Consider the following 288358-nt stretch of genomic DNA (forward strand, 5'->3'; position numbering starts at 1 on the left):
CAAAAATGGAAGGAGCTAGAAGAAGAAGAGTGAGAATGAGAGGGGGAGCTCAAAGAGGAGATGAAGGAGGTAGAGGAAGAGGAGAAGGAGGTAGAGGAGGAGGCCCAGGTAGAGGAAGAGGAGAAGAAGGAGATAGAGGAAGAGGTAGATAAAATAAATACTTGAAATATTCAGTCTGCAGCATCAGTGTTGTGCGGTGCTTGGTAAGTTTATAGTAGGCCTATTTGTGTACATTCTCCCTATATCTCAAACTAATCATGAAGAATGTTGTGGGTTTGTCACTATCTTTTTGACATCTAAATTATCCCTTACATAACAATGTCTGGCCAGAAATCTAGCACATGCTATTTCCTAAAATTAGTTTTTTTACAAATGTGTTTTTAATTTATCACAGCAGTGTGAAACTGGCTGCAATAGTGTCTGATCATTGAGGACTGTGTTGGTTAAATGAAAACTAATAGCATTTTCACAAATACGTGTATATGTTTTGACTGAAGTGTGTATGTTTTGACTGAAGTGTGTCATTTTGCAAACAATCTAGGAATTATGCAAATTGAGTTTGGTGTTTGGATAATTGTGATTATATTTTGAAAAAAAGAACCCGGTTTTCAAAATTGCATGTAAACAATTGAAAAAAACTGTAATACAGTTTTTCTCGATTGTTTACACACATTTTCTGAAAGCATGCCTCATACTCTCAGAACTCCACACACAAATCAAAAAAACACACACACAATGGGCAAAACCCCTCAATTCTCCTGCAAAATGAAACTTTACATTCAAAACAATGTTATTTCTTCTCAAAATGGTATTTTGTTTTCAAATGACACACACAAACCATCATATGAATAGACATTTATAAGAACAAGTTGAACACTGATGTGCTCAATGTAAAACACGATGAACACTTCTTCTCCATTTACCATAATGACTTAGGCCTTTTTTTGTTCAGTGTTACACTCACTACAGACAGTACATACATAAATGTGTTGTAAAATATTTCAGAATATTGTTTTTATATATTTTATTTTTCCCACAAGAATACTGTAATGTACACAGTTTTCATCCCAACCAACACAAAGTTGCATATACAGTGGTCTACATACAAAACCAGAAGAATTTACTGTATACAGTTACAAAAAAAACAAAAATCAACAACTATTCCGCATCCTCTCTTCTGTTTCGGTCTGGCCAGAGCACCTCATCCACATCACAGGCAATGCAAGCGATGGCCAAGCAGCGGGGGAAATATCGCCTAGCATGGCAAATCCATGCTAGGCTCCTCCTCGTACCTCACTCCTCTGGCTCTGCCTCTGTTGCCAATGTTGGCATCCATTGCTCCAAAACAGAAGAGCTCACCTGTTGCACTTTTATGCTAATGCTCTGATTGCAAATTGTAAAACTGTGTTGCAGGTGTTTGCCCATGTGATGAGTCAGTGTGCATAGTAGGGAAATTAACTTTAGAATTTTGAATGGCAGTGTGTTCCTTGTGAAAACAAGAGATTTTCTTCATGAAAATTGTGCCAAATGCAGAGAATTGTGTGTACTGTTTTGAAAAAAGTGTGTTTTAAACTGCAATTTGAGTGTAAAGCAGGAATTGTGCTTGCAGTTTAGCAGAGTTAGTTCAGGGTGTTGGTGCATGAGTTACATGTTGTGGTCATTGTGTCTCAAGTACCAGTATTTGTGTGTAAACAATTGAGAAAAACTGTAAATCTAGTGATGGTGAGATGAAGCCTCACGAGGCATTGAACCACTTGAGCCAATTGGTTCGAGAAAGGGTTAATTTCTCGAAGCTTCATGTGCACACGAAACCACCTACTGGCCAAGTGTATAATCACAGGCAGCTGTATCTGAACCACATCATGTGTGATGCATTGAATTTTTGTGTCTGTTGGGAATGACTATGAATTACAAAAAAATCTAGTGCAATGGGTTTGACACAATAAACAGATCACACACTCACATAACGCACTCACATACACATTCCTGTTACTGATTTTCATTCCTGTTACCAAATGTTGTTTTTCCGGATTATTCAATAGTTTCCTCAAAAATAAAGAAAATAAACTGTATTTTTACATTTATATTGGTTCCAACAGTTGTCTGATTGATTAATGAAATACATGCTCAATCTTTGGATTAAATTTGTTTTTTTTATGTCCTATAAAGGAAAAGGTTTGATTTGCATTCTTAGAGAAATACAACTCTGGTCAAAATATAGTCATTTTTTTGTCATAAATATTAGCATTTTCATCATGTAACCAACCATTTCTTCTACATTAACTCTTTTTCTGAGGGGAAACAATGTATGTGGTTGATATTCTTTTAAACATGGTTTTAAAATGGCATTTGAGTTTTGGTAACAGCAGAGAAAAAATGCAATGATAATAAACTTTCGAAAGTTGCAATAAATTAAATAAAGTAGCCTGAGATTGACCAGTACTCATTTTGAATGAGTAAATGTGTATATTACTAAATTCTATATTGAAATGGAATGAAAAATGAAGTTTAATTTTGAAGAGTAACAACGAGCAAATTGCACTCTTTTGGCGGAATGACCCTTATCTAATGATGTGCCGTGTTTTTATTATTCAGACCCTTATGTCAGCGGAGTAAGCGAGGCGAACTGAAGTCCATGTAATTGGCTCCTCGTTACACCTACCCGGAGCAATGTGTGGAGACAACCGCTAGATGGCAGTAGCACAGTGTCCCCAGTTGAAGGAACCGAGCTGCTGCTGTCAGGGGGAACTGGGTTAGATTTGTGGGGCAAATGACCTCATCCTGTAGCATCATCTTCATCACTGGGAGATGAAGAGAGAATTAGACAATCCCTCGTCTTCATTGTCCTCCTCATCCGCTAAAACTCGACTTATAGGCTTTAAAAGAAACGTAGTCCCCCTGTGAACGACTTGCAATCCTGCACTAGACCATAACTGTTCCGAAACTAAATAATGCAACATCACAACTCAATGACCTCGTGGGAATATTAACCTCAATTTTGCAGCTAAGGCCCTATATAATCAGGTCAAATGTGAGAACTGCTACTGCTACATGCTGCCTATGATAAAAACAAAAAAAACATGATGTTTGCATCATGGGCATCTCCCATAACATCTGGGCTGGAGCTATTACGCCATAACATCCTCCCGAAGAATGTCTCCCACGCAGCCCGCATCGACACCGCAGTGAGTGACGCTGGGGGGCTGCTGGAGTGCTGTGGCGCACACTAAATTTGGGTGGCGCACAATGCACCAAAACCCCCCGAAACGGAATCCCAGGATATCCCACCCCCCACCCACCACTCGAAACGGAATAGCCCTCCTCCCCTCAGTCCTCCTCCCCATCTCCCATACCTCCGCCTTCTCTCTCACTATCTCTCCCCCATTCCTCCGCCTCACGTCCCAACTCGGGAGCGCCGCCGACCGGTCGCCACGGATTTTCCCTTCTCGGCCAAAATGGAGGAGGAGGTCTCTCGCTTAATGAACGGAGCACAGATTGTAGGAGCGGATCTGCTTCAATGAAAGGCGTGAGGATCCGCATTTGCCGCTGACTTATTATTGCCACAGTAAAAAAAACAAAAACAACGTTTGAGGATAGCGATCGCTGTTTTCCGCACAAGCGACCACGGCCATGAGCGCAGGAGAGGGACTAGATGAGGCTGCGAAGGACGCGGCAGACATAGCGGCGTTTTTCAAATCCGGTAAGTCGGGAAAAGGGGCGAGTCTGGCTCCGGGGGAGCTACGGTGGAGCTGCTGGTGTGGACACCGGTGGTCCTGCTTTGTTGTTGCCAAAAAAAGACCAAAAAAAAGGGGCACTGACGGGTTGCATAGGCGGGATGCGTAGTGCGCGTCGGATAACGAGATGCGCACACAGCTTGTAGTTTATTTACCATTTCTAAGTGGACTTGTCATCCCGCAGCCTTTGATGACAGCAGCTCGAACAACACCCCCGGAATTATGTGCGTCTGATTACTAGGCAGTGACCTAATTTGGGGCTTGGACCAAGTAGGCTACAAGGTGTGGATGGTTACGGCTCCGCCACAGTCTCTCCGGGCTTTACGAGTATTTCGACGTCACACGCTGTATCTGTCACTAACCCGCTAGGACGTGGGTCGAACATTTTGTAATTTTCTGTCTCAAGAGGCGTCTAGATTGAAATCAATCTTGTAAACATCACTGTTAGGCCAGGTGTGTCACACGTGATTGGCCGGATAAAGGCTAGGCCATGGATGCATGTATGGGCAATAGGTTGCACTCAACGCACTGGGCCTGTCTGATATGATGGCATCATGCTAACAAATAAGAATGGACCTGCTTACTTTACCACTCTACATCCATAACATAAACACCCGCATTATTTGCCTGATATCAGCCAAATAATAACACAGATGGTCCATTGTATGTGATAATAGTATTATCTATTGGTATAGCTGTAGGTGCAAGGTGTGATTTACATTACTTTCATTCTTATTTCAGTATTAATCATTTACAAGCTAATGTCACATACTGACTTTGTAATACTATGATATATTAGGAAAGTGTGGTTTTGCTGTGATCGTGGAACATGTTTCTAAGGCATATGATAAGATGAGTTCATGATCAACACGTGGTTTATTTAGTCTCTTTCAAGCCTCTGTAACAAGCACATGAAAGGTGTAGCTATTTTAGAGCTTAAACTTTTCAAAATAGTGCATTTAGTTTAGATACTGTGTTTTGTTTCTAGCCAACACCTACCTAGATAATAACCCACCATCAAGCCCCCACTTGTTCGAACCTTACAAAATGCTTTTACCCAATCTGATACAGGTATTAGGTGGGCAGCGACTTCTTTTTTTGTAGCAAAACTCCAGTGTTTGGAAATACGTCGGCACCATTAGAGAGGGACCACCTCTGAAGCACACCACAAGAAGCAGCTGCCTGTCTTTCTCTCTCAGCTGTTTCTCTCTGTGACACCTGGTGCCTGAGGGTCTGCTGTTCACTATGGTCGCAGTTTTGCACACACGCAGGATCACACAGGCGGCATGTGCACATGTCCACCAAGTGCATATGAATCAATAAATGCCACACACACAGGCAATACTTGTTTTTAAAACAGTCTTTAAATTACATACTTTTTCCCAGAAATTGCCTCTGCCAGTCAGGAATGTTGTCAAAGTGGATTGTATTCAAATGTTGTCTCTCTTATGGCTCGTTGGATGCCTGCCAATGTTTTTTCCTATAGCTGTGTTGCATCAGGCCGGAAAGTTGGCTCTCAGTGAAGTCGGAGTGCTTGGATGTTTATATGGCGGCAAACGCAGTTCATACATTATTCATGATGGGGACAGAAATAGGTTATGGCCTCGGGAAACTTTTATAAGATACTATTATAGAGAACGCATTGGAAAGATTCTGGGCTGTTAAAATGGAGAATAGCACTGAATACAGTGTGAATAATGGCAAAATACTCCAGCTCAGATTAGAGGGAATGTTTGAAAAGGGTCATGCTCTGGTGGTATACATATTTCTATGAGTTGTCATATATTCAAATACTTTAAACATCTCTTTCAGATTATGAAAACATGGTATGATATTTTAGTCATTCGTCCTTCCATACATTTATCTCAACTTTCCTGTAACTCCACTGGTTGTGAAGGAGCGGTAGTAATGGCCATCCTGCTCCCTGCAGCCTCTCCAGCAGACTTCCTAATTGCTGCCAGCTTGTTGAAATCTGTGAAAAGAAGCACAGAGCTGCTCATCCTGATCCCAAGCACTTTATTGCTGGGGCTCGGTGTATGTGTGAGTGTGTTTTTATTTTGCTGGGGCTCTGGATGCACTTTGGTGCCCTTGTTAGTAAGAATGTGTCAGATTCTGAACAAGACATAATGGAAAAGGCTGGCTGTTTGAGCTGCTTTGACAACATGTAAAGATGCTGAATTAGTGAGAGACTAACTTGCTGACGGACTGGTTGACCCAATGTGAGTTAAGCTTCAACGCTGGCTGACTGGATGATTAAAGTGAGACTCCCATCAAAGTATATACAAAGCTTTTTTCTTTTGTTCTGCAATAGTTTTACATTTCTTCACCTGAATCAATGATATTCTCATCAAGCGTTGCATATCGATGTTCCTCTTTGCTTTACTATTTTAAGTAAGCAGATGGAGCTCCATGTCAGAGTCCCACACTGATGCTGTGGATCACAGCTCAGCTGCTGAGTCACTCTCCCAGGTTGCTCATGCCGTGACTTAAAGTCCAGTCCTGAAAATATTGCAACTGGTCAAAAATATTAAACTGCTTTCTTGAACAAGACAGAGCCTATATTTGTTAAACATTGTCTCCTCATCTCCTCAGCCTTCCAGGCATTTATCAATTCAGCTTTGAAGTCTTTGTGAAACAACCATTTCAAAACATACACTAGCACTCTCTGTAACTATATTTAGTTGTTTATAAATAGCATAGTCAGATGACCGTTAGACTAATAATGTTTTATTTTGTGTCGAGGAGGTCGATGATAATGCCCCTTTTGTTTTGTGTTTGTTTCTCTTGAATGAAACGTTCTTCAAAGTGAGGCACCACAGCCCAATAACATACTGTTGATTGCTGTAAGCCCACCCACGTTTGCAGCATGTCCCAGACTTGAAACATTGGGTGATTTGTTGCAAGTTGCTCATAACAAGATGTTTGTCTAGTTGTGGAGCAATCAAGAATTTTATTAGGATGAATCTGATAGTTGTGGTATTTTGTTGCCCGAATGTCTCATAGCAGCACTTCAATGAACTGAGTAAATGAAAGGATCTTTATGGAATATATGGGTTATGTGTTAACGGTGTATGCCTGGGTTTGATACAGTGTCTATCAATATTTGTTTTCTAATTGCTACACACGTGTTGTCATGTTGGTGATTCTTCATTTGCAGTGCGTTGAGCTCTCAGGGTCACCATCATGTCCCCTCTTAATTGTAGATGTAAATAAAAATTTGCATGGATCTATTTAGAGTGTGCATGCCTGACTAATATGGTATGCTGTCCTCTGTAGGACCTCATACCCAGGATAGCTATATGTCATCAAAAGCCTGGTGCTTTCTGTTTAAGTGCCATAACACTTGCGTCACTGGTAATCTATAGTGAAAATCTCAATACATCAAACAGGACTATGGTTTTAATCCAGATCAGGTCGCAAGGCCACCAAAACCAGATCAGGCAATTCTTATTGATAATTGGCTGTCACATTTTTTCCAAAGTCTTGAGTGTATCATAGATTGAAAGGCGTGTTAGAAAAATGCTGTGCTATCGTCTGTGCAGCATTTGATGGTTCAGCATGTGCAGTAAACTTTTGCAACGCAGAGCTACTGTCTCTCTCTGATCTTATTTTCATGACATTACTTCCACGTGAACTCAAATCCTGTTGTCACTTATATGATGCATTAAATCTTTAAATTGTCGACCACTGTCAAATATATAGAAGCACTATTGACGGAGCTATCTTGGCAGAACCAATAATAACATTTGCATGCACCATAGTGTATATTTTCTCCAAGATAGGAATTCAGATTATCTCTCGAGTGGTGTATAATGAAGTTACAGAAGCCGTACAATAGCATTATTGTACGGAACTGCACAGTGAAACTCAATTGACTTAAAAGCAGCCAGATGTACTGTAAGCTGGAATACGATTAAATAACTGTCGAAACAACTTGCATGAGAGCTGTATCCCACAGTCATAACTAGACTGGTCATAAGACAGCAGGCCATCAGTCATAGAGTATGGGCCTTAGGTTGTTGCAAAGATCTACTGTTTAAGTTGTCTTATGACATGACTATACATGCATGAGTGTCTCTGCAGTCTGCAGTGATAAATAATTATGTGATTTTTAAACTAGGAGAATAATTGATATGTAGGATCAAGTGATTCCCAAGGATTATGAAAGACCTGTATTGTACAGACAGGATGTAAAGCCCCCTTTTTTAACAAAATTACTTTGCATTCGTCCTGAAAGCACAAACTTAGACTTTAAACTGCAGCTAATTAAAGCAAACCCAAACAACAAAAATAAACAGCAGCAATGTTGTTGCACTTCCTCGTGTATTCTATATTTAATAGCTATGTTGTGTAACGCTTCTTGCATTAAGGAAGAAGATAATAGCATCAGTATTGTCAACGCAGTGTCCAGAGTTGACCCACTGACCGCTCCAGTGCCGTCTCTAACGAGAGCCAAACCTGTGATCAGTGATTCGTCATATTCTTCTTGTCATAGTCGATTAAAGCATAATTGCCTAATTTTATATTGCAAACTCCAGCAGAAATCTTCTATAGTCATGTAGGTGAAAAAGAGGACTTCAGCAGGCCATGCTTTATGCATCCTAGAGTTTAAAATGTCCAGTAGTGAATAGAGAGTGAGAGAGAGCGGTGAATAGGACGGCAGAAATAAATGTGTACTGAGAGAGAGAACGCAGCCAGAGTAAAGGCAAGACAAGTTAAGTCAAAAAAAAGTAATTGAAAACATTGAATGGACAGAAAAGAGAGTGAGCTTCAGAAAGAGAGGACATGACATACTTAGAGGGACAAACAAGCCTTCACTCATCAAATTATAGAGCTGAGGCTTGGGTGGAGCACACCCTGCAAAATGTAGGCTACTCTGCTCTCCATGAGGCTGAAGCCTTTCGGTTGCATCCAGGGGCACGGTCTAATTGGCAGTTGGTCAGAGTTAAAGACTATAAGCTTAGATTGGCATTGCATGCGCCGCTAATTCGCCTGGGCCTGTATGCACAATCGGCTATCTCACATATTCAACTCAAGCAAAAAAAAGAGGTCTAGTTTGAAAGACATATCGGTATATAATTGTTGTAAAATAATTGTCCAACTTTTATCATCGTGATATGACAGATACAGTACAAATCAATGAACTCCTGCATAGCAATATCTGCTCTGGCAACCAAGCTAAACTGAAAGTTGTTTTGGCTTTTTGCAAAAACCTTTAGTCAGTATTTAGAGCAGTACATTATTGTGTGATCAATATACGTATTCAACAATCTTATACGTCAATGTGTCTCAATATGACACAAAATTAAACAACAGCCTTGTTTGTATGTGTGAAACGTTACTCTAAATCTAAATGGTTCCAAATCTCTGCAAATCCAACCAAAAATAAAGAGATGTCATCATGATAATGATTGGCTACAAGGGGTTTGCTCTCAAAATGAGAGTGCTTGCTGCAGGAGTGCCTTTGGTAGCTGAGTGGTTGCAGCAAGTACATGCCATGTAGCCGCAATGTCTCAGGTTCGGTTCCTGCCTTGCCAAAAGAATTGTGAATTGCTGCAAATGCAGGGATGCAAAAATAAGCAAGAAGGTCCGTTGCATACTGTAAATTGTTGTAGCTGTGACTAGCATCATGATATTTTTGCTTTCGTTAACATTGGATATAAAAAATGTCTACATTCAGTCTCACCTGAATAAGAGTGTTTACAAACCACATTGAATTGACATAACTCAATCAATGTAAGCAATGTTCTATATCTACACATAGAAGACATTTAACTGCAAATAAACAAACCAGGGTGCCTGAACGTCTCTCACAGTAGAAACCAACGTTGGTCTGAAAGTCATGAAATACAAATGGTCACATCATGGCTAATAAGCAGTTAGCAGCATACCAAAAGTGAGTGATTCCAGGCCGCTGCACTATATGTGAGTGAGAAGAGGCAGTTTTCTCCAGTTTATATAAGAAACCTACTGTATGCTTCCAATAAGGACCAGATGTTGGGCATGCTTGCTATAGCTCGCTCCTTTCTTAGTGTTTATTGTAGTTTTATGGAGAAGACAATCAAGACGGTAGCACGGCGAGGCAATTACCTGTTTTACAGCCGGACCGCTCTGATCGATCTCATCAGAGTCTCTCGACCTTTCCGAGAGAGTCGTAATACACTTTACGGACAACAACGCCCCCCCAACCCCCCCATCCGTCTCACCCAATTATTGATTGTTCTAAAATGTCATGTACCTCTACGCCAGGGGTCACTTTGAAGACACAAGGTCCAGGGCTTTCTCTTCTTTAACAAAGAGACAATGTGCAGATATGTTCCAATTAGTTTGAACTCTGAAGCTGCTCAAACATTTTCACTTGTCAATCTTTTTCTAGTTTGATCTAAATCTCATGGATAGGCTTGCTGACCTTAACTTGATCCTATTTTATTAGATATTGTACATTTTTTTCTGCATTGTGCATATGTTGAGAGATCTTTACCATTATTTGATGTAAAGCGATAAATATATAATTATTCAGGGCCCTTAACGTCATCCCCTAAAAGGAAAGGTAGTAAAACGGTCACCAGTGATGAAGATCCATTTCCAGCCATCATGGTTGGGACCAGTTTGGTAACACATAATATTCCTGAAAGATAGTGGCTTTTAGCCTTATGTCGATAATCAGGAATTCCAATAGGTTGGTAATGTGTTTGTAGGATGTGAAATGTAGCCTATGGGACAGCCTCATTACTTCACACACACACACGCACAGAGGTATAAATCACTACATCCCACCCATGTCGCCTGGGGCTCTGGAGGCAAGGAAGAGGGGGATGGAGGAACGGAGTGAATAAACGAGGGATGGAGGCATAGGAGGATTGCGGGTCATAAAAATAGGCTGTGGGCTGGTCTGTGTGTCTCGTGCAAATCCCCCATCTGATAAGAGAGAACCCGTTTGTCAGTCAACTGCAGGCTCCCTCTCGTTCTATCCCTTTTCATTCCTTTCTTCACCTCCTCCGCAGCCTTCCATCATTACCTCATACTCTGCCTCTGCTCAGGGTTGTTATGTATTCACATAATGATCTTGTTTTGTAATATCTGGTCTCCTGTTTGTGATTCTCACCGCAAAAGAAGCTTTCCTTCTCTTGGGCATTTAGTAAATGAGGCATCCAAACAAATTCAGTTCTACTAACATACTTTCAAAGATTTGTGCCTCACATTAAAGAGAAGAAAGATCCTAAAAGGAGTGTCAAGTTCACCATTATTACAAAAAGGCAGAGCATTTTCACAGTATTGTGTCAGCTTTTGGAACCAAAAGACTTTTTGCATTGTTGGAGACCGTTGTACAAACATATATTCATTCACAAAACATTTCCCCCACATTCCTTATTCTTCCCTCCTCAACCTTCTCCTCTCTCCTTCTGCCCTTTCAGCAGATGTTTCAATTCCCCCCATCTTTCACATTTCCTCCTCTCTCTCTCTCTCTCTCTCTCTCTCTCTCTCTCTCTATCACCTACAGCTTAAGTCAAGAAAGCATCTGGATCTGGCACTGATGCAAGCCTCCCACAATGCTTTGTCTTGAAAAAAAGACTTTGAAAAAGAAGCCCCCCCCCACCCCCAGTGTCAGAATGTTGGTCACTTTTTAATTTCGGAAGTGAGGGAGTCAGTGAGTGAGCAAGTTCCTCTCCTCATGGAGAGTGCAAACGTTTTTAGGAGAGAAGCCAAGGTCTTAGGTTACTTCCGTCAGAATGAAAACAACAAAAAAAAACACACAAAAAATGCAATGAAGCAGAACATGGATTGAGCTTTGTTAAAAATCTCAGCACAGCCCGCAGTGTGTTTGCATACATGTGTGAGCCTGTGTGCTGCCTGAGACGCTTGTCTTCTGTCAACAGCTGTGCTCAGTCTGTCCAACTGTGTAGTCTCTCTTTCTCTCTCTCTCTCTCTCACAGACACACACACATGCTGCAACATTCCCTCTTGCTTTGAAGACAGCAGCAGGCTCTGATCCCTGTCGCGTGAACAGTGCCAACCCACTGCTCTTGTGGCTTAGGAGGGCTAAACTGCCACTTGGCCTCTCTGGCTTCGGATAAAATAGGTTGAGGATCAACATCCCATCCTACTGTATTGCTACCGTCATATTGGTACAGTTCGAAAAGAAATACTGCCAATGTGCTTTGGTGGCTGAAGGCTTATTTTAATGTTTTAGCATTCACATGTATAGCTCTGGCTAAAACCTGTTGCTAAATGTCTGCACATCAAAGGAAATAAAATGAAGTTGATATTCACATTTCAGTACTGTAAGATGTTGTACTGTAAAAATGGGCCCTTACTTATTTTTCCTAGGTTTTTAACATCCTTCCCAATCATCCTCCCTAAATGGAAATTTCACTTTTTCTTACCTATGAACATTAGATTCCTCATGTTGAGCCTTTAATGAAACTGCACAAACAACTGTCTGGTCTTTATCAGTAGTTATAATAAAGAAGAAATGAGTACCCTCACGCTGAAGATGGAGCTCATCAGGAGAAGTTATTGTTTCCTTTCAAACTCTCACAGCTTCATCTTACTCACGGCTACAAGTGAAAGCTCTTTCTGTCGGCCTATATGGTAGAAGATCATTCTTCTTCACAGACTTCCTCCTGTCCGAAAGAGCACGCTGACACCTTAATCCCTGACTGGCAGCATATGCTGACCACGATTTCTCCTGACAAAATCTACTCACTATACACTGTGAAGACGTTTAACACTGGAAATGATGTTTAGAGTATCTGAACATTCACTATAGTTTCACTTTTATCTTCTTTCATACACTTCTCCTGAGATGCAAACAGATCGCACAAATAGAAGCCAAACACGTGTAAAGCCTCAAACATTCTGTCACCGGACAAAAACACTTTACCTGTACTACACCGAATGAAATGAAACGTAAAGTGTGTGCACAGGTGCTTTCTGTAATCCCCGTTAGGCAGTAGCATATGCCAGGCTGTTCTTTTCAGAACGGAAGCCAGGAGAAGTCAGAAGAGCTAAGCTGCCCCGTTCCTCGTTCCCTGCTTCTCCTCTCTGTTATCTCGTGCCACTATAGTGTCCCACTGATGGGTGACCCAGACACTGCCAGCAGATAGTGTCCAAATTTAGAATACAGCGTGTCATCTGATACGGGATATACCGGTAATCATTTATTTTCAGGGTTAACAGACCAATTTTCTATTTCAATACCAAAATAATCAGTTAGCCTTATTTATTTTGATACGTTTGAGTTGTGGATCAGCAGAACGTCCACAGTGAGTCAGTTGTTTTTGTCAATCCTGAATTGATCGTGACGCCAAATGCTGATGTCACTGATTCCAGCTCTGCAGCTCCGGCAGGACCCAGTTTTGCCTCTAATGCTGCAAGCTTAGACCACAAGCACCGCACTGCTCTGCTTTTACACAGGTCTGCTTGAATATTCCTAACATTTCATCTCTCTAAAGATGATTCCTCAGGCGTACTGTACTTTGTATCTTTCAATGATTCATTCGCTTATCAGATGGTGTGCTAAAAGTCATGCATGCGCCTGTATGTGTGTGTGTGACCAAGAGTGAAATCATATAAAGCATAAAGAATAGAGAGCACAATTATCTATAGTCTCGATCTTGACATTTATGTATACTCTCTATGTTCTATATGTGCATTTTTCTATGTATGTGTGTGTGTGTGTGCACATGCATCTGCATGCGTTGGATCTAACTGTGACTTGGAGGGACTATCCACACACTCAGATCAAAGAGCTGCTCCACAATTGCTCACTCTCTCATTTGCACTCTGTAATCATAAATCTCTAACTTCTGACACTAGAACATGAAGGTTGCGGCATCTTCAGAAACAGCCCGTTCACCCTTTATTTGCTGTATTAAACTTCCTTTCTCTAATTTATTTTTTCTTTATCTCCCTGTCTCTTTTTTTTAGATTGTTCTCTTCCAAAATGTGAATCCAAACTGGACGGCCCGGGTCAAACCTCAGGTAGGTGATTCTCACACAGTCGACCAATCAGGAATCCCCTTCCAGAGCAGGATGTATGCAAATGATCTGTTTATTGCCCATGCTAAACAACACTATCTGTGTCTTGCTGGTCATATCATTCATTAGGAAAAGTGTTCATCTTATTTGTCCAATATCAAAATATAATTGAAACCAAGGATTGAACTCTTTATGTTTGGTAAGAGGAGATCCACTGTTGCATGAAAAGCAAGGCTGATGATTGAAATGGATGAGACAGTGTCGCTTATATACTGTATGTATTTACGTGAGTAAGAGGGAGACTGAGCTCAGACATCAAGAACACCATGCCCACTTGGACTGCGTTGAATCCCATTAGACTGAAGCTCCTCTGTGGAATCAGCTAGTGATCCTGACCCTGTAGGTTCACACCCCTAATACCCCCAGGACCTACTTACTAAAAATATACCAAGTCACTCTCACCAGGGTGAGGTGTTTTGAGGTATAAAGAGTTAAATGGACCGTATGCATAAATGAATGTGGGCCCGTTTCCCTGGCCATAGATTATTCTGATTAATCTCACTTGGATCAAAATGCATTGTGTGTGTTTGGAGCTTTTCCACAGAAAAGTCTTGTTTAATTTGAAAGGCTCTGTGTAATCTGTGCCAGGGAAGCTGGCATACAGTGGCAGGAAGTGCATTTGAGTTGAGATGCCAAGAGTGAACACAACAAGACATTGTGAAGATTCCTTTGTGCATGTTGTGTAAGTGTTGTAATATTAGACTGATGGATGAGGAGAGGGAGAGGGAGAGGGAAAGTGGGAGGCATACATGGGTTGTTGTGATCTCTCAATAACCTGATCAGTAGATTGGGTTTTATTTAGCTCTGAGCCGCATGCGTTTGACACAGTTTCGACCTGATGTTTTCCAATCGGGTCATTCGGGGATGAACATTTTATAAGACCGTTTTTAGTAGACAGCTTGGCCTATTATTCCCACTTGCCAGAATTTGAATGGATGTCAAGGGAGATTGGGACATGCCATCCAAATCCTGTGCTTTTGCCCAAAAACCCTTTGGAAGTTCATCCCCAAGGCTGACTCACAGAAATTAAAAGCTGTAGTGGTGTGTCTTGTCGGTTAGAAATTCACAAGCTGCTCACAGTAAATCAGAGTAATCAGGTTGTACTGGCCATTTGTGGCTGATTTCCAACCCGGGCTTTTACTGCTCGTTCTTTGTTTTCAATTACTTTACACATTTAACTTGTTGAATTAAGTGTCGATTTAGCAAATTGCCTGAAGCATCCGGTTGCTCGGTAACGTGGAATTGCAGGTGTGAAACGTCCTGTGGGAAAAAATTAAGACACACTTCACTTACTTATTAGCTGATCTGGCACATCATAGTGTGTTGTAGGCCAAAACAGAACATTTATTAATTGTCTGCAGGTGAATGAAGGACGTGTGTGCAAATGTATGGATTGTTTGTGTGTGTGTGTGTGTGTGTGTGTGTGTGTGTGTGTGTGTCTGACTGACTAAACGTTCAAATACAGATTTTCTTTTCTTTCTGTTTGTGTGCCTCCCAACCATCACGTGTCTCTTCCCTTTTCTGCAATAGCTCGCCCATATTGTTGTGAATTATGGTTGCGCCTCCATCAGATGTGCTAGTTTTAGATTGGTTATTGCTTCCTTTTGAAAGGATTCAAAATAACCTCATCTGGGTATTTCCTGTTTTTAATCCAAACCTGGCTTGTTTGACCAACATGTTTTGAGAAACACTGGTCTTTTCAGGGCTTCGGCTTGTTTTGCTCACGAATCTGTGTGCTAGTGGGAACTCTAAACTATACAGTTATAGACGGACCGCCTTGTCCATGTTGTGGGTTGATGAGTTAGCATTATGTATAAAAAAAAAATATCCTAATATAGAAGATGACAGTTGGTGCGATGTGAAAATACCAGAGCTTTGGCAGAGTGGCATTTCTGAACCATCAAGTCAGAGCAGTTAGTTAGACCATGCATAGCATAAAGCCTCATTATTGTTTCTATGGTTACGTCGTGCGGCCTAAAACAGGCTGATCAATGGCTTAGATCAATGCTTCCAAAGAATCAAGTCTTTGGCCATAACAAAGCCACAGTTGTAACAGATAACTTGCCTAGAATTAAGACAATACATTAAGCCATATCTGATATAACAGCAACACGTATATCTGCTGCCTGATTCATTATTATATCATTTGAGTGAATCATCACAATCAGTGGTCGAAAGACTTTAGTGCTCATCGTGCATCTCTAGACTCTGTCAACCATTCTATAACCTTCCCCTATTCCTCTCTCTCTCACACACACACACACACACACACACACACACACACACACACACACACACACACACACACACACACACTAGTATTACTAAAACTGGATGTGCAATCACACATTTTATTCAGCACATGTGTTTGACAGAGGAAGGAAATGAGAAAAAAACTATAATCTGGATTGGTTTTGTAGAAGACACGAACAAAATCAAGTGTCCCAAAAAACACTGTTGCCTGTTTATGGATTTACAGATTAAGCATGCTTAGAGTAAATAGTCTGACTGCTCCCCAGATATGCTCTGGCCCTCAGTCCAAGATAATCTGCAACAGCAGCCAACTGCCTGTTCAGTCAGGATCATTCTGATCTCATGCTGCACTGATCATGTTTAACATGCATAGTGTGTGGTGAATTAGATGAGAACGAATTTGCAGTCGTTGAAAATACCATAGACGCATATTTGAACTTGGACTGAGATGCAGGGAGATGTAGACGTATGTTTCCATGCCAAGAATGGCATCTCCTCTCTTATGTTATGTTTTCGGGAACATATGTTTCTATTCAGTCAAATTCAGCTGCGAACTCTGTCTCTCATCTCTACCCATGCTGAGCTCACTGTGTGGTTCCTATTGAATTGGGCTTTGAATGCTAACCATGTGCACTGCGGGTAGACAAGCAGGCAGGCATGCTTACTCACACACACACACACACACACACACACACACACACACACACACACAGGCTCACACACACTAGGCAGCGGAGGAAGTGGTTTTCTCTGGACTTCATTGGATTTTTTTTTATTCTCCCCTTCAGAGGCCAGGGTGGGGAGGGATAACCTCGATATGGTGTTTGTGGATGTGGTTGTGTGTGTTTGAGTGGATTCGTTTACTCACTCTTTCTTCCCCTCTTTTCTTTCTTGCTCCTTATCTCTTTTTTTTTTCTAACTCCTTTACTTCCTCATGTCCTGTTCCATCTTTTCAGAGATGGTAGGCAGAGAAATATAAAATGAGCTCATAACAAAAGTGAAAAACGAGGCAGAGGATAAGTGGAAGAAATAAGTTGAACCATGTACAGTTGTAGCTATAACGGAGGCTTCAGTTCCACATCCTTTCATCCACGGCACATGAGACGTGTGTTTATTGTCACAACTTAATTAAGAGGTTGGATGAACCTCATTTGAACTTTGCTTGCATTAAAGCGCACAGTTAGACATGGTGCTGTCACCTAATTTACATGCATGCACATGGAGTACCAACCGCAATTTGCACGGAGGCGTGTATTATGTACAAGCTCTGTCCATCCGTCTTGTGGCTACAAAAGAGTGTGTGATCACAGATTAACAGCTGATGGCTCTCAGTGAAGCTGGTGCTGTAGCACAGAGGGAAATAGAGAGATTGCATGGTAGTCTGAAGTCGGCTTGAAACAGGACAAGCATGGCAGGTAAACCTTGAGACTTCATTATGTGTTTTACTACTATGGAAAAGGTTCATTACAGTGTTCACTGATATGTCCAATTACATTTTCCTCTCATTCCTTTATAATTGGATTTCAGCATACGTCAGTCTGGTAAGGTATTTGTTTCAAAGTATTTAAAAGACAAAATTCTTCATGACAGCTGCAATTTTGGAAATCTCTCTCTCTCTCTCTCTCTCTCTCTCTCTCTCTCTCTCTCTCTCTCTCTCTCTCTCTCTCTCTCTCACACACACACACACACACACACAGACACACACACACACACACACACAGAGGAGATGGGGTGAAAGGAAAGAAGGCCAGTGGTATCTTTCATGGAGACAGCTGGACTCTGTACAGAGTGTGTTTGTGTACAGAGTGTGTTTGTGTTCACCTTTTGCGTGTCTCTGTGCATGCAGTTCATTAACACATGCATATGTTTTGGATGTGTGCATCCTGAGCCCTCTGTGTGCCCTTTGCCTGTCCGTGTCTATGTGTGTGTTTGTGCGTGTTCGTGCAAACGCCCTTAATTGGATCCTGCAGTGGAATACTGGCTGTGTTGGTTTTAGAAAGAGCACAGCTTGCATCCTCCTGTCACAGGATATCAACATAATGATATCTGTTTAGACAAGTAATATATCCTGTGACTGCAAATAACAAGAGGACCAAATCCAAAAAGGGTTGATACATCAGTTTATTTGACCAGATTTTTTTAGTAAACTGTATCAGTTTATTAAAAACATGCACAATTGAATGGATGTTTTATATCACTCATTAAACGTGTTTGGACAGAGCTTTGACTTTTATGTGACTGCATATAAAAAAAGGTTTGGGCTGTTTTATTGGATGTATTAATTACTTAATTAAAAACTGTCATGTAATCGAAACTTTCTGATTCTGATTCTGACACAAAAATAATGTAAAATGGGTTTCCTGACCATTTCAATATTCTGTGAATCAAAGCTCCAAATTCCACTATGATAAATCATCTCCTGGTATAGAAATAAATATTACAATGTGGTGGGAAATATTACAATTGATTCATATAAAGGTTGCGATTCTCATTTTCTACGATCGTAGGATTAGTTTTGAATCGAAAATTGATGTATCGAATCGTGACCTCAAGAATTCGACTGGGAATCAAATCAAATCGAAGACAAAAATCCCCCTACAATTGTTGTTTTATGTCTTTTTGATTATTCAAAGGTAACAAACATCTACAAAGTGACACATGATGTAGAATTAGGCCAAAGGCAGACAGAATAACACATTACACACACCTGCAAAGTCAAACACCTTTAATACGTAATATATATATATACACATACATACATACACGCACACACACACACCAACCAACACCACTTCCACTTCTATGTTTCATCAATAATGATTATCCTCATCTTCATGCAAAGATTGAGCTGGCCCTCCAAAGACACACACACACACACACACAAAGTAAATACATAAACACACCACCATGCTGGATGCTATTGGGCTCCATCTGTTGTAAACTGCATTTTCCCTGAAGCCAGGACGGTGTGTTCCTCTGCAACGTCAACATCAGATTCACTGTATTTTCAACACAATCTCATCTCTCTGCAAGACTCAATGTTAATAGTAGCAATTAAAGTGATAATATGTTATGGATTTTATAAATATATGGACGTTTGGGTAGGTGAGCAACTTCAACCCTCCCTCTTTCTGTCTTTTTCCTCTCCTCTCCCTCTCTCTCTCTCTCTCTCTCTCTCTCTCTCTCTCTTTCTCATTCTCTCTCGCCCTCTCTCTCCAACCCTGGTCTTTTCCTGGAGAGCACTGATGCATGGGAAGCAAGGTTCCGCTCCATCACCCGTCCAATTGCCGTCAACCTCTCCCCCGTACACCAGCCAATCGCTTGCTAGAGATCATTGGCGAGGGTGGGGCTATACGTGGGGAGGGGGAGTGCTGGTCGCTCCTTGACTCAAGGGATATAAAGGATGCTTGGCTGCTCCAGGGACAGGGGGATATCACCATAACGTTGGATGTATTCACCGTTTCTGTCGGTTGCCCTGATAATCTTAGTAGAAAGATTTCTATTTATTTAGAGATATAATACGTTATGGTATTGGATCATGTGATAAGTGATGATTTGGAAAATGTTCATGGTAATATCCTATAGACAAATGATTGTGCGCAGTGTGATAGTTTGACATTAGATTTTTATGCATATGGAGTGGAACTAATCCGGATCTGGATTGATTAACACCCTGTGGTTCTATGTTGTGCCACTGTGTTTACCTGCATTGCTGATGATGTAGAAGAACGTGGGGGAAAAAGGCTGTCAGTCTTGAAACCTGCAAGCATTTTTTCGTAAAGAGGAGCTTCTACCATCTCTCATCCTTTGGAAGCTCATATGGCTGGAAACCCTCCTGTGCTGTTATGCTGCGTGCTTTATTTGACCACTTGACTGGTTTAAGTACAGAGGGAGGCAGACAGAAGCTGAGGACATGTCCATCCAGATCCTGTCTGCTGGACATTGTAAGTATTGTGTGATTTATAAGGCAAGGCTGAATGACTGAACATTAGACCATGTGGACAAAGTCACACAACAGTGAGACGAGGCTACGTATGCTTTGAAATGTTGTTGTGTGTGTGTGTGTGTGTGTGTGTGTGTGTGTGTGTGTGTGTGTGCATATGTGTGTGTGTGTGTGTGTTTTCACAACCACAAACTCCCCATAAACTCTGCTCTACACTTATTTCTCGATAGCATCACAACTCTCTATTTTTGGTCTGCGAGCTAACTAATGAATGCATGTGAGTCATGTGGTCTCACTTGTGCTCCTGCACTGGTTAGTCTTCCCATGAAGGGGGTGTAACCACCGGAGGAGCTAAAGAGAAGAGGCTATCATTGGCTTGTGTCGCATCATACTGCCAGCCGTTCTCAACATGAAAGACGGATACATCTCGGTTCAGTCATTGACATGTGTTGGCCTATTCTTGAACTGAAAGCACTCCCAGAACTAGAGATCAAAGAGCGAAGACAGGAACCTTTGGAATTGGCAACATTGCGCCTCTGTAACTCTTTGAGCAGTGTCCACTGTGGCCATAATTGTCACTTACAGGATGGTGGTAAATGATAAAAGTGTTTATATTTATGTATTGAACTGAGCAAGGGTGTGTATGAACACAATGTTGCCCTTGTAAGAGTGAGGATGTACCATTTCCTCTTTCCGTAGTGACGTTGTATTTTTCATATAATGATTATGAACAGTATTAGAGGCTTCCTTGCTACCTTGCTCATCTTTCTCTACTGTTATATGTGTAAGGTTAAATTATTTAAGGATATCAGCTTCTACCTCATAAATAATAATAATAATAAAAAAACATATTCATTGTAGAACATACAGCTATATAGTTTGTCTTTATCTTTGAAATAGCTCCCAATTTCTACCTGACAACACAGTTCTATGTCTTAAATTCTTTCCCTTAGTGTTGTTCTTCATTTAATAAGATTCCATTGCACATTTAATCTGATTACATGGGGATTTAAGATTGAATTGAGTCTAAAATGTCATACATTCTCGCCCCTAATTTGTGGTTATGGTGAGTTTTCTAGTCTATCGTGATGTCATATAGGGGCCGTTATTGGCCATTGAATTGGTTAAAGTTATAATTGTATGTATCTTACTTATAATTGAGAGATTGGAGAGTGGTATTATGAAATCATCACTCCTCTAGTTTGTTTGTTTCCTCTACCATACAATATGTGTTCATTGTGGGACTGGACTTACTGAGGACTACTTAACTGAGGAATTCTGAAGCGAGGCATTCTCTGTTAATAATCACAATTTATTCCCAAGCCTCTTTCTCTAGCGCTTCACAACCTTAACCCTGAAATTACAAATTAAAATGGCTTGTTGTCCTCGGTTAGTCAATTAGGTGTTAATTTGAGTTACTCATAGCATGACGTTCACTTTGGCCCACTCTCCAGTTGTGTGGCTTGTAAATTGTGGTCAAATGGGGCCTATTTAAATTAGAATAAGGGCAAAATATGTACGAAAAGGCATGTTTATATTGTTTATTTGAAATTGTAAGAACTGTAAGACATGAGGGGAACAGGACCTAAACACCCAGAGAGAATATTTGCTGCTACTGGTCTGTGTCTGGGCCCTGTGTGTAACGTGGAAACCCTTGAATTTGATTGTTATTCTCTCAAGGCGTGAGTTGCTTTATCCGTCAGGGTAAGCAGTTCATACTTTATAAGATTACGAGCAGATGCTTTCTCCGATGCCCTGTTTCCCTGATCCCTAAATAAGTTGTTCTTAAAAGTAAGTTATCCGAATCTCTCACATCACTGCAAATGACAAAGTACCAGCGCTGTTTAAAGCTCTACTTCGTGCTGTTTGTTGGGGCGATAAAATGAGAAACTAATCCAGTTTTCTCTCTCCTGCCCGTTGACACTGAATCCTTCTTCTACAGTGATTTCCATCTAGACCAATGAAAAAAAGTGTAGTGACCCATAAGCATTTAATATTTAAGCAGCCCGTCAATATGGATTCATCTGCAGCGGGTTGATGTGGAGATGAGGGTCAAGAATCAGGGGAATGCCGGCCTCATTTTGATTCCAATTTCTTTTCACATCGTCTGCTATTTGGGATGAAGGAGCTGATGCACTTTTAATAAATGTCAGCAGTTTATGAATGAAAACTATTTTTCGTTTTTAATGAAAGGAGTGGACATGTTTTTTGAGTTATGTCAGAAATCAACCGTCGCAGTTAAATGCTAAAACTAATGAGGACATGTCAGAAACTGAGTATGTTATGACTTCTTCTGGAATTAATGGAGTCTCCCTGGAGTCTGTTTTTATGTGTAAGCGTTTAACCGTCCATTAAAATGTTTTACTGATGAGAATGTGTAGTGACCCCTACTGTGTGAGACAAAGAGTGCATGGAGTTAATATGCCAGTCCCTCTCTCTCTCTTCCTCTCTCCTCCAGAAGAACGTTGCCACTCTGTGCTGTTTGTGATTTATTGGCGTTTCATTTACACTACGTAGATATCACAATTCCCATAGAGAAATCATATTATAACATGATTGTACGGCATCCTAGATGTGGTTCTTTGTTGTTTGCTTGGTGTTCAGGCCCCAAAGCCATAATTAGACCCACAATTAAATGGCCTGAAGAGAGCATCCGAAATTGGGAGCAGACACAAACCAGTCAGAAGTAATACTTATTACTTTTTCTGCCCCCTTTTCATTTTTCTCACTTCCCTGTCTCTCTCAGTTTCCACTTTCCTCTTTGAGGAGGCTTGAAACTGCGACACTTGGGAGCGTCAACAGAATAAGAAAATAACTATGAGATTAGATTTGGAGACGGATCAGCAGTCTAAATTGGTGTAAATATATTTCCCACTCTAAAAACACTGTTGTAAATCCACAGGCAAGATGCAAACGTACTCCCACGAGTAAGCACACCTTATTTACTTCTTTATGTTGTTGTTTTGGCAGTGCAGCACATACTGTACGTCTGTGCTAATGAAAGAGAATGTTACGTTATGAAATTCTCCAGAGTAAGTACGATTTCAGTGGCACAACGATGAGAGCAAACATGTCACCTTTTTATGCTGCCCTTAGTGACCACCGGTCGTTCCGTCGGGGTGTTTGTGCACGCATGCATGTGTGTATCCATGCATGTAGGTCAGATATTCCACCCCGAGAGTCCCATGGCTCCCTGTTTGCATAAGCCAGTTGTTTTCCGGGCCGTAATAACAGTGGAGAGCCATGGGATCTACTAGCCGCCTCCTGGCTCGGAGACAGGCTGCGGAGCCGTGGCCTGTAGTTCCGTGTCTGCTGTGTATGTACTCAGCGGGACATTGTCTTTGTTGAGGTCAAGTCTAGTGAAAATCTATTCACAGAGGAATGGAGTGACAGAGAGATGAGCAGAGGGAGGGCAGGATTGGAAATGACTGGGAGAGGGCGAGAAGGCATGAGAAACAAAGGAATGGAGCGGAAGACATGGATGAGAAGGTGAGAATAAGGGAGAGGAGGATGGAGTCATCAGAGGACTACGGAGGAGGATGACAGGAGAGGAGAAAGCAATACAGATGTACACCAGCAGCAACAGTCCACATGGACACACACACACACACACACACACACACACACACACACACACACACACACACACACACACACACACACACACACACACACACACACACACTAAGTGTGGCACAGTAATGTCCAGAACTACCAGAGGCCTGTGCTTGTGTGTGTCTTTGTGTGCATGTGTCATTGTGTGTCTCCCTCTGGGAACTAACTCTCACTGCTGAGCTTGTAAACAGGAACGATCCTGCCTTTGGCAAGCTGGAAGCCAGACACACACACACACACACACACACACACTAACTAACACCTCAGACAATTGGATTCAGAAAGTTATTCTAGTTTTTGCTTGTTCGCTGGATTTGTAGAGTTTGAATCCCTGTATATTATTCAACACTGTTAGGTTTGAGGTATTTATTACAGATACCATTCATAAACTCTAAAAGGCACCATGATCAGCAGTTCTGCATGGGTTTGTCCTCGTTCACTTTATTTCATGCTTTGGCTATCTTTACTTTTTACGCCAACTGACTCAGAAAAGTACATGTACTGCTGGCTTACATTAAGCATCTAATATTTATATGCCGTTTCCCATAAAAGTGTTTTACAGGGTCTACTGCAGGCAAACCGATCTAGTTTTCAGCGTCATTACAACACTTGTGTGTTCATTTGACGTATTGTCTCAGTAGGAGTAAATAATCCTATTATCTGTGCTCAGCTGTTGCTCTGTTAGTGCTGCTGTCATCCAAGGTCATGGTGTGGCTGACCTTACAGTTGGTATAATGGGATGACGGTCCTTTATTTCTTGTCCCATGCAGGAACACCCTCTTTGTGTGCAGATTTCTTTGCAGCATCCATAAGTTGTTTTGTGGTTCGGTTTTGTCCTTTCTCTGGTGATGTTCCAAATGTTGCATTTGAAACAGGGCATGTTCCCTCCAGCTACTTTTATGCGAATGAAAGCAGTTGGTGTCAGGATGACATGTTTAATTGTGCACCACCACGTCTTAAATCACCATGATCTTTGGTGTATTTTTCTGTGTTTAACTAATGGTTGCTGCTGTCACACATTTATCCTGTGTTGGTTTTATCAGCCACGATGTTGATGGACAGGAGGATGACATGCAATAAGAGCTGCTTACCTGACACCTGGACACCGCTACTCTTCTTATTCTTTACTTTTGGTGTTTAATGTGGTGTAATGTGTCTTCTCTTTGTTGATATGCCCAATTATTTCACTTTTCTTTTCACTTATGTGCAAAATTAAAAATGCTCATAGAAATAGACATTCCTTCTCCCTCTCTCTTTCTCCCGCTGTCTGACATCATCAGTTCAAGTCCCATCTGCTTTGAGACATAACTGTCTAATATGAATGAAGGACATGCCCTTTTTCCCCCTGCTTCCTCCTTCCTTCTCTGCCTGCCTTTCTTCTGAGGCAGTTAGTACCACTGTGGACCACAGACACACTCTCTCCCTACTCTCCCTCTCCCTTTGCACCCTGCCTGTCAAGTGTAATTTGGTGCACTGGGGTTTATTGGCTTGGTTTTGTTGTGCAGCGGGACAATCGGTGCACGGTTTGGATGGAGGAGGCTGATGAATGGTGTTCCCTGAGCCGTACAAAGCGTCCCCCTCTCCACTTCATTGATGTGTTGATGCGGCTCAGCTGGCTCCCCAGCGAGTTTGTACTGTACACTGTTGTGAGCGCACAAGCAGACAGATGCACATGAAGGCTCGGCACTGAAACGGGCTTATATGTTGTCTATTTATAGTGTCTATCTCTCTCAAACACACCACAAACTCTACTCCTTCTACTTTTGTTCTCCCTCTCTCTCTCTGCCACGGTAACATGCAACAGTTAGACACTGTATGGAGGTCACAGAGACAGGCTTGTCTGAATGCCACGGCGTTTATGTGAAAAGAATATGACTTCACTATTGATGGATTCTTATTGGTTATTTAAAGACGACAGAAAGCAAACGAAGGTCAACATGCCTGGGTTACGAGGGGATATAGAGGTAATGAAGATTACGCAGAAACGCAAAACTCTATTTAATGTTACGTTCCACTGGAGACTTTGTGATATGGCGAGCCTGTCTATGTATAGAGGTCATTACAGCACAGAGGCTATGTCGTTGCAAAATAAACAAGCAAAGTCATCTCCAGCTGCAAAGAGCTGACCTGCTAGACACTCATCATCTGTTTGTATATCCCTGTCAGCTGACTCACCAACCTGTGCCTCTTTCTCAGAGGTGACAATCCCTCTCGGTTATTTATTCCAACAGGATCATTCAGATATGTGACCTGGCCCTCTTGCATATACATACAGCAAGATAGCTTTTACTTTAGACTCACAGAGCGAGACGGCTGTCAGCTCTCGAGAGGAGGCATGAACACCATCAGCTTCACACAGTTAGCTTTCAGCTTCTTTGTGCTTGGATAGAAACTATGTAATCCACTTTCAAAAACTTTGGAAGCCGTGGAGATCTACATTCTCTACAAGTTGCAGTATATAAACCACTGGATCGCCGCTTTTGGAAATACCTTTGTGCCAAGTCGGTTGACAGTGGGTCGTTATCTGTGACAGAGAACATGGCTAGTCTGACCATGTTGTTGCGTTTCCACTACATGGGCTTTCTCAGGGACAGGAAGCATCGGCTGACTATGGAACCATGTCAGACAGCGAACCAAGTCGGTAGGTGGTCCCAGGAAGGCTTTAGAGGGAATGCCATGTCAAATGTGAATGGAAATATGTATCTTAATGTTTTTTAGGCATTTTTGATTGGATGCTTGTCAAAATGCCTGCACATAATCTATTGCAGTCTTCCTATTGTGTCAACATTTTGACATCATACTGCAGCTTGAGTGCTGATGCACGTTAATCAATGGCGCTTTAGTTGCTGGATCATGACTTTCTTGGCTTTGCTTTTGAGCTCCATGTCTCATAAACCCAATTTCGGAGCTTATCGGAGCTTTCTTCACAATTTGGAAAAATAATGGTAATCCCCACCCCTCGACTTTTCCTTTGAGAAACAACAAAGAAGCTTAAATTTCCCTCTAGGAGTCAACAGTGAATGAGGCCTTTGTTTTGTTTCCTCAGCATTAAAAGTTGTTGGCTTCTAGTCAAACTTGTTGGTTGAAAGTGGATATGCATGAGTATTTGAATCAAAGTTAGTCACGCTGCCATGAGGCGGAAATATTAAAATAATTGTCTCATTGACGTTACGCACGGAGGAAGATGTTGTGTGAGGTTTACTGACGTCAATAGCGTGCAAAAGTTAAAATTTAAAAGCTTTAAACATAATTATCAATGAATAAAGTGATTAGTAGTGTACGCTTGCTTCATATAATTCTAAGAAAATGGTGTCCAAACACGTAAGACTTGCAATTCATGTAACAAACTCCCGTTACATATTTGCGGAATACATGATGAATGGACTTGAGAATCTACATTTTTGTCAGTTGTGTCCTGTGTTTGTTTGACTTCCTGTCTTTGTGGTTTTGTCTCGTTTTTGCCTTGTAAAACCTGTGTTTTATTAGTCTCATCAGCCTTGTTCTGTTCCATTTGTTTCCACCAATCACTTTTCAGCCTGCCCTCATGTCTGCCCACCCCTTTCCTTGTTGTCTGTTATTTTCTTGTGTATTTAGTCTGTGTCTTTTCCTTTGTGTTCCTCAATGTCAACGAAGGTTCGTGCAACGGCCTAATTTCAGGGATGCTACTTCAACGGATTCCTCCCATGTCAATGATCTGATGAGGACTGAGTCCTTCTTTTAGAGGATTTTGAAGGATGCATGTGTGTATGCTCAGCACTCCTAAAACACCCACAATCATATGCACAAAATGCATTTCCTGTCCCCCGAAACAGGAAATATGTGACACAACTTTCAGATATTTCACCAAAAAATCTGTTTCTGAATAAATTTCAGGCAAGAAATTGCCAATCCAGTTGCTTAATCTTCACTCATATTTGATCAAGGCCTTATGTTAAAGTTCCTCACAATAGTTCTGAACAACTTGTCCAACGAGCTATCAATAGCATTAAGGATTTATTTTGACCAAAGTGAGTGAGTGAATGATTATTTGAAGTGGAAAGACGAGGGTAACCAAGATGGTTTTGATGACTTTTTTATGTTTCCCGCCAGTTTGAATTAAGTTGCAGTCGGCAAAGTCAAATGAATGTATTTTCCAATTGAGTCTGGTAGTTTTGAGGACAGTTGTTTCTTTTTACATCTAACTCTGGTTGGTGATTATTGGTAGTGCAGGTAATCCAGACAATTTTGATGAGTTTTATTTTGTAACTGTCCTGTCCAGGGTGTACCCTGCCTTCACCCAATGACAGCTGGGATCGGCTCCAGCCCCCCTGCGACCCTGAGTACAGGATAAGTGGTAGACGATGGATGGAACTGTCAAGTTTGAATCATGTGTATTTTATAATTGAGCAGGTAAAATTGCTGTGTTTTTCAAAGGAGGCTGGTAGCATAACGTCTCTTTATTCCATGTCTAACATTTTGAATTATGGGATTATTTTCTACATGTGTTGGTGATTGTTGGAACAATGTAAAGAGTTAACCAAGACCATTTGATTGAATCGTGTTTTGCCTTTTGTATCAACTTTGGTTATTAAAGCTTGTTTTTTGTTAAATTCAAAACTACCTCCCTCATTTCTGTATTTGGGTCCTCTTTTGAGCTCCCAAACCTCCAGTAATGAAGTTGATATACGGAATAAACAATAACAATAAAAAACATCACTTTAAACTGTAAACGATTGTGCTCGCCAGAACCAGGCATGAAGTGACTTGAGTCCAAGTCCTGATCTCTGGTACGAAGCTGCTAAGGAGGATATTGACTTTAAGGGTCCTTAGATGCCCTGGTACTAGTGAGGAGACTAAGTTTTAGTCAGAGAGAAGATTACAAACAATCATTATTAAAGCTTATTTCATCCTCAAATCCACCAGCGACAACTGCTTGGTTGGCTTAACTTTTTCCCCCTGTGAATAGTCAGACAGGCACACAAGGGAGAAACTGTTTAATGCAAAGCAGCACTTCTTACTAAATCTTGTTTTGGGGAGGGGCTTGTGACATGTGGGGGACACAGCAAAGAAAAGCCGTTGGTGAAGGCAAAGAAGAGTTGGCAGTGCCTTTGGCTTTCTGCAGCTCAATGGGTGGGAGGGCGTTGGCCAATATATGGCACGGCTGCTGTTCAGTTGCCTCCGCACCATACTGTACAACAATGGTATGGTTAGAAAGCTAGAACTGGTATGGCGATGTCCGCTGTAGACTAGTGTAGGGTTTAATGTTGGCATAGATTGATAGGGACAGTTTGGTGCTGTTTTCTTGTTTACAATGGCAGTCCTGGATAACCACAGCTGGCAGTTTGCCCAGGCTGGAAAAACCCTGATCAGACTCTCAGGTAGGGTATCCTCCTTTTTTTTTTCATTCCAGATCCCTGTTTAGTTTGATTACTAACAGTAGAAGTACTATTACATGGTGTCAGATCCAGCTTGTCTGTGTCTATTTGTTTTATGTATGAGATAATTTAGATGATATTTCTAGGAACTTAGGGGACACAAAAGGCCACTCTGTTTGCGCATTATATTCTTTTTATACTTCCATCCTAGAGGCTTAAGGTGTCCTGTTTTCAGTTTAGTATGTGGGTCATTGTGCTCAGCTTGTGCTGCGATACAGTACACAGACACAAAACTGATTTAGTTGCAATAGGATATAAATAGAAAAAAAGTTACTTGCTTGAATGTTGAGGCTATACTATTGCTAAAAACAACACCCTACTTGAACAGTTTATATTTTATTAGACTGTGTAGCTAGAGCTTACTAGCCATGGTCGATCTATGCCAGGTCAACAAGCAGGTCAACCAGGTCAGCTGGTCTATGCTTTAAATACAAGGCAGAAGGCAAAGTATTAGACAAGTAGAGTCCATAACATCAGACCTGGCTTTTACCTGTACTCTGATCGGCTAACTAGAAGATATTACAGCCATCACTCTTTCTATAACGTGCTCTCGTTCCCCCTCTCTTGTTCTATCACCGAGACTCGCTGCCTGCAGGGGTAATGAATGCAGATGTCGGTGCAGTAGCTGTGAGGCGATTACAAGAAATAGTGCTATTTATCATGAGGGACAGCACTGCAGAGTGAGATCACAACAAGGCAAGCTGAGTAAGGATTTATAAAGCCACTGGCATAGTTTCATTTAAAATATGCATCCACCTGGGAAACAACATGAAGTCATAGGTCTAAGTTCTTACTTGCAGTGATGACTGTGCAATTAATTGATCAATCCTTGCACTTGAGAGAGGTAAACATTTTGCACAGGGCCTTTTTCTTTTTTAAAGTAAGATCAATGGAAGAGTCAGACCCCACTGAAGCTAAAGTATTCTAGCTTTCACCAAGTGTCCCAGTAGTCACTGTTCAGGAAATGAGAACTTGTTATCCAGTAGATGACCATCAAACTTTGTTGCAGCCTCCACATACACGGAGACACTGTAGTTTTCCATTTTTATGCTACCCAGGAGGAACTGTTATGACAGTCCAGCCATTTAAATGCTGGGCGGATACAGTATGGAGTTGTGGCAAGATGATAATGACAAGATAAGTGCTTCCAAACAAATAACTGTAGCTTTAGTATTCTCTTTGTTGTGTTGGCAAATTGGGGTTTTGCCTGTCAAACGTGCTGACTGTTGGTGTGCATGGACTCACATTTTCCTCTGAGATTCTGCCATGTTGCAGTGCATGGACACAAATCTCCATAAAAAAGACAGCATTAAGTAACAGCAAGTGACACAGAGGGTTGCCAATAGTGAGGCCTAGAGGGACTCTGAGTATTTCAGAAGTAAATAGAGTCACAGAAGGAGGGGAGGATATAGAGAGAGGCATAAAGGGTGGTAGGGCATCACATGAGATGAGAAACAAAGAAAAAGAAAGAGATTTGTAAATCATACACAGGGGTGAGGTTGTTATTCAGGCTCACTGAGGTGTGAAAGGAAGAGAGGAACAGCTGTAAGCACTATAATAAGAACACATACTTATATTTTGTCAAGTTTTTTTACAACCTGAACCATATACGACACACGATAGACAGGCGCATTTGCTCGCATCCCTACATAATATTGCTGACCATTATTTATCTTAGCAATGCCTCTTCACTGCTCTCACAGATTTAGGGTAGATTATGTTGTACTGAATGGTATGGACATGATTTTATGATTTATAGTTTAGTTTGCTGTTATTTTTGCTCTGTATCTGATGTGTTGTTCTTTCAGAGAGCTCTTATGTAGGTGTAGATATGTTTGTTTCACTCTGTCATCCCTAAGGTTTTGCTGTATCATGCTCAATTCATTATTTATACACATCACATTGTGGTCAGGTGTTACATTGCAGTTTTGAGTTTAAGTGTGGAAACATTAGCCTATTTGAAGCTGATATATTGACTCTATATACTGCTGGTTTAGGTTAAACAAATTGCAGCAAGAAACATGTAGAAACAGTTCTTCGCTGGCAGGACGGCATTGTTTCATCTCAAGGTGCCACGCTGCACTTACAAACAGAACAGTCAAGCACAGTGCCAGAGCTGTACCATGAGATTAGTATTGGTCTCCAACCCTTCCCATTTGTTATGACTTTTTCCTACACTTTTTCTGCTGTGCTTAGGGGTTACATCCAGGTCGAGGGGTTGCGGTAGAAGCAAAGTGTTATTTTTACTGTAAGCCACACTGTAACAACAATATGAGGAACCCAATGAAAGTTGAGCTTACCACAATCCCCAGGCCCCCTGCCAGCTTCGGCTGAAGGTCGCAGAAGAAGTAGGGGGGGGGGGGGGGGGGGGTGAACATAGAGAAAGATGGAGAGGTAGAACAAGAGGGAGATCGAGCTCTCAGTGTTTATCTTATCACCCTGTTGCACCGGGGGCAACACATGCTTGCTGTTATTCTAGTCAGGGTTGTCACACAGGGGACGTAACAAACATCCTGCACGTAACAGCCCATCATATAGACTCGGCTAAACACTCACGTTGCCCACAACAACATGGAGGCCAATGGCAGCCTGATATACGTTCACACTATGGTGCTAAGCAGAAGCATTACACAACATGGCATCTTCATATTGCACGTGATGCAAGTAGATAGTGTAAGCAGAAACGAACTTGAACATCACAAAACAGAAGAGCTCACCGGCTCTTGACCCTGAGCCATTGTGGGTAGACATTAAGGGTTAGAGGTTTTCCTGGAAGACATGGATGTTATTTTTCTCTCAGTGAGATATCAGTTTTGTGTTGTGCTGAAGTTAGTTCCCTTAAGGATCAACAGTATGTGCCCTGCTTTCTGCCTAAGTTTCACTAAAAAGCTGATAAAGTGGCACATCCCTCTCTCCAGGGGAGCACTATTCTTAGAGCCTTGTGTCTTCTGCACAGTGAAACACAGGTCAGAACACAAGCACACACACACACACACACACACACACACACACACACACACACACACAGAGCGAGAGAGATAAAAAAAATGCCTGCATTGACTCACAAAGCGTTAGAAATACAGTAGGGCTAATATGCACACTCTCTAGTACGAGTACAGTGATGACTAAATTTATCCAATTTCACACTTCCCCTATTTCTGCACCGTTCCCAAAAGACCCCACTTTCTAGGGGGACAAACTGAGCCATGTGACAAATCCCTCCCAGTTCCCTCCCCTGTCTTTTCACTCAAACTCACAGTGATCACATCGAATACTGGGCTCTCACCCAGGACTGAAGTATGAAAGAGCCATCTGAAATTCACCACAATCACATGCACTGTAAATCTTTGTGTATTGCAGGGAGTAAATTCTAAAATGGACTCGATGTATACATCTGTGACTAATAATGAGCACTGATATGTTGCATCTGTACAATGATATATCGGTGAATTGTCAAGTGCTTTGGTGTACATCATTGCTATGAAATGCATTTCATAGTAACTGCTGCTCAGAATATTTGAGTCTTAACCACAGTTATCCTCGCCGGCAGCTGGAATGTTTGTTATCTGGTTTGTGTTGAGCCGGTCAGCAGAATAACCAGGGAACTGTGGCATTTCTGCCATATTATGTAGCAGCCCTGCTCTGCTCTGCTGTACTACACATGCAGCCTTAGCTTGTAATTGCTCTGGGTTTGAGGTTACGAGGTTATGCGCCAGAGGATTGGCATCATGTGGCGTGCCAGGCTGTGCAGATGCACCATGTATAGTCTAGCCTGTGGTCTAAAGCAAGGGTTCCCAAACCTTTCAGCCCGCGACCCCCAAAATAACGGTGCCAGAGACTGGCGACCCCCACTATGCCTGGAGGTGACTGAAACATAAGAAAGTGTGTGTACAGGACAAACACGCACTCATAGGCGTATCCAAACACGACATAACGACCACCATGATATGATTTTACATAGATAAAAGCAGGATACCTAAGAAAGTCATCTCCATGTAACCCCCCACCCCCCCTGGCATCTCCTGACCCCCACTTTGGGAACCCCTGGTCTAAAGGATAGGAAGCAAATGTACTGAGGACGTCTGTTCAGATGTGCTGCGGAGAGACAACAGAAATATGCAGTTGTGTTCATTTTGGGTTCATGAGTTAGGGCTATGACGCTTGTAGGTGAAGAAAGTGGTTGTGTTTATCCCTGCACATGTTCCAATTTTGGTCAGGTTTTTTTTAAACCTTTTTCATTCTGATCTAAATTTAGTGCATTCATTCCCTGTTACATCTAGAGACACATCTGTAAACCAGTTAACGGATGCCGGACTATTTCAGTCTGTGGTAAGAAGAATTGCTAGACTGCACGAGCACAACCTGTCCTGTAGAAGGATATTCGGATCAGCATGTGAGTGTTTTCAGCATGGAGTGAGGAGGGCAAACGGAAATGAATTGGCACACTTTCTGCGTGTTGTTCCTTTGTACTGCACAGCAATGTGAATTTAAGGATTTGCAGCATAATCCTTGTGGAGAGACAAGAACAGGGGCTCTGTGAATCTCTGTTGCTGGCTTCCTTTTGCTCTCTTTCTCTTTGCCTTCTAAATGTATGCAGAGCAAAATGTTCTCGGCGCTCTTGCTGCACGTGACACTTTTCACAACACATGAAGCTTCAGGCTCATGTATACGTGGACCGGGTATCAGTCCCAACATAACCCAGTATGGTAGCATTGAAACTTCTCCAGTCAAACGATACATGCTATCAATCCTGCCAAATCTAGAAATAATGGACTATTGTAAGCTTTTGTTTGCGGCCAATCACTGCAAGCATTCGTCAATTTAATGTGACGTGTGATGGGGCTCTGAATAAACATATGTCTATGACTATGACTACGGAGCTTCCATTGATATGATGGGTATTTATTAACCCAACGGTGGATCGCATAGTCCTGGTTGGGAGTGAGTAACTGCCCTGAGCGAGGGAGTTCAAGTATCTCGGGGTCTTTCCTCGTAGGGTGCCTGGCCCCAGATTTGAGCTCAGACATCGGAGCAGAGCCGCTCCTCCTTCGCGTCAAAAGGGGCGTGTCCAACTGATAAGAGGCTCCGGGTAGACCCGCAATACGCTGAAGAGATTATATATCTTGTCTGACATGGTATCACCTCACCAGGAAGAGATGGAAAGTGCTGTAGAGGGACTTCTGGGAAAACCCGGCTTCACCCCTGTGACCCGGCCCCAGATCAGCTGAAGATAATGGGTGGATGGAGCTCTTGCAAGAGCATTGTTGTACGGCTGTACAGGCTGTTCATGCATTATGTGTTTTCAAGTCAACCTAAGCATAAACATACTCCATATGATTTTCTATCATTGTCCCTCTGAAGAATGTATTCACAAGATGTCTCCATTATCTGCAGAGAGAGAGAGCATGTGAATGCCACTGCATCTGGGTGTGTGTGTATGTGTGTGTGTGTGTGTGTGTGCATGTGTGTGACAGACTGTCATCCGCCCGTCCTGCACTGATGTCTGAATGATCTTCTACCTTTCATGTGTGCAGTTGTTCTCCTCGTCTCACGATCATCATCACCTCATATTTCCCGTTACAATGTAGATATGCAAGAACAGATGTGTCACGGTGAGCAGTGAAAAATAAATTACTTTCTACCTTAATTTTCCTGCTTTGAATTCAAGATTTAAAAAAATATATATATATTTCTAAAAAAAGCTCACAGTAAAAAAAAACCTTATTTCTCGGACGAACGCTGTGCATCTCATCTCATTTTACAGGGCACTGAGTGCAGGCTGCCAGTAAAATGGATTGCTCTCATTATGTTATGAACAAGCAGTGTGTGATTGAAAAGCTTTATTTCATGCTCGGCAGGCTTGTAAATGAGGAGGTGCGTGTAGTGCAGAAGAGAGGAGATTGTCGTGTGTTCTGGTGTGTGCAGCGAGATGGGATTTCGTGAATCCCATGTGTGTGAAGGGTGATACGTTGTCTCCGTGGGATATTGTATGCTTTATTGCTGCATTTAACGTGATGAAATAAGGAAAGGTTGTATGCGTACTGTATATGTACTCGTGTGCCTTTTTACAGTGTTGACATCAAACATAATGGGCCATCATGATATAGAATTAACTTGCTCCTCACCAGCAGCTGTTTTGCACTTTATGCTAAATTCTCCAACCTTGTCTACAAAATCCAATTGTTCCCACATTAAGATGTGCAGCTCGTACGACAGTCGCATATGTTTCTAGCTTACTGCGGCCTTCCACATACACCCCAAAGTACGTGCACGTCTAATCTAGTGTGGTACAAACTGCAGTTTTTAGCAGCGCTGCAGCATTGTAATAGAGGTCAGTGCTGGCTCTGTGCCAGCGCCAGTATCTTACATAAACCTCCACCGTGAGGAATGTGTCTGGGCAGTGTGGGCACACGTCACTGGAAACACACACACACACACACACACACATGCAAGATGAGTGTTGTTTCTCCATGCTTGGGCCCTTTAGTGCTGATGTTCAATGCACACATGCACACAGCGATGCACTCTTTGAAGTCTATGTCTGTGTTTCCAACATCTTTCCATCTATTCCCATGCTCCGTCCTCTCTGTGTGTCAGAGATAGGAGGGTTGGATGAGAAACAGGTGCAGCAGGAGAGACTCACTCAGCTGTTAAGCCTCTCTCTCTCTCTCTCTCTCTCTCTCTCTCTCTCTCTCTCTCTCTCTCTCTCTCTCTCTCTCTCTCTCTCTCTCTCTCTCTCTCTCTCTCTCTACTGTTATTACTACCTCAGTCCTTTCACATCTCAGCTGGTTGTGACATAATCCTTGAGTCAGGGTTGTGTCCACTCGGGCCACTTCCCACAGTGTGCTAATGTGCTGTCACCGAACTGCTCGCCCTAACTCCCTCTGACCGTGGATGTAATTGATATCACAGGATCCATTATAACCTGTAGGAGTTATTTCGTCGACTCTGCAGTCTCCGCCGTCCGTCTGCCTTGCTCCATACTGCAGTTTCCCCACATTCCTCTCTTTGCTGCCTCGCTTGAACTATTATCAGCCTGAACTTCTCTGCTCCTGTCATTTCATACCACACACTTTGTCTCTGCCTCTCCCCATTGCAGTCTGCCTTTGATCCATTCATCTCTGTATCTATCTGTCCGACCCTCTGTCTTAACATTCCATCATCCCTTTTGTTGTACGTTGCAACTCATTTGCGACTTGGAAGAAGCCGTCATAGGTTTGATGATGCTCATGCTGAAAAATGTCTTCATTTTATCGTTAGGCTCCCTGCTTGGATCAAGCTGTGGACTGAAAGAATATTTGAATTTGAGAGCTTGAGCTATCACCAGTTGCTGCTCGAGGTTATGGCTTTACTGTAGTTTAAAAGGAATTTAGAATCATGACTCATTTTTATTTTAGAGCATTCGGTTTGTGTGTGTGTGTGTGTGTGTGTGTGAGAGAGAGAGAGAGAGAGAGAGAGAGTGCATGATTAAGCACTCAGTCTAGTCGCTATCTAATTAGCTCATTTCCATTCGTAGTCAGTGTTATTAAGTGTTTATAATATGACTGTCAATGCAGCACAGTGTTTATGTTGTTGCTCTTTCTACAGAACACTTTCTACAGCATTTGTCTTCCTTTTTGACCCCTTAAGCTCTGTTTATCAAAACAGAGTTTGAAAATGTTTCTCATATTTTCATGTTTCCCCAAATGGAATTCATTATGAATATGATTTGTTGTTCCCACGCAACCTCAAATACTGATTACACTGTGTTGCTTGTAAGCTTATAAAGGAGGACATTTTTTTCAAATCTGAGTGTAGGGGTGTGTGTGTGTGTGTGTGTGTGTGTGTGTGTGTGTGTGTGTGTGTGTGTGTGTGTGTGTGTGTGTGTGTGTGTGTGTGTGTGTGTGTTTGTGTGAGATGACTCCAGACAGATATCTGATGACATCACCAGCTAACTGCAACTACAGAGAGGCAATGCCTGCCCCTCCATTATAGCTATCAGCTATAGATTATTATGCTTTCCAGTGCTTTGGTTCCTGTTTTCCATTTGCTGCGTTGTTATAATGAAATTTTCCTGAACACAGTTTGTGTTTTGTGTTTTAACAGCCGTGGCTGGAGGCATTATGTTTATGGGTTGTCCATCTGTCCGTCCGTCCGTCCATTCGGAACGGGATATCTCAGGAACACTTTGTGCAAATCTTTTCCAATTTGGCACAAATGTCCTCCTGGACTCAGAGATGTACTGTGTTCATCACACAAAACCACACTTAAGTTATTTTTGGTCATAACTGATGATAATTAATTCATAGGCGAATTATGAAGATGGCTAACAGGATAAAATTATGAAGTGATGGCATTTTGGACAGTTTATTTCGGCAATCTTATTAATTGTTACAGTGATATAGAGAATGTGTAATGTTACAAAATAAGACTACATTGTATTTCAGTAAAATCCATTTAACAGTCATGTACAGACATGTTGCACCATGGAAATTAGGAAAACATGGTTTGATATTTGGCTATATTGCACATCCCTACATTATTCTGTTCAGCAGACCATCTTAATTGGCTGTCGTCATGACTAACTGCTCTGACGCACCAAGGAGATAAGTGTGTGTGTGTGTGTGTGTGTGTGTGTGTGTGTGTGTGTTTGTGTCAGTGCTTGTGTGTGTGATTAGATCCATCTTGCTTCCTAGTATTAACTGGTGTGCCATCTGTTGAGGTTTGAATTACATACCATAACATACCAGACAATACCATGGAAAATCTGAATTATACCATGCTATGTTCAACATGTAGGACTGCAGCAATGACTAATTATTATGATCAAAATGGATCAGTAAGTTTACAGAATTAAAAAAAAATAATGATTTAGCATAGCATAACAACTTATTTATTTGTATTAAATTCTGACTTTTATGTGCAGACAGTCTATTTGCTTCTGAACTTATGACAATGCCACATAGTAACACAACCCATTAAGTCACTCATGTGTGTTCCTGATTGGTCAACACACTAACTGAATTTATACATAATGTAAATGATAATGTTTTCGTTAATGTTAATGTTTGCACCTGATGGTATTGTCCATATGTCCATGCTTATATTATATAACAATGATGCCGTTCATACATCATGCCAAAGAAAGTTGATTGCCTTGTTGAGTTTTTTTTCCATATGCACTGTAGACAATGATATTTTTTAGCTTTTAGGTTTGATTGAAGTCTTCTGGATTAAACAAGCCATTTGCTTCAGTTGAAAGTCAAACTGCACCAGCTCAGCAAATACATATATTTTCATCTTTGTGTTTAGATCTAGTTTCTAGCCTCCTGCCTTGCTGACATCTCCATCTTTCTCCTCTGTGTTTCAGGGTTTCATCGCAATGAGGATATGAAGGCCATTGATGTGCTTCCCATTCTCAAGGAGAAGGTCGCCTTTCTCTCAGGTCGGATATATTTTATACTCATAAAAACTGCAACCTTGTATGGTTGTTGTTGTTGTTGTGATTGCATACTGATGCAAGGCAAATGCGTCAGAAGAGACACATGTGAGGGGAAGTCACCATTATCATTTAGACAAAAGAGGAGAATATCGTTCTCATACAATATGCCATATTAAGTGTTAGCCGATCAGAAGGATGCTTTTTCAGCATAGATAACATCTTTAGTTGTTAATTGTAGTACTTGCAAGAGTTCCAAGTCATACACATGATTAGAATAATCTCAAAATCAGTACAGTTACAAGATTATGTTGGTTCTTTACTTGAAAGACACGATGGTTTGTCACAACAGCAGCTTCTCTTTCTGTGATTTCTTTTCATGTGGTGCACCCATTTATTTCTCTGAACTGCTTCTGACTTGACTAAGTGTGTGTGTGACCATTACCCCATTAGTGGCTACTGCAAGGGATTTTCCTTAATTATCTCCGGCAGGAGAATGTGACCACTGGTGTGTTTGTGTGTGTCCGTGTGTGCAAAAAACCCCCAAAAAAACACATCTGATACACTTGTTGCATAGACGAGTGTTAGTGAATTGCAAATGTGGGTTGTAGTCATTCAACCAAACATTATAGCATCGTGGTACCCTCACATATGAGCTACTCTACTCATTTTACAACATATTGGGGGTGTTCTGTAACGTCAGACTAAACAGTTAACAGTAAAAATGCATGTCTTGTAATCTCAATCTGTCAATGTATTCAGTTTTAATATGATAGTTGAAAGTTCTGTGTGGAGTTAATTGCTGGTTCTGTGTGTTTCCTGACGCTCAGACCCATCACATGATTAGTGTGTGAACAGCAGGGAAAACCCCTGGACAAGTTGCACTTTGATCTCATTGGTGAAACAGAAACAAATTTGACTCTTCTCCCACAACTTGCTTGAGTTAATTCTGCTTCGGCCTTGTTGATGAGTATGAGCATCATTTACATGGGAAGTGGCTGCTATTTAATGACTTTTTCATCCAAAGGTGGCCGAGACAGACGCGGCGGCCCCGTTCTCACCTTCCCAGCACGGAGCAACCACGACAGAATACGACCCGAAGACCTGCGCAGGCTCATAGCCTACCTGGCTACTATTCCCAGGTTGGAAAAATCGACTTACCAGCCAAGCACACACACACACACACACACACACACACACACACACACACACACACACACACACACACACACACACACACACACACACACACACACACACACACACACACACAGGCTTTCAGTGGAGGAGTCTTACTTTTTTCAAATCGTGCACATGCACACCATTATGCACATGCACCAGCTTATAGACCGTTCTCTTGATCCTGGGTTAATTTGAAACAGACTCCTCCTCTCGGCCTCTCATGCAGTCACACTCACACACATCTCGTTGCTTTCTTTGTGTCAGACTTTCCCACCTTGCTTTGATTTAAAACGCTGAAGCATAACCTGAGGCTACAAAGGGCTGGGATGGTTTTATTTTGAATTCTCTGTGAAGATTCAACCCCCCTTCCTCTTTTTCCGTCCTCTCATTTCCTTCTACTGCTCGAGAAAAAGCTACTATTTCTTTGTAGGTTACCACTCATTCCTTATTGGCTTTTCTTTCCTGTTCCCTTGTTTGTAGGAAGTATGTATTTGTACGGCGTTCTTGTACCTGCAAATCTAGAAACACCTTTCTCTAGCTCGGAGGGAAGCTTGCACTCTTCTGTTCTGCTACGTTTGATACACTTTCTAATGCTTCACAGATCCAGTACGGGAAGTCTTGTTCACAGAAGAGTATCTCGAGGCGAGAGGAGATCCAAATCAGTTACTGCAAAAATTGGGTCCAGGTTTTCTTCAGGGCTCCTTCGGGGTTGTCTGAGATATGCAAGGCAAAGTAAAAGAAATAGTCAGGGTCTACGTATATATTTTTCATCACTTGTCAGTATGATGCAAATGGTATTGCGTAGATAGTTTGCAATTCTCTAATAAAGTCCAAGAACAAACTATAATCAGTTTGCTTTGGAGTCCAGACCTGTAATAAACTGTTTAATGTTTAAAATCCCTTCCTCTTACTAATGAGATGTTATTTAGTGCTTTTCTCTGAAACGAATATGTAGCCGAATGACAAGTAGCTGGCTCTGAATTAGGACAAACTGGTTTCAGTTGGTATATTAAGATTCCCAGAGCTCAAAAAGGCTATTTAGGAACTATGGAAGAGGAATGACTAAAGAGGAGAAAAGACCTGTCTGTCTGCATCCGTCCATTTGTCTCAGAAGGAGCCAAATGACTCATCTAGAAGGAGCTTAATTCTCTTTCTTCTTTCTAAATATTACTTTTGCCCTTTTCTCTTACATCTGCATCTCTCCCTCCCTCTCTCTCTCTCTCTCCCTCTATCTCTATCTCTCTCCCTCCCTCTCTCTCTCTCTCTCTCTCTCCTCTCCCTCTCTCCCCTCTCCCTCCTCTACACTCTGTTTTCCTCTACCCATTTGGCCAGCGATCTGTTTTCAGAGAGTGAGGTCAGAGACAGTTAGAGCAGGAGGGCCTGCGTCTGTTTCTGTCTCCTAGCTAGACACATTCAGATTAAAGCCTTTAACACCGAGAAACAACCTTTTATGGACTTATATGGGAGCAGGACTCCAGCAGTGGAAATTTCAACGCTTGAATGTTTTAACTATTTTTTCCTCCCCGGATGCTCCGGAGATTTACACGGAATCGTTTGACTTTAAATATTTTTGCCATCTTTGCAGTTTGATGAGTTTATTTTTTCTTTTTACTGCGGCTTTTTAGTTTCTGTAATTCTGTTACATTTTGACAATGATGTGACTCAATAGTTTGACATTGTTTCTTTCAGCTCATTGAGGTTTGTTCTGTCTCGAATCAATCACTCAATCCGATTGCTTTTGTCCTTTTGTTGTCACTTGTTTTTACTCTCCTCTAGGGTTTGGTGGTTTGTTGCTAGCACGATACAATCATTTAAAAGTTATATATTGTCACATATTTTAGTTTTTCAAAACCCTGACCCCTTTATTTATCTTTTTATTTTTTTTTTTGCAGTGAGGAAGTGGCCAGACATGGCTTCACAGTCATTGTGGACATGCGTGGTTCTAAGTGGGACAGCATCAAGCCTCTGCTGAAGATCCTCCAGGAGTCTTTCCCTTCCTGTATCCACGTCGCACTCATCATCAAACCAGACAACTTCTGGCAGAAGCAGCGGACCAACTTCGGCAGCTCCAAGTTTGAATTTGAGGTGAGTGACACTCAATACTTCGAATGCACAAGACTAATGCTTTTAACATATAACCTGGTGTGTAGTGTTATTGTCTCTTCTGAATGTACAGGTTTATGATTCTTTGATTGTTTTCTACAAGAGATGGGGTTATTGGTATTGCTAATTACATTCATATATAATTAGAAACTGTATATTATTAAGACGAATAATGTGTCGTCTATTGCAGTTCTTTGTTTCGCATAGCCATCGGTCTTAATTTATCAGCTCTAATTGAGCTGCTGCTTGGTGACAGTGGCACTGTTCTGTCCCATGTGGGCATGTGGTGGTGGTATATTTAGTCCTGACCCAGTTACCATGGGAACGGGATACTGTATATAGGACATGGTGAAGCATATCATCCCAATAGCAAGGAGTTGTTGATTTTTTTAATGATTTTAAACATGTACTGTGTGTGAGTAGGCACAAGTATGGGGGTAGTGATCCAGATATGCTCTCCTCTACCTCATCAGGCACTGTTGAGTTTTCACAACTGCAGCGCGTTATCCAGCAGGACGAGACAATGTTTTTATTGCGCAGCTCCTTTGCCTCTCACAATGTGTCAGTTTACCGATCCAACTCCGACGTCTCATGTCAGTTTAAAAGAAGCCAAAATGAAAAACCCCTTCCAGCTATTATAGCATCTGTGGCGGGGAGCACTCGAGCGGCAGATCTGACTGTTTTCATTGTGTGTGTGCCTTTCTCCAGCGAACCTCAGCAGTGTTTGTTTTCTCTTCCTGAGAGTTTATAAGTGTGTATTTCTATCTTATTAACGATAACATGAAAGCTGCTTAAAATGCCTGGAATGTTATTTTTTTCTGGTCACCCCGCCAATCTAAACAGCAGACATTCTTTTTGTGAAGCCAGGTGCAACACTAGGAGATATATTGTCAAGTTAATATTTGATTAGTTTGGAGTATTGACATGATGATGACTGTTTTGTTCACTCCATTTACCCCCCTTTTCACTTCTTCTGTCTCTTTATTGTCATATCCGACTTCATCTGCCCCTCAAACAACCCCCACGCCAGACGGTAATGGTCTCCTTAGAGGGTTTATCCAAGATTGTGGACTCATCCCAGCTGACGGCTGACTTTGAAGGCAGCTTAGACTACAACCATGATGAATGGATTGAGGTTTGGACACTTTCTCTTTTGTTCTATTGCTCTTTACAAGTCACACAGAAAGATAGAAAGAAAACAACTCCACTCTTTTACTCAGAGTTGAAGTTGAGTCGTTTTTTGCCATTTTTCAAAAACGCAGTTCACTTTTGCATTTCAAGGTGCGGCTGTCATTTGAGACCTTCGCCAGCGATGCAACGCGGGCACTGGCGCGCCTTGAGGAGCTCCAGGAAACCTTGTCCCAGCGTGATCTCCCGCGGGACCTGGAGGGGGCTCGGCGGCTCATGGAAGAGCACGCATCGCTGAAGAAAAGGGCCACGAAGGCGTCGGTGGAGGAGCTGGATACACAGGGACGAAGGCTACAACAAAGGCTACAGTTACAGACTGCAGGAGGTGGAGGTAGCAGTGAAAGCGGGTACAGCACTCGCAGCGGCGGTGCTAGTGGAGATTCCAACGACCACCATCACGGCTTCCATGCGCATGTGGACGCGCACAACCTCGTGGCGAAGGTGACGGGTTTGTTGGACAAGCTGCACGGGACGCGCCAGAACCTGCAGCAACTGTGGCACATGAGGAAACTGAAGCTGGACCAGTGTTTCCAGCTGCGTCTGTTTGAACAGGATGCAGAGAAGGTCAGAGTGCTATTCCATTGTTGTCCCCAAGCTCATATTGTGCTACATTGTGCTGATATGTTGTCACCTGCCAATGCACAGATTATTCTTGATACATATAGTACAATACATAAGTATTTAGGCGGCATGGGAGCCGATCTGATGCGTGAGTATGCATGTCAGTTTTAGCCAGGTATTTGAAAACATTACAATAATCCAGACATTTAAATCCTCAGAATCAGCTTTCATCCATGCGTGTGATTAACAAGGCGTGGATGTATGTAGTGTTACAAATGAAGTGCATTGGGTTACTGTCGACAGGTTATTATACAATATCATAACAATATGAATCCTTATGATTTCAGCCTAGATGTATTATTTTGAAAGCTTTTTTTGGTAATATTAGAATGAGTTATTTATGTTTTATTCAAATTTTTGGTCGAATATTATCTGAACTGTGCGTGTGTGTGCATGGACACAGATAGGAAATGAATGTGAGTGTGTGTGTACGTGCCTGTATGTGGTCAGTGTCTCAGAGAGTGCGATGCTGCACGTCTGCAGCTGAGTAATGTAACAGTGCAGAGCTGGAGGCGAATGCAGAGGCCTGCTACGGAAAGTGTCAGAGCTGTAATTAAACACAACCTTTTCCATACAGCAAAGATGTAGAGTGAGGAACATAGAAATAACACACACACACACACACACACACACACACACACACACACACACACACACAGAGAGAGAGAGAGCTTGTTGTTTTGCATCTATGGAAGGTTTTGGATTATTATAAACACCAAACAATACACCCATTCATATTATCACTGCTGGATGGAATGATATTTTTGAATTCGTAGTGCATTCTGTAAGACTTTCTGCATTTTCTCTCCCTTTTCCGTGTGCAGATGTTCGACTGGATCATGCACAACAAGGGGCTCTTTCTCAACAGCTACACAGAGATCGGAGGGAACCACCAGCATGCTGTCGAGCTGCAGACCCAGCACAACCACTTTGCTATGAACTGCATGGTAAGCCCTCGCCTTTGTCTCTAACACACGTGAACAGTAAACACACTCAGGCGATGCGGTGGCAAACTATCATCATTACTGTCATTCACGGTAACAAGCTGAGGCCTCCCACCCTGTACAACCACCACACACAGACAAACATGCTCTCTTCCTTTATCCCAAACCGTCCTCTCTGTTGAGCTATGACTCGCCGTAGACTTATACTTTCTGTGCTGCTACTGTCACTCTTACTATTCAGCTGTTTTGTGCCTCGACTCTGCCCCCTCTGCCATGTCTTGTAACAGCGCTGTTCCCATACTTGACCCGTATTACCTCCCTGCCCATCCCAGAGCTGTGTGCTGCCCTCGGCTCCTCAACCATCCCATCCCTCCCGTATCTTACTGCACTCGGTCACATTGCATCGTAATGCTGTACAGTATGATTCCTGTCGAGCAGACATAACTGAGCAACCAAGCTTGAACCCGTTGATGCCTATCAAGAATGTACAGGATGGACTTGTGTCAGCAAATCAATCAGCCCAAAAGAAAATGTCTCAAATCACGGTTATTATATATTATCCACACGTATCTTTATCCAAAAAGCAGCTTCAACAAACTATTTGAGTACAGGAAGAGCTCCTACCCAAACATTTTTTTTATGGTGTTGGTGTGACAATGTGACGCCAACAGGAAAGGGGCCTAAAGGCTCCCACTCACAGTGTCACTGGTGTGAGGACTCACGCAACTAATAACTGAGACAATAGTAGTAGAAAAGACAGATGGAACTGCAGAATAAACACAAATATTCACAATACACTGGAAATACACGCACACACACACACACACACACACACAGTAGGGTACACTCAGAGTGACCACAGCCCCCTCCACCCATTCTTCCACAGGATGCAGCGTTTCCCCTTCCTGTTGCCTGCGTAGCTGAATGGAAATGCATAGTGTCCGTGTGCCTGTGTCCTCTTGTTTCTGTCTTTGTTGCCAGTATTTGTGAAAATGTATGGGAGGAATACACATTCTGGCATTACTGGTTTTAAAAGACGTCTATTGCTGTATCAGCGTTGCTTTCACAATGTTGTATTCGTGATCGTTGCTTTCGGCGTGGACATTCATACGAGACTCAACCTGAGAATAAAGTCTTTCAGTCTTGTGTTTACTCACAGCAACATCAGTGAGAATAAGAGAGGGCCTTTTGTTTGGTGTCTATAATTAGCTGGAAACCTTTCATCAGTGCACTGACCTCTAGAGGGATCATCTTGAAGCTTCTCTGTAATAAGTAAGAACAAAAGAACAAGTGCTCTCTCTCTCTCTCTCTCTCTCTCTCTCTCTCTCTCTCTCTCTCTCTCTCTCAATTCAGTTCATAAGGCTTTATTGGCATGACACTCTCTCTCTCTCTTTAAATCGTCGTCTTTAAGTTGATTATTCAAACCAAACACTATTGGCGACTGTGCTATAATGTGTCATGCACAATACAATAGATGGGGTTATGTTACTGTTATGCCCCCTATGGGAGGCACTTAACAAATGCAGTTTCTTAACCCAGTATATCTATGAGTTTTACTCCACTGCCACTCCAGTGAGGGTGGCTACTGTGTCGGAGTTGTGCCAGGGAGCCGTTCATTGCTTTTGGTGAAAAGAATAGAGAAAAAGTCAAAAATACATCTTCTTGGTTTTGCAAAAACAGGAAACGTAAATGTATTTATCGTAAACTAAGTGTACTTTTTTAAACATTGTGTAACATTTGACTTATATAGGTGCATGCTTGTTAAAAAGCAGACAATAAATGTCAGAGAAGATCATATATCACAAATGTAAATAGTCCCCAAAACATAGAAATAATACACAAAATGATAACATGGGTATGGATATATGATCTGAACGAGTGGTTGTCCCTTCACATTGTCAATGCGTTTCCAGATTGGCTTTCATCCCTGATCATTTCTGCCCTCGGGGAGAGTTACTCGTGCAATTCCAGGACAATGAGATGCTGCCGACTCAATCTTTCAAGAGCCCGCGACCCAGATGGAATAATTCCCCTTTCATTTGCTCATGTGAAGGCAAACAAAAATGCTTATTCCCTCAACTTTTTCATAGGGTATTTTAAAGGCGTGCAAATACGGACTCACACATCGACAAACAAATTAGCTAGTCAATTCCTCACCTCAAGCAACTCAATTTAGTGTGAATAGAAGGTTTGATTATGATATGTACTGGCTGGAGTCCCTGGCAGTTGTTGTTATAATGACTATATTACTGTGTACAGTTATATAATGGCCACAAGATCAGTCATGAATATTAAGTTGTGCTTGTAGGGAAAACAGGGTCATTTCAGCAGCAAATAGTAACACAATGCAACATGATTTTAGCACCCCAAAGTGTTGGTGGATAAAAGGGGGAACCCTGGACACAAGTCCTGAAGGCGTGGAGATTATTTGCTTTGAATTTTATATTTTGTGAGATGGCAGCAGTATAGTAAAGCTATGTGTAGTGAGATAAGAAGTCTATCAGTGAACAGTGACTGTTATTCAAAGCTGTGGTTTCCATTGAGAGAGAGACGGGGGATTCTTGTTTTCTGTAGCCCAGAATGTGTTGTGTACTGTTGGAAAATGGGGAGGAAACGGATAAACAGGAAACCAACCCAGGCACTCCAACATTTAAGGACAAGTCACAAAGTGGAAGAAAATATTAATATTAAAAATACTTTGTTGTAGTGAGAAAAACACAATTTAAAGTTAACGTTTTTCCACCTCTGTACGTCTTTGTCAGGGTGTTTAACAAAAACAGGAGGCCTGAAACTTGAGGTATTTTTTTAGTAGTGTGCATTCTTTGGACACTAACTTTCATTTCATTGCCAGGTTTTTTGATGAACCTATGATATTGGATACATTTTACACTTTGGGAGTTTGGGATGTGGAACTTGGACACTGGGTTTGAAGTAAAAACACGGTGTGTGTGGTAGAACATACATAGTGGTCTGGTTCCAGCCTGGATCCCTATCACCCCTTTTGCGATGTTATGTTCTGCTGTTCTGGAGAGTTGTTGTTCTCTAGTGCGTTTGTAAAGCAAACATTACTGTGGTCATATTTGTTTTCCTACTTTGTAGATGAATTGATCTCTGGGTCAAAACTGTTGCCCTCCGTTTCCTCTTCTCTCTTGTTGTTTTTATCTCTCTCCTTCACTTTCTGCATCGGGTTTGAGTTAGGAATACTTTCTCTATCTTTGCCCTCCCCCTTTCCTCCCAGCAGTTTGGGATTAAGGCTTTACCACCCTGTGTGTTTGAGAAGTCCGGCCCATGTTATTTCATCTAATTCATAATGTCCTACAGATGGCTCGAAGGCCTTCAGGCTTTATTGGTTGCCACTCAGGAATTCAGTTCTTCCTTTCTGCCCCAGTCCCCTACTTCCCTGTGTGTGTGTGTGTGTGTGTGTGTGTGTGTGTGTGTGTGTGTGTGTGTGTGTGTGTGTGTGTGTGTGTTTTCCTTGAGGTCTTTTTGTGCATGTTTCTTTTCCAACAATCACCATGGTTCCCCATGGTATACTACCACATAGGATGTATAATAGCTTACAGATAGTTGTTCTGTTATCTTTAGTTTGTGTCTTTGTAAAAACGTATAATTGGATTACAGCCATTCTACTGTGTGCACCACCGTTCTTTAATACATCAATACTTACCTAGTGCTTTGTACTCGACAGCAGTTTGACTCCCTTGATTTCTCACGTGAGCCCGACTGAGCAGACCACTGTCTCTATCATCCTCGAGCCAACATCAGACTTAATCTAGTGCCTATATGTCCCAGTGCCAGGATTCTCCTGGATTTTTGGACAGTAGGGAATGGCTTTGCTTGGTGTGCATGCAGGACGATATTGAAAACAAAGCAGTGATCCAGTGTCAATAATTCTGATAAAAACTCATAATTTGTCTCTGTCTGAGGGCTGTAGCTGGTGTTCTTCTTTGCCCCCCCGTTGTGATTGAAACAAACAAGCTAAGAGCCATAATAGGCTCCAGGAGCAGTAATTGAATAGAATAATAACAGGCTGTTAACACAGTTGTTAATTAGCGTTTGCTGATCCATGCCTATCTACACAAAACAGCTTGGAGCCCATATATATAAGAAAAACAACTGAAAGATAAGAGGCAAATGAGTTTCTTCTCATTATTCACATCCTCCCAAGTGAATGACTTTTTAATGTATGTGTGTACGTGTGGGAATGGGAGGGGTGTTTTATGCCCAAGGTGAACATATTGACTTTTATTTTGTCTGATATTCATCACTGTGCACATTAATTTGATTGTGACTACTGTATTTAATTGCTTTCTCGAAACACAGCTTGCACCAAGGCACCCGAAATAAAACCATAGCAAAAATCTCTGTTCATTTACCTTTGCTGAATGCCCAAATATTAACATTGTTTATATGAGTCAGTAGAGCCTCAGATGAGGTCTCTTTAGATTCAAACCACAGGAAGTCTAGTTAAATAAATTACATACAGCATTTTATTGAATTAAAACTTTGGTTCGTATTTAAATCTGTGACGTCTCGCTTCTCTCCTTCTCTTGTCTTAAACACAGAATGTGTATGTGAACATCAATCGGATCATGTCGGTAGGGAACCGGCTCCTGGAATCGGGCCACTACGCCTCCCAGCAGATCCAGCAGATCTCAGGACAGCTGGAGCAGGAGTGGAAGGCCTTCGCTGCAGCACTGGATGAACGCAGCACCCTGCTGGAGATGTCAGCCAGCTTCCACCAGAAAGCAGACCAGGTACAGACCCGCAGCTAATAGACGAACCGAAATCCAGCACCGTTCCGATGATGTCACACAGACTGAGATGATAAATAATAAGTGTAATGGAGCATATTAGATCACATATTAGATTACAGAATGTTAGAGGCTGACAGGGTTTTCTGTTATGTGCGGTTACTGAATAATTAAGTAGCTGGTGTAGTAATAATAATGTTTAGCAGTTTAGTATGCAAACCTATACTTAAAAAGTAATATAAAAAGTAGATTTGAAGAGAGAAATAGAAAGAAGGACATGTTTTGGCTCCACTACAATGCACAAGCACTATAGTTGCTTTATCCCTAATAGAGCATTTAACGATCAATACTACTTTCCATTGTTTTGCTTACGGCTGCAGTAACAATGCATTAGTTAGGTGTGGACACCTATTGTTTGCTGAGTGGCCTCCTTTCTCTACAGACTTTAATGCTCAAGACATCCTTGTAGGCTATTGATATTTTGTTGTCAATATTAGGGGACAGAGCAGCATTACAGACATTATATTGTCTGTTTTCGTGACCATCATTTGGGATCATTTTAACCACAAATAATTGTTTAAACCCCCTACATCGCTGTCTGTATTCTATTTTAATCAGTATTCTATCAGTTTTCTACAGAGGTCTTTCTCTTTCTCTTCGTTGAACTTTTCCCTCTTTCCTACTTCAACCTCTCTCGTCCTCTATCCAGGCCAGCCTCCCTGTTTTCCGCCACAAACCTTTGGATGCCAGCCGTTAATGTAGAGCTAGTTTAGCTGTCAGCCAATTAAGGGCTGTTCTAATGCAGAGGCATTGTTTTTCTTTGTTTTCATTGGCTTGTGGTGAAAGTGTTCAATGGCAAACAAAACTGTGGCTGAACTCTGCATACGGATAGCATGTGTTAGACTGTGTTAGTAAAAACATGGGCAGTGTGAGTATACTTGTGGAAAATCATACACACTGCATGATTGGAGATAATACATTTGGTGTCAGTTGTCACGATACAATCAAAGTGGTTTTATTGCTATTTTCATTATCTTGCTGATCAAATAAATGTCAATTTTATAATGTAGACAAAAAAGTCAAGTTGCTGTGGTTTTGCCAAGAGTTACCGCTGCATGGATATAATAGCCTGGTCATGCATAAACAATGGATACTGCATTTTACAAGCCAAACAGTATGCAGTAGTGTGGACTGTCGTATGTTGTACAATATCAGAACGGGTAAATTGATCTATGATGGAATGCTTTATGTATATCTACAATGAATTGTGTTTGTACTCTCCAGTACATGAGTAAAGTGGAGCCATGGTGTAAGGCGTGTGGTGAAGGAGAGCTGCCCTCTGAACTCCAGGATCTGGAAGACACGATCCATCATCACCAGGGACTATATGAGCACATCACAACTGCATACTCTGAGGTCAGTCGACACAAAACACAAACGTATTATGGAGATATTAATGTCACTTCCACAGAACACAGGACATCACTAATAATGATCTAAATCATGTATTAGAATATAAACACATGTGGGGGGGTTTAGCTCAGGAGGTAGAGCGGGTTGGCTGGCAACCGCAAGATTGCCGGTTCGATCCCCGGCTCCTCCTAGCTGAGTGCCTGGTGTCCCTGAGCAAGACACCTCACCCCAATTGCTCCTGACGAGCTGGCTGTCGCCCTGCGTGGTTGACTCCGCCGTCGGTGTGTGAATGTGTGAGTGAATGGGTGAATGTCAGTCATTGTTGTAAAGCGCTTTGGACAAAAGTGCTATATAAATGAGGCCATTTACATGTCTTTAGTACAATATAATGCACACGCTACAATATAAACACATGTCTTTAGTACAATATAATGCAAACGCTACAATATAAACACAATCCATCCATTAGTGTTTCAAATGACATAAAACCAACAATGGAAATGGATGTATGGGGAGAGGGGAAAAAATATATTTTTTTATGTCAAACTACATGTGACCTTTGACAGGTAAGCCAGGATGGGAAGTCTCTTTTGGACAAACTACAGCGACCTTTGACCCCAGGAAGTGCTGATTCGTTGATGGCATCGGCAAACTACTCCAAGGCTGTGCACCACGTCCTTGACATCATCCACGAGGTGCTGCATCACCAGAGGCAGCTGGAGAACATCTGGCAGCATCGCAAAGTCCGCCTGCACCAACGGCTGCAGCTGTGTGTCTTCCAGCAGGATGTACAGCAAGTAAGTGACGAGTTCAGCGGCTACGAGGCCCGCAGCTCTGTGTTGTGCACACATCGACAGACCTGCACACTCACGCATACGCAGCAGTAGAAACTGGAGAAAGTGCTGTCTCATCGCTTCAATTAACTACCCTGCCTGTCTATTAAGTAATGCTAGGCACTACCAGTGTACGCACCTTTCATTCCAAACATCTTTACTGAAATTAATCAACTTATTGAGCTTTTCAAAGGCTTGTCATTATGTGTATTACATTTTGATTCTGAAATTATAGTGTGGTGTTACTAAGATATCGGCTAATATAATCAGCTCCAGCTTCTTCAAAGCCTTTCTCCACTTCCTCCTGGGTTTCCAGAGTGAGACTTTCTGTTCCTCTTGTGACTTAGAAGGCTCTTAGATCAAAACTACCGAGTGGGTGTTTAATGTCATCTCTGCATTTCTACCCTTTGGGCATGAAGTGCTCTCTGCCTCTCTACCCCCTCCCCCCTTCTCTCTCTCTCTCTCTCTCTCTCTCTCTCTCTCTCTCTCTCTCTCTCTCTCTCTCTCTCTCTCTCTCTCTCTCTCTATCTACGCCTTGCTATGTCTCTGGGCTTTTGTCTTTTCCCTCTCCCATCCCCTCTTTCATCACACTTTTCTCTGGGTAATGGTTTCCATGGTGATGCAATTTTCTGTCACATAAAATGTCGAGGGCATTGTGCACATGTTCATACGTGTTTGTCCCATCAAAATATTCTCGCAGAGACCTTGAACGCATCACGAGAATCCCTTTCATTACCCCACGTGGACGCGGTTGAAGTGTGGCCATCTGTTTTATAGATAATACGATAATTACGGGCAAGGATTTATAGCAAATCTCATCCTCAGTGGAAATGTTGTCACTTTGACCTGCTCTGGATTTAATATTAGGCAAAACCTAATTGTCCACACTTGTGATTTAAACATGACAGACTGCAAATGGGGAAAAGGAGTAAAGAAGGGGGGCTTAGCAGAGAGGAAGAAAGGGAGAGAGAGAGAGAGATGGACTTCTGTAATGCTAATGCTACATGAATACAGTCAATTGCACCCCCTACTGCTCCAATATGTATTCCGCATCCTCAGTGTACCATCGTTGTGCATAATGTGCATGCTCTGTATTCACTCGTGTGTTTCAAGGTGCTGGACTGGATAGAAAACCATGGCGAGGCCTTCCTCAGTAAACACACCGGTGTTGGGAAGTCTTTACACCGAGCCAGAGCTCTGCAGAAGAGACATGAAGACTTTGAGGAGGTTGCACAGGTGAATTAGAAACACATCTTCATCTTGTGACATACTTTTTATTCTAGGCATCAAATCCACATTTTAATGAAAAAAAAACACGCATTTCTGAAAAGTATATTCCATTGTGTAAACTTTACATCAAATGTTAAGTAATATATTTTAGAGGACAGAGATGCTTTATAGAATGATAGATTTGACACTGCTTTATTGTCCTCAACAATTGCCCACATTTCGGCACACGTTTTAAATATACTTCGCTGTTAACATTTCAGAACACCTACACCAATGCTGACAAATTGCTGGAGGCAGCAGAGCAGCTCGCCCAGACCGGAGAGTGTGACCCAGAGGAGATTTACCAGGCTGCCCACCAGCTAGAAGATCGCATCCAGGACTTTGTGCGACGTGTCGAGCAGCGTAAAGTCCTGCTGGACATGTCTGTTGCCTTCCACACACATGTCAAAGAGGTGTGTATTTTCTCTTCTGTCCCCTCCTCTACTTAACACATTGATGTGAATCCTCTGTCTCGCCAAAAGCTAAACCTTTTGCTGCTAATACTTTGTGGGCAGGAGCTGAGACGGTAGAGGGCTATTCATTTATTGATAACACTCCAGCTTTACATCTTATGCAGAAATTAGTGTTCAAAGCATTAAATGCTGAAATACATTTTTGTATGTCATTATTATTTTCCAAAATCGCAAACTGTGTTTATTTGTTATTTCAATTTATGCACACCCACAGACACACCCACACACACACACATGCACACAAATAATGCCACTTATATATCTTTGGGATACTGACATTAATTTCTATGGCAACAAAGCGAGCTGGCATGACCAACTATGGAAGCTCCAATGACATCACGCCTGTCAGTGGTCATATCACCACAGTTGACCAACCCCTCATTAATCATTTTAGACCTCTTTCTTTTCGTGCCTAATTAAGGAGAGAACTGATTGTAAATCAACTCACTCTGTTATCAAACAACCGGGGATTATGTTAAGTAACCCAAAGTTATTGAACGTTGTTTTGTGTTTAAGTATGGGAGATATGTACCCCTCCTGGTTTGCATACATTTCCCACAGCAGTAAATTATGTTGAACCAGGCAGTGGTTCACACAGCGACCCTTGCCTCTAGCACAGCCTGTGCTCCGACACATCCAGCCTGTAAAACCTTACAAAAGTGTGAGCAGTGGCTCACTGCAGCACAAATGTCTTACGCTGAAACCCCCTTGAACAGGGCCCATTAAGTGGTCATACTCCTTGTGGGATGAGCCCTTAAACCCTGATGGGGCTGTGAAACCCCTCCAGATATAAGCCAGTGATATGGCCTCCTCAATCCTGTGGGACAGCCTCTGGTAGGACAGCCTTTGTGGGGAGTGCCGAGCTACTCACATACACATGCAGCGGCCGCTCCTGCAATGTGTTAAGCCTTTACTCGTCTGTTGAAGAGAATGGAGGTGGTTGAAACACCTAAAGCCCACTGTAGGACAACAGCAGGGCGACTCCAAAAGCTAAGGCACAAAAGGCTGGTACGGATGCAGGCGGAGCGTTGTGAGTCCTGGAGCAAACTGCAAGCAGAACGAGCAGATGGATAAAGCCTGTAAGTCACTCACCTGGTCTATGCTGAGAGCAAGTTTAAGTAAAATAATAAACTCAATCCCAACCATTTCAATAGGCTCAAATGGCTGTTGAGAGAGGGCGTCCAATACCACCAACGGATACCACAGAAGAACCAGGGGCCCGGAAACAGGAGCCCCTTTCATGAATGAGAAATAAAGGATGCTTCTCCCCAAACCCTACGTGACAGGCTGAGACCACTTACCACTGTAAAGAGAGCGAATGGAGGAGGCCCTTGCACTCTGAGTGTGTCAATGACCCATGCAGGCAGGCCTGCAGCCTTCAGGTTCCAGCTCTCAAGGGCCAAGCCCAGATCACTATGCAGTCTGGGATGTGGTGGTGGATCTCCCTGTAAACTGCACAGGTTCTACTCAACTCAGTTTCTATTGAACCCAAGATCCCTGAGATGATTAGTGGGGTTCAGTGTCCATCATGTCTGCCCAGCTTGGTTCACGGCCGATGTGTGCTGGTTGTGGTTTTTGGTGTTGAAAGGCAAAGGTCCTCACTATTGGATACCACCTCCTTTCTGGGTTAGGGTTAGATGGATGAGATCTTTTCTGGCATTCATGCACAGTGGGAACATGACTGGGGATCAGCCAGCGATGCCTTACCATGTTTAGTGCCCATTCAAGCTATGGGGGTACCTGTCCGAGGTAAACACCCCGCATAACACAGGCCACAGGCGGAATGCAGCCTCTTTGGCGAAATCCAAAAATCAAAGCCAGAAGAGCTGAGGAAGCTTTTGTTTCTTTTTTAAGTGCTTCATATTTATACATCTGCACAAAAATGACCAATAATTTACTTCTCCAGTGCCTTTATAGTGACTGTGAGACTTGTTTTTGTGTGTGTCTCTTTGTGTGTGTGTGTGTGTGTGTGTGTGTGTGTTCCTGCAAGTTGTTATGTTATTGCTATGCAAACATCAGTGCTTTCCCTTCCTTCTGTAGTGGATTTGTGTAACACGAATCTATCTGCGTCCTCATTCACTGCAATAATGACTATCACACACTCATTATTTTTACATTTATTCTGTAAACAAAATAAAGAACATGCATCTACACAGGGCAGGACAGGGAATCTGTCTTTTAGCCGTGGTGCTAATTACTGCACCACTCCCGTAATTCCTCTCCTAAACATCTTTGACTGTCAGAGTCAACCTCTCCGCACTGACATAGTACTCCTGCTCTGCATTTGTTAACACTACATCCTGTTTACACGGACTCATCCAAGGTGTTATTAATGAAGCTAGTCTTTAATGTCCATATGGACTCTTCTCCTTCATCCCATCTGTCAGCTCACTCTGATGCAGGCCGCTGTGTATGCATGAGCCTTGGTGTGTTCATGTGTGTGTGTGTGTGTGTGTGTGTGTGTGTGTGTGTGTGTGTGTGTGTGTGTGTGTGAATGCTTCCACTCTTCTGCCCATCACCACTTCAAGTTCTGTAGAAGCCTTTGGCTGCAGTCCAGCATGTTGAAAGGCACCAGAGAGTTCACGGCGGTGACAGAGGATGAACTACAATGCAAGAGAGGAGATTAATCTGCTCTGATATTCATGAAGTACAAAGATTAAATTACTCCAAAGGCAACCTCTTGGTCATTGCTATAATTGTTAATAATTCAACATGTGTGACTAGTTTACCTACTATAATATTTTGAGTGTATACATGCTACGGTTGAAAACCCATATTCTTCTTCCACTAAACGTTGACAATGCTAGTCTAGCCGAATCTGAAATAAATTGTTTTAATAAAAAAAGACATTTGTGTAGTTGGTTGCCAAACAACAGTGTCCATGTCTATGCAGATGTCAGGTATGATGTAACATACTATATGTGACTAAGTGGGTGATGGTAACGCGGTACCAAAGGCAGGCATGTATTTGAGCAGTCAGTATGGGTGTTGGACTAACCGTGAGTGCCAGGGTCTCTACCCTGCAGCCTGGATGGTGTGCCAGGGCTTTAGTACACTGAGCCAATTTACCCAGATGGTAAATCTGTCACAAAGATGACCATTCACAAAACACCAGCTTTGAGCAGAACTGGTCAGATTTCATTTCCCTCTCCCGTCTTCTGTCCGTCCGTTCTGCAGCTTGTCTATCGATTCCTACATCTGTGTTTAACTCCCAGAGCTCTGTGTATCTGCCCCGCCCCCCTTCAGCATGTGTACTCTGTTCACAACAGGAATGTTTGGTTTGCTTCCTGCTTTTTTTGTCTTTCTTTCGGTGTACACTGCAGTTGCTCTGCGTTCTAACTGACTTGCCGTCCCTGTCAATCCTTGTTAGCTGTGGACGTGGTTAGAGGAGCTTCAGAAGGAGCTGCTGGATGACGTGTACGCAGAGTCTGTGGAAGCGGTGCAGGACCTGATCAAGCGCTTCGGCCAGCAGCAGCAGACCACCCTGCAGGCTACTGTCAATGTCATCAAAGAGGGCGAGGATCTCATTCAACAGCTCAGGTGACAAATATTAATGCTACACTACTATGTCTGCATATGTTTAATATACACTATCTTAACACAAGTTTGGTCCAGAATAGTCAGATTGACAACATCACAGCATTCCTGTATCACAGAAAATAACTTCTTGTACCTCTCCACAGAGACTCGGCCATCTCGAGCAACAAGACCCCCCACAACAGCTCCATGGCCCACATCGAGAGTGTGTTGCAGCAGCTGGATGAGGCCCAGGGCCAGATGGAGGAGCTGTTCCAAGAAAGGAAGATCAAACTGGAGCTCTTCCTGCAGCTCCGCATCTTTGAGAGGGATGCTATCGACGTGAGTAGGCAGGAGTTGAAAGCTGGGTGCATGATGAATAGTTATTTTTTTTTGCTTTATCCTGTGATGTTCAGGCAAAAGTCAGAGTGAACAGAGAAAGAGAGCCACAGAAGTTGACTTTCTTCCTTCGAGGGTTGGAGAGGGTTAAGAGAACAAAAGAGAGGTGGAGGGGATGGTGGATGAAATGTATTGTGAGAAAGAACTAATAGATAAAAGAGATGAAAAACATCAGAGGTTGACCAGTATAAACTTGCATTCAGGAAGAAGGTGGTGGATGAAAGGGTGACGTTGAGATGTAAAGCAGAATGCAAAGGTGTTTATGGTTCTTAAGAAAAAGAAAGACAAAGTGTGGAGGTGAAAATATAATTGAATTGCATGAAAATAGAATTTGACAAGTTGAGAAAAGGGGAGTGACAGATATATATGTACCTATTGCACCATTCTCTTTTGTCTTATTGGCTTAGTAGTTTTTTTGTTTTTTTTTCTTCTTAAATGCAAAAAAGATCACTTCCTTGTTGCAAGGGACACATTGTAAAACCAAAATGACTGTGACTCTGAGCTGTTGGACCGTTTCATATTGAAAGTGGGGTTCAGTCCTGTAGTGAGGATTCCTGCTGGCTTAAAGCTTGATTGAATTCACATCGGTAGTCTCACATGTGGTACATTTAAAAAACAGTGTAGTTCCACTTGATGCATCTCATCTACTGACTCATTCCCATTTTTGTTTCTTCCTCCGCCACCAGAAACTGGCTGCATTGTAACCACTAATTCCTTAACGCCCCACTGTGACAGTGAATGCGTTTCTTGGCTGGTGCTCAGATATCATAATTGCGCATTTGAAGTTTATTTTTCATATTACTCGTAATGTTTAGCATGGCTGTCAAATCTGATTTATTGAACCATACCATGTTTCCACTTTGGAAGAAAAGGCTTTGAGGAAAATATGGCTTTTTATAGTGTAACTACAAAGTAGGTGGAAAGTATGTCTATATATAATATGGTTTTTAATAATAATCGAATCACCAGCGTAATGTGAGAACGGCATTTGATCCCTAACATTTTACCCCCAATGAGTAATTGTTCCACTAGTGCCCCATGACGTTCACATTTGGGTTTTTTGTGAAATGTATCAACAACTGGATGGATTGAAAAATAAGGCTATTCCCATCAGGCTCAACTGTAGTTTGTGTTAATTGCATACTAGCAAATGTGAGCATGCTAACTTGCTAAGCTAAGATGTATCAACAGTTAGGTACAGCCTCTCACGGCTGTAGACCCACGTTTTATGATTGTGGATTCAAATGCGCAACATCTGCAGTTAAATGTTAAAAAACCTGCCAAACCTGATTTAATGGATCTCATTTTTGGCCAGACCGTTAATAATTATTGTTTTTCTAGGCCTGCTGTTGTTAAAATCCATCAACTCCACATTGTGCATGGTGTGGAAGTATATGGTGTTTTATTACATGTCTGCTCGCGTATTAATTCTCCTCCTGTGTGCTGGTGGATGTTGTTGATGGTTGGTTTAAAGTCTTTTGTGTCGGTATTTTAAAGTCCAAAAGAACAGATAAGTCTTGTGTTAGCTCTGCGTGTCGAGTCAGGGAACGGCGAATCTGCTAATTGCTCGCGCCAAACACTGAAATACACCCACCCACACACACACACACACACACACACACACACACACATAAACAAAGGATTGATATGACACAGTGTTCGAGCATGAAGATGGGTGGAGGAGGCATTTGTCTGCCTCCACTCCCTATCCACACACACACACACACACACACACACACACACACACATGCACTGTGACACACCCTCCTGAATGGGGGTGTGTCTTCGAGGTGAGGCGAGGGGTTGAGGTGAGACATTTGCTTGTCTCACAATACTTTCACCTCTGACGATTAGGTGTGTGTCAGTGCACACCACAGTAAAAACAACAACAACAGCAACAACGTGGTCAAAGAGGATACTTGTCTCCTCCATTAGCTTCCACAGAGTTGGTAGCTGAGGGAGATGGTCTTTTTGCACACAGAGGGCATTTTACTCAACTGCAAGAGGAGAGGAAAGGGGAGCGCACATGGGTGCTTGGTAAGTTTCTACGTTGTTGCCATAGTTGTAAAATCCCAATGATGATGATTGGAGAGATGTTATATTTTTGTTCCGTGGAAGCCAAGAAGAACAGAGAATATTGCTTTTTATTGTGAAAAAAAAAAAGGTTTACCCTTTTTTCGTTTTTTGTTTTTTTTTGTAGATTTTACATTTTAGAAATACTTAAAAGCCAAATTAGCTGTTGTTCCTTAAGGCATTTGTGGTTTCATTAATTTTGTCTTTGAGGAAAGTGCACATCCCTCTGTTAGTGTCCACACTGGGACTATATCTGTGCTTGCACCGCGGACCGGAGCCAAAAGAATAATTGTTCGTGGTGAAACTGTGGCTTCATGCTGGTGTTTGGAGATAAACCTGACAATTAATACTGATAGCTGCTTTGACTCAGACTTCATCATCCGTATCATGAGAAATAGAAAGAAGCACAGTTTGTCCTAAGAAACCGAGTGGAAGAGAGAAATTAGAGAGAACAAAGGCAAAGTGCATTATATGGACTATTTGTTCCTAATTGGAAAAGTCTATTTACTGTACTTCTGTTCAAACTTTATATTCTGTTGTCATTGCATTTGTATCTAACATACATTGTCAGGATTGTATTAGTTCTAGCAAGAGATAGTGGAAATAAAAAATAGCATGCTGTCACATATTGAAACTCACTGTACAGCTTGAGAGTGAAAGGGAGGAAACCACCGGGTGGATTCAAACCTGGGGAGACATCTGCAGTGAGGACTTAGCCTCGGTACATGCGGCGCCAACTCTTCCACTGAGCTATCAGTGCACCATCTCCCCCCATTGTTGAAGGTTTAAAAGCATAAGATGGCAGTGAGGACAGCTGCCAAAGCCTCTCATTTTCCTTTATAAACACGGATGAAATGTTATCACTGTTGCTGCATGACATATTCCCATTACTTAATGTAGCTATGATAGATGCCCAGTTGTCAGGACATGACAACTCTACACATTTCAAATGGACACATTTTTGACATTAGTTGATAAGGTTACAGAACAGCTGAATGCAGGACACTGGGGTTCAAACCATTTGAAACGTGTCACTAAAGTAGCTGAGAGCACGAATGTTGAAATTTGATCGGTTTTGTTTTTGGTGAGTAAATGTCACTGTAAATGTCAATCTCAAGGGTGCTTATGTAACATGAACACACCAGATCCCAATTGAAAGCCAGTGGATCAGTCTATTCCAACATTCCACATGCAGTCCAACATGATTAAATTACCGATACCTGAACAATATCTTCGATATCTTCTCCATGCATCTATTTCCTTCAGTACAATAAACTCACAGCATTCTTTTTTTTACCAGAAACAATGCTCTCCACCAACTCTGATCTTATCTGCTATATGAAACTTCTTCTTCTGATGGGGATTTTGATGAAACGTAGCACTTCCTGCAGATGTTCCACACTTCCAGGAAAGAGAGTTCTCAACAGCAACAGCAGTGACTGTATTTATTACTAGGGCTGAACAATTTAGAAACAAATTACGATCTGATTTGCAATATTAGAGGGAATGAAAACATTGATGCAACATTATTAAGTGATTACAGTGTGATTTTTTTGTGATCTGTCCCAAACAAAGATATTTTCTTAAATCTGCTAGAATTGTATGTGTAGGCCTGGATTTTTTGGTGTTTTGGCACATTTCACCTTTCGCAAATATTGCACCTCCTCTCATTTGAACTTACTTCCAAAAATGAGGAAATTGTAATCAAAAACAGCCTCCAGTAACAGTCTGCCTGAAATGAAGACCTGATTATCTTTTCAGGTAAATTAAATAAAGCGTCTGCCATGTTGATCATTTATATTTATGCCCCCAGAGCAAGAGGTGGGTCAATTCTAAAATTAAGACCTCCTGAGATTGTTAAAAAAAAAAGAAAACATTGACAGACAGTGCTGGGTGGTGCCAGGATCAAGGTGCCCCTGGTGTCATGATTCAGTCTGCGTGGGCAGTCAGAGACAAGCACCGACTTCTCAGTACATCTGCTGTACCAGCCATGCATCACCAGTGTAATATGTTATCTGTTATTATGGCAGTCAGCTCAGGGAGGTGGCTTACAGTTAATACACTGTCTGACTCGGTATTCAAACAATTCTCTGAATCATAAAAAGCAGCGTATAATGAAATGGCTTTTCTTGATTTACTGCATCTTGTTGTCTTGGTATCATATTTGCATGAAACCCTCTTCCCCCCTTGTCAGATCATCTCGGACCTGGAGTCATGGAACGAGGAACTGTCCCAGCAGATGAGTGAATTTGACACCGAGGACCTGACGCTGGCCGAGCAAAGACTACAGCACCATGCCGACAAGGCGCTCACCATGAACAACCTCACCTTTGACGTGATCCACCAGGGACAAGAGTTGCTGCAGTATGTCACAGAGGTCCAGGCGTCTGGTGAGTAAGGGAACAGAAACAGACTGGATGCCAAATGGTCTATGATGTGATGCAAACATCTGGCTCTGCAGTCAGCCAGCTACACTGCTACTACCAGCTACATGGCTGCCTTCATTGTAGCAGAGCCTCCTCCGTAGCATACAATCATTTACCATCACGACTGGTCCACAATGCAGGACTAAAATGGGAGAACAGATTATGTCGATGCTAAATTTGTCATTAAAAAAAAAAAATTGTGCTGAAATGAAGCTTTTTATTCAGCTTTCACAAGATCAGCGTTTCACAGTCGGCATGGCTTTATGGTATTAAAAATGTAAGCTGTCTGCCATTTATGAATACACAAAGTACACTCATGAAATTCATATTTTATACCTCTCCCTGTACTTCCACATATAGCATCAGCACAGAGCAGAGTTGTACTCAGAACTGTTAAATACATCTATTCAACACCAATTTGCCCTTGTCAGTAACAGAACAGCAAGAAGACAAAACATATACTGTGTGCAGGGGTGGAGCTGTTATGCGACAGAGACGTGGACATGGCCACACGGGTCCAGGACCTGCTGGAGTTCCTCCACGAGAAGCAGCAGGAGCTGGACTTGGCAGCGGAGCAGCACAGGAGACATCTGGAGCAGTGTGTCCAATTAAGGCATCTGCAGGCCGAAGTCAAACAGGTACGGACAGGACGTGAGAGTTTAACAAGAGTGACACAGCCTTGAATCAGTGATTTGGAAGGTGTATTTTAAGCCAATTAAAAAAATTAAAAAACAAAAAACGCTACAAAGAGATAGGCTTTTTACTGATGAACAGAATAACTCCTGTGTTAAACCGACAAACGCTGTTTTCTAACAGCTGAAACATGTACTCAGAGCATGTTTGATTTACGATATGGAAGGCTATTGGAAGTGAAAATAGAGCTCATGTAATATGATTGCTCACGTGTGTGGTATTTCACAAATTGATGTAGCTCAAGCTGTGTGTAATGCTGAGGTCAAACTGACATGTTGAAAGCCATTCTGACAATGAATGGCTACAGCGTGCTGTGATATTATAGCAGCGTGTGTTGAAGTGCTAAAAGGCTGCACTACGTTCTGTCTGTACATGACCATGGGTGGATGACTCATCCTGTGTCCCCCCCCTCCCCCCTCTCCTTCTCGCTGCATTTCTATGTCGGTATATATTTCTGACTTGAAGAGAGAATGAAGATGGTGACAAATGGGTCGAATGGAATCTGACTTGATTGGGAGGGAAAGAGATTTCATTTTTAAGTTTCTTTTTTCTGTCAGTGAAAAGCAACAGAACTCGTTTTTGGGGAGGATAAATATATTCAGCAGCTGACTAAGTCAAAGCGAAAAAAATGTGCATTTGCAATTCAGCCTACTGATGTTTGAAAGCGAAAAGAAAAACAAACACGGTGCCAATTTGCAGAACCACGCCTGTTATCACAGTGGTGCAGCCGAATAATAACAGGCTTTATGTTTCAACATAACGTGGATTAATGACAAATTGAACTGAAATAGTGGCAGACATGAAATTGAGATTAACAATAACCAAAATGATGACGGGGCAGCAGAACGTTTCAGAAGGTGCAGTGCCATTGTATTGATTGAACAGATCTGACTGTAAGATGATAGTGTGATGCCAGTATGGTGCCGGTGTTATTTTTACTCATCTTCCCACAGAGAGGCGGTGCTATATCTGCAGCTAGGGGCTGTTACTGAAACCTTTATAATGCCTCTGCTAATTTCATTTATAAAGCAGAAGTGTCTTAAGATGTGGCTTCTGGTTTTTAAGCTGTTAAACACATTTAAACCACTTCGGGCACACATCACAAACTAATGTATAATTTAGTTTTTTTACATGGATTTCTCAGATTGTAGTGTAAAATACAGATCCACTGCTTCTGCACCTTTGTTCCCTTACAAAGACCGGCTATTATACCCTCTGCTGTACGTCCTGGGAAGTTACTGCAACCCGGTTAGACTAAAGTTGGACTCAACCATAATCTGGTAATTGTAGCCTGTAAACTTCTGCAGATGATTTATTTATAAATATCATAGCCTTTCAATCCTGGCCAGAGGATTTCTTTTTTCCACTTCAAATGTACCAAACAGAGAAGTTGTTACTTGTTAGAACTGCTTTCTATATGGCATTATGAAACAGCACGGTTTGAGAATAGCGATTATGTATTGAGCAAAGATAAAAGCACAGTAAAGTGAGGTCAGTTGTACTGGTATGATGAAATATATGGAATATATGATTAAATCCAACGGTATGCCATGCCATGCAGATAAATCATTAAATCTGATGATCTGTTGCAACTGTTTGTTCATGTAATATTATCGTCACATACTGATATTCATAGGCTCTGTTGAAGTTACGGAAAAACAGGAGTCAGAGCTGTGATGCATCATCACTTTTATAGCCAAGCTTCGGTTGCAGCTCTGCCCATCACCCACACAGCAGGTGTGCTTGCTGAGTCAGAGAGAGAGTGAGGTGTCTTTGACAGACTGTGTTTAACATGCCCTTTGGCTAGAACCAGAAACTAGAACTAAAAAAAAACTCTTGCCAAATGGAATTTTGTGTTTATCTAGGCGCATATGTGCAAAACAGGGTGTGTGTTAGCAACGGAGGGGAGGGAGGACTCGGGAGAAGATAACGTACGCAGGTAGAGAAACGTGTGCAAGTTAAAAAGAGTCACAGGAGCAGTGAGGATACAAGGGGAAAATATGGATGATTTTTTTTTTTTACATACAAATAATTAGTACAAAATCATTCCAGCCCTTTTTTTGTGTTTTTTAAAGAGTGAAAAATAACAAAGCTCGTTGTGTGTATCTGTGTGTGTTTTAGGTGCTGGGTTGGATCCGTAATGGCGAGTCCATGCTGAACGCTGGTCTGATCACAGCCAGTTCGTTACAAGAAGCCGAACAGCTGCAGAAGGAACATGAACAATTCCAACATGCAATAGAGGTAAATTTAAAAAAAAGAACATGTGTAGTCTTACACTCTTCAGCCCCTCTGTTTGTGGAGAATCTAGAAGCAACATTCATACTTCCAGTATCTCTCTTTTTACGCCCTACATATCCTCATCCACTTTTCGTTGCTCATCTCTGCATGCTTCATCCTTCTACCTTTTTTTGCGTTTCCAAAAGTCATATCGGGTTCACGTGTGTCTCCACCGCCTCCCCCTTCTCATCACAAGTCACACATGAAATGGAATTATGAATAACTAATACACCGTTCGCCTTCATTTCCATTCTCTCTTTACTACTGATACTCTGTCAAGCCTGGCTGATTTTAATGCAGGCCTGCACCTGACCTACTTTTCCAGAGCCCACATACACACACACACACACAGAAGAAGGAGAAAGCTGTGTTTATGATTATTGCTTATGCGAGACTTGAATTTTAACGTGCATGCCATTACTGTAGTCCTTGAAACCCACAATGGGTCCTGCGTGCTGAGAAAAGAGTAAGTGATGTGGGAATGTCCTCCTTGACAGTTCCCCCGACATTACCAAAGTTGGCAGGAAGCCATTGGTTCTTTTTTTTTTTTTTTTATCTCCTTCTGTTTACCTTTCTTCTCGTCTCTGAATCCAAACACAAAAATGACCAGATTTCTTCCTACTTTTTGAACTTCCCTATGTCATTTACACTCCAAAATGCTCATTCCAGGACATTCTGTGTGACACGGCTGCAATCGCACACTCCTTTTATTCATTCTGCCTTTCCTCTAGTAACATCAACATGAATATAATTTGTGGATTTCATTGTTTTATTTTTTTATCCCCCATGCAGAAAACCCATCAGAGTGCCCTGCAGGTACAGCAGAAAGCTGAAGCCCTCCTCCAGGCAAACCACTACGACATGGATATGATCAGAGACTGTGCAGAAAGGGTATTGCTCTTTTACCATGTTAATACAACTCGACAAGATATGTGAATAATGCAAGTGGTGAACTGATTGGTTTTGTTTGACTTAAAGGTGGCAGACCACTGGCAGCAGCTGATGCTGAAGATGGAGGACCGACTCAAGCTGGTTAACGCGTCTGTGGCCTTCTACAAGACCTCTGAACAGGTACTGAGGGAGGGGGGAGTTTGAGCCAGAAGGATAATGAGATTTACACTCTGCTTTGTGAACATCAATAGATCTGGAAAGCTTGTTCCAGATATTAAAAATGCTCTCAAGAATGTGGTTTCACAGGTTGCATAAAAGCCCGGAGCAGGAGAAAGTCAGCGTAGCATTGCTATTTATGTCATATATCATCATCTATGTTTTAGGTGTGCAGTGTGTTAGAAAGCCTGGAGCAGGAGTATAAGAGAGAAGAAGACTGGTGTGGTGGTGCTGATAAACTGGGCCCGAACAGTGAGTCGGACCATGTCACCCCTATGATCAGCAAACATCTGGAACAGAAAGAGGCATTTCTCAAGGTGAGAAAGAAGAAGATATATCAAAATTTATATTTGAGAAAAGACATGCCAAGTTTCTTTTTATCTGAGTGATCCTAATGTCTTATATTTTTTAGTCAGGATATTATTATTGAACCTGTAAGTGACGCATGTTCTCATTCTGCACACTGACAGGCCTGCACGTTAGCCAGGCGAAATGCTGACGTCTTCCTGAAGTACCTGCACAGGAACAGCGTCAACATGCCCGGCATGTTGTCACACGTTAAAGCTCCAGAGACTCAGGTTAAGAGTAAGTAGATGCAGCAATAATCTCCTTCATCTTCTCTGCATCTTATCTGAACGAAGTTAAATCCAGTTGTTTAACAGCGTATTAACCCATCTTTATCCACAGTTTCTTCATTTATTTACATAATTCACATGTCTTGTATATTGTAAAACAGCTTATTTTTGTGCTTGTGTTTTATCATCAGACATCCTGAATGAGTTGCTGCAGAGAGAGAACAGAGTGCTCCACTTCTGGACCATGAGGAAGAGGAGGCTGGACCAGTGCCAGCAGTATGTGGTGTTTGAACGCAGCGCTAAGCAGGTGTGTCCTTATTATTATGATTAATGTGAACTGTACTGTATGCGCACTTGCAAAAAGTTAGGCTGAGCAGATCAGTACATTGTGTCAGTCAGAGGAAGAAGAAATGAGAATCCTGTTTGTATTGGAACTAAGTCAACAAGTTGGCTCGTTTCAGTTCAGCATATAGCTGCAACGTCCATCATCATGATTCGTCCGTCTTTTTGAAAACCTTGTGTTTCAGGTCTGATGCTGTTATAATACAGACACTTTGCTCCCTCTTGTGGTGTTCGAATAGCACAGCACAGACACACGGCAATGCACTTCGCCAATAAAATCAGATGACATCATAGATGTTTCTAGGACATGGCTATTCTAGGGCGATCCAGGTTTTATCCCCAGGGCCAAAACGCTTTCTGGTCTCACAGTTTGACTGGTCCAGTTCTGTTCCTGCTGGTCAGGAAACTGTCCTAAAATAAATTACACAGACGTGAAACAGAAAATAGAAACTAAGTAGGACCTTTGCAACCTGAATGCAGAAAAGTGGTAACAGATTTTTAAACATCTAATTCCTGTATAATATTGTTGTTTTTAAAATGAATTCTATCAGGGGACACCATGAAGGTCTTTTAAAGGTAAACTATACAGTGGGAAATACTATATCAAACCCTGATTAGTCCAAATATAAACTAGATAGGAGAAGCTGAAAGGGATGATGGTGAGTTTGAACCATCCCTTCACTCTATTGTAGTTAAGTTCCTAGTGTGCCAACATGTACAGGGTGTCCAGATTTGGATAGCTAATATAACCCTGTGTAACATTGTATAACTAAAATCCCTGCAGTGTAAATGAACCCACTTGTGATTGGTTGTGTCCTCAGGCCCTGGAGTGGATCCATGACACTGGGGAGTTTTACCTGTCCACACACACATCCACCGGCTCCAGCATTCACCACACACAGGAGCTGCTGAAAGAGCACGAAGACTTCCAGATCACAGCAAAGGTGAGTTTGTGTGCATTTATGCTTAAATCTGTCCGATCTGTTAACGTGTAAAAGAAGGTGTGAAGGATAGAGCCTTCAGTGTGTGTGTGTGTGTGTGTGTGTGTGTGTGTGTGTGCGTGCGTAGTTGTGTGTCTGTTGCTCTTGTGTGTTTGTTCGCACAGTCCTGTGCTCTTCTGTGAGGCCCATTCCCAGGGAAGCGTATTGTCCCTGTTCCTCATCGCTGTGTCACTGTTATTGTGTTAGATAACAAGCTATTGTGTCCATTAAGCGACACACTGATTCCCAACTCTCTCTCTCTCTCTCTCTCTCTCTCTCTCTCTCTATCTTTCTCTCTCTCTCTCTCTCTCTCTCTCTCTCTCTCTCTCTCTCTCTCTCTCTCTCTCTCTCTCTCTCTCTTATCTACCTTCCCTGCGCCGGCCCTGGCTCTCTGGACCTCTCTTTTCTCTCTATCCCCCTCCCTAAATGTGTCTCTATTGACAGCAAACCAAAGAGCGGGTAAAGCTGTTGATCCAGCTGGCGGATGGGTTTTGTGACAAGGGCCACGCCCATGCCCTGGAGATAAAGAAATGGGTGTCCTCGGTGGACAAGCGCTACAGGGACTTCTCTCTCCGCATGGACAAATACCGAACCTGCCTGGAAACGGCGCTTGGCATTTCTTCCGACTCCAACAAAGCTGTGAGTGAACGCCATTGATCAGTAAAAAAAGCTCTGTTCTTCTGTATGTGTTTTCACAAACTTGTATACTTTATCCTAAAACCTTGAATCGATGCTGTTGATACAGTATGTCCGGCACAGGTTATAGTAATAAGGATATAACCTAGTATGAGATTAAAACAAAATCATGTTTTATGTGATGAATAAATATCATACAATGATTGTAGATTGTATGTCACCTTCTATCACTCGTGTCCCTATTTAAACGCTATCGCCCACGCGCTGGTTTTTAATAAACTGGTGCTAAGAGAAAGCAAATATGTCACTCGCTGGCGTGCTGACTCATGAATGACCGCCATGCCTGTTATGCCTTTTCAGAATAAAGGGCTGCAACTGGACATCATCCCAGCCAGTGCCCCGGGGTCAGAGGTCAAGTTGAGGGATGCTGCCCACGAACTCAACGAGGAGAAGAGAAAGTCAGCGCGGAGGAAAGAGTAAGTGCAAGATGTTCCCCACGCATGCTCTCTCCTGAACGCCACCTGATGTTCAGCATCACAGGTTTCCTACGCAGGCTTGGAAAACTGCCTGGATGAATAAGTCAGTAATTCCTTGCAGACATATGAAAACATTTTTTTTTTTTCCAATTAATATTTCATAGCTGCCGCCAGGCTTTCATTTCAAAATGTTTGGGTTAACGATAATGTGGAGTTTAATGTCCCAGTGAACATGAGAACATGAGCATGAAATGCTGAAATCTTCGCATCCAATCAAGTGTGTAAAGAAATGGTGATGGGATTTATGGTGCATGTGAGAGGAGGCAGAGCCGAAATGTGCCATATGAGAATTTATCACAAAATGTTTCAGTGTTCCTCATGCTCGATAGAATATCTTTGGTAATTAGTTTTAAATGGTTTATGGGGGGAACTCATACAGGACGGAGACCAAGGACAGCCTGTAAATGACAGTACATGTTATATATATATATTCACAAGCTATACGTGAGCCATAAGGGAGGTGTAATGTAGCAACAGTGCTACGGGACCACAGCAGCAAAGAAAATAGAAACAGAAAGGCAGCGTTGAATTTATTTTAAAAATGTTTAATATGTTTTGTTTTATTTTGTATTTACACCACAGGTTGTTGTTTTATTCATAGTTGGTCAACTACAGTACAGCACCTCATTCTCCCAATGTGCATGACCTTTCAGATTTATAATGGCTGAGCTGATTCAAACAGAGAAAACATACGTCAGAGACCTACGGGAATGTATGGATGTAAGTATCAGTAGTAAACTGACTGTTTTTTATATTATGTTATTCATTTTTATAACTCAGCTGTGATTTTTAAAATGTTGTTGTCATTATCTTAGTTTTAACTTGCTTATATTTCATGACCATTTTCCTTTAAAACTGGTTACATAATACTTTTCAAATTAGTCACACTTTTTCTTTTACACTTTCACCTTTTTTTTCCTTTGTGTATTTTATTATTTTTATTGGTCATATGTAACTTTTATTAGATCCTATTCTTTGTATTTACTTACTGTGTGTGTGTGTGTGTGTGTGTGTGTGTGTGTGTGTGTGTGTGTGCAGACGTACCTGTGGGAGATGACCAGTGGCGTGGAGGAGATTCCTCCTGGTATTGTTAACAAGGAACACATCATTTTTGGGAACATGCAGGACCTCTATGAGTTTCATCACAAGTCAGTAGTGTCGTTATCTGCAATATTCTGTTTCATCAACATCTGTTCATTTTGGTTCAAGATGATGCATTCCAAGTGGAAATCCTTTTCCAATGTGTTGCTCAGCTTTTGATCGTCTGACTATAAATCTTTCCGTCTCTGTACAGTATCTTCCTGAAGGAGTTGGAGAAGTATGAGCAGCTTCCAGAGGATGTCGGCCATTGTTTTGTGACTTGGGTACGAGATCTACAAGTTGTGACTTTAATTTTTCAGTTTGTATTTGTGTTCCTCACCCCTCAATTATTGCAAAATTGTACCATCAATTTGTTCCGTTTTCATCAGCGTTTGTTTCTTATATGACTGGAAGTTTAAATAACAAAACATATACTGTACACTTAACAAATGGAGGATTACATTTTTTCTAAAGTTGTTATTTTGCATTCAAGACTCTCAGAAACTTGTGAGTAAAGTTCTGATATTCTGTCTTCATTTAAGGCGGATAAGTTCCAGATGTATGTGAACTACTGTAAGAACAAGCCCGACTCCACTCAGCTCATACTGGAACATGCCGGACCCTACTTTGATGTGAGTAACTACCAATGCTGCTTGTTGAACAATAAGTTACGATATTAGAGTTCTTTTAGAATGATCAAGAAAGTAGCTCCTGTAAGACACACATCTCTTTCTCCTTTTTGATTTGCAGGAAATCCAGCAAAGACATCGCCTGGCCAACTCCATCTCCTCTTACCTGATCAAACCAGTCCAGAGGATCACTAAATACCAGCTCCTTCTCAAGGTACAGCATTACAAACACATTTATTATGCAGTATAATCTGCTCACAGCGCTCTGTAATTATAGATACAAGCACTCATAAGTATCCATAATGCTTTATACCAACAATCATAACACATTATTATGTATGTATATATGTACACATATATAACTATAATTATACAGCACTTAAAGCATATTCTAATAAAAATGTATTATTGATGAATTGTGCATTATTCATCAATTATTATATAGTGTAATATATTCCAGACATGTGCGTCATAGAAACCGGGTCAATATCTGGCCTCGCATTACTCACTTTTGCAGGCAAACACAAAAAAATGCACACAGTAGGAAGTTGATCCTTTAAAAGATCCTAATGGGGTTTGTATCTTGATGATCACTGTGTGTGTTCTACTGCTGTAGGAGTTGTTGACATGCTGTGAGGAGGGTAAAGGGGAGATTAAGGATGGTCTGGAAGTCATGCTCAGCGTCCCCAAGAGAGCCAACGATGCCATGCACCTCTCTATGCTGGATGGTAGATATACACACACACACCCTCACACACACACACACACACACACACACACACACACACACACACACACACACCGCTGCTACTCATGGAACCTCTAACCTTTTTTTGATCGCTTCTTTTCACTGAGTGATTTCTGAGTGTCTGAGTGGATCGTAATTGTGTAATCATGTCGCTAACATTCAACACAAATGACTCAGCTGTGAGTCAGCAGTAACGTCATTCATCTTTTTCCATTCCCTCTAAGCACGTTTGTACACCTCTAAATGACTTTCTCCCCCCTTCCCTTCATTACATCAGGGTTCGATGGCAACATAGACTCCCAAGGAGAGTTGATACTTCAGGAGTCCTTCCAGGTGTGGGATCCCAAGACTCTGATCCGGAAGGGTCGCGAGCGACACCTCTTCCTCTTCGAGATGTCCCTGGTCTTCAGCAAAGACGTCAAAGACTCCAACGGCCGCAGCAAGTACCTGTACAAGAGCAAGCTCTTTGTAAGTAATTGTCCCATCCAGAAATAAGACAGCAGATAAATCAGATACATTACAAGATGCCCAGTGAAACTGGGGCTATTTATGGATGATGTTAAAAAGCTATGGAGGCATCATTTAAAATGTTGAAATGCAAAATATCACACAATGATATTATATACCAGTAATTATAGTTATTTTACATTTCTGTGTATTGATTACACATTGTGTTGTCATTTTGTCATAACATTCCTCGGGTCATATCAGAATATGGGGGTCAAATTAACATTTTCACATATAAATTGAGGCTTGAGCCAACCTGATTAGAAGACCAATTTTGTGGTTTTGTTTTTCTTTTGCTCACACATTGTTAACGCATGTTATTGTATTTATTGTTTATGCATCATGCACATTTTTCTTGTTCACCCTCTTAGACATCGGAGCTTGGTGTGACTGAACATGTGGAGGGGGACCCGTGTAAGTTTGCCCTGTGGGTGGGCAGGACTCCGACTTCTGACAACAAGATCGTCCTCAAGGTATGAAGCTGCTCATTTTAATGGTGAAGATAAGGGGTCAATGTTTGGTTACTGGGTCCATAATTGAATTAAACTTTTAGCTTTTTTCTTTTTTTAAACATTGTGCAACAATATCTGATATAAAAGATCAAGTTAGACATGAGAACCAAACAATTTTTGCTTCATAAGGAGCTTTAGCTCCACTTCCAGCTCTGTACCGCTCAGGAGTGTAAAAAAGACACCCTCATATGATTCCCCTTCTGCAGGAATCAGAAGCAATGTTTTATGCAGCGTGTTTGTGTAGATGTAGATGCTGACAAAGAGGGCAAACAATATTTTGTATAAAGCTTGTATGCATAACGATACGTGAATATGTGTTGTTCAACTATCTGTCTTATTACATAACTTCTGACGACCATGTTAATCTGTGGTTTATGTAACATGGTGTCAATGCACGTTGGTGCTGCTGGTTGCTAAGGAAAGAAGGAAGAGAAGACACCGGCAAGCGTAGTCATTACTAAATACAGTGTTGCATTGGCTCAGTGAAGTAAATAGACATGAGACTGAGATCAGCGTCTCCCTGTAGAACCCTGAGGAGACACGGTGATCGTCATGTCACATCGTGTCTGAAAATGGACGTGAGACTCAAGTACAAAATTGCAGGAACCAAAGCACTCATGGGATTAGACAGAACTAAATTGCTTAATTAAGCCTGACTCTGTGTCCTCATGGGTCAACAAGTAATTCATTCAGGCCAAGTGGAAACAGCTTCAATGCTGTTCACATCTCTTGTTGTTGATCCAATGTTCTGTCTGTCCCAAAACACCGCTGATATCTGCACTAGAACTGGTAAGACTCAGCTGTGTCTGACTCAATCATGTGTTCTGTCCCAGGCTTCAAGTATAGAGAACAAGCAGGACTGGATCAAACATATTCGGGAGGTCATCCAGGAGCGAACGGTCCACCTGCGCGGAGCTCTGAAGGAGCCCATCCACATCCCGAAGACCACTACAGCTAAACATAAAGGCAGACGGTAAGAAAACAGTATTTACTCTGAGTTGAAATGTTAATTATATTTACCATTATAGAATTATCATTCGGTAAATGTATACTGTACATGCAACAAATAAACAAAACAATAAGGAAACAAAAATTGAGGAAGCAAGCAGTGGCTAAGTAGAAAGTAAAGACAGGCAGGATGGAACGTAGACGTGACACAATAAAACACGGACTAAATACAAAAGAAGTCTGACAACAACACACAGGTGGGCAGACATGAGGGCAGGCTGAGAGATGATTGGTGGAAGAAACAAAGGGAACCGAGTGAGGCTGATGACACTAAAACAACACAGGTGCTACACACAAAAAAGAGAACACCACAAAGTCCGGTTATTAAAACAAACACAGGACACAAGAAGCAGTGAATTTCAAAATAAAACAGTAAATGAAAACAAATGAAAACAAATTAAAGACCATGACACACTGCTGCCGACTACAGCTTGGAATAACCATTGCAACTAAACTGGAGTAAAAACATGACACTACAATCCCCCCAAAAAAACATGTAACAGAATATCAACTCAATAACCAATGTCTGATAATGTCTGCCTGCAGAGATGGAGAAGAGCTCGACAGCCAGGGAGACGCCAGCAGCCAACCGGATACCATCTCCATCGCCTCACGGACATCCCAGAACACACTGGATAGTGATAAGGTAAGACCGCACGCACGCACACACACACACACACACACACACACACACACACACACACACAATCTCCAAGCATTTTTGGCAGAACTTGCACCAAATACACATTTTTTCTGTTTTATTTTTTTTATTTTGTTTTCCATTTCCGTTCACATGCCTCACTATTCAGTTTATTCAGTCAGTATATAGTTAATCGTCCAATGGTCCATATAATGCCATCACACATCAGAAGAGCACACTGGTTAGATGCAGGCAACTCTCCTCAATTTGTTTCCTGTGAAAGTGTTTGATTGTGTTAGGAGGAGGAAACAGTCCATCTGACAGAGGCTATGCATGTGTGTGAGAGTGTGTGTGTGTGTGTGTGTGTGTGTGTGTGTGTGTGTGTGTGTGTGTGTGTGTGTGTGTGTGTGTGTGTGTGTGTGTGTGTGTGTGTGTGTGTGTGTGTGTGTGTGTGTGTGTGTGAAAAAGAAAGAGAGAAAGGCCGTGGTTATATCTGGTAATGGCACCACAGAAGGCCTGTCCTCCTACGCTCAGTATGAGCAACTGTAAAGCCAACTCACACACACACACACACACACACACACACACACACACACCAGCAAACACTGATAACAATATACATAATTTTATGTCACACTAATTAAAAACTGTAGCAGTGTACATGAGGTCATTATTTTCACACTTCAATTGGACTGTTCCGAGCTCGGCCGGATATCAGCAAAATAAGTTAATTAGCTTAGCGGGTTGACTGTCACCGTTTACTTAACTGTTCGCACTAAGCTCAGCTCTGTGGTGGTCTCATTTAGCATACAACCAAATGTAAAAGGTCAGCAGGTGAGCACTGTGTGTGTTTTTCCACTTGTGTCAAAACAAATTAATGAGTCAGTGTTCCCTCAGTTAAAGACAAAACCGCTAGCATAAACATTCAAAGCATACAATCCCCCCAAGTTTAAATGTTAGGTCTCAATCCCACTTGTTGAATGTGTCCTCTGTCCCTCTCTCTCTGTGAGGACTCTCTGTGAGACCTCTCATTCAAGAGGCAGTGACAGTGGTGTGTTGTGTGTGTGTGTGTGTGTGTGTGTGTGTGTGTGTGTGTGTGTGTGTGTGTGTGCGTGTGTGTGTGTGTGTGTGTGTATGTGTGTGTGTGTGTGCGTGTGCTTTAGTGACTGACTTGTGTGCCAGCAGCTTCAGCCTCCCACGCTCTCTTCACAGAGGATGCTCGTCTGTATGCCAGACAGGAGAGCACAGTTCTAAGTCCTCGCAGCCATCGATCCGGTCCTTTTTCTTCAAATACAGAAATATTCAGTTTTTTTCTTCACGTTTTCTGGAGTGTTCTTTATTGATCAACGGATATTAGCGAGCTGAATTCTGGCCACACTTGTTTCAAGACAAGGATGGATTAACGGCTCCGTTCCGGGAAAGAGACACACAACAGGGAGTCGTTTAAGCTTCAGTAGTCTGATTGTGAGAACCCCCGGAGGAGTGCTGTTGACCGTTACAGTGAATGGCAGCAACTTTTCTTCTGGTCTTGGGATGGTATAATGGACCAGGATTGTGTTTATGTGGAGCTGTTTAACAGGGGGAATAATTCAAAAATAGTTAAATCGATTGTGCCATTTTTCCAGACAGCTTGTGCTTATCTAGTGAGCAACGTCTCATTGTGATTTCGGGACATTCCCGTGGTTTACTGTAGAAATCAGACGACTGTAGAGTTTTCTAGCTCGGTGGGACATCTCTCGCAATGAGGGAGTGGAAAACAATGGAGAGGCTGGAGGAGAGGATCGCACATCCCGTTTCTCAACTCCTCAGCTCTCTGGCTTTACCACACTACCAACGGGTATGTTGCAAATGATATGCATTGTGGTGTTTGAAAAAAAAATAACTCCTGTGACGTTTACACAGCGAATCTTTGAAATGATCAATGCAATCTTTCAGTTACGAAGGAACTTGCATACATTTACTATCATCTGCCATTAAGTCATTTTTGATATGAGTCATTTGAATAATATAAGGTTTTATGGTTAACAACTCGATATAAACATTTTATTTTTTTATTTTTATGTTTAGTGAAGAATTCTGAACTTGATGCAGAACATGTAATTAGGTATTTTGCTTGTATAGCAGAGATGATCATTTGCATGTATTGTGTTCGATAAACCCAATTCATTTTTACCTGAACCAATCAATCAGAAATTGCTATCATCGAGTATTTCGTAGTTGTAGAAAAATCTGTGTGCACCCTCTGCAACACTCTGCACAGAGATCGAAGCCTTGAGGGCAACAAGCAGCTGCGTTTTCAGTCACGCGGTGAGCAGAAATACCTCGGAGAACAAGCAGCGAGCAAAGTGACTAATTACACCGTGTTCCACCTCTATCTAATATTGGCCGTCTTTTCATAGACACGTGGATGCTCCGAGTCAGATCAGAGTCAGAGTGACGTTTTGTTCAGCTGTGCTGGAATGAGTCACCGATCATCAGTGCATGCAGACTTTCACTTCACAGTGCTGCTGGAGTACCTGAGCTTTTTGTTCTGAGAGACCATTCATTCCATTCACTGATGGCAGGAGTCATTTTATTGAGTGGCGGACAAAGTATTCACAACATTTACGTCACTTAAAGTACAAAGTGAAGAAGTGTGAAGAGGCATGAGAAAAAAAGTGTCTGAGATTTGTACTTACATAAATTGTGTAAATGGACTTGTATACATTCTGTCACTGCTATATGATTGTGAGAGATCCAACACTGGATTGTCCTGTGTGCTGCTCAGTGTTTTCCTCTATAGTCAATTTAACAGCAATCTGATCACGGGTCATACACACATGCTTACGCAATTTGGTTTTCTTCCATTTCAGCTCTCCGGCGGCTGTGAGTTGACAGTGGTGATCCATGACTTTGTGGCCAGTAATGGCGGCGGCAGTGGGGAGCTGACAGTGCGGCGAGGCCAGACTGTGGAGGTTCTAGAGCGACTCCACGACAAGCCGGACTGGTGCCTGGTGAGGACCACGGACCGCTCTCCAGCCCAGGAGGGCATCGTACCCTGCGCCATGCTCTGCATCGCTCATTCCAGGTCCTCCATGGAGATGGAGGGGCTCTTCAACCACAAAGGTAGGATGAGAATGTTTTAACACACACACACACACTGGCAGGTGGAATTGAGGAACATCTGGACACATCAAAACATTAGGAAGATCTAATTGGATGTATTTCTTGTTTGGAAACAGCCACGGTGGCCTGCAGCATGTTATTATCTCACCCAACACTTGAAACATTGGGAAAATCTAAAAGGATGTTGTTGTTTGCAAAAATGTCATTGGTGACCTGCAGAACTTTCAATTCTCACCAAACAACCACGGGGGAAGCACGTACGTTTCTATGTGTTGCTATGCAACAGTGGCAAGCCTGCTCGAAGCACAGCTCCCTTTTGCATTATCTTAATCTTAATAATATCATAATAATTCCAAACGTTGTTAGCAGTGCAACATCTGCAGATCGTATTACTGTCAGAATCCCTTACATTTAAACGAGCAGCTGCATGGCCCTCCATTGTAACAAACATGAAATATTTCGGGGTTTTTTGCTTTGCAATGCCAGCTTGATCATCATGATGGTGGTGAATGTTTCTTTATCTAGTCGATATATATCATGTCAAGCACTGGTGACATCCAGTTCCATATTCTCGTGCACTGTTGTTGCATATCTCGGTGATGGTTCCTTGAATGAGCTTCTCACCGAGTATGAGCAATCGATAGATCGTATATTTTTGTTGTGGCCAAAAATACTTGTAAATTATAATCTGACCAGTGCTAAGTAAGAGGAAAGGAGTCCATACACAGACCTGACCCTCACACAATTAGTTTGTTGGAGTTATGAGCGGGCTTCATCATGTCTTGACAAAAAAGTTTCAGTTGTGTCTTGCCCTCTTCGTTCTGGAAGAGTGGGCGAGAGCTGCTCTGCTTGTTACTATGGTAATATAGCATATAAATATTTTGCTGGCAGCCTCTTTGTAGTTCATATGAGATATATATCATTTAATCTCATATTTAAAGTTAACAGATGCTTGGATACAAGTACTCACAACTTTGGAATTAGCTGAATGATTTACAGCCCAGGAAGAAGGGCAGCATTTCCCAAACTACTTACCTTTAACTGCAGACAAACTGCCACGTCTGTTAGGGAGGCTCGTGTTTTTATCTGGCTTCCCTCTGTCCCTTGGTTGTGCCTAACCAGCCTTCATTGTTTGCATCCGTGTGTTTGTGTGGTCAGTGGGAGTGGTGAAAGGGAGCTTCTCACTGCAGGGGTTGCCGTGGTTAAAAAGGGCTTTTGCTGAGGACGGGAAAGACAAGGATGACAAAAAAAAAACAAAAAAAACAACGCCTTTGCTACTTTGTCAGCCTTTTCTGTTTACTGACCAACCATGTAGGCCACTTTGTCCAAAGCTGTGGAAGGGTGACGGTTTAGGGGTTTTGTGTTCTCTGGGAAATCTCTCCTTTTCCTGCTGTGCCTCACAAGCAGGAATAATTGACTGGACTTGTGGTCCAATGTCTGTCTGGATACAGAAGGATTAGCCTGCAAAGTGTATAGCGAGCAGCTGGTCATCTGCTCTGATTAAAGGATGTGTGAAGTGACGGTAGATCATATCTATAGTGTGTGCTCAGTGAGTGTGTGTGTGTGTGTTTTCTAAAATGTTCTATCAAGTCCTGTGTGAAACCAGAGCAAACCTACACATTCCTGTTAAATTTGGTTTAGAGCAATTTAATTTACACACTAATCACATTTTCAGTATGATTTCAGTATAATCTGCACTCTCATTTTGCCTCTTGTTATGAAATAAATACAAAGTTACCAAAGAGATTATGGCAGGGTGATTAATTAAAGGACTCTGTAAGGAGCAAGTAAGGGCAGACAGCGTATGAACAAGTGTTTGTGTGTGTTCTTACAGGATAGAGTGTTTAGAGCCCAGAGAGAGAGAGAGAGAGAGACACACACACACACACACACACACAGTTAAACAGGGAGATCTTTGTGCATCCAGCCTGCATAGCTACTCTGGACTACATAGTGCCAGATGAAGTGAAACTGAATAAAGTGGTGATTATAAATATAGCATTAAAAGAAAACTCTGAATTTGAAGAAAATGGAATATTGTGCAGTTCACTTCTTTTGGATTTCATAACCAGGTCTATATTTGTTCCAAGCATACTGCACAACTTGTATGCATCCTAATGCCTGTAAAATATGCGCCCACCCACACAAACTGAGTGGGTGCCTCTACAAAGGGTAATACGGTAGATGTACTGCATGTTTACAGACATCCCCTTGGAACAGAGAGGCACAGTGGAGGCTTGCCCAATATCCTCACAGCAGCCCACTCATGAGAGAGAGAGAGAGAGAGAGAGAGAGAGAGAGAGAGAGAGAGAGAGAGAGAGAGAGAGAGAGAGAGAGAGAGAGAGAGAGAGAGAGAGAAAGAAAACATCCTACTCTAGTGCTGCATTTGACTTTTTCTTTTTCCTCACACTGGACTTCACATGTTCTCTCTCAGCCACGCAGTTACTTCAGAGTTATTTTTACTTTAGTCATTTGAAAAACAAGTTTAGTTTTGGATTAGTCTTCATACCTGTGGAGATGCTGTGAGGGAATATGCCAAATCAGCCTCACACTCCGGAGGCTTGATATTTGACTGACATGGCCCGTGGAATTGAGTCCCTGGTGTCTCTAAACCCATTTGTCTCGATGGATTCAGCACAGGGAGGACACTCGAACAACTGCAAGTTCTGGCTCCTTGACCTGGGTAGGCATAATATCACATGAGGCATAATGTGGAGGACACAAGTCATTTACTTGCTCTTCTGTCAGTTTTGTTCGATAAACTATATTCTTTCAAAGCTTTCTGTTTTTCTATTATGTAACAGAGTTTAATATGGAAATTATAACCTGTCTATGAAATACAGTATTTGCTTGTTATGTGGTGATAAAACTGCATTTTTATGACAGAAATGACTCGTTTATCTGTTTGCTATTATTGCCCATTTTGCACGTCTTTGTTGTCAAGTCTTTGTCAGCTATTTTCAAATCACTTTAATGCGGAGGGCATTCTTTAATCAAGTGTGGATTATGTCGTGGCATTATGGCAGTGAAAGTAATTTGATGAATGGACCCTTATGTGATGAGATATTAAATCTGCTGAAATCACTTTGACAAGATTATGTCTTGGTGCCGATCTGTATGCCTGATCAGCACAGATGGTGAGAGTGTTATTGTAGACCCCCAGGGAGAAAAGACAATAATGAGGTCAGATAGAATAGAATATAAAAATAAAAAGAGAATAGGAAAATGAGGAGCATCTCCCAATGCTTTTTCTGTTTGAAGTTTTCACAGTTGTCTCTCATATATATATATTTAGAGTGGTGAGGCCGACACTAGTTTTGCCAAAAAATGTAGCGGGTGGTCTCTCCCATATCTCCCATCCCAAATCCCCGCCCTCTCTAACTATGGCTGTTGGTGGCAAGCCCTGCTTTCCAGCATTGTGCACATTTTTAACAGACCAGCTAACCAAACCCCCCTGGAGCTTCCCCAGACGCTGCACCTCCACCCCTCAATGCTTGTCCCTGTGTGTCTGTGTGTTTGTATCACTTCTCCTGGGGAAGATGGGACCACACCAAAGATGCTCCCCCGGTGACACCTCTGGAATCCCAGACATGCTTCTGCGAAGTTGCTTAGACGTTTGGGATGACTCCAGTTGTACAACCGCCTATTCTTAGAACACATGCACTCACACGCAAAGTTGTAAATCTAGCGTGTTCTTTGCAACAGCGTGACTGAGCGGATACTGAATTACGACAGCACGTCCGTAGCTTGCAGATAACTTAGCAAACAGCTGAAGGTGCAGTGGAGAGCATCTGGTGGACTCTACCGGCCCACAGAGTCCACCTGAGAGGATGATATTGCCAAGAGATACAACTCTGATTTGCCTTTTTACTTTTATTTTCTGTATCAATGATGACTTGTGTATGGTCGAACACAGTGTTAAGGCACTTGATAAATATTTTATGTTTAAATGGCTATTTATGCGCGCATATGCATTATAGCCTACACATTAAATGCATTACATTTGTGTACCCTTTGCCAATCACTGTCATCTCAGTAGTATGATGCTCTAATGAGACTACTGATTATTAAACCAGGAAGTGAACGAGATGCCTTCAAAAGTCACTATTATTATTTTAGCAATGATTTACAAATTAGTTCATCTTTAAAGCCTCTTATAGGAAAACTAGATGTTTTTGTCTGCTTATTGTGTCGCTTATTTCTGTGAACGTAACTTTATAAAAGAAAATGAGGAGGCAAACTCTTAACATCACCTTAGCAAACAAATTTGTTTGTGTCCTCCATTTTTGTTTCTCATGAATGCAAGCCTGACCAGCTGTTCCTGAGGGGACACCCTGCAGGGCAAAGGGAAAAGGTCACGCTCTCTGTGGGTGTACATGTGTGTCCCTGACTCCCTGGGGTTATTTTCTACTGAGGAGGAATGTGTCGAGGCCGCTGACCCCATGTTTAACCCATTTACACCCCTGTTAGCACGACCTCGTCAGTCTAATCAGAGCACACGGATAGCACAGGATGTGTATCTTACTATCAAAGTGTGACGAGACAACATAAAGGACGTGAGGTGGAATTATTTGCACCACAAGCCAAGACGTACTCACTGACAGCATGGTTACATGTTTGGTTGTGTCCTCAGTGCGTCTCCAGGAAGCACGCTCTGTTTGTCCTACGTGAGTCCTGACTCCTGTGTCTGGATCCCTCGTTAGTTCCCGAAAACTTTTTCACCCCGGTGATAAATTATGAATTATGTTCACGAGTAGGTGTGTTAGTGTGTTGTCTTACAGTTATAATAAAAAATAGCAGAATAACAGTTATATGATAAGACGATATTTAGACATTTAAACACTAATAATTTAGTACTTTTTGCTGTTGGTATAAATAATGGATACACTAAGCTAGTGAAATGTCATTATGCAAAACTCATAAAGCAAAGGTTTAATAATCTTTGGAGACCAGCAATCTTCAATGATGTATGAGTATTTTGTATCATCAGAATTGCAGCTTGAAATAGGCTCCATGACTGTACCCATGATTAAAACATTCCAGGGCAGTTCTGTGAAGAGTTGTGACTCTGGTTTTCATTTGGTACTGCAGGGGAGATGGAGGAGGCAGGTACATCACACAGCTTCCTCTATGTTCTACTAAACAGTGGGTGGGATTATAGATCTCCAGAATAGTTCATGCTTGTCTTTCCCTGGGAGATGGAACCGTGTCTGTCTGACTCTGGCTGGTAAAAATAAATGCGTTCTCACCTGCTCTACCTTGACTCACTCACGTTATTGTTCGCCTGACGAAGACAATCTCGCACAAGGCAATTTAAGTTTTGCAGAATCAGTGAAGGATCATGCCAAGGATCTCTAAGGTGATACTGAAAATATCTCAAACTCTCAAGCCAGACTTTGTCAGAGACGGTGAGGGAAGTCTCAGATAAGATGACTTTAGAGTCGTAACGATGAGGGAGATGCTTGTTATTCTGGGAACTCTTTCCTCCTCTGTGAGAACACATGGTTCGTATCAGCACGGCACCAGAGGCTGAACGACTGATCCGCACGTTCATATGAAGATGAATGTGTACCAATGTTTAGTCAGGCTGTGTAAAAGTGTCCAATGAAAGAAGGCAGAATTTCCCCACCTGCCATAAGAGCCGTTCACCTCGGTCACATGGTTTAATCTTTAGCAGCTGTGTGTTTTTAAGCACTACATGATGAAGAGGCTGAAAGCCTGAATCACACAACCGGTTTGTTCTTAATGTAACGCGATGGGAAAGGATAGAGTCAACTCCAGCTCCTATATACATGCACTCACTTTTGCTGTCATGCCCTCTCTGGAAGTCGTGCTAATCTACACAATGAGAGCAGCATTTTAGTCTTTAGTTTAGCTGCAGCTCTGCTCAACTTATATTAGAGGAGTATTCAGAAGGTATTCAGAGGCTTTTAACGCTCTGTCCCTGGAATGCATCCCGAGTTTTTGATACAAAGTAAGAGAGGCACTCATCCTCATCCTTGGGTGACGTTATTTCTCATGTGTGTGTGTGTTCATTTTCTTTACTCTGCTGTATTGGCAGCGCTCTTAAATCACGCTGTTACCTTTGGTTGAACTTGGATGTCTTATAGGAGGTCCCGGCTGTGTGGTGTGGGTCATGTTTCACAGTGTGACGGCTCACAAAGAAATCCAACCTTAACGTTATCAAACCCAGACTGCTGTTGTTGTTGTTGGGAGGTACAGGACAACTGATGAGGGGTGGTAAAAGGAAAAAAGGGGTAAGGCTAAACATAGGAAGGAGAACAGGAGTGAATAAGCAGATGGATGGATGGAGGTGGATGTATCATTGAAGTGTTCAGACAAAGCCTCAAGCATCCCTTTGTCCTGTATTCTTTTTTTCATCGCTCCATCATTAGTTGAAGAAGAGCTTTCCTCCTACCGATTCCCTTAGGCGCCAGCATCACAGTGAGGAGGAGGCCAGACCACATACAAACCCTGTACAAACAAAAACACTCTTTTTTATCATATTCTGTCTCCGTATTCTCTCACTATATACAAACTCACATATGCATATACAGGAGGTATATGGTATAAGTTCTATTGAGGTATCCTAATAACAAAAAGGTTATAGATAGAAATATGCCATATAAGACTTCAGAATCTAACACTTTACTGTCTTTACAAGCATTTGTGATGTAAACAAACCTATTACAGCACCAGACAACATTAATCAAATGGGTCAGTTGTTGTCCATTATCAACCTACTCTTTCTTTTCCTCCCGATTAGACACCTTGTCTGTATCCAGTAACGACACCCTTCAACCGGGCTCCAGCCAAACCCTGGGTCCTCACAGCTCACCAGGCCCCAAACGTCCTGGAAACACCTTGAGGAAGTGGCTGACCAGCCCTGTGCGGCGGCTGAGCTCCGGCAAAGCCGATGGCCACGTCAAGAAGCTTGCCCACAAGCACAAGAAGAACCGCGACGGCACGAGGAAGAACATGGACGCAATGGTGGGCTCCCAGAAGGACTCTGACGACAGTGCTGCCACGCCGCAGGACGAGACGCTGGAGGATGTAAGAACAGGTTGTTTCGGATCTGAACAAGTTTTGGATGTGACCAACCAGTCAATCATTGTTCTCCTTCTCTCGCTCTCTTTCCAGCGTATGCGTAATGAGGGGCTGAGCAGTGGTACCCTGTCCAAGTCTTCCTCATCAGGCATGCAGAGCTGCGGCGAGGAGGAAGGAGAGGAGGGGGCAGACGCCGTCCCTCTACCTCCCCCTATGGCCATCCAGCAACACAGCCTGCTGCAGCCCGACTCACAAGACGACAAGGTTGGTCCCACACAGGGCAATCGAGATCCATGTCTACGCTTACATAACTCTGCATGGTCACAAACAATGGTGTGCAGAAAACACAATGCACAACTAAGACACACACAAACACGTTGTGTGTTACATTAACTAAATAGCTTTATGTGTTATAAACATGAGCCAAACATGCTTTTGCTTCATCAGCAATTTGGTGGCATACTAATACAGATGTTATGTGCATTAACTGGGTGTAAGGTTCCACAAGATAACATAGATAAGTGCACACACACAACATAAATTGCTCTCCATAGGAAGATGCCTATTGACTATTGCTATTCTTTGTGTGTTTTGTTACATATAGAGGTCCACACAAAACTTACAATCACCATGACATTGGCACAAATAACCTTTCTTGTTTTTCTCTTATTTTCTCGATGTTTGCATGTTCCTCCCTTCAGCATTACGTTGATTTCTGTTCTGCTTCTCTTCTTTCCCAGTTTCCCTATCTCTCCATGTAAAACCACATCATATCCACTTTGGATAGTTATTTATTCAGCTTTTTTCTCTCGCCTTGTTGTTTCATTTCTTTCACCAACTAAATGCCATTTACATGAAGTGTACATGTCATACTGAAGTGCAACATCTTGGTTGCAGTGTTCAGATGTTTGTTGGTGAATTCCCATTCAGTGTGGTTTTGAACAGGGGATCCTTTTAATGCCTGCCACTCTGCCTCAGACTCAGCTATGCTGTTTGCTTTCTCTCTAATGGAGTATGAAGCAACGCTATTTGCTGTATATAAGTTGATCATGGTGCTCATGCTTGAAGAGCAGTCCGATCCCAAGCCTAAACCCGCCTCATAACCGTGAACCCCTCTTCCCTGAGACTAGTCTGTGATTGGCTCCAACTTGGCCCCCAGTTAACCCTTTTAATAGGGAGATCACACCCACCGAGTCCTTATTTGGACATGCGGAATATCGGAGTCCAAACTCAACAAGGGTGAGCCTGATCACATACACAGCGGTAGTCATGGAGTATGTATGACGACTGAACGCATGCAGCTCTGCCAAGTTTTGCATTTGTCATTTTTTTACACTTTAACCCAATTTCTTCCTTTCTCCCTTTTCAGTCTGCGTCTCGTCTGTCCGCTCGTCCCAACAGTTCAGAGACACCCAGTGCTGCAGAGCTGGTCAGTGCCATCGAAGAGCTGGTGAAGAGCAAGATGGTGAGATAAAAAAATAAAAAATCATAAACAAAACTTACAAAGTACACGCAAATGTGGCACTGTTGTACACAGAACAATTCTGATAGATGATTGTACAAGCACACACACTTTTTTTCCCCTGGTGTTGTTGACAGAGAATGCCATCATGGCCTACTAGTCATCTGTCAGGACTGTGACTCACTATGCCAGCTGTCCACTGTTCCAACAAACGGCCGTTGAACTTAAGCCAATATCCACTCAACACACACACACACACACACACACACACACACACACACACACACACACACACACACACACACACACACACACATCCACTGGCTTACATACAGTATGACCAACATAGAGATAGACATTAGATGAAACGAGCTGTTCTAATGATAGAATTACACACTGTAAACATTCTTTCAGCCTCTGACAGTTGTTTCTGCATTCATTCCTCTTTTTTCCTCCTCATCCTTTTCCTCTACCTCAGTCACTGGAGGATCGCCCCAGCTCTCTGTCGGTAGAGCAGGGCGACAGCAGCTCTCCCTCTCTCAACCCCTCCGACAACTCCCTCCTGTCCTCCTCCTCGCCCATCGATGAGGTGGACGAGCGCAAGTCTGGCTTCTTCAAGAGGAGACAGTGAGTTATACGCCCGTGTCTTGTTAGTGTTTTCATAAACAATAGTCACTTGAGTTCAATCAATAAATCACGTTTGTCTTCATTCGTGTGCTTATATGGAGCATTCGTGACGGACAACCACAGCGGAGTGCATTACATTTGTATTACATGGTGACAATTTCTGTTTTGTGTCTCCCAGTTACGTGCTTCTGGAGCTAGTGGAGACTGAGAGGGACTACGTCAGAGATCTGGGATCAGTGGTGGAGGTAAAAAAGAAAAGATATTAAAGTATCATAACATGAGCTTTCAAAGATTGTTTATTGGTCAAAGCTTGCCGTATGTTTTACACATGAGTTGACGTTCCTCCCCGCAGGGCTACATGAGCAGGATGAGAGAGGAAGGAGTTCCAGATGACATGAGAGGAAAAGACAAGATCGTCTTTGGAAACATCCATCAGATCTACGACTGGCACAAAGAGTAGGGTGGCAGTCATCTCCTGTTAACATGCCCTACACATTACCGTGTGTAGACAGGCAACATAAAGACATTCCTTTGGCAGATAAACTAATGTGTATATGATTTGATTGGTCCACAGTCTGTTCCTGGGAGAGCTTGAGAAGTGTTTGGAAGACCCTGATAGGCTGGCTCCTTTATTCGTCAAACAGGTGAAGAACCTAATCACATTTTATTTTATTTTTTTCAAGTGGAGATGATCAAATACATTTCATTGAATTTAAACAGAGAATAAGGAGAGAATATTTTGTAAGCAGTCTTTTTTTCACTTCTAAAAGCTGCAATGTATTTCTGGTTTTGCTCTGATTTCCAGGAGCGGAGGCTCCACATGTACATCGTGTACTGCCAGAACAAACCTAAATCTGAGCACATTGTGTCAGAGTACATAGACACCTACTTTGAAGTAAGATTGTTTATCCACCTTCCCAAACATACCACATGATCTCCGTGTTGCATCCTCCGATCTCTATTTCAATATAGAGATAATAATATTCGTATTCTTCATCAGGACCTCAAGCAGCGATTGGGTCACAGATTGCAGATCACTGACCTGCTAATCAAACCTGTCCAACGTATAATGAAGTACCAGTTACTACTGAAGGTAAATCCATAATAGTGTTTTTATATTGCAGGCCGCCTTCAGGCTAAGTAAAAGTACTCTTCGTATTAAACATGCAGTATTGATTAACACAGTCAACATGATTCTAAATGTTTTCACAGGATCTTCACAAAATTTCTAAGAAGGCTGGAGTGGATACGACAGAGCTGGAGGTAATGTGATGGTTACAGTGATGATGTATAATCATGTATTCTTTAAACTGAATTAATGTTTCTTACCTGACTGTCAAGCAGTTTGTCTCTTAAAATATCTTTTACTCTCACGTTGTACTCTAGAAAGCTGTAGAGGTGATGTGTGTGGTCCCCAAGCGCTGCAATGACATGATGAATGTTGGGCGCCTTCAAGGCTTCGATGTAAGACGGCTCTTCATCCTTTCAGAAGTTTGTGCATGTCTGTGTCTGTATGTGTGTGACAACTATACCGGATTAAATAGTTAGAAATAGTTTCAACCCTGAAAATATCTCATTTCAATTTGAGTAAAATACCACTAGATGTCAGTGTGCCCTCATTTTTGCACACGTTGTCCTGCTGTAGGTAGTTTGTGTGGTATTAGACATTGCTTTTCTTTTTGTTTTTGCCTTTTTTGCGTTGCTTATTCTAAATTTAAATTAGGAAATCTGGCAGAAACACTTACAAAAGCATACTGTCCTCCACTGTCCCTTTCTTCTTATTCGCTTGGCTCTCTGCTCTCCCTCGTAAGGGTAAAATTGTGGCACAGGGCAGATTGCTCCTCCAAGACACCTTCATGGTGTCAGACCAGGATGGAGGACTTCTGTCCAGGATGAAAGAGAGGAGAGTCTTCCTGTTTGAGCAGATCGTCATCTTCAGCGAGCCCATAGACAAAAAGAAAGGCTTCTCTACTCCTGGCTACCTCTTCAAGAACAACATCAAGGTAAGAGCAATTAAATCGCAGAAAGCTACAGTGCAAACAAACATTAAGCCTCCCGCAATTGGTATCTGTTTATGTATTGCAAGTTCATATACTATAGATTGTGCTGTAGCTTCTTAATCAAAACGTATGCCCTCGCCATTTTTCCCTGACACTCTTCCTCTCTCTCCTTTCTTCCTCTCTCTTCTTGTCTCATCGATTCAGGTGAGCTGGTTGGGTTTAGAGGAAAGTCCAGACGACCCCTGCAAGTTCACGCTCACCTCCAGATCATCTAGTGGCACCTTGGAGAGGTACACCCTCCATTCAATGAGCCCTGGAGTCAGTCAAGTCTGGATCCACCAGGTCAGCCAGATACTGGAGAACCAGCGAAATTTCCTCAATGGTAAGAAAATATAGACATATTATTGTGCACACAAAATTACAAGCTTACACCAAAATTATGCTGGGCTTGGTCTTTGGTGGAAATGTGCACAAGTTGTTGGAGTTTTCGGGATTGTTCGAGAACTTTTTCAACCTCTTGGAACAAAATAATTTTCAGTGTTTTCTTGCAGTTTTCTCTCTTTTAATTCTTTTAGAGTTTTTACTCAAATATGCTTTTGTGACATGAGTGAAATCTTGCCCCTCATCCTGTCCCACAGCTCTGACATCCCCCATAGAGTACCAGAGGAACCACGTGGGTGGTGGCGGGCCGGGCGGTCCACCCAGCAGTAGCAGCAGCAGTACTGGAGGCCTGCCAGGAGGCAGTAGCTCCAACAGTGCTTCCAATATGGGAGGGGGAGGGGGAGGTGGCGGTTCTGGAGGATCAGGAAGCAGCTCCTCTTCTCTGTGCGGCCCTCGCTCCCGACCCTCCCGCATCCCCCAGCCATCCTCACGCCTACCCCAGCCGGTCCACCACCACCATCCCCCGGGCCCTGAGGGGCCCGACAGATCAGCAGGTATGTGGTCTCCCTGCCACCCTCAGTCCCTCCCCTCTAATCCTTACTCTGACACCACCACAAATGGGGAGGTGTTGGCCTCAGAGGTTCCTAAGATGAGGATGCTGGATAGTCCTCATGGAAGTAACAGTAATAACAGTAACAGGCCATCAGACAGCACGGAGGGTAGTGTCAAACCGGGTCCGGGGGTCTGTGAAGAAAGTCAGAAACATCAAACAGCTATACCACAGATGGCTGTGGCTCCTCTGAATTTGCCCCTAAAAAGCCCAAGGGTTGGGACAGTTTCTCCTCTGATTTTACTTCCGTCTCCTGGAGGGGGAGGAAAGGAAGCATTTGTCCCCTCCAGCCCAGCTCATAAAGGCAACCCTTTCTGGGCTATGGTCCCTGCGATGCCTCCCTCTCCCGCCAGCCGGCCTGGCTCCTTCTCCTTCCCCAGTGACAGTGGTGGTGGAGGCGACTCTCTGGGCAGAGGAAGCCACGGGACGCTCTCTCATCACCGCCACTCCACCCACAGTAAGGACATAGACCGCATGAGCACCTGCTCCTCCACCAGCGAGCATTCCATACACTCCACCCAGAGTAACGGGGTAAGATGCCAAGTTGAGGCCCAGGCTTTAATGCGGCCTAGAGCCACTCACTAGTCACTAACCCCGCCCTCACTGAGTGGCTGTCCGTCAGTCACCCTGCCGCTGGCTCTGAGAATGGCTTGTACATGCAACAACTACTACACTGGAGATTAACGGCTATCTGAGTGCACTAACTTCACCGACAGTGTGTGTGAAAATGTTCTGACTCGCATACAATCTACTAACAGCGTGGTTCTGACTCTTGTATCTGCTTTCTTAGACTCTCTGAGCTCCAGTATGTGTTTGCTTTTTGCCAAATTATAAAAAATGTAAAAAAATCTTCTCACACGTCCACAGGAATGTTCTAATACGATAATCAATGAACTCTGGTTAAAATGTTAGCACGGATGAGGAGCTCTTTCACATATTACCTCCTTTTGTTATATGTTATGGTTAGCCTTGAGAAAACACCAGCTGCTGTTTGCTTCACTTCAACCTCTTTTCAAGCTGATAGCGGAAGTCGTTTTTCTTTAACTTCAACTTCACTCTGTCCTTGGGACCACAAAGATCCGTGTGTTTTTGATGGTCATAACTTCTGCTTCACATCTTCTCAGAACTTAACTTCTGTCTAATACACTTACTTCTTAGTCATCACTGTGTAAACCATTATCCAGATCTGTCCAAGGCATTGTGAAATACTTCCTGCATGCATCAAGCATACTAGCAAGGTCATTTGTGTGTGTTACTGTCAATCAAATCCAGCATTTGATTGGTGCGAAGCTACTGATACACTTCTGTTTTCCCCATTTCCAGGACTGTATGTGCATTTGTGTATTTTTAAGTGTGTGTGTGTGTGTGTGCGTGTGAGTGTGCATGTTGCGTGTTTTAATCTAAAGTTTCACATTCTTCTTCTCTGACAGAGTGAAAGCAGTAGCAGCAGCAGTGTGTCCACCATGTTGGTGACCCAGGACTATGTGGCGGTGAAGGAGGATGAGATCAGTGTGGTGCAGGGTGAGGTGGTCCAGATGCTAGCCAGCAACCAGCAGAACATGTTCTTGGTGTACCGGGCGTCCACTGAGCACTGCCCTGCCGCAGAGGGCTGGATCCCTGGCTACGTATTAGGACACACCTCATCCTCCATCTCACCCGAACTCCCTGAAGGAACCATCAAGTAAGAATTACGAGACATTTGTCCCGTTAGTGAGATAAAGAAACAAGCCAGCGCAAATGTCAGAATTCCTCGTGATTATGCAGAACACAAATAGAAAGTGAGATCTCTCCTCTGTGGTCTCGTTTGCTTTAGAAAGTCATTATCATGGCACACAGCACTCCGTATCCGCCGGAAGTCTGAGAAAAGAGACAAGGAGGGCAGGAAGCTGGAGAACGGCTACCGCAAGTCTCAGGAAGGCCTGGCGAACAAAGTCTCTGTCAAGGTAGAGTGGGAGGAAATAGTGTCACAAAGCCAGTTCATTTGCTCCTTGCATTTAACAACATTACCATTCAAGAAGTCTAACGCCCTTACATTTTTGTTACAGCTTCTAAATCCCAACTTCATCCATGATGGTATGTATAACTCCACACTTCTTATTATGGGCTGTCACGTCCTGATTTGGGATTTAAAGTGCAGTATCACTTGCTCTTATCATCTTTGTTCTTTCTCTGCAGCTCCTCCAGAATTCCTCATCCCCATTAGCGATGTAGCGTGTGAGGGCGGCGACAGTGTTACTCTGAGGTGTAAAGTGTGCGGTCGACCCCGGGCCACTATCACTTGGCGGGGACCTGACAACAACACTCTAAGCAACAACGGACACTACAGCATCACTTACAGGCATGTGTTCTTTGCATAATGTGAAGTGACTTAGTTGAAGCATTCGGTTCATGGAATATGGCGCCTTAATTCAAAGAAAGGGAACAAAAATCGTGGTTGATGTTTGTCCTCTCCTCTACAGTGAGACAGGAGAGGCAGCTCTTCGTATCCTGGGAGTGTCTGTAGAGGACAGCGGGGTTTACACCTGTGTTGCCACCAATGTAGCAGGTTCTGTCACCTCCTCCGCCAGCCTCAGAGTCTCAGGTGAGAGTCCTGTGATTTTTTATTTTATCACATTTTATTATATTATTATGGGTGAGCTCGTTTTGTAAAGCATGTTCCGTGCACTTCATCCAGTCTGAATGTGTTCCCAGGAACCCCTGAGAATGGCAGTGAAGTCCTCTGGAAAAGCAGCTTCGAGTCCCACTACACAGAGATCACTGAACTAGGAAGGTAAGAACGCATGGATTAAACCCCTCTTTTTATTTTTACTCTTATTGAGTGTTTTCATGGAGTATTCTGTTTATGATTGGGTTTTCTAAGTATCCCCTTCATGTGTTTAAGCATGTAAACACCATGTCCAGATTCAGAATACAATCCAGGATAAACCAAATACCCAAACTCATTGTTTAAAAGTCAAAATGAATACATTGTCAGGAATAAATACATGTTAGAACTACACATATTAAGACTGATCTGACCAATTTTAAATGCTTGTATCATCCCCAACTTATTTGACTGTTAAATCCCTCCACCTATTATAGGATATTATATGATATTATATGATATTATATTATATTATGTTATATCATATCATATTATATGATATTTTATTCATTTATTCTTCCCTAACCCTGATTTCTGTTCCCAGGGGCCGGTTCTCTGTGACTAAGCGGTGTGACCAGAGAGGGAGTAAACGAACAGTAGCAGCAAAACACATCAACAAGAAGCTGCTGCGTCGAGAGCAGGTGCTGCAGGAGGTCAGACTCCTGCAGGCTCTGGACCATCCCAACCTGGTCAAGTTGCTGGACACGTATGAGACGGCCAACAGCTACGTACTCGTGCAAGAGATGTAAGTAGCGTTGTGTTTCCATGTAGCTGTTCATCTGAATATTTGTTTTGTTGTGCTTATTGTGTTAATTATGTCATAATGATAATGAGAGTACAGTGGCTAACGACACATACATGTGTTTCTGTTTTCAGGGCGGACCAGGGACGCTTCCTGGACTATATAGTGAGCTGGGGCAACCTGACAGAGGAGAAGGTGGCTCTTTACCTCAGAGATATTCTTGAAGGTCTCCACTACCTGCACAGCTGGAGGATAGCACACCTGGATCTCAAAGTAAATACATCTTCTGATATCAGATTACAGACTGCAGAGCGAAATTAGCTGATGAACACCAAACTCTTTGGCGTCTGTGTCTAAAGTTCCTCTCCCCTGCTCCCGCAGCCAGAGAACATTCTGGTGGAGCACGCGTCTTCCCAGCCGGTGATCAAGCTGGCAGACATGGGTGATGCCATTCAGCTGAACCCTCCCTCCTTCTACATCCATCCTCTCCTGGGGAGCCCAGAGTTCTCTGCTCCTGAGCTGATCCTGGGTCAGCCTGCCTCATTGATGTCTGACCTCTGGAGCTTAGGCAAGTTTTAACTTGTATATAACATCACAAGCAACTATTCAGAAAAAAAGTAGTTATGTAACACATAGATATTCAACAGGGGGTCTGGGACCCCCTGGGGGTCCGCAGAGTTACAGCTGGGGGACCCCACAATTGTTTGATCCCAAATTTTGTTCTTCCAAAATGTAAAATATGTCCAAAAATACACATTAACATTAATATAACATCTAATAAGCATATATATAAATGTTAACTGTTGTGTTAATGTGAAATTGTGATGTAGAAATGCTAATATGGGGACTACAGCTACAAATTAGCCATATAGGCTAAAGCTGCTCCTTTAGATGTACAGTTAATTAAAGGGGACTGTCCACGGAATTAGAAGCTAATAAACTAAACTTAAACTCATATAGAATTACAATATGTTTTTATAAATATATGAATCTGTCAACAATTATTATTTTAATGGTTTAGCACTGTATACATACATGATTACAAAGTACCTTTCTACATGGTGACTGGATGATTTACAGGGGTGGTGACCTACGTTGTACTAAGTGGCGCCTCTCCCTTCCTGGATGAGAGCTTGGAGGAGACGTGTCTGAACATCTGTCGCCTGGACTTCAGCTTCCCCGAGGACTACTTCCAAGGCGTGAGCCCAGACGCCAGGGACTTTGTCTGCCTGCTGCTCCAGGGCGAGCCAGAGCGACGGCCATCTGCGGCGTCCTGCCTGCAAGAACCCTGGCTGCAGCCTCGAGGCGTGATTAACAGGGACACAAGCCACGGCACCTTAAATCACACGCAGCCACCAGCGCTGTCGCCATCTCAGAATCATCACGCCTCACACCTGGACACCTCCAGACTCATTTCCTTCATCGAGAGACGGAAACATCAGAACGACGTTCGGCCCATCGGCACCATTAAGGCCTTCCTTCACAGCCGCCTGCTCAACCACATCTGAACAACAGATCCCTGGGTAGGTGTGACGGTAACAGTACTGCCGCACCTTCCCCTGCATTGTTGTGGTAAAGAAGGAATCCCTGCCTGTCCGGTAAACTCTGGAGGATGGGTGATGTGTTAACTGTGTCCAGGTGAGCTGCGTTACTGAGAGTACCAACAGCAACATTTCCACAACGATCCCCCTTTTCCCTCACTAAGCCACAGAAGTCCTGCTGCTGCTGACTGACCGACCTCTGCTGATCAACCCCTTTGACTCTACTTACTCCCCTCTTTAACCTTGGCATATTGTCATTATGCCCGCACAGAATCTGGAATCTGTTTGAGATTTCAAACCTTGACTTGGCAGGGAGAGAAAACCAAGCTTTCTCAACGAGCTTCCTCAGAAAGCTCGAGCAAGTCTTGATTTTATGGACAGTGTTGAACGGAGAAAATAGAAATACTGTATAATAAGAGTAATTCAGGCTGCTTTTGGTTGAACACAAGAAAATGTTGTTTTTTTTGTAACGAGAGATTACTTTTTGTAAATGAAACCATGTACAGGAAACAGAGAACTGTCTTTATTCAATACCCTTTTGGGGGAAACAAAGGTGAGTTAGTGAGTAGAAAGAAAACAAGAGAAGTGATGTATGACCACGGTGGCGCCCATCAGCAGGGTCCACTTATTCTAGAACAAGATGAAGACCAAAACCATGTTTTCCAGAAACACGTTATAGTTACATTCAGTGCAATAGTTTGCTTATCTTTAATGCTCCATTTAAGTTTGAAAGGTGAAATCATTTCAGTTTGTGACACTTAGAGAAAGTCAATTAAATAAGCATCAAAACTATTTCGGCAAAGCTTGTCAGATTTTTACCTGCGTCCGCCTTATTTGTAAGTAACGATACCTGCCTTTCATTCACATCTTGAAGAATTTGTCTTGAACAAAAGCCATTTAATTTGCAGAGTATTACTGAGTCCATGCAGTTGGCGAGGTAAGCCACTTCCTGTGGACCCTCAGCAGCTGGATTTTCACTATGAACAAACCGCTACTAGAAATGCACTCGTGTTTTGCATCAATTTCCATGTGCAATGTTGCAGCTTTAACATTTATGCAACTATTTATGAAGACTTTGTGTTGTAGCCGTATTCTTAAAAAGGCATGTACGTACCTGGTACTGCGATAGATGTCTGTATTGTGTTAACTCTTATGTATTAAGTTCAGTATTAATATCTGCAAAACCCCCCAGACAAGCTTTGGGTTTTTTGGAGATAATGTATAAAAACGTGTATCTATAAAATATAGGCACTTATGCTTTCATTTTGTCATTGTTAGGTTTTTATTTTCTGTAACAATACCAAAGTTGACTATGCTTTTTTCCTGCTAAAAAATGTTTTTTTTTTTTTTTATGATTTCTCATGTTAAGTTATAACAGACCATAATGGACCGGGACACATGAGTGTTTACATGGGTTCAGTCTGGATTTATTTATTCTTATTGTAATAAGAAATTGTTTGGTGGTTTCTTGCTGAAAAAAAAAGAATAACTATTTCATTCGTCTTTTTTCAAGCTGTGGACAAAGTGGTTTGCCGTGATTTTGTTTGGCTTTTGTAGGTAGATTCTGGTGTATGTGGCTAGATTTTTTTGAACATCTAAGTTTGACAGACTTGGTTGATGATTTTAATCAATCAATGGTAGCCCAAAGTACCAGACTTTACATTATTGGAGAATGCATCAAACATTTTGGGAGACCCACAAATTGTGTTCCCCCAATAGTTAAAATGTATCCCCTTGATAAATCTCATTAAGCATTAACAGGTATCTGCCATGACAGCGGTCTCCTCCAGTTATTTTCATTTGAATGAGTTAATGTCTTTAGGTGGCAAAGTCGTTGTAGTTTTTTTAAGTGCCAGTTGAGGGAGTCGACCTAGAGAGCATGGGTGGAACTAAACGTGCATTGTTTCTTATTTGATTTGAAAGTTGTAAGAGTTACTGTCTGATTTGATGTTAAATAAGTCAATAACATGCTGAGTTCAATGACTCTTTTTGTTCTGTACAGTCTAAATCTCTCATTGTGTGTCTTTTTTTTTAATTTATTGGTGTGCATCTAGGTTTCCCAAAATCATGCGGTTAATCAGTTTGTCAAATTCTCTCAAAGCCTATTCGTGGAAGATTATGATCGAAGTGATAAAAATGCCTTTGGGAAACCCAGCCTATACATGATGTAAAGATGTACAGAGAGGGTCGGGCAGTTTGCCCCACACCCAGGATGTAAACCTCATAACTATGTCATATTTTAAATACACATAGAACAAGACTGCAGCAATGTCATTTTGAATGTCTTATTATGACTTGTTTTTACTTTTGCATGTATATTTCTTTGTACAGAAGATTGTGTTTACATGTTACTAAGTGTTGTATATATATTTTATTTTGTCCCGTTATTTTGCCATTAAAGATGCAACGAACAACTGGTGTTTCTGAAACTTTGAGTTTGATGCGTAGACCGGTGAGTGGAAATCACTTTGTTCCCATTGATGAAAAGCATGATGATAACACAAGAAGAGTACAGTGAAGTGAATGTATCTGCTCATATAAGGATCTGTGTGGGTGATAACCTACAAACAGAATCAGAGACGGGATGTTGATGCTGATCTGTCCTCTGCATATGCTGCTGCAGAGTAGACTGTACAATTCCCCCACCTCTTCAGTCTCTAATGTCAGTTTGTGTTTTCATAAAGCAAAACAAAAAAAAACATGTTGATGCTTTCATGCACACGCATTTTATATTTATATATTCGATATTTAGACCTGTTCAGGGTGTACCCCGCCTTCGCCCATTGTCAGCTGTGATGGGCTCCAGCCCCCCCGCGACCCTGAATACAGGATAAGCGGTAGAAGATGGACGGACATTATATATTTATATTTAGCGACTATACAGAAAACAATACAGATGTGTGAAAGGAGAACTTCTTATCAGGTGTGAAACACATGTTGTTCTTCTTTGCAACAGCAGCAGCAAACACTTTGCATGAAACCACAGAGGATATCGCACAATCTGTAAATCTCATGCGAGAGCTGTTAAGTGATGAAGGTGATGCAGTTTGCCCCGCTGAGATGAATGCTGCATGATAATTCCATTATCAGTTGTACCATTTCTTTTAGCATTTCTTCCAGTATCCAGGCAATATTTCCCCTTTTTGTGACAGCTCACCTACTGTTGCTTCTGGGTATCCTTCTGTCTGCACCACCCACTGAATTCAGCATTCACTCATACATCGAAATCCCTGTATGACACATGATGTTCACGGTTTAAACAATTGAAACCCTAAAACAAGTCATTCAAGCCCATGTCCATTAGTGGAAAGGGGTTTCTCTCTGCAAGAATACTTAGAAAGTAAAGGGGAAATTACTTGAATGTCAGATTATTATCAAAACATGTAACCACCACTACAATACCACTAGATGGCACTCAAGAACTTTATAGGCTATGATATGTTGTGGTTTCTTTCTTTCAATGTACTTATTGTAAGTCTTGGGACAAAAGCGTCTGCTAAATGCCCTAAATGTAAATGTAAGAACTGATTTAAATGACGCATGTGCATGAAACAACAAGTTATATGAATTATTAAAGTAACACCGGTGAAGTTAATGCTACATAACAGAAACAACAGAACTTCAACTTCAACTGTTGGATTAACCAGGATAATAATAAACCTCCTTAAAGCACCCTGCCTTCATAGCATGTGTTAAAGCCAAGGGTAACTTTCCAGGATATTTAAAGAGTTTATGAAAACTGTGTCACCGTGGGGTTTTAAAGGTTGAGGGAAAGTCCCTCCACTCACTTCCTAGTGAAGAGTTCGACACTTTAGAGTGGAAAGAAGAGTTATTCAAATCATTTCACTAAATTACTTTCATTTACTAATTCTGAAAATGTTTGGTGACTCAATGAAAGCTTTCTTATCTGAAATGTGTTATGTAATTAGAATTAACTCGGCAATGTTATTGCTTTCAGAGTTCCATGAGACTAGCTACTCTGGGGAATTACACTGGGGTCATTTGTTTTTTTTTTGTTTTTCTGTCTTGCCTGACTTCCTCTTACCTTTTTCAATGGCGAATGCCAATCATGTATACTTCATGTTTCTTTATCCTTGCTGACTGGGTGATTGTACGTGTAGGCCTATAATCACTTGGCAATTTGGTGGGCTATTATTTTACAGTAAAACATAGATGAGTAATGATCTGTCCCCTCCCCACTTAAAGAAGCTCCCTCTCTCTCCTTCACAAGTGTGTCCAGTGAGGAACCAGAGAAGACCAGCTTGACTACTGATTCATGCCTACTTATTCATTAGAAAGAAAACGCAAGGGACAGAGGAAGTGATTCAAACGCTGTCGCACCTGGGCCGCAGCTGCACCACCCGGCCGGCACGCCAAGTGACCCGAATCTAACACACCCAACAACAGGTGCACGCTGGGAGTGGCTAACATGCTAAATGCTAAGACGCTCGTTGCGGTGTGTGTGTGTGTGTGTGTGTGTGTGTGTGTGTGTGTGTGTGTGTGTGTGTGTGTGTGGTGTGTGAGGCCTTTTTGCCGTTCCTGACCCACACTCTTCGTGTCGGTGGTCACGGAGACTCATTCACACGTTGTAGGTTATACTGGGGACGGACTGGATGCTTCAATGAATTGAACGTGGAGCAGATTGAGGGATAGACTCAGCGATGCTCGGACAGGTGAGTCTAAACAGCCCGACTGCCAAGTCAGTGATGTTTATTCTGTGGTTTATTCTGTAAGAACTCAGGTTATCTGAGTGCGTTTTTATTCATTGTCGGTGGGTTTTTTCGGGAGGGTATAGTATGTTCCCCGGGTCATATGTTCTCCGTGGCCTATGTTCCCCGGGTTCTATGTTACCCGCTTTGTATGTGACCTGGAACATATGACCCCCTTTTTTTTAAATACACTAAAAATTCTAATAAAATAAACAACAAATAAATAAATACTAATAATAAATACACTAAATATATTTATATCTCCATCTCAATAATGAAATGGAGAAAAAAAAGGACCCTTTTTGGGAAAATCGAACATAGGGATGGCCCCATTTTGTATCTCTATTGTTTAATTCTTGTCAGGCTAATAATATTTATATAGCGCCTTTCAAGGAACCCAATTCGCTTTACATAATGACAGGTGGGACATACAAAGACTCGTACACACAAAGAACACAACAAACTGTTGTTATGCACAGGCTGAAAAGTGGCATCCATAGTTTGAACACAGTGGAGCCAAATATAATGTACTCCTCAACGGGAGATGCATCAGTGGGGAAAAAACAACAAAGAATTTATCAAATACGTGTGGTATTTTAATAAAAGGATTTTATTGAAAATAATATACATAAATATTGCACATGAAATCAGCATTACAAAAATATGCTTGTCTTTGCACATTCAGTCTGCATACAGCTGCACAGTTGCATTGATATAAACAACAAACACTCACATCATGGTAACTCCAGAATATATACTTTATAGTAAAATAGAAAAATATAGCTTAAAACATAATAATAATTATAAATCAGTAAAGGTACCATTGCTGAAAATGTCATGAGATGTTGAAACTGCCCCAACCTGGAAAACAAGAGTGGCTTAAGTGACTGCTCGATCAGTTCGCTGCCAGTTTGTTGATTTTCATCTGAATACTGCTGTCATTAATGAGAATGTGTGCTCTTAAAGTCAGTCTATTAGTGAGGGTTAGTGCTCCTCTGTGCTGTGAGTAGAGTGGTAGAGCTGCAGTAAGGAAAGAGAGGGGGGAAACGACATGCAACAAATGTCCCCGGCTTCAATCAAACCGAGGATGCTGTTGTCTGTATCATAACCACATCCTCTCTGATTGCCTCAACCCCTAATGATGTCATAGTGATGTCAAAGCCTTAAACCCTGAACCCTCAGGGACATGACTGACGTCTCCTGGTAAATGATTGCGTGTGAGAGGCTGTGATGGCATGAAATAATAGAAATACAGAAAAAGAAAAAGAAATCCGTGAGGGAGTCCTTGTGCACCTTATGATTTGACAGTGGGACATCCCTAAACCCTCAAGGACTTAACGGGAACGTGCATCAAAATCTGAGAGTCAGTGAGTGTGGACATTGAGATTGGGCCATTGATTAGGGGAATTAATTTAACGAGCAGATGTTTTCCCCTGTGCATTGAATATCACAAAATGTGTCTTATCATTATACTAAAGAGCTCAACATGGGGGTGTGCAGTAATGAAAGCAACCTTTTTTAATAAATACATTGAGGAACAAGCTCAGAAGGAGGAAGGAACTTTGATTTTCTGCATGCCTCCCCTTCTGAACTTTTTTCGAGTCGTTTTGGCTCACCCTCTGGCTGCTTTGTCCCAGTGTATGATCGCAATGAAGGGCAAATTACAATGGATTCTTTTTTTTTTTTTCGCCATAGGATATTTGTTTGTACTTGAAGGACACATATATATGTTGTACTTGTCAAGACATTTGTTTCTGAAGCATTTGAAATATGTTGTGCTGAAAGAAGGTTGAAAGATGTTGAAGCAAATGACACTCATTATAGGGTAGTTCATTCATAAGTCAGTATTTTATACCCAACGTATACCACAACTGATAAACTGTGAACTCTTAAGCATCTAGAGCCACCATCTTCTGTGTTGTCTAGATGTGTTTACTTCTCCAGATTTGCATTTCACATTACAAACACTGCAGCGAGTGATGTTCGTGTGGAAGCAATAGAAATATGTTGTGCTGTGTTTTTTAAAAAAAAATATATATAGATAGTTTTTATATTCGCAAATTACACTGTTAGTGAATCTTAATGCATTTGTAAAACATTTTTTTTTTTTTTTATGTTTTGGCAGGATATTAGCTACGGAGATATGCACATTTGTGCACGGAGACTGCAACAGTTAAACTGACAACATGGCTGCACACTTCCTCTTTCGTTCAGTTTGCGGTTTTCTCTAGGTTGAGGCTAGTGACATATCTGCCTTTGCACATGAAGCATGCAATATTATGGTTTCCATCTGTGCTGGGGACCTTTTGCTGTGCAAGAGTTTTGTGCAGCACAAAACCGATGCAGCTGTGAGAGTGGTCAGCACCGGCAATAAAGGAGAACACTTATTTCACTTTTCTTAATTCCCCTGCCTGAATGCAAGGAGATGGTCAATGTGTGATTTTGGCTCTGGCTTGTTGTACGTCTTTTGTTTCTTTTGGCAGTTAATGATTAAATGACATTACTGAGGCTTCTAATGCTGCAACATTGTTGACAGCGGTTACAGGTGACAGTTTCTCACTCAACATCAGCCAGAAGCATGGTTTACAAAGAGGGAGGCAAATGCTTTTCCTAACAATTTCTGATGTTATTACTGGTGAAAATATTGCATATTCAAAACTGTATTAACAATTTCATAATATATCAATATGTAGGTCATATAACTCTACAAGTATATAAAACAACTATATAAATGTATGTAAAAATATCACATTTAAATGTGCATATTATGATTCATATAACCTAATGAGACCATACAATCTGGCTTGTGTCTAAAACAGCCCATAAGAAGTGAATGATCTAGAATTCACAAAGAAATGTCCTTATTGTGGACATGACTACATATAAAAATCAAAGAAAGCCACATTACACAGCAGTGCTCCTGTCATCCAGGCTGGTGGTCTGTGAGTAGACTGATCCAGTTCTGTCCTGAGGTATGCAGGCCTTGACCACCTGACACAGCCTGCAGGGAGCCCTGTTTATCAACCTCAGCAGGTGCCTCCTGAACTTCTGCCCAACAAACACATACAGGATGGGGTTGAGGCAGCTGTGGAAGTAGGCAATGACCTCTGTGATTTGTAAAGTTAGTCTGATGGCTTTGCTTCTTTCACAACTTGTATATTTGCCCATCAGTTCCAGTGCTTTGAAGAAGGATGCAACGTTGTAGGGGACCCAGCAGCAAAAGAAAACGGCTACCACTATGAGAACTAAGCGGATGACCTGTTTCTTGGATGACTGGCTGTACAGCAGCCTCCACACAATCTGTGAGTAGCAAAAACATATGATGACCGCTGGGACAAATAGACCCAAAATGTTAATTTTAAAAAGGCTGAAGATCCTCCAGAAGTGAGGGTTGGATGAATTGTTGTCATTCAAATAATCTTTGGGATATGTAGGGTAGCAGAACATCATATCGGCACTAGTCTGCTGTTTGAGAGAGATCAGCTCAGGGAAAGAAGCCAAAAATCCAGCTACCCATGTAACCGCAGCTGCGATCATCCCAAAGGACTTTGTCCGTGCTCTCATAGCATAAACGGCATGTACTATAGCCAAGTACCGGTCGATGCTCATTAGACAGATGAAAAAGATCCCGCAGTAAAAGACAATATGATAAATACCCAGGACCACTTTGCACATAACAGCCCCAAACAGCCACTGGTCCCAGGCTTGGTGGGCTTGGAAGGGAAGGGTACTAACCAAGAGAAGGTCAGCAATAGCCAAATGTAGGAGGCACACATCGGTCATGCTGCGGATTCGCACGCCAAAAGCAATGACCCAGATGACCAGAGAGTTACCCAGAAGGCCCAGGAGGAAGAAAATGGCATAGAGGGCTGGAAGAAAATTTGCCCCGTGTCGCTGATATGTACACGGACTGTAGTCTTCCTCAGGGTAGTCATAGTAGATGTACGCTGGAGAGGTTACGGAGATGCCGTCAGTGAAGGATGCTGTTGTCGACCTGGTGAGAAACAGAGGAACAAAAGCAGTAATTAATGATTTTTTCAGCATCTTGCTAAACATAGAAATATAAAAATGATTCTACTAAACGGAGTAGCTGTGCGAGAATGATCTGAGGGAGAACAAATTACGGTGTGTCTTGGTAATAGGTTGAATCTTACCTTGTTAAGTCTTCTAGAGATGGATTCTCACCTATTCCACTGAAAGCAATGACAGCTGGGATAGTTGTGGCCATGGTCATCTTCCTGGAAACAAAACTATGTGAAACCTAGTATATGGCTGGAGTGTGTGTGGTCAATCTGCTTAACTGCAGATCACATGACATGGTAAAGCTACATTTCAGTAAAATGTTACAAGTGCACTTAAAAGACTAAAACTTTGTACTCATATCTTAAGATGTTTGAAGATCTTATAAGAAGCAAATGGCACTCATTATATGGTAGTTCATTCTTTAGTCAGTATTTTCTACCCAACGTATGCCATGAAATAAGTTCTACAGAAATATTAAAGAAGCAAGACCTCAGTTCCTCACCAAAACCAAGGAGACAACAGTGTTGTGACTCGTTTAGCCCCTCTCCATAGTTACGTCATCACCTCTATTTGTCAAAAGTGTAATGACTATAGAGGCATGTGTGTTATCCTGTACATTACATTACATATTGTACATTTAATATTGTTTTAATCTTCAAAGATTTTTGCCCAGAAAACCGAAATGAGTTTCCTCAGGAGGGTGGTAGGCATCTCCCTTAGAAATAGGGTGAGAAGCTCAGTCATCCGTGAGGGACTCGGAGTAGAGCCGCTGCTCCTTTGCGTTGAAAGGAGACAGCTGAGGTGGTTCGGGCATCTGGTAAGGATGCCCCCTGGGCGCCTCCCCAGGGAGGTGTTTCAGGCACAACCAGCTGGGAGGAGGCCACGGGGAAGACCCAGGACTAGGTGGAGAGATTATATCTCCACAATGGCCTGGGAACGCCTCGGGATCCCCCAGTCAGAGTTGGCTGATGTGGCCCAGGAAAGGGAAGTTTGGGGTACCCTGTTAAAGCTGCTGCCCCCGCGACCCATCACCGGATAAGCGGTAGACGATGAGATGAGATGCCCCAAAAACCCAAACCACACTGACATTTCAGCAGCACATATGTGATGGTGCAGTTTTGTCTTTTTACCAGTGCATGAGTGTAAATGGTCTGTGAAGAGTCATAACACAGAAGACAGAAGTTTGTCAAAACAGATGAAAGCTAGTTTGTCATTGTTGAAATGTTGTCTTTGCTTGCTGAATGTGATTATTGGAGAAGATGGTTCTGGATAGAGGTCTCTCTGAAAAGCTAAGGAAATATAAGATTTATGGAAAGTAATCCTACTGCTTTTAAGTGCTTTTTTAAGGCTTTTGATTGATGGTTATCTGAGGACTGTTGCTGTCCATCAAACGATGTTCCATCATGAAAGAAAGAGATAATCAAGTATAAATCTGTTATGCTGTGGGATGTGAATACATTCTTCTCTTATGGACCAATAGCAAGACTAGGGATGGGTCCCGGAACCCGGTTTTAAATGGGCCCTGGGGCTAAATTATGAAAGACGGGAGTATCAATAAACTCCAACGTTATATGTTCTGAAATTGGTACTGGAGAAAATTAAGAAAAGAAATATCCTGATTGTTATTGCTCCATAAACGTTATCTTGCGCGTTTCATCTCAACAACTCGTCGCTCTCCCCAATCCAAAAGAGATGTTTGCGAAGTGTGGACGCTGTCTCACGGATTGCTGCACGGTGAACCACACACACCCACACACGCCATCCCCCCCCCCCCCCCCCCCCCCACACACACACACATACACACACACACTTCAGGCAGTTACACTTCATAAGAGTCGATGCTCGACGATGCTTGGGAGGAAGGGAGGAAACGCCAGCAATCTGTCAAAAACATTTAGCGAAACTCCATCCTGTAAGAGAGCTACTCTGCCTCTCCTCACAAACATTGCTACAAGCTCCACCTCCTCCAGCCCAGGGAACACTGTAAGCCAGGAGAGGTCCATAACACAGAATCTTTGTTTTACTGACGAGAGGAAAAAGAAAACTCCACCTAAACGCTAGGCTTGGGCGGTAATACGGTAATACGGTATACCACGGGTCTTAAAAATAGCAACGGTATCAGTTTCAATACCGTCATTAAAAAATGCACTGCACTTATATAGGAGAGAGAGAGAGAGAGAGATGACGAGTCGTGCCGAGTGACCTGGTCTCAAAGAAGAACATGACTTCTGCAGTTTGGCAGTATTTCGGGTTCCGACCTAATGAGAAGTAGAGCTTAGTTCGGGCCCAGAAAATCAAGCCTGACCCGACCCGAGCCCGTGCGCGTTCTGTCCGAACCCGGACCGACCCGACACATTAACTGTAATTAAGAGCTCGAGCCCGATTTCAACCCGACAATTATTTTTCATGCATGAGGCTGTTGTATGTGCATATCCGTGGGAAGTGGGGGTGCGGCTGCACCGCTACTCAGTCACAAAAATATACAAATCATTTTATAGGCTACGTTAGCGCCGCGATTAGGATATGACTGGACAAAGCCGACACGTATGTTATCACCTTCTCCCACTAGTTCGGGTCGGGCTTGGCCAGAGAAGCTAAACAGTTTGGTGACGTCGTCTGAGCCTTACGTCATAATTTTTAATTAGTCACGGTAATCCCGTATACCGGGGTAAAATAGGGAGGAGGTTTGACGGTATCAAAATTTGGATACCGCCCAACTCTAATAAACGCATTCATTTTGTCCCATGTATTTAATGTGTTTAGGTTGTCAACAACACACGTGTGAAACAAAGTCCTGATCCATCAAATGTTTATCTCTTCAAAGTGGCTGGTCGACTTATTTGAGGTAATATGAGGTGATGCAGAAATTGCATTAAAATGGTTTGTTTTAAAAGAAATTTGCTCTTCTCACGAGGTTTGAATTGCAATTATTTGTAATTTTTTAAGAAGTGGATCTCAAGAATAAAAGTTGGGGAAATACTGCTCTATACCACTGTATTTTCTGTTGCAGTAAATCATTGTTTTTTATTTTGCATTTTTATATACGGTATGTTGGATTTATTTTGACAGTTTAACAAGAATGTTAGTCAATATTTGTTCAAAATGTTGCAGTTTGCAACTCAAGAATGTTCATTTATATTCAGTACATATGGAAAAATAAAGCAATGTTGTTCTTAATTTATTTCTTTTTTTCTCTCTACTCTACCAATAAGAATACCGTTAAGGTACCAGATCAATGAGGAGTATTGCTAAGTGTAGTAGTACTTTACGATACCAACCGCCAAGCAAGACTAGCATAAAGCGGGGAAATGTAAGTAATATGAATCCAAATAATTAAAAATATCCAATGACAGGAAAAGCAACTGACAGTAGGTCTTCTTCTTTCTCTCGTATTGATCCCCTTTATAGGGGCAGAGTTATCATTGTGTCTTAAGAAGCCATAGTGTACAACACTTAACTTGTACAACTTTAATTGTGTTGATTGTGTTAAACCTAAGTACCACAACTGAACTTCTTGTAAAAGCTGGGAAAATGATGACCTCAGGTCTAGAATGGCTGAGAGCTAATGTTACGTTACGGTCAGTTTTGATAAATAAATGTCAACACCTGTTGAACTTATTATCCAATAACAATTGTATGGATATGTCACATAAAGGATGCATATGCAAATAGAAAAAGTAATTACCTGCCAGTGCGGTTAAGGAGATAGCTGATAGTGGTATTTATTCTGGATCGCGAGATGCTGAGGTGGACGGCAAGATCAAAGAAATGATCAGCTATGCATCCAAGCTCATATACTCTTGGCACAAGAAATGAAAAATACTTGTCACACCTTCTCTTTCAGGTCTGCAAACCTGCTAAAACATACTTCCACCCCTACCCAAGCTTTAGGGGGCTTGCAAATTAGATGGTTTGGTAGTTTCGCTAGCATACGCAGGAAGTAAGATACCACAGTGTCTGTGGTATCACAGAATTACAAGACCATATCTGCTTTTTTTTTTAAATGCAATACGGTTCAGACCTGACCACCAGCAGAGCTCTCTACGTGTTTGCACTGCTCGGCGGAAGTGATACTGCTGACGCAGTCACCAGTGTAGGCTAAAGTCAAAACACAGTATAGGCAGCTCAAATTGATCTGCAACTATCACATTTTGCAGATCTTTAATACGTTGCTAAAAAAAGGAACAAATAAAGGGAACACTTAAACAACATAATGTAACTGCATGTCAATCATATTTCTGAGATATCAGCCTGTCCATTTAGGAAGCAGCACTGATTGGGAATCAATTTCACCTGCTGTTATGCACATGGACAGACCACAGGTGGAAACGAGTGGCAATTAGCAAGTCATCCCTATAAAGGAATGGTTCTGCAGGTGGTGACCACAGACCATTTCTCTGTTCTTGGCCTTTCTGGCAGATTTTTTTCTTTTTTGAATTTTGGCAGTGTTTGCACCACCAGAGGTAGCATGAGGCAGTTTCTCCAACCAACAGAAGTTGCCCAGTTAGTGCAACTCATCCAGGATGGCACATCAATGTGCACTGTGGCAAGGAGGTTTGCTGTGTCCCCCAGCACAATGTCAAGAGCATGGAGGAGATTCTTTGGAAGGTCACACAGCCCTCCATGTGCTTGCCGGATGTACCCTGACTGCCATTAGGTCCCGGGATGAGATCCTCAGACCCATTGTGACACCATATGCTGGTGCAATGGGCCCTAGGTTCCTTCTAATGCATGATAATGCTAGGCCTCATGTGGCTGGAGTGTGTCAGCAGTTCCTGCATGATGAAGGCATTGATGTTACCGGCCTACCTGTTCCCCAGACCTGAATCCTATTGAGCACATCTGGGACATCTTGTCTCGTTCCATCCACCGACGCCATGTGGCACCACAGACTGTCCAGGAGTTGACTGCTGCTCTGGTCCAGGTCTGGGAGGAGATCCCTCAGGAGATCATCCGTCGTCTCATCAGGAGCATGCCCAGGCATTGTAGGGAGGTCATACAGGCACGTGGAGGCCACACGCACTACTGAGGATCATTTTGACATGTCTTGAAAAATCTCCACAAAAGTTGGATCAGCCTGCGATCTGATTTTCCACTTTGATTTTCGGTATGATTCTGAATCGAGACCTCCATAAGATGAGGATTTTGATTTCATTAATCATCCTTATGTTGTTTTGTTGTCAACGCATTGCACTTTGTAATGAATAAAGATTTCCAACTGGAATATGTTATTCATTGAGAACAAGCATGTGGTGTTACGATGTTCCCTTTATTTTTTGAGCAGTGTATTTTATGTCATTTAGATTCAGTCGGTGTGAATTGTAGGCCACGGCGACCAAACACTGGCGTGTCAGTCATGTTGGTTGGCACGCGGATTCTGCTCTGCACACTTCTTGTCAAATACTTGCAAGCTGCCAATAATTACTGGCTGAAATGGATGCATGATAATCCAATGCTGCATCAAAACAACTATTTAAAGGAGTCATCACCAGGAAATCGCAATTTCTCTTGTTAAAACATGCATATCTGTGTTTGACCTCAGTTGAAACTTGCCTGAAAGGCTGGAGTTTGAAAGTGGCGCCGTTTTTTCGCTTCTGCTCTTTTTCCGAACAGGAATAGCACACAAGGGTGTGCATTCCTAAAGCACGAGATTTTGATTCTGCGCCTACGGTGACGTCACCGTGGAGGCTACTTGCATAAGCCCACCCCTCTTTCACCACCCAACCCCGCCCCGTCCGCTACCTGAAATCGCCGAAGCGCCGCCATTAGAGAACAGCAAGATGTCAAAACGTCGTTCACATGTAAAGTGCGCGGTGGTTGGTTGCCACAATCAACATCCAAGTATTTTTAATATCCCTGCGTCGGCAGATCAATCCACCAGGGACCAGTGGGTCAATTTTATATACAACGGCAATGTTCCTGGGACCCTCCCTGCCGCTCTTCATGTCTGTGGTAAACACTTTACCACAGACTCCTTCACGAACCTGGGCCAGTATCAGGCACAGCTGGCTACAGCGCTACGGCTAAAAAAGGGGGCGATTCCGACCATCAGGGACACACCTGCAGCGCAGTCGGTAAGTGTTGTGTAAGATTATGCTTTATAATGTCTGAGACCCTGAAGTGACGGTATACCGCTGTCTGTTTGGCAGAAAGGGCACCAGCTAACTGCTAATCGTGCTAACACTAGATGCTAACGGGACTAGTATAAACTATATGAACCCCGTATTTTCCGCGGTGCGTCTGCGGTTTGCACCCCGGGTTGGGGGCGATTTCATCAAGTTGTGGCAGAGACGTTTAGAGGCGAGTGAGTGTGTTGACATTGTGTGTTGTCCTTCCTGCGGCGAATCAACGCGCGCCTCATTACATATTATACAATGCACATCCAGACCAGTCAAAACCTCGCGCGTAATCTCGCGTGATAAAATCGCGGTACGAAAAAGGGTCAGAACAAGCTCAATGTTTGATTAAAATTTTTTTTTTTTTTTCTAATAAGTTTTACGAATTGATCCAAAGCGATCCAAGGGGGGCTGGATACGTATAAAACCAGGTTATGACTCCTTTAAACTCACAGTGCGATGGTTTGAAAAGTTTGTTTTAAATTTTTATTCTCACTTACTATAAAAAAGAAACAAGCAATCGAGGTTTATTTTCTTTAGTTAACAAAAACAATATTGTTTCACAGCTAAGCAATATACATTGAATAACATGATTTGAATCAATGTTACATAACATCTACACTTTCAAAATAAGAGCGCACACACACACGCACACACAAACACACACACTCTCTCTCTCTCTCTCTCTCTCTCTCTCTCTCTCTCTCTCTCTCTCTCTCTCACTGCCCCGTCTTTGTAGCAAGGCGTGTATTTCATTCTTAATAATCAGATTTTACAGGTGTGTTGGAAGTCTCTTTTTCTGTGGTGTCCCTGTGACTGAAAGTCCCTCTGCTCTGCTGACTCAAGCATAAGTTTCTAGTCAGCACGTTGCGTATTGACTTCCTGAACTTCTCCCCTACAAATGCGTAGATGACTGGATTCAAACAGCAGTGGAAGAGTGCAAAGATCTCCGCAAAGCCCATGGCAGAGTTGATGGTTTTTGAAGCCTCGCAGGTATCCAGGATGCCCGGGAAGAGCTGCAGCGTCTGAAGGAAAACTGTCACGTTGTAGGGGACCCAGCACACCACAAACACGCACACTATGGTGAAAATCAGCTTCACAGCTCTGCCCTTTTTAGCATTCCTGGACTTGGCCAGCACGACAAGGATCTTCACATAGCAGAAAATAATGATGGGGAGGCACAAAAAAAGTCCCACTGTGTTCTCGCTGAAGTTTCGCAGCATCTTCCAAATCCGATCCGTGTCCTCTGGGTATATGGGCTGGCACTGCATGCTGTCAATATCCTCTATCTCCAAGGAAGCAAATATCACCACAGGGAGCGCCATGACGATGGATACAATCCAGATCGTGATGCTGGCTATGATTCCATAGCGACATGTTCGGGCTCGCATGGCTGCAACGGCGTGGACGATGGCCAAGTAGCGGTCCACACTCATCAGGGTCACAAACAAAGTCCCGCTGTAGAAACCCAACTGTAGCAAAGGGGGGAACAGATTCAGAATGGGGCTTTACTCGCCTCAATGAGGTTCTTCAGAATGCCGATGTTACACGCCAGCGTTTTCACACTTCACCCGAGCACAGCTGTCTTTACCATCGAAAACTCACCTTGGTTATTGGCGGAGTAGTGCCCCCGTTATAAACAAATAGAAATAGTTAACAAACTCCAGTAGCTATACAGTGTTTGCAGGGTAATTATGAATGTTTCCTCTTTGTAAGAAATACAGATTGTTTGCAGTAATACCTCACAGTCAAAAATAGAGAATTATTTTGATTGCATATTAATTCACTGTTAGTGTTACTGTTACGAGCCCTTTCAAAACGTTTCAGTCCTTAACAAGAAATCCATGCCTAACTAATCTGCACATCTTTGAGTTCTGCTCTCTCGATGATAAGTCTGTTCAGTTTCAAATATCAAGTAATGAGTGGTTTTGTCATAAGAGTTATAATTAAAATGTTTTTTGAAAGAAAAGAAATAATGCTGCACCTGATAGACTCCTGTCATCAGTTTGCATGATGCAAGGTTGGGGTATTTGTAGGCCCAGAGGGGCAGAGTTATAGCCACTATGAGGTCAGACAGGGCCAGGTTGAGGAGGCATACGTCCGTCATGGTCTTCACCTTTATGTACCGGAGGAGGACCCAGAGAACTGTGGTGTTCCCTGCAAATTAAATTCAAATTATTACTTGTTATATTAGGTGTCTTTTGTCTCTTTTATTATTAGAAGAATAGACCTGTTGCCTTTTCACTTTTTCTGAACATACCTAGCAGACTTAGACAAAACAGTATGCAATAAAGAACCAGCAAGACTGTGGGTCCATCGGGAAATCCCGGATCAGGGTCCTGGTTACAGGTGTCGTTATAATCATACATAAAGTATGTCTCGTTCGATACGTTCATAATGCTGTGAAAGGAGAAACGGAATGCACACGGATTACTTTTGATAAACACATTATGAGATGGGAGGTATTAAATCAGATATAATACAAAAAACACGGAATGTACAAAATATTTAGAATGAAAGCAAAAAACCATTGTGTTCCTTAAGGTAAATAGAGAGCAGATGCTGGTTGCATCATACTATCAACAAGAACATTAAGTAATTACCAGAATTAACGTTAGCATAATCACTCCAAGCAAGTAGGACTGCAAAAACAAAAATCAAATCAAATGCATACAAGTCATTATAGGATTACACTAAATAAGATACGTTTGCACACACCCCCGCCCCTCATTTTTTATATTGTGTGTGTGTGTGTGTGTCTCTCTCTCTCTCTCTCTCTCTCTCTCTCTCTCTCTCTCTCTCTCTCTCTCTCTCTCTCTGTATCTCTATCTCTCAATCAATTAATTAATTACTTGAATCCAAGCTAATAAACTGTTACAAATATAACCAATTCTGTCTTTCCCATATGAAGAAATGCCTTGTTGTTACTGAATTGCTCACGCAAGATTGACATTTATGTAATTCTAATGCAAAGCCTAAGTGGCTTCAGATATAAAAATGAAACGAATATTACTTACTTATATCAACAATGAGATCTTTTGACTCCTGAGCATATTTCCTTTAATTTCTTTACTGTCGCCTCCACTCAAATCTACAAAAAACATAAATGTTTCCCCTCTTTAGTATGATAGATGCAATGTTCCTCCATCATGAATGACGTTATGTCCCCCACTGAACGTTTCCTACAGATAAATGCTTAAGAAAGAACAAATAATTTGAAAAAAGTAAGTGAGGAAATTCAGAGATGTTCCTGGACTTTCCTGCCCTTTAAGCTGTACCTTTCATATATAATCACCGTTTAGTGAGTCATATCTTGAAGGCATCTGTAACAAAGTTCAACTACTGCCATTTCAAACCTAAAAACATTTTCCAAATCTGAAAAGAAAGCCATGACAATAATTATAATGTTGGTGTTCACTGCGGCTAACCTCACTTTCTCGACTTTCTACCTCTGAATGTACAGTACAGATCAATCAATCTTGATGTGTCTGTGAATATCACCAACCTCCTCTTAGACAATCAAATACATGTGATCTCTTTTAAACCGCATCTCAGAGCTTGAGTCTCTCACTATCGGCATATACACAACCACCTGCTTTGACAACCATGCCGACCCTCACATCCTGTGGCTGACACACACACACATACACACACACACACACACACACACATACACATAATCCTCCACTACATACACACTGTGTGTATAAGTGTAGGAAGTGAGAGGTGAATGAGGTGTACTAACAAGCAGATAAACATTTTTTTTTTTTTAAAGTGAATGTTATCGTCCTTACCAGGTTCAAATCACTGCTGCTGAATTTGTATGCCCTTGTGCCACGCATCAAACTTAAATGTCATCCTGTCAACTTGCATTGCTCGCTTTTTGTGTCAAATCCTGCTGCAGAGCTCATTTCTGGTAAGGTGAAGTCTTGGTTTTGTTGTTTCCTCCGCATCGTGTTCATCTTGCAGAGAAGTGTCACTGTGGTTTTCTGAGAAACGTCCCTATGTGTGAACATGCAGTATGAAAGGAGAATGGGGGGAATGTATTCAAATGAGGAGATTTTCACTTTTTCTTTGTTCTTTCCAAACCGACTTCTTAGGGGATATAAGCTTTTCAGAGTAGTATCCAGTTGTTGTTTTTTTAAGGTTTCAATTACAATAAATGTGCGTACTTCAAATTCAAAATAGGTCAGACTTGAATCTTTAAATAGGATGTTACAAAAGAACTGTATATTAAAATCAATGTATAAATGGATTAACTTAACTTTATACATTAATACAGAGATCTTCAACAGTGGCTTCAGGACCCCTAGGGAGTCCACAGGGGGTCCCCAAAATGATTTGATCCCAAACTTTTTTTCTTCCAAGATGTAAATTATGTCCAAAAATACACGTCAACATTAATACAACATCTAATAAGCAAATATATCTTAATTATTGTGTTAATGTGACACTGTGGTGTAGAAATACTAATATAGAATTACAATATGTTCTATATTAATCTATCAACAATTATTGTTTTTATGGTTTAGCATATACATATACATACATCATTACAAATAATCTTACATGGCACTATAGGCTGCACTACACATTATTATGTTTAATAAGCAACACAATTTTATACAACAGGATACTTGGGTAAACAGAGGATCATCAACTTGGGGGCAAAAATCTGTTTATAGCCTTATTTACAAAGGGGAAGATTAAAAATGTCAGTTTTGTCACAAATAGCACATTAAGAGCTTGCAGAGAATCAAACATATTCTGGGTATAGAAATCATGGTTCCAAAGGCCACACGTCTGTGGAATAATCCATCCATCACCATTCAAAAGCAGAAGACGAGATCATGGAGTGACAAAGGAATAACAACTATTGGAGATATTTCTTCTGACACGAACGTAAAGCCTTTCAAACAATTGGTAACAGAATTCAATTTAACTAATAGAGAGCTTTTTAGATACTTTCAACTGAAGAGCTGGATAGCAGATAACCTTGATCTGCTATCCGACTCTTCAGATCATCCAGCTATTCAGAGACTATTCTTGAATCCAGACGAAAACAAGAATTTAATAGGAAAAGTGTGTAAACACCTTGTTGAGGCACAGGAAAACAATTACTCATGGGTCATTCCATGTCATTTCATCAAATGCCTCCCACCTGACCATCTCAGAATGTCCTGTAAAAATTCAAGTACAAAGACACACTTGTTAATAGGAAAAATCCAAAATATTAGGTCTCTACTGTCAACAGTTTTCTCATGAAATGTCATTGAATGAAGGGTAGTTTAGACGGTTTTTGGCATCATACTCTGAAAAGCCATTTTTAAACGGCAATATCTGGAAAACTATCTCACCTGTGGCCTTCAAATTTTCTACAATGTATATTTGTTACTAATAGCCTCCAGACATGGAATATCAGGGGTGTAGCTCAATGATAATCTAGTATGGTAGGTACTTAAAATGTGGCTTGTCGAAATGAAGTAGTACATTTGAAGAGTGGCTGAGCTCCCATTTTTGCAGATAAAAGACTTCTATCATTTCTGCCTCTATCTCTGGTGTTAGCTAACATTCTACAAAATATGGTTTCTCTTAGATGATTAGTTTCACAGATATTAAGGCTCAAATATGGAAGTAAACACATCTTTGCCCAACTTCAGAGCCATATTCCAAAAAACTGACAAGTATCAGGTCCAAACTTCAAATTCTTGTTAAAATCATATTAGAAAATCGGGAGGGTGTTTTGCCTCAATTTGTCGCAGTGATTTTTTAAAATCCTGATATTGGTGGGGTTTTTGTGGCCGGTTTTGGTACTGCATGTCCTAACAGCCTATACATCACAGGAGGGCAATTCAATTGTGTTTTTTTACCATTTACCAAAGACTTACATGTGACTAAATGCTACTGATAAATTTAGCCTTACAAAAACATTAAAATGTACCACAGTTGTAGTTACAGAGGCAATTATTCTTTGAATGTGAGTTGAACATGCTGAAAGCAGCTTTTAATGTCTTAAATCATGAACAAACATATGATAGCATAATATTGAAGACTTATATAATGTAAATTTAAAAGCCAAGGAATAGGGATTAGGTATGATGACTGAGAGCTGGGAACATGTGTGCACGTGTGTGTGCGGGTGTATGGGTGTGTATGAGTGTTTGTGTTAAGTAGGGGAGAGAAGGTTTGTTTATGTGTCAAAATGTGTGTGTGTGTGGTGGGAGGGTATCTGGATGCGTGTGTGTCTGTGTTGCACGTATGAATGTTTGAGCATGAGTGTTGTTACAATCATAGGTAGGTATTGCCTCTTGCATGCAACAATAAAAATAATTATAAAAAAATGTATACAATATGTAATAGGGGTCTTTGGCCTGAAAAGTTGAAGACCTCATGCTCTAATATTTCTATACTTTAATGTTTATTCAAATCTTTGCCTTTAAGTTGTATTGTGCTGTGGATTTGGTGTCCTCAGGAAATCACTATACGACAATATCATTTATTGATATTGTTACATAGGAAAAGAAAACTTTAATAATCTCCACCGGCAAACTTAACTACTACAACCAAAATCACAACATGAACAAAAGAAAACAGGTGTAACAAATGTGTAGGTTTTGTGCAAACAACATCTGAACCGACGGTAAATTAACCAAGATAACATTTATTTGGTATGAAAACACAGGTCAACTTTGCAAAATACATAAGGCATGAAACAACACGGAGAAAATATATGAGAATTACAAGTGTGTATGAAGACGCAAACTGATCAACAGGTTTAAATCCATGATTAAGTTGACATTTGACTGTGCCAAAGCTGCAAAGGAAAAGTGGAAAAAAGATGATTCCGTGTTGTGAAAGAGTATTTGGTTTCATTCAACATTTTTTTTCCATACAGTATGAATGTTTCCTTGCAGGCTCATCAAGGAATGTTTGAACATTTGAATCCATGAATCAGTCAAAGATAGACAAACATTGTGGTTAAAGGAAAAAATGACGCTCCATGTAAACAGTACTTGTCTGCATCTTACACCCTGCTGTTATGTGCTGGACTGTCTCAGGGGCATCTTTGCATATCCTGCACCTGGGCTCCTGACAGGTGTGGTAGACCCCGGCCCTCACCTGGGCTCCTTTCTGGTGTGGTAGACCCCGGCCCTCACCTGGGCTCCTGTCTGGTGTGGTAGACCCCGGCCCTCACCTGGGCTCCTGTCAGGTGTGGTAGACCACGGCCTGCACCTGGGCTCCTGACAGGTGTGGTAGACCACGGCCTGCACCTGGGCTCCTGACAGGTGTGGTAGACCACGGCCTGCACCTGGGCTCCTGACAGGTGTGGTAGACCCCGGCCTCTATTGATCTCGTGCTCAGCTCTTGTTTTTGTGCTGCCATGATTAGTGCCCCTGTGCTGTCCTTCCTACCAGCCTTCTCTAGCCACCGGTATGATTTCTTCGCAGCCACTCCTTCTGTCGTTGTTGCATGCCGTGCAGGAGCTTTTCCTTCTATGTTGGTTAACCCTCACCTTCCTCTTTCTCCTCATCATCGGGTTTCTGCTGTCTGAGATATTCACTTTGCGGGCCATCTTCCTGATCTTCTCCTGGATCTTGGTCGTTTCATCCTGGATAGTGGCTCTGATGCTCACAAGTGCTCCTTCTGCTTAGTATACAATCTCAGAGTGCTGGACCTGGGGTGAAACCCTCCATGCATGCTGAGGAGGGGTGTGTGTGTATGTGTGGGTAAATGTACATATACTCTATGTATGTATATGCATATGTCCAAACAAAACCTCAGTGAAAATTAAAATTGCAAATACAACTAAAGTAAAATAATATGTACACTTACAGGCAGCGTTTGAAGATAAGATAATAAGACGGTGCTGATGACTCACACTTTCATAGGTGGAAAATTGAAGTGCCAAAATAAATCATGAACATGAATAATGCTAATGTTGTCAGCAGTAATAACAACGCTACCCAGAACAAAACATGTCAACTCTGCAGGCGGTGTCAATAAAGCAGGATAATATGCCCTCCAACTCCTACATGATGAAATTGGAGGTGGCATCAGAGGACCTGGACATAGCTGAGCTTTTCCTGTGTGACAAATCTCTGGCATAGGGAATCAGTATCCCAGGCACCCAGTTCTTTAGCATCTGCATTGCTCTTTTCTTAAACTTCTGTCCCACAAAGGCATATATGATGGGGTTCAGGCAGCAGTGACTGTAAGCAAAGGTCTCGGTCACTATTATTGACAGCCTTAAATTTGCCTCAAAGTCACACGTGTTATTGTCCAAAATACCTTCAGATTTCAGGAAACTCAAGAAAATGGAAATGTTATATGGGGTCCAGAATAAGAAAAAGACGATCGCTATAGAGATGAGCATCTTGACAACGCGGTGCTTCTGTGTACTCTTGATCTTCATCAGTATGGGGATGATTCTGGAGAAGCTAACTATCATCACCAACAAGGGAATCACAAGACCTAAGATATTAATTGTGAAGATGTCATAAAGTCTCCAAGCGTCATTCTCCGGGACATAGCTACAAGCCAGCCCATCAGACTCGTTTGTCACCCTGGTGAAGATAACAGCTGGCAGAGAGACACACACACTCAGCATCCAGACGACCACAGTGATTGCGACGCCTGCTGTCAGAGTGCGATACTGCGCCACCTTGTGAGCATACATGATTACCATGTGGCGTTCTAGCGTCATGACAACCATGAAGAAGATGCTGCTGAAGAATCCAGTTTTATGGGAGCCAGTGGTGAAACGGCACATAAAGTCTCCGAAAGTCCAATGGCCGGCCACGACGTAGTGAGAGTAGAAAGGCAGCGTGAGGACGAAGAGGAGGTCCGAGAGAGCCAGACTTAAGAGGCAGATATCTGTCAAGTTGGTCTGCTTGCGAAACTTCACCAGGACACACACCACTAGGCCATTGCCTTGAGAGAGAGAGGGGAGAATATGTCAGATGCATCATATCTAAAGTAATAGTCTCACTTACTGACTCTCTCTTACACACACACACACACACACACACACACACATAGTAACACAAGCACATACCTATGAAGCCGATGACGAAAACCAAACTGTAGAGAATGGGCAGAAACACCCTGACAGATTTCTTCAAATCGCTGTTGTTGCAAGAATTGTATTCTGGAAACTCTCCAAAATAATAGTCTGTATAATCATACTTTGTGGTGGCGTTATCTTCATCTGTGAAAAGAGATTGCTTTTTAATTTTTATTTCAACATTTGCAACATTTAATCTTTGTTTTAAATACAATCGTTGCACATTAGGACATACTTAATAAATGGCAATAAAATGGCCAGGCTGTTTGTAAATAGATGCTCTAAGCGGATGTATTTGGATGCAGTTTTTGGCATTACAAAATAACTAACAAACTCTTAACTGCATGATCTCAAGCATTTTCATAGGGACTATGTTTTCAACAAAGTATTTCCAATGAAAGCTGTTCATGTTGAGATCTATTTTTCAGTGCTATGTGCAGAAACAAAATTCCGTTGAGATTTCCGCCTGTGTGTGTATATATATATATATATATATATATATATATATATATATATATATATATATATATATATATATATTCTTTGGCCACCAGCCACTGCGATTCAGAAAATGCATAAAAATGGTTCTTGAACTTATACAGAATACACATTAAAGCGTGTGCAAGTGTTCTTTTTAGGACTCATGGTCCTTAATTGCCTCTAACTTTAAGTATTTTGTCCCGATTACAAATGGGTTTGTAGTGTTTCCCACAGGATCTTTGGAGACGTATGTGAACGGGGCTATACGCGCACACACTGTCGAACTCGCCGGCTGGGGGGGTGACTAACTTTTGTTCAGTAACATGATTTGACTCGTGAGTGGTGACACTGGAGCCCTAGCAGTAGCTACCTCCTGTTGGGAAGATACTTTTATTCTTTTGCTTTTTTCCGCGTGCTTTCTTCATACAACCGCTGATGCGGGGAGAGACGGGAGAGACAGTAGAGAAGCGCAGGTCCGGCAAGATGGGCGAAACCAAATCTCAGAGCGGGAGGGGGCACAGACAAACGTCACTATTTTTTACTGGTAAATTGAGAAAATCTACCACACTGTTGTGATTGCTTAACATTCAATATCAATAATTGTGATATCATATTGGGTGGGTTGTGGTGGCTGGTTTGGATTATTGGGTGGGTTGCAACCCACCCATCCCCCCCATACATTACGCCTATGGTTGGTGTAAAGGTAGGTGAATAATCTAAAATTAACCAAATGACTGCAAACAAAACCAATCTGCATGAATTGCACGACCACTACAAGTGAGAATAAATTATATTTATAATATGGGTAATTAATCCCACAGAGTCAATTGCTTATGAAGGTTCATAAGTTATATGTTGGCTAAAACGAATGTACTAAAGGTCGACCAAACAGTGATAACACTGAATAAAACATTTAAATCACTTATGCAAGTGTTGAGTTACTCATATGAGGTTGCAACAATCAACCTGTTTACATTTTTGAGAATTGAAAAGTTATAATTTTATAATTATATAATTTTAATAATATAATTTTAATTGTATCATAATGAATTATATCAGGACTTCCTAATAGAAACCAAAATTTCCTCCTCAACATTTGCATCAAAGTGGAAAATGGACATAAAACTGACAGCAGTGGATTAAGCCTCGGGCATGAACAAACAACAAATCAATAATACATTGATCTACATACACATTAAGCAAAATATGTACAGTTGTCAAAATGCATTCACCTGACATGGTGGTATCTCAGTGATGCCTCGTCCTATCAGGTATAGTCAGGTGCTGCACTTCCAAGCTCCTTATTTCTCTGTCTGGATAGTTATCAATACAATGTTCTGTTCAGATGTTTGAATACACATGAACTAATTTCTTAAAGTCAGCAGTCCCCCTGTTTTAATGAGTAGCACAGAAACAGAAACGCAGTTGTCATTTCCTGTGCACACATGTGAATTCAAGATCCTTATCAGGAGCCCACCTTTCAAAAAGCATGCCTGAGATGTACACCGCAAGATTAACACAGCAGATTGACACGTCAAAAAAAAAATATGAGCTCATGTTGCCACAATGTGCCAGACTTTCAAATCTACGTAAAATTAGATTTTTCTTAAGTATCTCTTGTCAAAGTGAGGAGTTTTGAGTGTTTGAAAAGAAAGCACAAATGGCTTTCACGTTTAAAGATAGATATGATGATGCAGATAGTGCAGTATAACTATAAAAGCATTTCAGGCACGTTTGTGTCGCAGTACATTTTGGTGACAGGACAACCCTTTTGTTTGCCACATTCACGTCACATATTGTAGTATTATTTTAGTAGAATATTCATTCAGGGTGTTTGCTCAAATATTGCTGTTTACTGTTATTTTCAGTATAAGACCAATAAATGTAGACACATTTCAAAACAGACATCTTTTTTATGATATTGTTATGATACTGTCCTATTTTAGGCTACACATTGCACGTTTTTGTTGTTATAAAGACATTTTTATAACTATCTAATAACCAACCCTATGTAGAGCAGCCAAACACATGGGTTTGCAGTTTCTATACAGTCTATGGGTCGCAGTGAAGTCGCAGTAGAGTGGTCTATGAGCGACCTCTAGTGGTGGTGGATTATACCTCAGATGTGCACAGCGAACAAAGCATGCTGGGAGAAATATTTGAATTGTCACAGAATTTCAATCTATATACATAGAAGCTAAATTACGATTTATTATTAAGGCCTACGTAAAGACAACGACGGCCATGCGGGTTCTACTATTACAACAAGGCTAAAGCCTACTACTAATATTGATAATAACTCGAATAATAACAACAGCAACAACATCTCTTGATTATTTCATTTGTATCACTGTATTTTCCGATCTGATGCCTGATTGTATTGAGATGCGGCTTGTTTGAATCTATATATTCGTGCCTTCGCTCTCCATCTGGCGCTCAGTGAATTCCCAATGAGGATGATTGACGTGCGTTCTGCTGACGAAGGCGGGCTGGAGAACGCTGCGTCAAGTTAGACAGACGCAGCAGCAAAACACAGAAACATGTAAACAACTGCTTTCCAAAATGAAGCCCAATCTTAACATTTGCACGTTGTGTTAAAACACACGAAGTCACGTACAATTTAATGGATTAACAAGAACACTGAACGCCATCTCTGAGCTGTAACCCCCATGTTGGCTATATCCTCTATCCTATATAATCTCCGTCTGTACTTTTCAACACATCAAGTGCTTAGGTTTGCTTGTAAAATAGGTAATATGGAGTATAAGCTAGTCCAATAAACAACATTGAGGGAATATATTCCTCGTTAAATGAATTTCGTTTATGAGCTCTTATTCTGAAATGTCATACCGGACGTTACATTTGTGAATTTCGTTGTCTTGACAATGCTCGAGGGAAAATCAACCGGGAGGGGACTGCGAAGATTATATCAAGTGGATTTGACAAGTTACTCCGTCCATGATAATGTTTCCGTGATACAGATTTTTGTTTGAAGTTGAAATAATCAACATTTATGGACTTAGTGTGCAGTTTGCCTTCACGTTCACTTTGCGGTCTTTGTGCTTCGGGTCCCTCTGGATTGTCATCTCTGCGCGCTGTCACTTGTTGGACCTGTAAGAGAAAATACAAAGTTGTCGTTGTCTTGCCAAAAAAAAAACAAATACAAAGTATTTATTTGTTGAGACGTGTTAGAAAACGACGTGGGCAGCAAATGAATTTGTGTCTGTCGTGCGAACTCGCAGGTGAAAGCGTTATGGATATCCACCAAGTTTAAGAGCAACAGCGGATTTTTTGGAGGGGGAACCGACTCGAGAGTTACCGATATCGTCTGAAGTTGGATCACTGCAATGAATGAGTCCTCAAAACCGCCTTCAGGGTAAGTCCACAAAAACAATAATAACGGACTATTACAAATTACTTATATTCGTCTTCATCATCCGAATTTTCTAGATAATTCATCTCAATCATCAATGTGACGTTTATCGCGTCAGTCTACTACCTGTATCAATACCTTTTGGTTCTCGTGGCATTGTTATTTGACCTCATGTGACCTTTATTAATATTTCAACGAAACGTGTACTTGGACGCATATTTGTGAGTTATTTTTCTTAAAACAGGAATGTCACTCGCCAATGAAGCGCCTAATTGGGCCACACTACTGTTGCACTGTTGCAGCCCCATGACAAACACTTAAACAGCATTTGTGTAGTAACTAGTGGCAACACAGAGAGGGTTCCAGCAGCCAGACCGGCCTGCCCTCCTGTTGCCTGCTGTCTCTCTGCCACACAATAAGCATGGACAACCCTGGAGCAGAGCATGGTGCAGCAGTACAGTTGAAGAGAAACATGGCCAACAACAACAGCAACGACCAGACTGTGTTTTTAGGTTAGTTGTTTGGGGTGTGGCTGAAGCTTGTGTCTTTACTGCTTCCATCACAGCAGCAGCTGTGAGGGCAGTTTTTTTTTTATTCCATGCTGTAGCGATTGCATGGAAAAACATCTACCCAGGCACTTGAAAAAATACCCCAGCATCCTCACTGCATCAGTATAATTGTGTGCTGCGTGGGTGCTACTTGTGGTAATAGCTGTGTACTACGGAGACAAACGTTGCTGACTTCATCAATCCTTAAGTCAGCCTTGTGATTATCGTTTAACACAGAGGTTCTGTGTGGCCTGCCCTCGTTTTCAGACGGCTCACACCTTTCATCTATCATGCGTTAGCTCTCCGGGACCATCTAAATCACTCCTTATGTAGGTGTGTGCTGAAGGCTCAGTCGCACCTGTAATATAGCAAAAAACTGGCGTCCTTCAGTGGCAACACGAGTAGGGTGTGATACTGGTGGAGTGTTGGTGATTTGAATTAAGTTTCGGTCTCTTTCTCTGATCTTTCAAGTAAAGGTCCCCTTAACCGGATACTCTTACACACATTGATTTCAGACACTCAAGAGCTTTTTGGCCAAATTGCGAAGTAGATTGTTCACCGACTCAGCTGGCAGTGGACCAAAAATGCCTTTTTTTTTCTCTCTTTTCTATCTAGTTAGTGTTTGACATTTCTGTCCATATAAATCACCATGACAACTCCCTTTGTGTTTTGATCTCTCTTTCGTCATCTCACAGGGAGTAGCTACTTTACTACATTGCCCAGTCCTAATGAAACTCAGCTCATAAAAGGTACATATCCATATCACACACGCATGCACTCGTTCACACCACGGTCACTAAGCAGGCAAATGAGGAGGGAAGAGACTGCTCTTTTCAGGGAAATGAAATTTGTTTGTACCTGGACATGGAAATCTGACCTGTGTGTGTGAATGTGTGTCAGGGATTAGAAAGCCAGAGTGTGTACTTCAGGAGCGGTGGAAAAGTAGCCTGAATTAAGCTTTAGTTCTGATCTTTATAAGAGCATGAAAAATAAAAGGCAACTTCATCCCCTCCGTGAGAATAAATGACTGATTCCTCATAGTGCTTTGGGATCAAGATTATTTACATTTTGGCAGCTTGCTTCCACACCTGAAGCAATTAATCATTTCCCTTAACCTTGTTTTTTTTTATGTGTTTGTTGCACTTGAAATTACTTGAACCTTTTCCTGATTAATGTTTTGGTCCTTTGGGAGTCTGAGCATCTTGTATGGTGCATTTTGTAGTTATAGTCCTCTGTATAGTCTGCAGCATACGCAGTAGCCTTAATTAGCACACTGGTGCTGTCCTCTACATGTCTGGACCTGGTGTTTGTGTGTGTTGAGTGAGCGTTAGTCCAGAAGCCTGTGATTAATGTAGATCCCTTCTTCCTTTTAGTATCCCATCCAAGGTAGACTAATATAAATATATGATCAAAGAATTAAGAGGGAGCTGCTCAAAATTCATCTTCAGCTTCAAATAAACTCACAGCATTCACAAACACATTTGTTGCCATTTATCGCCACACATGCTTGGCTCCTTTTCTCTAGATTTTACCCCATAAGTGCCTCATGAAGTGCAAAAAGTAGAAAAATAGAAGCCTCAACGTCTTCCGACATGATTTGGACTGCCATCTGCCTCCCTGTTGGTAGGTCACGTGTTTTATTTGAAATACATCTGTTGTTTGTGGTAGCCTTATTTCTGGGCCTATTCAGTTTTAAAACTCCCCCACAGGAAGACCGGCCTTGCAGATCTCACAGATAAATACAGTATGGGATTACAATAACTGTCCGTTTCTCTTCAGCTGAGCACACACCCAGAGATAATTATTGCCTACCAGCTGCCCTGTTTGCCCGTGTGCACTCATGAGCTCTGTGTGTGTGGAGGGATATCAACATCGCGTGCTATCTGCAGTGTAAATGCTAATTAAGTTGACGCCGTGCTCCCCTGGACTGTATCTTTTAATGTCAGTGTCACCCTTTGCATAGTATTTGAATACCATGTGTGTCTGTCAGTCCATATGGTTTCTTAAAATACTCTGGGAGGGACTAGGTATTGTAAGATAATGTTGCCCCCCGTATCTTTCAAAAAATCCTCTCTATTTAGAAGATCAAGGTGGTCAGCCATGAGTTCAGCCCTGATAACTAAGGGAGTTCCCTCTTTTTTTCCCATCCTCTTGAAGACTATAATGTATTTAATTTTTGCAAAGATGGAACTGTTTTGGTGTGTGTGGTCACATCTGGATATTTAGAGTTACTGCTTTGATGAGTTAAATTTAACTCCTGTGAAAACTGAGATAAGCAAGTGGGAGCGCATTTGTGAGGCTATGCATTGTTGGCAGCGGAACAGTATGTAATGTATCTGGTAATGTCCGCATTCACTTCACAGGCCATCCTGATTTTTAAATAGAGAGGGTGTGGACTCAATGCTTCCACAAGCTTGATCCTCACGGATAGAAGCTTGACCAAAGTGCACTCAAGATGAAAAGCACGGTGTAACCTTTGCTGTATGTATGGGTTTAATAAGACGTCAGTGTATGATAAAGCTGGTGGTTGTTAACATTTGTTCCATGTGGGATGGCAATAAGTTTAATTAATGATTTAATGAATGTGGATGTCATGATACATCAGAAACATTTGAGATATCTAGACTGGCTGTGTTGTGTTCCTTAGGCCCCACTACCTTTTTTTGTGTTGCTATTTGCCAACCTTCACCAACAAGGTATATCAGTCTCAAGTGTCTGTCCGTAGTACACTGTATCTGTCTCATGCAGCTGTTAGGGGCTGCTCAGATTTATTTCTGGAAGCCCGCAGTCATATGTTAGTCACTGGTATGTGGGTTTGTCAGAGAGGAAGACAGTCTGGCTGTATGTGTGTGTTGCAGACTGGACAGGCTCCTCTAACACCCACTGACGTGCCATAGCGGTGGCATCGCCTGATAAGGTAGAGGTGGCAGAGTGCACTTACTCTTGCAAGTTGTGATGGTTCTGCACATGTTGAACCTTTTAACACCGCTGCTATCTCCATGATAGAGAAAACAAAGTATAAGCTGCCAACATGTCAGTAATCAACAAGTGACCTTTTCAAGTTATTATGATGGCGTGGTTGTCTTTCTATGAAAAGGGCATCAATGAGTGCTACAAATATTTTCCTATTACCCGATGGTATGGTAAAAGTGCAAGCTTATGACATTTGTCCTCTTTTCCCACAAAAACGATGACCTTATCAAAGATATGTTACTGTAGCTTTTTGTGTTGTTTTTATGTCTTTCAAATTAAAAGACCCTGGCGTGCTTTATAAGCTGTGCCTGACTGCTGAAAGCCAACAATATCTGGAACATACATGTTTTTCTTTTTGTTTCTCCAGCAGGAGCTCTCTCTAATTGAACAAGCAACTTAGGGAATAGTGAACAGACTAATTATTATTTCCTGCTGTTCTGCTCCTGCATTCCCCCTCTCCCCCCTTTCTTTTCTGATGTTAGACTCCACCCATCTCCCCATTTCTATTTATTTTGTTGTTGCTATCCAGCCATATGGGGCATTGTGCCACCTGAGCTTCCTCATCCCTCCCTCTCACCAAGCCTCATTATCCCTCCTTCCCTTTTCTTCTCTGTCCTCCCTTTGCTATGGGCCTGTTTGCCACCCACACAAATGCTTATGTGACTCAATTAGTGATTTGTTTATCTTCCCTCAAGAGATTAGAATACTTGTATTAATAAATAAATCTTTAGGACAGCAGTTTTTGCTTTGATATCAAGATTGGAGGATTGATTTGAAATGCCAGAGGATCAATAGTTAAGTAAATTAACTGATAACACATGGACTGCCAAAGGAATTACGTCATTACTTGAGTGTACATTGGCCTGATCTTAACTCAAAATGTAATGGACTTTACAAAGACTTGTTTTGTCTATGATTGTTCAGGAATACACAGGTAGCCCATTATACGTGTCACTCCATACATTCACCTCAGTAATTAAGGAATGGCTGGAGAAGATGAAATAGACTAAATGGCTTGAAACAACTGAAGTGTTAAGTAAAGATTGGAAATATTTCTTGACAACAGAAGTGTCAATTATATTTGGTCAAGTAAGGCCTCAGAAAAAAATATGTTTTTTTCCCGCTGTTCAGACAGAAAGGCAAGTCAGTTTCCTGCTCCTATTCTTGGAGAATTATTGTTCCCTTGGAATATGTCTTGTGTTATTCTGTCACAGCGTGCCTGTGTCAGTGGTCACAAGAGGACAAGATGACTAAATGTGTCAAGAGGGGTGGAGGTGGAGGAGGAGAGGGTGGGGTGGGTGCTGTTACAGTAAGTGGATTTCTTTTCTGTAAGTAGCTGTGAAACAGATACTCCTGCATCACCGGTGACTGACCTAACCTTAGGTCATTGCAATACAAAGTAAACCCTTCAAATCTCCGAAAGGTGTAAGCAACCTAATTGATCCCAATGAGTAACAATTCTATTAGCACCCGAGGTGCTGTATTGTCTTTTTTTCTCCCACGGGATACTGAGTTACTGTTACTGACTCCTCTGCACTCCTGTTGAACAGATTGTGCCAAGCTCTAACCTGATTGTTCTAATCGGGTAAACGTTGCATGCAACCTGATAAAACATTTCAAGTCTAATGCTGAGGACCATGTTGACCATATAACTTTAGGAGCTTTATTCATTTTAGACAATTATGTGTTGAGTTATATCAACCTATTCCTGTGGAAGGGTGTTGTCAAAATCGGACCCTGCAGGTTATCTTTTGTATGTTAATGTTGTGACGCCATCCCTGTATCCCTGTAAGTATACTGCATTTATCCACACTGCAGCATTGTTAAAGGTTCCCAGTGGAGTTTTCACACTTCTAGTAGCGCTATGGAGCTTTTTTTTTTTAATGAATGGGCCCCCATCTTTTTTATCTCATGCACGTTATGTGTCATTTGCAAATGTTTTACGAGGACTCGACACATTTGTTTAAACTCAGGGATAGGCACGGGACGATATGAAAATTGTATGCCACCATTATCCTGGCCAAAATAATTGTGATTCACGATATTATCCAGATAATCATCGACATATGCCTTAACTCTTAAAATGACTTTTTGTTAAGAAACAACTATCTTTATTGCATCATAGATAAGTGAACATCCTTTTTAGTGGAAAAAATCATCATCTTCAATTAGTTGATCATGAATCATAAGCTCTCCCTGCATTAATGGATACAAAAAATATTATTTTTGTATGTTGTATCTTTTAAATCTGGCCATATTTTTCTCTTCTCTACAACGATAGTGAGCTAGACATCTTTTCAATCGCTCGACTGTATTTTTTCCTACCCGGCTTTAGCTATGGGGGCGAGATGGTGGTGAGGTTGTGGCGGACCACCTCTGTAGTGTGAATACAGAGTAGGGTTGGGTTTTTGAACCACATGGCTGGTAATATGAGCATGAAGGCATAATTATGTTGATAGACGTTGTGTGCCTAGCAACTTTAAACAAATGCTTTACTGGGCTCATATGTCTCCAATACTCACAATACTGTAGGCAATACTCAATCCAGTTATTCACACTCTTCTTTCTGTCTTCCCCTTGCTTTCCCTCCTGCATATTTCTCTTTCTCTGGGTCACTGTGTGCATTCATCCAAAATCGACAGCTGCTACTAAACTGAGGTCTGCACTCTTCCGCAGTCAAGGAGTATAAATATAGGTTGCCATAGGGACACCGTGACACCAGAGGGGAATGTTGGCGAGGTATCAGGACAGTGTACGTGAGTGTCAGGGGAGTGGCTCAGGGTCCAGGATGTGTATCATTCACTCTGTCAATTCACAACGGGAGATTAAAACTCAAGTGTGCTCACAGACACACAAGTGTGTGTGCTGCCATGTCAGTGGATGGTTGTGGTCTGGAAGATATTTGCCCGATACTGACCCAAATAGATTGGTGACTACAGGCCAACCTAGGATCAGATTCCATTTTTTTAATAAATAACAATTCAGTAAATGTATTTCTTTGTACTTCTTTATTTTGTTTAGCAAAGTTAAGAAAGCAATCTTTAAGTCAAGCTGAATATTGCCTTATTTAAAGAATGATTCCAGTCACTTCCACTCAGAGAGGCATACAGCAGCTTATTAATAAAACACTGCTATCGAATCGGTTCTCTGTATTGGCCGATAACCAAACCCAGGTATCTCTATCAGTATGGGGACTAAAAAGCAGATCACTGCAATCCCTACTTTTGGGTTCAGTGCCTTGCTCAAGAATGTAGAGTTCAGGGTCCAAGGATCAAACCATCAGCTTTGCTATTGATAGCCAACCCCGTTTTCCATCTGATTACAGATTATTATTATTATCACAGCTGATTTTTATAGTTGTCCAATTGTCTTTTGAATCCATTGACGGGAAATGAAAGGTTGATTTATAGAGGACGATCATGTTTCTCCGAACAGAAAACCTTTTAGATGCTAACGACAAAGTTCTAGGAGCACTCTAATTTCTGCTTTGAATACATAGCAGGATGTCTGTTTGACAGGACAGACTAGATCTAGATATGTAACACCAACCTTCTAGCTTTTAGAAAAGGTTACTCGTGTGGCCTTGGTTTGTGTGTGTTGAAGACAGTCAACCTTTGGTAGAGTCTTCTTATGTGTCAGTACAGTTGAAATCATGTCTTAAGCAGTGTTTATGTCAGTCATATGGGTGTTTTTTTTTGTTTTTTGTTTTAGTTTTGGTTTCATCCATTGTTCAGAAAACAAAAAGCATGTCATGGGGAATGTAGGTCAGTCTGTTCTGTGTTTTTGTCCAGTTAATCTACTACATTCCCAGTTGGTTGTCTTTATTGGGGGATAGGATAGTGGCTCATTGTTTAAGTGTACAGACATCTGATGGGATTCTCCATGTCTCTGATTTGGGACACGTTTGGCTGTCTATACTGTCTCTCTCTGACTGACTTTCTCACTGTGGCTCCGTCTGCTACCTTAAATCATAATAGTTTGATTTACCCACATCCACAGCAGACTGTTGTTTAGAGTTGTCCAATCCGTTCATCACAATACTTCTCATGCAGTCCTATTTATAGCCTTCTGCAGCATTGCATTGTAGTAACAGGCTGACCGCTATATTGGAATTGCTGACTGGAGCCTCGAAATGAATAAAATATCAAAAACACACAATAATTCAATAAAGTGTTATCTGATTGGTTTTAAGGCTCAAGAGAATATTAGCAGGCAGTAGGAATAGCAGAAAACAGCTTTCAACAAAGAAAGGGACCACTTGTCAAAGGAATTTGTTTTGGTGGGGATTGTGCTGACAGCACACTTCAGAGCATAAACTAATATATTCCATTCTTTTTTTTATAAGACCTTCAAGAGATGGAAATGTTCAGGCGGTGTTTCCATAACTGGAATAAAATAAGTCACTACTTCTTTTCCAAGCGAAAACCTTAAGATAGCCTGCAGTGTGTCTAAGCAGTGTTTATGTTATTTAATTTGACCAACTAACAGCAGTAATCTGACTCTGACGTCCATGGATTTCAGTGGTGCTGCTCTCGCAAAGCTTGTAATTTGAAGAGCATATCATTTTTGCTTACATCCTGTTTTAAATGTGTGCCGTTTTCATCTTTACTGCATTCACATTGATCTATCTGTGCACAAACACAAACAACGTCCTTTTCACACGTCCAGGCTTGATTTATTCCAAGTGACTTGATCAGGAAGGTGTGGTTGTATTAGGGTCATGAAGGAAGTACGTACACTCACTGTAAAAATACACAGACACACACACACAGACACAGACACGCTGACAGTCAGACTAATCTGTTAAAGAGACTAGCAGACAGACAACAACATAGGATGACAGGTGGGGTGTGTGGGCTTACGTCTACTTACAAAGGTACGTTTATAATTGATGATGCCATGTTGACGAGAACCTTAATTTCACCGGAAGGTTTTTAGTTCTTATTTACTTAATATTTGATCAAATATTGCAGTCTTTTATTCAGTCAAAACCCTTCTATGTCTATTTGGGTGAAGATGGCTTCAAAGTCTTCCCAGCATGATCAGCATCTACACTGTGGTATCCCTGCTCACTTAACCCCTAACACACACCAGGGTTTTGGATGATTGACCTTTAATGAATGTCCTTGAGCGTACATGTATGTTACTATTCTAACGTTACTGTGATGTCCATATCAAACCAACTAAACCAAAACTAGCACTACTGTCTCAGTGTTTACAATTCTAAAGTGTTGACATAGAGTTGTTTGGCAGGCAAAACAATTTAGTGGCCTTTGAAAATTCAAGTGATTGCCATAGTGGCATTATAATTATCATTATTAATATATCTGAGGAAAATAATAATGGTGCCGGGGCTAATCGAATTAACTATGTCTATAGGCCTTGGTGATGTTCTGAGCATGCCCTGCTTTTGAGAAATGTTGATCGGCCTGACAGGTGTTGCCGTTTCTGCTATAGTTTTTGTAACTAATTGTTTTAAATTAACAGCTGCTTCTACGCAACTCCATTATATTTGTGAAAACATGATTTCTGTAGCTTTTCTTTGCTGGGGAATATAGGACAAGTCAAATTTATATTCACTGTTATACATAAAACATTTTTCAACATACATGGACTACATTTTTTGTGACTGATGCAAAATATGCACAACTCACCTGTAACGATCTCAAAACATACAACATGAAAACAAACATCTATATATTGTATGTGTGCAAATAATCTTCTGGGGGAGACATGGATGCTTTTACCAAATCAAGCAAGTTCACCAAAAGGTTATTCGTTGTTGTATTATATTTGCTTCCCTGTGTGAACAGCAAATTCCATTTCTGTTATCCTTTTTCACTTTGTGGCTTCATGGCTGCTCTCCTTTTGCCCTGGTTGATTTTAGACCACATGAGTCTACAGCACCTTTGGCAGTTGGAAAATAATTCACCATCTAGCCTGTTAGCCTGTTGAAACTTTAAAAAAAAAGTTAATTTCAATGTGATAAATACCTCAAGCCTTGACAGATTTAAAAGGAATGTGAAAGAAACATGTCCTTGTTAATGCTGTTCAGTCAAGTGAAAAGAACTGAGTGGTTCTGAAGATCCATTAGTAACCGTGTGTGTGTGTGTGCGTGTGTGCGTGTGTGTGTGTGTGTGTGTGTGTGTGTGTGTGTGTGTGTGAGCCCATTTGTAACTCTCACTGTCGAGGCTGGCTCATTCTCACTCTGTGGGAGTCGAGGCTTTTCCTAAAGGAGTCTTTGTGCCTGTTAGAGAGAGAGAGAGGGAGAGTGGACGTTATGGTGAGACGAACAGCGAGCAGGAGGGAGGGAAGTATACTAGCTGACTGTGTTAAACCTGGCTGGGTCCCAGTACCACCGTTTCACTGAGTCCAGTTTCCGTTCGAAAAAAGAAAAAACACAGACTCACTCAAAAAATCCAAACATTTTACATTCACAGATCTCTTATGACTCTTGAAAGTAATTTCCTTCAGTGTAGTCAGAGCACCTTGCAGTTATTAATTGATAAGCACTGCTATTAGACTCCTGACTAGATTATGATGAACGCTGTAAAACCCTGAAGTACAGCCTGTTATCCCATGATGCATCCAATGAAAAAGCACTTTCTGCATTGCATAATGAGTCAATGACACTATGGGTCGTGTGGGTGAGAGTATGTTGATATCCGACTTAGCCGTTAATGGTTAACCGTAGCCAGGTTAGAGTCCACTCACCGCGCTGTTGATGTTCATCTGCATTCTTCCAACGCCCCGCTCTCCTCACCTTTACGCTGGGCAGGAGTACTTTAAGGGATACTGGATAATACACACACATTCTTCCCATGAGTGTGCCCTAATCCTTGGAGCTTGATTTATAAACAGCCTGTCACTTATTGCTCTTTTGGAAACCCTTAATCAAGACAAGGAGTGTTTTTTTTTTCTTTTTCACGTGAGTGGGATGTTTAACTTTTCTTATCTAAGGTTAATATTTGTGCCGTGGAGACAGAGAGAGAGAGGGAGAGTGCATGCTGAAATGCGTGCTTATAGAATAGCTGTTCACCGTTGTTAATGGAATGAAATGTTTGATTTCTGTCCAGTCAGCTGTGTCTGTCAGGCCAAGTACAGTTTGTGTTGGGTTGAGGTCAAATGTGCAGATAGCAGCATTTCGTCACCAGCATGTCATTGACATCTGGCACTTCTCCGTCCATAGGAGCTGTCGTTAAAGTGTGGTGTGTGTTCTTATCTGTTGTTTCGGGTTTTCATAGAGCTATGCTATTGTCAACATTTCAATTATGAATGGTATGAGCCAAGCAAATGTCTTATGACCTTCTAAATATCGCTGTTTTGATTTGGTTTTGATGCTCTAAAATGTGTTTACAATACTAAAATTCCAATGTTATCAGATGGTTTCGGTCGCTTTTGCATTACCTGACTGTTGAAACTTATTATTATTGCAGGACATTTTCCTTAAAGTTTTTGAAAGCAGAAATGATGTGACACTACAGTATTTTCTAAACGTATGAGTGTTTAGGAGTGATATTAGAGAGGGTGATATTAATGAATAAATTGTTATTTACATGTGTTAAACAGATTGAATAAGCAGCAGCTCAGGGCTAGATCAACAAAAGCAAGTTTGTGTCACAGAAACAGAATAAAGTAACTGGCATTCAGGCTGCTCCTGAGGTGGTGGTATTGGGTTGTGCTCATTACGTTGTTGTGTTGTGTAACCAAGGCAAACGTGTTTCGGACAAACCAAGTTTATCTACATAATTTAAATCATGTAATGAGAGACTTAATAGAAATTAGTCAGAATGAAATGAAAACAGGTTTTTTCTGACTTACTTGACTTAATCAAATTTTATGTCCTTGATGGATCAGATAATGAATTGATTTGTGAATTGTAAATCTGATATTCAAGTACAACATGTGATGCTGTTTTGTTTTGAACATACTTTGCTAAAGTCCTACATGTTAACCAAAGTGCAATGTAGGAAACTATAATAAAGTTAATAATATGTAATGTATCTTCCCTTTGTCATCTCCCAGGAGGAGAATGAAGGCACGTGCCCCACCTCCGCCACAGGTCCCTCTACCCGCCCCGCGCAACATCTTCAGAAACACTGTGCCCGATGGGGGTGGGACATCAGACATGGACGCCAAGGAAAACATGCTGAGGCCCACAGTGGATTTACAGCTCACCCTACCACAGGGATACCAGACTTCTGTCACTGAGGAAGGCAGGTGAGAGGGCAGAGAGGGGCAGAGACAGTGTATCACCCCTTTTACAGTTATTTTTGTTTAATGTGCCTTGTTGTTACTTTGCATTTGGCTGTTAAATGTCTCGTAACAGTATTTTCTTTTAGCTGGTGAACAATGTTGTTTGACCAGAATTTGCATGCATTCATATCCATGTGAAATTATTTATCTATACATTTAGGATAGGATTTTGGCTATTGCTTAGCTGAACAATATGATTTCACTGTATTGTAACCTTATCTGGCCCGCCACCAGACAAACAATATGAGACCCATTTATCGCTTCTAGGTCTTTTTTGGTTGTCGTGTCAGTGGGGCCTTGTCAAGGGGTCCCATTCCCAGTCTCAGCAAAAGCTTTGTCCCAGAGAGCTGCCAAATGAAGGCTGCCCTGCTAATGCCCTAATGAGGTTCTCTCCTTTGGGGCAGAAAATCAGGGATGCCTCCCTAGTACAGAAAAACTTGGTGCTCTTTTAATGGCCATAGACCAACTTCAGCTTTAGGCCAGTGGATGACTTCTGAATAGTATTACAAGTAAATTGGTATGTTGTTTTCTTAATAAGGGGAACTTTCTACACTTCAACATGTGGAACATTTTGGTAACCTTTTCCAACTGCTTGAGGTTCGTTGAAACTATTTAAAAAGGTTGCGGTTCGTATCACAGTCTCATCCGAGATAATTTTCCAGAAGGGAACATATGATATTACATTTTAGCTTTAGATGGGCTGTATTTACAATTCATCTCCTGACTCGGCTCACTAACAACATCAGAGCATGACACTGGGATAGTTCATGTGGTCATAAACGCACAAATGTGTCATAAGTAGCTGATGCCTAGTAGCACATCCCCCAACCACTCCTGTAATCAGTTTATTGTGTGAACATGGGCAGTTAAACAAGTTGGAAAGAAGATAGCAATACCTACTATAATAAAAACCTAATATAAATTTGGGTAACAGTGGTTTTGGTGGCTGTGGTTAAGGATAATTACTGTTCTACACATGTAATTATAGTTAAACACTATGTGTATCTTTTTAGTCTGCAGTTTTGCTCCAAATGTTGAGTGCAATACCATCTTCAAGATACAGATCATTTATATATTTAGTTTTTACATTACATTCCAATCAGGAGACAATTCAGCCACAACTTTTTAACCTTCAGTTTACCCAACCTGAACTCTTTCAATCAAATCCATATGTATATGCCTTGTGCATATTTTCCTGGAATATAAAATTAATAATTAATTAATATATCATTATTGAAACACAGGTTACAATGCAACACATTTAGTACAACATTGGACCTTTCCTTTTGGAAACTGATTATGTTGTGACTTGTTACATACATGCAAAATCATCTTAAAACGCACATAGTAACACTGGTTGCGATGATTGCAGATTGCCGTTTTGGTGATTGTCAATGGTGTCCTTTGTAGTGGTATCTCTCTCAGTGCGGTCATCTGATCTGGCTGTTCCCAGAAAACATTGGAGACAGTCTCTTGGTTTCTTTATCTGAGGATTGACAGGTAGTACTGCAGGCCTTCTCATCAGCTGCACCCCCCACACACAGACACACACAGCATGGAAGCAGACTTCAGAGCTGCTTTGTGGTCGTTTTTCATATCAACATGTGCTCTGCGTCATTATTTCTCCATGTCACTATGTTTTGTCTGCCATGTGATTGCTGGAGGCTGTTTGTTTCTGTCTAGATAAACCAGACTAAATCTGAATCTTTTCAAAGAACAAGATATGATTTTAGGCTCATGTTCTGCTTTTAGTCCTACATCTGTAAAATGTAATTTTCACTCGTTATCAATATTGTGACAGAGGAGTAATCTAAGAGTTACCGTACCGCTTCTGAATTCTGAACCTTTTCTTTTTGTCATCATGTGGATAGCCTTTTGGTGTTAATGAACATTTTCAGATGGTAAAATTCTCTCATCATCAGTCCAAAATGGACAAGAAATATTTATATAGCATTAGAAACAGATAGCCCTTTAATCTTCATGTGAAAATCAGTATGCTCGTCATTCAATCTATTGTGTTTCTGTGAAACCAGCTCAGTGTTTAAAATCATATCCCTTGGGTCTATTAGTTGTAAGTATGTCTCTGTTTTTGTTGTATGAAGTAATTCTCTTTAGCAGAGCTAAAGCTAGTCAGGCTGTGTAACCTTATCTCCTCTCCTGCTCCTCATCTCCTCCTGTGCTTCTTTCTTCCAAACTCCCTCCCTCCCTCCCTCTCTCCCTTCCTCCCTCCTCCCCACCCGGTTCCCCCTCTCTTTCACTTTCTCTCTCCCCCTGCTTTCTCCCTCTCTCAGTAAGGCGCTGATGGACTTGCTGGTCGAGCTGTGTAGCCGCTACCACCTGAATCCAGCGCTGCACACCCTGGAGCTGCTGTCGCCCGAGGGCCACAATTTGGGGTTCAAGCCCAACGCACTGCTGGGCTCCCTCAACGTGGCCTGTGTCCTCATCAAGGAGAAAGTCTGGGAGGAGAAAGTGGTGCGCAGACCAGCGCCCAAAGTGCCAGAGGTGAGTTAGAGCGGAGCCTGCATCTGGATGCTCTTTATGTCCTTGTGTGCTTTGTATTTAGGATTTTATAAATATCATTGCATATTTAAAACCTACCCATGTCTTAGGCTTGGCTTCTTGTGTGTTTTGAGACAAAGACATCTAATTTCAACAAATAAATGCAAATGAATAATAAGTGTACATGATGACAATAAGTTATCCATGTTTTTTTGTAATATAGATGAATGTAGACAGACTGGCAGAATGCCAGTGAAAAGGCCCTTCATATAATAGTTACTATAGTGTAATCTATGCATATCTCCGTACCCTGTAGCCCTATGTAATGTCCGTCCCTCCCTTCCCCTACCTTTTACCTCTGACTGCTGGCAGAAAGCAAGGCCAGTGAAACCTGTAAGGGCCCATGCTAAGGTAGGACGCCAATTGGGATTAACTGGCCTCGCATGACACTGGAGCTGGTTCTTATACACTGGTTTTTCAGTCTAAGTGTGCCTTTTAGTCTTCATCACCTGTTTTTGCAACTATTTGCCTATCTGAACTTATTTCTACGCTGAGCATTCGTCTCTTTGTGTCTCCCTTTTTCTTTGCCTCTCCTCTGCTCTCCTCCTACAGTTTGAATATTTGATGAGTGCCTTACCTTTAGTTACCATGCATTATTTCTCTGCTCTTCTCAGGGCCCACTGGCTGCTCTCTCTCCCTTTGACCCCCGCCTGGCCTCAGGCCAGAGACTGACACTATTTCAGACACTGATGTCACTCATCCCTCTTTGCTGTTTTATCTGTCTACGCCAAATAAATTCAGGCTAATAAGCCCTACAATCTATCCAACCTTGATAAAGGTCATAATGTTCACTCTTTGTTTGGTAGTGTGTTGATTCTTCTTGATGATAATTATGGAGACTGCCATTTGTGATTCTGTTGAACTGTATTTTGTTATATTTAGAGGTTATTCCACTATTAAATATTCTGGAATTAGCTGGAAAACTACTGGTTGGATGATAAGAATATTTTGGCACATACAGACACACACACACTCCCCAAAGTAAAAAAACCTGTTGATTTTGTGGTGCGGTTTTTGTCCATAATAGAAGACTAGCATAGGATTGAGTACTTGAATACACACGCATATCCAAGATCACATGTACATACGCATATACATGCATACATCATCATCTTTAGTCTATTAAATTGTCCTTTTTCTGTCAGCAACCAAAGTTCAACCGTAAGTTACTCATTGTTGAAGTGTCTTTGCACGTTTGGATGTCTCTCTACCTACCTCTCAGTTTACCTATAACGTCTGCTCTTATTATGCTCTCATTATGTTATTATGTTGAAGATGTATGTGTTGATATTATGAAGGTTGTCATTGAGCTGCTTAAATAATCAAATCTATCCCATCTCCTACAAGTCAGTCGTTGAGCTTTGATTCTTTTTGTCTTATTTCTTCCAGTAAGGCCACCTCTTACCGTGTTGCCTTTGTGTACTCTTTTATACTCTTGTCATCCAGTATGTTCATCGCAAAGAGAGAAAGTCCCTGCTCTGTGACTGCAGAATGGGAATATGTCTGATGAGCCCCAATCAGCCTTTTGTTTTATCCATTTGTTAGACATTAATATCTCTTTTTTTCCCCACCATTCTTCCCTCTTTATATCAGAAAACGGTGCGTTTGATGGTGAACTACCACGGCAGCCAGAAGGCAGTGGTACGGGTCAACCCGTTGGTACCGCTCCAAGGTCTGAAACCGGTCATCTGTGATAAGTGTGAGTTCGACCCTGCACATGTCCTGCTCCTGAAGGACAGCATCAGTCACCAAGAGTTGCCGTTGGACAAATCTCTGACAGAGCTGGGTATCAAGGAGCTCTACGTACATGATCAGAGTCTAGGTAAACCTTAACCACTCCATTCTGTCTTTATTTTCTGCTTGAGGTTCAATGTTCAATGCATATTGAAAACTGAAGTTCCCAGAACAGCCTAATTTCTTAAGTGGAAACTTTAAAAACTCTTTTCAACTACCCCTCTCTTAGTGTTCCCAAGTGGTATTATTATTGGCGCTGATGACGCAAAGACAACCAGATCGCTTCCCGTTTTCCTCAGAACCTAGCAACTACCAACAACACTGCAGTAGGACACACTGCATTTAGTTTTTTCTCAGTTGCTTTGGTTCCACTGTCCGCCACTTCCACTATACTATATTCTTTGGTATTTGAGAATATAAATTGAGTCTTCATTTCCAGGGAGATTGTGTCTGGTGGCCCTGTGAAATCCGTTTTAATTTTTTCCAGATTCCGTTATATTTCTTCCTAAATTCCGTGATTTCAGTTTTAATTTTTCTAAATTCTGTTTTCCTTTTTATTTTTTCTGAATTCTGTGTTTTACAATTTCCGAGCATTGTTTTTCATCAAATGGTGTCTAATCATGTGGTTGAAGAATCAAAATGATGAAATTTACTGAAGAAACATTCTAGTAGTTCTAATTCCTAGTCATTCAGAGACCATACAAATGTGCATAAATATGTAAGTATATGTGCAATCATTTATGGAGGAGTCACAATATACCACCCACGTTTTCAAAATGAGAAAACATTGATTTTTATAAATGGTATCCAGATTTTGACAAAATCCACGGAATTCTGCATTTTACAGTTCGCCAGAATCATAGGGCCCTATATAAGGAACCAGTCTAAACGCTAATGATGTCATTATTCTATAGCATTACATTTTACAATCAACATTTAACGTATAATGATAAGTTAAATAAACTGTATTTTCAAACAACTATTGGCTTTAGGTCACAATGCCTACCTGAGCAGTGAATTAAGTGTGTTTTGTTAGCCCAGCTTCTCCTTACTTTGACAAAGGCAGAACGGCCGCATATCTTTTTAGTGCATGTCTGTGTATGTAAGCCTGCCCCGTTGGCTAGCTCATGGCCGCTGCTCTGCACTACTCTCATACAGCGATTAGAGCAGATACTGTAACCCCGTCGCAACCGACAGCGTCGTCGCAGAAGCGTAGCACCCACCCTCTGGTTCCCCCTTAGGTAAACACTTTTGCTGCTGTTTACACTGTAAGCCCCGTTAGCCGTGAACTGCCGTCTCGTTAGCTGTGAACCGCCGGCTTGCTGTCGCCATGTTGAGACCCTTTGAGAGGCTTGCGGAATGCTCTCAATGTCATATCTTGTACTGTTAAGGAAAAACATGTCTATTTCCATCCATCCATTGCCTTCACCCAATGTCAGCTGGGATCGGCTCCCCGCGACCCTGAATACAGGATAAGCAGTAGATGATGGATGGATTATAATTAGAGAATTCATAGAGCCCAGCCTTGGTTTATTCTGATGTTTGTAAGTTAATTAAAGCAGATACAATACATCTCCCATCTTCCATTACTGGAGCATGTGCTATTAGTGAATCACAACATCTTTTGTAAAAATGTATCTACACACAGATTTGCAAACTGAGGTGGGCTGTATAGAAAAAGGGTGTGGTGGCAACTCTGAGCCTGAACCCCTCCACACAGAGCATGCTGCCCTGTGGCTGCCCTCCGACCTTTTCATGGATGAGTAGAGGAGGAAAGCATTTTCTTCTAGGGAACATGAAGTTTATCATCGGCAGTGTTTACTTAACTCCACTACCGTATACCAGATTGTATGATGTAAAAGGCATGTTTTGCCAACAGGAAGCTGAGCAGAGTACGGAACGCATACAGCCAGTAGCCGCTATTTCAAAGGATTCTGTTGCAATGAGCCATAAAACCAGAATTGCATGACTAGAATGTAAATTTATGTGTTGACATAGTTCTATGCAGTCGATAACGGTTTAACCAGCAGCAGACCATAAACAAAAATATATATGCTTATGGTGTATTTTTTATTATATGCTCATCAAAATAAACCTTGATAATAACATGTACAACAATTAGACCGAGGCATCTTTTATCTACAGGAAGTTGAATTATGGTCTAAGATCTGATATTATGGTTCATTACCATGGTAACGGTCCCCACCCACTGATCTTTCTAGATATCCTTCTTGTCACAGAGGGTTTATCTCAGAGGGCAAAACTTGTGGTTTGTGGTAGTGAATGACATAAGCAAGAACATTTAGAACACGATGCACTTTTTATGGTCAAATATTTTTTGGTAATCAACCTTTGCTGTTTAATGAAGTATGTGTAAATTGGTTTATCAAGGGAAATCTACAAATGATAATGTTTGTATTTGAATTTGTTAATACGTAGCGTTTCTTCCTCTGGTGAAGTAGAAATGCAACCGACTGATTCATTCTTTTTGATGCAGGACAGTTATCAACAAATGACTTGACATGTGTTTAAATCTCATGTTTTCCAGTTCTCCAGCCTAAAATGGCTTCTGCCCCTGCTCTTAACTACTCAGGTATTAGCCATGATAAGTCTTGTCTGTCTTAGTGTTGCTGGTTCCAACCCAATCTAGCTGTTTAACCCAACATACAGCTGCTTGCTTATTAACCCTGCTTCTCTACACCGATGGACATGCATGTTCACTTGTTAGCCCCTCTTCAAAGAAATAATGTTTTGTTTTCTTTTTAAATTTGTGTATTAACATCATCAACGCCAGCACAATCTAAATGATTTATTGTTAATCTAGTTTGCTGCTGCTTTTTTTCAGAATCCAAATAACCCGTAGTATAGCTCTGTGATTTGTTGTAATGGTTAGTTTACCTTCCATTCCTGCTCTAAAGCCAACAGAGTTATCATGACTGCCAAGGTTAGACACAGGTCGTTTTTGAGAAAAATGAAGCTATAGCGCCCTCTGCTGAGAACTTGATACATTGTGACTGAAAATGGGTGGAGCATGTAGACCATTCCAAAATGTTTAAAATCACCAATAATAGAGCACCCAAATAATGTAAAGCGGATATATTGGATATCATCAATCAAACCAAATTGACCTACATGTGAGAGTGCAATATAAAGGCACAGTATTCTACTGAAATGGCAATCCCAACAAGTATTTTGTAATTTACCTATGCATGCTGGGATCATTTGTCACTCATTTCTACTAAATTTCTCAGAATGAACCTGACTTATTTGCTTTGCTTTAATGAGAATCATCATGTCCAACTCCTTTTCTCCTGCCTTTTTTTTCGTAGACTCCATTCACTCCAGTACTACCAGTTTGGACAGAACAGGGAAGAAAGGCCTCCTGGGTATCTTCCAGTTCAGCAGGCGGAAAAGCAAGGTAAGACTCCATTTCTTTTTTGGTAATTGTTGTATGGTTTTGTAATTATATCACTCTTAAATAATTTGGCTTGGACCAGTGAAATTATACTTTAATATTAAACTTGACATTGGTCAAACATGACAGAATGTTACATTAGACATGATTGAATGAAGAGCAGCGTTTAATGTCATCACGACTATCCAAAGAGTTTAGCAATGATTCATTTGCACAAGTGGCATGAGAAATATGAGGTTTTGTAATAATTTACAAATTAACCTTGAGTGGTACATGCCATTCATACTTGTTTGAAGTAACAGCTGAGGCAGGCTAAGTGCATGGCTGAACAATTGAATGCTGCATGTTAGGGGCGCAGACAGAAACACTATCTATGGACATGGATGACTCTGATGATAAAGTAATCCAAAATACAGACACACTATCTAATATATCTAGTAACACTGTGTTCAGAGGATTTCTTTTTATATTGTAGGTCAATTGTTCAGATTGAAATGTCAAGTAAAAAAGCTACAGGTGGGGCAGTATCAATGTTTTTTTGTGCAACCCCTCGTCTCCCAGCAGAGGTGGCAACTGCAAAGTTGGCATGAGCGATACAGTCACAAAAGCCTTGTTTAGGGGAAATGTGGCAGGTGAAATATTTCTTTAAGCTCAGGGCAGTCTTCACAGAATATACCACAGAACAAATAAATGTTGAGTTGTGGTCATGTGCACAGCTGTCCTCTAGAGGGCAGCAAGTGTCTCCTGAAGGTTAATCAGCAGACTGACAGGTCCAAGGCATGGGATGACAAGACATTTCACAATTAACCTGGTAAAAATAATGACGATAATCTTCTTAAAAACTCTTAAAATGGCACTCAAACACATTGGTTTCACTATACATTTAGTTAAGAAACAAATACTTTACATTTATTTTTAGTAAACATCCATTTTAGTGAAAAACAATCAAATAACCTTAAATAAGACGATCATCAAGGTGACCCTGCATAACTAAAGGATTAATACATTTAAAAAATAAATAAATTAATACATTTAAAAAATAATCACGATACACAATAAAAACCTATATCATCCCCTTGTTCAAACTTCATTTTCCTTCCTACGAACATTTAGCGAATATAAAATGGCTGTGGGGAATGGTGTTAGGTAGTGATATTTTTGAGAGAGTGTGCATCAAGGATCCAGGTATACACAGCAGCCTATAGGACTGGTGACGACCAGCTTTGAGGAGATCTGCTTCCTCTCCCTACAACCTCTCCAGCGTATGTGTGGAGTTTACACCAGACATACATTAAGACGTGGCATCAAGCAGCTCTCGAACCTGTTATATCTGTAACTCAATCACGTTGATTTGATTGTGAAGTCATGAACCTCAGTTCAGCAGCACCAGCATCTGTGGCTCACCTCGGATCAATACGGCGTTTGATTGTATTAGGTGGAGAAACACTGCCTGGCTCACTCAACAAAGCTTCGGGATGAACTACTCCACCCTTCTACCTCTTTGTTCTCAGTGTTTCCTTCCAGCATGGGGCATCTGGCTCATTAACATTGAACCATTTTCATCGTCACTGTTATCATCCTTTTCTTCAAGCTCTGAGCTTTCTTTTGGGTCTCCCTCATCCTCGTTGTAATGTCTACATCCGAAAACATCTGACGAAACATTTTGAAAGAAATAAAAACAATGAAGGAAGACAGGGAAAAGGAAAGCGAAATATGGGAGTGGAGCAGAGCATGAATTAAACATAACATAGACAGTGTTTGCTTTGATGTAAAATACATTTAGAACTGAAGACAGTGGAAGCTTATTTATATTATTCATATTGCTATTTCTCAACCATTTCCAGTGCGCTATAATGCAGCTGGCCTTTTTCTCTCTGATATGATTGTTTCCCAGCCAGGGACTGTTATCAGACCACACACATGCATTTGTGCACCCGCACGCACACACACACACACACACACACACACACACACACACACACACACACACACACACACACACACACACACACACACACACACACACACACACACACAGTGTTATCAGCCTAAAGGCATCAGCTTACCCTACCTTGGCTACATTAGCACTAAAAGCCCAGCCTCTTATCTCTAATTGTTCATTAGGGGCTAAACCACCACTGTGTGTGTGTGTGTGTGTGTGTGTCCGGGTGCACAAATGTGTGTGGTCTTAAATGCTGGTCAGAGAGTATCATGTTATGGGGCAATGCTAATTCTTAAGCAAACTGTCTTAAATAGATAAAATGTGCATATTTATCAAGTATCTCAGAGTAACAAATCAGCCATAACTAACATTACATTCATTCAATCTATCCCGAACTCCTAATCACAGCAATGCAAGCTTCTTCTTTTTTTTGGACCTCAAGGCTTTTAATACTACTCACCAATAAACATGACTATAAAACATTTTGCACAAATTTATGTTTTTCTAAGGCATAAATCATTTTGATGATATCATTACTCCAAGCACAGATGAAGATATCAGATAAATGGTTATTAAAATGGGACACAAAGATGCACTCACCTCATGACTTAAATGCCCTCCTGAAGTATCTTCTAAATGAATGTTGCAGCTCGGCCTTATAACTTCACATTTAATATGGACTAACAACTTCGTCCATAGTAGAGTGGTCCTTTTACACCTCACACATTACTGAAGGCGTGGTTACAGGTGTAAAAGTGCACAGTTCTGATGAGCGATTGTCACGTTTTGATTGACTGCTGGAGATTGATCAGATTGTATTAGATTGCATGCTAGTTTGTAGTATAGGATCAGTCCTTTAAGCACTAAAAGCCAAAGATACAGCATGTAAGGCAATTGTTCCTCATGAAGAGGATCAACAGAAGTTCAGTAGGTTCATTTGAAGATGTGCGTTTTGTAATGGACTCTGTGAGTTTGGGTTTCCCCCAAACGCTGCAGTTTCTTACCTTTTCCCCTCTCACTGTTTTGACAGATTTCAGATTGTTAACCAGAGGGAAGGAGTAGATGAGAGCAGGTGAAAAAGTCAGATGCAGTTTATGTGAATTTTCTGCTTTGACGATCATATTTTGGTGAGGTGAAGCAAGCTTTTTTAGGATACCAAATAGAAATCACATAAATCTGTGACTTCCTAGTCTGCCTTCAACCCCCTTTGCACTGTCAATCACAAAGACCATGGAAAAACTGACTGAAAAAATATTGTGTTGTTGTGTGTGTATATATATATATATATATATACAGTATATAGAGTTGTTTCCTCCTTACTCAATATAACTCTATCTATTTAAGTTCAGTGCAACGCAACACTACACTAATATTATTTCACTTGCTGTAAGAATCAGAATCAACTTTATTCCCCAAGTAAGTGTGAACACATACAAGGAATTTGACTCCGGCTTTATGTCGCTCTCAATATACACACACAGAAATAGACATACCGTACAACTAAAACAAGGATTACAAACTGAATAAAAGATAAACATAACATTTGCCAACTATGTACAGTTAGAGATATAAATATATATACAGCACAGGACAATGACATTGTAAACAGTAAAATCATATTTCCACTTATGTAACATGTCCCCAGTGTATATATATATATATATATATATATATATAAAAAATTAAATAAAAGCATGCTGCTCTCCTCGAGGCCTTTTTCCAGAAGTACAGTTCTTTTCCCATCCCTCCCCACTGTGAGATGTTCTAACCTTGGGTCCAATTAATTCTAATGACCTGAACTTTATGTTCCTTTTTTTTTGCTCTGCTTTTATGCTGTATCCAGGCATTGTCTGAACGCATCAATTAATCTGCTTTTAAACACTGTTCTTTTCTTAGATCATAGGGGTGTGAGACATGGTTTGGTTCCCCCATTGTGCCAAGGCTCTGTACCAAGCTGAGCCATGGGGAGATTCAGATTTTCAGGAGCACTTTGGTCTCTCTTTGATCAGATATTGAAAACCATTTCTCTTTCTTGTCCCAATGTCATGGTCAGAAGCAGCCACCCTTTGAAAATGTGGTTGCACTTTCAGCTTCATTAAATTAGCGATGCAGTAATTGTTGTGACTGAAGAATGCACTATACCTTTAGAAATATAGATTGCATGCATAGTAAGTGCATGTATTCTTTTTCTTCTGGAGTACACTGTAAAAGAAGGAGTGAGGAAGTTTTAACCATAAAATCAACCCTTGAAATCAGCATAGCCAGCGATATAAGTTCCATTAACGCTTGTGTTTTTTTTTGTTTTTTTTTAATCCATATCTTTGTTTTTTTGGATTCATGATTGATATATAAAATTGACATCATAATATAAGTTATAAAGCTAATGAGATTGTTATAACAAAACACTTTAAAGCTCTTTTAACATTTACACATTTGTCCATGTGTATTCTTGCTTACATATTAATCAGTCTTACCTAACCCTCTTTATTTTTTTGAATGATCCACAGGGTCTGTCCACAGCGTCGGGGGTCACTGGTGTGGAAGATCGGCCCAGCACCTTGGGTCAGTCTCAGTCGGTCATGAACATACCCAGAATGTCTCCCAAGGCTGAGACCAAGAAGAGGAGAGCCCCAGCACTACCCGGAGCCCCAACACCCATCATGGGACACACTAGCTTCGAGGGCTATGAGGTGAGGGTGTGTTTATAATGTGTTAGTGAGATTTACTATCCAACCAACTGGAAAATGGGGCTTCCATGGATAATTTGAGTAACTTGCATCGTGACATAAAACCGGGTCCTAAATTGTGACTTTTTCTCAACTGGGAAACCTACAAAAGCAAGACAAACACAAAATCTCATCATCACACACATGAAACTACAAACAGAAATTAATTGATCCTTGTATGAAGACATTCTACATACACACATACATTCCCCACCAAAACTGTGTAATTGGGATTATAATGATGACTGGCAACCCAGTTGTTTTTCATCTGAGAAAAGTATTATGTGAAAATGATCCAAATCCCTCCGCTCTCAGGATCGACCTGAAGCTGCAGTCTGTTTGATTCAGCCTTTCCTTTGGGTGTTTTGGCCTGATCAGCTTCTCAAGGTCAGAGTGACCTGTATCGTCTGCATTAAAGAAACAGCTCCCTGCAGTCTCATTATACTGTTATGGCAGCATGCTGGGAAATGTTGTTGGGCAACCAACATCCTTCCTCCCTCCCTCTGATAATAAGCTTTGTTTATTTGGAGGAACTAGTGTTCTTGCCGGGTGTTATCGAAAGCAAATTTTGTTCTCAGGACGACATGGAGGTTGGTGTTATCCTCTTTACCTTAATTAACTAAGCTGAACTGAGAGTGGAGCAGCAGAACACATTTCCTAGAAAATTATGAAGAGAATAGTAAGTCAATGAAAGTGCAAACAAAAGCCAGACCAGTAAAACTGCTTAAGACCAAAACCAGACTGCTGTTTCGTCTAAACTGCCAACAGTCAATTTATGTTCTCAGTGATCCTGGTTTGGTCTTGTATTCCCCGTGTTGAGTCTGATTGTGGCACTGAATATAACATTCCTGAAAGGTGCACACGCCAAGCCCTCTGGCTTCCCATTTACCCAAGAATGAATAGAAACTGGCCCATTTTTAGTGGAAAACCCAACACTCTGTGTTCACTTTTGCTTCCTTTTCAACAAATACATTTTCCACTTGCGGCTCCTGCATGAACCGCAGCCTATGCTTGACAGTGTCGTGCCACGTCACTTCTACGTAAGGTGTCCGTTAAGAAGCTTATTATAGCTGCTGTGCAGATCATTTATCTGTCCACCAGTCAGATGAAGAGTTATGACAGACCCCGGAGCTGAAATACTGACACACCACTGGGAGTCACAAGAGCAGCTTCCCAGTTGGGAAGGTCATCTGAGGATTCGATGACTGGTCTAATAATAGCTTTCTTCATCTCACTGTCTGAACACAAAGTCTCATGTATATTCATGCACGTCCACAGATTGCACGGTCATACTGCGGTGCTGGACACCCCTCTGTGTACTAGGGGGTAAGAGATTGAACACAGGCTTTGGATGTGTTCTACTGTTATCAACAGTTCAGCCTTATGGTCAACAACTGAAAGTTTTCCAGACAGATGTTCATCTTATACAGGGACAAACACAAGTCTGTTTCATGTGCATGTTGAAACATCACCTTTTTGATTAATAGATGAGTGAGTGGAAAGTAAAAGTTATAGATTGGTTGTTAGTTGTCGTTTCACAAGCATGGATGCATGTTTAGCACGGTTTGCAAGTGTCGTCTGAGGACACCATAGAGGTGTTGGAAGATTAGCAGCGTGCCTGGCCTGGGTTTGTTGTCTGAATGTGATTAAAAAGGATTTAGTTTCATGACATTGAAGGGAATCATAGCAGCCAGGTCTTGTCAGGACAATTTCTCAGGGGCATTGGCATTAAAAAATCTCTGCATAACTTGGATCTGTGAAACAATTATACACGTCAAATCAATCACATCACAGTCGGGATCCAAGTTGTGCTCTCACGTTTACATGAAACTTGACATAATTGCTGGAGGCAGTGTTAGGCTGCACAATGAAACATTTCGCCCGTCAGTGGAGGAGCGCATCGTCTTTGAAAAGTTCAAGCTCCAGTTAGAAGTGATGTCACGCTACCCATTTATATTTGAAAGGTTCAGATAAAGGTTTATCATGGGCTGGAAATGTGCTGGCTCGCCCAGAAGATTCACCCGTAATTGACCACCGTAGGTAAAAACGTTCTGTGTATACATTTTGAGAATGTGTGTGTTTGAGACGGAGGAGGAGACGGCACACGATGGCAGATCACTCGAGGACAGCTCTCTATGATGGCCGTCCTCATTATAGACCTCCCTCTGAGCCGAACAAGTCTAGGTGGTCAACTAATTGTGACTTACAAGACACAGTAATAGAGTTCGACACCACCATATAAGCTGTAAGGGTGATGAGATTGTTATAATGAATGCCTCAAATAGACTTTGGAGAGCAGAGATCACTTAAGGCGGTCATTTACATCATAGTAGGAACATAGTTGGATTAACATCATCTCACTAATCTCTTTATAGTCGGATGTGGATCACAAATGATCAATTTAGGAGAAGTGGATTTTTTTTGGTTACGTATAAAACTATAAAGCTGACAGTTGCGCTCTTTGCTTTCATGCTAATTATGCATTTAATTTGTACGTAAACAAAGGCAGTATTATTATAAAGTTTCTTGTTTCATGCTATTTGTATTTATATGTTGAAGGTTAGAAGAGAAAGTTGAATGAGAGAGTGGTGATTGTTGGATCAGTTTAATAATAAAAGTAATGGAGAACATTACATTACATTTCATCCAAAGTGACTTCCAATAAGTGCATTCAACCATTATGGTACAAAGCCAGCAGAGCTAGAATGAAGTAAGTGCACTAGTTTCAAACTACAGAGTGCTATATATAAGTGCAGGATGTAATAAATTAAAACACAGGGAAGAGGAAAGAGCAGGTAGTCAATATTGCATTGCTTCTCAGGTACATTACTAACCAGTGTGAGTGACCAGTACAGTAACAACATTGTATTTTATCTTTCATACATAGTAGTTATCAAGTCTTTTACACAATATGGATTTATGTCAGGATGTCAGAATGATAACTTTAATATCTCTATTTACAGTCTTGTTTCATTCACATTGGTGAAAGCTGACCTTTGAACTTCTTGATGTCTGAGAGCCAGGTTGCTACATACTGCCGTGAGAATGGGAAGCGTAACAGCATGAGAAACAGATGAAAGGGTGTGCCAGAAAGAGTGTACAACCACGTTCAACTGAAGGGGAATCAGATGTTTTCACATGCTGGAGTCATCTTTGAGTGAGAAGTTCACAGTTTGGTTCTCCAACAATCTGTGTACGTCTTTATAAGAGCAACACTGATTTAAATGATGTTTTGGAACACTGAGTTCAGAGAGACGCAACCTTGTATAGGGGTTGTGTTTTTTGAGCGGTGATAGGAAATCTGTTATTGTGGTTTGGAACGCAAACCGTGTCTACAATGCCTCTTGTGATAAAGGATTTCAGAGAAATTCTACGCTTTCTGCTTCACTGCTCGGTGACAGAAGGTGTTTCTTGGGTAAGTGCATTTGTGCCCATGTGTGTTGTGTTTGCAGACAGACTGGAAGATAAAGACGGGAACAACTGAAGCAGAGAATGAGAGAGAGGATAAAGAGCAAAAGGGAGAAACGGAGTGAGTTAGCAGGTCACGGCGAGCGAGAGAGTGACAGAGTAAGGTAGCGTCAGTGCTAATAAGCGTGTGTGTATTCAGGTTGTGCAATGTTAACTATGTATAAGCTTTGGGATCATGTTTCCAAAACGCAGTACAGCATGAAATCTGCTTGGCATTGACCTTAGCAGCATGACGTTCAGGACAAGAGTGTGGAAAAGTTCAACAGAGGACGAGCAGCACTGAAGTTCAGAAGGTGAAGTTGGGATAGGATCAGTGACAGTAAGCAGGCTGACTATGAATGTTATTAAATGGAATACCTTCAGTTTATCATAGACGGTTTTATTTACAGGCAATATTATAAGAAAATGTAGGATTCGACCGATTATCGGCCTGATATCCAGCATTTTTAAGGTTATCAGTATCAGCTATTTTTAAAGTCAATTTGCTGATAAAATAATTTCATTTTGATCATTTCAATGTGCGACTGCTCTGATGCAGCTGGAGTCCCTACTCTGGTCTTTTTTTTAATTTATTTTAACATCATAAAACTTCAGGGAACTATTTATTTTTTATTTTTTTGTATTTGTTCAACTTAATAATAATGATGCTGATAGTTCCTTGCACGTTTTCTGTTCAGGTCATGTCGAAAGGTTCTGTAATTTAAAAATACACTTTAAGGAATTTCAACAATGTTTTGTGTTAAGAGTTTGTGTTATTCTAACACCTTCTGACACTTTTTACTGCAGACAAATACTGGTTTCAAATAGCGGTACATAGTAATAAACGCTATCGGCACAAAAAAGCCATACCTAATTTAGATTATCACTTTTATTGTTTTATTTGTATTATTTCATTCAACTGATATTTTTGGAGTCCTGTCACCAAATGACAAAGCAAATTAAACTGGGATAATAAGAAATGTGGTGATTGTCAGCATCGCGTAGACCTGGAAATGCCTTTAAATGAATTTGTAGTGTAGCCAATCAAGGAAGGTCCAATAAAATACAAAACTATTTCTTATTCTGCACAGCAGACCTTATTGTGAAACCACAAGCCAGAGAAGGTTGAATACGAGCCAAAGACGAGAGGTGAGATGTTTGGGGAAAGTCATGGTTTGCTCCACATCTGTTTGCTGAGACAAGTGAACCATGATGTGGGAATTAAAATTTGAATGACTGTCTCTTAGTTGGAAGAAGACAAATGAACTGTGGTAGCAGTTCAGGGAAATCTGGTTGTCAGGTCATACTAAGGATTACTCAGCTCTGACATTATGCACTTGCTGGTCATATCTAAATGATGGCAGTTTGCAGTACTGTGAGAGATCAAATTAAAGTTTTAGTATTTTCCTCAATAAGCTCTTTGTTTGGTCGAAACTATATGTGTTTATGTTGGCTGTCTGGGCACACGTGTGTGTGTGTGTGTGTGTGTGTGTGTGTGTGTGTGTGTGTGTGTGTGTGTGTGTGTGTGTGTGTGTGTGTGTGTGTAATGCATTGTAAGTATTCAGTTGTGCGTGTGTGTTAAACAAGGAGCTTTCTGCCCAGTACTGTCCCTACACAGTATTCTGTGTTGCATGAATTTGTTTCCGTATGTGCTGCATTCTTGCCGTGTGTCTGTGTGGCTTCTTGATCGATCGAGCCGGCTCGGTTTTTCTTCCTGATGATCTGTCACTGTGAAAGCAGAGAGTTGGCAGCAGAGGGAGGATTGTTTTTCACAGCCATCCATCAGTCCCGTAATTGTCTACAACGGTAGCTAACTTTAATCTGCTCTAATGCACAGCTCTGGTTTAATCAGCCAGACAAAAGACAAGTTGCTTCTGGATCTGTGTTCGGTAATGAGCATTCCTGTAATGGTTTTGCCCGTCTTTGTTTTTGTTTTCCTTTCTTTGTTTTGGTATCCATCTGTCTTTTTTATTTTTCTTCTTTGCAGTTTTTTTGTTCCCCTTTGGTACGAGCTTTTCTCTCACGGCACACCCTCTATTTTGTCTCTTTTACAACACTTGCAGACTGATCGCAGCTTTACCCAATGAACACGCCCCCGTTAACAAGGGTCGGCTGTTGGTTTCATCGCTGCCTGTCCCTGCTGTATTTGTGGTTAGATAGGCTGAGTCTTGTTTAGATAAGAATCTTTGAGAGAACAAGGGAGCAAAAACAAAATTAGGGTAACCTGGGTGTTCCTGATGTGAGACGTCAGTAGACGTTTGGAAGGATGTGGAGAAAGATATTTACCCATTTGCCGCATGGCTCCACTCCATCACCCCACGTATTCTGCAGAAAGAAAACTTTTTTTCTTCCTCATCAGTTGGGAGCAAACAAAGAAGAAGGCTTCCGCTGCCAAAGCAAATAGGCAGCCCTTCCTCCATTAATCTCTCTTCCTCATCCTTCACCCTTCCTATAGTACGGCTGTTTTTGTTAATTTGTGCTACAGCTTAAAAACAGCAGGTGCTCTGGCTTTACAAGGGCAATGTACATTTTACACGTGCCATCGCTCTTGATGTAATTGACAAACATGTAATGTACTGTAATGCAACACATGATTTATTCAGATTTTAGGCTGAATGTAGACTTTTGCATGGAAAACAAAATAATCTGTTAAACATGAATACATGAGTCAAGTACATCAGAAGTATTGGATATCAGTTTTACAAGAAATAGCATTAGTGCAAAAGCAGAATTACTACAACATTTTAGATACCATCGGATTGACCATTAGCAGTGCTTTAACACTGTAACAGGTGTATAGAAGATCTTTTTCAGGTTAACTATATATTATTGAACGCTGTTAAATGCAGTGCCAATGCAATGTTAAATTATGTAATGTGATGGAAAAAGTAGCTTTTGGCACACAGTGGTCAATTGAACAGTCATTTTAAACTTTTGTACTGTTGAATTTGCCTTTGTCCTACAACTACTAACAACATCAATACAATTAAAATAATGCAGGACACATCCTGCGTTCTTTATGTCTACTTGTTCTTGAGGTTGTGGTGGCTGAAGTGTATTATAGATAGACATGAAGAGCTTTCCATTCTGACGCACTGACCTGAAGTTCGTGGCCTGGAACTGGGGAACACGTCACCCCGCCACGCTGCCTTTATAGGACAGGATCTGTTTGCACTTGAAGCTGTCAGAACATCTTGTGTATGAAACCAGCCAGGACACAAACAAATGAAATGAACGTATTTGTGTTTCAACATTTTGTGGCAGTACCTGAGTGTGTTTGTGTTTTTGTTTTAGGATTCCTTTAAACGTGTGGATTTACGTCAAACTGATAATCACCATGTATAGAACTTGTAGAGAGGTAATCACTGATCTGTTGGGATTATAATTAGAATCGGTGGTTATTATTTGCTATCCACATGGCATGTAAATGTTATCTGATCTTCCTTATAAGCATTATAACGTAAGAATTTACTATTGCTGCTAAGTTACTCTAATCTTATTCCTGTAACCCAACTTCGAAACATTACATTTCTGTGGGTTAGTAGGACAAAGTAGACGACAATGGAACTGGGTCAGCCATGTGTCTCTCCTTATCCTTAGCTAGCCTCTTCTACGACCCCCCCGTCACACACATATTGTTAAGACTTTTTGCATGAAACTCCTTTCATCCCCCCCCCCCCCCAAACACACACACGTTCATTATATATTACAGACACAATAACACACACTAACTGTCTTCTAGCCTACTGTTAGGATGTTTTTGACCTCCGTGCCCTCTGTGACAGTTCAGCCGCTATTATTATCTCTGACACGCACATACATACACATACATCTGCACACACACACACACATACATGAATGTGCTTGACATGCATAAGCACACACATACAGTGTCACCCCCTCTACACACACACACACAAACACACACACACACACACATAATCCATTTCACATTCCACATTAGCGCTGTAATGTTGCCCTGTAACAAAGCCCCTCACCCATCAAGAGTCCTTCAAAACAACTGATGAATGGTCACGCCACCAGGTCGAAGCCTCCATGGGTGGCCTTATCTGATCAACATGCTCCAACATGGGGCCTCCCGAACCATAGAGTGGAACATTTAATGGACACACCAGACTGTCCTTGCATGGCCCTCCATACGCCTTTGCATAAATGCGCATTCCATCCACAATACACCCATGTCCACATATGCCCTGTCGTTAATGGTTCTTTAATCAGAGTGAGAGTTGAAACAAAGGAGCATGTTTGGAGAAAACTGCTTGTTCAGGATGTTTGCATTAATTGTGTGTAGTGCTCTGTCCTGACTAGTTGTGATTGGCGCGAGATACTTTTTTCCCCCCATTCTGTCCTCTTCATTTTAAGTAACGCTAACTTATTAGTCAGCACAATGAAAAGATAAACAAAACGACAGCATTTTTAACTGCCTTCAGTCCAAGCACCGTTCGTGAGACAAAAACACTGCAGAGAGCAGGAAAGCTTTGAATAGCTGTCATCGAGTTCTTTATTTTGATCTTGTTAGTGGAGTTCCTGTCGAGCAAACAAAATCACATCGGCATGGAAACAAAGAAGTCAGATAATCAAATGGTGGCCAGTGACGTCCTTACAGCCTTTGTTGATCATCAGAAATAAGTGGAGTTTTGGTGACTTGTTGAATGCGTTTCTTGTTATAAGTATATTGAGAAACGGTGAGGAAGGTCTTTGTTCTTTCGCTTACCTAAAGATATTCAATACACCAGAAGGTGATTCATGAATCTGGCTCCTTGTGATAATGAAACTCTTTGTCTCAAGCGCCCACCTAAACAAAATCTACTATGTCATTAATCAATTTCAAAACCGGTACATAGGAAATGGAAAGAGGCATTTAGCATCTCTGTATAGCCAGCCACACATAGGGTTTGTATTGCAACACCATCTTTAATGATTGTACTGTGTCAATACAATAGTATGTGCTGTCTGTTCTATCTAGCTGATTAGCTATCCTTTGCTTTGTTGTGACTTGACTTGTGATGTCATGACTCAGGGTTGAGATGAGCCATGAGTGAACAGATCCTGATTCTAGCTTGCAGCAATGCATGCTGTTAAAAAAAACAAACATATTTTCTCGAACACTGAAATGAGCAGATTTCCTGATGATATACAGCTATTCTCCTCCGTATGACGCATATATGAAGGACCCCCCCCCCCACACACACACACACACATATAAACACAGTTTATACACAAACATTTGACATAGTCAGCTTAATTGAATGTATAGTGTGCCCTTGAATGTGGTGTAACACAGTCTCGAGACTTGGCTTCAGCCTCTAACAATCCTAAGTACATGCTGCGTTCCCAGTCATGGCGCCAATAAAGACCATCAGAGCAGCACACACTTAACCCTGCAACCCTTAACAACTTCCTAATCCATACACCCGGTCTCCGCCTGAGATATGAGACGTACTCTTCCTTCTCATGCTCTTTTGTGCATGTGTGAGTTGAGTATACGTGCTCATACAATTACATAGAAATTGAGCGTGTGCGTTGAAGCCACGGCTCTCTTCCTTTCATTGCAGGTCTCGCCTTCAGTCTTATGTTTCACTCTGCAGGGAACACACACATAAACACACACACACACACACACACACACACACACACACACATCCATCTTCATAGGCAAGTCAGTCATCCATTTCAGCTTCAACTTTGGCCCACATCCACTGGTATGTCTGTATTCATGTATGTATGAATGCCAGAGAGGGAGAGAAGCGGGAGACCAAGGAGGAGAAAGACAACCAGTTGGGGGGCCATTTAGATTTCCATAGCATGCCATGCAGTGGGTTCATTGAGTTCACATGTGTGAACCCATTTGCCTGCAGAAAGGCAAGGTGGCCTGATCTCTCTCTTGTCCTGCTGCATGATGCAACGCCATATACAGCTCGGGGCATGTTCTCTTTTGAGTTTCAGAGTGAAGAAAAGTTGAACTCGGCAGCAGCAATCTGGGTTTCTTAGAAATGAAGATGTCTGCAGTGTTGGAACCTGCCTGTAGCACTTTTAAATTGATTCTTAGAAAACTGACTTATCACTGAGTGGAATCAGCTTGCACAGAGGGGTGTGGCTGGTCTCCCCCTGGAATAAATAAAACAGATCATTTGACAATTTCTCCCCCTCTCTTTTTTTATTTATCTCTCTCTTATTTCCTCCTCCATCCAGCAAGATTATATCTATCTCTAGTCATTATGAAAACCAGTCTGAAATATTTCAGTTGAACTCGTTCACACTGAACCGAATGTATTTTTGTATATGTATTTTGTATTTATTTATTTAGCACACATTAAATGGTGCAAGGAGGGAACGAAGCCGAATAGGCTCGTCACTTGATGACATTTAACCTTTCCCCTACCATATTTACTCTTTGCCTTGACTCAAGTTGTATCTTGCCAATAATCGTGTCTGAACTGCATTGACAGGGTTTGAGAATGTGGAACATGACAAGACAGAGTTTCTAATGTTTTTGTTTCGTCTTTGCACAAAGAAGAAATTACATCAGTGATTCAGTGCAACAAGGAATTCAGCATGCCAGTATTACAATTGAATAATTGTGTATGTTCCCTTGACATATTGTAAGAAACACCACATTTAAATGCACAGTATCAATAGGTACAGTCGCATTACCACTGCATCAAATCAGCGGTGTCACTGCCAGACGTTTTATGTCTTGTGTAAAAGGAATGTTGGCACTCTGATGGATTTGACGACTCAGATGCTTGCCAGAACTCCACTTGATTTAATTACTCAGTAGTAAACTCTACTTAAGTTCTAGTAGACAGGCTGATTTATGATTAGACCACACACATACCCAAGGTGCTCAGACAAATTAACTTTTGACTGTATCTATCCTTTTCTTTCGCTTATTTAGATCGGCCTCGGCTCAGAAAGCCAGCAGAGAAAAAGAAAGGCTCCAGCCCCTCCCCCCACCCCAGCCTCCATCACCCCAGGCCCTGATGACACTTTGACCTCTGCCTCTCCTACCCCTGATAGCCACGCTACTGAAACACCTACCCCAGCTGCCCTACATGAGTTGGCACAGTCAAACACTGTCTCTGCTACCACTGTGGTAATGCAAACGGTAAAGCCAGTCACCTTAAAAACAGCAGTACACCCTCCTCCACCTGTGTGCATCACCACCTCAACCCCCAACTCCCCGACCCCAAGCAGCAGCACCACCACCACCACCACCACCGAAAGCCTGGCTCTCCAGGATTCCAGCTCTGAACTCAGCCACAGCATCGACGACTCAGACGCTGACCTGGACCAGGCTGCTTCCTACTGCAGCAGCCTCACCAGCAGCACAGCAAGTGTGTCCGTGCCGGCCGAGCACACCACGAGAAGCTCCAGCAGTAGGGTGGAAGCGTTGGAGAAAGCCAGCAGCACAGCTGCCAAATTAAATCAAGAGGCCACCTCGGCCAGCAGCTCCAGTTCGGAGGCAGAGTTGGCCCCAAACCTGAGACTGGATGACACTGAGAACAACAGACACAGCGCAATGGGTAAATATCTATGAAAATGGCATAACAGACACGCTCTCTATGTTAAAGAAGTGAAACAGTCGGAGCCTGCAGACGTTTTTAAAAGTGAATGTCTGTTCCCTGGAGAAATGAGCTGTCACACTGCTGCAACGTCTGAAACTTAAGCTGTCAAGAATGAGTGTATTGTGTGTGTGTGTGTGTGTGTGTGTGTGTGCGTGCGTGGGTGCACGTCATGGCTGAAGTACAGGAACTAGTGGAGCTGGTTTTCATCATAGCCTATGAGACAATATAGTCCTTGTCTCTGCGCTTATCAATCCCTCACATTCTTCTTATCTCTCTCTCTCTCTCTCTCTCTCTCTCTCTCTCTCTCTCTCTCTCTCTCTCTCTCTCTCTCTCCCCCTCTTTATTTCTCTGTCTCATATGCATGCAGCCACTCTCACAAACCTTCAAAGCTGGCAGATGCAAAGACAGACGGATACATCATAGATTTAAACAGGATCTACTTGAACTTTAGCTGGCCTTTCATTGATCTTTATAGAACCTCCATCTTTCTCTGTAGCAAAGTGAGATTGCAGCAGAGGGGCTGTTGTGTCTGACAGGGGCAGAGATGAGAGGGCCACAGACCTCAGATGCGAAAGTCGAGGGTCCCGGAACGAGTTCAGAGTAAGGAGCATGGGAAGGTTTTGACAGCGGGATGACAGCGTAGCAAGGTAGATACTAGGGGACTAGAGGGGTTTAAGGGGAGGAGAATGATGGACAGGCAGATGAAAGCAAGAGAAAGGATGATGTATGAGGTGGTCATTGCATTAGTCAGGATAGAACAGACAGCATGTGGATCATTAATACATCTATACGCCTAGCTTTTTCTCACTATCCTGACACTGCTGACAGTGCAACACCTTCTCTCTTCTCTTTTGCTCTTCTTTTGTTCAATCTTCTGCGTTTCCCTGTACAATGTGAAAGAAAGTATTCACTGAGTTACAATGTGTATTCATAGCACAAGTTTTATTCTTAAAGCCACGTTCACTTTAACAGTCCTTTTTGGCCTGACACAGCCTCAACATCAACTTTTCACATGCAGCGACCAGAAACTAGGTGTTCTTGAGTGAAGCCTTAAAAGAAGTGCAATTTGTTACAGAGAAACACAACATAGTTGGCAGTTTCTGAGTAGCCGGTAGGTACACATGTCGGGGCGAGACAGCTGCACCCTGCGTGTACAGTGTAGGGTGGTGCCCCCCCGCTTGTATAGACAGAGACGTATAGTGCACGTATTAGGTGGCAGTTATTTGGTTAAATATGATTAATTTGAGGAAAATTGATGTGTAGTCCAAACTCTAAATGGAAAGCTTCAAAATAAACAGGTAGAGCTTCACACCATTTAACTAAAAGTAATGGTGAAGTATAGAATGACTCTTTTCAAAAACTTGTTTTAACACTACTGCTTATTTCTAATGGTTGCTTTTAGTGCCTTATATGAGGTAATTGTATTTACCTTAACTATTTAAACCATTGTAGTGTAAAAGCTTAAAGTCCCAGTCGTCAAGTCCGGTGGATCGAGGGCATTCTGTCAGATTTTGAATGTTTACAACTCTCACGCTTCTCCCCCATGACCATCGAGCTCCTTCCCCTCGACTTCATGCCCTTTATCACGGGCACCGTCGCAATCTCTCTTTTTTCCCTTATTTTCCACCGATGTTTTCTTTTCCTTGGTTGTTTTGGACCTCCTTGTTTTGGTTTTTAACCGAGGAATTGGAAGCTTGTTGCTACTTCCCTCCGCCTCCCCCGTGTGATAATGGAACGACCCGAGGGGGGAGGGGCTATGTGTGCACGAACACAGTCCTGCGTGCTGATTGGACAGGATGATCCAGGCTCTGACGATTCTTTGCGAAACAAACAACAGGCTCTATGTGCACATAGAGGCGCGCTTTTTCTCTAAAACCGGATGATTTATGTTGTTCTATCGGAGCATAGTGTCGGCTTCGGTGAATATGATCAAAAAAATGTTGCCGACTGGGACTTTAAGCCCAAGTAAATATATGCATCTGTCACATCATGTGCAAATATTCTTTTCACTACACAGCTTCAGCTTCAAGCAGAAAAGTCAGGGTAAAATGTAAAGGAGTGGTTCGCCTTTAAACCTACTCAACACAACTTCCACCGGTTGACATTAACAAAGTGATTTAGTGGAACAAGTTATCAGTGTGTGTGTGTGTGTGTGTGCGTGTGTGTGTGTGTGTGTGTGCGCCTTTCTTTATGACAAATATCCAAACACAGTGACAATAATAATTGAGATCAAATTGTTGAAGGAGAAGCATTCACGATTGTTTTAGGGTTTAATGGATTTAGATAAAAATACCACAGTGGCATTAGTTTGCAGCGAGGAAATAAAACACCACTTCTGCTCCTGATATACATTTATTAATATTCCAAGTTTTTAAAGGATTTAACTGGAGTCAAAAGTAACTACAAACTGTCACTTTTCCTGAAACTTAACAGCTGATACTTGCCAGACCTTTGTTGCCAAGGTTGGGCCCTCCACTACAATCAGCAGCCAAGTGAATTCCATGAAATGTGAAATTTCCCAGGAGAAATGGTAAAAACCTTCCAAATGAATGGACTGTAAACACAGGAGTCGCTTGCAGCACTTTTAACAGTGATAACCTCCATGGCCCAGCAGACAAGGGAAGGAGTTCTTCCCACAGAAACTCAAACTCCATCACCAGAAAACCCAAGGATAAAGAAACCACTATTTGCATAACAAGCAGTTTCTGAGAAGCACAAAAACACACAAGCCAATCTGTTGCCAGAATACAGACAATGTTTTCTGTGCTACTTTCCGTTTGATAAGACTTTTGCATGTAATGTAATGTTTGCGCCAAATTCCTGATTTTTATTCCAAACGTGACCGTCAGTGCCTGCCCTGCATGCGTGCTGTTTCCCCTACAGGAGCTGCTGATCGACCAGCGCCGCCCAAACCTCGTCGCTCCCCAGCGCAGGAAGCACCACAGCTTGTCCTACCCCCTACCCTGTCCTCCCCTCCCACTGAGCCCACTGAAAGCAACTCCCCGCGGAGGCCCATGGAGATGGAGGGAGCAGCTCCTCAGTGTAGGTTCCAGATGGACTGCCTCCCCCTTTTTCCTTCACTCTTTCTTTTCTTTCCTAGAAGTTGCTCTCCCGGTTTTCTAACTTCAGTTTTATTTGTCCCAATCAGAACAAAAAACCTTTTTGTGTGTGTGTGTGTGTGTGTGTGTGTCCTCCTCACATGCTTTCCATCTCTCCACAGGCAGCTGAGTTGTTAAGTGATACTAGGTCCATGTGAGGTCAAGGTGCTTCATATCTATAAATGTCAATGTGGTGCGTCCTGTTATTTCTTCAGGGTTCAAAAGGTCGGGACTGAGGACAACACCAATCAACTGGAGTGCCTTTTTTTGTTGTATTTTTTACAGTGCAGTATATTAGATGCATAATGGAAGACTTTGTTAAGTGATGCTGAACCGTATGTAATCCAGCTTGTGTTTCTATGTTTTCTCTGCGTGATCAGGCAAACTGGACAAAATACTATTGTTTTGTCCTAAATTTCTTCTTTACTTTTAGTTTTTTTCTCTGGATTCTTCTCTCATTTCCAGCACCTGCTCATGATCTATTCATCCCAAATCTCACCTGTTCTTTTCTTTACTCCCCTCCCCCACCCTGCTATATAGTGTACTGCTGTGGGCCTGTGCGTCTGCGCTCCAAACACTCCTGAAGTCTCTCTGGCTTGACCCTACCATCGTCCAACAATCCAGACCAATCACCTCCCTTTGCTTCTCCTCGGCCCCTTTTATTTCTGCTGGACTCCCCTCTGATGTTCACCACCCTCCTCTCATTCTTTAAAGAAATCCTCACTGTTTCTTCTGTACTCTTGTATTTTGTCGTCACAGTCTCATTGCTATTGTCATGTCAGTTGTCATCATTTCTATAACTTGCTTTCACGTGTGTCACAGTACCTCACAGAAGCCACTTTGCTGGAACCTAAACTACATCTGTCCTTGTGATGGTTTGGATTAGATTTTTGTTGAGGATGCAAAAGGCAGCAAATGAAAGCAAGTAGAGCTCTCCAATTTCACTCTGAAAACAATCTTGTTGTTTTGTTTTTTTTACAAATGGATGTATATACTGTTTTGTAAGGTGGTTTTGTATTTCAACTCGATCCCTCCGGTTGTTATTGATTATGCATGAGATCAGAGCGGAGTTAAAAGTGGACACACAGAATGTGGCCAGAAGATTATCCAAAGACAGATGAGCGAAAACCCTGGACGTATCAGTTACAGCGTGATTGATGAGTGACATGCTCAAATGAGGCTATGAGGCAAGGCCATGCGATATCTACCAGCCAATATTTTTGTAATGCGATATCTGCAGATCAATAGTTGGACAGCGTATGTTTCTCTGTCTGTGCTCAGTGTTGTGGCTTGGTTTGGAAATCTCACGCCTGAATGCACGCTGCCTTCGGCAATATTATGGAAAGGGTGATCTATCAATGACATGTTGCTTTTAGGTAGTGGTGCCTCATGCATTTTAAAGTTAAGTAGATGAAATAAGAGACCTTTCCAATGAGAACTCACAGCACTCTACTTAGAAAATAGAATGACACTGCACTGATTTGTTGTTGGATTTGTGTTATTAGTATAGTGGAGGCTTTCAGATGCATGAATGCTTCGGTTTGTGTTCCAGAGATCATTTGGATCTTTGGCTGAAGAAATTCAAGACACTTGGTGTTTAAGAGAAGACTGTGTCATTAAACAACTGGTTTACAATTATGAGCACTATATTATTAGATACATGTTTTAAAAATGCTCTTTTTGTGGTGACTATGTTAAGAGAATGGAGCCCTTGTTTTTATCACATGACTTGTTCTGTTACCATATGAATGCAATTATTGTGATGTCACAGAGTCTAACCGGTTTATGTAGGTAACATAGGATTTGTCCACTTCAGTTCTGGTACACATGTGTAGCCTAGCAACGGGATGAGTACTCATTGGGTTGTGATAGTGAACACACACTTATCTGTAAAGGTAATCTGTGTTTTGATTTGAAAAACAGAATATGTGTTTGAAAGCCAATTTTCAATTAAAACAGTTGAAGACTGGATCACGATGCAAGGTGTTTGGTTTGGGATTGTCGCCGGATCGCCATTGTTTGATTTTGATAAATAACACTTCCACGTGATTATTGATTTGCTTGGGACACGTTTTGTTGGCTTTAACCGAAGCATGTGCCTAAGGTCATATTGAGTAGGAAGTTTGAGAACCCTGTACGGGGGGTTTAGTTGTGTGTGTTTGTAACGCATGCGCGTACGTGTGAAAACACGTGTGTGCATACGTGCATGTGTGAGTGTGTGCCGATTGTGGCTGTAGCTGGCATGACTACGCTGTTGCTGGGAAGGAGCTGGGAGGACAGCCCCGTGAGTCATCACCACATCTCCTGGAACGGAGTGTTCTCGCCACACCATTAGGGTCAGGCCCACATCTGACAGGCCTCGCACACAGACACTCATAGGAAGACATATTGGAGCATGATGCAAATGCATGGCACACACTCGCAGATACCTGACATTACAAACAAGGTCGCTTACTGTTAAACTAGTTTTCCGGAATCCCCCATCGAGTCAGCGCCATGCACGCTGGCTGGGCTGCTGAAAACCTAATGAATGGTACATTGATTTTTATTCTCTTGGCCTAGAGTTCAACAAGATCAGTAACAGACTAAATACGTTGTGCAAATCCCGCAGGGCTGACCAGAGCATGACTGTACTAAAAAGATGACAGGGTATGAAGCAATACTATCTTGCACTGGAATCTAAAACAGTACCGTAAAAATCTGATTAAAAGGGTTTGTTTACAGTAAGTCCACCCACACATCATTAAAGCTGTTTTATCAAGCCACAAGTGGTCGCGCTCCAGCCTTGTGTTTGTTTATTTGGCTTGTGTTCTCTGGGTTGATGCGTGTGTGGTGTCAGAGTGAATGTCGAAACTAACGTAAACACCTCCTCTGTTTTCCTCCATCGCTTGCTCTTCTTGCTGTGTTTCTTTTCAAACACATGTCCTGGTGATTTGTTGTGCTGTTGTTTTCTGTGTTTTTCCATGCGGGGTTGGTGGATTTGTGAAAAATAAATGAGGCCTAAAAGTTTTTTGAAGTCAATGCATGGCATGTGTGAAAAAGAAACTAAACCTTAATGTTGTGGCTTATTTCAACTATCAATTTCTACCCAATCACAAACTGGTTCAGTCCTTTAGTTTCACAATACATAAGCTTCGGCCGTAGGAAACCCATTGATTTGGATGCTGAAGTTGCTAACAGTGTAGTGATAACATCTGATTCATCCTTCTTCTCTCCCAGCTTGGCTCCATTCCTTGCAAAGCTCCACAGCCAGTTGCCGGAAACCAGAAAGTGAAACACCTGAGGAGGAGACCGTGTCTTTGGGCAGCAGCACCTGCAGTGGCAGCAGCCTGCCGGACCAGGGTTACGCTGCCTCTGAGGGCATGGCAGAGGGCGAGGACTCGGGGATGGTCAGTTCTCCATCTGACACCCAACCCACATCCCCAGATGGGAGTTTGTCCCTGGATGGAAGTAGTGGAGGTGGACGGGAGAGACTGTTGGGACCAGTGCGGGACAATTCCAGTGACAGCGATGAGGGATGTGCCACCTGGGGATCAAGAAGCAGGTAGAGAGGAAGTCATGAGAATCCCAGAAAGAGGAGGCATGGAAGTAGGGGCTAACAAGAGTGAGGGAGGAAAGTAGAATGAATTGACAAGCATATTCTGTATATCCATATTTATCGAGTCGATCATCTTGATAGACTGCTTCCCAGTATTCACTTTTTGCCAACTCCTACTTATCTTCTATCTCAAATATTTCTCATTGCAGTCACCTTTTATTTTTAAAAAAGATTTTTAATAAATCCTCGCTGCTGATCTGAGTCAGCCTTACCACCAATAACTACTACCTGCCTAAAATGATCAGTTGGATTCTTGCATTTGATGATCAAGTTGAAGAGTAAACAATATTTTCGCTTACAGGGTGAACCATCACTTTTTCAGCTAACTACAGAAGTCTTTCCAGTGTTTAAACTGTGCCAGCACTAATAACCAAGAGCACTTCCCGCCATGTGTTATATTTGAGTTGTTGTCAAATCTGGCACCCTCAACCTTTAGTGTCAGGCTTTCATAGTTATAGCTCTAGGCCCTTATTCAAAGGATTTTGTGGAAAATGAATGCTGCCCAGATCACTTTTCACCTTTTAAGTTGTTATGAAATGTGTATGGTAATGTGCCTAGACCAGGGATCTGGATCGATGCTCTTAGAAACTTCATGAATCCAGGGTCTGGTCTGCTGCTGCTGGCTCCTCAGTATTCCAGGAAAGCACTATAACCCTGTTTTCTCAGAATCATTGAGGAAAGAAGACCAATCCAAGTCTCGTCTATTTGGTTTGGCCTTTTCCTTGCAATTTGTTATAGCTAAAATGCCAGTAAATCATGAGAATGCTCTGTTGATCCCTTGAAGAGAGTTTAAACTGTGGTAATAATATCTTTACAGCTACATGTTACCAAACAAACAGGCTCCAATACAAATGGAATTCAACTTTGAACACGCACAAAATATTTCAAAATAACACTTATGCTTTCTTTCTGGAAGTGTGCCAGATGTAACAACAGCATCAAATAAGCATTTCATAACAGCTGTTTGGTGGTGACTGTTAAGAATCATGGGGAGTGCTGCATTATGGCTGCTCCTAAGCACCAATCTCTTTTCTACAATATGAATGCTATTAAATGGTGTATGAATGCTATTAAATGGTGTGTGTGCAGATGTATTTTTGAAATGTGTTTGTATGTATCATCCTCAGGCACAAGGACATTAGCCCACAAGCAAAGTCAGGCAAGTTAAAAGAAAATTATGAAGAGGACCCAGAGCTCACAGCCCAGCTCCATCAGACTTTGGCAGACTTTGAAGCGGACCTAGCAGGTGAGGGAGCATGGCATAGGCCACATTTCAGCCTTAATCTTAAACTAGATTTATGGGGGATTTTCATGGAGGTGTCGTGGCAGTCCGGGAGTACATGCTTGTAACACTGGAATCAAAGTGTACTGAAGTTCAGTAAATGATTAAACCGGTTCATCATCACAACACTGCAACACTGCTTTTGTCATATACCCAAAGTTATGCTATAAATATGAAGTTTGATGTAAAAGGGGTTAGAAATGTTTCTCATTGACAACAAGTGATTACCAAACTCAGTGAACAGAGATAAGTAATAGCCATGGTAATCTGCTTAAAAATCAAAATGTGCCTAAAGTATAAAATGTGTGTAAATATTAATTCCCGTTTCTGCTTTTCCAGATCACATAGATCTAGTCTCGGCGAAGGAGACCCCCTATACCATGTCTACAGATAGTAATGAGGTTCCAGTCTCAGTAGTGGACATGGATGTGCCAGTCACAGCCATAGATGAAGTACTGGAGGACTATGAATGTCACATTGTTGAAAATGAGACAAAGTCACTAATGAGGATTGAGTCAGCTGGCAGCAAAGGTACAATGAACAATACATGCATTCACTGACAGTGTAGTGCTTTTTGATATCAATACAATAAAGTTATGCACTCTATTTGTATTTTAAATGGACTTTTTCTTACCCTGTCTTATCACAGGTCCAAGCTTCTGTCACCAGTCCAGTGTGGAGCCACAGAACAAAAACAACAATGCTTGTACAACCCCTGACAGTAATAAAAACAGCAGTGCAAACACTAAGCAGCCGTCTCAACCCGAGCAGCATAGGAAGTCACTGAATAAAAAGGATGAAAAGATAGCTGGGACAAAAATGAAAGAGATGGTTGCTACTAACACTAACAGAGTGAAAGAGGATTCACAAAAAATTACATCAGCAGCAAAATCGAATGTGGACCAGCAGAAACACAGCAGGGGCACTGAGATCAAACCTGATCCTGTGGAAAGTAATGCTCAATCTTTTCAAGAGAAGAAGTCTGTTCTTCCACCAACCGGTCCGAGATTAGCGTCTTCAGAGAAAGATGAAAAGACGCACCGAGTTTACCAAAACTCCAGCCCGAATACTTCACACGGTCAGATCACTCGTAACGTCACATCACGCTTCGGTTTGAAAACGTTCACTGTGGTCCCTCCCAAACCCTCCGTAACGCAGCCTGCTACGGGTGGGTCAGCTGTCATATTAACTGTCGGTGCCATTAAGATTGACGATCAGGGAAACATGGTGAAGGGGGGTATCTCCCGGAACAAAGTCAGCGGTTCATCAGAGCCTGGAATGAATTCCAGTGAGGGGTGTCCTCCTCTTGAAAAAGCCAAAGCTTTCTGGAGCTCAAATGAGAGACAAGAAAGTTCTGTGCCCCACAGCAAAGATCTCATTGATAAGGCTAAAGAGAGCACAGATGGCCTGAAGTGTACTCCCACTGAGATCTCAGGAACTACTTTGAAGATAAGTAACACTGAGGACCTAAAGACGTTGCAGACTTCGCTGTATAAACATGCAGAGCTAGTCCACCCTAAAGAGATGGTCAAAGAAGAAGCTAAAGGACCAGCGAGAGCCATCAAAGTTGCAAAAGAAGAGGTGGAGAGCAAGATTTCAATGTCCAAAAATGTTCAGCAGCCAAGTATTAAACCTGCCCTTCCCCCTCCCGTCCTTCCAGATCTGAAAAGAGACCTGTCCTTCCTTAAACAATCCAGGCGAACCTCAAGCCAATACGTGGCGTCTGCCATCACTAAATACACCCCAAAGCACCAAATACACCTCCCGGCTAAACCCAACTCCGTCCCTAATGTACATGACTCATCTGCTTTCTTGAAATCACACACGGTCGGTTTCCAGAGATCAGGTCGATCCATAAAAGTGAATCCACACCAGTCTTCCTGGTCATCGTTGTCAGATAATAAGGAGAATGATTCTGCTTCTAAGTCCAACCCGGCCGGTCCTAAGAGGTCCATGAGCTTCCCAGAGTACGTGTCAGACAGCCAGAGAGATTTTGGAGACGTGAGACCAGACAGCAAAGGATTTGGAAGTTGTGTTGGATCCACCAAAGAAAGCTCTAATACGCTGGAAACAGAAACAGCCCAGAAAAGGCACATTCAATTGTGTGGCCCCGCCCACAAAAGTATGATCGCCAATACTGACAGAGATAATATTAGACAAACTCAGCTGAGAAGCCCAAGCCCTGCAGAAAGCAGTCCTCTGAACTCATCTGCCAAACCACCCACAGTCCCTAAGCCGGTATCCCAAGGCCAGACAAGAGTAAGTAAAACCTGTATTAGAAATATTGCATGTAAAGAAAAAAAAGAGTTGTTACTGTAAATAACAGTGTACTCAACACATCTTTTCTTCAGAACATGAGGGACATGACCAAGGCAAACAGCCATCCAACACCTGATGGAAACCCACAATCTTCTGTCGCCGTGTCAGAGGGCTTAACATTGTTTGGGCCAATTAAAAAGTTCAGACCTGTGATCTCTAGATCTATCGAGAAAGACACGTCTCTGCACAGCAGCCTGATGGAGGCGATCCAGACAGGCGGAGGCAGGGACAGGCTCAAGAAGGTGAGAGAGCATACTATAGTATAGGGATGGATTGATGTATGGATGAGAAGGAGAGAATATATATATGTATATATATATATATATACACACACACACACACACACTGTATATTACTGGCAGTCTACATTTATAGTGTCAGTAAAAGACATTATTCAAAGAAAGGCAGCTCTATTGATTTCCCTCTTTTTATCACTATTAGATAACAACTTCTGGTCCCAGCCACATGAAGAAAGCATCTTACATTGAGGAGGAGAATGAGAGGTCTGCTCTTCTGGCTGCCATTAGAGCCCAGAACAACTCCGGAAGGCTCAGGAAGGTAAAGTACTCTCACAGCTAGTGCATGGGGGTGTGGTAGGGAGATAAAACCTAGTCCTACAAAGCCACAGTAAGATGAATCATAATCCATATTCTGTGACTTTTCCTCAAGTGCCATAATGAGATTTACATTCTTGATTAATTGAGAAATGTCTTGGCAACCGTTTGATGGGTTGCTTTGAAATTTGTTTGGGATATTCAAGGTCCCTAGAGGATGAATCCTACTGGCTCTGGCAACCCACTGACTTTTTTTCTAGCACCAACATTACTCAGCTGTGTAAATTTAAAAAAAAAAACGTACATTTTAACATGCTATCATGATGAACAGCCTTGTGCCATGTTGCCATGCTGACTTAACAGTAAAAAAAAAAGTACAGCCTCACAGAGCCACTAGTACGTATATATTCGTAGTCACGTGTGTTTATTGCAATAACACCGAGGATAAGAAGTATGGTTATTAGGAAATATGAACGCTTAACTCTTCGTCTGCGTCGTTAGCAGCTTAGGGAACCATGCGTGAACCCAGTTATGCAAGCGTGAGTGTCTATTTCCATCTGTCTGTGTGGACTGTGAGCTGTGGTTTGCTGTCTTGTAAGAACCCATGTGGAATGAAAGGGGCACAAAAACGTGGTGCTGGAGTTGAAACATCTGCGGTTCTATTCTGGAGGTTCCTCGCCAGAAGTGGAATCTCTGGAATGCTGCATGACTAAATCAGACTCCTAACCGTGTCCAAAAAAAATGTGGATAAATAAAGAAAACTAGATTAACTGTGTATAACGGAGTTTCACAAATAAATAAGAAATATAAAATGCAGAAATATTAGAACAGTAAAGGATTTGCTTAGAATAGAAAGTGTCAGAGTTTGACATCAGATGCCTTTGCGTGTTAGGCTATGAGTGTCAGTTTATGAGTCTAGAGCACCGTTTGACTCCTGTGTGTCCTACAGACCAAATCTGAGGCTGCTGACGAGCTTGAGAAGACCAGGAAGTCGACCTCTGAGGAGGAGAGAGGTGCAGGCCCTCCTTCCTCTCCCTGTCCTCCCTCTTTGACTCGCACTTTCCCTCCTGTCTTTACCCCACCGCCACCAGCACCTATGTTTGCACCTCCACCTCCTCCCCCTGTCTTGCCCAAGGCTAAGCCAAGCGCTGTGGTGCATCCAAGTGCTAACGCCCCCGTGAACCCCAGCTTGGCCAGGGAGGCTATGATGGAGGCCATTCGCTCTGGATCTGCTGCTGAGAGGCTAAAAAAGGTACTAATACAGAAGACAATCACCCTCTGTTTACACCAAAGAGTGAAAGTTGTTTCAGAACTCTTGTACTTGTTGTATTTTCAGTTCTACAGTTGCTTAAAGAAAACACAGAGATGAGGGTTTAGAGTTATATTTAAATGACATCAGAGGCTATTGTCTCATCCGTTCTGTGTGCAGAAGAGGGGAAAATAGATAATAAAAAAATAATAATAAATAGATAGATGGTGAAGAAATGAAAAGTAAAACAAGACAAGACAGCCTAAACTAATGAAAATTCAACATTAGCACAGCAAGTGATGAATATCTTAATGATTCTATTTTTTTTCCATGAGTCTTGGTGCACAAGACGGAATAATTTCAACCAGAGAGACTCTTATTAAAGAGAAGAGGGAGGGAGAAAAAACTGAGAGGGGTGCTAAAAAGGCAGATACAGCACATCTTTGGTCTGGTTTCTCACGTCTTCCCTCGTTGGGAGACAACGTTGGCAGAACAAAGCTCTCCTGTGGTGTGGCAGCCGGGAAACTGGAAATGATTCGCAGATTGTTCACAGATTCATCTGACAGCCATACTGTACTGCTGTGTGAATATTTCCACGAGATAAAGTTCAATTTCAGGTCAGCAGTTGTGTAAAAATTGAGTTGACAGAAAGGTTTCCCGATTATTGTTTTCACGTCGTTTAAATCACATGGGAAGGCATGAATAATGTTTAAGAGGAGAAAAATAAGGAAAAGAGAAGCTTTAATGAGGTAAAGAATATTTTTAGTTTAGGTCATTTTTCCCGTGTCCAGTTAGACGCCACAAAATCACAGAACCTGATATATTATTTTCAGCGTGCCATGAACTATTGTCCCCGTCATTACCAAAGTGGAGCATTACCAACGTGACATGTTGTCTCTCTTTAAACTAGGTCGCTGCGCCCACAAAGACAGTCCAAGTGAATGGCAGACTGGGAACAATCCAAGCAACCTCCTCAACGCTCCCTCAGCAATAGGAGGGGAAGCCCACAGCACCGCAACACGGAATACATTTATCATCATTATTATTAATTCATTTCAGTTTCTGGTTGTTGTTTTTCTTGTTTTTTTGTTTTGTTTTTTAGGTCATTGTACTTTTGCGACAGACATTTGGAAAACTGGAATGAGTGACATATTTTTGATGGAATGCTATTTGGAAGTTTTGGGGAACATCATACGAAAAGAGGCTTCATCATGCTGGCTACTGGTCTGGGGCCCCATGCTTAAAGTGATGCACTAAAACTCAAGAAATTAGTATAAAAGGGTGAATGACTTTTTCTAGTATGTTGAATATTGCTCTCTTAGTAGCCAAACAGCAGTAACATCTACCTGATAAAGGTGTCGCATATGAAAGTTAATTCCACTCATAATATCAGATCTCTCAGTTAGCTTCTAACAAGCTTGCTGGAAAGAGTTTATGTCCGTTTTTATAACATACGTTCCTATTTTGCCATCTGTACTTGAATTCAGTAGTTTTAACTGGAACGTTGTACAAACTGTGTGCCAATGAAAGCAGATTGAAATGGTTTATTCTACGTTCAAATCTTTTTTTTTTTTCATGTTTTAGTTCTTATCTCTTTTTTTTTATACAGTTAAGTTATGGATGCCTTATACTATTGCTCAGTCAGTGTTATGTATATGATGTTTTCCTGTAAAAATTCCATATGGGGTGCAATATGTTGGATCTGATGATGTTTCCAGATTTGAACTACTTAATATTTGTTCAAGAAATTAAGATAACTGAAAACTTAAGTACACTTTAGAAAAATAATGGATAGATTCATTAAGAATGTTTGATTTTTTTTTTTTTTTTTAATCCAGATCTGGTCCACAATGCCAACTTCTACAGTTCTTGGTCGTGACTGACTAGTGCCTTCTAGCTCAAATATACTGCTGTTTTTAGCCTCCAACATTTGTGCTGCTATACAAATATATTTGTATAGCAGTGATATGACTGACTGTGCCTTTGATGTAACTAGATAAGTAGGAGAAATTGAGATTAACCCTTCCTAGACATTTCAACACTGTTGAAGCACTCTTAGTGAAGTATATTCATGGTGGATGTCGCCGCGAGCACAGAGATCAAATAACTAAACGGCAAGTCACTACCAATATGTAGTGTCTATGTAAACAAAGCACCAGTCATAGGAAAGAAGTAGTTTAGATTATCTATGTCTTTGATGTAGCTAAGTGCTTTTGGATTCCATTGTGCTCCACTGAAGAGGAAGTTTACAGTATGAAGTAGCATTGGTTGACAGAGGGAGAGTGGACCGCTGCCATTAAATGGTGTTGCTGTGGATAAAGAAGGATGTCTATGGGGACTCATCTGTAGAATGAAAAACCTAGAGCATCCATATTCAGGTGTAAACACTTGCTGCTGTGGATTGTGAGATAAATCTGAGTTAAGGGAATTGAAGTCCTAGTTTTATAGAGATTTATGTTCATTCATGCTCAATTTCAAAACACTTAAAATATTTGTATTATTTTATGTTTGTGAAAACCTAAAGAGATTTTCTGCTTTTTTTTTCTCTAACTAGAAGGGACTATTTCATTTTTGTTAGGTGGTTTCATCTACACGCAATAGCCTAAAGCACGTTGTAGCATTGTATATTTTGTACACTAAAGAATGATCATCGCAGTGAAAGATTTGATTTAAATCTTTAATAGAGAGCTATTTCACTGATAGTGTGAATATTTTATAAGCTATTGCTTTTCAAAGTTTTAAGTGCACATTGTTTTTTTGGAAAGGTTGCACATTTTTTGTCTACCCTCATTTTTGATTCAATAAAGCATTTTGCAATCAAGTGAAAAATTATTTACAGAATTTAATACATTCCTGTATTGTATCTTTATTCAATCAGAATTTGTCATTGTGATGTGCCTGTGCCATTCCCAGCACCGTGGATGCAGACTGTGGTCATCCTGCTGTCCTTATGGAATATATTGTAACCTCTCTCTCTTTTTGCCACATCACAGATGAGCTACTATTCCAGATAGCACTCATGACCCTGACTCATCACTATGTGGTCACATGAAATGACTCAGAACTTCACCCAAACCTGCATTCCTGATTTCTGAAATGCTAGTCATTGTGCCCCTCCACCTTCCACCAGTGACTGCATGTACACATTAGTTGCAAACCCACACAGAAGTACACAGTGCAGACACATCGGTGGATAAATGTCAGTGGTCTTTGATCTCATTGACTGAGAGGAAGTGAAGTGACATAAACCTACGCTTTCGATCGGCTCACCCATTCTTAACAAATGCTGGATCTCTTTAAAAAACAATCTTCTTTTCAGTGCAAAGTTGTAACCAGATAGAATGTGAGTTACTGCAACTTAATGGCCTGGTTTTCAGAGATGTAAAGTAAAAGCTGGCAGTGGAATAAGGCAGAGTGCATAAGGGCGATCTTGGCTGCGTTGGCCAGAGAGAGCTGTAAATTCCTGCAGAGGACCACAGGCTCTTTTGTGGGTCAAAATCCATGCTCACTCTACAGTAATTCTAATCTGCTTTACAAATCTCTGAAGAGTATACTGGGTGGATGTGTGTCCGTGTGTGAGTGATATTTCTAAGTATGTACGTGGGTTTGAGCCTGTGTTATGGTTCCAAACCATATAAAACCGACAACATAAATAACCTCTGAATCAAGCATTACCAGAAGATCACACCACATAATTCAAGACAATTCAGTTTAGTTTTGGCTTTGGTGACGCGTAAACAACCTTATTGGTTGAGCTTGTTGCCATAAAAGTTTCATATTTAGGGCCTAAGGCTGGCCACTTTGGTGAAAGCCATTCCATCACTGCGTCGGCTTATATTACACAGCTTTGTTGGTCTTGGCTGGCTGACTTATGAGTGATGGACACGGTGAAGCCGACTACCAGCAGGGGTTTGTGTTGACTTTGTTTTCTGATGTGGGGTAGTCTACTATGTATCTGATCAATCACTTTCAACAAAAGGTCTGTGTGCTGCTGAATGTCTGATGAAGCAAAATCACCATAATGGATGTTTACTTAATGTCTCAGTGTCGGTCTCACAGGAAGAATGCTTTGTCGCCCGGTGGCACCCGGAATATGAGTGACATGATAATGTGTGTTTGTTTGTAAGTATGTGCATGATGCAACGGCAACACAATGTCTGCTCTTTGAATGCGTGCATACACACTGAGGGGCACACCGTGTGAGCCCCCCGCCACTGTTGTCCTGATCCAGACTCGTACACACATCTCAGGAATGATGACCTTTTGTACTTCAGACTCCCATGGTGTGTTCTCATCACTTAAGCTTATCCAAGTCTGAAATATCACATGCATGCAAAATGAAGTGAACGCAGGGTTATCCCCGGTGTCACGTCAGTCTGAGGCAAAGCTTTATCTTGACAGTGCTGCGGGCTTCTATTCCTTTGGTGCGTGTCACTCCCAACAAATCTATTGTTTATAAATGTTGAAGTAGTTATGAGACTTTTAATTAAACATGAGCTGAATGTACACCTGTTGCCATCAGTCATGTAAACATCAGACGGTCTTGTGCAATATCCTCCCGGGGCTCCGAAGGATAAAAACACAACAGTCCCAGGGAGGTAACTCTGGTGCAATGAGATTTGACCCGCAGTTGTGCAACATGCATTGTGATTGTGTTAGTCAGAGCAGGGCTTTAAATAAAGGGGGAACACTATTCTTGCCATGTGACCACCTTGGTTTACCATTTAAATCCAGAAAGGATTTTTAGGTAATAATCTCACTTGCACGTGAAAACACCATGCATTCACCCTGTTACGTTGTTATACATTGTTCTGACAGTTTCAACCTTGTTTAGAGGCAGAAGTGAAACCAACTTCAAGTTCCATTCATCTTCATTCATTGTCAATTAACAGCAGAATCCTCTGTGCCCAGACCTACATTGAACATCATTGTTGTTCTCACTTATATCTCTAATATCCTTAAATGCAAATTAATTTAACAACCTGGCCGGACCAGAGTCAAGCTTATGTTATTTGGGTTTGCCCTTACATTGGCCATCATCAAAAATACTAAATGTGAGTTTTTCATACAGGTGAGATGATTGCAACAACTTTGTGTCATTTAAGTCCGGGAATAATACAAATAAAAAAACCGTTAACTTGAACATACAGTATAACCTGGTAAAAAATAAACTGTGCGACGCCCTGTTTATTCGCGTTGTTTCACTTTAAAGGTGCAGCTCTTACATGTGTTATAAAAAGCACACTGACTCCAGCGAGACAGCTCCTCAAAAACACAGCGGAATCCTCTCAACACGCCCTTCTTCCCATAAGACCTGAACGCCGCATTAATCACCGTTCCCTTGTGGGCGTGGCCTACTCCGAGGGGGAGGAGATGTTTGTGTGCGTGCGTGTGTGAGTGAGTGAGTGAGCGTGTCTGTGTGTGTGTATCCTCCCCGGCCGCAATGAGATGAGCTGCCTGCAGTCTTTGCGGCCACTGTTTTCGCCTCCTCCTCTTCTTGCCTCAGTGTATCTGTCCAGTCCGGGAATGTTGACCGCCGTGGCCTGATCCGACGCCCGCCGAGTGTCCCTTCCTCTCCCGCCTGCCGCTCTCCGTGTCCGTGTCTCGAGGGTCGTGGCCTGCCTCTACAGCTCTGAGGTGAGTGCATGTTACCGGATGAAGACGCAGTTCTCACGCTTCTTGTGGGAGGGGGGGATAACAAAAAAAAGTCCGCAAAGTGTGTAATAAAAGTTTCACGCGCTGCTGTAGTGACACGCACTGTTTTGCGTGGTTCGGAACACACGTGCGGCGCTGCGCGTAACCGTCTCGCGGGACCCGGGTCCGTGCCCTCCTCTCCGCGGCTCGTCATTGAACTTTGAAAACAAGTTTATTCACAGGATCCGACCGTTGCGATGTAACTGCATCTACTTTGCTGTGTTTGTACTGGTGGAAAAGCTTCCACCGTGGACTGTTCCGAGGTCAGTACGCGTGTCGGTACGCTTCTGAATCTCGTGCACTTTTCTGCACCTTACCCCAACCTTTGCTGTGATCCGGGCGTCTCCCGGGGGAACAGTATTTTGATCCCAACCGTCCTTGTTTACGGTTGCGTAACAGCGGTCCACAATGGCCCATAGCCAGCAGGACTCCAGCTCCCCGCTTTGCCCCCCCCCCCAAACTCAATTCTGTGACAGTTTCGCCAGTCTCGTCTTATCGCCTTATCCTTTTGGCAGCATTTGCTTTGGGGGTGGGGAGGGGAGAGAGAGAGAGGCGTTTTCCCAGGGATACCAATGCAGCGTTACTGCAGTGGTCCCCATAGTGGACTCCGGTGTCCCCTGAAGGTCCTTGGGTGGGTTTCAAGGGGTCCTTGGTGAAGTGTGGAACTGACTGTAAAAAGTGGTTTGGCAGCTCTGAAGTCGGTATAACGTGGAGAGCATTCTCAGAGTCAGTGTGTTGGGAAGTCTTATCATATTGGGCTTCTGTGATGTTTATTTGATGCGAAATTCTTTTGGAATCCTCGGCCCACTCCCCATTCGTTTCACAAAATTCAGCTATTTCACCAAATACTTTAAATGCACCCTACCTGTAGGTGCACAGGTCCTCTGTTGTTTCAGTGTGATATTTGTTTCAAAAGCCTGCTGTTGCTTCAGTCGGTAATACAGCGTTTTGCCTCAATTATAAAGGATCGTGTTACTTTGAGAAACCCTGTTTCATGATGGTAACACTAATGCAAAGGGTGCATGAATGAGAGTGAAAGAAAGATCTTGAACACCATCCAATCTAACTTAATGTGTGCTGTGACAGAGCAACTCCTCAAAGATGTATGGTTTAATCTGCCCCATCATTTAGGCAAACTTCCAAATCAATCTCTTTATTGACCGCATGTGGTCTCTGCAGAAAGTTGCATAACCACCCAAATTTATGATTCTGGGAACGATCGACTTCGCTGTGTGTGTTTTGAATACAGATCAGGGCTCTCGCTGGGAACGTGGAGTTAGACTGGAAGGAGGTGCACAGGAAACCGATGCACACGGGCAGATCTTTTTAAGGTAGTGCTTATCTAAATCTGTCGGTGCGCATTTTCAAGAGGAAAAACTTGTTGAAATCCCCTCTGAGTGGTCAAAATGTGGGTTAAACTCAATTTGGGTTTGTCAGCTCCAAAGTCATTGAATGAAGTCATTCAATACTTACTGGCTCAATTCCGATTGGATTAATTAAAACCCTGTAAACTGAAATGTATAAGTATTTCTTAATCTCAACGTACATATCCGAAGCAAAGCTAAGCTCAGTCAGCAACCGATCTGGAGCCACTGATGTGAAACACACAATCCGGCCAACCACCGATATTCCACTCATCTTGGCAACCTACACTGGAGCACTTAGATACTGCACACATGCATGGCCCTCTCCGCATGTTAACCTCTAAAGTGCGGTTGAATATGAAGTAGTCACTCTGATCACATGGCTGCTGCTACATACAGTCTGAAAATGCGCCAAAGTCGCGTCTTTTCAAGCATGTCATTTTTTTGGCACTTCCCCATTTATAGCCAAAGGATTTCTCTTCCTCGCCGCTGCCCATTATTTCCAGCTTTCTTTCATTTAATTATGTTGTGGTCACATCTCCATGCACATGGCAACCGCTCTCACTGCGGTTTCTTTTCACCCCCTCTCAGCACCAGTCCTGCTATTTCAAGTCCATGCTCAGTAAGCACAGGCATGACGGGGCATGAACTCTGCAAGACTGCAGGCTGCCAAAAGGCTGCTGACTGCACATATTGCACATAATTATACTTACAATAAGCTATACTCAACTTGCTCTAGGATTCCGACCTACGTGTTTTTGTCTTTTTGAGAAACTGTTATGAATGTAAAATGCATTCGCTTCGGCCGCTCATACAATTGAAATAGTGTGTGCTTGGCAGTGACGACCCTTGAGATTTGTTGCATAACCAAAACCATAGCATTGTAAATGTAAGCACTTTTATTGATGCACATAAGGTTGGATACCCTCCTTGACCTTGCTTGTATACATGCATAGAGTTTTCGTTGCCATCCAGGGGGAAAAGTGGCAGAGATATCCTATTAGCTGGTATCGGTGGTATAAGAGCTTGTGGTCGTGCTCCAGGCAGCATTCCATTGGGTCTTGCGTCAGCCAGCAGTCATTCAGCACTGGTTAGTCTAGGCTTATACACTGTTAATACCCCCTCCCTGATGTCATGACACCATTAACCCAAGCCTGCTGGGGGACCACAGCACAGTTCATGCCGGTAGACCAACTGCCTGGATCTAAAAGCAGAGCAACTTCACCATCTGCACCTAAACGCTCAGCTGGGTCGTCAGTGGTCAAAAAGTTATCCAGTGATGTTCGGGACTGCTATTTGTTTGTTTCTTTTTGTTAACATTAAGTTTGTACTGTTGCCTAAATGGGTGTCTTTTCTAGAAATCACTCTTCTGTTCAAATGTTTGGGTTACCACATACTTGGCCTGAAAGCATGCGACACACTTTTACATTTAGGTTGGGTTCAACTGGTATTTACCTACAAGTGAACAGTCCTTAACACTCATGTGACTACTTATTGTTGACCCATAGCCCAATTCATGTTCTCAGTATACTCAGTATCTCAAGTATAACCACTGTGTTATCATCTTATGTGTTGTATGGAGTCATTTCCAAGATCCTTGCCAGAGGAACCCCCCCCCCCCCCCACCTCCTACTCCATACTGTAGATATGGTCCTATACACATCGGATTCCACTCCTGACCTAAGGTGATGCAAAGCTTGTCAAACCACCAAAGTGTACAGTGGATTGGGTTTCTCACTATCTGGTGTTAGTCCAAATGTGGCTGAAACCTAAGCCTGCGTGAGAGGCGGGAATGTTGCCTTCATTCTGTAGGTAACTGAACACCTGAGGGACCACATGCTCGGGTGGCTAAAGGTAATGTGGTGTGGCTGCACAGTGATGCTTCAGACGGAACGATCCCTCTGACTGTCATTCCCGAAGACGATCTGGGCTTTATTAGGGTCGGAAAATACATTTGAAGAATTTCTCTTTTATGTGAGATTTATATTTGCAGTACACCTTTGAACCACATGAGGGAGCCTGAATGTCCGTATTGTTTTGATAAGTGTAGCGTACTTATAACATTGATTCTAATATGAAAGGCTAGCACACATTCTGATTGTTTCACTGATGACAGGAAATGAAAGGAATGAGATGGCCTGTTAACTGCCTAAATGCATTTGTATGGCCTCATAAGTATCAAACATGTTACACGCATACATAAAACAAAGTTGTGAATTATCAAATGTATATTTTTTCCCCAAAATGATGTTTACCCATTCAAGATAATATAAAGTGATGCAGAATTTACCTATTGTGAAGCCTATTGTGAATTGCGTCGCAATGTTTTGTAATTTTTTGAAAGTGGGTCCCCAGAAAACAAGTTTGGAAACCCTGCCCTTAAACACATGTGCACTATTTGTATACCCGTTCTCGTGATCTCTCGCCTTCATCTCTACATCTCTGTCATCTCGTCGTTCATCTCACTCTTTGTCCCTCTGTCTGGCCCTTTTTCTCTAGCTAGCCTCTCTCACCTAGTTTCACACTCTAGATCTCTGTCTGTCTCCGTCTGTTGATCCAGCTCACCATAGAGTGGTGAAGTCCCGCCCCTCCATTTCCGGGACATGGGTCCTCAAAAGCAAAAAAATATCAATGCGATTCAATGGGTAGATACAAATTATTTTCTGGTCCCGTTTGAATTGTGCCATGGATTTCACATATGTTCTTTGTGATATTTAAAGAAAATTTTTCACGCAAAGAAGACGACAATTAAGCGCGAAGAGTTTTGATAAAGTTAGGTTTTGTGTGAGCCGCTTTGTGAACTACAGCTCCTCGCTGTTCTCGTCGCGAATGATATACGTCACCACCCGCCGAGTCCGAAGTCCGCCGAGATGGCTGTTTCTCTGCTCCACTTCACCGCTTTTTTCCAAGGGCAGAATAAAAGTATCGAAAGGGGGGAGAACCACTATAAGTCGGGTCATGTGGAGAGCCTCAACTTCGCCGATGGGGAGATGGCGATGACGTGACGTCACATACGCGACACAACATGTAGTCTTTATCATTGTGTTTTCTCAATGAATTTTAACTGAAGAATTGCACAATAAACGGTCAAACTCTTGACATGGAAAATTATAATTTAAGCCTATAAACAACATTTGTGTAATCCAAGGCATAACGACCGGGGGATCAGATAATAATTATTTTCCGTCCATTGAACACCATTCATTTTTTTCGCTCCGAAAGGACCCATGGCGCCGTTACTTCCTGCTTCCGCTTCGGCACTCTATACCAGCTGGAATCTACAATGCAAAATAGAAACAAAACATATCGTTGACTTTGGTAGATGTACTTGTAAGATGACAACCAAAAAGGTGTGTTCCCCTCCCAGAAATAATTCCCAGTGCGAACCCTCAGAACAATGCAGGCATGTTTTCTGTTCTTGAATCATGGCACCATCCTAAACCTAATTGCGATTCCCTCGTTCTCTCTGAATATAGCACTTCTGACCATGCATGCATGCATGTATTCTATGGTGCATAATTGCATTTTCTGCCCTCTGGTTTTCTAGTATTATACCCAGATTTAGAAGTGATCAGGGCTTAGAGGTGTGTACTTTGGTACTTAGGAAACAGGACTTTCGTTAAGTCCTTCTTAATATGATTTTCAGCCTGCCAAGTTTGTTAGCATTCCGAAGAGTAAGCAAAATAAATCCCTTTCCCCTTTCCCCTCAAGTGGTCATATAGAACTCCAGCCCTTTTCTGATACCAGTTGAGTGCGTTACCTACAAGGCCCATTTCCTTTTGCTACAGATGATAATGATGCTACCTCCCAGCACAGCTTTATGTTCTTGACTAAGAAGAGGACAGTTCCTTTCTATCTTAAAGCATCAGCCATTTAAAGAGTCTATGTGCCACCAACAGGTGTAGTAAGGGTGGCGTCATGAGAAGGCCATTCCATCTAAGGCAGCCCTCTGGGGCGACCATTATAGCCAACTTGGGCACAAGCACAGTTGCTCCCAAGCTCCATCCATTCATCTATGCCATTGCATAACACCAGTCCTCCCAAGCAGCCCAATGAAATCCTCATCCAATTAGGCACTGTCCACGTTTCCAAAAGGCCTTTCTCTCATAGACTGGTGCTATTCAGCCTCCCCCGGCATGACATCAGGCCCTCTCTTATAGCCCCACTTTACGCTGCTGCTCTCAAATAATGAAAGCTGCCAATTAATGACTAATCAACATGTGCAACAAGCACATCCAGTGAGGAGTGACTACCATCTAATCTGCTGATTAAAACAGAAGACAGAGATGCTCTGTTCCACTCTCCCTCCTGTCTTTCAGTGTTGTATTTCTGCAGAAACAACAGCCAGCCCACACACACAACCACACACACTCATACTCCCAACAGCCTCATTTGAGAAGCTTGAACCATCACTGTTGGAATTATTGGCTGTTTTAATTTTAGCGTTACTTGATAAACTAGAAGGTTTGATCAGTGTTGTAATGTAATACCATGCAGTGTCTATTTAATCTTAATGGCATGCCATTTTCAAACTTTTTATTTACACATCCTAAGGGTTGCCTTCAGAGCTCAAGGCTGGTGGGAATCTCCAGCCCACAGTAGGCAGGCGACTTGTCTTTCCACCCACACCACTCCCACAACACAACAGCACATTTCTATAGGTCGCCTCGCCATAGGAAGTTTTGATAACTCCCAGCATCGGGTTCAGTATTCTCACTTAAGGCGTCTGGCTAGTTTAAACATATACAGTAGAATAATTGACCTGCGCTCTCTTGGGGTTGGGTTACGGTCAGTACATTCACTTCAATGGGCTTTCCACAAGTCCCCGGACACAGAGTTGGATCTGTGCCATTTCTTGAATTAAGATGCTGATTATGTTCTGGACTTGAGTGGTGCAGGATGAGGGTAGGGGGTTGGATTTGGGGGAGTGGGCGAGGGTTTAGAGGACAGGGCAGTAGCTGTGGCATTACAACGCAGCATGGGTCAACAGTGGGAATCAGCGGGATGAGAAGCTTGGATGGTTGATGCGGGTGTGGCACTTGAGGGAGGGATGCGACCAGCGTCGGGGACCTGTAGCGGCGATAGTGAATTTTGAACATTGCCATGTTTATTAGAGGAGCTTTAAATATGTGTTCTCATAAACAAGAAGAAGAGCCATGACCATATGTTGCTCTGTCATTCTGGCTAACCTATAACATCCTTCACCACTCATTTCACCTGTGATTGGACTGTTTACATTGTAGAAAAGGCTGCTCTAAACTAGCTATGAGTGACTAAAATGTATCAAATGTATAGCTAGAGTTGTATAGTCAAATAAAAACCAGCTGCCAGCTGATAGCCACCGGCTTAACTGAGATATATTTGTCTCAATCAACATATTTTTCATTTAAATTAAAATGTGAGAGTGTGTTTCTATATATAAGTATATGCAACCTTTGAGGACATAATACGCGTCCAGGAAATTACAGTAACTACCATTAACTAGACATTTCTCTTTCACTTCTCTCTTTTTAATGATCACAGCATCTAAACATAGCTTATTAAAAAGCTGAGCGTCTGTGTCAATTTAAAAGAAAGTACGTACTATTTGCACAAATGTTCCCTGTGAGACGGGGCAGACAGATTTTTAATAGAGTTTAAGTGATCAGAGATTGATCAGGGAGCGACGAGACTCCCAACAGGAGGCTGGGATGGTTGTCTGCATGAGCGGGGCGTAATGGTCAGAAATCCTACAGGAGCAGTTGGATGTGAGATAGAAAAAACAGACCTGCAGACCTCTACCCAAGGGAGCAGGAGATAAAACACTTTGTTCCCTGACACGACCTGACCCCTAGAAGCATAAAAAAGTGCCCTTTTGACCTTATGATACCTAAGTAGGAAGCTTACAATCAGTGTGTGTTGTGTTTGTGTTATACACACACACACATTCTGCCATATGTTCCTCACTCTTCTTTCAACACCAGCCACCCTATCCCTGGCTGGCCCACAAATCAATCCATTTGGCGAGGTCGGGGTCCGCTATATTGCATGTTTTTTCACCCGAGTGGCCTATATGGAAAGAATGTGCTCCCTGCATTCCAAAGATGACTGAGCGGAGCTGAACAGCGCCGTGTTTAGCTGGGTCCAGTCCAGTCAGCCCGAGTCAGGTTAACTGGGATGAACATATTTTAGTATTGTATACACAGGGAAAATGGTTGACACAGCTGCGCTGTACAGATGCTGCCGTCAAACACGGTGGAGTTTCGGTTTATGGTTACCTCGGGCTGGGCGGTAATTCAATACGATCATTTTAATGGAATCATATCATGGTGGAATCAGAAATTGAGATATCAAGACATTTCTCAGAAAATCTTATCATTTTGTATTCATTGATTTAACAACGTTTACTTTAATACTGCAGTACTGAGGTCAAAACATGCAAATACATAAATCAAAAGTGCAAACAGTGCTGCATTACTCAAGCACAATCAGTTTTCCTCCATCTTGATTTGATTTTTGCGCCCCCCTCCTGATGCCCAGGCAGTATATCCTGGGCGTCTGCTTCTGGGCCCTGACTGCCACCAGCTGAAAACAGCCTTCTCTGCATTGACTCACAACTCATATCTCCTGCCTGTATTCATCATAAATATAAAAAACTAGCTACTATAATTTCTATAAAGCAAGTGTTTATCATAAGATTTCTAAAATAATTGTATCATGATAATTCCAAGTTATTAATAATAATATAATAACAATAATAATTCAAACGCTGATCTACAGTGTGTCACAAATGGGACACATGTGCTTGCAGATCTGCGTTTTCAAGCCTCCGTAGTTACACAGCATGCGTTATCTTACACTTCTGTTCATAAACTTCAACTTTTCTCTAACTTACTTGTCTGCAAAGGTGGGCATTGGGGGTTTTAGAAACATTACTGATGTCGGGAACAGAAACTCTGTGTCAACAGTCAGCAGCAGTGAGCGAGCGCTGGGTTTGCACCGGCCACTGAAGCGCCGCCGAAGCGCTGCAAAGCAGCGCGCCCATGAAAATAATTTTGTTTGTTTGTGTGTTTGTTTGTTTTCATCTCTTTACTCTGTTTAGATACACAAATATGATCGCATTTGTCAATTGCGGTATTTTATTTTGAAAATTGCTTTTTTGAAAATGGAATGTTTCTTTGTGTCACTTCCTGCGAGAATTGACGCCATCGCTCGTGGCTCGCCCACAAAAAAGACCAGACGGTGAAACGATCGCTGCACGGCACGAGACGGCCCCGTAGGATTGCGGTGCTTCGCGTCTGGTCTGAACTTCACTATCGGTTAACAAGGGCGCCGAAAGGAAGTGGGCTCCCTTCCGCGGCTATTGGCGGCACTTCGGCGGCCTGTGTGAACATTTGGAGCGTTCTGGTGGCCCGGACGGTTTTAAAAGTACGTCTGGGCCATTTATATTGTCGACCCCTGTATCGTTATCGAGATATGAAATTACCGATATCAAGATTTTAGCCGTATCACTCAGTCCTGCAACGAAGGTTCTACCTGTTAAATTCCAATTTAACCAGGACAGCTACTTCCTGGATTAGCAGAGACAGAGAGAGAGACCATGAGACAGACAAGCCACCAAACCAGCACAGCAGGCAGATGGGTTTTTAAAAAATCAATTGAACTCATGTGTAGTGCAGCTGATTTATTTCAGGTTTAGCCTACAGTTTGTGAGGTTAAAAGTTAAATATATATCAATTTGGCATTCATTTTGGACTCTTTGGAAAATCTTAAGGGAGGGAAACTGCTATAACCCGTTATTCAATATGGGAGGAAGCTGTGGCCTAAATAATCTATTTGAAAAAAATCTATTGAAAAACAATGAAAGTTGATATACACAATTCTAAATGTATATTTTATCTGTATTTTATTTGTAAAGCAACATTTGTACTAACTTGCGTCTGAAAGTTTGTTTTAGCTTTGCGAACCCTTATCCCTTCTTGGATCAGTAGTCATGAGTTATTAGGGGTGGGGGGGGGGGGGTGTCGATTCTTAGATGCATCGCGATGAGGACGTGGACGATTCTGAATCGATTCACAACTGTCAAAAACCTATTGTTTTTATTCAGTATTGTTTTGCAAAAGGTGGAACTTGGAAATGCAGGGCCCCGACAGTCTGTGGCGTTGCAAATAACGGAGACACGGCTGAGAGAGAAATCCGTGCGGCACCCGCTGCATTTACACGGATAATGTTTCATCATTCATGGCTGAAATAAACACTATTACTGCTTTGTACATGTTGTGGAAGTCCCTGATATACCGGGAAACTAAACGGTGTCCTGTCTGAGTTTATACCTTTACCCGGAGGGGGATCTATGAACCTCATAGAGCTATCAAAAACCACGTTGTGATTTAATTACAATTTTCGGATAAAGAATATGCCGAAGTAACGACAATTAGTAAAAAGTCCTAAGTCATGGTTTGTAAAGTCTGTCCGTTAAGACGATACGAAAAAATGCTTGTTTTGGCATTCGGATGCTAAGCTAGGCTAACACCGTAGCTGCTACGTAAACACTGAACATAACATCGTCTCGGCGTAAATACGGCAGCGACCTTGTTGTTTGTTCCACCGACAGTCTCTGGTTTTACTCCTAGTGTGTTCGATCTCTGTATGAAACGTAAGTCTACTTGTGACAAGAAAAGCCTTTTCTTTAAGTGTTTTAAGAAGTGACTAGCAAACTCTGAGTAGCAAACTCCTATTTATTTATTTTTTTAAATCATGCATGGAAATGTACACAAACATTTTTTTCGAATCGTTGACCTCTGAACCTCACTCTTGGTATTGGTTGCAAGCAGAGGCGCAGCCCTGCAGCCCCTGAAGTCCTCTTAACATCCATCTTTGGTCCGATGAGCTGGTCAGCCACTGATCCACCCTGCAAAAGAGGAGAACTGTTCAGGGAAATGTCTCGACTGTTTCAATTAGGCTTTACTTTAAATAGCCCGGGGTTCTGGTGATCCCAGGCCTCGCCTCTGGCTTCTCTGTAGGGCTTAGCACCTCGGGATGTTAAAGCTGGACCCTTGAGATGTAAGCATATATATCAGCACATTAACCTCAAGACAGCATGGAAGCCCACCAGTCGTCCAACAGCAGCTATACTGTTCCACCTTGCATTTGTTATATTATATTATAGATATTATGCATTCTTCTCAAACTGAAGTTTAGTTCACATCAAGTAAGACTCATCATTTATGTGTTGTACAGTATGTTACACTTATACGTTCGTATGTACACTCACTCGCACTTATACAGTTGACTGAAACTGACGTTTGAGTAAAGGAAAGTCATATCTGCATAATTGTCTTAGTATTTATGGCTTATTGGCTCAAGGGCGGTGTCATATAATATCACATTTTCTAGCTCATTAAGTGTAAATCGCATATATAGCATAAATGTTGTCCATTTTGCTAAGTGTACATTATCATCAGGAGTTAAAGCAATTTGAAGCTGTCTTGAAGGAGTGTTTGTGTGAAACGCAGGCATGTGACACTTCTTCCTTCTTCACAAAGACCGTGTGTGCATATTGGTTTCCTTTCAGATTTAGCACCCCAACTTAAAAGATTATGTAGGTAATGCACTAATAACACCAGTATGGACTAAAAATAATATAAGCTGCATATTAAATATTTCCCACACCATCAGGTGGATGTCGTACAACCCCGGAGCAGAACACCTCGGGTAGACTGCCGTGTATTGGCTGGGAAGTCTCAGCCCGGATAGTGCCGGAACGGATTTATGATTCATGATGGGCATTATTAAGGCCCTTGCGTTTGAAGTCCACCACCTAACATTCTCCCTCATGCAAGTTTGAGCAAAAATCACTTTAATGAATCCAGATGCCGTCACCTCACCGCTGGGTACGGCCGCCATACCCCAAAGCCCCCCTCCCTTTCTAGTGTGGCGACACTGTCCGGGTAATTGCACTGTCAAGGTCAGAGATGGTTAGGTTTCAGTGCACTGTTCAAGTGGAAGAAATCGAATCAAAGGGCTCTGAGAGGGTCTAATCTCTGCACTGGAATGGCTTTGATTGTGTCAGGGAGCAATTAAGCATAGGTGCGTGTGTGTTTGGTCAATATATCAGTCACTGAGAGTCACCGTGGCACGTATGAGCACTTTGAAACTCGGTTTTGTGAGGTATTTTAATGCTACATGGAACGCCTGAGCCTTTTCCCATGTTTTATCACGCACAGATGAAGCAGAATTTACACCAGCGATGTTGAAAGGCCACACATTTAATTCATCGGGATTTAATGTTTACTATTTTAATCCTCTCAAAACGAAAGTGGCAGTTTTTGATCGCGGAGCCACAACCGTTTCATTTAGCTTCTAATGTAGTTGAAGTCTGCTGGTGTCCCTCCCGCACAACCCTCCTGACTCCGGAGATCGAGTAAACATACAGTTCAGCCGCGGCTCCTGCAGTCAGCCGGTGTGTGGAGCCTAATGAGGGGCCGCACGGACAGTTTAGGCTGATGTTAATTTGTTTTGTTTTTGTTGTAAACTGTGTGTCTGTAAATAATGTGTAAATGACGAGCTGTCCTTGCATGCCAGCCGGCCGGGGCCACACACATGGTCCGACAGAAACACACACACACACACGTACGCTCATTACAAACAAAACCTTTCAGCGGCCCGAGTGATCGTGCTGCCAACTTCTTTGTTTAGTATGCATTCATGGTTTGGTCATTATTTGCGAGCCCAATTTTGGGGGTTTCAAAAAACTTGTTTCATTTTTAGGTCTTTAAAGCGGAAAGGGGAAGCTCCGGCTGACGGTTTTATTTATCACATCGGCTGACACGATTTTCAGTGTGACACGCATCTTGTCGTAGATGGGAAAACCACAGAACGTATGGCAGCCTATTTGAAGAGCATCTATTCCTGTTTGTTTTGAAGCCAGAATCGAGCCTCGAGCGTTTCAAACTCGTCCAAGATGGAGGTTTGTCCTGGGTTACAGACTATAGATGAGATTGTAGCACATAAAGTAGAAGTGTCTTGTGATTTACTCAAATGTTCTCTCTTGCAGTCTTAAGGGGTTAGTACACTGCATCAGAAGTGCCTGTCAGATGGTCCGATGGCTTAAAAGTTAGAAGGTTTATTGCAATTCAACCGTGTATCCAGTCTGGTAGTTGACTCGACTGGAGGCCGAGTGGTCCAGTCTGACTAGTCTTTAAGAGACGACAACATGCACAACTCTGTAAACACAAGCAGAGCTTCTCAAAGTCCCTGAAAACGCCTAGAAACCGAGGCTTTACACACCTACGCACAGCCACATATGTGCAGCACGTGTAAACATCCCCACACACACACATACACACTCTGGGGGCCGCAAGGGCAGCCCGCTCGCGGCCGCGAATGCAAACACAAGATAATATTAGCCGTCTATAAAATGGCAAGTCATATTTTTAAAATACCAACGCGGGGTCGTGAACTGCGGCATAAAAGACCGTCACAGTTGTGAGCTTGAGCTGCTCCGCTCCAAATACACAGTGGGCTCTAACTTAAGACCTGGAAGGGTGCCTGCAGGGTATTTTTGGGTTGGTGTTTGCAGGTGTTTATTCAGCGGCAGCCGTGCCAAGAGGTTAATAGGATACCCACTTTAAGAAGTTCAAATAGACGAAAATCCCATGTTGTTGAGTTTGTGGTTATTTTGACCCAAGGATGGCCGGCAGGGAGGCACAATATGGCAGAAAAACACCTTGAAAGTCCCCTGAGGTACAACTTCTACTGCAGCGATGTTTATTTACATAGACATCCAAGTATGGGGGAGTATGGTGAGATTGACAGTTTGGTTGCAGTCGGTAAATGACTTTTTAGAGTCCTCCAGCTCCATTATAGAGAATTCCATAAGGTGCATGACTTCTTTTTGGCAGACATCTATTTACTTAACAGTGCTGCAGTGGTAGTGCAAAGTTCAATCAGACGTTTTATCATCCAAATACAAGCCTTTATAATCATCTCAAATTCATGCACTTTGCACTGGAATTGACTGATGTGAGTCTCGTGACCAAGAAGTTCATTTTTCTACCAATGTCAAAATAATTGGTCATACTGCGACACATTTTTACCGATGTGATATCAGCACATGTTACAGGTGTGGGACAGCAGGAGGAACATCTGTAGATTTAGAATACGATTCAATTATGCTTCACAATTTATAACCAACCACTGTTCCTCCCTCTTTGCTTGTTGATGTTGTTTACTGTAGGTCTATGTGGGTTAAGAAGTGCTCTGTGCTATATCCGTCTCCTCAGAACCTAGACTCCATCTTCCTTTCCCTCTGCCATCCTCCTCTCCTTCCTTCACACTTCCTCTCTTGGACCTTGTCACCCTCCCCCTTGTTCCTTTTGTAGTTTTCCACTAACTTCCATTTGTCTGCTCTTCTTCCTCTGCAGGTTTTGCTTGTCCATCTTGTATCCAAACTGACCCGACCAAGCAAATTGTACACAAGAGCTGAGACACACAAAACATGGCGGTGGCTGGGTGTCCGGATTATTTCCTGCATCATCCAAATTATCAGGTAAATGGCAATTTCCTATTGTAGGTTCTACCATACTAAGTAAAACATCTATCTTTAAGCAGAATCCATACTACTTTAACAGCTCAGCTGTTATTTGTAGAGATGAGATGCTACCATTTAAGACTAGAGGGAAACAGCCAAGAAGACTTGTGTGTAAAGCCAGACTACTGATGTCATTGGTTAATTGTCATTCCTACATTTCTAAACTGTGCCATCCAGTTACATTGGATCCTCGCCCAGCACTGAACTTGACCTGTTCATCTGCAGGCCATGGCTAACTCAGACAGTTTGGTAAATGAAACATCAGATTTAGCAAAAATCAATATGTGACAATCAATGTTGATATTGTGGCCACAAAGGTATATAAAAATAAAGAAATGTATGGGAAATGGAGTATTGTTAACCAGGCTTGTGAATAAGGAGATGAATTGTGAAACAGAAAGCTTGTTCATATAGGAGATTAGAGATAAAGGCCTCTAAACATTATTGGTGTGTCCTGCTGATGTGTTATTGAGTTCACAAGGTCGCTCTTGACGTCTGACATCAGGTTTTAGGTTTGGTAGATTTGTTTACATCAGCCTCCGCAGGTCAAATGACTTCCAAATAGGGCTGCAACGATTCATCGAGTTACTCGATTAACTCGATTATGAAAATTCCTCGAGGCAAAACATCTGCCTCGAAGCCTCGTTAAATTCCTATGACGTGCCTATGTGCAGGGATCCGATTGTTCCACACGGACCGTTGTTTAGGAAGCACACCAGCGCGTCATACACGGTCATTCATTCTGAATTTAGTTGGCGCGATGGCGGAAAGTCAGCCTCAGAATGTCCGTAAACGACAGAGAGTATCGGGGCTAAACAACGGTATCCTGCTTGCCCATGTGAGCGATTTATTTCTGACAACAAAACGAATGCGTAAAGTAGTAAAATGTGTGACTAGATGTCTCCTCGTCTCCGTGGCGCATTTATCCGTTTTGTTTATGTATATCGATCACTTCTCATCCGCCATCTTGCGAGTGACGTATAGAGTTACGTTTATGCATCGGACGCTCGTATTGGCTCCCGTAGCAGCTTTTACAGCCAATCGGAAAGCCTGATTTACGCTTGGCTGTGAGTTGTTGTGTTTGCCCAAACGGACGGAGGAGTTCAAAGCAGAGAAAAGAATGGTCAAACAGTTACTGTAGTGATAGAGAAAGCTAAATACATAAATGGCACAGAAGAAGTACACTATATACACACATATTTAGGGCAGGGAGAGGAAAGGGCCATTGCTGGCAAAACAAAACGTAAATTAAATGTTATCCATGTTTTATCCAAGTTGATTTAACTGTATTGTTGTTAAATTCTCACTGGCACTTAATAAATGGGCTTAGTTTTGGAGCCAAATTTTGTAGTTGGAATGAATACCTCTGTTTATTTTTTTTTAGAAATGCTTGATCATTTTACAGCCACATCATTTTCGTTATGCATTATTTGTTTTGGTTGTTTAAAAACGCAATTTTTTTTTTATCCGATTCCTCGATTAATCGATCGATAAAGTGCTAAATTAATCGATTACAAAAAGAATCGATAGCTGCAGCCCTACTTCCAAACATTTGTATTAGGGCAGTAGCACTTTTGGCATGATCAGAAGCCAGTCTGTTGTTTGCTTGTCATCTGGGCCATGGCTTTATGTACGACCTTTGACCTCAGAGCTAGTGGACAGAGAGTTCAGCCTGCTGGAGTCTCCCAGATCTCTACAGCTTAGAGAGAGACGGACACAAGATTCACGTGAGAATCTCTCTCTCTCTCTCTCTCTCTCTCTCTCTCTCTCTCTCTCTCTCTCTCTCTCTCTGTTGTCTTATCATTTCAATGATTTTAATGGAAATGAAGTCAACAACAATCACACTTTTTTATTCAGCACTCATGGACTCCTTTAAAAAGGTATAAATAAAGTATATGTACTGAGGAATCATTTAGTTCTCTAATCTTTGCTAGAGGTTTAGATGGGTGCAACCGGGAGTTCAGTATAAAGACCTTAATGTACACACTCTAGTTTACAGACACACACACAGACGCACACTCGCCTGGCTGTTTGCAAAGCATCCAGCTATAACAGATGTACCTTGACTGCTGCCTGACTTGCTGAATGAGAAAATCCATTCACTGTGAAATTCCAGGGTTATGGAAGATTTTCCCCCCGATAAAAATGCAGCAGCAATTCAAAACAGATGCAAGATAACATTCATACTAAACTCAAGGAATTATATCGTCACCTTAATCTTGTCTCTGTTGTATGACTGGCGAACAAATGATATGTGCAAAGCAAGGCAAATCTAATGTGTTAAAACTGGATTGGTAATGGCAGAATGGTAGCTGATTAAATAACCCTTGGTCCAGAAAGTACCAATAAGATGTTTTATAATAAGAAAATGTAAAACTAAAATGCTGTGTCACCACGGCTCAAGGAATTTCTGTATGTCAAAAAAATAATACTGCCACGTATAAAGGTTAAGCTTCTCCAAATCTAAGGTAGATCACTGAATAAACAAGCAGAGTCCAGCATAATGTTTGCCATGAGAGAGCCTGAGATAGCCGTATTTTTATGTGGGACTAAACATTAACAAGATTTGTGTGGCGTTTCCAGTTATCAACCTTTATTTCCAGGTATCAGAAGATTGCAATAGTTTTGCTAGATCTTTTTTAGATCTAGATCTTTTTTTTTTTATGTTATGCTTTTGTAAGAGGATAATTTCACAGAAATCATGTGTCAGTGTGGACGTGGCGTTAAGGTTATGGTGACTAAGTTGATTTTGCAGCTACAGAGTTTTCCTTGATTATCCAGTTTTTTCCAGATCAGGGCCATGATGTGGAAATCCTCCCAGCAAGCATTCTGTACATATCCCTGCATTTATCGGCAGAATATATCTGAATGTCTTTCGGCAGGGTAGGCACAATAACCAGGAGAGGAATGATATACTACGGTTAAATAATACATTTTCTGATACTTTTTATATTTGTATGTACAGCATATATTTTGGGTTTATGATGCTAAACAGTAGTGGTGGGAATCGTCAGTCACCTCACAATCTTTGATTACGATTCAGAGACTCACGATTCAATTATTAAAGGATTCTTGATGCATCACGATGCATCTCTATTTTTGATTTAAATATAATTTTCCTTTACATCTTTCAAACAAATTCGTATTTCTATGAAAAGTCGATGTGCTACATTGTTTAGATAAAATGTGGAAAGATTGCACAATTAAAGCATTTCCTTTTTATATTATAAAAAAAGAATAATCAATTATAGACTTTACTGGATTGATGCAGAACCGTTCATATATACTGTATATCTGTGTTTATATATGTGTGTGTATATATATATATATATATATATATATATATATATATATATATATATATATATATATATATATATATATATATATATATGTGTATACATATGTGTGTGTGTATATATATATACGCACTGTATACATACATTGCCTGGCAACAAAATATTAGTTAGGTTTTTTTTCTTTTTGGCCAGGCAGTATATATACTGTATATATTTCTATACTTGTGTATATGTATCTCATTCCTAATACTCCTGAACTCCCATAGACCTGTCAAATAATCTGGGTAAATAACATAATTTAAGCATCATTAACAATGGTGAGCTACAAGGCTTTAATAGATCCATTTGAATGAGAAAGAAAGGGCGTAACCTAAATCCGCTCATGTTATGTAAATAAATGTCACAGCCCAGCTTGTCAGCGGCTCAGCTGGGCTGTGACAGCTGCTACAGCTGAATTCATACTGTATAAACAAAGAGATAAATGAAGCACCAAAGCAGACATTAGCATGACCTCCTCATCACCTTCTTGTTAATTATGTCAAAAGGGATTTTTACTTTCTGTCGAGAAAGAACCATACATGGTAGGAAGAAAATATTGATCTTTTTAACATGAACTAAAAACTCATCTATTCAGTGGCTTTTCTGTAGTGTTTTATAATAGCATGTGTTTTTAAATTATTGCTTATTATCTAGTTTGATTTTATACAGTGTCTTTTGCATTTTTATTTGATGGTTTGGATATTTGTATATATTGTATTTCTTATTTTACCTGTTGTACCTACGTGAAGTGAAGTGGGTCTTGGACCCTTTAGCTAGATGTCCACATCTTTAAAGCTTCCTGGTGATATTTAGTTTGACTTAAATTTAAGCTATATTATACAATTACTATATTTTATACTGTTATATTTGAAATGTTCTTATAGATCCAGCCCATTCTCAGCTGCAGTGGTGTAAGGTAATTACAGCGGCCCCCAGTACATGCTCGTTACTAGTTACGAAGCACACATACACACCATTAGGCTTATGTATATATTTAACTTTCCCCCACCCTCACACAATGGGCTCCAGTGCAACCACACTGCTTGCACTTTCTATATTTACGCCCCTGCTGGGCTGCTTTTTTTGAGCCAAAATCACATCAATAGCTAAGTATTGATTCATATTCAATCCCTGGTCAAAACATTTAACCTCAATCTGACCTTGTCTAAAGGCATAGCTATGACATGTGTCTCAGTCTTTTTGTTTGAGGGCCAATCTGCAGACCTTTGTGTCTGTGCTGCTTTCAGTGCCTTAACCTTGTCTCTGGCCTTCCGCTGACCCCTTTATGAAAAGCTGATCCGTTGCCCCCTTGACTCTTATTTGGAGTTCCTTTCAACTTCATCAATATATGAAAGGGCTCTTATATGCTACTTGTCAAAACTTGGCCATCCCTCAGTCCTTTTTTGACCCCTCTCTAAGAATTTAAGCTGTGTGCGTGCGTGCGTGCGTGCGTGCGTGCGTGCGTGCGTGCGTGCGTGCGTGCGTGCGTGTGTGTGTGTGTGTGCGCGTGTCAGAAATAATCAGCACGAGCAAGATTGAGAAGCAGGATGAGAAAATGCAAGATAAAAGAAGAGAACATCTGTGTTTTTTTCTTCAGCAGACAATTAAATTGCTTTTATTGTCTTACTTTTTTTATTCTCTTTGTAGTCTCAACCTTATAGGCTTCAATAAACCTATATAACCAAATGCAGAGTTGAGTAATGCCATGGCTGAGAATTATGCAAAATGGCCAGTATTTATAGGGTTAGATCCCTAAATTAACATTCTGTCAATTGTCTATTGAGGTATCAAAGGCTGTCTGGGTTTAGTATGTGTGTTGGTGAGATCTACACAAGAGATCAAGGTGTGCTTTAATGGTCCTTTGTGTGTGTGTGGGTGTGTGTGTTTTAACTCATTTACTCCCAGACAACCATACAAAACAGTATTCAAGACCAGTATATGCTGTGAAACAGTCCCTAGGTTTTTGCTCAGTGGACCTGAACCATGACCATCCTGTCCTGACACACACACACACACACACACACACACACACACACACACACACACACACACACACACACACACACAGAGACACTAATGCTATGCTCTACCATCCAAGTCAGCCTCCCAGTGCTGTTTGGGTGACTGGGTAGGGATCAGTCACAGTCTGGTAGTTGGACCCCCAGACGGTGTGTGTTGATGACAGGGTTTGCTATGTCATGCGGACAAATGGGGTGATGCTGTAGTCATTTTACTTTTCTTTTTTTTTTATTACAAAAGCAGGTTATTCCTAATGCGCTCTTTTATTTTGATCCGGCCAAGAAGGCTGGAACGCAACACAATACAAAGCCAGAACAATGCAATGTAATGATTGGATGCGGTTGGGTAGGTGGGTGGTGGTGGTGGACAGAACCATATGCTGATGATAAACTTCCCATTATAACCAGCTAATGCTGAATGCAGACACCAGTATAGACACCAGAAAAGAACACAGAGTTAATTTTGCAGGCAAACCATGGATTATATATTTCCAATCTATCCAGATGAGCCCTTACTTTGAAGAATTGAGTCATCAGAGGGTAATTCTACTTCAATTTATATTCTCCCAGTGAGTAAATTCTCTTCAAACTGTTCATACTTCATTTAACTAAATATATAGATGTTGTTAAGAAGTGTTACATTTGAATTGTTTAGGATATTATATTGATAAGGGAAAGATTGTTGTCAAAGGGATAAATCAATATATTGTTCTTTTCTTAGATTCTAGATATTATCAAAGATGTCATTGTATAGTTTGTAAAAAACACCAATGATCAACCCTACAGTATCGTCACAATATTGTTACCAAGGTATTTGAAAAAACAAATATTGTGATATTTATAGCCCAGCCCTTATTAAAGTGCTTATCGACAAGCTGCTGCACTGTTAAACATTGTTCTGTGGCAGCAGAATACGACTTGGTAAAAAAAAAAAAAAAAAGTATAAATATATAATATATATAAATGTGCAGAAATTAATGATGGGTAGCTTGAGAAGGACTGTTTAATCAGGGTAACTGAGAGGCTCTGAAGGCATCAGAGATGGATCACACTGAGGCAAAATAAATCATCTATCAGATAGTAGAACACCATCTGTGTGAAAGAATCCAGCTCTACATTATCACTACTGTAAATGAGGCAGAACAAGCCACCGCTTTCATTCCGGCATCAGAGGACAAACGCAGTAGTTTGTGTGTGTGTGTGCCGTTGCCGCTCTTCAACTGAATCTATTTATTAACACGACGGTTTTGTGATGATTCATTTATTGTTGAACAGCTTTGTAGTGACAGGAAATATAATGGAGGAAGAACGGTCAAACCGGGACGTTAAACTGCCGGTCTTCTGTGCTCCGATGCACACGTGATGACACTGCTTGTGGGATGTCTGTGTTTTCAAGCAGGCTGTGTAAGCGTAGTGTGTAAAACAAATTTAAATAGACTTGTAGTGTTCCAGATGGGACACGCATCAAAAGGATGAAATACAACAAGCATGTTAGGACAATGTAATGATGATCTCCATGCTTCCAGCCCTCATTTAGACGTTTTCACTGTTGTTTCACATGGTCTTGTAGATGTGAGATTCAACAAATAAGCCTTTTTCCACCTTCTACAACTGCTGTGACCACAGCATCTCTAAGTTCTTGCTCTACTTTTTTTCCTGGTCCGTTTTTGAAATGGTCCCACGTAATGTTATTATATTTCTGACTACTCATTGATGTGTGTACTAAGGGTATAACCACATTAAAATGCCATTTAGTGGATTGGATCAATGAATCAAACAATGTAGGTTGAATATTTGGCTCCTGAAGTTCCCAGTGGGGTGACAAAATATTAATCTGTTCTTTCTCCCACAGCAGGACAATATAGACCGGTCCTCCAATCACAGACAAGCTGAGCTCATTGGTCCGGGCTTCCAGCAATCAGCCAATCGCAGTCCTCCTAACCATCAAGGTTGGTCAACCACCACCGTGTGCGTGTGCGTGTGTGTGTGTGTGTGTGTGTGTGTGTGTGTGTGTGTGTGTGTGTGTGTGTGTGTGTGTGTGTGTGTGTGTGTGTGTGTGTGCATGTGTGTGTGTACTCAACCTGTCCTGAGTTACACTGGTGTTGTATGACACAGAAGAGCATACTCTGTTATACTATGACATCAAATGACAAATGCTTTTACATGCAGTGGGGCAGATCATATGATATTGTATGCTACTTGGACTACTTTCATTGACTTGATGTAACATAAGCTTGCTGTGTATTAGTCATTTATTTTGGTGCATGCAGTATGAGATGAGAAGAGTTTACAAAAAGTTTATAGAAATTACCTGAGTGTGTGTGTGTGTGTGTTTGTGTGTGTGTTTGTGTGTGTGTGTCGTCTCAGTACAGTGTGGAGAGCGGCTTGCTGCTCATTATCCTCCACTGGGACGGGGGTGGGGTCGAGGGGGATAATATATATTTGGGTCTCTTCCGCTGTAAACATTTCAGTAGTTCAAAGGGTGATCCGCATGGACACAGGGTGCCATTATAATTACGTCGTCTATCTAATTGTGCCATACAGGGTTCATCCGAGACAATCGGAGCATGAGATTTAAGCACAATATTGGCTCAGCATGGGAGGTAAGGGCGGGTAGTCTGCCACGACTCAACGAGCGAATTAGAACGCTTGGCCCTGGCATGGGAAATAAATGGAGCAGAAATTACATTGTCATTTTCAGGATCGGCTGCGATGGAGGGAACCCAGGAGGAGCGGAGAGGCAGACGAACGGAGATGACTTTAACCAAGGAACATTTTTGTTTACACTTTCTGAATGATGATATTTTGGATGGATACACATTTTATGGATACAACAGTAGATTATGTCCGACATGTGTTGGGAGCCTGATTTATTATTTTTTTAATTAGTCAAGGGTTCGCCGCCACTTTTAAGTACTGTTACCATTGTAGTGTGTCTCACAAGTTGTACATATGCTGCTCAAAATCTGTATCATATGAACAGAGATTTTGAATTCGGCCCTAGTACATCGGTGTTATTAGTGGGATCATAATCCTTGCTGACGTTATTAAACTTGTTTTCCAGTAAATCCACTATTTCATTCTTATAGGGCTACAACTTTGCGCTGTGAATGCTACAAAGCTAGAACAGCCATAAACCTATTAATTTTGGAGGGAACAGGATGGCTTTGTTGGAATATGACCTGCCGTTGTTTCACATGTTTGGAATGAGTTACTATTGAGCGGCTTATTGAAGCATTTTCAAGCCAATGTTTGACTAGAAATAGAAGTTGCTCCACGTGATATTCCCAATATGTAATCTGTTAACGGTGCCGTGCACATGATATTTTACTGTGAAGTTAAGTGGTTTACAAAGTTTAATATGGTTTATTCAAGTACAGTCCTTCTGACGAGGCCACGGTGCCCCGAGCCGAGGCGTGACACATACTGTATGCAAGTCTTTTCTCGTCTGTCTCAGATCAGTAGTGTCACGGGCTTGTAAACGCCGTCTCCTCTTTGTTGTTTTTCCCTGCCACATGCCATGCTGATGTCAGTCATGTAGCTGAGTTGTAGGGCTTTAAAACTTGCTCACTGCTCAAAAGCCACGTATGAAATATGGAAATACGCAAAAAAGGAGGAAGGTACGTCCATCTTGTATCCAATAACGCCAAGACTTTGTTAGATGTAATAATCACCAACTAAGTGAATGAACCAACTTTTAATTCAATTGTTTTAGAATTTCAGTCCAATTCCTGTTTGGGTGGGTGTTAGGATAACTGGGTTTTCTAATCCTGATTTTTAACTAATTCTAATAGCCTCATATAAGTCAGATAATTTATCTTAACATTTTGACATGTTATCATTTCATAATTATAATGTATATCCATCCTTCCATTTTCAGTTCAAAAACTACCATAAGATGTTTGAATTTTTGTCAGTAAAGCACATTTAAAGCTATGGTCTACATTCTGAAAATCAGTTGAGCCTCTTAGACAGATTTGAATAAAACATCCCGCCCCCCCAACCAAACCCCTCCCTTCAGTGTTCCACGATTCGACGAGGCGGGATGACGATGAGCAGGGGAGACGAGGGAATTGGATGGAGGGTACGAGCCAATGGGAGCCTTCCGGAGCAATGGCTCCCATTGGTCAATTTCTATGCAGGCCTACGGCTGATAGACTGAATGGATATTTTTGTTTTATTCCAAATCATAGACCATAGCTTTAAAGTGAGGCAGCTTTCAAGACTAGTGATTCCTTGACAAGGAAGAATTGATTTACTTACAATAAGAAATGCATCGGGCAATGAAGAACCTGTGATCTTATAGTTCTGAGTTTAGGGACTTCAAGCTTTGCCTTCGGGGAATGTGACCTCCAGACAAGGTTCTGTCCCGGTGAAAAGATGCAGAAAAAGATGAGAGAAAAGGATCCTGGAAACGGGAGCATGTTCTATGCTCAGAAGTCGTCTGTTATTTGAACTTTAGTTATGACATAACTGAGCATTTGAGATGCTTGAGTTCAGCGTTGAGCCAGCAACTGCAGGATAAAATCATCTGCAGCTACATGAAAGGTTATTTAGTAATTTCATTGGCCAACATCTCAGAATGTTATGTACTAGCATTAAGATGTCTGAGGCGAGGCATATATTTATTTACGTGTTTGTTAATGTGTGGCGATAAGCTGCTCTTCTGTTGTTGGCTGCTTGTAACTTGGTTGGGACGGGAGTCAATGGTGTGAATGTTTAGTGTGGCTCAAACAATAGAGGATGCTTGGGCTACTTTTTACCCCCAATTTAACCGGTTATAGGTCCTTAGAAGCTAAGCATGTCAGAGGAGAAGGGGAGTGAACTCGATCCATAGAGGAACTAAGAACAATGAGTGTTTTAGTTTGAACTGTCACTTCTACAGTTGAGTTAAAGGCAAACCCCCCCAAAAGAATGGATGAATAGATAAAGGACTGATTATAACACAAAGGTTTTCACTCTGACATGTTGAACTATTCATGTAGTTCATAAATAATGCAACTCATTATAAAACACGGTGAACATATTTGAAATATCCAGGGTCTACAGTACAATTTAGAGCTGAAACTCATTAATGGACTAGTTTATTGACATAATAATAATGGCCGACTAATTAAGGCATATGGAAACTGATTTGTTTACTGTTTTGGGTTCGCTTATCAGACAGAACTAGCACTATGAAGACATCATGAGGTTTATGTTCACCCTTTTTTCCCCTGACACAGTATATCATTTGACAATTATTGATTAATTGATTATTTTATACCAATGAAATTAGCTACATAGAGTGCAGTGTTAACTAGACATTAAACCTTCTCTATTGTTACCTTCTGTATTATATAGATCCTCAGAGGAAGGTTTTGATAAGGAGCCATTTGTTTCCTCTGCTTTTATCCCTTTATACACCGTATTATGGCAAGCTCTGAAGCTATTAATACCATTGTATACCCATTTGATCATGTTGGAACTTATTGCAGACCTGAGGTATTAATACCATTGTATACCCATTTGATCATGTTGGAACTTATTGCAGACCTGAGGTGCACATTTATGCTACAATAATACGTTATCTCTGGTTGTATCGATCTCACTGTTTGAGACCCAAAAGCGGTAGCGATACCTGGACTTTGGGGATCGGCTGTAACTGAGCACCGATCCGATAAAGTGTTTTATTAATAAGCTAAATTCCTCATTGTGTGGAAGGTACTGGATTGCTATTTATTATCAAAATAATACATCTACATACTACAATTCAAGTGGAAACGTTTTTAATTCGGCGAAAACTGCTCAAAACAGAAATTAAAGTATTCCAGTATATAATGTATAGAGTACATAGAATTTATTTAATGGATCGGTCCTAATCTCGCAGACACTAGACCGGGCTACTTGTGATGGTATCAGTTTGAAATCTGATATTCCCGAATCTTTTCAGTGTATGCATATTATCCACACTGTTTGCTGTCAAAGTTCGTGAAATTATTTATATAACGTTAATAGTTCTCACCATCAGCAGCTCTGTCCACATCTGTAGCTTTGTTTGCTATTTTGAGATCCAATGAATACTGTAAAATTGTGAAGCGAGGCGTGCCATGACACGAAGGTGTTTATGTCTTCTACGTGCCGAGGCTAAGTGTCGAGCATAACTTCTATTTTCTGCCCTCCATGTCAAAGAAGGAACTATAGCTTGCTCCCTGCTCCAGATCGTCACAGGTTTAAATCCTGTGTGTACGTGCGTGGCCGCCGGCATGCTGTCTGTGTCATCAATCTGTCGGCCTTACACCCAGGTGCATGACGCATACCTTTGTTTGCCCGATTGTGACATGCAAAGGCGATTGCGATCGTGTGACTGGGAATAACGCAACAGCCCCACATGCGTGAGTTCACGGGTTGTGTGTCTTTCAGTGCGAAGGGCTTTGCCAGTTCCCATCCAGAGGCCAAACTAGGTCAGATTCATGAGGAAACTTATTTCACCTCGCTAGCTCCAGGGTACATGTTTCACCCAGTGAGAATGATGGATGATAAGCAGATGATGTGTTCAGGGGAAAAGTAATTCTAGGAATGTTTTGTTCACTTTTGATGTTGTTTTCTGGTTTAAGTATTTGTTTGATAATGCTGTAATTTATGCATTTTGTTCTTTTAACCACCATTGCTGCTGCAGGCAATATTGCTCTGATCTGCAATGCAGGTGTCTTGCCCCGTCCTTTGCCTTGTGTATGGCCTCGTATGAACCCTGTGTCCTGTGGTATATAGCTCTTTAGCTTTCCAGGCTATCTATAAGTAGCTGCTCCAGCTTACCTGTCACTATAAATACCTACAGATTAACCACCTGTGATTCACAGGCACCTGTGACACAGCTACCCGACACGTTTTCAGGAAAAGCTCCTCAAAGGCGACACTTTGGGTTCAGCAGGTAATTTTTTAGCAGCCATGCTGGAGACAAAGCTGTGCTGCTGCGTACAGAGATGGGGATGTTTACTAGCTTGCTAACTTTAAAAAAAAAGTTTTTTCTTTTTTTGTTTATGAAAAAAAAAAGAAACTTGTGTACTTCCACAGGAAACGGATTCATTGCCATGCTTAAGGGCTCACTTTGAAGCCAGCGCTCTTAAAACTTAACATCAATCAAATTGCCACGCTCAGCTTTCCACTGCACAGTGGAACTTTTAGCTGCCTCAGAGTGGCATGACCCTCGCACCACCTCGCATGATCCAGCTGTTGGCCGTCATGCGCCCTGAGCTGTGGGGAAGCTATATGAGTCACACGGGACAGGGCGCATTTCAAAACCTGGATCTCTGTCAGCGGGACTGCATGAGGAAAGTTTAAATATGGTGCTTAATATGCTTTCATTCATTCGTTTATTTACACAGCTTTGTTTTTGAGCCGTTGACTGTACCTGGAGCGTTTGCCGAACAGGATAGAGATACTATAATATCAGCCTGTTAAAATTTGCATGTTAAAATGTTAAAATGTATGGCCACTGAGAGAATCAACAATCAAATTAGAAATCCAGAATAGAAACCAGTTCCATTGAAACGTCATGGTTGATATCCTGTGGTGTGAATAACAATGTGACTTCTGTGACATCTTCTCTTACTGTGTGTCATTATAATGAATGTTATTTAAATGTAGAATTTGTCCTAATATCTGTATTCTGTATGTGTTTTATGTACATTTGAGAATGCCTGCCCTGTACAATCGAAGCTTGTCTCCCCCTAGTGGTGTACTTGTGTCCTACACTACAGTTGCAAGGATCTGAATGCAGAGTTTTTCATGATGAATTCATGAGATGGATTTCTTTTTCATAATGAAGAATTATTAATCATAAGATGAGTCACCATTGGAAATTGTAATTTAGAAAGACTGAAGTTATGCACCCAGTTTACCCAGATGGTAAAACTTTCACAGCATGAAGGAGGGGAGAGAGAGACCCTTCAGTTGAGCTCACTCCAAACTTTGATACACCATGCTCCTGGAGTCAGTTGAAAAATTCTCTTCATGAATTTAAATGGGCCAAGCAGTTTTCACAGGGGCTTTGAGGATAGACCCCCCTCCGCCCCGAAAATAATTCCACATTCTGCTTTTAAAGACCTTTTTAAAGGCAGAATGTTTGATACATGCAGAGGAGTTGGAGTAGCTGTCTTTGCTGTGAAACCCCAGTGGTAAGAGTGTTACAGGCAGGTTCGTGCTTGTGCCGGTTATCCCTGGAGATTTGGCTCACAGAGCAGCACATTGTACATGGTCAAGATAGTCTCGCTGATTGAGCTCTCTCGCAAAACTGGTTACCTGTGTGTGTGTGTGTGTGTGTGTGTGTGTGTGTGTGTGTGTGTGTGTGTGTGTGTGTGTGTGTGTGTGTGTGTGTGTGTGTGTGTGTGTGTGTGTGTGTGTGTGTGTGTGTGTGTGTGTGTGTGTGTGTGTGTGTGTGTGTGTGTGTGTGTGTGTGTGTGTGTGTGTGTGTGTGTGTGTGTGTGTGTGTGTGTGTGTGTGTTTCTTAGAATTAAGGTGGTGCAAAGTGAGGTCAAGTCAAATTCTTGCCACAATGAAATGATAGAGAAACTGAAATAGGAAGGGAAAGTCCCAACAATATCCAAGGACTAAACTTCTCTTTTGTGTGTGTACCTCAACTATTTGAAACCAAAGCAGAAGGCTTATAGGACTTAGATTTTTTTTTATATACATATTTTTTTACTTTTATTGCATTTTGGGTTTGATTTTCTTTCCAGCTTCCATGGTGTGTTTTCTTCTCCTCAATGTTCTTTTTCACTTGTGCTGAACCGTTTTGAAACCTACTTATCTCATCTACATTACAGAAGCATGCACTCCTAATTCAGAAGAACTCTTTACCACCAGTCTCTCTTTAAATGAAGTCACTCATGTGCTCCTTTTTCTCTCCGTCTCCTCCAGAGGATGATGTTGATTTAGAGGCCCTGGTAAATGATATGAACTCTTCGCTGGAAAGCCTGTACTCCACCTGCAGTGGCCAGCAGACCGAGTCCACCCCACTACTGCACAATGGACAGACCTCTTCATCACACCAACACCACCATCATCACATGCAACACAACCAGCTGCGACAGGGTCAGCACTTGCAGGCGCTAAACCACGTCTCCCCGGAGCCGCCCTCCTCTTTCCCGTCTGGGGAGTCGCCCCAAAGCGGCCTCCGACGGTCACAGCCCATGCACATTCTTGCTGTCAGGTAGGGGCCTCCACGGTTTCTGCAGATATCAATGTTGATGTATTTCTTTGCTCACTACAGCAGCTCATAATTGGATGGGTTCATGGCAGGGACTATGTGAACCCCAGAGGGAGCTGTCCAAGCAAGCATGACAGACATAAACTTGTATTTGGCTGCAGGATGTCATAGAGAGTTGGGTGAACGGCCTTTTACAGCAGCGCAGTGAAATCACAGAAAAGTTAAATGTTAATATGACAGGGTTTGGATGTTTAGGCTCTGAAGTTTAAGGGAATATCCATCAGCCTGTGAAGTACTTTTGTATCCAAATAGATGTGGATTCATCTTTATCCATTTGTGCTAATAACCACAAGAAAGTGTGGTTGTAAAGTGACACAGAAGTACAACTGTCATTTTCAGTTAGCTCTTATGTTTTTTTTTTATTAAATGTAAAGTGCTCAATAGCTAATTAATGAAGTCAATCGGCAGAAAATGAATCGGGGGATTATTTTGCTAATTGACTCATCCCCATTTCAGGCCCAGGTTGGTGTATTTTAAGTTAAGTTTATTATTATTATTCTGTTGAAATACTCTTTACATTCTGACACCAATCAAAAAAGTCAAATCTGACAACAAACAAACAAAAAAAAAAAAAAAAATCTGGTATCCACGCAGACACACATTGGCAATATTTTGGGCCCCAAAACTATAAACATACTTCCTAACCCTAAACTTTAATGTTGAGGGATGGCATGGTTTAGCATCGTTGGGAGCCAGTGCTTCTAGCTACAAAAAGAGTTGGCAACACTGGGTTGGGTTTTTTCGGTTGGGTATATTTAAAAAATCTAGCATTCTCTTTCTGGTTTCACCAAAGCCCAAGTTTAATTTCAATGTCACCATTAGAAGAATGTACAAGTCCGTTTTCTCGCATTTCACCCATGACATTGAATTTATTTAACACGTGCTTAAAGGGAATTGTGAATGATCTGCTCGTCAGTAGACTGTGTGTGCATTCATCAGGTGTTTTTCAGTGACATCAAACATCTTAGGCGGCATCAGAGTTGTTTATGACCATACACATATACTAGCACTTAAAACTCAAAATAAGACCTGCACGTGTACAAACACATGCACTCCAACAAACTTTAAGCTAACCCCTTCCCTTCCCTCTCTCACACACACACACACACACACACACACACACACACACACACACACACACACACGCAGACCTTTTTTTTCTCTCCACATTGGAAAAGAAGCCTCCCACACAACACTATCTTTCCTCACCACCTTCTCAATAATTGGGCATAACTTTTCCTCCCCACTTCCTTTTTGTAGCCTCTGAATGACCCATTCCTCCTTGCTGCTGCCTCTTTGTCTCGAACTACAACACAAGTGTGTGTGTGTGTGTGTGTGTGTGTGTGTGAGAGAGAGAAATTCTCATTTATTTTAGTACATTCAGTTAGCCCTAGGGGTGTTATTGTATGCCTTCAAAAGTGGGTAAGCTCGCTCACACATGCAATGCAAAGTATGGCTGCATGCGTAGAGTGCACGCAAACTCAAAGGCGCTCACAGCAGCGGCGGTGTCATCTCCTATTATTCGCCTTTGGAGTTTATGAAAGAAAAGGGATGATCAGGTAATGGGAGTATTCTGTCTTATGAGCGCGCTCTCTCTCTCTCCCTCTCCCTCTCTCTCTCTCTCTCTCTCTCTCTCTCTCTCTCTCTCTCTCTCTCTCTCTCTCTCTCCTCTCTCTCTCTGTAGCACACACAGACTGACGTTCTTATTATTCAGGGCTGACCTCTGGATCACCCTGTTCTCCAGCTCAGATGGGACAACATCAAAAGGCCCATTCCCTTTTGAACTCACTGGGTTCTACAGAGAGACACTTTGATAGAGAAAGACAGAAGGAGTGTTCCACGGTGATCCTCTGAGCTAGCTATCTAGCTAGAATTTCACAAACTGGCATGCCCGTTTAAAAAGAATGACTGATTCCTTTAAAAAAACTTTATGACCAGTTGTCAAAACGCCATTCCCCTCTCAGGCCACAAGCGTACGCTGTACTGTATGTGCCGAATTCCCAAAAAATGCTTTAAAGTGATGTCTTGATTTAATATTGATGTGTGATAAATATTGCAGTAAATTAGCTGGCACGATGTGGAAGTCTGTGATTTCCACTTGCTGGGAGACTTGGTAGATCAGATGGAAACAGACATGAGCCTGGATACTGTACAGCAATGCTTTATTAATTGCAACTCTCTTCTCCTTCTCTCTCTCCTGCACATATTTCACATGTTGGTGACTCTCATTACAAAGTTCTGCCATCTCATTTTCAAGAGGCTGTTCCAGGTTAAGACCCTCGACTTCAGTGGGTATTTTTATTCGCGATGAACACAAGCTGATACTCAAAGTATTCCTCCGTCCTTTGTCCGTTTCTCCAGGAGGTTGCAGGAGGAGGAGCAGCAGCTGAGGACATCATCCCTCCCGGCCATCCCCAACCCCTTCCCCGAGCTCTGCAGTCCAGCAAGCTCCCCGGTCCTCAGTCCTGGCTCTCTACCTCCGGGAGAACCCTCCACTGGCAAATATGCAAGTCAAACCCCCAAACACACACTTAACAATATGTCCACAGACTTTTCAGGAATTAGGAAACTGCTTTTTTCTCTCTTGTGGGTTTCATGTTTTACTACGCATTATAAATCGGTGTGTTTGCACTGGATACAAAACATTGTCTTCATACAAAATGGGAGACCGTCGCATGTGTTTCTCTTTGCAAAACCGGATATGAGACATGATTAACTTATTTCTCGATAACTGAGACATGTCTGACTCGAGTTACATGTTATGAAGGATGGAGTATTTGCATATCGTAAATCAGCTGTATTTTGTGGCCGTGTGCGTTGGACATAAGCGTTCAGGAATTTTCCCTGTGGCATGTTGATTGCTTGCACGTGATGGCACTGTTCTATACAGGGCATGTGTGTGTGCTCAAGTGGATTTGCGGCTTTGTTTGAGGGGGAAAAAAGAACGGGGTGAAGAGTGGATGAGCAGTGTGTGTTCGTGTGTGTGTTCGTGTGTGTGTGTGTGTGTGTGTTCGTGTGTGTGTGTACCTGCACACATGGCTGCATTTCTGGGAGTCTGCTTGCATTCGTGTGTTCCTTTGTTGACAGTGATTTAGAGCCTGGTCCGTCTATTCCTGGAAGTTGGAGTCCCCCCATCGTCACTGTTAATGGTCTTCACATGAGGCCCGACATCGCTGGTTGCAGCAACATACCAGCTTACAGTAATGTGGGGGCGGACTATTTCTCATAAATACTCTCCCTGGCTATGATCCTGGCCTGTTCTGGTCACGGCTGTTATGCTACAAGATCATAGACTCCAGTTCCAGTTGTGTCGTTTCTTGCCAAAAATGCAAATCTTGAGTTTAATGTGACCCGCGCTGCTTTCTCAAACATCACCTCATAAATCACTTGATGCATTGATAAACCTGTGGCATCCAGTAAATGCTTAAAGAGTTGGGAAGCAGCGGCTTTGAATGACCATCTGTGACATGAATAATTCTCTAAATGGTTAATGCTAGACTAAGTCTCAGATTAGATTTCTTTCTAGTCTTTCAAGTGGGTAAAGTTGTTTCTTTCTTTGTAAGAATGTCATAAGCTTGAACCACTAGCTGCGTCATAAATTCAACACTGCATGGTAAATCTTAGCTCATACGGTAAAGCACAAAGATTAATGTCTTACTAAGTGGTTATGAGTTTTGCATTGAATTACTAGCTGTGTGACATAACTTTGGCTCCATATACGTAAGGCTGGCGTGTCTGGTAAATATTCAGAAACCAATTTTTTTGACTGGTAGATCTGCTCGGGACGGGAATGTTGTTGGTTTTTGAATTCCCATACGGCCTGTTAAGAGTGCAGTATAAACTAGGAAGTGAAGTGGGGGATTAAAGGGCGCGTGGGGGAGCTGGAGATTAGCGGTGGAGGTGAATTATTTCTGTGATCATACATTACGGTGAACTATCTGTAAAAGTGTGCTTTTTCGAGCAACTCAGCTCTATTTGAGGCTACTGGATTGGAACGTTTACTGCTGTTATGGCCCCACATCACAGCAATCCCATTTCCAGAACTTTAAAGAGCAGGAATGAGTGAATTTTTGTCTTAAAAACAAAACGAGTCTCTCATACATTGTTCTCCTTGTATAATTTAAATATAACATTTCAAGTTTCTTGTTGGTCATACAGAATATTTGTAGAAGTGAACCCATAATCCATCAATTGTCTTTACCTTATGTGCAGTTTGTGTAAAATTAGATTGTTTTGACTAATTCTTAATGAAATTTAGTTGCAAGAACTTGACCATCAGTCACAGACTTAATTCATGCAGAGTGTAAAAAATAAGTTGTACATCATGTGTTGAAACATTGCCACACATCTGCTCAGAATGCACGAAAATGTAAACATGCCTGTCGAGGTAAAACAACGTTGTTAATGGTTTAGTTTTTCATGGACCGCCACACTTTTGCAATGAACGGAATGCTGAGAGAGAGCTGTGGAAAATGTAATTCTTTGTACGTTTGCCGTGCTCCAAGTGCGCTGTGCACCCATCCATGCATGCATATGGCCGTATTTGTTTTTTTAGACATGTGTGTGTTAGCGCTCACGTCTGCTTGTTTGTCTTTGTGAGTTGTGTAAACTATTTACAACATTGGCAGTGTCTATCCATTGTTGATGGCGATGGAAAGTATGTCTCATTGTGGTTGTTCTTCAGTGGAAATTCAATTCAGCACCTTTCTGTTGAGAAAAAAAAAAATAAATCATCCCATCACACATGTGCTTTTGGGGTTCGGCTCCAGAGGCATGTGGAACAGTGTATTCCTCCCTCACACTCATCTATGGAGGAGTGGTCTGCGGGATGGTGGGCAGGTAAATCATTGCCCCCAAGTCCCGCTCCTCTAACCATAAACATTTTGACCATATGTGCTCCGTCTTTATGTGCGGTGGTCAGCGTGTCTCTGTCTACCCCTCCTCTCCCTGCCCTTCAAACCTCCAGGCCAGTCAGCCAGCCTGCTGGTGAGAAGTTTCTCTGTTTAGTTTACTGAATTTTCCAACCTCCGGGGCCCTCTCTGACAGACGCTCATACTTCTGTCCCTCTGTTCCTCCTTACCTCACTCCTTGGCCTCTGTGCAGGAGGCATGAGGACGCTGTGCTGGGCTGTCAGGAATCACTGGGCAAGCCGTTTGACACGGCCACATGACTCCCAATTACCTCACTTTCCTCCACTCTCCTCTCCCTCCTGTCTTCCTCCATTTCCCTCCTCTCGACGGCTCGTATTCCTAGCTGTGCGTTCTTAAAGGGGAAACTCTGAAATAGGGATGAGGTATGATCATTGATTTTAAAATGAGCAATGCAGTCATTCATGCTGTCCGGGCGGTGGTTACGGAAGGTCTACAGCAGGTGCGCACGTGTGCCAAACTTCATCTTTGAGCTGTGGCATCAATGAAACACACGAGGGCAAATCAGAAAGAGTATATATGGTTAATTTGGGAGCTGCAGTGGAACTGAGAACATCGAACTAGGAAGCTGCCATCTATGAGCACTGGCACCACTCCATTGTGGTATGTGTGAAAATGCGCACAGATGGGCACGTATCCTTGGGGGGGGGGGGGGGGGGTGGACGACTTACTGTGTCTGCTGAGGATTACTGCAAACAAAATCCGGGCTTTATTGAATGTTAAAACTCCATACATTCCATAAAGAAGCGACCGGCCAAAAAGCAGGTACTACAACCGCGCTACACTTAGCTTGAGCTTAGCCTGCGTAATCCATGCCGTGCAATGGAAAAACCTATAAGAAGCCTTGAATGTGAGGCAGTTAGCTTGTATATCCATTAATTTTCTCAGTCGAGGGTTTTGACAGTCTGTCCTCAGTCGTGCAATAGAGAGTGCTGTTATGTACCTACTTGGACACAGTGTTCCCATAGCTGCCACAGTCATAGTGTGGGAACACTGATTTGATCACTAGCTTGCCAGATTTTGCTGGATTTACTGTACTTGGACTGGATGTCCTGTAGCTCACTGCGCTCCATGGTGTGGCAGGATTCCCCACGTCCTGTCTCTGCGTTCCCGTCTGTGTTCCATTATCTTTCTACTGGTCTGGCTATCTCTGTGTCTTTGACTGTATATGTCTGTATGTTTATTTTTCCTCCTCTGTCATGCGTTTGTCCTTTACTCTGAACTCGTAGTTCAGTCAACATTGCTGTTGATCTTAGGTTAGGAACAAGCCCGGCGCAGCATGACCTGTAACAAATGAGCTCACTAGATGAAAACTTGTTCACACATGATGAAGTAAGAGGCCTAAAATAGCACATAGTGCCAGACGAGCAGCGGAGGTTTGGTTGGCACTAATAATGTTAGCAAATGAGCTGTTGGCGCTCAGTGCCAACATAGTTGTCTAGTAGCAAAAGTCTGACCAAAATATAATGCTGCTGCTTTCTGCTGTATATCTGTCTAGCATGAACAAAACATTTTTTTCAGTAGGACACAGCTGACTACATGCAAATGCAATGCAAATGTGCAAATGTTTAGCATTATGCAAATTATGTATCTAAGATAAGATAATACATTTACCTTTTGTTTTGTGTATTTGCTGGTGAGAATACTTGTGTTTCTCTCAGTATCCTTTTCTGTGTATTTCCTCCCTGGATTGTATTCTTGGAACCTGCTGAGCAACAATATGCCTGAAGGGATCATTAACATTTGCTCTAATGATGGTGATACTGATCGCTTTTCCACCTCATCTCACTTTTCCTCTGCTCTCTCTGTCTCTCTCTCTCTCTCTCTCTCTCTCTCTCTCTCTCTCTCTCTCTCTCTCTCTCTCTCTCTCTCTCTGCATGATTGTGCCTCCAGTCGAGTTAGGCAGCCTTCAAAGCTGTGACACCTACTTATCAAAAAAGCGTCACAGTGCTGTACTGAAGTATAATTTAAAAGATGGGTTCAAGATGCCAGAATACACGCAACCTTTTAAATGAATCAGAATTTAAAATCATTATTCTCCAGCTTGTAAATTAGTAAATGGAGTAGTACCACTATCAGCTTTTATTAATGTTCTCACTCTGTTCATAAAGAAGGAACAAGGAAGGTGTGATGAGACAGACGTGCAGCTCAGCATCGTAAAAAACCTACCAAAAATACTCTAAAATACCATTATCATGAATTCCGAGAAGAATATGAATGTTGCATACGCTCACTCATATAATCCGCCCCTGCAGCTGAAAGAAAACTGTAAAGTAATAAGAACAAGCGTATACGTGAGGGAAAGTTTTGCAGATCTTGCTCTTTCACTAGTAATAAAAGGAGTCACTTAATTGCCGAGGAATGAAAAATTTGCTCCTACCAAATTATGAAGTTTTACTCAATGAATACTTGAAGCAACCATTGTAGTGGCTGAAAAGAAGCAAAAGGATTTAAAGTAGAAACACCCGGTATATAAATGATGGGCATCGAACCATCCCTCCTCACACTGTTGGTGCTGGAAGCACGGCATTCCTTGGCTGCTTCCTCCAACGTTGGAAATGCTCCGGGGTCAAAGGGCAGATTTTTCCACTGTAAACGGAAAAGCAAAATGGAATGCTGTCGATGCCCAAACTGTTGGGCCCGAAGTGTGGGAACGTCTGTGGGCGCGCGCACAAGTGTTTGTTTTAAAGTGAGGGCGTGTTTTGTGAGGAGGTTCTGTCTGTCTGTCTGTCTGTCTGTCTGTCTGTCTGTCTGTCTGTCTGTCTGTCTGTCTGTGTGTGTGTGTGTGTGTGTGTGTGTGTGTGTGTGTGTGTGTGTGTGTGTGTGTGTGTGTGTGTGTGTGTGTGTGTGTGTGTGTGTGTGTGTGTGTGTGTGTGTGTGTGTGTGTGTGTGTGTGTGTGTGTGTGTGTGTGTGTGTGTGTGTGTGTGTGTGTGTGTGCTCCTAAAGTGTGTATGTTTGTCTTTACAAGCAGGGCTACTTATGTGTGTGCATCCGTGAGAGCTTTAGGCAGCATGTTTATGTGTGTGTCTGTGTTCTGCTTCATTGTGGAGTCGATGTGTTCTGCAGGCAGCACTGTGCAGAGATCAAAGGTGACGCAGTGCCAAAAGATTCTGCTGGCTCACTCTTCCAGCAACCAGCGTGCTTTTACATGGATCTTTAAAGTGAAGTGCGGGACAGACACCTACAGACACTTGTTGTATTGCTTAATCACCAGCTAGTCACGTTTATGTGTTTGTGGCGTGTGTGTGTGTGTGTGAGTGGATTTGTACTGTTTATGGAACTTGGATTGTTTGTCTTTGTGATTATTTGCAACTGATGTGAATATAAATAATGCTCTTAAATTGGAGTTTCTATTGAGCTTGTGCGTGTGTGCAAGCATGTGTGTATATTTGATGCAAGCCTGCCTGCTGGCCTCATTATTCCTAACATTACATCTAGTCCCTGAGCCCAAGGTGCGTGCACGTACACACACACACACACACACACACGCACTTCTATGTTATTTGATGCTCTTTGTGGCAGAGGTAAAGAGAGCATGCAGGCAGTACAGTAACCCTTTGTCAGCATGCATGTCCCTGCTCTCTTTCTGTTCCTCAAGCAGACACTTCAACCTCAACGTATACGCAAATTGCGAGCTGAATGAGTGGATTTGCAGCGCTGTGAAATGCAAATGATTAGGCTGTGAAAGAAATGCTACCTGGAGAAGAGACAGACAGGTTACGGTTGAGTCTGCAACATCTCATGTGTCAAGACAATATTTATCCCCCGCTGCTAAATGGAAACATGCCTCGACCTGCTACTGCCACACATACGCACAAACAGGCACACACATACACATGGCCTGTTGTTGAATATTAAGCTAGGCTGGCTGGCATGATTAGCCTGAGTAATGGATCAGTTTAAGATTTGGATAAAGAAGAACAAGCCAGTTGGGAGCAGATCACAATATCATAGCTTGGGCACAAAGACCTCTGTGGTTGAGTTAAATTGAGCTGCATCAGTAAATTACCAAGGGCAGTGCTTATAAAATGTACCATGAGCTAGACGTTAACACACACACTTAAGTCCCACCAAAATCAAGACTAATCAAACATATTCTGTGGCCTGTTTTTGGAGAACCATCCCACTTATGCTTAGACGCAAACTGTTGGTTTAAAAATATCCTGTTACATGCTAAATGAATTTACACGCTTCAAATAAAAATAGGTCAGTGTCACTGCAACTACTCAGCCATCTGCAGCCCACATCCACAGCCTACAGAAAACTCCATGTGATGAACACCACATTACAGCCCAGAGCTAATGAAAAAGCAGCGGTGTCTGTCCATAAAGTCAAAAATAAATTCCAGCTGTAGCTATTATGCATAAAAACATATGTTGTAAAATAAAAACGCTAAAAACAATTTATTTCTAACAGGCAACAGAAGTGACGTCTGCTACATGATACGAGCAGTGAAGAAGCACGGGACACTGGAAAGACATTTGTATGTTAGAAAGCAAATATGGACTTCCAAAAAAAAAATGGTGCGACAAAAATGTACAAAAACTTTGACCATGTGGCCCACTCTCTCTGGAAACGGCAATTCCAGTCTTGTGAGACCCAAAATAGTCTAAATAATACCAGCCAATCAATAAATCGACAATGCAGACTGTAGCCAGGCAGATGCAGTAGACATGAATGCACATTAGTTTTCTTTTTACACCAGCATCCGATGATGTCATCACAGTTCAGTTTTCAGTGATCGATTAAAGAGAGGATCCCATTTAGTGCATTTACGTTTTCTTCAGTGAGGTAATGGTAGCAAAGCCAAAGCCTTGAATATTAGAAAGTGGTTAATAATTGATGATCTACTTAATTCATTTCTACATTGAATTTAGCTAAATAAATGTGTCTCCATAGGAACACGGCTGGACCACCCAGGCACTGGGGATGATGCACCTTTTAATGGTCCATCCCTCACTGCATGTCCCAGACGGCCGGCAGTGTAAGATTAGAAGCCACAACTTTCACCCAGCTAATAGGGCAAGATCCCATTACTCCTGCAGCTAATGGGAATCCCTGATGGTGTTTGGTCTCTCCTCCATCTCGGCCTCTATATTTTAGGCTGTCAGAGTATCAAATGCAGGTACTTTGTGCATTTATCTCCTGCGAGCAAACGATTCAGAATCGACTGTTCAAAACAATATTGAATCTGACAAACTTTACTGTGAAGTTTTGTTGAGCACCGTCGGCGCTTTTTTGGCACAAGATTGTGTGCCTGCGGTTTTTTTTTTTGTGTGTCCTCCGCAATACAGGTGTATAAGCATGTGTCTGTTTGTGTCCATGTGTTCCACAAAGAGAGCAATGTGTTGCTGCCTGTAGGCATTTCATCTGGCCAAAGCTGAACAGAGCTGGTGGACTCATGTAGGTCATGAAGACTGCCTCTCTCTCTCTTTCTCTCTCTCTCTCTCTCTCTCTTTCTCTCTCTCTCTCTCTCTCTCTCTCTCTCTCTCTCTCTCTACCCCCCCCCCCCCCCCCCCCCCCCCCCTCTTAGGGAAAGTAGGACAGCTCAGATATCTGAAGCTGCTGCTGTGAAGAGGAGGGAAGTAAGAGGAATAAGCAGAAGAATAAAAGGAAATAAGGGATTGAAAAGCTGCTAAAAGCAGTGTTCTAAAGGTTATTTTAAAAATGAATTAACAACATCATTGCTCATCTGCCATGTAAAACAGCGAACATTTTATTATCTGCTTAAATGTTAATGTGCATTCGTTTTAAACTTTAAAAGTACTTCTGCCTTTATATAATTCATCAGATCAGGAAAGAAGTCAACTACTATTGGACATCAAATCAAGGAGACGGCTCAAAGCAAAAAGAAAATTAAGAAGAGAAGAGACAGTTTCAAGTTTGCTGTGCTTTAATATGCTTTGTCTGCATACTTGAGTTAAAAGAACAATTTAATACTTCAGGATGATGGACAGAACACTTATTTAAAGTCTCAAAAAATACACATACAGTGAGTGGACAAAAGAAATATAATTAAGTTTCAAATGTAGCTATGGCCTTCAGTCTTTGATATCCAAAAACATGTGAGAGAGAGGGAATGACAGGCAGACAGACAGAACTGTGGCACTGTGATCTTGGCATCTCCAGAGTAAACTTCCCGTTATTGGGGACAGTTTGTACTGAACTGTGGTACATACTGTGATTCCTCTGAATGTGTAAGGATTGTCTGGAGTTGTGATGCTGGTAGCCTCTTTTTACACTTCAGCCTTCCTTTTACCTTTGTCCTTCTATTATTGCTATCTTTTTTGTTTTATGGTCATTCAATCACAGTAGTATTACAAAAAGACAAGTAGTTACTGGTGAAAACCGTGATTTCTGCTCTAATTTTAAAGTTTTATAAAATGTGAATATGAGCGGTAGAATCTCTCATGTAGACCGGAAGTCTAAACTTGTCCCGAGGCCACCGTGCAACAACGCCACTGCCTGCCATCCAACTAGTGGACCATTTCGAGTATATTGCCAAAATCATGCCACTGATTTCATCCTTTGTTCGCCCAATCACAATTCCCCTGCCCCATCCTGCTGCCCTCCCGCTGTAATTGGACAATGGCTCCAAATCAGAATTGGTCGGAAAGGACATTTTCTGCCCGGGGTTCGCTGGCAGTCGGCCCCGGGACACAATTAAGCATCCGCCCCCACTTTTCCTCCTGTTGGTAAAATATTTGGCTCCACGCAGGGTGTTTCTCAGCAGGTAGTCGTAGTAAATAGGGGAGAGATTGTTCTTGAATCATCGTAGCCGTGTGTAGTCAGTGTTTCACCTTTCAACCAACTGGTAGTAATTTGGCACTCACAGGAAACAGGAATAAATCGCAAAGATGACTGGACAGCTGTGTGGGGATGTTTCCGTTGAAACTTCTGGCACTGAACAATCAAACTGGATAAGTTATAAAAACTGGTCAGCAGGTCATCCAAACACCTGGAGCAAGGACTTATGAGTAAAACTTAATCAAACTGATTAGGTTGGGCAGTGCCTCTTTTATTTATATATATATACACACATACATACATTCTTTTTTATGGCCTGTCCAAAAGCCTCAACCTGTCAACTTGTGCTACCTGACCTGCATCGCTAATTTAATGCGACTCGGCCGAGCACCAAAATCCTTCCAACCTTCAAGTTGAAGAGTCTTAATACCCTGAGTGGGTGTTAAGACTTCATTATTTGAAGACAGAGCAGGCTCTGTGGGTTAACTAACTACCCAATATACAGTGTACGGTTTGATGTATGGCTGCACAGTGGAAGAGATGGCAGTCTGCCACTGTACTTACAGGACTTTGTATTGTCATTGTGCACTGGGAGTTTTTTTCCTCCTACGTTTCCCTCTCTCTATACCATGCCTACTTTCTCCCCCTTCCTCCCTCCACTTTCCCTCCCTCTGTCCCCTGCCTACTAAATCCCCTTTCTGTCTTCTTTTGCTTCGCTGGGTCCAGATAGGCCTCTATGTCTTGGGTCTTAATTTGACGCGGTAATTGGATGACAAGAGACAGTTCACCGGCCCTTCCTCATGAGTCAGCAGAGTTTTCTTGGCTACTGCCTCCCACTACTGCTGACTGCAGGCCCTGAGTGGGGACGGCCAATTGTCCGAGGCCCATTCAGGTTTCTGTGTCTTCATCTCATCACCGGGGACGGCCGAGACCACACACAGCACCGCGTTACAGTCGGAACAGCTTTATAGAGACCAATTGTTGATGGGGGATATGAAGTTGGGGTGGTTTGTGTGAGTCAAATCAATCTCATCAACGGCTCCAGTTCTTTTTTTGGCAACACCAATGGGTTTTTTGTAGGACAGAGGCAGAACAGATACAGCTAAATGTTGACAGTGGAGGGGTTTTTCTTGGCAAGCATCATTCCTCGCTTAAAGCCAGCAATATGTTGATGTTATCTCAACGTTTATATAGATGTTCCACTCTTGACACAACTGATTGTTTTCATACAAATAAATCATAGCTAGAATAATAATGTTTTGGAATAATAAAATAATAAACAATGTAATGTTTCATAGCCTCCATTCTCACTGTGTAAAAATGTATGCTTCCTGCCCATACAACCCAGCCATGAACCATTAGTCAATCTCTTTAAACGATGACTTTATTTATTCTAGAGGGTACTGTATGAGCTGTGAGAATAAAGCGAGCACATACTTTTTTTTGCCCCAAATATTGTGCACGGTACTACCAACAAGCTTAGTCAATCAGATGTTGAGTTAATGATAGTTAAGGTCCATTTAAGGGATGTGGTTAAGGTTAGGGGTAAGCCATAATTGCACACAGCCTAAAGGCTAAACTCAGGGCAAGAAAGTCCCAGTGCGTGTGTTAATCGGAAAGAATGTCCTTGTTGCTTCGATATTCCAGGAAGAATTGCCACCAGGATTGAATTTACATGTGAATAGTTGGTATGACGACACGCTGTCTTTTTGGCAATAACCGTTATGAGAATATTTCCATGATGGTTTTTCTCTGCCGTTTAACAACACTCGACTTTCCTCTCCGTTACGCAACCGTTATCCAGGTTGACTACCTTTCTTTTCAACTGCTTCACTACATTGCCCACATGTAATGGATCTTAATGTGTGTGGAGGCTTGTATGCCTAATGGCTAATGGTCTTTTAGAATTGTAATCTGCCACAGTAACTCCTATCTGATGTAATGGCTTGTAATGTGTACGTAATGCCAGTGGAGCTATTTATAGACCGCCAATTGTCAAAGAGACGGATTTGTGTTTGCGTGAGAGCCGCTGGGCGTGCACACACATGCTTGTATACATACTTGAGTTTCGTTCTCATACAGTGCAGTTTACTTTCTCTGCCAGCCTGCGCCTGTCTCTCTTTGTCTTTGTCTTTGTGTGTGTGTGTGTGTGTGTGTGTGTGTGTGTGTGTGTCTGTGTGTCTGTGTGTGTGTGGTGTGTCTGTCTGTCTGTCTGTCTGTACTAGGACTGTGTGCGTGTAGTACGATATGTACGTGCTTAGCATGTGTGAGTCAGGATATGTATGAGGACACGTGTGTGTGTGTGTGTGTGTGTGTGTGTGTGTGTGTGTGTGTGTGTGTGTGTGTGTGTGTGTGTGTGTGTGTGTGTGTGTGTGTGTGTGTGTGTGTGTGTGTGTGTGTGTGTGTGTGTGTGTGTGTGTGTGTGTGTGTGTGTGTGTGTGTCCTGAAGCTCTCCCTGGGGCATTACGTCACAGGACAGTTATCAGACCTGAGTCATCAGAGAGGTGGAGAGGCCCCGCTCCTCCATCTAAATGTGGACACAGATAAAAGCATTAGGAGATAAAGTTTTCTTTTCTTTCTGTTTCTCTTTCTGTTTCTCTCTCACCTTCGCCGACCTTTAAGAAGAAGTAGAGGAGCTCAGTTGAAACATGTCACTCCACTGTCTCATTCCTAATATTATTGCCACTCTGCGGTATAAGATTTCCACAGCTGATGAAGGATCAGCTCCCACCCAAATTAGCAACACTCTCAGCTGATCGGTATCACCTGACTGTTGAAATCAGCGGTCACAGTTAAATACGTCAATGAGGTGGTTTTTATAATGTCACGAGGAGATCATTTTCTGATGATTCATGCTGCTCCGGCAGATAACCACTTATTCCTTCCAGCTACTTGCTGTTTGTCCTGATATGTCTCTCGGCCAGCCAAGCCTCCTCGTGTTTCTCATCCCCATACATACATTATGTTCACACAGTGTATCACATATATCCTCCTCTGTTTGGTATCTAGCTCATTAAATTACATTAAATGTGGTTAATATCATGGGTTGAACCTTTAGTTACCTGACTTTGGATTTGACTCACATGACCCCACCTCTATACTATGATAAGACTGTTATTATTGACATAAACCATGTCCTTTCCTGTCTTCTCCAAAACCTAGCAAGTTTGATTTCTTGCCAGAAAAGTTGAGGTCAATGGGCCGATGGAGAAATCCTTATAATTACGGCGATGTACGTAGAAACCTGTCCCGCAGCATGTGTGATGGGCGCAGCCTTCTTGGGGCTTTCCCCTCTGGCTCACTGTGACGTAGGAGAGGGTGTGTCTTGGGAGTGTAGTGGGGGGGGGGGGAGGGAGGGGGTGAGAGACAGCTGTGCAGGCTAGATATGTAGTTAACAGTAGGATGCATTCATACTACACATTCTGCTGCAGTGTGTCACCAGACAGTCTCTCTCTCTATCTCTCTCTATCTCTCTCTCTCTCTCTCTCTCTCTCTCTCTCTCTCTCACACACACACACACTAACACTTCCCTCCACTTCACTCTTTTTCCCTTCACTTCCCTCGTCTGTCTGTCTGCTGTTTCTCCCTGTCCCACACTCACCCATCCACATACGTGTCTATGTGCATGTGCGATCATTTACAAACACACATACACTCTATCTCTCTCTCTCTCTCTCTTATCCCCTCCCCCAGCAACTGACTCCCCCCTTTCCTCCCTCTATCCCTCCCCAAAGTTTCCCGCTATAGTAAGTTGAGTCATATCTCTTTGGCTGCTACCACTTTTACCACCATTTCCTCCTTCCTTCTGTGTAACTGTGCTTATTCCTGGTTTACACCTCACCCACACATGTACAAACACACGCACACACACACACACACACACACACACACAATCTCCTTACTCTAAAAATTGGGGGAAACAAGAAGAAGTTGCTTCAATGACAACGCAAGGCCGATAGCGTCTCCTAGACGGGTGTGTCAAGGCTTGTGTCTGTCTGATGGTGTATTAAATATCCAACTTAAAGGGGGGGGGGGGGGGGGGGGGGCGTCTGCATGAGTGTGCAAAAGTCTCCCAAGTTTTTTTTTGTTCTTTCGAGAGAAAGAATGTTGGCATGAAGCTACCCACCAGGGGAGGAGGAGGAGAAGGTCGGAGTGCTCAAGTGCTGCTCCAGGTTTGTTTCATTTCATTTGCTCTGTAATGAGTCTTGTTACTGCTGCGAGAGGCAGAGATCTGACTGGGGAGTTCAAAGTTAAGCCACAGGGAGGGGAAGAGGGAGGAAGGGAGGGAGAAGAAAAGGGAAGCAAAGAAGTGAAAAACGTACAAGCCAACAAGCCCTCACTTGAAATCCTTCTGAACATTTTGGAGATGAGAAAAGCGACAAAGACAAACTTTTTTTTTTTTTTTTACTCCTTCCTTTATCATTTTTTCCTCTTCCTGCTCCACCTCCTCCCCCTCCTCCTCCTCCTCACTGCCCCACACCCTTCTCAAACGAACCCTCTCGCTTCGAGCTCTGAAAAGAAACTGAAGCAGAGAGCTCGCAAGAGGTCTGAAAAAGTTGGCTGCATCTTTGCATGACTGTGCGTCTGTGTGTCTACTGGAGTGTTTATGCCTCGCAGAGTGTGTGTGTCGGCGTGTATGTGTGTGTGTGTGTGTGCGTGCGTGCGTGCGCGTGCCTGGGTCTGTGTGGGAATGATTACATCAGCCTGCTGCAGCCTTATGATTGGTTGGTGAGCGTGTGGTTTGATTCAGTGTGCCTTAGAGCCCGTGGCTGAGGCTGTAACCCTTTGTGAGGGAGAGAGAGAGACGGAGGGAGGGAGGGAGAGAGGAAGAAAGATAGTTGTCAGACTCGACCGGCACTGGAAACACTGTACTGTACCTGCTGCCATCCGATCACTGTCTCTGTGTGTCTGTCCTGTGAGCTCTACAGACAGCGGCTTTTGGTCACACAGACAGTTTTTTTTTCTCTTATTCTTTTTTTGGAGGAAAGAGCCAGCGGCCTAAATACACTGAAGGACTAGTGAGCAGGCTATGTGACAGGTAGCACAACTGCACTGTCAACTGTGGACATTCAGATTTGTTTCTTTCTCTCTGGAGGGCGACATAACGGCAAGGTTTTCTGTCTTAGTGACTGTGTGAGAGTGAGTGTGTGTGAGTGTGTGTGCGTGGAGGGAGTCAGGCTGACTCCAAAAATGCCTTCGTGTTCCCCGGACTGCTGCCTATTGCGGGCCGTAGAGGTAAGACCGCTCTCTTTCTGTGTCTCTTATCTCTCCCTGTGTATCGCCGCCTTCTCCTTATACATGTGAAGAACATTTCTCTTTGAAGTGCTGCTATGATTAACCAGGGGAGAGACATGGAATGTGTAAATACCTTAAAGGCTGAAGACAATTTGTCTTTTTCGAGATATGAGGAGAGCAGTTGGGAAAAAACAGAGAGAGTCAAATACGTCAGTAGCTTTGAATGATTGAGGCTCCTTTCGTCTTGAACATGTTGGATGGATTGATCGCCTCAGGCCTGGTTTGTGCAAACTGTGATGATTTGAGCCCTCGAGTCTGTTCAAGAAGAGAACAGGATTTCTTTGTCGTGATATATTATGTGGGAAGTGTGCATACATGACATGTGTAGGCTTAGTAGGCTGGATTCCTGTGTAGGCTAACAAGGCTGGATTCCTCTGCAGGTTAGGCTGTTCTGGTTTTCTCTGTGTGTATCATTTGAATGTGATCGCATGAGTTTCTTTTGGAAAGCAACCTGTGGACTTAGTGGACGTAGATTTAGGATTTACCAAAATAGGGGTGGCAATAATTCCTGTATTTCTTTTTGGTGATCTCTAACAAGGGAATGTTTACCTACAGTATATACACGGGTATCTGGATGTAAATGGATGTTGCTTACACCGATGAGATTTTAGAATGGAGATTAACCTTCGCAGAGCCTGATGCCCTGTTGCTATACAGTATATATGTATATATATGTATATTAGTCTGGACAGAGAAGAGGAGAACATGTGTGTGAGTATTATTAATGGAATCGAAATGAATTACGTGATTTATTACTGGCCCAATTTCAACATATTAAGTCATGGGGGGGGGGGGGGGGGGGGGGGAAGCAGATGCATGTTGTGTACAAAATACACTAAATTTGCTTCTCTAATACACCAACAAGTTGCTGTAAGAAATGCTTGTCTGTGATTCCTTACACCACGAGTGCTACATAGTTTTGAGTGTCTGTTCTTTACTATTGTGTGCTATAATTACAGGCCTGTGTAGGCTTCAGTGTATGGGGCGCTATATGATAAATACTGTGCTAGTGTTTGAAGAAAATTGCTGGCTTCACCCACCCATTAGGCCGAGTTTCCAAAAATGGTTTGTGTTAAATGACTTTATCACAACTCGAGGTTCCCTGAGGGGTTACCATAAAAATTCATTTTTAAACCGCCATCTTATTCTAAATATATCCTTTGCCGCTATGAATCGTTTGCTTCATTTTGTCATATCAAGGACAGCCTCACAACTGGTTTAAAAGCATTTTGTCCTCCTTTATTGAAATTCTCTAGTTTACCTCACTAGATGTGATCTTTGTTTGTTATAAGCGAGCTCTAATATATTATTTCCTCTCCAGATTGTCAAGATCTTCAGCGAAGACGGCATGGGTAAAGTGGTGGAGATCCCAGCCGACATGACAGCCAGGGACCTGTGCCAGCTCCTGGTTTATAAAAGCCATTGTGTGGATGACAACAGTTGGGCACTTGTTGAACACCACCCGCTGCTTGGGCTAGGTAGGTAACACTGTTCACATGCACAGATACACACATGAACACACACACACTCACACTTTTTTGGGGTGGGCCTCAATACAATCACTGACACACACAGGTGCATTCACAAAGTGTACATGCATGTGTGTGCATGCATGCCCGGCCCTGCATACTTGGGCAGACAGACAGGTCAGGCACATATTCTCACGCAGGCATGTATTCAAGCATGAGTGCATGCACATACTATACAGCGTACGCACGCACAGAGCCATAATGCCCAGTGATCTAATCAAGTGCAACACAGTGGCTGTGTGAACGGTTGCTGTGGCGGTGCAGATGAAGCAGGGAAATGTTATCCTGTGAAAAACCAAGACAGACACATTGAGCACACATTTTAATCAGCTCATCTGAGAAAGAGATGTAGGTTAAAACGGATTGATCTGCTTGTGTACGACCAAAAAAGTGATGTAGAAACAAAAATGACTATGGATTGCATGAGGTCAGAGTTGCTTTAGCACTGTCTCGGTAGTGAAGTATTTGAAATTAAGGAAAAAGAAAAGCACTTGCAAGATTCCTGAGTGGTATGTACGTGTATTTGTAGGAGAGATGAAACTGTTGATGCGGATGAGTAAGAGTGTGATCTGATCACACTATAAACTTAGTATTGTTATGCTAATTACAGGTGTTTTGAGATGAGTTAAATTATGGATTTTTATTATAAATTATATAGGGCTGATGAAGGTTCCAGCTTCGCTTGAAGCAGAATAAAAAGCTGAGGATTTCTTTGTATGCAAGTAAATCGCAGAATTGCTGTAAGTGGAGACAATCTTTCCATGATGCACTTATTAAAGCTTACCCATCCTCCTCTCAGGGAACCGGCAAAAACGCTTTGGCCCCCACGCATAAATTAAAAAGTCAACAATTGATTATTGTTACAGTCCCCAAAGCGTACATCTTGCAACTACTAAAATACATTTTTATGCACTGCATAGTGAAAGCAAGTATCGTACAGTATGTATATGACATCCTTCACTGATATTTGTAATCAGGTAGGCTCATTTAATGTTGTTGGACTGCATGGAATCAATTCCAAGATAGTTCCTCACCAGGTTCTTCTGGATCCTAAACTAGATTTTAAGAATGATTGCAGTGCAGAAGATTATATTATGATGTTTTTATATTCTTTAAATTGGGAATGAAGGACTTCAGCCGAAGCTAAGGGAAGAGAAGTTGACACTTTAGGGTTATGAATTAGGAGATGTATCGCTTTAATGATGGTCACTTCTACAAAAACACTGCGGAGCTGTGCTACTCTCCATGTCAGAGATGGTGTATTGTTATTGATCCATTACTATAAATGACACGGCAGAGAGGTGATGGAGATGATTGGTTGAAGAGGATAAAAGGCTGTGTTTCGTGGCGATGCCACCGACACCACTCTCCTGAATGCAGAAAATAGACCTCAGGACAAATGTAGAGTAAAAAAGGTCAAGCTGATGATGGTGGAAAAGAAATGAAGAATAGTTTCCTCTGTAGAAATTGCGGATGAAAGTGTTGCATTTTAGTTGGCTGGTCATTAGCAGTTAGAGGTAGCATGTCATACAGTAGATTCTTCATAGATTTAGTAGAGTAAACACAGCCCGAGGTATTTGAGAAAGTGGAGGGAAAGTATATCAGTGGAGCTCACTGAGCTCCTGCACCCGCACCCTCACTGTTGTGATACTTTTGAACTTTAAATGTGCACTAAAATAACAAAAGGAACTAGAAGTAGAAACGATGCTCTGTCCCAGGGGTCCATCAGGGAGTTTTGAACTTGTCGCTGCATTAAAAAGGAAGAGAGCTTTGCGTTTGTGTCGGGGGCGATTTTGTGTTAGACTTGGCAGTAGAACAGCAAGTTTGGAAAGCTGTGGTCAGCTGAACGTTCGAAAACTCAACCTCCCCCTGAGGAGAGAGCGATTATAAAGCACTTATGGAAGACAAGTTGAGCCTGTGCTCTGTGCTCATGTCTGTACAGTTTAACAGATGTGGGAGAGGAGGGGGTGTAGTTTTATATAGAGTAGTGTGCCTGGTGGTGAAACCTACTGAAGGGAGAGACACGGTGAAAAAACACATGTAGAAGCACTTCGGTTCTGTTGTTACAACTGACGACTTGTGTCCGTGTCACGCGAGGAAACTTTTTTTTAAAGTATATGGCATTATTCAAAGGACAGGTCCCAACGCGCTAACATAATATTTTGCCATCCATCACGATCTGATTCCATTTCTCATCATGCTGCCAAAACGATGCTGCCAAATACAGTTAGGTTGGCTGGTTGTAAATGACATCATCTTTGGCTCGGAGTCGCTCTATTCCATTATAGCCCTTCCATTCTGGCGCACCTGCACTGCAACCGTATTCTTTTCAGGTCTCGAAGAAATACTCATACTTCCAATTGAAGGGTGTGTGTGTCAGTGTGTGTGTGTGTGTGTAAATTGTTTCGGCTGTATCTGCTGATATTTTGCCAACAGAATGTGTTAAAACATTCTATTCCAATGAATGTTGCCTACATTTCTGCCAATTACTTAATATTTTGAGCATTAACATGTACGATATATTTTTTGCAGCACACACATGTGTCGGCACACTTCCTGTGTGCACGTGTGGTGGGGTGGTAGACAAGAATAGAAGTTTCTGAGGGACCCGAAACAAAAGCGCGTTTGAATAAAGCGGCCTATTCCCGTACGCCGCTGCCCACACGCTGGTACACTGCTGAATGGGATGAAATGGCCCTTTGAGATAAGTGACACTGACCCCTACTTGTTACCCTGAAAAGGTTAACAGCTCCGGGACAGGGAGGTAGTGTTGCCAGGGTGAGTCACTGTCACCAACATGAGTGACTCATCGGACGGCCGACTAAACAGAAAGAGAAAGAAGAGCCGTGACAGTGTCAAACGGATTGGGACAGAGGCGATAAAGAGGGGAACGCATGGTAATGTGATGGCCATGTGAGACGGAGCCGTGCAGTCGGACTTCTCTCTCTCATTTCACATCAAAAACAGATATCCGAGCAAATACTGGCATTGCAGAAGTTAGTCAAGTTAAAGCATTTGAATTAGATCTACTGGGGAAAGGAAGGATGTCTTTTATTAAAGACATGACAGCGAGAACTTGTAAGGCTGTTGGAATTGAGTGAGTCATAACTGCTTTCCACATCGCAGTCACAGAATATAAATCAGCGGGGACCTCTGACCGCATCCATAGAAGGAGACACGTTTCTGTTGAATCACAGCCTCTTTTCCTCACATTGAAAGAGGAAAGCCTCGATGTGATCAGCAGTCACAGCTCGTTTGATGAACACAAGCTGTCGAAACCACTCTGCATTTCTCAACATCCTGTAAGACCACTGAACAGGTCAGACGAAACCCAGGATACGTTGAGAGCATTCACTACCACTTTTTTAAAATGTTGAATTCAATATTGCCCAAATGTATTCATGGTAAAATGAATAATTTGGTCAAACTGGTCATATATAAGTACATTCTGTAAACTACGTCAGACACATAATGGATGGCTGAGCTACACTCGGAACAAACAGCTGACTCGACACTAAAGATGGTCAGGTTTTAATCTCGAGAACGGTGCACAGTTTTTAAGAAAGTGCTGTTTCTGTTTTATAGGGAACAGTTGAAAAATCTCCACCACTGACATAAGATTGTTGGGATGCAGTTACTGAACTTTTTCTTTCAGTTTAATTTGTATATTTCTCTAGACTTTCTGTTTCTGATAAAGGTTTTCCTTCTGATATCCACACAGTTCAATAGAGATTTCCATGGTGTGACTAAGACAAGTGCTGTGATCACAATGTTAGAGACTCAAGTATGTTCAGATAGCAATGAAAAAGTCACATATTAACGGAACATATTACACTTATGTTTTTCTAATTGGTATCAGCTCATAGCAGTGTAGCTGTTACTGTTGTGAAATAGTTTCAATAATGAATACTAACCTCCTTAGTTGTTGTTGTTGCTCTCTCTGCCTGTCTTACCTCAGAGCGCTGTCTAGAAGACCATGAGCTGGTGGTTCAGGTACAGACCTCTATGAACAGCGACAGTAGATTCCTCTTCAGGAAGAACTATGCCAAATATGAATTCTTCAGAAACCCCCAGGTAATTGCTTTTTATTAGACATTTCTTGACACGCCGTGTCACTCCTGACGTCCTCTTGTTGAAATATGTCACACTTAATAGCCTCTGAAGAACAATACACCTGCGGCAACAGCTCCTTATGGATTTGTTTTGGCATTTTGGTGATATATTTCTTATTCAATGCATTTTTGGATGATTTGAAATAAACGTTTTAAAGTTATGGGTAGCAGAATTTCACCATGCGGTTTCTAGTATTTAGAGCATTCAGGCAAATGAAAAGGGGCGTTCCATTAAAGGGTTTCCTGGTGTCATTTGCTCCAAAGATTGGCCCCTCGCCTCAGGAGGAAACAAAGATATGTTCCTCGACAGAGTGTCGCCACGTTCCTATTCTTGTGAAATATTACGCCAGCTGACTGTAGTAATTTGATTTGCGTGACCTTTTTGTTTTCTGCCCTGTAATTATTGTCACAGTGGCTGTTATTCTCTTGTCTGTCTGCCTCCGTCTCACCTCTGCCTCCTTATTTCACCAGACGTTTTTCCCGGAGCACATGGTCGCATGGTGCCAGGAGAACAATCGTACCATCCTCCCGTCTCAGCTCCTTCAGGTACACGCAGCGCACGCACTCGCAACGCGTTTCCACCTGTGTCGCCCGCCGTCTCTCTCCTTCTCGCTCCCTGACACGCACACAAGCTCAGCTTCCCTCTGAGTCAGCACCCATTGCATACTGTACAATGACGCTGACATACCTCACCTCTGACCCTTAGACAGTTGTCTCACCAGAGCCTGCAGTAATAACCACCGTTGATCCCCTGTTGACACATGACTGTCTCAGCACACGCACCGCAGGCCCCACTCTTGTGCTGGGTGGAATTAGAACATGCAGTTCCTTGTGTGTTTGCACAGTGCAAATTCACAAACTCGTATGTCTTATCTGCTTCACTGACAGCTCACGGGCCATACCATCTTTCACAAAAGATATGAAGAAAGGAACAAGTCTGCGAGCAGACCAGACAAAAAGATTGTTGAGATTTTGAAGAGCTTTGGCCTTAATGGATGGAGGGTTTACATGCAGTCTGGCGCTCTCCTGTATCAAGTAATGGAGCTGTCAGAGAGAGACGGAATCCATCCGTTCATCCTTGCCACTCACAGAAAGCTTTTAACTCCCCCACTGATCATATAGACGTTAAGCTCGAGGAGTCGATAAATGAATGGCTTGTGTCAGGAATCCCCAGTGTTTGACTTATTCTAAACACCAGATCTTTGCACTCAATTAGAGTGCCGTCCAAACCGAGACGCTTTCTGACCCCAAGCACAACCAGGTGTTTGCAATATTTGCCATTTATGTAAGAAACACATGTCAACGCAAAAGCGGCAAGGTGTAGTGCCTCTAAAAACGAGAAAGCTCTTTTGAATGAACGTCGCGTGTGAACGTGCATTCCACAAATGTCGGAAAATGCTCATGCATGAGGCCCGTTGTGGGATGTTTCCAAAACACTGGGAAACATGTGCTTTAAATATTGAAGAGTCCTCTGGAACAGTTTACCTTCCAGCCGCAAGCCGCAGATTCCAGATCTGCTCTAATAACTTAACCTGCCACTTCATGGTGTGATATTTTTGTGAAACATGGAAACCGCAATCTCCAAATACTTCAGACACCCACAAGATAATTTAGGCTTTAAGGGTTTTCCAACAGGATTTCACTGTATGTTGATTCAGCGTATGTACTGTATTTGTCTTGGCAAGCACATCGCATAACGCAACACTTTGTCTTTATGGATTTTTTTCCTTTTTTGTATAGGATATAAAAATGTAAAATCCATTATTGTTCCTGCTTAAAGCATTAATAAATGCTATATAAAATACATATGTATGTGTATATATATATATATATATATATATATATATATATATATATATATATATGACCATTCTTGGGCCCTGTTCAAGGCTCTGCATCATTTTCAGACTACAGCACAGCATCTAGCTTGTTCGTAGTCACTATCGTGGTGCGTCAGAAGCTACCATCAGCTGTCAGTCTTGCACCGATGCGAGAAGCCCAGATGAGACCATGTTTTTTGACAAAAAAGCGATTGCCTCCCGGTGACGGAGAGCTTATAGGCTTCAAATGGGACCCAGCAGAGGCAGAGTGCCCTTGATGGGGAGGGGGGGTATTATACAGTGAATAAATCACAACTTTTGTCTGCTCTTCCCACGCTCATTGTCTTTCTCCCTCCCTCCTTCAGAACTTCCTAGCCACCAGTAGCTGTCCAGAGATCCAGGGGTATCTGTACGTGAAGGAAGTGGGTCGGAAGTCATGGAAGAAAGTTTACATGTTCCTGCGACGCTCAGGACTCTACTGCTCTACAAAAGGAATCTCAAAGGTAACAGCAATGTAATATATTTCAGAGCTAGAAAATGCATACTACGTTGAAGTAGTAACACCGTAAACATTCCAGATAATCATCGTGAAAGAATCCACCTTTTATTGATGGTCGTCCTCTGCATTTGTCTGTCAGTATACCTCAGGCTGTGACTCGACTCATTAATTATTCCCGTCTCTAGGAGCCCAGACATCTACAGTTTCTAGCAGACCTTGAAGACAGCAACATCTTCACCGTCATCACAGGCAAAAAGCAGCACGGTGCGCCCACGGACTACGGGTTCTGTATCAAGGTGAGTCTCAGGTGACAAAAACTGAGAGGAAGAGGAGTGATCGACAGCAGCTGTGCATGCCTCCTGAGAGAGATGTTGGCGTGTGTGTGTGTGTGTGTGTGTGTGTTCTGGTTGATTGTGGTATTTACTTCGTAGTTTCTTTTATGAGTATTATATATTAAGTGTTGGAGACATAAGGTTAAAACGTTTCTTTCTCGTTATGTTGGTCAGCTCAGTAACTGATGGTGATAACGGTGTTGCTGGTAGCGGGTAGTAATGGTGATGACTGTTAATTCACAGCCCAATAAATGTCGAGGGGAGTTGAAGGAGTTGAGGATGCTGTGCGCGGAGGATGAACAGGGCAGGACCTGTTGGATGACTGCCTTCCGGCTCTTTAAGGTAACACGGTGATATATCACATAGTTTGAGATGATACGAGTGTTGATAATGTTGCTTTACCACTGTGTTCTTTGTGTCTTTACAGTATGGGATTGTGTTGTACCAGAATTATAAAATTCCCCAACAAAGAAAAACCTTACTTTCACACTTCTCAGCACCTGTGGTAAGTTTACTGCTTTATTTGAAACCTACACCACTGAATCAACGTTTTCAGCATAAATGACATTGCCTTGGAAAACACTCAGATTTGGAACATACTTAAAACATTGATTGTGCAGGAATACTATTGTGATGAACAGCGGACTCACTAGTCTGACAAGTGAAGGGAAACCAAAATGCTTACCTGTGTCACCCCACGTTATACGGCTCTGCCTTGGTTTACATGTGTACTTGTGTACTTTAGCACTTCTGTTGTATCCACATTCTGACCGTCTCGTGTCTCTGTCTCCCCCTAGCGGAGTGTATCGGAGAACTCCCTTGTGGCGATGGATTTCTCAGGGAGAATAGGCAGGGTGATTGACAACCCTGTGGAAGCTCAGAGCGCTGCCATGGAGGAGGGACACGCCTGGAGGGTGAGACGCAACCTCAGTTTTTTATCTCTTTCAACAATGCTTGGAGCGGACCTCAATAGATCTCTACAGATGGTACTATTTATTTAGCTCAAATATTCATGCAGAGCTTATTTTCCTGTGGTTTTTGGTGTTGATTTGTACCTGCCAAATGTAGGCTGTTAATCTTAAAGCCAATATGGCTGGCAAAATATGAAAAAGTGTCAGATTAAATCTAATGGATTTTGGTCTTAGACTAATAATTATGTGAGTATAATCCAGTGTCGACTTTTCTCTTATTTAAGATCAGGTAGCTCAGCGATACAGAAGAAGTGAAGTCATTTAACACATTTAATCTGGATGTTTCTTTACTGTTGACAAATAAACCAGGTCATTATCTGAAGAGAAAAACTGTAAATACAGTAGAACAACCCACCCGATCATGAACTAATCCCTGTTGTTCTGTCTATATGTGACATCTCTCTCAGAAGAGGACTCAACGAATGAACACATTAGGTTCCCACAGTCCACTACACCACTCCTCACTAAGCTCAGGTAAGCGCAAAGACACTTCCAAAATTGTTGATCGTCAACTTCTTTTCACATTTTTATTTTCAATATTTTTGAAACAATTTGACAATGTATTTTTAAAAAAAACATATTTTCTTCCTCTGCAGTCATCCACATAGCTCAGTTGTGGTTCCACGGCAGGATAACCAGAGAAGAATCCCATCGTATCATCCACCAGCAGGGACAAGTCGATGGGTAAGGGAGCCGGAGCGGAAACTAATTTCACACATGCAGTACTCGCTGAAATATAAATAAAATGAAGACATCAGAGTTAAATGATTTCTTTTATAGTTTTCCTTTATGCATTCATCAAATCAAGTCAACTGAATCTCCTTTCTCTTGTTGCACAGGTTGTTTCTGCTGAGAGTCAGTCAGAGTAACCCGAAGGCGTTTGTGCTCACATTGTGCCATCACCAGAAAATCAAACATTTCCAGATACTACCGGTATGCAACATATGGTGTTTTATGTATTTGTTCCGTTATTTAAAAGCTGTTTTTTTAGTTTAGATGTCCCACATGACATGTCTATTTCATAAAAGCAACCTTGACGGTTGTGTTGATACAAATATATTTAAAGGGCTGTTGTACTCTCTTCTAGACCCAATGACTGAACTTTATTGCTGACAGCAATGCTGAGCCTTCTTCTCACTTGATTTATAACCTCAGTTAACATTATAAACATTAGTTTATGGTCTCAGTTTCGAGTCTTCTTCATGACAGCATGATGCTCATTTAGTAAATCATGGTCCTGGTTTCATCTTACAACCTTTACCCTTTCACAGTTCATGAAAGTTCATTGTTAATGGCCAACTAAAAATGTCTTAGTCAGCGTTTGGTTGTGCTTAGCTCCACCCTCTTTTCTCACAAATCTACAAAAATTTAAAATGGGTTGCGAGCAGCAAGCCCAAAGATGTTATGGTCCATTGTTATGATCCTTTTAATAAAAGAGTCTAATGTCCCTGTCCTTTCTTTACCCTGCCATGCGGTGTGTCCCACCCCGCTCCTGCCTGGACCCTTTTTGATGCCGGCAGTGTGAAGAGGACGGCCAAGCGTTCTTCAGCCTTGATGACGGCTCCACCAAATTCACTGACCTGATTCAGCTGGTGGAGTTCTACCAGCTCAACAGAGGAGTCCTGCCTTGTAAACTCAAACACCCGTGCACCGTCGTGGCCTTATGACATCTTTGGATCATCTGACCCCATGACTCCTATCACTTGACTTGACTTCTGCTTAAAACGAAACAACAAGACACGGTCTCTGTTTTAATCTTTACAAGAAGCTGGTGAATTTTTATAATGCCGAGAGTCCGCCGGAGACTGCCGACCTGTTGGAATCCGTTTTGCATGGATGTCTGAGGAGTTGGACCCACGACTCGCTCACGAGGTTCCGTAGTCAGGAGGAGAGACGAAAAAGGAAATGAACACTGCCGTTTGTGTCAATGCTGTTGCAAAAATCTTCCACAATCTCGCTAACCAGAGTCATCAATAAGCTTGGACACAGTGACTCCCTTATCGCACAGCTCACATGTAGACTGTTTTCCCTTCGAGTGGACAATCAACAAGACAGTTTGAGCTTCCTCGTGGACCACTCTGCTCGCCAGGAGCAAACTGAAGTCTCATTCAAACATCACACATCCTCAAATGATATACTGTAGACGGAGAGTTGATTGTCTCTTAGATTTGCACTCATCGAACTGGGAGTGGCCTTTGACGGCACACGACTTCTCGGCTGTCTTAAATGTGAGATGATGCCACCGCCCTCTAGTGTCATAGGTATGTAAGGACATGGCAAAATTCAGCACGGATGAGATTTGATGGTGCCAGAATGAGTGTTGCTTTTTGAATCTTTTTTTTTTTCTTTTAGGTCTGGAAACTTTTAGAAGTTTGTCAAGTAAAAGTAGGCTGGAGAAAAGTGGCTAAGGGAAAAACCTGGAACTGTTGAAACAAAGTATTTTTTTAGTAATCCACATTGTCCACCCTATTTTCTTAATGATACATTCATTGCAGTTATGTATTATCAGTAGTCTCTTTTAATAATATATTACTTAAAGTCCACCTTTTACATTCTGGATGTTTGCAACTCTTCATTACTCACATATGCTACAATAAGGTCATTCTGTGCTTGTTATTCTATTGCATGTTCCATTTCACTAAAGTACGTCCCGTGTAGCTTCCACAGAAAGGAAACGGCATGAATCAAACTTTGGTGTCGTTGGGAGGTGACACGGCAAGTAATAAAGCTAGAGGAAGTTTGGAACCAGGTCGACAGTTCTGGTGATTGTAGTTGAAAAAGTGAAACCAGGTAACTATTTGGGCGGAAATTAGTAAGTAACCAGCCTCCTGATGCAGTAGTTCACTGCAGGCAAAGGCATGATGACACATGTTGCAAAAAAATCAAGTGGGACAATGGAGAGTATCAATCTTTTGTTCAGGATACACCACTAGCATTTTCTTCAGGTGTTTCTCAAGTGATAGCAGATCAAATGAAACAAAAATCAGATCAGGTTTCATATATTCCCCTCTCCCTGTACCTGTTGGAAGTCAGCAGATGCTTTCAGTCATAAATACGGCAATAAGCATGATTTAGTGTTCTCTGACTCCACACCAATAGTCAAATCAATATGCATTTAAATCCATATAATGCTGCCTTTTTCTGGAAAAATGTGTAAAGAAAGAAGAGTGTTGAAGCGATAGCTGCCTCTCCCTCTCTACCTCTTTATCATGCTGTTAGTGGTGTCACAGTAAATCTGGACATTTTAGGACTGACTTCTGACTGCAAAAGTGCTACGTAGTCGAAGTAGTACAGGGCTGCCTCTGGTACATGATTCGTGTTTTATATCTACAACAATAACAACTCTTACTGAGTTAGTTTGAGGATACATCTCAATTTGGTCTCAGACAGTGCAATTTCAGCAAAAAATCTGTTGTTTTCACAATGCGAGCCAAGGTTGGTCAAAACAAATGATTTGGATGGATTAGCCCTTCGCGTTTTGGCCAAGTCTATGATGGAGCTCCTGAAATCAACTAAAGTGAGAGGAAGATTTCAGCACGATCTCCCTAGATTACTTGGATCAAATTTCTTTTCAAAGAGCTGGGGATACTTATTTAGCACCTATCGATCATGTCTGGCAGAATGGAAATGAATGAATAACACATGAAGGGCAAAAAGCCCAGCCATCTCCAATTCTGGGAAGTAGGTAAATGCCCAAAGTTATTAGAAGTATTTCTGATGATGATAATCGCCCTCTTTCAAATGTCGCACTCCAAATGGCAGTTTTCTCTCTCTTTTTTTGTTTTTGTTTTGTTTTTTTGTTATTCTAAGAACTCACTTTAAATTTTGAATTAGTCCCAGCTTTGTTGGCAGCTCTGGTCAGGTAACCAGCCAGCAGACAGTTAGATATATATTTGCACCAAGCTTATTGATGCTACATTAAAAGCAATGATTTACTGACCTGCAGGTTATTTTAAGGTATACTGAACATCTTCGAAGCAGAATAGCCGCACCATATTGACTCTCTGTGCGTGGTCACCATTATTTATCTATGTTGCAATAACTCAATCATTTTTAAGCATTGTTGCAGCAAAAATGTATTTATTTATCTGGATGTGGCTGATTACTTGAACATTTTAGATTTCTTTTCCTCAGCGCTGTTCTGTTTTATATTGTCATACCATGAAATGATTGACCAGTGTGATTTATTATTGTTATTAATATTACTGCAATGGCATAGCATCTATTGTTTTGTTTTGTTTTGTTTTTTTGTTGTTTTTTTTTATTTTGCGCCATCATCAATACTTGCTATGGAGTGATATTCTAAAGCACACTGGCATCCATAGCATTAACATTGTCATTCCAATACATGACAGGTGGAATGTTGTGAAATTGAAAACAAAAAAAGTTTTGTTTTTACCCTTTTAAGTTTTGTTCTCATTTCTCCCAGATCTATAAACAATATCTTCTGTTAAGAAATCCAACCCTTTTATGTTAAAAAAGCCTCAAGTGTTCTCGTCGTCACTCTTTTGTAGTGACCTAAACTAGGAAAACTAGATAAGAATTAAAGTAATAAAACCACAAATGTTTTTGGGAAACATTCTCAGAATATACTGTTAAACACCTTGCCTTGAAGAAAGAATTGTAGAAATGTAGTTGTATTTAAAAAAGGCCTTTACAGTCAAGTTAAACCTTTATTAGATTAGATAGTATTGTAGAATTGAATAACTGCAATGACCTCCCCACACACATACACAGTAAGGCATCTTCACAAGGTTTTATACCCTTAAAACTGCAATGAACAGGCAAGTTATAATTCCATGTAAGTCAAACTATATCAGAGCAACATTAGATGGGTTGCAGAATGAAGAAAGTTCATTTAGTAGGTAGGTTTTATCATTTGCATGAAAGTGGATTTTGAGTGTATTAGAGATTTTGTCGCTGATATTCACTATGTGGATATTTGGAGGAATCTGGATTATGACAATACCTGAATAATTTTGTAGTTGCTGAAAGTCATCTTAAGCTATTGACATGTCACTGAAATGTTGATGCAAAAGGTTTCTAAGTCCCCCTGAGATTCGAGTCAGTCTGCAGACTCTTCACTCATCCTCCAACGCGTTATTTAATTTTTTTTTTCTGACTGATGTGAATGGTAGCCGATGTCAATATGTGAGGGGCAAGTAGAAAAACTGCCCATTCGCTCATTCTTAAATGCAGACACCAGAAAGTAAATTAAATTGGTGAATGCATGAAAAGTAAATCAGGGGATTTGAATATCCACTTTTTTACACATAACAGATATGAATGTAACTGGGTTGCTCAGGGTTGACTTGGAGCATGTTAAAAACTACTGATCCATCAGCTCTCAGACTTTTATGTTCAACACGATGATGGATTCATAAATATGAAAAAAATGGAGAAGATCTAATTCTATTTACCATGTCATTCATATTGTTTAAGCTATACACACACACACACACACTAAAATACTTGCCTGGTTACCGGAGCTGATTTGAAATCCCACTATTTAATTTATTTCAACCTCAGTCATCACATTTGGCAACAGCAGGTGACTTTCAGAAAACCTCTTCAATGTCCATGCCATCAGTTCTATAGAATAAATTATAGTCTAATATGATTAATTTGACCTTTTTTACAACTAGAATCTGTAAATAGAATAACTGACTGTGTAGCGCGGTTTCGGTAGCCAGGTAACTCGTAACCACAGATGGTGCCTCTGATGACTTCCCTTTCTCTGCACAAACCCAACGTAACATGCGGACCAAATGACACTACTACCGTTCACACTCAAAACACTTTTGCGGTTTGTACTCGAATACAATTCAACGTGAATTGGCCCCAATCCTACAAAGATGGATTGATCGATTATCATCTTGACTCATTTTCATAAGGTCGTCACAATGCAAGATACCGTGGCTGTACAAATGACTAAAGTTAAAACAAATATATCTATATGTAAAATATATAAACTATTATGTATTTCAGGGAATGCAAAAAAAGAAAACAGTAACTTATCTCTTTTTTCTTTTCTTTTTTTAAAGAGAGAGCTCCTGTATTCAAAATGTGCTTTGCTTCAATCTGTAAATAGTTGAATGGCTTATAAATCTTAATTGTAACCTTTTCAGGTATTTTTGTACAAATAAGGGACTGATATATTCTGTTTATTGTAATTAGAATAAAATATTAATACATTGATATAAAAAAAACTGTGTCTTTATTGAGATACTTTGAAAGATTTGCTAACTAAATAAGGAAACAGTGCCGTATTGGATTTATGTCATAGGTGTATACAGAGTGTTATACAAACAACACTGCATGTGCATTGATTGTCAACATTATTGTTTTACAGATTGAGTTGTGTTCATAATCTATAAACAATATGTCTTATCCACTATTCTTATTTCTGGTCCTATCCTTCTATCGTCCACTAGATGGTGCAATAGTACAACAAGTCCAAGGGCTGATGAAAAAGTTATCAGTTTTTATGAGGACGATTTTAGTAGCAAAACACATGGAACCAATAAATCAAAATAAATGATTCATTATATGACATATGAATGCAATTTAAATCAGGTTAATGTGAAGTCCCACTGTAAATACTCGGCATTGATCCTACCGAGAATTTACCCTCAGTTTGCTGTGTCACACCTTTGGGATTATCAGTCATGCAAAAACAGTGGGGTTTCAAGGCTTAAAGTTTTGTTGTGGTCAAAGAAAAAGATTAACGTCTCTGGAGGTTTGCAGTGTGTTGTCAGGGCAACCTTTACAAAACATGACGGAACAATTCTTGTATGTTTGGGTGTATATTGGATGGAGAAAATAACGTAATGTAGTGCAATTGGATCCAATGCAGTGACCCTGGAATAATGAGTTAATGATGTTCAGTATTTGTTGACATTCAGCCATAAACATGTTCTCTGAACTGAAGACTTTCTGGGCTGTCATTTGTTTGTGGTGTTTCTGTTGGACATTGTTTTTATTGTTTTAGCTCTATTGTGACTGAATTATTGACATTTTCACATCGGTTTATGGGTATAAAGAATGTTTTGGTCAATCTGAGACAGTCATTGGACTCTTTGCCAGCTTGGTAACCTGAACAGATCATCTCCATACTAAGAATTATTAACAACAAGGTTACAGAATAACAAATGCTGAGATAGGAAGCACATAGTTTACCCATGTAATGTGACTCCAGGAAAGTGAAGAACATTTTGGCCGATCCCAGCTGACATTGGGCGAAGGCAAGTGTTACGACCCAGAGGGTAACTCACTCAAGTATTCATGACGCAGGTCTCAAGTGTAATGAACAATTTCTGGTCTTTATTCAACAACCAACTAAACAATTCTGCACGCAGTTACCAACAAAGCACAGCTCTCGTCGTCAGGGCAAAACACACTCTGAGCTGCAACTCTCTTCTCAAACGCGTCGGTCCCTGTGTTCCTGTTGCTAGTCTGCTCCCCTTGGTACTGATGCTAAAAGCTACATTCTCCTCCCGGTAAACTCTCATGGCACTCATAGCGTGTGTTCAGCTTACTGTCGTCTTAAATTTGAAATGTTTGATAGGCGTCCACAAACGCTTCCGGGTGGTGAACTTGTTTCCTCCTGAAAGTATTGCACTTCATTATTTGCATCATTGACGGGAGATGCAGCAGGACTGCAACTGTTGCTACCGCCAATGTTGCTATGAAACAGTACCAAAGTCGTTGTAGGAGATGCACAGAGGGACATTCACCACTGCTGCTTTGCCTTTGGTTTAAACTAGTGTAATTTTAAATATACTTTGGCCTCACTTGATTTTTGTCTGCTTTACTTTATAGAAGCCTGAATTGTTGTTTTCTTGTTCTTCTTTTGGTTTTGTTTGTGGCTTTTAAGCACAAGGCATCAACCTGTATTTGCTCTGCCTACCTTAACAGGCCCAAGAAGTTTTGCAGCCACCCTGCAGGGCTGGTTCTAGGTCTTCACACTGCATGCTGTTGGTAACGTGTGTGTGTGTGTGTGACTAGGCAACTGATTCCAGTGCATGTGTGGTGTTGTGGATCTCCTCTCACCCAGGACAGCCTATATGTAGTAGAATGTGTGCAATAGAGTTTAAAATTAATAACTATTTTTTCTTCTCTTTGCATACTCGTGTTTTGACCTTGTTATAAATAAACTGTGGTGATGTAAAATTTGAGATACCACGTCTCTGTAATCCTTTACATCGACCTGTGTATGTGAGAGACCCCCTTGTCTCAGTTTAAGCTCAAGAGTTTAAAGTGGATATAGTTCCCGGGGGGAAAGTCCCAGTGTCGAGTTCCCCTTCAAGATCTGCACCAACCACACCATTCACTTGAATGCATTCTTAGGCTGAATATGACAGATACAGTATATGACAGATATAGATATATAGATACTGTCACGGCCGGCTCAAAAACCATGACAAATAATAGGAGAAGACGCAAGAAGTTAAAGCAAGGAAATTATAATTTATTGACACTAACTAAAAAAAAACAACATATCGTTGTCAAACAATAAAGAGCATGGAGAGTTGAGAGCAGGATTTCTCCCTTGTCCTCCCTCTCTCTCGCAGATCCTTGTGAGGTGTGATCTTATAGTACTGGGAACACCGGGCCCAGGTGTTCCCAGCAACTAACGACGCCCAAACCCCTCCTGCTGGGCATCTGCAAAGCAACAGCACAGCAAACAGTACCACAGCACCAGAGGCATGACCGTCACACCTCCATCCACTCAAATAAACCAAAGTATACAACCTGCATGCAGCACTCCCCATCAACCTCAGCACCAGGATCCTGTAAGTACACTGCATAAGGGAGGAGAGGTTACCACAACACAGGCTGTTTTACATCACAGGGGCACGTGACAGCGCGTCCGCCACCAGGTTATCCGACCCCTTAATATGGTGCATGTCCAAACAATACGACTGTAACATTAGAGATCACCTGATTAACCTCTGATTCGGACACTTCAGAGAATTAAAAAAAACCAATGGGTTATGGTCAGTAAAGACAACGACTGGCATTCCTGAGCCAACATACACTTCAAAGTGACTCAAGGCCCAGACTAAAGCCAGCGTTTCCTTTTCGATAACAGAGTAATTCAGCTGGTGCTTGTTAAATTTCTTAGAAAAGAAACTTACAGGCCTGTCGATACCCTGACCATCAGACTGCACCAGTACTGCACCTGCCCCGACGTGGCTGGCATCCACCTGCAGCTTGAATTTCTCGTCAACCCTGGGGGCGGCTAGCACCGGAGCACTACACAGCAGGGCCTTTATATTCTGGAAAGCCTGCTGACACATAGAAGACCACACATAATTGACACTGGTCTTTAACAAATCAGTGAGAGGGGCAACCACAGAAGAAAAGTTCTTACAGAACCTGCGGTAATACCCTACCATTCCTAAGAACCGCATTAGCTCCTTTTTTGTTGTCGGTGTGGGAAATTGCTCCACAGCCAACACCTTTGCCTGCACTGGTCTGACCTGGCCCTGTCCCACAACATGGCCGAGGTACATTACTCTTGCATGAGCAAATTCACATTTTGCAAGATTAACTGTCAGGCGGGCTGCAGCCAAACGTTCGAATAACTGTGCAATGTGCAGGACATGACTGTTCCAGCTGTCACTGTAAACAATCACATCGTCTAAATAGACTGCACAACTGTCCAAATCGCCAACCACCATGTTCATTAAGCGCTGGAATGTAGCTGGAGCATTCCGCAAGCCAAAAGGCATCACCTTATATGAATACAGGCCAGATGGAGTGACAAATGCAGAAATTTCCTGCGCTCTTTTAGACAATGGCACCTGCCAATAGCCTTTCAAAAGGTAGAATCTACTTACAAACTTCGCAGACCCAACCTCATCAATGCAGTCATCCATCCTTGGAAGTGGAAATGCGTCCGGCTTGGTGACACTGTTAACCTTCCGAAATCAGGATTTCTCCCTTGTCCTCCCTCTCTCTCGCAGATCCTTGTGAGGTGTGATCTTATAGTACTGGGAACACCGGGCCCAGGTGTTCCCAGCAACTAACGACGCCCAAACCCCTCCTGCTGGGCATCTGCAAAACAACAGCACAGCAAACGGTACCACAGCACCAGAGGCATGGCCGCCGCAATACACTAAATTGCCAAAAGTATTCGCTCACCTACCTTGACTCGCATATGAACTTAAGTGACATCCCATTCTTAATCCATAGGATTTAATATGATGTCCGTCCACCCTTTGCAGCTATAACAGCTTCAACTCTTCTTGGAGGCTTTCCAAAAAGTTAAGGAATGTGTTTATGGCAATTTTTGCCTGTACTTCCAGAAGCGTATTTCTGAGGTCACACACTGATGTTGGACGGGAAGGCCTGTCTCTCAGTCTCCACTCTAATTCATCCCAAAGGTGTTCTATCGGGTTGAAGTCAGGACTCTGTGCAGTCAAGTTCATCCACACCAAACTCTCTCATCCATGTCTTTATGGGCCTTGCTTTATTGGATATTGGAACCGGAAGGGGCCATCCCCAAACTTCCCACAAAGTTGGGAGCATGGAATTGTCCAACATCTCTTGCTGAAGCATTCAGAGTTCCTTTCACTGGAACTAAGGGGCCAAGCCCAGCTCCTGAAAAACAACCCCACACCATAATCCCCCTCCACCAAACTTTTCACGTGGCACATTGCAGTCAGAAAAGTACCGTTCTCCTGGCAACCGCCAAACCCAGACTTGTCCATCAGATTGCCAGGTGGAGAAGCATGATTTGTCTCCCCTGCTCTCGAGTCCAGTGGCGGCGTGCTTTACACCACTGCATCTAACGCTTTGCATTGCACTTGCTGATGTATGGCTTGGAAGCAGCTACTCGGCCATGGAAACCCATTCCATGAAGCTCTACACTGTTCTTGAGCTAATCTGAAGGCCACATGAAGTTTGGATGTCTGTAGCGATTGACTCAGCATCCGCTGACCTCGCTCCGTCATTTTACGTGGTCTACCACTTCTTGGCTGAGTTGCTGTCGTTCCCAATCGCTTCCACTTAGTTATAAACCCAATGACAGTTGACTGTGGAATATTTAGGAGTGAGGAAATTTCACGACTGGACTTGTTGAGGCATCCTATCACAGTACCACGCTGGAATTCACTGAGCTCCTGAGAGCAACCCATTCTTTCACAAATGTTTGGAAACAAAGTTTGGAAACAGGCTGCAGGCCTAGTTGCTTGCTTTTATACACCTTTGACCATGGAAGTGATTGGAACACCTAATTTAAATTATTTGGATGGGTCAGTGAATACTTTTGGCAATATAGTGTATATGCAATTACAATATACTGTAATTCTTATTGATTACTATTCATGCATGTCTCCTGGTGGAGCCGGATTATTTAAATGCTAAATGTCTGTTTGGGAACATAGTTGGCAAGGGATATATTTACACATCTGAGTGTGATGTCTGTGCTTGTGTACACAGTTTCAGAAACTCCTTGTGATTCAATCAATGTGTGTATTGGCCATGAGCCCTGTTGCCATTGGCTGGCCTGGTGGGGTTGGTGGGGTGGGGGTGGTTAGTGGCAAGATAAACGGAGCAAATGTCTCTTGTCCTGCTTACGCACACGAACACACTCACTCATGTGCCTGTCTGTCTGTCTGTCTGTCTTTCTGTTGAAGCTAACGAAAAGGAGATCCACCATCTGAATCTCTCACTAGAAAATGTGAGAGATTCAGATGGTGGATGCACACACGCGCACACACACACACACACACACACACACACTCACACACACAAGCACACACACATGCAAATATGTCTAATCCTATTTGAGATAAGGATAAGGATAAGGGCTCTGCTTTACAACAAGGGAAAGTGACATGCAGGTAAAACACTTGTTGAATGAATGACAAGGCGCTGGTGTAGAACAAGGAGCACTGCTCATTTGTTGTTACCACTTGGATAAGCGTGAGGTTCAGATATTTTACTGAGTCTTTCCCTTATTCGTTAAGTTGTATGTCGATGTGATCAAGGACGTCTTGATAAGACTTCTAATCACCTTTGTCACACTGTTTTATGAGAGAATGAGTTTGTAACAATGTATATAATTGGCTTGTTTAAGACATGGAAATGCTTCATGTCTGTCCATAAGAACAAAAGAGACTAAGCTATGATCAGACTGGCTTAATGTGTTGGTAAAAAGGTCAAGGGTGCATACATATACTGTATTTAAATTGATTCCAGTGCACGTGTGGTGTTGTGGATCTCCTCTCACCCAGGACAGCCTATATGTAGTCGAATGTTTGCAATAGAGCTTTAAAATAATAACTGTTTTTTCTTCTCTTTGCATACTCCTGTTTTGACCTTGTATTTATAAATTAACTGTGGTGATGTAAAATTTGAGATACCACATCTCTGTTATCCTTTACCTCGACTTGTGTATGTGAGAGACCCCCTTGTCTCAGTTTAAGCTCAAGAGTTTAAAGTGGATATAGTTCCTGGAGTGAAAGTCCCCAGGTAGTGTCGAGTTCCCCTTCAAGTTCTGCACCAACCACACCATTCACTTGGTCACATGGAAGTTAATTTATCAAGATCTGCTGTTACTGTGCTCATGACCAATGAAGGGAGTCAAACTGTACCAGCGTCTGCTTGATGCAACGCAAACTGGCACAACTGGGATTGCATCATGCCTTCTTGTAATTTTGTTATGCCGGACACAGGCAGGATGCAATCGCACTACTCAGGAAATGAAAACAGGTAAAGTAAAACGGTCTTCACTAGCAGATGTTCGGTACACAAGAGATCAGCCAGCGAGGCAAACAAGGGAGGTATGGTAGAGACAAAAATCATGGTCCAAGGATAAACCAGGAGCAAGGTTCAAAGCCACTGGCTAACTTCCAAAAGGCAGCATGCTGGACTGCTCTAAGTATTACTCAGGGATTCACATGCTAGTATAAAAAGTGGTGTGTTAACATGTTTTCCACTGTTGTTCCATGTGTCCAAATTAGCTTTGTAGAATTTATTTATTACATCAATTATATATTTAGAAGACCGATTTGCAAGTGCATTTGTGAATTTCAGTGTTCCTGACCATTTTTCTGCCATTTCACATCACCTTGTATTGCCTTGAACTCGTTTGTTACTGACTCAACCAACATAATTCCAGTTTACATAACTACTAAATAAATACTAAATAGTAAATATAACTAATGTGTCACACCCTCTCTCTCCTCCCAACCAGCTCTGTCTCTCACTATCGCTCGCTGTCATCTGGGTTTACAGATGTGGAATCAGATGTGCAGGAGTTGGGCGGCAGCTGCTTTCCACATATGTAAACAAATATGCTTTTAGAGAAAACCTTCACCTGCATTATGTATTTATGCGGTGATCTGTGTCCTGCTGAGGAACACAAGAAGCATTTTCCTGGATGCATTTGTATCATTTTGTTTCCATTCTTTCTGACCTGTATTTTTTGATATTCTGATTGTAAATTGAGTATGCTTATGGTGTCTTTTGAAAACCGGGAATTATTTATTGGGGATACATTTTTTGGAGAAAATTTAAATTACGTATAAAAGCTAATACAGAACCTGAAGCTCAGGAATGATCAGCCTCAGTGGACTGAATGGAAATTACAATAAATTATATAAAAATTGTCTCTTGCAAACAGACAAGTTCAATTAAAATGTCCCCCCTGAGGCCTTAAACCCTGAACCCTCAGGGACTTAACTGACGTCACCTAGTAAATGTTTGAGTGTGAGGCTGCCACTGCACTTGACATGTCACGTTACTTTGGTAACACAAAAACATGTTATCTAGAATTGTTGGGTTTTATTTTACATTTTTGAACTGCCTGCTCTCAATGTCTTTCATGCTCTTCCCTTACCAGAGGTGAGGTTATCGTCAAATAATTTATTTCGGTTAGCTTCAATATGAAACTTTTTTTTTTTTTTTTAAGTAGTTGATGAATGAACCGGGTGTGGAATATTCAGTGGTGGACAGTAACGGAGTAAATTTACTTAAGTACTGTACTTAAGTACATATCCAGAGGATTTGTACTTTACTTGAGTATTAGATTTCTTTGGTACTTATTACTCTTACATGAATACATTTCCAAGACAAATACTTTTACTTTTACTCAAGTTAATTTCTAGAAAGGCTGAAAAGTACTCGTTACTTTCAGGTCTGCTATTGCCGTGTTCATTTCTTATGTATATTAGAGGGTGTTTGTCACGTAATAATTACTTCCCGTGGTGCTATGTCTATGACTATAAATCAGCATGTACACTCATGACTCTTATCAAGCTTGGGTATGACTAAGTTCACTTGCAATTTATTTTCTAACGCAATCTGCACTACCAGCTTGAATGCATTAATAATGGCAGATCTTTGACCAGTTGGCAGCAGACATGAACAATAGGGGTGTGTCATATACCATACTGTACTACTGGGTTTTGTTAAGCATGAAGACCAACAAAGCAAGTCTCTACACACTTTTTTAATTTTTTTATACATATTGACTCTTTAAAGTGTAAATTCAGTTTCTATAGGGACTATAGGATAAATAAAAAAAGGCAACAAAACAGTTGAACCATCAGAAAACAATCTGCAAAAAGAAATACTGTTGCATTGCGTTCTAAGGGTGAATATGACTAGATATATGCAATTACAATATACTGTAATTCTTATTGATTACTATTCATGCATGTCTCCTGGTGGAGCCGGATTATTTAAATGCTAAATGTCTGTTTGGGAACATAGTTGGCAAGGGATATATTTACACATCTGAGTGTGATGTCTGTGCTGTGTACACAGTTTCACAAACTCCTTGTGATTCAATCAATATGTGTATTAGCCATGAGCCCTGTTCCCATTGGCTGGCCTGGTGGGGTTGGTGGGGTGGGGGTGGTTAGTGGCAAGATAAAAGGAGCAAATGTCTCTTGTCCTGCTTACGCACACGAACACACTCACTCATGTGCCTGTCTGTCTGTCTGTCTGTTTGTTGAAGCTAACGAAAAGGAGATCCACCATCTGAATCTCTCACTAGAAAATGTAAGTATGCACACACGCACACGAACACACACACACACACGCGCACACACACACACACACACACACACACACACACACACATGCAAATATGTCTAATCCTATTTGAGATAAGGATAAGGATAAGGGCTCTGCTTTACAACAAGGGAAAGACAAATGCAGGTAAAACACTTGTTGAATGAATGACAAGGCGCTGGTGTAGAACAAGGAGCACTGCTCATTTGTTGTTACCACTTGGATCAGCGTGAGGTTCAGACATTTTACTGAGTCTTTCCCTTATTCGTTAAGTTGTATGTCGATGTGATCAAGGACGTCTTGATAAGACTTCTAATCACCTTTGTCACACTGTTTGACGAGAGAATGAGTTTGTAACAATGTATATAATTGGCTTGTTTAAGATGTGGAAATGCTTTTTGCTGCCAAGCTTTTCTGTTCATGTCTGTCCATAAGAACAAAAGAGACTAAGCTATGATCAGACTGGCTTAATGTGTTGGTAAAAGGGTCAAGGGTGGATACATATATTTAAATTGTGAAGGCTTATACAAACTGTGTCAAGGAGCATGGCTTAGGCTGTGTGTGTGGCTGTGTGTGCTGCTGCTGCTGCTGTTTTGTAAATGAAAACAAGATATTACTCATGTTTACCCATTTATATTGATATTGAAATTGACTGCAACTTCAAAAAACAATATTTCTCTCACTAATTCTGTATACATCAGTAATAATCAGGATTGAAATTAACCCAATTGATTAATCTGCCCAACATCATTTGGCTCATATTATAGGGACAGTGCTATTTATCAATCTACAGTTTTGGTGTAAGTGGGAGCCGTAGTTCTACGAATCACTTGTTATGACGAAGTCTGCTTCCCATCAAATATCGTTTCCATCATGTTAAATTATGCAACACTTGTTGACTTAGAAACATCCTTTCGCCATAGAACAATATAAGAAATAAGCGTTTTTTATTTGATGTTCTGTTGAGGGGGTAGACCTAAAGGCTTAACATTGTTCTTCAAACAGAGTCTAATGTGAGCATGGAGATGAAAGGTACTGGATGTCCTGCAGCCTTTTTCTGTCCAGGAGGGCTACCTATCAAAATCTAATCATTCCTATGAATACATATGCATCTCAGCTGATAACCTGGTATCAGACCCTAAAGAGATTAGCAACATTTTAACATAATTTTACACGTTTGAAGCACCAGAAGAGAAAGTAGACGTAAAAAAAAAATCTAATCTATATTCCTCCTACATAACAAAGACAAGGACCCAACTAATTGTGGATCCTTTCATCCTCACTTGTTAATGTAAATGTCAAGATCATTGCAAAAGTGTTTTTTATCTTTTGTTGTAATTACACTCCGAAAACCATACAGTTGTCTTGCTTGTTAACTTAGAAATTCCACTGACTAAGTGGCTACGTGTCACTAAAGCATAGGCGGTAGGCTCCATGCAGATGAACAGCGCATGCTCTCTCTCCATACTGCAGCACCGGAGCTTCCCCAGCTCACTCACTAAGAACACACCGGCAAAGTCTGCAGACATTTGCCACATGCTTATATGGAGGCCAATACGCTGGGCGACCAAAGTCCAAGACTTTCTTCAGATGACTTACGCTGCCTTGTCGAAAATATACATAGCAAGTATAGATAGATGGATAGGAACTTTATTACCGGACTCAGGTCCATAACATAGGACAGGACAAGCACAATACAACAACAGCCTATATGCAATTGAGCCAGTGCATCCTCAGCCTGGAGACATACACACAATGATACCATTCCCGGATTCCTCCAGATGTTGCATACATTTAAACATTCGGTTTCTTAAAAGTGCTTTAAATGTTCTAACTCCTGCAGTGACAAACATCTTTCTGGCACTCCCCCCTCTGGACATTTTTAGGAGCATCATTGTACACAACCTGCCAGCTTCTGCATGCTAGATTTCTTGTAGCTTACCCATAAATGGGCTGTGTAAAGCGCTGTGCAATATGCTTTAAACAGAGCCACTTTCACTTGTGTGGAACAGAAGCTGTTTGCCTGAGCATATCATTTACAGCATTGTCTGTATATATCCTCATCATTATTCAGTTGGTCAGTTATAAAATGACCAAGGCATTTCATCTTTTTACAGACCTTAAGCCAGACAATTTATACTTATATTTTATAAGCTTCTCATGGAAGTAACCATAGTACAAGCTTCTCATGGAAGTAACCATTGTACAATTATTTACTTTGGATTCATCCCTGCCAATCAACAGGTAGTGGGAACATATCCTGCTGAATGGCTTTGTTTGAAGACGTCTCTTATAACTCTTATGAGCTTAGCTAAACAAATAATATATGCAAATAATACTAAGAATGTAATTTAATATTCTGCCCTCCTTAAATAATCAGTTTTGATACATATTTAATTTTAAAATATGCCTTATTCTATGAGTCAGTATAATCCGATTAATTCAAATGAATTTAATTTAATTTACACTAGAAAAAAGGGAATGATGAAAAAGAGTACCATGCCATTTCCCCCATGAAGAAAAAAAATCAGAAAATTGTGTACAACAATTAAGTACATGTAAGTAAAGTAAATGTCATAGATAGAATCAAGATTTGTATGCAAGACAACGTTTCAGTGTCCCATTTCGGTGTAAAAAAGTGTTTAGTGTTCAGTGTTTCATTCTGTTTGAATCCCAAAAAAATCAGCAAAAAGTCACATCCAACTCATTTAAATATCAGCAACTTGTGCTTCTGTGGGGTCTTCCAGTGGTACCATGGATGCAGCTGAGTTCCGGCGCAGAGGGAGGGAGATGGTTGACTACGTGGCCGACTACCTGGAGAACATCGAACAGCGACCAGTCTACCCAGATGTGGAACCGGGGTATCTCCGTTCCTTGATCCCCACTGAGGCCCCGTTGGAGCCCGAGAATTATGATGATATTATTAAAGATGTTGAGAGGGTCATAATGCCAGGGGTGAGTTTTTGCTTTTGTTGATTTGTTAATGCACACAATGGCATTGTAGGTGCACAGATTCTCTTGTGCTCTTCTGCAGGGTAACTCAGATTCGTCTTTCAGCTCATTTTAAAAGTTATGCTGGTGTAGAGAAGACAACTTCACTTTTGTAGAATCATAGCAATCATTTCAATAATTGATCAAGTAATGATTACAAAGTTGCTTCAGCATCTTCCCTTACCAAAGAAATGACATCAGTGTTAGGGCGTTCATTCATCTCAGTTTAGTCATTTTGCCACACTATAATGCATTTGTCACTTTCCGACTCCATCAATGAAAATATAGGCTAATTATTTTTCCTGAATATTAATTTTGTTCTGTGCTATATTATGATCACATCCAGCTCTGTTGGCATGTTCTACCGAGCTTTCAGTTGGTTTCCTCCCACAGTTCAGATAAAATGAACTCTGTACATGCAAGCTGCTCAATTATCAAAGGAGATGCTTTAAAACTCAGTAACAGCAGCCGCCAGGTTTACATCCAGCAATAATTCTGGCCTTTACGTGTTTCCAGTGATTAACTAAGGTTGCTGTTGTTAACTATTTGCATGACTGATCTTATTCCAGGTAACCCACTGGCACAGCCCATACTTCTTTGCCTACTTCCCAGCTGCTTCCTCTTACCCTGCCTTATTGGCCGACATGCTGTGTGGAGCCATTGGCTGCATTGGATTCTCCTGGGTAACTAACACTTTGTTCAGTCTCCATATCTATTGTAATGTATATTCATATTTAATATCAAAAACACAGAACATTTGAGATTTTTGTTTGTATTTTGGATGTTTGCTTTCAGGCTTCTAGCCCAGCCTGTACAGAACTGGAGACAGTGATGCTAGATTGGCTGGGGAAAATGCTGAAGCTGCCTGAGCAATTTATAGCTGGGACTAAGGGCAAAGGAGGAGGTGTCATCCAGGTAATTGTCTTTTGTGTGTTTTTATACCACTCTGCACAGAAGTCAAACCAACTTCTGAACACATTCACACTCTACCGTGGTTCGAAACGAGCTTAAAGCCAATTCAAAGGCTCAAAATTTATAGGCTTACAGGAACAATGACTCACAATTGATTGTCCCTGACATATTCATCAGCAATTTGTGTGCTATAGATTTGTCGGCTTTTTCTCTTCCTGGTTCACACCAGCTGAAAATTGGCAGGAAATTGCCTTTTAATGTGTCATCCACAGGCAGACAGAGATGACGTGCTGGGATTGCTTCGTGGGGCAAAAGGCTAAGCATTAGTTTAGTGTTCCATTGACAGAAATGCAGTAACAGCTGGAGAGGATGCTATGTGTGTGTGTGTGTGTGTGTGTGTGTGTGTGTGTGTGTGTGTGTGTGTGTGTGTGTGTGTGTGTGTGTGTGTGTGTGTGTGTGTGTGTGTGTGTGTTTTCATGGGACGGCGGAGCATGAGAGTGCACTCTGATGACAGATCATTTCATGCCTCTTCTATTGTGACCACCTGAGTGTTTATGTGTGTATGTGTGCTCCTCGTCTTTTTGTTTCGTCTTGCCTCTCTCCTTTTTAAGTGCAGCTTACCAGCTCACTATGGCAACGAATGAGGCTCTTCTCGCTGGAGCAGGGCTAATGAGTGTTGTGACAGCATATTGCCAGCCTAAAGCAGCACAAAAGGGAAAAGCGTGTGTCATATGGAGACTTAGGTGGCAGAAAAAGACATCGTGCCCATGATTAAAATAAATTAGAAAACAAAATCTGAAAACAAAATAATATTGTGTCTTGCATTTTTTAATGAATGCTTCTTCTTTAGCATTGGATCATCAATTGTTATCGTTAAGAGCATTTGTGCCATATTTCTTTTCGGCTGGTAAATGGACAAGAACCAGCTTTCAAGTCTTATTGTGGTACAAAAGCCTGCTCAGTTAAAGCAGGCTATGCTTCACTATTACTGGTGGTTAGGAGGATGGATGAGAGCTGGTAGACGCATATAAAGGCTGCCAGGTCCGGAGGCTATGTGGGCTCATGATTACATCTCCGGGTTACTGGTCTGTGTGCTTTGTACGGTGAGCAGGGAAAGGAGAGGAAGTACACCTGGCTAATTTGGAAGCCTGAGTGTTTGCATGTTTTGGCAATTTCATAATGTTATTTTATTTGGTTCAGTTCCACTGAGCTGGTCGTACCAGTCAGTGATTAATTGGACACATTGATGTATCTATTCTGTGGGTTTGTAACCTTAAAAATCAGCTTAATGTTACTGCACCTCTGCATTCGTTCTTCAACAAAAATTACATTTGTGTTTGTCTGAGTGATTTGTGCTTATTGATTTTACATTTTCTTGATTTTCTTGTGGTAATGCCCCCTGATATCTCGGAAGTCACGCTTCACTTCATAGTTGCCTCATAATCTCACTGACTGGCTGGGTGACTCACCAGTTTCTAAACACAGTGATTTTCTTCCCTAATGAGGATGTGGAGGTGTCACAGATCAAAGGGAATTTCCAAAAGCTTTGTGTGCATGTTTGCAAAAGATTTGTGTGTAATTCTATGCATCAATAGGAATAGGATTTGAAGCATATCACATTGGTGTAAGGCTATCAGGTGAGCCTGCATACCTGGTCAACCTGGTCTTTAAGGGGCTCCATACAATGAACACATGATGATATATAAACATTTTGTATCTGTTTTTACGTACGTAAGTCTCATTCTTCGAGTAACCTTGCCATAGTGAACACACTGTGGCTGGATACTGGCAATACCTTTTTTATTATTGATGCATCAACACAGGCTTGCAACAAATGTCATAACCAAAATAGAAAAGTAAATAGATTATTGTCCAATCATGTTCAAGCTCACACAGTATGAGTCAACATTGGGCAAGGAAATACTTCATGTTTTTGATTTTTGCTTTTGTAAATACAGGTTTGGTTATAAATCCAAAATAGTGGATATGGATTGCTTTACAAGTTGCCTCTAATTCTCCATCAGAGCACAGCCAGTGAGGCAACTCTGATGTCCGTGCTTGCTGCACGTTGTAAAGCAGCCAGACGGTTTCAGGCTTCCAATCCCAAAATACCAGAGGCTGAACTCTACTCCAAACTGGTGGCGTACTCCTCTGACCAAGTAAGTGGAAACTTTTTTATTTTATTTCTTACATCATTTTCATTCATTCTCATCTGGTTTAATGCAAAGACAAAGCTAACCTTCATTCTGCACACACACGTATATACAGTATATATATATTACTATTTTCAGATATTAGTTTAGTAGTAATTTATTTTGTTAAAAAATGCTTTTATCAATGTTTTCCATGGAACCTTATTGTTTGCAAAGGTACCTAGGCAAGGTTGATTTAAAGTTCACTTTAACCCTAGAACACTAACGCTCAAATTCAAAACACCATCACTAACGCGGGGTGATTTTTACCCGAGATAATACACCCAATAAAAAGTACTTGTCATCAAAATATATCAAAATATGACAATACATGACAAATTTGAGTAGTGTTCTTTTATTTTAAACTGTGTCATGTTTAACAAAATGAAAGAAAAGCATCATGAGGGGACCATATAAAAATGCTCCAAAATTACTGGAAAATTAGGAATTTGGGAACAAAAAATAAAAAAATAAAAACAATAATGAAGATGGAAACTTGGTTTTTGGTCCACCCATTCCTGGGATATTTGAGACTTCCCCGGTGAAGGCTCAGTGTCCTTGGCACACAAATAGTTGCAGGAGAGAGAAACAAAATATGTCATATTTTGAATGGGTAAAAAAGGTCAGCTGACTAAAATAACCTTATCATAATATGAATGCTCTTGGAGATCACCACTTTGTGATAGTTATTCATAACCATTGCACTTAATAAAGACAACATGCAATTCCAGAACCACTCTTACTTACCTTATTCCTTAGATGCAATTGGTACACGCAGATAGTAAACTACTTTACCTTCTATCACTATTGCTGGGTGAAAATCACCCAAACATGTGCCTTTAGGAAAAAGTGTGTTTTGGATTAGGAAAACACCCATGACATCAAAGATGTCAAAGAGAATGCTGAAGCTAACCAGAGATCCATGACACTCAGATAAACGCAGCATAATGAAAATCACATAAATGTATTTGCTTGTGTGAAAACCACCCGGCAATAGTGTTCTAGGGTTAAAGTGTCTCCAAAGTGCTTTACGGGACAATAAACAATGGGTAGTAAAAACAGAATACGTAATACAATACGATAAGAAAAAGTACTCATAAAAAAATACTATCAAAGTGTATGAGGTGCCTGCCCATTCAAAACTTTAAAAACAAACAACAAAAGTTAAATATCAATCCTGAAGTGGACAGGGAGACAGTGGAATGAAAGCATGAATTACCCTCTCCAGGTCTTTGGGAGAAAGATATGCCTTTATCTTAGCTAGGCATCGTAAACGGTATAGGCACTATCAAAAATGAGTCCAAGGTTCTTGACAGAACAGCGGATATTAGAAGTTAGTGGGCCCAGAATACCGGCAGGATAATCTGTAAAAAATAATGCCCAAACATAATGATGTCAGTTTTATTTTAATTTAAAATGAGAAAATTGATGTCCATCCAGGTTTTGTCATCTTTGAAGCAATCCAGTAATGGCTGCATTGTATCATTACCCTTGACTTTAGAGGGAGATATATCTGTACATCATCTGCAAAACAGCAGAAAGAAATATTTGGTTTTGCTATGATTTATAACAGTGAAATAGTTTCCCAGTGAGACAGAGGCTCAGTCAGGCAGTAACTAGCTCTGGTCAGGTTTAATACCAGGCTGACTCTGTGATTGGGTTAGCAAGTCGCCTGAGGGCCAAACAGACCTTTACAGAGAGCAGGTGGTTGTGATTCCACTGAAAAACACCATTCTAATCTGTTATCCGGGGTTACATGCTATCTAAAGAATATATGTTTTTCTTTTTGCATCATAGATGTTCAGGGACATATCACTGAATAACTGACAATAGTGCAGGCTAATCTCAAAATGCCACAACCACAACTAGGAGGAATATTTATTATGAATATATAATTTGTACTCTTTTCTTTCTTTTTTTCCCTTATTCTCATCGAAGAGTGACTTTGTTTGTTTGGCATGAACACTGTCCCATCCTAACTAACTAATTGTAACAAAAAAATGTCAAAATCCTACATTTTCCATGAACATGAAATTAGCTTGAAAGGTTTCTCTTCCTACCAAAAGCAAGTGGAGATTCTACCATGTGATCTAAAAACCCAATTGTTGCACATCTTTCCTGCCAAGGCTCATTCCTCTGTGGAGCGTGCTTGTCTGATTGGAAACGTGATGATGAGGAAGGTTCCCACAGACAACACCTATGCTGTTGGAGGGAGCGCGCTGAAGAAGATGCTGGAGGAGGACAAAGCAGCTGGACTCATTCCTTTCTATGTAAGACAACAGACCAATGCATCAACTCCATGTGTAACATTCAATGTGACTGATTTGTCCATTGAGTTACAGTCATCTGTCATTGGATTGCCGTAGCTACACATGTACATCTTATACCACAAGTGACATAGCGTGTGTGATGCTGCTCTGAACACCCCGAGGCTTGCTGAGTGATAAAATGGTTTGTTTTGAACCCTAATGTCCGTCTGTCTGGTTAAGGACAATAATTCAAGTCTCTGTGGGTCCCATAGATCACAATCAGTGAATATTCAGCAGGCTGCAATGTTCCAGCAGCTCTGAATCATCTGGGCGTATCCAAAGCGATATCATATATATATATATATATATATATATATATATATATATATATATATATTAGATCTATGTTTGAATAAAACAAACTTGTATCCATTCTTGTATGAAAGCAATATGTCACAGTAGCTATTCAAACTTATTAGTATCTGATTTTTCATGTTAGTGACAGTGAAAATAGAAATTGGTATGGATCACAAAGCATTTGAAGATATGATTTGTATGTTTGTGTCTTTCAGTTCTGTGCGACCCTTGGCACAACACCATCATGTGCTTTTGATCACATCACTGAGCTGGGGCCTTTATGTGAGTCAACCATTGCATCAGCACACAACAGGAAAACCAATCGTAAAGCCCTATTGGCTTACAAACTTTGATTTAACCCTCCTGTTATCCTTAGGGTCAAATTGACCCTCAATAATTCCCAGTTAAAAATAGATAACTTTAGTTAATAGATTTATATGTTATGAATCAATGTGTGTGTAGAAATGCATAGCTCATAGCTTGACTGACAGAAGTAATTATTTAACAGATGTTAATACACTTCTGTTTTGTGTCTGTTTAGGTAATGAGGAAAATGTGTGGATGCACATTGATGCAGCATATGCAGGGAGTGCATTCATCTGTCCTGAATTTAGGCCTTTGTTGAATGGCGTTGAGGTGAGTAAAAGCATGCAAGCTTTCAATGTCATGCAATGCATGAACACAACAAAAACCTGTTTGGTGTTTATGACAGATTTAATGTGGTTTAAGTGTAGCCAAAGACTTGAAGTGTGCATCCACCTGCAGAGATACATGCTGCCGCTGAATGACAAGGCAACCTATTTCTGTTCAATTGGCTGTGAAATATCTGTCATAGCATCTTTAAAAGGAAACACTAACTGAATACTGATTATACGCAGCTGCTTTATTCCTGTTTGAAAATGGCATAACGTTAATGTCAAGGAGGAAGCATGCAAGAGCGAGTAGGCCAAACAATCGACATTAGCGCGGGAGCATCAATCTGCCTTTTGAGGCTGCCGAGGCAGCTGTTGCTCCCCGAGCTGTGCAGGGACGCAGAGATAAGGACAGAGTAATTTCCTGAGGCAGCGTTAGACCTTTATATATCACTGTTCATTAGACACACGAGTTCAAACAATGTTTGGTGGGGAGACAGAGGAAAGAGACTTGACTGTAAATGGACCAACTATTGTTTCATCTAAAATAAGGTTTTCGGATATATACATTTTTCCTCTTGCAGTTTTTAATTTTCTATTTTTTTAATACACTAGGAATTTGATAAACAGGATCATTCTTGAAGGAAGTGGAGAGAGGATTTCTAAATCCACAAACTTGACCAAACCACATGCAGTTATATTTAGGAGAATCCATATATGGTAATTATAGGATATAACTTTAAAGCGTTAGAAGGTCAAAAAATATCGGACAAAAGATGGATGAAGGAACCCAGTCTTTTAGGATGAGAGTGCAGCCCTGCTGGAGGGTTGGTTGCTAGGATATGAGTGACGGGTGAGCAGGCAACCACCCCCCTTTGAATCAGTCAGCATGGCAACTGTCAGCTAGGAGTCTGTCTCACATTGTCTGTCTACGGTGTGTTATTGCATTTGTGGAGGTAGAAAAAAAGGATATTACAAAAGATAACCAACAAGCAGATGAGAACAGATTAGGGAAGGTTTGTTTCCCTTTGAATAAACCCTGCCAGGAAAGGGTTATTTTCCTAGCGCTCTGAAAGCTGTTGACTGGATTTTCCTCTTTTGCATTTCAAATAAGTGTGCCTGCTTTAGTCCAGATAATGCTAATGTAGAAACGGTTGCCTCTGTCTCAGTAATTGTAAATAAAAATCTACTATAATGTGTTTTGGCCAACATACATGAAACATTTATTATTACATTTAATTTACAGATTTGTTATTTCATTCATTTTATTCTAGAGACATCACACAATGCAGCTTCATCACTGTTTTTTCTTGTTGTTTTTTAAGTTTGCAGACTCTTTCAACTTCAACCCACACAAATGGCTTTTAATCAACTTTGACTGCTCTACAATGTGGTAAGTTCTGGATGTTAATATGCTGTGTGACACGGTTGTGGTCCTATAAGTTTTAGTGCCCTATAACTCTCTGTCAAGCTAAAAATCACATGTGATGTCTATTGATTTGGAATGAAATATCTAAAAATCAGGTCACTTTCCCATATATTTCTTCTGTCTGTAGTTTCTCAGTTGAGAAATTCATCCTATTTGGGTTTTGTAAGGTGGGGATGAATGGAATTTAGAAGCTCACACAGTTTAAAAATGCCATTTAATTTGCAAATATCTTGTCTTTTTATAGTGCCAAACAAATGTTATGCATCAATTAATTTCACCTGGGTAATTGGGACACATAATGTAATCATTGCACCTGGTCAAAAGTGATTAGTGATGCATTTAAATACGAATAAGCAGAGCATTGTGTCTGAAAACAATGGGCAACAGTATACTTGAGAGATAGTCCGGGAGGGAGTTGTATTTGGGTGTACAGACATCATAAATAGTCAGAGTGAGTTGTGGTCCCATGAAGTAACAATGAATTATCTATTTAAAACTGATATCCATCTACACCTCAGTCATTTGAACAGTAAAAATAGAACTACGCCTACCATCTGCCCCTCTTGTCAGCACCAAACAAAACAAGATGGAAACAGAGGTGTTTCCCGTGTGGTGAAGGGAAGACCCTTTTTCCTTTTATCACCTCTGGCTTAATACATCACTGCTGACATGATACCTGTTGCCATTGAGATCTTTCTGCTTTAGTTGTCTGGCACATGCATAACTATTACTGTGAGTTATTTGATCCAAACATACATTTTGATATCACTATTTGTGGTTACAATTTATCAACAGTACGACACCATTTGATTGAGATTTTGAGATAAACGACAGAATTATTACATTATACTAACAATATGGTACAGTATATCAAATGTAAAACATTTGGGGCACTATAGCAACTTTAACATAGTATAATATTGTGTAAAATCATAATTATGTGCAGAAATATGAGTCACTGGTGTGCAGGTGGCGGAGTGGTTAGAGCGCATGCCACGTATGCACGTACACATATGCAGCCGACCCCGGTTCGAATCCCGACCAGAGGTCTTTTTGCTGCATGTCACACCCCCTCTCTCTCCTGTCTTTCCTATCTATCCACTGCTAATAAAAGGCATCTGTGCCTGAAAAAACCTTAAAAAAGAAAGAAATATGAGTCACTAGAAATTATATTTGAATCCTTTATATTTTAACTTGAAGAATTACATTAAAATTAAAATGTTTCGTTAATTGTTGTAGTAGTACAAGTAAAATGACTTAGTTTACCATAGCCCACTTCATTTTTGGAACATGGTAACACAGCTGGCTTCATTGCTGAACCTGCAGCCAACGTCACAGTGCAGGACAACCATAGACGGTATGTCGAAAACAGCCTTAGCCTACTTTTATTTTGGACGATGTGTTTGGCTAACAACCAACAGAACTACACACAGTGGTTGAGCGATCTGCTGTGTGTAAGTTTAGCTTGATAGTGCACAACAAATCTCAGGGACTGCAGATGGAACACCTGCTGCCCTCAGATGATAGATAGATCATCACTTTACAGCTGTCTGTTGGCTTAACTGCAGACAATGTGATATATATATACAGTATATATATATATATATATATATATATATATATATATATGTGTGTGCGTGTGTGTGTGTGTGTGTGTGTGTGTGTGTGTGTGTGTTTGTGTGTGAATTGTGAGAACTGAATGTAGAATTATCAGTTGATTTTTCAGTGAGGATCAAATACAGTTCCAGAGCAACTGAATTCAGATTCAACTTCAATTTCCATTCAGTTTATTGGAAGTCTATGTTCTACTGACAAACACTTCTGTCCATGCATAATCAGCTTTTCAGCATTTTAACTGATCAATTAATAGTTTGTGTGTTTCGATTTATCAACAATTAATCTTTCAATTATCACCACATTTGTATCTCTCTATTTGTGTATTGACAATAAATCTAATGCATACAATAAAGTTGAATCTAATCTAATCAACAGGGTCAAGAATAGAGAGGACATCATTGGAGCCTTCAAGATGGAACCACTCTACCTGAAACACGAAAACCAGGAGTCAGGTAGAGTCATTTCACTTAAAGTGTTGGCAATGATCGCAATGTCAAAAATGAAGAGTTGTGACCTTGTTTACTGTTCACATTGTGAGGAATGTGGTTAGTGTGCCCAATTGAGCCAAAATCCACACATTTCTGATTCAACAATAATTGCTGAAGCATGGCAACAACCTTTTAAAATGCAGTCTAGTGTGGTCTAAATCAGAAAAACACAGGCATGAAGACTAAAGTGTGACAACCAGACAGGTGTGTGTGTGTGAGTGTTCTTGTCCATTACTGTTTGTGGGGACCTATGACTTTTAGATCTTGAGAGGGAGGACAGTTGTATCTATTGTGAAGACTTGGTTTTAGGGAAAGTATTCGGTCAACAAGGGTTGTATTATCATTAAAATCATCATCCAAATGAAAATGAATCAGACTTGATTTAAATATCCCTTCATATCATCCAGAATCTGTGCATATGTATCTGCTACTGTGTGCTGGTGACCAGGCTCCGAGCCTGCAGATGGGCTCAGAACTGCACTATAATTTGTCTGACAGATAAGCAGACAGAGACAAAGGCAAACAGCTTCCTCCCACCACACTGAGGCACCTTACAAAAGCCTTTCGCTCGCACAATCTGGACTCTTCAATCTAATTAGTGGTTATTAGCACCAGCTAACACGAGCCCCATTCTGTAGAGATGAGATATCTGTAGCCAGTGATCTGTGTGGACTGACAGTGGTGTGATCAGTGAGATAGCCGTATAGGAGGTGGGTGTAATGACAGTAACACCTGGACACTGGAAGGCAATCCCAAATACAACAGCATTACAATAGAGCATTTTCTGAAGGTAATAATGTTCAATGTCAGAGATTTGTTGATTGAGCTTTATTGTTGTAAATTGTTGTTTGTTGTTTTGCAATCAACGGAATTTGCTCTTGTATTATATTTGATGAGAAATTAGGAGAATGTACACCGACCCTAAGATAGCCTGACAAAGCTACATTAACAATATGCACTTTGTGTGTGATGTTCCATCTTTTTTTATTCATGAATGTTTTCTTCGCTTTGCAGGACTGGTCACGGATTATAGGGTAAATTAAGCATTATTAATTGCAAGTAAAGAGATAATCCAGGTGAGCATCAATCTTGCAGAGGTTAAAACTATAACCGCTCTCCCTCTCTTTGCATCGTCTATCCTGCAGCATTGGCAGATTCCACTCGGAAGAAGATTTCGTTCACTGAAAATGTGGTTTGTCTTTCGTGCATTTGGGCTCCAAGGATTGCAGGCTCATATACGCAAGGTAGGACACCAACTGAATGATCCACCATGTGCCTTTGCCTTTAAAGGGACAGTGTGCAGGATTTAATGGCATTTAGTAGAGTGGTCACCTCTACCTTCCCAAGACTGGGAGCATGATCTGCCCAGTGCAACACTGTGGTAAAGCCATTCCACATGCTGAGAGGCCTTCCTTAATAGAAATGCAATACTGATATTGGACTGGTATTGACTGAAATCGCTAGATCAAGTATCGGTGACAAATGGCCCATGATTTGGCCCATACATTTTGTTTTACAAAGTAAGTAAACACTGGTATAGGATTGGTACCGATACCACGGTTTTCGGGTAATGGAAAAATGTGTAAGGATCTCACTAGAGCCAATGTTTGGTTTGTCCATTCTGGGCTACTGTAGAAACATGGCAGTGCAACGCAATGGACTCCGTGAAGAGACCCACTGCTTATAAGCTCTTGAAAAACAGAGATGCTTAGCTTCCGGTAATTGTACACTTATAAAAAAAAAATGTCTGTACTCTGTAAATGATATTCCATTTACATTAATAGATCCCCCCAATGCAAAACACTGGCACACTGGCCCTTTAAATTCCTGGCTAGATTTCTAGTAATTTCCCAGTAAATTCAGTTCATAGGTAGTGTTGGTACATGACATTTATGAGTGGGTTTATTTGTCTTACCAGTACTTAATGGTATTGAATGGTGTTTCTATTAATTTAATGGTTTTAATGATGCATTAATAAAGTTACATTATATAGCAGTATAATGTTTCATTTTGTGCTAAAAATCCTGTAGTATTAACTTAATCCAAATCCTGATTTTGTTATAAGTGACTAAAAGATTAGTGCAATGCTGCCCATGGTGAGCAGTCTGACTTCCCCTTTCTTCCTCACACTCTCATTCCTTCTCAATCACTACTGGAAAAAACACTTATGACTATCACATATGCCTGGTCTTTATGGTAAATGCCATCTCCTCCCTCCCTCCCTCCCTCCCTCCCACCCACGCCTCACCCCACTTAATCCTGCTTACCACTAAAGTCCCCCCACTGCCCTCATCTCCAGCATATCCTGTCAGTCATATATGTCTGGTCTGCATCTTCTTTTTATAGCAACATTTTCCTACATTTCTCCTCCAGTGCCCATGCTTTACCCATGCCCCCCCCCCCCCCCCCCCCCCATATCCCTCTTCCTCCCTCCAATCTCCTCTGTCAATCAAATAAGCCTGTTTTGTGTTTACTCTCCATTTTAAATGAAGCGGCAGAAGCAGCAGTGATCCCTGCAGCCATAACCCATGACACACTACTATACTGTACATCCGTTCTCTAGATTATACATTATAGTTGACTCTTGTGGACAAAATGTTCAAATGGAAAATCAGCATCTGTGGTCTTCTTTTACCAGGATTTTTTTTAAATTCTACTTGTTTTTTTGTTCTCCCACAAGGAGACGTTGTAAAATGAAGCATTTTAATTACAAATGCATGTAGAATACCTAATATACAGTAATTATCCAAACAGACAATGATGTCATGATAGTATATTGGCTTATAAACACCACTGAGTGATGGTGAATTACTGGCTGGGAATGAGGAAACAAGGTGGTGGTTGACCAGCTGTTCAATTAGGCGATTGTCGGCATTGTTAGAAAGGCAGGAAAAGTGGAGTTGAAGTTGGTCCATATAATTGTGATCAGATGAAGTGATGCAGGTTTAGAGTATCACTATGCATACAATGTCTCAGTGGGCATACATTAAGTTGAGCCTATAGGCAATGCTATACCAAGCTCTCACTTAATGTGCTCTTTTATTCAAATGAGTTTGGTAATCCATAGTTACAGATGGTTACATTTAGCACATAGTAAGGATACACTCTCGAGGGATACAGACTGAATCAGTGGGCAAAATCCTCTGATCTCTATGGCTCAAAATCCTGTGCCATGTAATGATACAGCATTGCCATCTAGTGACAAGGCTGTGAAATTACAGCCTTATGTAGAGTTAATTGTTTTCTTCCAGAGGTCATGTATTAAGGCCATGTTTTTTCTTCTTCTAACAAATGCTCTGTTACACTGTATGCAAACTACTATTAATGACTACCTATTCATAATATTATCAACCTCACCCGTTCACTTGCTTGTTTCTTTAACCTGAGTGAATAGTAGACATTCTCCAATCTGATTACCAGTTAAAACATGAGGACATTAAGAGCACTGCAAACGTACTTTCATCGACATGCACAGAATACAGTACATTTTACAAATAGTGCATGAGTCATAGCACATTATATGTCTTATTTGCAGCAAGTGGATCTGGCCAAAGAGTTTGAGAGTCTGGTACGTGCAGACAAGAGGTTCGAGGTCTGTGCCGAAGTCGTCATGGGACTGGTCTGCTTCAGGCTCAAGGTAACTACAGCCAACATTAAATAACTATAAGAGCTTGAGACATACAAATAATGTATCTATTTTACTGACCATGTCTTTCTTACACACACTACCTACCCTTCAAACGGCTAAACAGTCATGTTTCCTCCTCCACTCAGGGCTCCAATGGGTTAAACCAGATCTTGCTGAATAGGATCACCAAGTGCAGAGAGATCCACCTGGTGCCTTGCCAGCTCTCCGGCCGCCTTGTCCTGCGCTTTGCAATCTGTGCAGCGAGGACTGACTCACGTCACGTCCAACAGGCGTGGCGTCACATCACCCAGCTGTCCTGTGAGATTTTGCTGGGGAATCATTGACCAAAAGTCTGGAAAAGGGATGTCGTTCCTGATGCTGAATAGATGACCAAAGTTAGGACAAACATTCTGAGTTTCAAGTTGCAAATGTAAAATGTTATAAAGGGAATGAAGAGTGAATTCACAGCTCACTTGGCAGTCAGATACGTCTGCTGCCCTGTTATCCAGTATCTGTTATCTAGTAAGTAGTGGTCATTATTTTTTGCTGATTCCACAAATTAATGCTTGTGAAAATAATTCAACTTATCTACAAAAATCAAATTTGTGCAAAAGGAATTATTACATGTTCTATCTGCAACTACTCCCTCCATTCACTTTAGTGTCATTATTATGCTAATTGTCCTCATAATAATGCAATCATGCCGCCGCTGACTTGTCTTTACTGTCTATGCCGCTTCTGTGTCTTCTATGTAAAAATGTGGTTGGATTGGGGTGAATTTGTCTGTGTTCTGCAATGAATGTATTGCACATTGTATGCATGAAAGAATTTTTGTCTTCTATTTTCTGTGGGTGGGTGCTCATGCAGAAACTGCTTTTTTGTGTATATGCTTTGTGATATGCTTTAAGCTCAGGTTGTGTGTATATATGGATTCATAGACCCAGGGAAGTTAAATAATTGTTCAATTGTTCCTACTAATCAGGTAAAGCCTTTTTTTAAGTGCATTAATTTATTAATGACCACATTAGCAAAATTACTTGCGTTTGATATATAATGTCAGGCAAAGGCCAATCATTTTTTCCTACAGTGTCTTATATGCAGAAGGCCAAGATCTCTCAAAACTGTCAGTTCAATGAGAATTCAATTCTGCTACCTTTGGGGTACACGAGGGGATCACTATTAGTGTCTGAACTTCAGCGTATTCACAAGTTATATAGTTGTACAGGGAATATATATATATATATATATATATATATATATATATATATATATATATATATATATATATATATATATTCATTTTCATTCATATTCTGACTCCACGTTGTCTTATCAAATACAATATATTTAACTTCAAGCCTCAAGTTTCAAGATGGATTCACATGATTAATGAATGCAGTTAGAAGTCTAGTCTCCTGCCTGTTGTCTACATCCACAATGTATCTTGTCACTAATATGGTTCCTCGATCACTGATCCCTTGCCAGGAGGTATGTAAATCTATGGTTGGACATGTGTTTTCCTGCTGGCTTGGCTGTGAGCTGCATGCATGCTATGGTATAGGTTTATTTGAATAAAGTCTGCTGTAGTCTGGATTGTGTTTGAATCTTTCTTTTAAATGCTAATTAAAGGTTTAATCAGGATCAGGACAACATATTGAAAAGGTGTGCCGTGGTCTAAAAAGTTTTGCAAACTACTTGGCTGAGGTACACTACAACATGAATAGCTCTGTCAGGACACAGTTGAAGCGTTTAAAAAAAAAAAAAACAATGGCTCAAACAGAGACATAACAGACACCACCACAAACAATTTGATGCAATAAGTGGTGATATTTCCCAGAATATCACTGAAAGAGTACTGGAAATGCAGCCTGATATAATCCTGTTGTCCCTCTACTGCAGTGTACTCAATTAAAGATGACAGGAGTAGACATGCATGCGGGCGTGCGCGTGCGCGCACACACACACACACACGTCCGCGCGCGCAAAACCAACATACTATGCCTCTCAGCCTTCTCTGAGCACCCTAATCCCTGAGGACAAAGGCTAGTGTTCTATAAATACAGATGAGGATTCAGCATTAGAGGTTAATTCTTAGACCCTGATTACTAACTGTATTGGCCTGCTCATTCACTTACTTAAAAAAAATAATTTTACAGGCAAATTTATGATACAGGGATAATTTTAGGAAAACAGAATTGATCTACAGTAGTTTATTTGATCTGTAAAACATCTACAATTGTACTGGTGAACAATTTAACTGGTTGAGAAAATGCCAGGAGATAAGGTCATATGGCTGTCCAGATAAAACTGTAAAATTATGATGATGAGACACATGGGACAGAATGCTATTACAGAAGTTCAAGTGCTTGCAATAATGCACTTGACCATATGAATAAAATATGTGCTTTGACAAATCACTGTTCACTTGAGTTATTGAGTGGAATGTTAGGACTTAAAAGCACATGAGGGATAGATGCAATATAAAGACACTTATCTTTTCAAATGTGAAACAATGTATCTTTGGTCTATTCCTGTTTGACAAACAAATAATGAATTGCTTGTATTGTGTTTATTTATCTTCTTTATTTGCATTTATGATGATTGGTATTATTATTTGGGTTATTATTATCATAATTCAACTGTATTGTACTGAAAATATTCAGGCTGCTCTCACTCAGCTTCGTACTAAAGTACGAAAAGTAAAGCACGATATTTTCGTATTATTTCCTACGTATTACACAGAGCCGTAGTCACGTAAACGATGCGCTTTATGCTGGTAGTTAGAGACCATCAGACCTAAACCTGACCATAACCTTCGGGGGGTTTAGCTCAGGAGGGAGAGGGGGTTAGCCGGCGACTGCAAGATTGCCAGTTCTATCCCAGGCTCCTCCAACCCTAACCTTAACCTTAACCTTTACCCTAACCCTAACCAACAAACGAAAGATCATATACATTCACTGAAGGATTAATATGAGAACAAAATGCATATTTTTCGCTAGGAATGTCATCACAACGTACTTTATTGCCGAGACAGCTTTAAAATGCTGCATTATGCTGCATTTTCCATTATGAATGAAAGGTATGGAAGCCATTTTCGCATGCGCACTGGCGTCATTTTGATATTCGTAGGATAAAACCCGAAAAAATTGCGCAATGTCTACACTTTTCGTACGTTTCCATACGAAAATTCATGAGAATACATTGAAATATTTAAGCTTTGAAAGCTATAAGCTACAAGAACAAGAAGTACTTTAAAAAAAAAATTGGTGTATTGCAGTACTTATTATTAAAGTAATAATGCTTTACATGGTCTTCGGTCTTACTGTCAAAGGCCAACGATGTAGAACCTTATGAAAATATACTTTTTAATATTTTTTTATGAATTTATTTCAAGTGATTTCTTTTGTGAATTTTCGACTTGCTATAGTATGACTTTTTTTAACCCCAAAATGTACTATGGCTTTTTATGCTTATTTTGGACTCACTACACTCAGACTTTGATTGACACACGATATACAAGCATATGTTATGACTTTTAAATCATTTTTACAACTTTTTATGAATTTTGTCGATTTTTCACTTTTTTTTTTACATGCTATAGTATGACTTTTTTTTTTTCCTCAATAATTTGACCATGGCTTTTTATGACTTTTTTGGACTCGCCAAAATTAGACTTGGCGCATTCAGGCAATATGAGCGATTTTTAAGACTTTTTAATAATTTAAAATATTTTTTTATGAATTTATTTCGACTGACTTTTTGGTGATTTTTCGACATGCTATTGTATGACTTTTTTTTCTCCAAAAATTTGACCATGGCTTTTTATGAATGTTTTGGGTCTATGAGAGTCAGACTTGGTGGTTGAGTGGTTAGAGCACATGCCATGTAACCATATATGCAGCCAACCCCGGTTCGAATCCCGGCCGGAGGTCCTTTGTTGCACGTCACATCCCCCTTCCTCACATGTTTCCTCTCTATCTGCTGCTAAATTAAGGGTATCTATGCCAGAAAAATACCTGAAAAACAGGCTTCATACGACTGCTTTTCATGACTTTTTAATATTTTTTTATGAATTTATTTCAAGTGATTTCTTTTGTGAATTTTCGACTTGCTATAGTATGACTTTTTTTACCCCCAAAATGTACTATGGCTTTTTATGCTTATTTTGGACTCACTACACTCAGACTTTGATTGACACACGATATACAAGCATATGTTATGACTTTTAAATCATTTTTACAACTTTTTATGAATTTTGTCGATTTTTCACTTTTTTTTGACATACTATAGTATGACTTTTTTTTTTTCCTCAATAATTTGACCATGGCTTTTTATGACTTTTTTGGACTCGCCACAATTAGACCTGGCGCATTCAGGCAATATGAGCGATTTTTAAGACTTTTTAATAATTTAAAATATTTTTTTATGAATATATTTCGATTTACTTTTTGGTGAATTTTCGACATGCTATAGTATGACTTTTTTCCCCAACAATTGACTATGGCTTTTTATGCTTATTTTGGACTCACTACACTCAGACTTTGATTGACACACGATATACAAGCATATGTTATGACTTTTAAATCATTTTTACAACTTTTTATGAATTTTGTCGATTTTTCACTTTTTTTCGACATGCTATAGTATGACTTTTTTTTCCTCAATAATTTGACCATGGCTTTTTATGACTTTTTTGGACTCACCACAATTAGACTTGGCGCATTCAGGCAATATGAGCGATTTTTAAGACTTTTTAATAATTTTAAATATTTTTTTATGAATTTATTTCGACTGACTTTTTGGTGAATTTCCGACATGCTATTGTATGACTTTTTTTTCTCCAAAAATTTGACCATGGCTTTTTATGAATGTTTTGGGTCTATGAGAGTCAGACTTGGTGGTCGAGTGGTTAGAGCACATGCCATGTAACCATATATGCAGCCAACCCCGGTTCGAATCCCTGCCGGAGGTCCTTTGTTGCATGTCACATCCCCCTTCCTCACATGTTTCCTCTCTATCTGCTGCTGAATTAAGGGTATCTATGCCAGAAAAATACCTGAAAAACAGGCTTCATACGACTGCTTTTCATCACTTTTTAATATTTTTTATGAATTTATTTCAAGTGATTTATTTTTGTGAATTTTCGACTTGCGACTTTCCCCCCCCCCAAAATTTACTATGGCTATTATGCTTATTTTGGACTCACTACACTCAGACTTTGATTGACACACGAAATACAAGCATATGTTATGACTTTTAAGTCATGTCTACAACTTTTTATGAATTTTGTCGATTTTTTACTTTTTTTTTGACATGCTATAGTATGACTTTTTTTTTTTCCTCAATAATCTGACCATGGCTTTTTATGACTTTTTTGGACTCGCCACAATTAGACTTGGCACATTCAGGCAATATGAGCGATTTTTAAGACTTTTTAATCATTTTAAATATTGTTTTATGAATTTATTTTGACTGACTTTTTGGTGAATTTTCGACATGCTATTGTATGACTTCTTTTTTCCTCCAAAAATTTGACCATGGCTTTTTATGACTGTTTTGGGTCTATGACATTCACACTTGGTGGTCAAGTGGTTAGAGCACATGCCATGTAACCATATATGCAGCCAACCCTGGGTTTGAATCCCGGCCGGAGATCCTTTGTTGCACGTCACATCCCCCTTCCTCACATGTTTCCTCTCTATCTGCTGCTAAATTAAGGGTATCTATGCCAGAAAAATACCTGAAAAACAGGCTTCATACCACTGCTTTTCATGACTTTTTAATATTTTTTTATGAATTTATTTCAAGTGATTTTTTTTTGTGAATTTTCGACTTGCTATAGTATGACTCCCCCCCCCCCCCCCCCCCCCCCCCAAATTTACTATGGCTATTATGCTTATTTTGGACTCACTACACTCAGACTTTGATTGACACACGATATACAAGCATATGTTATGACTTTTTTTTTTCCTCAATAATTTGACCATTGATATGTATGACTTTTTTTTTCTCCAAAAATTTGACCATGGCTTTTTATGAATCTTTTGGGTCTATGACATTCACACTTGGTGGTCAAGTGGTTAGAGCACATGCCATGTAACCATATATGCAGCCAACCCTGGGTTCGAATCCCGACTTGCTATAGTATGACTCCCCCCCCCCCAAATTTACTATGGCTATTATGCTTATTTTGGACTCACTACACTCAGACTTTGATTGACACACGATATACAAGCAAATGTTATGACTTTTAAATCATTTTTACAACTTTTTATGAATTTTGTCGATTTTTCACTTTTTTTTCAACATGCTATAGTATGACTTTTTTTTTTTCTCAAAAATTTGACCATGGCTTTTTATGACTGTTTTGGACTCGCCACAATTAGACTTGGCGCATTCAAGCGATATTATATTATATTTTATGACTTTTTAATAATAATAATAAAAAAAAATTAATGAATATGACTTTTTCGTGAATTTAAGACATGACCTTTTTTTTCTTGAAAAATTTGACCATGGCTTTTCATGACTGTTTAGGACTCATGACACTCAAGTGACTTTTTTCGTGAATTTTCAACATAGCCTATATAGTAGGCTATAGTATGTCGAAAATTCACAAAAATAGTCACTCGATAAAATTCATAAAATATTGTATAAAAGTATTAAAAAGTCATAAAAATCCCTCATCGTATGTCAAGCATAGTCTGCGTATAGTGAGTCCAAAACAGTAATAAAAAGCAATAGTCAAGTTTATAGAAAAAAAGTAATAGTATAGTATGTCGAAATTTCACAAAAAAGTCATAAAAAATCCATCATATCGTATGTCAAGCATAGTCTGCGTGTAGTGAGTCCAAAACAGTCATAAAAAGCAATAGTCAAATATTTCGGAAAAAAAGTAATACCTTGACCTTTTTCGACATACTATACTATGATATATTTTTTTTTTTGCATACCATACAATTTTGGACATACTTTATTATGACTTTTACTTTATTACAATTTTTTTAACACACTAGTCTGACTTTTTTCACTTTTTAGACATACTATACTATATTTTTCATTACTTTTTTATAAAGGGAAAATAAGAGGAGTCAGTCAGCATTGAAAATAATTTTGTGATTGTTTTATTCTTGAAAGAAGAAAAGGAAGGGTGCTGTTATCCACGTGGTTGGAAGTTGGAAAAGTGAGCTGGGTGAGTTTGGAGCAGCATGTCTGACCAAGGAACGCCAAGCTAAAGTCTACAAACAGGATCCTTGCAAATGCTCCTACAGATTCAAGGTGTTGCAGAATGTAGTGCCAAAATACATTTAGGGTCAAACTTTCATGCATCTGAAGGAATATACTTGTACTTCTATTTACAGGGGAGATTGTCTCTGGAGTTGCAGTTGCTTAGTTTGCCCACATGAGGTCTACAGAACACATGCAGCCACAAGTGAGGCTGTCACAACTTCCATCAACTGACAGCCACACAGTTGTCAATGGTTGACCGACATCCATAAATATGATACTGGCACCAATGGACATGCACTAATCTCTGGATCAAATATAGGCTACTGCTGTGTACTATGTAAAGACACTCTTGCTATATGTGTACTGATATGTGTAGACTTCACTGTCTATGTGTCTGTAATGTCTATGGTGCCTTCACCAAGCAAAGTCAAAGATAATCCTTTTACTAAAACTGTGGTTTAAATCCTAAAGTTTGGGGCTGTTCACATCCATTTTGGTCCTTCCCCACTTCTCTTCTCCCTGTACACCAACAGTTGCACCTCCAGTCACCGGTCTATCAAGCTCCTGAAGTTTGCAGATCACCCTCATTGGGCTCATCTCTGGCAGAGATGAGACTTCCTACAGGTTGGAGGTTGACCCCCTGGTGACTTGGTGTGGCCAAAACAACTTAGAGCGCAATGCTCTAAAGACAGTGGTGATGGTTTTGGACTTCAGGAGGAATGCAGCCCCACCCTCCCCCATCACCATATGTGACTCCCAAGTCGACACCGTGGAGTCCTTCCTCACATCCTCCATCACCATCTGGTACGCTGCTGCTACCATCAAAGACAGGAGCAGACTGCAGCGTATCATCCACTGTGCCAGAAAGGTTATCGGCTGCAACCTTCCATCCCTCCAGGACCTACATCCTCCAGGGCACTGAGGCATGCAGGGTCATGTTCGATCCTCCCACTCCAGACATAAACTCTTTGAAACACTCCCCTCCCACAAGGGGTTGAGGTCTGTCAAGACCAAAACTTCATGCCACAAAAACAGTTTCTTCCCATCTGGCCTCATCAACAATGGCCCCGGACCCCCACTGATACATACACAACCCCCCCCCCCCCCTTCCCCCACCACCACCCACCCCCTCACACACAGTCATCTGCCTATGATGACGAAATGTTTTCACAAATATTTGCATCATTCTGCACAAAATTTTATTTTTTATCTCAGTATGGTGCATATGTATATGTATATGTATATAGTGTTTTTATTTATTTTTGTATTCTTGGAAAAGGTCTTATTTTTATTTTTTACATTCTTGTAAAACTCCAGGCCCCCCCCCCCCCCCCGCGACCCTGAATACAGGATAAGCGGTAGAAAATGGATGGATGGATGGCATTCTTGTAAATATGTGAAAACGTATTTGGAAATAAACTCCTTTCTGATTCTGATTCTGATATTGCACACACAAAAAAAGATTCTTGTCAGGTGCTAAACCGTCCCTGGGTTCCACAGCTTTGCTTGGCAAAAGGTGTTATCTGAGGCCCAATGTAATAGTTCAGTCCAGCACATGATGTCAGCTCCACCGATTGCTGGAAAAGACAAACAGCTTTCAAACATTTAACATTTGAGATTATTGGTTGACTACTTGCCCCAGAAGTGTTTTCACTTGGGAGACATCAGATGGGAAAACATTACGATCCAGCAGCCATCAGCAAATAACTGAATCTGAAGTCGCAACTACATTTGAGACCTTCAAGATTGTGTTACATGGCTGGCATTTAATGCCTCATGCTAAACTGTGCACCGCTCACTGTTAACACTGTTAATACTTACAATTCTATTAGGATAAGTGTTTCTTTTTTGATAATTCAATAGTAACGTGATGAGTGTTATTTAACGGCTTTAGTATGCAAGAAATATGGAGTTGTGTTACATTTTTCCTGGGGAAGTCTCTCTGTAATATCAGTGGTGGAAGAGAATGTTTACGATATTATATAGAGGCTACATCATTTTCATATGACTGTGTTCCACAGTGTTGAGTTTGACTTGAGGCGGGGAGGGGGTGGGGAGTGGGGCTAAATGGAGGGGTCTGGTTTTAAAGTGCTCTTTCCCATACATTAGAGGCTTGATGACTTGTTTTCTATTAATATGTAAGAGATGAATGCAGTATGTATGATGTGTGAATACATTTATGTATCTATCAGGCTGTAGTGGTTGACTTACCATTAAAAAACATCTATTCTTAATATTTTATTATTTATTTGTAGAATGTACATTTCCTGGAGAAAATGTGAAGTGGGCTGTTTACTAAATATCGCCCAATGCTTGGGTCCCAAGCAGCTCTTGTATAACAACAAAGATTACCTTTAGGTAATTCCTTGGCTGGTGCCGGGCTACACTGTGTGGTTCCGACATCTATTTAAAAGGTGAAGCTGGAATAACTTATTAAAGAAGACCACGGAAGGTTGAAGTTTATTAATCACAGTGAAGAGAGTATAAAATAATTGTATGTATGTAATTCAAATAATTTATTTCTTTAAGAGTCTGAATTTGATTTGGTTGATTTAATTGATTTATTGATGTAACATAAAGTCAAGCCCAAAATTAAACCTGAGACAAATTTGGTTTTGAAGTGATTTTTAATGACCAATAGGTTTCTTCTGGCTGTTTATTACATGGGAATTCATCCTTTTGGGTTTATATGCACTCCTGGGTTCTCACAGGTTACAAGAGCTCCAATACCCAAAATGTTGTCCTAAAATAAATCTGACACTATATTAATTTATGCCTGGTGTTGTATCTTGACATGTTGAAACAAACAAAAGCTACCTTTTTAAAGGGTAACAGGAGTGGTGCTGACATTTTAGCTATTTCAAAAATCCTGGCCCCTGCATTGAGACTGTGTATGTTAATGCAGGGGCATTATTCTCGTCAGATTTATTCTCAGTATAAAAACAATGACGTGACCTTGGTGGCCATGAGCTGTCTATCGCATTTTCTGATAACACATTATTACACATTAGATGGGCAAACACAGAGCAAACCTCATTATCAACCACTGCTCAGATTGAGATATTTGAAGAAGCCTTTGGTCTTTCTGTGGATTTTAAGTGCCTCTGTGCTTTAATTGATCTGGCCACAACAAGGCCACATCATTTCCCGCCTGCCCTGCGGCGGAGATTGGAGGGGATGTTTACTGCGTTTTGAAAGCAAAGAATCAGACACAGGCAATTAGCCAGAACGTCTCTGGACAGCTATCCAAATCTCTGTGGACCAGTAAAAATCTCAGTGTAACATTGTGATGCTGGTGGAACTGCACCACCAGTTCAGTCTTTAACAAGAGCACTGCAAGTCAGAAATAGAAATATAATATAAAGGAAAATATAGTATGCCATATGTAATGGTTTTTACATGCAGTATTTTGTTAGCAAGTAAACATATGACACGGTCTTAACACAAAATAATGTCCATTGTGTTTATTATCAGATAATATTGGTGACAAAACTAATGAGAAATTGTAAGACTTGGATCTAGTTTTATTTTTTACCATGAAACCATATAGATATATGAGAAATAGCTAATTATAGGGAAAAGGGTCAAATTAGACTTTGTTTGTATCTATTAATAATATTAGATAAAATATTAATAATTCATAATAATATATAATTGGCTAAAACCTATATGGATACTTTACTGCCAAGATTTAATTGATCGGAGGCCATAAGGGCAGTCTGCAGAAGGAGCATGGTCCTCTAGTGTTTGAAAAAAAGAAAACACCTATGGTATTTGTGCAGAATGACTAATGCACTGGTAAATTGCAGTGAATAGCATTGTTACTTTTAGGCAAATAAATACAGTACATTTTGATTGATTGTTGAACTGCACAAATAGGGTGTAAAAAATCTTATATATATAATAATATATTGGACCATAGATGAAAAATGATGGTATAAAACATAAAACACAATGGTACATTGTATCAGTGGAGAGAATGTGGTATCCACCAGTAGAATATTACAGTGTAATGGAAGGTGGAAGGAGAACTAACATATTTTACTTAATTAAAAGTATTGATTCTTTAATACATTTTTACTCGTAAATTCTTTGTGTAAAAATCTACTAAATAAAAAAAAAGTAGGTCAGTTAAAATATGAGTTAACATTGCAATGCTGCAATTTTTTTAAGAAAAGAGGGGTGCGAAGGGAGGATAAAGAAAAAATATGATAGACATTAAGTGAAAGAACACATTTAGGCTATACAATAAAGTGCATTCACATGTATCAGCGTTTACACATCACGAACCCCTATTTTCAAACAACCAATATATTCCTTTTCTATAGATGGCAATAAGCAGCCTGTGCATACAGCTGATGATCAATGATGATGTCATTGTAGCCTTACAAAAATGAACCATAAACCCACAATAAGCTACTGTATGGATACCACAGCGGGTGCAATCAACAATAAATTAGCTAAAGAAATCAAACAACCAGACACTGCTTATAGAATCGACTGCAGAATAAAGCATCATCATGGCAGACAACAGGGACATTTATAAACAATATGAACTCTCCTTGTGGCTGCAGATGTACATTAAAGTGGAAAGCCACACGCCCCAACGCAAGCACTTTGCTTCTCTACTTCAGCTGGCCGGCTGGTACCACCATCGCTGAAATCAAACAAATGTCACTCAGCAAAGTCCCGACTCTTCTCTGTTCTGACTCCTCAGAAGTGGAACGAAGTCCCGACCGATGTCAGGAAATAATGCACTTCTATGTTCTTAGCACTTTGTAGGTCGCTTTGGAAGAAAGCGTCTGCTAAATCCCCTAAATGTAAATGTTAATGAGACCACAAAGCCTGGTTCAATAAGCTCTCGGTTCATCTTCTCAGTCAATTCATTTTCAATTAATAATATTAGCAGTCCATTCAGCCTCTCTATCCCACAATAACCTAATGACACTGAACTCCTGGAATAAAGGGGAGGCCGCACACACCTCAATGAATGTAAAGGTTCCTAAGTAAGTGCAGAAGTAACCTAGAGAATTTATCATTAGTATTATAACATGTTAGCTGGACCAAGAAGGTGCAAACATGGGTTTGCACCTTCTTGTGTTTGATTGGGGTTACCAAGGTGGTGCATTAAATGAGGGAAGGCAGAGCAATATTTTTTATACCTATACTGAGGTACAACAATGTTAACCCACAATGATGTTATTCTGTTATTCTTTAGACTGTGAGCTCTGCTCTCCTGCGGCTGCAAACACACCAGCTGCTTCTTCTCTGCAGCTACTGATATCTCTCCTTTATTCTGTTCAATTATCACTGTTTTTCTTAACCTAACAGTAAAAGTACAATACTAGGGACAAAAAATACATAAAGTTAAACCACTCATTTTAAAAAATACTCAAAAAGTGAGAAATACACACAAAAATGACTTTGTTACAGTAACAAGATGAATCTAATTCATCCACCCATGGGTATAATCATACAGTCAGATAACAGTTCCATGATACATAATGCACTCACTCAATGTTTGATATGTAGCACAATCATTTCAACAAAGCGGATATGTTCATTAAAAAAGTTTCCTTATTTTGATGACATGCTTCTTTTAATTTTGCGGCTGCAAATGATCACATCAAGTTAAAGGTACTAGTGACCACTATGGAACAATGGTCTGGAGTGCGGGTCCCATTTTGTTTGTCCAGAAACAGAAGTTTACTAAAATAGAGGCATATTTTTTTTTATCAATTAGTCATTTAGATTTATACATTACAGGTTATAAATTATCCCAGATTATTCAGCCTAACTGATACCTTACATGCTTGTATGTCCCACATTAGTGTTGCTGGATTTTAACATGGAGCAGCAGCAGTAGGCTATCTATATCAATGAATCACTTCCAGAAACACTGGAATGGACACATCTCAGTAGCTAACAGGTCAGAATTACCACTGGTATATAATCTGCAGCCAGGAGGCTTGAAAAGCATACAGAGAGTTGAGTAGGCTCTCTCCATTTCTTCTATTTCCTCTCTAGGTGCAAATCTAATTTTCAACATCCTGTCCGGTTCATTCAGGCTAGTGGGTTTCAGGTTTATCTCATTGAATCAGACATGTAATTCACTTTGACTGGCCCCATCAATGTCTTCTTTGTAGACAGTCCAGGTACCAGAAGACCACCCCTATGCTGATATTTTAAGGAATCCCCTATAAAGCATCCACAATGATGGAAAGCACTGCAGAGACTCATACTAAAGACAAACAAGACAAATCAATTATGACATGCAATAAAGTGCAGAATGGAGGTGAAGGCAGTAGGATCAGACCCTTGAGTTTAGCTCAGGCTAAGTGGGTCATATTGGTCACTACAGTTAGTCCAAAGCTTAATTTGGACCCTGTGAAACATTTTTATATAACTATTTTTGCAGATAACCACACAATGAATGTTATTTATTAGTCTTCTATACAAAGTTCACTAATTGTAACTGAAACATGATTAAGGTGGTAATTACTGTATTGAGATAGTTTACGCAATTACACAGTTCAGGTCACAATCCAGATGGTTATAGCCGTTATTTCATAATAGTGCACTGGTGAGAGACCGGTTTTGAAAAAGAATGATACAGGCTGATACATGCCACTATTTGGTCAATGTCCAAAAACGTTGGATTCTGCAGGTATCTAATGGCGCACTCACGCTAGGCAATCTGTACTGTGCCCAAACACGTTTGTTTCCCAAAGTCCAGTTTGCTTGACGTGAGTGCTCCGTACCTACGTGTGTCTACAAACCAAAGCTGACAAACTTGAGTGATGTCCTCATAATGGACACAGAAGACATTATATGACTGTTTTTGTGGCCCGAGCATCACTACTTCCTGTTTTGGAACTATATGTTGCCTGCGAATATAAAATGTAAAAGACAAAGTTGGTGGTTGAGTATGGTAAGTGATGAATGGCTGGGTGACTGTCACAATGTATTCATCAATTAAAAAACAAATGACTGAATGAATGGTGTTTTGGCGTGGAATTGGATTGCTTAGCTATGCTGTCTGAACTGGTTATAGTTGCATTGGCCATTGATCTGGACTTTGAACGCTGATGCATTCTGATGACTCCACTAATGTGATATTGGACTGACAGACACTGTTGTGAACTTACAGTTTTTCTCAGTCGCTTTGGTGCTTTTCTCAGATCAGAATGAAAATTCTCATTACTATTAGTTCAACCTCCACAACATTAAGTAATTTGTGGACATCATAGTAGCAATGTCTCCCTCCTCTGAACAAATTGCAAATGCTTTTGGACATGTATCAGTTGCTTTCATACAATTCTCTGCTGTTTTATAACATTATCATTTGCTTATGTCATGTCAGTCAAAATGAACTATACTTATGGATGCTGAAGAGTCGTTCCCAATAAAACTAATAGTCTTCATTTCATTGCTTGAGTCATTACATACAAAATTGTTGAACTAGTTATCACATTCTGTCAAGCACAATTTATACCGTTAATTATTATTTTTTTCCTGGAAATGTCTCCTAAATTGAACAATTGCTGTCAGGTGAACTTCAGCTTTCACTCACGAGGAAGTGTGAGGAGTATTAGTTGTAACCAATGACAAGCCACTTGTTCACAGTCACTCAGGGATGAATCCCATGAACCCTCACTTGGCAAGCATATATGAACCGAGCAGGACATAGTGTGTACCATTTCTACAAAACAGGGGAAGAGGGAGAAGAAGCCAAATACATGAAATTAGGGCTACAGTTGTGGACTATCAAATTTACTGTAGTTTTCAAATGGCTGTACAAGTAGTGTATAGTGCTGTCTTGAGCATTTTAAGGTCGTGTCACCGAGTTCTGACCTTTTTTTTTGTTGCCTTTTTTGCATTGGAAAACACTGAGAGAATAAACTGTCATAATGAAAACATGACAAAGCCATTTGAAAATCTTGTTCATAAACGATGGTGTCAAGACGTCTCATTTTGATGACACTGGCAGTTTCATTGACATGAATACTTGCTTTTGAGGAATGGACTAACCATTTTGAGCAAGTGATGTGCTTTTGCATTTTATCCACTAGGTTTTGCAGTTTGCACTAATTGTCGTGAGAAATGCACTTACTGCTGTGCAAATGTTAATAGTGATGTGAGAAAAGCACCAAAGCTATACTGAGAAAAACTGTAAGGGAATCCCAAATGCAGGACTCAGATTTCAGGTGAGGAATGAGAAAGCAAAGGTTTATTGTTAAAGTGCAGAGAATGAAGATGCATGTGGGGAGGGGAAATCCAATAGAGCAGCGGGTGAAGGAGCTGGAGATGGCCAGTTGTGATGAGATGAGATGAGATGAGATGAGATGAGATGAGATGAGATGAGATGAGATGAGATGAGATGAGATGAGATGAGATGAGATGAGATGAGATGAGATGAGATGAGATGGATAGATAGATAGATAGATAGATAGATAGATAGATAGATAGATAGATAGATAGATAGATAGATAGATAGATAGATAGATAGATGAGATAAATGTAAATTTAAATGTGTACAGAGAAATCAAAGAAATGAAACGAAACATATGAAGCAAAATTAAACATTTGCAGATAAACAGCAGTATGGAGGCATTCTGGAAAACACAGAAACAGAATAGCAAGCAACATGGATTTGCACAAAAGAAAATAACTTAACATTTACCATTCAAGTGACCTAGGACTAAACAAGACCAGTGCAGCTGAGTCAACAATCTGGGGATTAGTGAGCGAAGGGGAAGATAAAAGCATATTTATATGATAAGCAGAGAAGATGAGCTGACGAATGGCAGGTGTGTGAGCTGACGAGATCACGAGTGGATTGTAGGCAGGGTTGGTGGCTAGACAGGCTAACCCAAATAACAAATCAACACAAACTAAATACACAATTCTCCATTCAATATAAAGTGCTTTGTTAGTTGTATGACTCACAGTTTTCCCTGTGAGAACTGAAGCTTTCCATGGAAATGGGAGCTTGCAAGTACCAACACATCCTTGATTGTTGGTGCGGATCACGATCCTATGCTTTTCATCGCCCTTGGTTCTTTGAATTCAGCTCTATCCAATAAGAGCTGACTTTGTGATAACCAGGATACTCAGCCACAATGCACTTTATCTTTATTGATTACATCAATTTACGTTACCACCGCTCCCCCTCTCTTCTTCTATCTCGCACTTTCATGCATCCGCACAAAAACACACAGTAGTGAGCAAAGGGACAAGCCCTGCATCATCTACTGCCTATACTTGCAGGCTGGTTGCTCTGTTTAACCGGTGAGGTGGGAGTGGTGAATACTGGAGTTTGTATATTGCTCCTCCCATGTTCACTCTCTCACTCTCTTTTTTGTTGGGGTACAACAGATCCTGCTCCTGAGGGCCAATCACTATAAAGATCTCTCCTACTCACAGCACACACCCCTGCTCTGTCTCTCTCTCCGTTCCTTTGCTGCTCCTCTGTTTCCGGGTGTGTTTTCTCGTCCCCTCTTCAGAGCCATCTCACTCCCACTCCCAACTAAGATCTGCAAACCAGCTCTTCAAGGTAAGAAACAAACACACCTCTTCTCTCGTGTGCATGTGTATCTATTTACAGGGTACAGGGTTTCATTAGTCAGTTGATTTACTGCGTTGTATGATATGGGTGTATGCATGTTTTAGTGTTTAACACCACTTCACTCATTTTCCTTTATGAGGGCCAGTCTCTACAAGCAAAGGAAACATATGCAAGTACTAATTATAGGGATAATGTGGCTGTTGTCAGTGTTGAATCTCGCAGTGTGAACGTGCAGCACAGACTTGCTGATTGTATATTGTGTTTACTTTGTGCACAAATGAAGATTAAGAAGGTTTTTCATTTTCTTGGATCACAGAGAGCATTTTGGTACATCTTTTTTTTGTGCATGGCTTTAGACAAGAAAGCCCTGCAGCAAGTGAATACACAACTGCTTGCAATATCATATAAAAGTAGAAATATTGTTGCTTTGCTTTTGTAGAGCCAAAACTATTCATAAAAAAGCAATTTAAGTAACAAAGTCATCCGCCTCTTCTAAGTTTACTTGCTTCTGGGGTGTGTCTTCACATTTCAACTTTGTGTAATGGGATGTAAATTAGAGTTTAATCTGTACTGAGGTTTATGGTAGTAAAACAGCAATATTGTGTATATTGTATGTTGATTACACAATTAAAAATAAATGGCAAAATTAAAACTTCACACAAGAAGCCATTCGGTTTTCATATTTTCTATATTCTAAAGAAATCTGCTTAGCAGGGTCTCATCAAACACAAAAATGTCTGCCTAATACACATTTATCGTTTAGCTCCTTCTCCAGCTGGTTCAAATCTGCAAACAGAGCTACTCGAGGTGCAGCGAAGGGGGACTGCACAATCTCATTCATAAAAACTACATTCAGCCGGGCCCCCTTCTCCTTCAGAGCATCACGTCAGTGGAATATAGTACCACAATCAGTGAGAGAGCCCACATCCTTTTATTTTATTTTATATGTAATGTAAACACATTACTTATTGAGATCCACCAATCTTAATGCTATTTTTATACATGCTGTTCTTATAATTTGATTTTGTCCTCTTGTGTTGTTTAACTGTATTGTATATGCTTTTTAAAACAATGTAGTATTTTCTAAACATTTGCCCTTTTAAATTAAAAAAAAATAATATAAGCTTGAACCATTATTATGGATGAAAGTTACTGACATTCTTCAAGCAGGCTTAACCCAACCTGACGCTGGTGTTAAAGACGAAACTAACCACCAGCTGGCCAGTTAAAATCATAGATATTAATTCTTTAAATATAGTATATTATATATATTATATGTTATATTGCTAGTTGGGTATTTGTTCTTAGACCCACAGCAACCATTAACGCATAGGCTCACTTTACTGAGAGAATCATATATTTTCGTTTTCACATTACATTATTCTAACAAAAGTTACTGTTAAGAGTAAATGTAGAAAAATAGGCACTTATTTCTCATATTGCATATGTTGCAGGTATTAACAAGAGAAATACCCCAAATGTAAAAACCTGTTATATTTAGCCTACTTTGTAGCAGCTGACAGTGAAGCGAGAAGCCGATTTATGCTTGTTGACATGTCCTCGGGTGGTAACCACACCTCGTCTCGCAGCTTTACCTGCATGTTTTTACCTGAGGTTGCTGTGGTAACTCTTATTGCTGCGACGTAAAACAATAACAAATATTGTCACTGCTGTGCCTTCCAGCCTGCTGATGACAAGGTAGTCAAATATTTATTTTGGGTTTATACGGCTTAAAAAGAAGCTTAAATGTCTGAGAAGAGGAGATGTAGAGAGGGAGATGGGAAACTGCAGCGCTGCTTGCTCTGCCATCAACTCCGACAGTCCGATAATAACATCTATGACTCGGCAGAGACAGCACTGTCTAATAGCTGTAGTCTGACAAGGTTGTAATTACTGTACTCCACTTATGACCTCCCATTGCAATAAGACAACAGGTTTAAGCAAAGGATGGTTGAGTACCCACTGCTGTGTCATCATTTCTTTTCATCGTGACTCCATAAAGAAACGTATGCTATTTTAAATGGGATATATATTTAGTTTGTTAACATGATATTGGGAGGCTTCGTTATGGCAGTAAATATAGATTATCTTCACATAGCGCACATACCAGCATACAGCTTAAGACCTACGGCATAAATAAAATGCAAGGAAACTAAAGCAAATTAAATTTAATTACACTGAGTGAGTTCAAGGGAATGTGTGTGTGTTTAGGTACAAAGAGCTGAATTTGGTGTAACTGTGTGTGTGTGTGTGTGTGTGTGTGTGTGTGTGTGTGTGTGTGTGTGTGTGTGTGAGCGAGAGAGAGACCTATAATTGCAGCCATATTGCGCTTCTACATGACTGCATGAAAGATGCATGTATGACTCTGGTAGAAGGACATAACTTCATATTTTCTTTTGACCCCGTGTTATGGGCAGCGTTGTTCCATCAAAGCACACATGGTGGATCTGGCATGTAACAGCTTTCAGTCATTGAGCATACACTTGCAACTCGCAGGTGTCTCAACTCAATTCGCAGTTTCTGGCACGCCATGTTTATGATTAAGATCAACATTTGAGTAAAAATGTGATTCTCTGAGCAATCTTCCATTTCCTGAAGCCTGACATTGTGTGTGTGCTTTCTGTAAACATCAGTGTTTGTACAGACTGTCTGGCTGCTTCTACAAAGCAATTAGGACGAAACTAATGATCTTCAATGACAGGTTTCACTCTGCGTGCATTATTGAAACGTGGCAGAAATCTGTTGGATGTTTTACTTCAGCTACATAGAAGATTAATGAAATAAACAACAGGACCAAAATCTTGCAGATTTCAAGGTTACATAAGGCTTCCATGAGAAAGCATGAGATCAGCTTGTTGGCTGTTGACTGCACTTTGCAGAGATAATCTTGTGGGACCAAGAAACCAACTATTCAGATCACTTCAATCATGATCCACATATTCGTTCCTCATTCAGTTTCCTTTTCCGCGTTTGTTAAACATGATATTGTTTAGATTAATACTATTCATTCTGCCTACTAGTGTTTTTTTAGCTTGAAGTAAATAATGTGTACTATTATTGCTCATCATCATTTTCAAACCTCTCCATGTGTCATCACTTTGAGAGCTAAAATGCTCTTAGTGAAACCCTTTCTGTTTTTCCTGCCAACAGGAAATGGCTTCCAAGCGGCAAATGGGCTGCAAGTGTCGTGTAGCAATAGTGCTGTTTCTCCTCTTGGCCAGTGTTGCTGCCCTTATTGCTGTTGCTGTCATCCAGGACACCTGGGGATCCGAGGAGTACGGCTTAGAGGTGAACATGTACATGCACGCGTACAAATGAGTACATATGAAGGAGAGACAAAGATAGGTGTACACACACACACACACACACACACGCACGCACGCACACACACCTAGTTGTGATTGAAGTGCCAGATGAGATCCAGATGTCAGGGTTGGGGTCATGGAAAAAGTCAGCTTGCTGATGAATGGTGTCCTGATGGACCATGACTGTGTATTTGTTGCCGCAGCAGCCTCTTTGTAGTTTGATTCACTCTCTTTAGTCTCAGCTCTTTGCCATATTAACAGCAACATTAAGGCGTTTTAGATATTTTTCTCATCAAAAAGTGCAATCAGATAGATGAATTGAAATATGTGACCTTGTGACTTTTTTTTTGCTTTTCTTCTCTCCCTCTCTTCAGTATGGCATAGTGATAGACTCGGGTTCATCTCGCTCCAATGTGTACCTGTATCAGTGGCCAGGGGAAAAGGAGAACGAAACAGGAATTGTGACTGAGATAATGAACTGTAGAGTTGCTGGTGAGTCATTGTCTCTACAACAATTGCAGCATTTGTATGTAACTTTATAATATGTTCCTTGTGTGAGGCAGAGTGCCACTGAGCTCAAGCATTTCATTGTATGTTAAAGCTCTGGTCTACGATTTGAAAGATTTGTCAATTGAGCCAAAATTTTGCCAATAGAAGCCATGCGGTCCGCCCGCAAGCTCCCGAAAATCTTTTAAACTGACCGTTGTCGATCTAAAATAAAGACAGATTCAGCAACTGCATAGCTTATTTCTTGCATAAAATGTTTTCAGAAACACATTTCGGTGAACTATTTTCGTAAAATAAGAGGGAGGTGGGAGGCTGCGAGGGGGAAATGACACACTATTTCAAAGCTTTCAAATCGTAGACCATAGCTTTAATACACATGACAATAAACTTTATAAATCATTTCTCCAAATTGAGTTGCAAAATATGCTTGAAAAGATTCCAAATTTTAACATTTAGGAATAGATTTAATTGAAGTACAGGTAACTCTACACTAACTCATTTCACTAGGCATTTCATTTGATCTTTTTAGTGCCTGTAATTAAGAATATGATTTTAGCTTGGCCTTGTCCCCACAGGTGTCCCCATTTCCGAGATGAAAGTTGACCCAGAGCAAGATGCCAAAGCGTGGAAGGGATTCAAAGAATGCATGGACAACGTTTCCGATGTCATTCCTGTTGGAAAACACAAAGCTACGCCTCTCTTTCTGGGAGCTACAGCCGGAATGAGACTGCTTCAGTAAGAAAGAAAATAGTCACATAGTCTACATACACTAGAGTAGTATCAATCTGATTATCGAAGTGGTGGCAAGAGAGAGAAAATATGAAACTATTCCTTCAATGACACTGAATCCATATTCCGCTGCTACTGACCGCTCCTGTCTGCAGTTAGATGTGTAATTCTCTTCCATTTTTCTGTCTCGCTATAAGTGAAAGGGATGCGCAGAAGTCCAATGAAGTCTTGGAAAGTATCAGAGAATACCTGCAGTCTTTCCCTTTCAACTTCCAAAATGCATCCATCATTAGTGGTCAAGAAGAAGGGCTGTATGGGTGGATCACGGTTAACTACCTCAATGGAAACTTCCTAGAGGTAAGATGCTGTCATCAATCTCAATCTCAGAGTGTCAAAGTGTATTTATGCCTTGTGATTAGCATATTAATGGGAGGGAAATAGAAAATAATGCTGCTAAGCTAACAGCGACATCACATGGTTTACCCCATACTAACATTTCTTATTGTATTTGCAGAAAAACCTTTGGAACACCTACATACACCCAGAGGGGGAAAAGACTGTAGGGTCCATGGACCTTGGCGGAGCATCGACACAGATCGCCTTTGCAGTCCAGGATGATCTCAGGGGGCTCGACTACTTGCAAGTCAAAATGTATGGTTACCCTTACAACGTCTACACACACAGTTTCCTCTGCTATGGCAAAAATGAGGCCGGGAAGAGGGTTCTGGACAAAGTGGTCAAGGTACGCAGCTTTTCTTTGCCTGTGTGTGTGTGGTCAGGATAAATGAAAGGTCAAATACTCTGGGTCCTAGGGGTGATGTTTCGTATTCCAAGTTCTCTCCCTTAATAGTTTTCTATGTTCGTGTTTTAGTGCTTGTGTGGTCTCTGCATGGCAGTGGAGATCAATGGGTTTTAACATGCTTGTGCAGGACAAAATCCATTAATGCCCAGTAAAGAATTGATTGGTGTACACTGCCATCCCGGCTGTGTTAACAGACAGCAGGGAGGCAAGTCAAGAATACATTATGTCATTAAAAATATTGATCACTCCATTACTGTCGCCATGAAATGCAGTATTTCTGGCAGGTTAGACATAAAGCAATTTCTTGAAAGTATCATATTTGTAGCTAGAGAAATATGCAACGCTGGGAGAATATGTTTACATGGGGATCTGTATGTGATAATGTGTAATCTGTAAATGCCCCCATGTCCCTTCCTGTCCCTCTTTTCACATAGTTTGATTTCCTCCTCATCCACCATTCCTTCTTTTGACATTGTGTTCCTCCTCTGTCCAGGATTCATCTGACCCGACCTACATCCTGAACCCCTGCTACCCTGAAGGATACAACACCACCATGAATGCCTCGTACATTTACGACTCTGAGTGCACAAAGAAGCCAAACGGCTACAACCCAGACCAAGAGCTCTTCTTGGTGGGAACGGCCGACTCGGACAAGTGCAACAGCATAGTGAAGTCGTTGTTCGATTTCAAGACGTGTTCTTCACCCCAGTGTTCCTTCAATGGGGTCGAGCAGCCGGCCGTCACTGGAGATTATATGGTAATGCACTGTGCAAATAGAAAGAAGACAGAACAAAAAAAAAGAGATAAAACAAACTTACGATGTCTCTACAGGGATATGCAGGCTTCTTCTACAGTGCTAGAGCATTCGGGATGGAGGGAACAACAGATTTGGACCAATTCAAAGCCTCAGTTCAGAAATTCTGCAACACACACTGGACAGTGGTAAGTTCCTCTAACTGACTCCAACGAATTGCGAGAGTAATTAAAGGAGGAGGGAAGGTGGAACAGGAGCTGAGAAGAGATGAAAGAGAATTTAGGAAGCCATGTAGAAAAAAGTGACTGTTGAGATGAGGAAATGTCCATATACACTAAGTGCAGCAAATGCAACCACTTATAGCATAATGGCCGACCACATTCTACAAGCATTTCACCCATCGAGAACAGAGCAAAGAAATATTTTTATCCTCAGGCAAAATAGCTGCTTTGAGTGTTTGCCAAGCTTTGTGAGTACATTTCCTGGTATGACTACAACGTCATATACCGCTGAATAGCTTGATTACAACATTGATATTTTATCAGTTTCGTTCATCTGTATCATTCTTCCTAATCACAAGGCCACACTGATCTTTTTTCTCTCTTCCTTTCAGCTGAGGAAAGAAAAGACATGGATCTCTGACAGATACCTTAGGACTTATTGCAGTGCAGGTCACTACATCATCACTTTGCTGGCGGATGGATATAAGTTTGACAAAGAGACCTGGAAAGACATTAACTTCCAAAGAGAGGTTGGTTGAGAAAAAAAAAAAACGTTTTTTTATCAGGACACTCTGAAGACTATGAGAATGATACATATCCACTCTTATTATTCTCTGTGTTTGTACATTCTGCTCATAAAAGACGCCCACCAATACGGCATTTTGATGAGAGCTGCACTCTGGTCACAGGGGTTTAACAGCGTCAACAAATGTGAATGAGGCCACCCATGGAGACCCATTAAAAATGGATGCGTGACATACTGCATATCTCCACTCAAAAAGTTGCGCGTGAAAGGCAGGCAATGTATGACTCTAGGAAGCCCCGAGGACATGGAGGATCTTTCACAAGGGAACTCCCTCAACCGAATGAGATTCCTCTGTAACACACGGCCTATCAGTCATGCGTCATAAAGAAAGACAGCAGTTATTAAAATGTCACACATTAGAGCCACAGTTTCCAAATTGCACGCACCCTATTGACTGTGTTTTCAAGAACGTTACTCAACAGTTGGCGATCCTTCCAATTTCCCATCCCACCAACAAGAGAGTTAGTGTGCTGGGTGCTGTTTAGGCCTTCAGGGTGTCTGGGAGTCTGGTGGTAGGGTAGGTCACTTTTGAGGAAGTCACAAAACAGACGCACTCATATTTTCCCCTTAAGATGTAATTGTGCAACTGCATGACATGATTGTCTTCTCTTCTCTAGACATGTACTTGGATAGCAGTGACATGCTAGCCACAGGCACTTCTGAAAAATTCCAGCTTCCAGAATGTAAACACACAGTGAGAATGTGGCAAACCTCTTCTCTTCTCTTCTCTTCTCTTCTCTTCTCTTCTCTCCAGATCAAGAAAACCAGCATAGGTTGGAGTTTGGGCTACATGCTGGGTATGTCCAACATGATCCCGTCTGAAGTTAAAGAAATCCCCCCCATGACAGACCCCGTCTTTGCCGGCCTTATCTTTCTATTTTCAGCACTTACCATTATAACTGGTGTCTTTGTTTTCATCATCCTCATTCGCACCTGCTACTGAGGGTTACAAAGGAAGGGAATGATCTGCCATTGTAAGTCTCGGCGGCTGCTGCTATCCTGCATGTAGTGGGAGAACGCTACAGCAGCATGTGCAAAGACACTTGTAGCGAGAATACAGTAACTCACTTTTTTTCGTTAAGCTTGCCTTCTATTTCCATTTTGAGAATGTATGAAAAGTGAAACAGTCTTAAAATGAAAACCTACTAGTGAGTCTTTGAGCTGCACACCTGAGACTGGTTTTACTGGGACAGTTGAAAACACTTTTTTACAGGCACCTGAATGACTGCATTCACAGTTGCGTGCTCACATACACATAGACCTTCAGACAAAGCATGAACGTTCTCTCACTGACCGATTCTGTATTAAACATGTTATTGCACTGAATGAATATGCTTCACACACTAAATAGTAGAAGTTTTCCATGGCAATGTTATTATATTTTTTTAAGTTATATTCTGCATACTGTATATTTGGGGTAGGCATCGTTGGGCACTAAGGTAATACATGCGGTAGCTCAAGCAATAACATACTCGCAATTATGACAAAATACCTCCTTCCCAGCCACTGGTAGTTATGCAGTAATTCAATGCATTGGTTTATACGTTCATGATTAATGATGTTAAGTCATATTTGTTTTCATAAGGATGGCAGCCTTCTTGTATAGTGCTCCCATATTTAATTTTAATGTCTGATTTTGAGAGAAAAATGTTGCTTGTTGCCACATGAATGGAAAAGACATTAAAAACAAAACGGTTGCCGATCCCTGCTGTGTATTGTATAGTGTATGAACGCATTGAAAACCAGAAGTATGCAATACAACACAATATTCTAAATAAAAAAAACCCTCATCATTTAACAATGTGTGTGATTTGTACCGTTCGTTGTGATTTTCCCAATTAAATGTTACATGATTAAATGTTCTCTTTAGTCTGGGAAGGTTTTCATTCTGTACTTAATGTATTATTGTTGGATAAATATTATACTGTATATTTACTGTATATACATATAAATCAGTGGAGCATTTCGAGAAAACTACACCGGAGAATTAAATATACGATTAAGGATAAATTTGTCGATACAAAAAATCCACTTTCCATTTTTCAGTGTAATCTACGCTCAGTGTGTTAATGTGAAGCCTTTCATGAGAAATGTATTAAAATTGAAATAGTCAGAAAGCAGTTTACATAAAGTGTTGCTCATGTGAGTTCTGTGGTGGTTTGGTTATGTTTTGGAAATGAGCCCCATTCAGTCAGCAACAGAACCCGGAGACCATCATCAACACTTTGTCGAGATTGGAAAGGCATGGCTGAGTGGGAGCTATGCATCCAACTAACTGTCGGAGTTGTCTATAAAACACACTTGATAATTACATTCAACATTTAGGTTACCAGCAAATATTAGAAATAAGAATATTTGCTATTATTATATGGATATAGACAGACATACAGAGTTCGGTAAACTCTTAGCCAACACACCATCCAAAACAACAAGAGTGAGCGAATGTTTCCCCCCGTGCTCATAGCAGCAGCTGGGGATGCTGATGCAATCAACTGTTGATGATGCAATCAACACCGGCAGGCCCCTACTGGCTGGAGGCCGGTGAAGAGGAGTAAGTGAAGAGTTAGCAGGCAGTACATGGCAGTATAAAAAAGGCAATAGGTGGCAAAGGTGTTTTGACAAAGTGTGAGTCAGCGTGAGCACCATAGGTCCTTGAGCATGCAGCCATAACTGGCCACCCAAAGTATTATACTGTACCTGTTTCACCTGTTGAGATTTGGGCATCCGTGTTGCCAACATCCAATCATAGTATCGGTGTCCACTGAGGATCTTTAAATTCCCCGGTGACTTGTTAAATCGATAGATACATGCAGGCACACATGCAACTCTTCCTCCATAGCCACTCATCCACTATCTTGTACTGTGTGCTGCAGTGCACTCTAGTGGTAATACATTGTACCTGCCGAATATACAAGATGAATATTGACTGTTTGAAACATTTTTTTTTATTGAAAGATTTGTCTAAAAAGAAAACAAAAAGAAAAGAGACATTTGAAACTACAGCAATATCCACTGGTTCTACAGACACTCTCAGAATCACAATTCGAAAGACATGGGAGGCATGTGACCAAGCAAATAAAAAAATAGCATCATCAAAGTTATTTCTGTTGCATCTTCTCTTACACACCTGTACAAAAAAAAAGATCTCATAAATATTACTTTTGTTCTCGCTTTCTCTACTCTCTCTGCTTTCAATAATTTATTTTCCCATAGAGGTTTGTATCTGCTTGATTTTGGTTGAACCACGCGTTTTCTCCGTCCAGTTATGTCTCTATTAGCTTCTTTTCATTGGTGGAGGGTCAGGTGGGGCTTCAAGGGTGTGACCTTGGAGCCTTTGTCAGCCAAGTCCATTGAAGAGATTTAGTTCACAACTAATGCCCTCTTACTCAGTACAAATAATGTAGATTCTCGATGCTGTATTTTACCGAAGAAGAGAGTAGTATAATTTTTTTTTGAGCAACTGGGAACATTACTCTTCTATCACTTGAAAAGAAGCTTGTAGGATGCTTTTCACGCAGTCAAGTCACGGATTACAATGAACTGTCTTTACAGTATCGTGGCTTCGTATGG

At 41.3% G+C, this 288358-nt stretch overlaps 8 protein-coding genes across 13 annotated transcripts in view; 5 read left to right on the top strand and 3 right to left on the bottom strand.

The window, feature by feature from the left end:
• The first annotated feature begins 3382 nt into the window (after positions 1-3382).
• Positions 3383-94603, top strand: triob (trio Rho guanine nucleotide exchange factor b). The gene is given in 63 exon segments (XM_084026066.1): positions 3383-3700; positions 13665-13718; positions 38350-38424; positions 39446-39560; positions 41493-41685; positions 42734-42838; positions 42985-43455; positions 44337-44459; positions 49022-49213; positions 50495-50626; positions 51190-51420; positions 52570-52692; positions 52947-53138; positions 56569-56738; positions 56882-57056; positions 61381-61576; positions 62084-62250; positions 64427-64546; positions 65375-65473; positions 65561-65653; positions 65857-66006; positions 66160-66274; positions 66456-66571; positions 67428-67550; positions 68031-68225; positions 68583-68698; positions 69412-69478; positions 69797-69906; positions 70053-70122; positions 70381-70470; positions 70589-70681; positions 71084-71195; positions 71493-71683; positions 72094-72195; positions 73068-73207; positions 73789-73888; positions 76735-76987; positions 83754-84040; positions 84128-84298; positions 85404-85499; positions 85975-86123; positions 86302-86368; positions 86476-86579; positions 86698-86767; positions 86929-87018; positions 87124-87216; positions 87336-87386; positions 87510-87587; positions 87935-88126; positions 88328-88505; positions 88762-88979; positions 88981-89022; positions 89025-89645; positions 90545-90795; positions 90928-91057; positions 91160-91187; positions 91290-91456; positions 91578-91695; positions 91806-91884; positions 92303-92503; positions 92635-92773; positions 92882-93068; positions 93581-94603. Coding segments are annotated over 63 exon segments (9474 nt in total). The 5' UTR covers positions 3383-3630; the 3' UTR covers positions 94009-94603.
• A 4747-nt stretch (positions 94604-99350) lies between these two features.
• Positions 99351-106633, bottom strand: LOC311025092 (C-C chemokine receptor type 3-like). Of its 2 annotated transcripts, XM_084027804.1 has the most exons (3): positions 106459-106633; positions 102905-102988; positions 99351-102744 (listed from the first exon to the last, which is right to left on the bottom strand). In XM_084027804.1, the coding sequence occupies exons 2-3, from the start codon at positions 102982-102984 to the stop codon at positions 101655-101657; spliced, it is 1170 nt and encodes a 389-aa protein (XP_083883930.1). In that variant the 5' UTR covers positions 102985-102988; positions 106459-106633; the 3' UTR covers positions 99351-101654. The 2 variants fall into 2 exon arrangements, with proteins under 2 accessions (XP_083883930.1, XP_083883931.1); XM_084027805.1 differs by lacking the exon at positions 106459-106633 and having other exon boundaries at positions 102905-104507.
• Positions 106634-108103: 1470 nt separating this feature from the next.
• Positions 108104-119807, bottom strand: LOC311024850 (uncharacterized protein). The gene is made up of 9 exons (XM_084027424.1): positions 119666-119807; positions 117945-118097; positions 116921-117820; positions 116302-116536; positions 116009-116206; positions 111150-111355; positions 110874-111046; positions 109329-110361; positions 108104-108242 (listed from the first exon to the last, which is right to left on the bottom strand). The coding sequence occupies exons 1-8, from the start codon at positions 119670-119672 to the stop codon at positions 109648-109650; spliced, it is 2586 nt and encodes an 861-aa protein (XP_083883550.1). The 5' UTR covers positions 119673-119807; the 3' UTR covers positions 108104-108242; positions 109329-109647.
• Positions 119808-121386: 1579 nt separating this feature from the next.
• Positions 121387-172284, top strand: cobl (cordon-bleu WH2 repeat protein). 3 transcript variants are annotated; one of them, XM_084026656.1, is made up of 18 exons: positions 121392-121546; positions 121676-121809; positions 133353-133547; positions 135875-136085; positions 137736-137964; positions 140425-140469; positions 141206-141294; positions 145741-145923; positions 156326-156953; positions 159879-160037; positions 163313-163637; positions 164819-164937; positions 165313-165504; positions 165623-167232; positions 167325-167534; positions 167734-167850; positions 168796-169098; positions 170006-172283. In XM_084026656.1, exons 2-18 carry the CDS (start codon positions 121781-121783, stop codon positions 170087-170089), a joined length of 4728 nt encoding a protein of 1575 aa, XP_083882782.1. In that variant the 5' UTR covers positions 121392-121546; positions 121676-121780; the 3' UTR covers positions 170090-172283. The 3 variants fall into 3 exon arrangements, with proteins under 3 accessions (XP_083882783.1, XP_083882782.1, XP_083882784.1); XM_084026657.1 differs by lacking the exon at positions 140425-140469 and having other exon boundaries at positions 121387-121546; positions 170006-172284; XM_084026658.1 differs by lacking the exon at positions 159879-160037 and having other exon boundaries at positions 121393-121546; positions 170006-172282.
• A 2215-nt stretch (positions 172285-174499) lies between these two features.
• On the top strand, positions 174500-235770 carry grb10b (growth factor receptor-bound protein 10b). 3 transcript variants are annotated; one of them, XR_014598363.1, is made up of 18 exons: positions 174502-174732; positions 188558-188682; positions 195933-196029; positions 202979-203270; positions 205689-205833; positions 221620-221776; positions 225786-225901; positions 226411-226485; positions 228125-228262; positions 228444-228554; positions 228834-228932; positions 229018-229095; positions 229388-229504; positions 229969-230035; positions 230158-230245; positions 230401-230494; positions 231082-231822; positions 231914-235770. XR_014598363.1 is itself a non-coding variant. In XM_084027809.1 (17 exons), exons 2-17 carry the CDS (start codon positions 188632-188634, stop codon positions 231226-231228), a joined length of 1869 nt encoding a protein of 622 aa, XP_083883935.1. In that variant the 5' UTR covers positions 174500-174732; positions 188558-188631; the 3' UTR covers positions 231229-235770. The 3 variants fall into 3 exon arrangements, 2 of the variants coding, with proteins under 2 accessions (XP_083883935.1, XP_083883934.1); XM_084027809.1 differs by having other exon boundaries at positions 174500-174732; positions 229972-230035; positions 231082-235770; XM_084027808.1 differs by having other exon boundaries at positions 231082-235770.
• Positions 235771-244464: 8694 nt separating this feature from the next.
• On the top strand, positions 244465-262344 carry ddc (dopa decarboxylase). The gene is made up of 14 exons (XM_084027884.1): positions 244465-244579; positions 247339-247546; positions 248152-248265; positions 248378-248497; positions 250519-250653; positions 252813-252956; positions 253508-253574; positions 253834-253928; positions 255250-255317; positions 257346-257422; positions 258473-258492; positions 258604-258702; positions 260994-261095; positions 261233-262344. Exons 2-14 carry the CDS (start codon positions 247346-247348, stop codon positions 261428-261430), a joined length of 1440 nt encoding a protein of 479 aa, XP_083884010.1. The 5' UTR covers positions 244465-244579; positions 247339-247345; the 3' UTR covers positions 261431-262344.
• A 15383-nt stretch (positions 262345-277727) lies between these two features.
• On the top strand, positions 277728-286599 carry entpd3 (ectonucleoside triphosphate diphosphohydrolase 3). Its single transcript, XM_084026700.1, has 10 exons — positions 277728-277872; positions 281035-281172; positions 281564-281681; positions 282272-282431; positions 282623-282782; positions 282940-283167; positions 283721-283984; positions 284059-284169; positions 284595-284732; positions 285543-286599. The coding sequence occupies exons 2-10, from the start codon at positions 281038-281040 to the stop codon at positions 285729-285731; spliced, it is 1503 nt and encodes a 500-aa protein (XP_083882826.1). The 5' UTR covers positions 277728-277872; positions 281035-281037; the 3' UTR covers positions 285732-286599.
• A 1116-nt stretch (positions 286600-287715) lies between these two features.
• The window catches only part of LOC311025097 (RNA-binding motif, single-stranded-interacting protein 3-like), a 104492-nt gene continuing 103849 nt past the window's right edge, over positions 287716-288358 (bottom strand). The window contains exon 14 of the mRNA XM_084027811.1: positions 287716-288358. This exon is cut by the window's right edge and continues 1934 nt beyond it. The gene's annotated coding sequence lies outside the window, so the exon portion shown is untranslated.

This window comes from Eutrigla gurnardus (assembly GCF_963514095.1).
Source record: "Eutrigla gurnardus genome assembly, chromosome: 14".
Classification (NCBI taxonomy): Eukaryota; Metazoa; Chordata; class Actinopteri; order Perciformes; family Triglidae; genus Eutrigla; species Eutrigla gurnardus.

Bases quoted from the DNA above. Each gene is read 5' to 3' on its own strand.
- LOC311025092 (XM_084027804.1), bottom strand. From the start codon at position 102,984: ATGACCATGGCCACAACTATCCCAGCTGTCATTGCTTTCAGTGGAATA. The intron at 102,745-102,904 runs GTAAGATTCAAC...GTTTCTCACCAG, and splicing joins TCTCTAGAAGACTTAACAAG to GTCGACAACAGCATCCTTCA.
- LOC311024850 (XM_084027424.1), bottom strand. The intron at 116,537-116,920 runs AGGAGTTGGAGG...TTGTATACTAAG, and splicing joins CACCTCCAATTTCATCATGT to CAGAAGGAGCACTTGTGAGC. The intron at 111,047-111,149 runs GTATGTTCAGAA...TTTAATTTGCAG, and splicing joins GTTTTGTCTAAGTCTGCTAG to GGAACACCACAGTTCTCTGG.
- cobl (XM_084026656.1), top strand. From the start codon at position 121,781: ATGAATGAGTCCTCAAAACCGCCTTCAGG. The intron at 140,470-141,205 runs GTATTAGCCATG...TTTTTTTCGTAG, and splicing joins CCCTGCTCTTAACTACTCAG to ACTCCATTCACTCCAGTACT. The intron at 156,954-159,878 runs GTAAATATCTAT...TTTCCCCTACAG, and splicing joins CAACAGACACAGCGCAATGG to GAGCTGCTGATCGACCAGCG.
- grb10b (XM_084027808.1), top strand. From the start codon at position 188,632: ATGGCGGTGGCTGGGTGTCCGGATTATTTCCTGCATCATCCAAATTAT. The intron at 221,777-225,785 runs GTAGGTAACACT...GTCTTACCTCAG, and splicing joins CCACCCGCTGCTTGGGCTAG to AGCGCTGTCTAGAAGACCAT. The intron at 225,902-226,410 runs GTAATTGCTTTT...TTATTTCACCAG, and splicing joins AATTCTTCAGAAACCCCCAG to ACGTTTTTCCCGGAGCACAT.
- ddc (XM_084027884.1), top strand. From the start codon at position 247,346: ATGGATGCAGCTGAGTTCCGGCGCAGAGGGAGGGAGATGGTTGACTAC. The intron at 253,929-255,249 runs GTGAGTAAAAGC...TTGTTTTTTAAG, and splicing joins CTTTGTTGAATGGCGTTGAG to TTTGCAGACTCTTTCAACTT. The intron at 257,423-258,472 runs GTAGAGTCATTT...TTCGCTTTGCAG, and splicing joins ACACGAAAACCAGGAGTCAG to GACTGGTCACGGATTATAGG.
- entpd3 (XM_084026700.1), top strand. From the start codon at position 281,038: ATGGCTTCCAAGCGGCAAATGGGCTGCAAGTGTCGTGTAGCAATAGTG. The intron at 281,682-282,271 runs GTGAGTCATTGT...TTGTCCCCACAG, and splicing joins AATGAACTGTAGAGTTGCTG to GTGTCCCCATTTCCGAGATG. The intron at 283,168-283,720 runs GTACGCAGCTTT...TCCTCTGTCCAG, and splicing joins TTCTGGACAAAGTGGTCAAG to GATTCATCTGACCCGACCTA.